Source organism: Cervus elaphus, chromosome 7 (genome assembly GCF_910594005.1).
Source record: "Cervus elaphus chromosome 7, mCerEla1.1, whole genome shotgun sequence".
Classification (NCBI taxonomy): domain Eukaryota; kingdom Metazoa; phylum Chordata; class Mammalia; order Artiodactyla; family Cervidae; genus Cervus; species Cervus elaphus.
Genome location: NC_057821.1, coordinates 20,098,515 through 20,360,508, shown reverse-complemented (window position 1 = coordinate 20,360,508; position 261,994 = coordinate 20,098,515). Strand labels below are relative to the sequence as shown.

Below are 261,994 nucleotides of genomic sequence, written 5' to 3'. Positions count from 1 at the left end.
GATCCCTGGGTCAGGAAGATCCCCTGGAGAAGGAAATGGTTACTGACTCCAGTATTCTTGCCTGGAGAATTCCATGGACGGAGGAGCCTAGCAAGCTACAGTCCACGGGGTCGCAAAGAGCTGAACATGACTGAGCACGGAGCAGCAGCATAGCTGATTTACAATGTGTTAGGTTCAGATGGACAGCAAAGGAAGTAAGTTATACATATACATATATCCACTCTTTTTTAGATTCTTTTCCTATATAGGGCATTACAGTATTGGGTAGAGTTTGTGCTATATAGTAGGTCCTTATTGGTTATCTATTTTATATGTAGTAGTGTGTATATATCAATCCCAATATCCCAGTTTATCCCTCCCCACTTACCCCTGGTAACCATAGGTTTGTTTTCTGTATCTGTGACTTTATTTCTGTTTGGTAAATAAGTTCATTTGTACCATTTTTTTATATTTAACATATAAGTGATATCATATGATACTTGTCTTTCTCAGTTAGACTAGTTAAATTTAGATAAGGTCTTATTGGATTAAAGTGGGCCTTCACTCCAGTGACTGGTGCCCTCATAACAAGGCCACATGAAGACATAGAGACTTACAGAGAAAAACAGCATGTGACGATGGGGGCAGTGATTGGAGCTGAGTTACATCAGACCCAGGAATGCCAGAACCACTGGAAGCTGGAAGAGACAAGGCAGTATTCTTCCTTGGAGCCTCTGGAGGAGGGTGGCCTTGCCAACATCTAGACTTCAGACTTCATGCTTCCAAAACTGTGAGAGAATACATTCCTGTTGACCTAAGCCATCCAGGTGGTGGTGGTTTGTTCCAGTAACTCTAGAAAAAATAATATACTCTGAATACAATTTGCAAAACCTGGTAATGCAAAGAAGTTTACAAGGTTATATTTGACTTCCATAAAGCTTTCTGAGGGTAAAGCATACTAAATGTGTGGAAATATAGTCCTATTAGGTACAAATATAGCATTAGCAGCCTAAATTACTAATAAGCATAAAAATACTTGGACTAAATCTTTAAACAGCCTATAATTTAACTTTTCATTCATTGGGTTGTACTTCTGCTGAGTACAGTGAAATACTACTATTTATCAAGTGAAAAGTCATCCCTAGAGACAGGATAATCAGGAATTCGGGGTAAGTCAGGAATTTGGGATTAACAGATACACATTACTATATATAAAATGGGCTTCCCTGGTAGCTCAGCTGGTAAAGAATCTGTCTGCAATGTCGGAGACCTGGGTTTGATCCCTGGGTTGGGTTAGATCCCCTGGAGAAGGGAAAGGCTACCCACCCCAGTATCCTGGCCTGGAGAATTCCATGGACTGTATAGTCCATGGGGTCACAAACAGCCAGACATGACTAAGCGACTTTCACTTACTTATATATAAAATAGATAAACAACAAGGACCTACTGTATATCACAGGGAACTATATTCAGTATCTTTTAATAATCTATAATGGAAGAGAATCTGAAAAAGTGTGTATATATATATATATATATATATATATATACACATATACATAACTGAATCACTTTGCTATACACCTGAAACACTGTAAATCAGCTATACTTAAATTAAAAAAATAATTAAGGTCAGTCCAGAACCAGAATCCTTGTTGTTGTTGTTGTTCAGTCACCAAGTCGTATCCTACTCTTTGTGACTCCATGGACTGCAGTGTGCCAGGCTTCCTTGTCCATCCCCATCTCCCAGAGTTTGCCCAAGAGAAGCCTTATGATTCTTAATCTATGGCTGTTCAATATGTGAGACTCATATTTTGCAGAATGTTCTATAAAGGTTTAAGAGATAGACTTTGTTTTAATTTATTGTTGTGATGAAGTGTATTACAATCCTAAAGATTTTTAAAATTTTTGTAAAATAATTTGCTCATTCACCCTACCATGGGGTCACTAGTTTTAAAAAGAAAACTACTGTTGCAGAGCCAGTCTTGGCTATTTCATTAAAAAAAAAAATCCTATTTTAGTTTTAACTCAAACCTCTTCTAGCTCCTCAGAAAGAAAATAATTCTTCTCTCAAACCCCTATTAGACTTCTTTAGATAGGCAGAGGGACCCCCCATCTGTATTCCAAAACCCATGAAAGAAGCTGATTCTTCTGTTATACCATTATGCAGAAAAATGTTACTAGCTCAGTGATGATTATACATATTGATTCAATAATATAAAACAAAGGAATAGCAACAGTCAACCAGTTTGTGGTTTAGGCCAGGGGTCCCCAACCTCCGGGATCAAATGCCTGATGATCTGAGGTGGAGCTGATATAATTGCAATAGAAATAAAGTGCACAATAAATGCAATGCACTTGAATCATCCCTAAATCATCCACACCCCACCCTGAGTCTGTGGAAAAATTGTCTTCCACGAAACCGGTCCCCGGTGCCAAAAAAGTTGGGGATCGCTAGCTTAGGTGACCATAATTGGCTGAGTAGTGATGGCAATTGGACAAAACTCAAGGCAACAAACAGGGCAGAAGGGCTGGTACAGATGTGGAAGCGGAAATTCCATGTTTTTACAGTCATTCCTCTATCTCTACTATGTAAGCCAGATTGTTTCCCTGTTAGCAACATGAGTTATATCATGAGCCTGCCGTTGACTCTAGATGTCATTACATGGAGATCAGGGCAGTGTCTCTGGGACTCGCTGGGGCCCTCATGAGTCATTTTCTGTGTTGTGTGCTGTGGTTAACAGCTGCACCATGCCTGTGTCACAGAGGTGACTTGTGAATACAGTCTTATCTTCGTAAGTCTGCAGAGCCAAGCAGTGCCATCTGAATAGAGTCCAACAATACTCAGCGATCCATGTAAAACACAAGCCTGTTTTCACTACTCTGCTCTCTAATCAGCATATGCTGTTCTCTGAATGTTTTGGGAGAACATAGGGTTGGCCTTTTCTGGGGGGACAAAGACTTATAATATTGGGCCACCCTGTTCCAAGTTGGGGCAATTTCAAAGGACAGGGCTTTGGGGACTTGGAACAACCTGTACAGCTTCACTGCAACTGAATCTGGCCAAACCCAGACATCAGTCTCCCTCTTAATCCCCATCCCACGTGTGGAAAACCATAAACTCAAGTCATTACAAATAAAAGGCCGTGGAAGAGTGCCCAGATCCTCCTGTGGGTGGTATGACGCTGTGGGAAGGGAGCCATCGGGGTAGGGACTGTCCCTCTATGAGAAGTTGAGAGAAGGAGAAAAAACAATGACCAAAATGTTTGCCTTGTTTAATTAACTCTCAGCAAGTGTGTCTATTCATTAAGTTCTGGTGTACCAGGGAAGGGAGCTCCAGGGGACCCAGAAGGACTGGTTCTGCTCTCCATTTTAACCGCTAATTAGATGTTTACGTTTAAGTAGCAACAACCAGCAGATATTATTGCCCATTGCAGGGTGGTCAGAATTAGGTTTGGGAATTGTGTAGATGGGCAAATTCTTTCAGGGGAGCTGGAAGTCACTGCTATAATTTATGATAAATATAGCTGGGATCATATTGGCAAACTATGTACCTGTCTGCACTCCCTCCCGCCTAAAAACACCATCCATTACAAAACAAAACAAGACAAAAAACACTAAAAAAAATTAATTCATTTCAGAATGGGAATAGAAGAAACAGGATCAAGAAAGAGGAGTCAGATCCGAAGCTTTGTTTAAAAACAAAGCTAGGGGCAGAATCTGGTGCCTGGAATAGCTATTCAGCTTCGCAGCCTGTGCAAATTAACCCGATTCTGAACCTGGCTTGGTGTAATATGCTTATTCTCAGGTGCCACCCTATTGCAGATCCCTCAGGGACCTGACACTGCAAAAACCGGAACAGTAAAATTAAATCCTTTTAAATTAGATTTTGCATCGTCCCATTGACCTCCTGGGGTGTTCGGGTGTTCCTCGGAGCAAAGTCAAGAGTATGGTGCTACCCATTTGTGATCAGAAAACAAGAAAACTGGAGATGAGAAATCGGGTAAGAGAATAGCAGCTTTTAACGAAAACGGGGGGTTTTCGCTACTGGGGGTAGCGCGCTATGACCTCTCTGCATCACTGACCACAGCATAACTGCCGGTCTAGAAAAGGCACAATGCAGAATGGTTCTGTGACCCGGCAGAGGGGGCCTTGGCGAGCCCTGGGGCGCCTTCTCTTTCCTGCCCCTGGAGCCTCCAGGCTGGGTCCACGTCGCCCCTCACTCCCCTGGCTCCCGCCGGATCCACCCTTCAAATCCCGCAGTGCCCGCCCCACTGATTGACAGGCGGGGCAGCCACTCCCAAGAGCCCGGCTTTCTCTCCGTCCCGTAGCCAATAGGAGTCAAGAGGCGGGGCCTGCAGCCGGTAGGCGGTGCAGGTCAGGTGCAGCGCTGGTCAGGTGCAGTACTGGTCAGGTGCTCTGCGTTGAGTTGGCGAGCAGGTGAGCGGCTGTGGGTTTGGGGGGCACCCCTTGCTCCCGCCGCCTCCTGGCTGTTGCCCCGGGTCTGCGGGAGGGATCCCTTTCAAGGCCTTCCCTCCCATTGCCCCAAGCCGATGCGGACTGAGCGGATCGCCGCGAGGGTAAGAGTCGGGGGAAGTGGGAAGCTGGCCTCCCCGGGACCCACCTGCCTCTTTAGGGACCCCCAAACTATCCTCCCTCCGGTTTCCACTACACAGTTGTACAGAGCCCGCGTTAGGGCATCTTCGGGCCTCGGTGGGCGGGCGGGCGGTCTACAAATTGGGAACGTACCCTACGCCGAGATCCTTCCCGGAGCTAGGATGAAATCCCGGTGAAAACGATGGGGAGACGCATCACTCTCCTTTTGACGTCCGTTCGCTCTACACACACCTACTCATCCTTCACTTTCTCTCCTCTCCTTTCTTGGCGCCCCTTTCCTCTAGATTTCCAAGGCTGTCTGTAGGGGAAGGGCTGGAGGGGCGAGGAACTGGAAAGCAGCCCAGTGAAAGCTGGACCTAGAACGAGGGATTCCACAGCGCCATGAAGCACTTTGGAGGAAAAGAAAGAAATCAGATTTCTTGCATCCCCACCCCCGCTTCCCTGTTTGTTGCTTTATGTCATCGATGTGATAACGTTGGTTCCTCTTAGCAAACATTCCTAAGCTTGAGGCAGTGGTTAGCCTTTGTTTGCGTTTGTCCCAGGAAAGCAGTTCGGTCCTGCTTATTACAGTTGCTGAATTAATTTACTAAAATAGAGGAGAAATCAGATGTTTCATGTAGCTGATTCATTTTTTAGCTTTAAATTATATTTGGTTCGTAGTATCCTTTCTTGTGTTAAGAAAGTGAAGGAGAAGAGAGGAAGAGGAAGAACCACCCTTCTTAGCCAGAAATGTTAGTAAATAGTTTTGCAGTTCCTCATTGGAACTGATTACTCATGTTCCTTCCAGAACTGGGAAGTTTCTTGCCATTTGAGGAATAGTTTTTTACATTTAATTTTTGAGCCATTGTCTGAGATCAATACCTACAACAATTTCAGTTTAAGTAATGTTCTGGTATGCTGAAATCATGGTTAAAAACAAAACAAAACAGAAGCAGAATTCTTGTCCCTGATAGCAAAGCAGGCATGCCAAAGCACTTTTTATTTACCAGCACTTATAAAATAGGAGGGCAAGACAGGTTCTTTTTCTGAGGTTTAAAAATGTCTTCAGCATATTTAAATTAGGAAGATGTCAAAAACTGAATTCAAGAGATTTCTTGGCACAAAATATAGTTAGATCCAGGTTTGGTGGGCTTATAAATAACTTCATGCAAGAAGGAACAGCAGAGGGAAAGAACAAAAGATCCTTACTGGATTTGCAAACCGTTGAGAACTGACAAAATTTACATATGTATTGTTTTTCATATTATCTCTTATTAGCTTTCTTGAATAAAATAAAAGCTTTTTAGAAATAGAGGCAGGTGAACAACAACAATTACAACCACTTTGATCCCAAGAGATTTATTTAATCCAGGGAAGTGCCTGTTCTACACACACCACTGATAAGATTAAATATTGATGAATTTTATTTAACATTAGGAAAAATGAAAGTAAAGTCACTTAGTCTTGTCTGACTCTTTGTGGCCCCATGGACTCTAGCCCACAAGGCTCCTCTGTCCATGGAATTCTCCAGGCAGGAATACTGGAGTGGGTTGCCATTTCCTTCTCCAGGGGATTTTCCCGACCCAGGGATTGAACCCAGGTTTCCTGCATTGCAGGCAGACTCTTTACCAACTGAGCCATCAGGGAAGCCACTAACATTAGGAAGGTCAGCATCAAATTTCAGATTTACATTTAGTCATACTTAGTTCAGAACCTAATTGTTTTATTTAAAGAAGACTATGCTTTGATTGAGGGCAGAAGGAGAAGAGGGCGTCAGAGGATAAGATGGCTAGATGGCATCACTGATGCAATGGACATGAACTTGGGCAAACTTCAGGACATGGTGAGAGACAGAGAGGCCTGGTGTGCTGCAGTTCATGAAGTCTCAGAGTCAGACACGACCGGGTGACCAAACAACAACAACAACATGCTTTGATTATTTGGAGACAGAAATGGCAACCCACTCCAGCATTCTTGCCTGGGAAATCCCATGAACAGAGGAGCCTGGCAGGCTGCAGTTCATAGGGTTGCAGAGAGTCAGACATGACTGAAGCAATTTAGCACACACGCATGCTTTAATGATTAATACATGAATGTCAATTACATTTCACAAATATATTAGAATGTCATAATTTTTATGTCACTTCAAGACACCAAGTTAATCTCTTACTATGATGGACCAAACATAAGGCCTTGCCATTGAAACATGGAGGTTTACATATGTATTTTTAAAAAATATTATTTTTGATTTGCTAGTGCTAATTCCTGTTGCTAGGTTCCTACAGCCTGTCTAACACTAATGATGAATGTGTCCACAGGTATTTTAGTTCAGTTCAGTTCAGTTGCTCAGTCGTGTCTGACTCTTTGTGACCCTATGGACTGCAGCATGCCAGGCCTCCCTGTCCATCACCAACTCCTGGAGTATTTGGACATATATAAATGTCCATGAGCAGGAGCCAGAAGTCTGAGTCAACCTGAAAATGTTTCTGAAAAGTTGTATGCAAATTACTTCATCTTTTAAAATGATATTTGGGGAGATAATTTACATAATTTCTTTGAGGAAATGTTTTGGTAAGTTCTTAGAAACTAAAACAGTTTCTAAAGTGTGAATATATTTCTTAGCTTTGTTATAGAGAGCCCCATGTTTCTTGTTTAAGATGAAATTTTGCAACATAAACCTTCCAGGCTGTGATGTATACTATAACTGGGGTTACTAAGTGCCATCATTCTCTGTTTTGGGTAAAGTATGCAAAACAAAATTATTGCCATTAACTTCTATATTTTTCTTATACAGATTGTCTTACACTGAAGCAATCAAGTAGTTTGAAAAATGACTTCAAAACTTCTCCGGGTGTCCTTCATGCTTGCTGCATTAACACTTTCAGTTACATTTTCTCTCCAATCAGACCAGCCAAAGGTTCTGCTAGTTTCATTTGACGGATTCCGTTGGGATTATTTATATAGAGTTCCAACATCCCATTTTCATTATGTTATGAAATATGGTGTCCAGGTGCAGCAAGTTACTAATATTTTTATTACAAAGACCTACCCTAACCATTATACTTTGGTCACTGGCCTCTTTGCTGAGAATCATGGCCTTGTGGCAAATGACATGTATGACCCTATTCTGAACAAATCTTTCTCCTTGGATGACATGGATATTTATGATTCTGAGTTTTGGGAAGAAGCGACGCCGATATGGATCACAAATCAGAGGGCAGGACACAGGAGTGGTGCGGCCATGTGGCCCGGAACAGATGTCAAAATACACGGAAGCTTTCCCACTCACTACCTGCCTTACAATGACTCCGTTTCATTTGAAGAGAGAGTGGCCAAAATTATTGAATGGTTTACGTCAAAAGAGCCCATCAATCTTGGTCTTCTTTATTGGGAGGAACCTGATGATATGGGCCACCAGTTGGGACCAGACAGTCCACTCATGGGGCCTGTCATTTCAGATATTGACCACAAGTTAGGATATCTCATACAAATGCTGAAAAAGGCAAACTTGTGGAACGTTCTGAACCTAGTCATCACAAGTGACCATGGAATGACGCAGTGTTCCCAGGAGAGGATCATAGAGCTTGACCAATATCTGGATAGAGAGCACTACACCCTGATTGATCAATCGCCAGTGGTCGCCATCTTGCCCAGGGAAGGTCAGCCTGAGCAGAGTGGTGATCTGGGGGTGGGTGTTCGTGCCCAGTGTGACTGAGTGGGGGACTTTTGTTTCTGTCTTTCAAGTGTGCTTGTCTTTGTTCATGGTAATATTCTTGGATTTAATCCTTAGTCTCTGAAAAGACAAAGTCACTTCCCTCAGAGTCAGATTTTTTACTTTTTTCTACAGTATTGAAACTGATACTCTCTCTGTATATTTATGGTAGTGGCATTTAACCATTTTGGAGTCATTGGATATGATGAAAAGCTACAGCCTTCACTCACAGAGAAACAGAGATGGGGAGATACACACAAAATGTGCATGGAGTTACAGTGATTTTTATGGAAGCCCTAAAGCCTTCAGAGGATCCTTCGTTAGATCTGCTTAATAGGGAAGCAGTGGGGCAGAGGAAAGAGAGAGTTTTGCTCGTGCTGAGACTTAGTTTTCTTACCTATAAGCAAGGGAAGTAATAACAGTATCTCAAACTTAAAAAAAAATTTATTGTTTTTATTTTTGGATGTTCTGGGTCTTCACTGCTGTGTGGGCTTTTGTCTAGTTGTGATGTGAGGGCTTCTCACTGCAGTGGCTTCTCGTTGCGGAGCACACGCTTTAGGGCCTTAAACTTTTTACAAACCTCATCTCAAAGCCTCATACCAATCTGTCATTCATTATTTCTGTTTTAAAGGTAGATTCTGTTTTGAGTTTTAAACAAACTCAAAATATTTTTAACATCCCCAAAGAGAATTTGAAAGAGAATGGATACCTGTATATGTATAACTGAAATCACTTTGTTGTACAACTGAAAAGAACTCAATATTTTCAATCAACTATACTCCTATGTAAAATAAAAAGACTTTTCTGTTTGTTTTTTTTTAAGTTTTACATCCCAGGGTTGCAAAGAGTTGAGCATGACTGAAGCAGCTTAGCACACTCATGCACACATGGACATGTGTATTTAAGTCTTTAGAGATTTCTGGTTCAATAAAATGTCTTCTCTGAAGGTGAATTTATTTTAAGAGAAGAGTATTTCTCAGTTTCCCCCACCGGGAGCGGGGGCAGGCAGGGGGTTCTAAATTGTCTGGTAAGACTTCACTACCTTGAACTTGCTGAGTGTCTACATCAGTAGGATGTTCTCATTGACTGACCTCTGTTGCCATGGTTGCTTCTTGGCTGTGGCGGTGACAGTCTTGTTCTGACTGCTTCTCCTCATCCTTCTGTTTTAGGCAAATTTGATGAAGTCTATGAAGCACTAGCTCAAGCTCATCCTAATCTGACTGTTTACAAAAAGGAAGAGATTCCGGAAAGATGGCATTACAAACACAACAGTCGAATTCAGCCCATTCTCGCAGTGGCTGACGACGGCTGGCATATTTTACGGAATAAGTCAGATGACTTTCTATGTGAGTATGTTATAGTCTTTCTCCCCATTCTGCATCATCTGCTAAAGTGGAGGCCAACTGGGGGTTGTTTCTGCTGTATTCAACATTCTGTTTACCGATCGAATAACTAGCTAGTGTCATACATTAATAGCTAAATAAAAATCCAATAAATATCCCAATAAAGATTTACTGGGACTTTAAAATGAGGTAACCTCCTAAAAGTGAAATGACTCTCGAAGTCATCAGACCAAAGATAAGCACCGTGCCCTATACTGCTAATTACAACCATTATGTTCCTGAGAAAAACCTGAGTTTTGTAAATTGAATCATTTTTTGCATCTGTTTCATACTCTGATCTCATAAAAGTGTCATCTCTATTTTTCTCTGCAGTTGTCAGCTTTCTAGTTTCTTTTGCCCTCTGGCTCTATAAAATATAGGCCAGCTTTGCTTTATACCTTGGAAACGTTTCTAAAAAGAAGTGCATATTGGCATGGATAGAAGTATATCAAGATATATTTTCCTAATGAATACCAAGTGGTATAATTCTGGAGGTATTTCCATTATATAAATTTAGAAGATGATGGAAATCCTATTTAAAATTCAAGCATACAAAATAAAGAGCTTTCTGCCATCCATAATAGGGGCTTCCCTGGTGGCTCAGATGGTAAAGAATTTTTCTGCAAGGCAGAAGACCCAGATTTGATCCCTGGATTGGAAAGATCCCCAGAGGAGGGCATGGCAACCCACTCCAGTATTCTTGCCTGGAGAATTCCATGGACAGAGGAGCCATCCATAACGTGTAGTTTTCCCTTTCCATACAGCTTTTAACAAGTTAGTCAAATGGAAGTCATCCACAGGATGTAACTCATCTTTATTGTGCCTGCCATTTGCATATTTGCTCTCAAACTGCCCGCCCACCCTTACCCTGATCTGCGCTGTATCAGCAGTGACAGATCCCTACAGACTAAATTTCCGAAGCTACTTTGTAAACTAGTTTCTGGTTCCATTTGGCCAATAGAGAACCTTGGTAGGAGCACGGAAGGCAGGAGTTTGGCAGAAGCCAGGGTCTTTGTCCCCAATTCTGTCTGCCCTAGCCTGTGACTTCATGTCCTCTGTGATCCCAGCTCTGGACAACCTCCCTGTCTGTGGCCTCAGCTCCTACTGTGTAGTCCTGCCTTTGGGGCTCTGGTGACCCCACCTCTTCCTTCTGTCTCTTCAGCTCTGGGGGCCATTGAGGTTCCCACTGGGGACTATTCCCACTGGTCTACTCATGGGGTAACCTTGCCATCTCATGTTTACTTCTGAGCTTCAACAGTATCCCTCATTTGAAATTCCCTCCCTTAAACTGCCTAGCATGGGATCTGCTTTCCTGGCTGACAGAGACATTAACATGCACTACCAGTCAATTCACAATGGGTTGTTCCCATTGTTACTGAATGTTGAGGGAAGCATATGGTGCCAACACTGACTAGAAATGCTCTTTTAGGCACTGGTCCTTGTATACATTTGAGATAGTAGAAAAAAATGTCCCTTTAGGTAGAACTGGGTTCCCATCATGTTTATTGATGAAGAGAATAGCAGTTAGCTGGCAGTGGCATTTGTAGAGCATAAATGAGTCCTACTGGTAGATGTATACGTGATGGGTTCAGATCCTTAAAACAGATTTTACATACGGGCAATAATGTGTAAACCAATATTTAATCAGGCCAGGAGAGCTGTATTAAGAAAGTTTTTAAAAATAATTTGTTTGGCCATGAGAATAGTTACCAACTTCATATGTTCAGGCTTTCATGTATTGTGCAGGCGACTCTTATGTGAGAGGAGTTGCTCAGAAAAGAAGAGACAGAATTACAGTTTGCTTCAGAGCAAAAAGTTGCTCTGAAGAGACAGAATTACAATGAACAATTAACATAAATGCTAGTGGCTCTCCTGAAACTTTGGTTCAGTGGACTACAATTACATAATAGATGGTCACTCCTATTTTGAATCTAAAACCTTAATGGTGCTCCTATTTCTGTTACATTATTATGTTCAACATAATTATTTTTTCAACGAAATAATTAAGTACTGGCTACTACAGTCCTTCTCAGCCTGAGTTCTAGAAGAGAACTCAGCCCTAATTGTCCAACAGCAGCGGTTCTCAAGAAGTGTTCCCTGGACCAGCATCATCCACATCTCCTGGGAACTCATTAGAAATGCAGATTCTTGGGCCCAACCCAGATCTGCTAAACTGGGAACTGAGAGGGTGGAGCCCAGAGATCTGTGTTTTAACCTGCACCCACCCTCCCTATGCCAGAGTCTCATACATGGTCAAGTTTGAGAACACTGCCCTTAGACATCCATTATTAAATACTGTCTGCTGGATCAAGCATTAATGGTAGGGACTACCGCTAGGAAGGGCTTCCCGGGTGGCTCAGTGGTAAGGAATCTGCCTGCCTGCAATGCTGGAGACCCAGGTTCAATTCCTGGGTTGGGAAGATCCCCTGGAAAAGGAAATGACAACTCACTCCACTATTCTTGCCTGGAGAATTCCATGGACAGAGGAGCCTGGTGGGCTACGGTCCATGGAGTTGCAAATATTTGGACAAGACTGAGTGACTGAGCATGCATTCACCACTAGGAGAAAAAGTCCCTCTTCACGGGAAAGGTATTTTAAGTCATAATGAGTTCACTTCAAGTCTGATTTTCTAGTAAGAAGTGTGATAGGATTTACTTTACCTTCATGATTAGAGTCTAGATCCAACTTTTCACAGACAGGAGACCAGCAATCATCCAATTACAAATTATATAATGGCACATTTCCCAATGTTACTGTTGATTAAGTAGAATAGCACAGCCCCAGTCAGATGATTCCTAGTGATTCATAAATCCAGCATTATTTCCACTTGAATAAGAAACTCAAGAGAATCATAGCACTAAAAATGACTCCTTTAGATGGATTTTGCCAGGCAGATGTGGAATTAGTCTGAGAAGATGACTCTCAGAGGAATTGATTTAGAATTTTTTTTTTTTTTCAATTCTGTGCTCCCATTGCACGTTTCCTGGTAGCAGACACAAGCAGTAGAGGCCGACTTGCCGGTCATTCTCACTACCTTTAAAATAAAGCCTTTCAGTTCTCTTTGGTTGCCATTTTACTGGCAGTAGAACCCTGATATTATGCTAGACCCACATGCCTTTAAAAGGCAGCTTTAAAAAAATAAAATAAAATAAAAGGCAGCTTTTATTATGCAGGGGTTTCATCCCTTCAATTTTGTATCTTCTTCTGACTTATCAAGACTCTGAAAGTTTTTAACTTTTTTTGTAGCCATACTAAAGCATACAGTGCTAAGCTGGATCCTGATCTGAAACAGGACAAGATTTTACCCACAAGTCCTGATCTTTATTTTTTTGACTGTTGTTCAGTCATTATGTTGTGTTCAACGCTTTGTGACCCCACGGACTGCAGCACACCAGGCTTCCCTGTTCTTCACTGTCTCCCAGAGTTTGCTCAAACTCATGTCCATTGAGTCGGTGATGCCATCCAACCATCTGGTCCTCTGTCACCGTCTCCTCCTCCCACCCTCAATCTTTCCCAGCATCAGGGTCTTTTCTAATGAGTCAACTGATAAATTTTGAATTTATTGGCTTCATGACTAGGGGCACCTTTACCCCTTTATCTTTAGAACAATAACTGGAACATAGTAGGTATCTAACAAGTAATTGCTGAAAATTAGTTTACCTGCCAACAAAAAAAGATCACTTTCATGTTCCCCTGACTTGGCTCAGGGAAGTTTACCCTTCTTCCTGTGACCTGTGGGAAAGATTTATGATCATTTGACTTCTCATTTCCTGAAGTGAATCGTGATGTTGACCACAGCAGAGATGATGTGTAAAGGATTCTTTTATTTAAAAGTCAAATTAGATAAAACTTGCATGTAAGTCCAGCATTCGATGATACAGTTATTTCCATTTTAATACCATCTGCTTGGCTCACTTGTTCATGCATTTTATCTTCACAGTAGGCAACCACGGGTACGACAATGCATTAGCAGAAATGCATCCCATTTTCTTAGCCCATGGTCCTGCCTTCCGAAAAAATTTCACAAAAGCAGCCATGAACTCTACAGACCTGTACCCCCTGCTCTGCCACCTGCTCAACATCACCGCCCTGCCTCACAACGGATCACTCGACCACGTTCAGGATCTGCTCATTTCACCGACTCCACGAGCAAGTCCTGATACCCAGATCCCTCCTCTCCTCCATGGTAGTGTGAAACCAAGAGAAAATGAACAAGAGGAGTCTTACGCTTATTTCATAGGGGTCTCTCTTGGTAGCATTATAGTTATTGTGTTTTTAATAGTTCTCATTAAACATTTAATTCGAAGTCAAATACCTGCCTTACCAGATTTTCAGGCTGAAATATCTCAACCATTATTACAAGCCTAATGCTTCTGTGATGTGGAGATGGCATAGTTTATGTCAGTGTCGAAAGGTTTCAAATTCTAGGGAACTAGCTTCAGACATCTGCACAGACCATTAGCAGTTATGTATATATACAAGGGCAGTCACACACACACCAAAATACACTGACCTGCAAAGGATGAAAGATGGGGAAGTATGTTTCCATTGTTCTCTCTGGCTTCCGGTAGATAAGATCCTGCTTTATTTGGACTTGGCACATACAATGTATATATTTAGCAACTTTGCACTATTTGAAGTACCTTATATATTGCACTTTACTCTCCTAGTGGTACTTTTAAGTGAAATGCACTTTATTGACAATTATGTCTTACAATTCAGTGGAAAAAGACAAATTTTGCACCTATGTCCCAGAATACTTGTTATTCCTTGTTCTAATGGAATGAAATTTCTAATAATTCCTGAATAATGTAAAAATACATCTCCTTACATTGGGAGAACGGGAAGAAAGTGAAAACTGTTGAAAATGAAATGTGATGACCTTTGAATGCTGGATTTCAGAGAGATGCGTTCCCAAAGCAGGGTGCATCTGTGAGCACTCCTTGTCATATTTCATTCCATATGACATGGGTTTTCATCTTATTACCCCCCAAAACAGAGATCCAGATGCTGCTGGATTCATTCTAGGCATATCATTTCCATTGTGACATTCATTATTGCTATTTCCTGATGTAGCTATTTTACTCTGATTTTGATAATAAAGATACCATGAATATACATTTGCTTCCTCTCAAGTCTAGCACTGGCCTAGAAGGGTAGAAGGGATCAGGCATCATCTCAGCAATGTTTTCTCTTGCTCTGTAATTATTTGCTTCCTTGAAAAATAAATCACTATTAATTGCGTTAAAAATCAGATTAGATAAAAGTGTTTTGTTTCTGGTAACCTGTAGTGACAGAGCCTTTAGTTTTGAGCATTTGAAGGTCCAGAATTGCAAGAGAGCACAAAATATATTGGGGAAAATGTTGGTCACACAATCCTTGAACAGAACTGTGTGGAGCTTGGGGGAAATAATTAGGACTTTAGGGGGAAAAAATTAGGCAGGACCAGTGTTTGCAATGTACCCAAGACAGTGCTAAAGGGTGCCTGGTGGCAAAATTTAGCGAGACAATACCTAGAGGTAACAGGTATTAAAATAAGAAAAGTTGAGATTATAGCCTTGTTTCCTTGAAATATTTGAATATCCACTCACCAAATGCTCAGTGGAATCAAAGATGAATCCAGGTTCACAAACAGACATTACTCCTCAGTAGGACTTTTCATTCACAAAAGACTTTATCTCCTGAGTAGGGTTTTTTACCTGCCTGGTCATCTGAGCTCCTCATTCCCACCATGGAAAGCTGTGCTTTTGGTCTCTTAAGTAGTCTGGTTGGGGAAAGGGTGGTATTACCGGTGGTTTCTTAGAGGAAAGAGGAAGCCCCAGAAAGAATAGCTTTCCTTGAAAACAGAAACCAGTTTATAGACACGTGGCCCATAGATAATACTGTGATTTTGTGTATATTTATGTACCCGCCTGCAAAGAAGTAGGTAAAATGGCAAAAGTATTCAAGAAAGAAACTGTTAAGTTCGAGGTAAAGAACAAAAGTGGCAGAGTGAAAAATATAAAGTGCTTTCTAAAATCAGGTGAATGATTTTTAAATGATGATGCCAATAAAGAGTGTTAGCACCTAATTCTTAAGTTTATACATCCTCTTAATGGGATAGAATGAGATCACTGGAAATGTATCAGTAGTATAGATTAAGAAACAGACATGAGATGATAGATAGCAAACTCCTCAGGAGGTCTGAATTCTGAATTAGATTCTAAAGAACATGCAACTTACTCATATTGGCTTGCTTTATAGCAATGAACTTATCTGTGTGACTGAGATGCCAAATCTAATGACTTGAAGATGAAACTGGTCTATTTAAAAGCAGTTACTATTCAAGTGTAATCAGTGTATGTAAACTAATTGTTGTCTTAAATTCATTTTAGAGGGTGCTATGATGACCTTAGTGGTAAGAAGAGAGAAAATTCTGTTAACGCTGATGAAATCATTAAAACTCTGATCTGAAGATTTGATTATTGAATGGTTCTTTTATTTACAGATACTTTTTTCCTGTAAAATAGCAGCTGAAGAGTTTACCTGAGAGAAAATAAAATTTTAGACTTTGCTGGGAAAACCTTGTCACTTATCATGTTTTGACAGTTTTTTGTTCCAGTTTTACCTGCATGTCTCTCTGGTCAAACTTTTGTGTACAGTCAACACAAATTAGGACACAGAAATAAAATGGAGACTGGCTAATCTTCCTGACTCTAAAAACTTTTAAAAGGTCAGGAGAATGGAATCCCACCGCCCCCCTCCCCGACTACCCACAGCCACAACACTGACATATTTTCCCCGCCATCTTCTATCAACTGTTTTGAAGTTGATTAATTGATACCATTTTTCCTGTTCAGGGTATGTTTTGCAATTTCCTCTGCCTTCGTCACCTGCCATTTAAATTGAAAACTGCTTTGCAAGATGCTTTCTGACCTCTTAATTAGAACTGATCCTATTATTAGTTTCAGATTCTTACAAGAACCTAGTTCTAGAAAATCTATTATTGTTGTTGTTCAGTTGCTAAGTCCCAACTGACTCTGTGACCCCATAGACTGCAGCACACCTGTCCTGTGTCCTTCACTATCTCCTGGAGTTTGCTCAAACTTATGTCCATTGAGTCAGTGATACCATCCAGCCTTCTCATTCCCCCTCTCCTCCTGCCCTCATTCTTTCCCAGCATCAGGGTCTTTTCCAGCGAGTTGGCTCTTTGCATTAGGTGACCAGAAGTATTGGAGCTTCAGTTTCAGCATCAGTCCTTCCAATGAATATTCATGGTTGATTTCCTTTGGGATGGACTAGTTTGATATCTGTGCTGTCCGAGGGACTCTGAATCTTCTCCAGCACCACGATTTGAAAACATAAATTCTCTGGCACTCATCCTTCTTTATGGTCCAACTCTCACATCCATACATGACTACTGGAAAAAACATAGCTTTGAAAATCTGTAGTTTTCTTTTTTTGATGCTATCATGTTTGCTATCAATGTTATAGTCACCTCAAAAACTCATGCAGTTTTTTTTCTAAAACACTAGTTTTATAAAGCTAATATAACATTGATAATCAAACCCAACAAGAGGCACTAAGAAAGATTACTGGATTTGGGGCCTGAAACTTTTTTGTAGAATAGTTCATAACTTCCCCAATCTTTAATAAAGAAATTGGTCTTAGTTTTCATTCTCTATTGGAATCAATTTTATTCAATAAATCTGGAATTCAAACTTGAGGAAGCACAGAGCCTGGGAACTGGTTCTAGATTCAAGGATCTCAGCCCGAGGTAAACCTGAGTAGACAAAAGCATTTTGTTGGTATAGTGTTACCACTTTTGAAATGCCACAGAACTCTTCAAAGTAATGAAAGTACTTTGTCAAAAAAACCACTGCTCTATTAGAGGAAGCTTTGTTGAATATATATTAGAAAAGACATTAAATACTGTTAGTCATTTAGTCATTAAGGCGTGTCTGACTTTTGTGATCTCATGGACTTGAGCCCACCAGGCTGCTCTGCCTGTGGGCTTCTCCAGGCAAGAAATACTGGAGTGGGTTGCCATTTCCTTCTCCAGGGATCTTTCCGACCCAGGGATCAAATCCCGGTCTCCTGCATTGGCAGGCAGCTTCTTTACCACTGAGCCACCTGGGAAGCCCTTAAATACTCTAGTAGTTTAGTCGCTAAGTCATGTCTGACTCTTGGTGACCCCGTGGACTGTAGCCTGCCAGGCTCCTCTGTCCATGGGCTTCTCCAGGCAAAAATACTGGAGTGGGCTGCCGTTTCCTTCTCCAGGGGATCTTCCCAACCCAGGCACCGAACCCAGGTCTCCTGCATTGCAGGCAGATTCTTTACTGACTGAGCTATGAGGGAAGCCCATAGCTAGGTACAAAACAAAGTTTAAACACTGCAATCACCCTCACCCCTAGGGTTTTGTAACCAGCTTTTGAAACTTCTTCCTTTCTACTGTAAGTCAGTGAATTATAGTTCTAGAAACTGCAAAATTTATCTTGGCTATCTTTCCAATGATGTCCTTATGTTGGATTGCATATTTATACTATATTTATACAGTGTATATTTATATGCTGCTTTAAAAATATGGTTAAATGTTACACACTTAATCCTGGTTTTAAAAAGATTGTAATGAATGCCTAGGTGGATTTTGCAGTATCACTAAGTCATGTTAACATCTATCATAGTATGCATATTTTCAAAGAAGGTGACAAATTAAAAAATCATCAAGGACATCACATATTTAATAATTACAATTAAAGTGTTTTGGCAACATTTTATTCACAAAAAATTTTTAAAATCATAAGCAAAGTCATAGCTTTGAATTCAAATAATATAGTCAAAATATATTTTAACTTAAGGCACTACACATAAAACACAGTGTAGTGTTCTTTAAAACGCAGTCATGTCATTTTATTTACACAGTATTTTAAGAATTTACAATAAATACAGACTTCTCATGTCATCTTTATCCTTCATTTGTAGCTTTATATATTCACAATGAAGTAAAATCCTTCAAATAAAAGAAATTAAATACAACCAACTTTAAAGTTTACCAGACATGGGCAAGAGAAGAAAAAACACCCAAGAACAAGGCAAAGACCATTTTAATCATTTAATGTTCCAGGGATTTATCTTTAAATCCTTACACCAAGCTCAATGGAACAGTGACACAAAACCAGTGGTACAGAGCACTGAGATCATTTTTATGCTATTGCTGTATACCAGAAGTACTTACACATTAATAAGAGCAGCAGAATGTCCCTACATTATAAGTAGATGTACTTATTCTGAATTCACTCACTGAAAAACTTTTATTAAAAAGTCTTCCTATTACCTTTGGAGTCACTGGCTTTTTAAGTGATCATTTTTTAAAGATACAAATGAATTAATATAAAGTTCAATACAATAATATATAAACATCTCTTTGATTATTAAATAAATACTTTTTGTCCCATCATCAACATATACATAAAACATCTACAATTTTAATTCTAGTTCTTATCTTCAGAATGGAATGAAGAACAAGACAAATAGGTCTTTTGTTCAAAGGGTTGAGATCCTGATGGGGCACCCCTTCCTATTCCATCCTCTGTAAAGTCACCTCACATGTGGACTGTGATCGATCGATTTCCACCAATCACACCAATACAGCCACTAAAGCTCACACCACTGCAAGGACCAAGCTCAACTCACTTAGCATTTGAGACATTTCAAAAAATCCTCACTGCTTTAAATGTGACAGATCTTCTGTGCTTTTTTTTTTTTTTAATGGGAATTGAAGTAGAAAGAAATTTTTCTATTATTTGTCCAGATCAACTATTAACCTTTAGGATAACTTTTATGTGAGGAAAAAACATCAGAAACAAAAATCTGTCAAAAAGCAAAATGAGTCCTGGTGGTTTGGTTTATTTACTATGCTGTCTGTAACACAGTCACTTTATGACGGCATGCCCGGACTATTTATGCACGGTGTGGAAGTGACTCTCAAGACCCCTGAGAACAATGGGCACCAACTACCAGGATCAGGAGGTTAGCAAGCAGTGACCAAAGGATGAATTCTGGGTGTGACGACTGGCACCATAGTTCCTGACCACTGCAGATAACCAACATTTCACTGGGCTGCATATTTACTCTCCATTATTTTTGTACCTGTAAAACAGGTATCCAGCTTATTTTATGTCGTCAAAACTTTAAAGATCACACTAGCAATATTAATTGCTTGCCTCAGCTCCTGATGAATGGTTCTTGAACCCAATTTTTCCTCTAATGTATAGAATCTCATCTGCTACAATTCAGTTTCTTCCTATTGATTTTGATTCTTAGAAGGTACACTTTGCAAAGCTAGGATGACAGTTATAACAATATGTCATTGGCTCTGAACAAGTAGGCTAAAAAAAATTATGAGCAGAGTGGTTACTTATATGAACCAGATATGGGAGAAAAAAGCAAAGGCAGCATTCAGGCTGCTAAAGGTTAACAAAGTTCTGAGAGTTTATTCAGTTACTTAACATATGATTAATGTAGAAGACCAAAAGATATTAAATTCCATTTTAAATTTAGCTATTCGCCTAAAAAGTAAGGCATAAAATTCCCAACGGCAAATAGAAAAATCTCTCATTCTGACCCAATCAGAACCAGATTTGTAGTCGGGTCACAAATTTCTCTGCAGTACTTGGAGACCTCTGGTTGCAAAAAACAGCAGAAGAATGTTAAACATGGTTAACAAAAATTCACAGGGTTTTAAAAATTATGAATTTAACTTGTGAGTTAGAAGGAAGTACATGAATGTGAAGTGCAATTATAACATTTCCTGAGAGCTGTGTTTTATGGGTTTGTGAGGGTCTGCCTCCAGGTCACTCACATCTCACCACCTCCTATTAAGTTACATGAAGTCTGTACACCCAAGCATGCAACACCCTGGTGCGTGTGCGCGCACGCGCACGCGCGCGCACACACACATACACACACACACACAAGTAAATAACTTATACAAAGGCATTAAGCATAAAGTGAGAAAAGCACTTTCCTCTATTTTCTTAATTTCCTCTTAGTAATACTCTTCAAAAGATAAACCTTTTGAGGTTTTAATAGCTTAAGGGTCTTAACAGAGACACACACAAAGACTCAATCTTGTTATCATGGGGCTTTTGCTTGTTTTTTACACTAGCTTTTCTTGAAATAGTTTCTTCATATGCTAGATCTTTTCTGCCTCGTACTCCATTTTATTAACCATCACAGAGAATTTTCCTACCTCAAGGGTTTACTTGGGATACAAACTCTATTAAAGGTACATATAAAAATATAGGAAACTTTTCCTCCCTTATACACAAAATCCACACACTTTACAAAGATTTCTGTTGTATAATTTACAAATATAAAAATTTATTTGAAATGCACACCCACTAAATTGTAATATATTTTCATCTTAAGATGTGTCCAATCTTCATTGCCAAAAAAAAAAGGCGGGGGAGGGGGGAGCAATGGCAGTATTATTCTCAAAAAAAGTTCCTAGTCAGAGAAACAGTTGGTGCTAACTAATGATTTACTAGCAATTTTCCCTATGGTCAGAATTTTTTTGTATTAGCTAATGTAGCAAAACACAAGGAAAGACAAAATAACTGTAGCATGCCTGGTCCAAGTTCTTCCGAAGTATATGTTTTCATAGTTGTAACACCATTCCTGGGGTGTGCCCCACTTAAAGCCACCTTGTATAAACCCCGGCCATGTTACCCAATTAACGGATCATCATCATCTTCTTGGAGCTGCAGTCGGGAAAATGGCCGGGGGCCGGAGACTCTGTTCTGCATGATGATGATGAGGCAGGTCAGTGTGGTCAAGACGAGGAGTGCCCCGATAACAATTCCAATGGCCTCTGGGAGGTTAATGCACCACTGGTCCACTAACAGACACTTGGTGTGACCAAAGGTTCCATTGTTGGGATGTGGCTTCAATCCCAGGATGTGGCACATCATTGGATAAATATCCACCGTATTAATGGTGCTGTGTTTGTAGCCTTTGTGAAATGCAGGGCCGTGGGCAGCTAGAAACGGATTCATACTAGGCAGAGAATTATCGTAACCATGGTCACCTACTGGAAAAGAATAAGATGATGTTAGTAAACAAGACCAGCCTTGCTATTACGAAATAACCTGTTTCTAGTGCAAATACACTGGATTCTTGCCAGTTTAATTCCCATCCATTGAAATTCTGATCAGCTGGGCCAAACAGGGGCTAGAAATAAAAATTTCTATTTTGTTCAATTCAGCCACCTCCTGTATTTTGCACATACACCCCTCCTTTTCCCCAATTGGTCATAATCTCATGTTTTAAAACCTTCTCTCAGACCGATGTGTTTCTCAGTCCTAGCCCCAAGCATTTCACCTGTCAGTGTCCAACACTGTTTGCAAAAAGGCCCTGCAAAGAGCACCAGTGATTGAGAGAGTGGTTGGGTTGAAGGTTCTGAGTAACTGGGGTGAGCAGAAGTGAGTAAACCAGTGAGTGGGGAGGAAGTGAGCCAGTGGCCTGACATCTGTCAGCTGCTCCTGGACAAGGCGCAAGATGCAGAATACACCACGGGTGCATGTGTGCTGAGTCACTTCAGCTGATTCCGACTCTCTGCAACCCTATGGAATGCTGCCCACCAGGCTCCTCTGCCCATGGGATTCTTCAGGCAAGAATACTGGAGTGGGTTGCCATGCCCTCCTCCAGGGGATCTTCCCCATCCAGGGATTGAACCTGTGTCTCTTATGTCTCCTGCATCGGCAGGTGGGTTCTTCACCACTAGTGCCACCTGGAAAGCCTACACCATTGATTTACCAACAGCTAAAGGACACCTCAATGGCCAGAGGGTCAGGGGACCGAGAACATTACAGGAGGGATTCTTGCCTTGAATGTGACATCTAACCAGATGACTCCAATACGTAATTCCAGTAAAAGTCAAAGAAAAACCTGATGGTCCTGGGTATCACTCCAAAATAAGACTCTCAACTATCAGCTTTATTTTTAAAACTACTACCTTTTAACATGCATCAGTTATATTTAACAAGGAGAAGGGAATGACAACGCACTCCAGTATTCTTGCCTGGAGAATCCCACGGACAGAGGAGCGTGGCAGGCATAGTCCATGGGGTCACAAGAGTGGGACATGACTTAGCAATGGTGAGGAATCCGCCCACAATGCGGGAGACCTGGATTTGATCGGTGGGTTGGGAAGATTCCATGGAATTCCCTGGAGGAGTGCATGGCAGCCCACTCCAGTACTCTTGCCTGGAGAATCCCCATGGACAGTGGTACCAGGTGGGCTACATTCCATGGGGTCACAGAGAGTTGGACACGACTGAACAGCAAGGCACACGTTTAACAAGCTCCCACTTCCAGGTGAAGAGCAGGTGACTGGAGGATGAGCCTATCAGTGTTTGCCGTATCATTCTTTACTTCTTTATCTAATATATCATTCTTTAATTCTATGTTTGAAATATTTCTTGATAAAAATAATGCTGTGGCCAGTACAATAAATAGCAGAATATAATGATATATATAGGCATTATGATTTCAATAATGTAAATGAGTATGATTGTAAATGAATACCATAAACCATATGATTTAATAATAAAAATATGTGTGTGTATGTAACAGAAAAAGATTGGGGGGGATACTCCCAAAATTAATATCTGTCTGTGCTTCTGTATTGAAGGATTATGACTAGTTTTTGTTGTTTTTTCTGAACTTTTCTGTATTTTACAAATTTTCAATAATGAGTATCTAAGGTAAATATTATGGGCTTCCCTGGTAGCTCAGCTGGTAAAGAATCTGCCTGCAATGCAGGAGACCTGGGTTCGATTCCCAGGTCGGGAAGATCCCCTGGAGAAGGGATGGGCTACCCACTCCAGTATTTGTGGGGTTCCCTGGTGGCTCAGCTGGTAAAGAATCTGCCTCCAATGTGGCAGACCTGGGTTCCATCCCCGGGGTCGGGAAGACCCCCTGGAGAAGGCAATGACTACCCACTCCAGTCTTCCTGCCTGGAGAATTCCATGGACAGAGAAACCTGGTGTGCTACAGTCCATGGGGTCACAAAGAGTCAGACATGACTGTGTGACTTTCAACTTCAAGGTAAGCATTAATAATATATAAATTCTAACGGCCTTCAGTTTTATCCTTGCCTGACACACCTGAACTGCTACAGATCAGGGATTGGCAGGTGCCAGAGGCTGGTCAAATGCAGCCCTGTGCCTGCTTCTGTAACGGGAGCCTCACTGGAACACCCCGCGGCAGTCTGTTTAGGTGCTGTCTCTGGCTGCTTTCCCACTGGGCTGAGTGGCTGAGGCAGAGACCAGCTGGCCCACAAAGACTGAAATACTTACTGTCTGGCCCTTTACAGAAGAATTTTCTGACCCCTGCTATGGTCTATAAAGTCAGATTTTTTAAAAAATGCATTCAAATTGAATTTAACCAACAGGTAAATAAGCTTCAGTTCAGGGGAGACCTCTTAATTCTCCCTTACACACTTCCTCAGTTTGAGGCAAGACTCTGCTTTGTTTACTTGGTAGATTTTTGTTTGCATACTTTCTGGTTCTTGCCCAGTGTTCTAAATAGCAGTAGCACTCAGGTATATTACTTCATCATGGGGGAATACTTGGACACATTTCTTTTAACACTAAAAAAGGAAAAGGAATTTGAACTAGCTAATCTCTCCCCCTTTATTTTGTTTCTTGACTTCTCTTTTATTTTCTTTGCTTCTCCCTACTCTCTTATTTTTACAAATCAAGAGAACAAGTCCTAAAAGTTACTGACAGTCACTGCAATTTTGGTAACAAAAAAGTAAAACTACTCCTTCACCCTTAAGATCACTCAGCCTTCTAATATAAGGATCAAACAGTGGTTTCTAAAAATTGCTCTCAAATGGAAACCTGAGAATCATCTAGTTGAAAATCAAACAAATTATATTGTGTCAACATCTCTAAATCAAAGTACCTTGTTAATGGAATGATGTCACAACATGTGATTTATCCCAGGGACAGAGAAGAAAAATCCTAAATAAATACTTACATTTTAGTGATGATTTATTTAGCACAATTGTCCAGCCTTCATCAGCAACCAAAATAATAGGCTGAATTCGATCGCTATGTTGATAGTGAAACCTGGCAGGAATGTCTTCTTTGAGATAAACATTCATGTGAGGGTTACAGATTTTCAGTTTGCTATAAACCTTTGTTTTATCTGGAAGAGAAGGAAACAGCAAAGGAAAAAGGTCATGTTGACTGATAGGGAAAAAATATTTCTAACTAGAATAACTGGAAATAAGCCCTGAACAACGTTATCTATTAAATCCTATTAATCATTAAAAAAAACAGGGCAATAATACTAATGTAATAGTGTTGAATGCACACAAGTGCACGCACACACACACACATCCCTTTCAAGCACTCACATATCTCTCTTTTCATTTTGTGATTATCCCTGGTGGACTTTTATACAATAGGGGAAAATTTCACATCTAGGTTCCTAACTAAATATACACTAATAATATATTACTGCTAATTATTAATTCTGAGATCAGTAGATAGGTATATCTCACACAAAAGTATATATATGAGTCACTTTGATATACACTTACACTTCAATAAAAAGATAAAACATAAAAGAAATATATCAAAAAGCAAATAAATTATCCTTTTAAACCTAAACCTAAATGGCCTAAGAAAAACATCACAGGAAAAACATAGTCCTAACTCTGAGTGAGTATAAGAGTATATGGTGGTGAACCACATAAAGTCCAAGCTTCATTCTTTTTACAAAACCCTTCCTCCTCAATCAACTGACCCATTGAAATATTCCTTGGTTAAAAGTTTACTTACTTATTTTGGGAAGTATTGCAGCAACTGGGGTCAAGTCTATAAGAGTGTAGTACGAGGGGTCGAGGCAGCCATCCAAGTTTATCACCCTGTCCTTGGAACACTGGGTCATCCCATGATCACTTGTAATGATCACATTAAGACTTTCCCACAGTCCTAACACCTTAAGTCTGTGAACTAGCTCACCAATGTGTTCATCTATTTCTTCCAACACTCGGCGCATGTTTTCTTTATCTTCAGGGCCGTATTTGTGGCCACTAGCATCTGGTTCCTCCCAGTAGAGTGTTGCAAAGGTCACCGGTGGGTTCGAACTGCTCAGCCATGTGGTGACATTATTGAGCCTTTCCCTAAAGGACACCGAGGGGCTGTAGCTCATGAAATAGGAAGGTGTGGTATTGTGAATGGGCACGTCGGTACCGGGCCACATAGCAGCAGCACTCGATCTGTTGTCCTGAAGCTGATTGGTCACCCAGATGGGGACTGCCTCATTCCACCAAAACGGGTCCTTGTCATTGTGGTCAGAAAAATGCTTCTTTGTGTTTACGTCATACATGGAATTAGCCACGATGCCATGGCTTTCTTCATACAGGCCCGTCACGATGCTGTAGTGGTTTGGAAACGTTTTCGTGATAAAGACATTTTTAACCTGCTCTACCAAGACACCTTCTTTGATAAAATTCTGGAGGTGAGGAAATTCATAGTTTTGCAGATAGTCAGCTCTGAAGCCATCAAAGGACACCAGCAGTAACTTAGGTGGTGAAGCAGAGGAAGAGTTCCCTCTACAACCAGTCATAAGTCCCAAAAACAAAAGCATCAGCAGTAACTTCATAGTGAACGTGCTGAAGGGGGCAGTCGGGGTTCCTAAGATATAAAACAAACAATTCCTAAGTAGTCATGCTGCTTGATTTGGATTAGATTTCCAAAGCTGAGCCATCAGGAGACGAAAAACAACACTTAGACACTGTTCATATACAAGGTTTACCTACATCAACTTAAAAAATCAAATGCTGTCACTTACTGAAAGGTAACTGAATAAAGCTAAAGTGGGAGAAACAAAATTGCCTTTACCTGTTGAATGACATGTCCTGCCTCATTTTTCATGCTCTCAAAGGGGTATGGGCCATTCTTATACTCCACACAAATTTGACTGCCTTGCTTGTCTGCAACAGCAGAAGTTATTCTAAAGGCTATTTAATAAGAACAAATGAAGAAATAAAAACAATCTTTTTACACAAAACAGAAATAACGCCAAGCGTTCAGAAGCTCCAGAGAGGGAGATTATTTTTCTAGTTTAATGGCTGGTCCCCTATTGTTCCTTTTAATCCTCAGAAATTAGGGTGTGGAAATTCTACCATACTGGCTCAAAATCAGTTCCTACTGAAAAATACTGGCATGCAAAAGGGGAGTAGGGGGTTTCCGTGGGAGCTCAGATGGTAAAGAATCTGCCTGCAAGGCAGGAGACCCGGGTTTGACCCCTGGGTTGGGAAGATCCCCTGGAGCAGGAAATGGAAACCCACTCCAGTATTCTTGCCTGGAGAATTTGACAGACAGAAGAGCCTGGCGGGCTATAGTCCGTGAGGTCACAAAGAGTTGGACACAACTGAGCAACTAACACTTTCCAAAGGGGAGTAAGAAATAAATATCATTTGAGAAAAAAGGCCCCACCTCACTCTGAACCTGCTCAGTATTCACAGGAGTCTAAGAGACAAAGTCCACAAGCCCTTGGATGCCACAGTAACTTCGGAAGAAAAGCAACAGCTGTTGAAATGCATTTCATCACCACATCCCTTTCAGACTTCCTTTCTACTGCCAAAGACTTAACAGCTGGCCCTCCGTATTCACAGGTTTTTACATCCATGGATCCAACCAGTTGTGGATGGAAAACCCAGAGGGCCAACTGTATTCACTGCACCAAGCCCTTTTATATAAGAGACTTGAGCATCTGTGGATTTTGGTATCCACTGGGGCTCCTGGAACCAATCCCCTGCAGACACCAAGAGGCCACATAACTGCCCTACCTCGTTCCCAGGCTCAGAGAACTTCCTGACTTTTGTTTTTTTTTTTAATAATCTACTGATTACAAAAACAGCTCTCCCCAAACAAATCTCCCTGTCTAGAGAAGAAGAAGTCTCTATCTTCTTTTGTCCTAAGAAAACAGGATATGTGACTTAAGAGTGACTCTCCACTGCTGCTATACTTCTTCAAGTCCTCAACATCTCTTGTCTGGAGGCCTTCTGCCTCTTAACCGATCTTCCTACCTCAATCATCTTCCTCTTACTCACCCAACATCTGCTCCCAACTTAATCTTTCCTGTAGCTCTGTTTGTGACATTTCCCTAATAAAATCAGTATTCAAAGTCCCCCTGCCTAAACAGAATGTCCCAATACTCACTTCTGCCTGGCATTCTGGTCCTTCTATTATCCAGGCCCAACCCACATGCAAATTACTATGAAAGAGTTACAGAAATCATTGCGCTTGTTGGTTAGTCATTAAGTCGTGTTTGACTCTTCTGTGACCCCATGAACTGTGGCCTGCCAGGCTCCTCTGTCCGTGGAATTTCCCAGGCAACAATACTGGAGTGGGTTGCCAACCTTAATTCCCTTTTACTGCATGATGCTATCACAATCTGTCTGAGATGTAATATAGAGACGATAATCATTTAGGTAGGTGACTTATGACAGTTCTTCAGTAATAACTTGTGTTTCCAAATCTCTTAAAGTTACTTTCTACACATTAAGTCTTTGTCCAAATGCTCTTTTAGGTAATTAAAAAAACACATTCAATAAATATCTAATATAACTAAAGTCAACACCACCAAAATTTATGGATGTGCCACATATCAGAGGACAAGAGCTTCCCCACGTGGCTCAGGGTAAAGAATCTGCCTGTCAATGTAGGAGATGTGAGTTCCATTCCTGGATGGGGAAGATCCACTGGAGGAGGAAATGGCAACCCACTCCAGTATTCTCGCCTGGGAAACCCCATGGACAGAAGGAGCCTGGTGGGCTACAGATCACAGGTTGCAAAAAGAGTTGGATATGACTCTGCAACTAAACACCAACAACACAAGAGCTTTACACTTTTCAAATACAAAATACTCAAAATAGGGATATAATAACAAAACAACGAACCCGGCTGTCATCTTGGAAGACTGACGAGGAGCTTGAGTGACTTTTGTTCTACAACACCACAGCTTCCTGTAATGGTGTGCTTGAGACCAATACATCATCAAGTATTGCTTTGAAAGCTAAGCCCTTTGAAGAATCACTACAAATGGAATATCACAGGATGTCTATCTTCCAGTGGGGCTGCTTCTAAGAGTAGAGGGATATTGAGACAATTCAACAAATAGTGCTGAGACGACTGGATATTTACATGCAAAAGAATGACTTTGTATCCCTAAGCTCACGCCCTGCACAAAAATTGATTCAACATGGATCACAGACCATAATCAAGAGCTAAAACTATAAAACTCTTAGAAGAAAATACAGGGATAAATCTTCATGACCTTGAGTTAGGCAAAGCCGTTTGAGATACAGCACCAAAAGCACAAGTGATAATAAAAAAAATAATAAATTGGACTTCACCAAAATTAAAAACTTTTACGTCTGGAAGGATACCACGAAGAAATGACAACCTAAAGGATAAGAGAAAATATCTGCAAACCATATGTCTGATAAAGAATTTCTATCTAGAATATATAAAGAACTATAACAATTCAACAATAAAAGTTAAATAATCTAATTTTAAAAATGAGCAAAAAAGCTGAAAAGACTTTTTCCCAAAGATATAGAAATGACAAATAAGCACATGAGTATGTTCAACATCAATAGTAATCAGGGAAATACAAAGCAAAACACCATGAGATACCCCTTCATACCCACTAGGATGGATATAAGAAACAGACAGACAGATAACAACAAGTAATGGTGAGGAAATACAGACACTAGAATTTTATACACTGCTGACGAGAATGGAAACAGTACAGGCACTTACAAAACATTCCGGTCGTTCCTCAAAAGCTTAAACAGTTACCATGTGACCTGGAAAATCTACTACTAGGCATCTGCCTATGAGAAATGAAAATATATGTCCACCATAAAACTTGTACACAAACAGTCACAGCAGCATTATTTGTAAGAGCCACAAAGTGGAAACATCTCAAGTGTCCATAAGTGATAAATGGCTAAGAAGTGGTATATCCACCACATGGAATGCTATTTGGCAATAAAAAGGAATGGAGTGATAATACACGCTACAACTTGGATAAACCTTTGAAACTCTGTGCTAAGTGAAAGAAGGCAGTCACAAAAGATCACTTATTGTATGATTCTATTTAGAAGAAATCTATACACAGGTCAGGAAGCAACAGTTAGAACTGGACATGGAACAACAGACTGGTTCCAAACAGGAAAAGGAGTACATCAAGGCTATCTATTGTCACCCTGCTTGTTTAACTTACACGCAGAGTCCATCATGAGAAACGCTGGGCTGGAAGAAGCACAAGCTGAAATCAAGATTGCCGGGAGAAATATCAATAACCTCAGCTGTGCAGATGACACCACCCTTATGGCAGAAAGTGAAGAGGAACTAAAAAGCTTCTTGACGAAAGTCAAAGAGGAGAGTAAAAATGCTGGCTTAAAGCTCAACAGTCAGAAAACTAAGATCATGGCATCTGGTCCCATCACTTCGTGGCAAATAGATGGGGAAACAGTGGAAACAGTGGCTGACTTTATTTTTGGGAGCTCCAAAATCACTGCAGATGGTGACTGCAGCCATAAAATTAAAAGACGCTTACTCCTTGGAAGGAAAGTTATGACCAACCTAGATAGCATAATAAAAAGCAGAGACATTACATTGCCAACAAAGGTCCATCTGGTCAAGGCTATGGTTTTTCCAGTGGTCATGTATGGATGTGACAGTTGGACTATGAAGAAAGCTGGGCGCTGAAAAATTGATGCTTTTGAACTGTGTTGGAGAAGACTCTTGAGAGTCCCTTGGACTGCAAGGAGATCCAACCAGTCCATCCTAAAGGAGATCAGTCCTGGGTATTCATTGGAAGGACTGATGCTGGAGCTGAAACTCCAATACTTTGGCCACCTCATGTGAAGAGCTGACTCATTGGAAAAGTCCCTGATGATGGGAGGGGTTGGGGGCAGGAGGAGAAGGAGACGACAGAGGATGAGATGGCTGGATGGCATCACTGACTCGATGGACATGAGTTTGAGTAAGCTCCGGGAGTTGGTGGTGGACAGGGAGGCCTGGCGTGCTGTGATTCATGGGGTCGCAAAGAGTCGGACAGGACTGAGCGACTGAACTGAACTGAATTTAGAAGAAAAGCCTAGATAGTCAAATCTATACAGATGTAAAGTAAATTACATTTGCCTGGAGCAAGGGGTTGAGGAGAAAGGAGGAGTAAATGCTATAGGTATGGTGCATTTATGCCGCCCTGCGTCTGCCCCTCTCTCACAAAACACATACAAATCAAAAGCTTTCTTCTCCAAATCTTGAGTGAATAGCGGGTAAAGGCACATGTGCTGTTTATCCTGAGTTTCATTAACCCCTTCTGCTTGGATCCCTGTCCCAGACTTAGAAGCAGGCTCTGAAATCAAAAGGATCTTGGAACCTGAACTCTAGTTTAGCAGGCAGGCGACTATGGGCAGATCTAACTTCTCCCAGCTTCCCTCCTCCAGGGGATCTCTCCAACCTAGGAATCGAACCCAGGTCTTCTGCATTGCAAGCAGACTCTTTACTGTCTGAGCCGCCAGGGAAGCCCTTCCCAGCTTCACTTTCCATGTTTGTAAAATGGGGATGCATAAAGTTTTAAACAATACGTCCTCAAATTTAGTTTCTTTTTATCCATCCTAGTTACAAAGCTGTCATGTTAGGGTAAAAGTCTGGACAGTGACAGGCAGAATATTATTGTAAAACTATAAAGTAATTTGAAATAATTTAGTCTAACCACTTCTTTTTACACAAGATGAAGCTGACGTTCTGTAACTGGCTACACTCAGGAAGCAATGAGTAGCTTTACTGTCTGTGCGCTTACTAATTTCAGGTTCTTAACAAGTTTACAAGTCTGGTAACAGCAAGTTTACAAGTCTAGGATTAATCTCCAAACTAATGTCTATTGCATTCTGTTTCATTACAACGGGGAAGGGGGATGGGGGTGTTAAACTGTAAACAAAACACCAGTGAGACGTCTCAAGTATTTTCAAGGAATTAAAAAAAAAATCACTAATTGCTATATTTTAAAGCACTGGGATAAAGTCTGGGTTTTTCAAAGCAAAAAAATACCAAAGGGAAGGAAAAAAAGCAGAATCATTGAACTACATCCAGATATTCCAATAGCAATGCAAGTTGTATGTAGTTTTCTTCAATTCTGGGGCCAAACCACATTTACTTCATCTGGGATGACCTTATTACTTGGATGGAACGCATCTCAGGCCATTCTCACTGGCCTTCTTAGCTGCTTGAAACTGGGGGAGTGTGACAGTTAAAGGATATGATGAAAGCTATTTGCCACTGTTAGCCTGCCATCTGCTCCCTAATACAAAAGCCTTATTCTAAACACTTCACAAATACTATTTATAATCAGTTTTAAAATAAAATGAAAATACTCTCTATGCACATAGATCACTTAGGTGGTTTTCCCTATTATTAGTTATTTTCTTGATATTCTAAATAAAAACTAAAGCTGCTCACTAAAAGACTTTCTTAAAAACGCTAGGATTCTAAAGAATTCTTCAATTTTCCAGCACACACACACACACACACTTTTCTGGCATCTTCAAAACAGCTCCACTTAATTTTACTTTCTACATAATAACTCCCTCCATGTATTCATCAAAATTTCTTCCAAATTGTATTTTGTAGCTAATTTAAAAGCGAGGAGGATATATTTATTGTTATGAGCTCCTTGTGGACCCTGAGGGGCTCATAACATTTATATTTTATATATTTTAGCTATAAAATATCTCCTCCCTGCTTTTAAATTCATTTAATTTCCTTAAAAGGGCTCAGAACCACCTCTGGGGGAAAGGAAGAAAGAAAAGAAAACCGGATATTAAAAAGAGCAGTTGACTTAGTACAGTACTGGCAAGGTTTCCGGCTTGGGTCCACCAGAGGGTCGGGTGGTTAAACAAAAAACCCTAGTGGGGTCAGAGCTGGTATAAACCTGAATCTGCTCGTGGTCACTAGCTGCGCTTCAAGTCTCAAAGCTGGACTGTCTCCAGTTATACATTGGGATGCTGTGCCCGGAAAAGGAAGCTTAACTGTAAAATGCTTAACACGGTGCCCGGCTGAGAAAAAGCACTTCGATATGATCTTTCTTGTTAGGTTTTCTAGGAAATTCGTTTTTTTTTCAATTTGGCTGTGTCACGACCATCGACCCTCAACGAATACTCAGGCCAGTGCAGGCTGATCTGTGCCTTGGACCGCGTTCGGATTCAGTGAAACGCCCGCCCGCCCGCCCCCTCGGCCTCCACGGTAGTCAGGCCAACCCCCTTTGCCTCTCTCCCCACGGACCCCGCTTCACCCCTCTCCCCGCCGCCCGCCCAGGCCGCGCCCACTCGCTCAATTTCCTTTCCGCTTTCCACCCCGCCCTCCGCCGCCCCCAGCCAGCCAGGTACCTCCCGGCCGCTCCGGGGTCCCTCGAGACTGTCCCCTCGGGGCAGGTGTGTGGCTATCAGGGATAGGGGATCTCACGACCACTATTTTCAAAGCCCCCGGCGGGCGGGGGAGGGTGCGGCATTTCCGTCCGGAACGCCGGGTGCGCGAGGCTCACACTCACCCGCTGCCGCCGCTTCTCTGCAGCGCGCGGAACCGGGCGCGCGCGGAACCCGACGCTCGTGGGTCTGGGGAGCGACGGAGACCTGAAGGCGCAGCAGCCCGACCGAGTTCTTCCTGAAGCGCCTGCGCAATAGAGGGGCTCCCTCCCCCCACCACAATTAACAGCCCCTTTCTCCCCAGCACCCGCGCTGCCAGGGGCGCTCCTGGGGATCTCGGGCGTCCGACGCGCTACTGCGGAACAGGTTTCCAGCCTGCGGGAACCCAGCGGGCGACGGAGCGTGAGACGGGCCCTCGGATTGGATGCCGCAGCCGCGGTCGATGTAACTCCCTTTCCGATTGGTTGGATTCAGGTACCACCTGGGGACAGAGGCTTCGGTGGGGCTGAATTGGGTCTAGAAGGAGTGATTCGTTCTTCTCTCCTGCCAAGCCCTTTCCCTAAGCGTCCCAGGGCTGGGTGCCCTTCAGGGGACCTGAAACGCAGCGAGTCCCGGAAAGGGCCCCTGGCTGTTGCCTGTGTCAGGCTTACAGCCTTTGCAGTTCCCTCCCAGTTAACAGGCTCCTGGAAGCTTAGGTGACTACTGGAAAAATGACTTTGGCGGCCTCAGGGCCCAGCACAAGTCTAGAGCAGCTTTAGCCAGTTCCTGTGAGTTGGGATAAATACAGTGTGATACAAAACAGTGTAAATCTGTGTTACTGGAGAATTAAGTACCTTAACAGGTGAATTGAGTACTAGGCAGTTTATGAGTAAGGTTGCAGGAAACACAGAAAGACAGTCCGTGCAGTAGGGACCCAGGAATGGCTACCAGCTGAGGAATGGGCATTTCTTTTTGACAGATACATGTGGGTCTGAGCTGTAGTGCACAACCGTTACCCAGACCCAAGAGTCCAGAAGCAGCTGCAGAGACAGTTTGGGGTTAGATATATTCTGTTGATTATTAGTTTGTACTTTCAGAAGTTAATTCCAGTCTCAAACCTCAAGGCTGGCCTGTGCACCTCTGAATGGAAGCATCTCAGATCCCTGGGCTGTCAGAGCTGGAAGGAATTGCAGAGCCCTTGTTGACCAGTCCCTACAATCTGCCAGACCAGAGTTTGAATCCTTACTCAGTAGCTGAGCAATCTTGGCCAGTGTCTCGACCTGTTTGATCTTCCATGTCCTCATCTGCAAAATGGGCCCTCTTACAATGCCAGCTTCTCAGGGTCACTGTCATAACCCCATAAGATAAAGCAAGTAAAGTACTTAACACACATAGTGTCAGTGATTGTTATTGCTGTGACCAGAACAATGTTCCTCGACTTGAACAATGGTCAGGGGAAGGCTGAGCTCTGGGGGAAATTATACACGATGCCCAACTGAGCTGAATTCAGTGTTCTGTCATTTAGGGTGTATAATTATGCAAGTCCTGCTTGTTCATTCACTGGGTACTTGACTGCTTAAGGAGTAAACCAAACTGCCTGCCTTAAAGGTCAGATGGTTATGGAGACAGCAGCTGGAAGAGCATCAGGAGAGAAGGACTCCCTTCATCCACTGCCCCTACCAGCACCCCGGCCATGTGACTGGGTCAGATCACGGAGGCCTGTGCAGTCTGGTCTCCTATAACATAATGTGGTCAAGAACAGAGGGACAAAATGATTCATAACAGTGTTTTGGTACCAAGCATCTGTTATCCTACAAATATTTACTATTTCAACCGCAAATGAAAGCCTATTTCAGTTGGCCTTAAATAATAAGGATATTCCTGATCTCACAAAACAGGAAGTTGAGAGGTAGGACAGGCTTCAGAACCGGTTGAATTAGCAGCTCAACAAGTCACCATATCTTGAGTTCCTTCCTCGTGTGGCTATTAACAGACTTGGCTTCTGGTTCCTCTAGTGGTAAAGATAACAGCGGCAGCAGGGATCATATGGTTCATTTTTCACTTCTGCCAAGCAATAGAAGTGACTTCTAGTGACTTCTGTTTGTTTGTTTTTGTTTTTGGCTCTGGCAACCATCTCCTTCGATCACTTTGACTAGAATTGTGTTATTTGCCCAAACCCAGGCCAGCAAGGAATATGAAATTCCCAGCAGACCAATTCAGTCTGCACTTGTGAGCTGAGTTCTCTTTTCCAGTCTGCACCGCTTCTGTCAACAGGAGTGAGGTGGAGTGGGTGTTGGAAAAGCCACCAAAAGAGTCAGCTGTAGGAAAGTTGAAGGTCATTTATGATAACAGAAAACACAACAGCAACAAATTTTCCATTTCCAATGTGATTTTTTTTAACATATTGCTTTATTTAGGTAGGCAAAATAATAGCATTCATTTATAATATACTTTCGGGCTTCCCAGGTGGCTCAGTGGTGAAGAATCCACCTGCCAATGCAGGAGATGCAGGAGGCTTGGGTTCCATCTCTAGACCTGGAAGATCCACAAAGGACCCCCTCCAGTATTCTTGCCTAGAGAATTCCATGGACAGAGGAGCCTGGCAGGCTAGTCTGTGGGGTTGCAAAGAGTTGGACACCACTAAAGCAACTGAAAACACATGTATAATATTCTTTCAGCTCACCTTTTGAAAAAAGAATTTTATATAAATCTTAGCAATAGGGATACAGTTTAGACCCTTTTTCTGTTGGAGACTGAAATGAACTAGGAGCTACAGTCTAAATCCATCATGTGCAAATGAATGTGGTGCCCCAAAGAGAACTGACTTGGCCAAATATACACAGAACAATTACAACTAGAGTCTTTGCCTCCATGGCCAGTGGCAGGTTTGGAAGCAGCCTGTTAGAGGCAGTGTCTCTCCCCCCCCCCCCCCCCCCATTAACTAGACTCAAGATTTATTGTTTATTCATTGCTGTTCATTCTCTCAGTTATATCCGACTCTTTTTAACCCCTTGGACTGCAGCATGCCAGGCTTCTCTGTCCTTCACCATCTCCCAGAGCTTGCCCAAATTCATGTCTGTTGAGTCCAAGATGCCATCCAGCCATCTTATCCTCTGTTGCGCTCTTCTCCTCCTGCCTTCAACCTTTCCCAGCATCAGTGTCTTTTCCAGTGAGTTGGCTATTCTCAAGAGGTGGCCAAAGTACTGGAGCTTCAGCATCATTCCTTCCAATAAATGTTCAGGGTTGATTTCCTTTATTCATTAGCGCAAAATATTTAAAATATTTTACCCTGTTTTCAAAATCAAAGACATAGCTCTTCATGCAGTTATTTCTCTTTTAAGTTCCTAATAATGATGCATCACTCATTGCTGGCAGGAAGGGGTCAGAAGTTACAGGGAAAAAAGTTTCAGAAGAAAAACCATAACATCCCCCAAGAAAAACAGTTCCTGTCCACTGCTCGGTCTGGTTTAATGACAAAGCTGAAACTGATGAATCAAATTTCAAGTCACTAGGAAGTCACTATTTTAAGTTTCACTTTCTAATATACTTTAGATGTTAATGTAAAGAAAGCATAATACAGTTTTCTCTTAAATATGGGGAGGAAAGGACCTTAGGAATCATAGTACTTTAGTAATTTTGAAATTTCGTTTAACAGAAACTCTGCACCCACTCCATCTTCAGCAGGATTGCATTTGAATAATCTCAATCAAGTAAGATTGTAAACTATTTTGAATGCTCCTGTTAAAAGTGCTTCTGTCTTATCCATCATGAACTACTCAGTATTAGGCATTCTTCATACTTCAGGAATTTTTTTTAAAGTATTTAATAAAGTTATGCAAGGAATAATTTAAATTCTTTTGAGGCCTTCCTATGTGGAAGTTCAGTTCAGTTCAGTTCAGTCACTCAGTCGTGTCCGACTCTTTGTGACCCCATGAACCACAGCACACCAGGTCTCCCTGTCCATCACCAACTGCTGGAGTTTACCCAAACCCATGTCCATTGAGTGGAAGGCAATGTGCTAAATTTTAGGAAAGATGCAAAAATAAGTTAGATTTGGTCCCTGTTGTCAAGGTGACTCTAATCCAGAAAGGCATGTGAAGAGGGTGTAACTTTTTGGCTGCCCACAATCCATTTCCCCTTCTGGTGGTTCCTCTGGGAAACCATACCGTCTTCACTGTTAGTCTTACTGGGGCTGATGACACTCCCTTCTTCTCCAGCATGGACTTCTAGGATGACCAGCTATCCCAGTGTGCCCTAAACCCAGCGGTTTCCTGGAGCATGAGCCTTCTAGCCCTGAATCCAGAGAAGTCCCAGGCAAATTGGGATGAGATGGTCACACCTACTCTGACCCAAGCCTGGCCAATTAGGGCTACTTTTGTTCCCTTGACCACACGAATTCATTCCAAAATGGGTAATGGGGACATGCCTTGGGCCAGACTGAAAAGATTCAATCCTGACACATTTGTTGGAGCAATTGAGAAAGAGTCAGTCTTTCAGCAGGAGCAGCTAAATAAGTAGAATACAAGCATCTCTTGTTTTATTGCCCATCACTGGTATTACTTTTTTTTTTTTTTAAAGCAAATTGAAGGTTTGTGGCAGCCCTGTGTTGAGCAAGTCTATGGGCACCATTTTTCCAACAGCATTTGCTCACTTCATGTCTCTGTGTTTCACAGTATTTCAGATTTTTAAATCATGATTATGCTTGTTAATGGTGATCTGTGATCAGTGACCTTTGATGTCACTATTGTGATTGTGCGGGGGCACCGCAGACCACTCCCATGTAAGACCGCACATTCAGTGAACAAAAGCTGTGTGTGTTCTGACTGCCCTACCCCCGAGCTGTTCTCCCATCTCTCTCCTTCTCCTTGGGCCTCCCTGTCCCCTGAGACACAACAATGTTGAAATTAGGCTAAATGGTAACCCCACAATAGCCTCGCTAAGTGTTCAAATGAAAGGAAAATCCTCACTTCTCTCACTTTAAGTCAGAAGCTAAGAAATGATTAAACCCAGTGAGGAAGGCAGGTCGAAGCCCAGATAGGCTACAAGCTGCATGCTTACAAACAGCCAGGTTGTGAAAGCAAAGGGAAAGTTCTTGAAGGAAATGAAAAGTGCTGCTTCAGTGAGCGCATGAATGATAAGAAAGTGAAACAGCCTTTATTGCTGATATGGAGAAAGTTGGAGTAGTCTGCATGGAAGACTGAAGCAGCCACAATATCCCTTTAAACCAAAGCCTAATCCAGAGCAAGGCTGTAACCCTCTTTGATTCTGTGAAAGCTAAGAGAGGTAAGCAGGCTACACCAACAATATTTGAAGCTAGCAAAGCTGGTTCATGAGGTTTAAGGAGAGATAACTTTTCCATAACATAGAAGTGCAAGGTAAAGCAGCACGTGCTGATACAGACATTACAACAAATTACCCAGAAGCTATAGCTGAGATAATTAATAAAGGCAGCTACACTAAACAACAGATTTTCAATGTAGACGAAACGGCCTTCTGTTGGAAGAAGATGCCATCTAGCTCTTTCATGACTAGAGAGGAGAAGTCAGTGCCTGGCTTCAGAGCCTCAAAGGACAGGCTGACTTTCTTGCTAGGGGCTTATGCTGCTGGTGACTTTAGGCTGAAGCCAGTACCCAGCATTCCGGAAATCTTAGGGCCCTTCAGAATTATGCACATTCTACTCTGCCTGTATTCCTTAAATGCAGCAATAGGAACTGGAGGATAGCACATCTGTTTTAAAATGTGGTTTACTGAGTATCTTAAGTCAATATTGTTGAGACCCACTGCTCAGAAAAAAATATTTCTTTCAAAATATTCCTACTATTGATAATGCAGTAGATAAAGGGAGCCCTTCTCTCCTGATGCCAATCCAGCTGCTATCTCCATCTCCATCTGACCTATACGGCAGACGGTTCTGCCTACTCTTTAAGCAGGAATGCAGTGAATGAACACACAGGACATGCGTAGTCTTATGCCTCAAATGCCAGCACGTTGAAATTCAACTCAGTTGGACAATGTGTAATTTCCCCAGAGCTCAGCCTCCCCCGACCATTGTTCAAGTTGAGGGACGTTGTTCTGGTCACAGCAATAACAATCTCTGACACTCAGCACGTGCTGAGTACTTTACTTGCTTTATCTCATGCATTTGACAATGACCCTAAGAAGCGGTATTGTAAGAGGGCCCATTTTGCAGATGAGGACGTGGAAGCTCAAATAGGTTGAGACACTGGTTCAAGATTGCTCAGTTACTGAGTGAGGACCCACACTCAGGTCTGGCAGACCTGGTCAACATGGCCTCTGCCATTCCTTTTGGCTCTTGTAGCCCATGGATCTGAGATGCCCCAGTTCACTAGTGAACAGACTGGCCCTGTGGTGTGAAACTGGAATTAATTTCTGAAGGTACAAACTAGTAATCAACAGACTATATCTAGCCCCAAACTGTCTCTGCAACTGCTCCACTCTTGGGTTTTGTTAATGGCTATACACTAAAGCTCAGACCCGTGGGGTCAGGGTCCAGGTCTCTTAAATGCTGAGGCACATGCTCTAACAAAACAATTCAGGTGTATTACGGAAGAGGATGGAAAAAAAATAGCAAGACTTTTTACAATTATACCCAAGATTTCCATAGAATTTCATATTTGCTTTGAGATACTTTGGATTGTTGCAGGCTAATTTTCATTCCTGAAAATACCTATCCTTTCTTCTTTGCCTTGAGCAAAACTGGCTGAACCCTTTCTTATTTCTGACCAGTCGTGAATGTATTTAATAATCTGTCTTGTTTAACCTAAGGCATCTGGATCAGTTATGTAGCTGGCCTTGTTGTACAGAGGTAAATACGTACCAGAGGGTACAGGAGCCCTGGATATTGTGTTGCTTACTAGCTCCCCTTAAAATAAAAGATATACTTGTTTGGTTGGCACAGTTTATCAGAAATAAACAGAAGCCTGTTTCTGTTTCCTGGACGTCACTTTTCTAGGAGTGCAAAGTTGGTGAACAAACCTGTGTTGGGTTATTGCTTCCTGAAGGTCAAATCATACCAACACAACAAATTGGGATCTTTTAAGAAATGTCACTATAGTGAAACTCGGAAGTTTAAAAAGAGAAAAGGCCGTTACAAAGCCATAGGGCTGGGTGAACACCCGGAGCAACTCTTCTGTACTGTGTGCCCAGGCCGAGCCCGAGTCCAGACTGATTCTGCAGACACAGAAATGGGCGAGGGAGCCAGCAAAAGCTAAATACTTGGTAAGAAGAGAAAGTCACTTCTGTGCTCAGTGCCAACATGCCACCTCAGAGAAGAAGTCGGTAGGTTTGTGGCCCCTTTTCTAGAAGCCCGTGGAGTCCTGTCTCCTCACCGCTGCTGCTGCAGGTGTTAATGGTACTGTCAGTGACCCCACCCAGGACACCCAGACCCACCTCCTTCCCCAGGACACTCAGCATCATGGTTTCCAGCCACCCACTCAAGCTTCCCAACCACAGGCCCCCGACGTCCTCAAGGATCACCACCTGTGGTCCAGCCTCTTGGGATTCACTAGAGTCACCAACCTGCTCACCGAAATCCTGTATCTTCTTATTTTTCCCTCTCCGTGTCACTCGTCTGCCACCCTCAGATGCTCTTGGTGCCACTGAGCTGTTTTGCTCTCATCCTGGATGTTTGCCAGGGTCACCCAATGTTTGCCGAACGCCCCCCAGCAGCTCATGAACTTCAGATTGCTCCTCTATGTCTTCCGTGTACTCAGACATGGAACTTAAACCCATGTCTGAATCTCTCCTAGAGATTCAGGGACGTCATCCACCTGTATTAGTTTACTGGGCTGCCTTTACAAGATACCATGGACGGGGTGGCTTAAACAACCGAAATTTATTTTCTCATGACTCAGCGGCTGTCAGCAGGGTTAATTTCTTAGGAGGGCCTCTGTGTTTGACTTGTAGATGACCACCTTCTCTGTGTCTTCACATGGTCCTCCTCCTGATCTCCTCTTCTTGTAAGGACACCAGTCATATTTGGATTTGACTCACCCTTAGGACCGCGTTTGACTTTCATGACATCTTTAAGGTCACATGCTAAAATAGGGGGATTAGGCTTCAGCCTCTGAACTTGCAAGAGACACAGTTCACAACCTTCTCAAAGAGGTGACTGGTCCAGTGTGATTTACCTGCTGGCAGGAGTGCACCCCCCCCAGCTGGTCAGTGTCCCATGCTTGCTGGCCAAGGTCACGTGGCTGTCCACTAACATCACCCACCTGCTTGTGATAGAAGCCTCCCCATGTCTGGGTGGTCAGCCTTTTTTACTTTTAGTTTCTATTATGCCACCGCAAGTCCTTTTTGGAATAAGGTGAAGTTACATATGAATACATTTTACAACAGCACTCCTTCTTTTTATACTGGAATCATGCTTTTAAAAAATTTATTAAAAAATTCAGCTACGCTTTGAGCTCTGTGTTGTATTAGCCCTTTCTTTTCAACCTACAATTTGAAGATGACTGGAGTCATTTTGAAAATCAAGAAGCAAAAACCTAGGATGTGAGTCTACTGTTGCCTCATTCTTCACCCCAACTCCACACACATTTTTAAAAAAAAATTTTTTTCCATGTGTCTAGAACACACCTGGAAGGAACCTAGAAATATTTCTTCCCTGAGCACGGTATGTAATATATGAAATGATTATTTCTAGGCGATTTAAGTTTATGAATGACTGCAGAAAGTTAGAGCCAAAAAGGACCTCAGAGACTATTGAATCAAGCCAGCAATTTACATGGAAGAAACTTTAATTATCTACTTAGTTCTGAATAGCAAATTTGAAGCTCTCGTATCTTCCCTGAGGACATTATAAAGCTGTCAGAGTATATTGTACTCCTTTTAACAGCCTTCGCAGGCATGTTCGTACCTGAGTTGGTATTTTAGAAGCTCCCTGAGCAGTGGAGCAGTCCTGTAACCTGACTGTCTTCCACGTGGGCAGATTCGTGTGTCTGTATCTGTTCACTGAGCAGCTTGGCATGGGGTGCACAGCAACCCTGGGTCAGTTGTTTGAGCGCAGAGACTTTTCACCTCTACAAGATGCATTTCAGACCCCAAGGCCCCCACACGGCATTCTTTATTTTATGGTGGATTAGGTGGGAAAGGTAGATGGTTTCAGTTCAACTCTTCCTTCAGTGCATCATTGAGGGCCTACTGTGTGCATCCTCTCTGTTAGCCGAGGCAGGAATAGCAAAGCATTTGCTTTGTTCCAGGACCTTGTAATCTAGTTACTTGTCAGTCTCATCTTCCCTAGTGGCTCAGATGGTAAAGAATCTGCCTGCAATGTGGGATACCCAGGTTTGATCATGGGTCAGAAAGATCCCTTGGAGGAGGGCATGGCAACCCATTCCAGTATTCTTGCCTGGAGAGTCCTGTGGACAGAGGAGACTGGTGGGCTACAGTCCCTGGGGTTGCAAAGAGTCGGACACGACTGAGCAACTAACACTTTCACTTTCACTTTACTCATCAATCCAGTTAGGAGGCTGTCACCGAGCAAATGCCTGGCTGGTGGTCAAATACACGATCTTGGTTAAACATGGAAATAGGCCATTTCCTGGTCTTAATAATGTGTCAGAATGGCTTTAGTGAGAATGAAACTTAAGTGGCTTCTCCTGTTTCAGTAAAGGAGGCAAGCATAAACTCATACAGTGTGAAAGTTGCAAAGGACCTTAGGTCTGTGAGTTCATCCTACTTGCTGTCCAGGTGGGGAGGCTGAGGCCCAGAGGGGCAGGTTCAAGATCACAGTCCATTACTGTCTGACCCAGAACCTCCACTTGGGTTCCCACTGCAAATCCTGAGCCCTCTTCTCTGTCCACAGCCTCAGGACTAGCTCTGTCTTTAAGCAATAGCGCAGTGCCCTGGGGCAATTGTGCTTACACAGCTAGCGTTGAGGTCCAGAGGGCACACCTGTGGGGGACTCTTACCAACATGCAGGCATCCTGGGAAGGTGTAGGGCACGTCTCCTGGTTTGATTCATCTTAAGGCAGAGTTTAGGATGGAGGCATTCTGAACTTGCTCCTGAACTGATAGCTCACCGTGATCCTAGAATCCCGTAGCCTATTTGTTCCACAGTACTGTGCATGAACTGCAGGATTCAGGTGGATGGGGAAGAAAAATATCAAGAAGCAGCTTAGGTGGTCAGCCGGCACTATCTCTGTCCTGGTGCTGACGCCTGCAGGGTGTGGGCACAGAAATAGCTGAGAGTGGCCAGTGGCCTAAACTCCTTGCCAGCTTTCCTACAAGCGTTCTGGATAGTTCTTCCCTGCCACCCCTGCCTTGTGATGCCCATTGATGTGGCCAAGGTTCCTGGAAGCACTTATCTTTGCCACTTATCTTTGTCTTGCTTTTGTGACCACTACATATATATATATATATGGATATATCTTTACATCCTTTATATATATATATATATATATATATACACACACACACATACACACGCACACACTATATAAAGAGTTATATATCTTAGGATATAACTTGTTAAATGGACCTGTTCATGATGGGGAGGGAGGTACTAAAGAGATGAGCCAGGTTGCAAATAGAAGGAAGTTCATTCTGGCACACATTCTGGCACACCCCCCCCGCCCCCGCCCCGTCCTGGGGAGGGCCACCGCAGGCTTTCCAGCTCTGTTGTTGGGCTGGGACTCAAGAGTGGGGGACATGCAAGGGCAAGGGCAGGCCCCCAAATTAAGGGGATCTGACATGCTGGGCATGTGACGTAGCATGGACCCACCAACCAGGTCTATCTCTGATAACACCATCAGGGTTGAGCGCTGGTTAGACCCAGACCGAACAGCAGAGTTGACGCCGAGGTTTAAAAACAGGGCTGGGAAAGAGCTCGTTGCAGCCCTCCTTCTTAAGCCAGCCTTCGTTCTAGAGAATGAGAATGGAGGTGTGTTCCAGGCGGTGAAAGAGAGACGAGAGGAGGGAGATGAGGCAGGACGTGACGCGGTCCCTGACACACGGAGCCTGAATCTCACGCTCTGTTCACGCCTGGCCTTCAGGCCTGCTCCCTTGGCCGGCTGCTGCTCTCAGTCAGACCTGCAGTACTGCTTGCTTATCCCGACTTATCCCATCCCTGGGAGCCATCCCCAGGACTCATGCTCAGGGATCGTGAAACTGGAAAGAACTAGAGTGGGAGGCATGTAGCAATCACCACAGCGAGTGTTTTGGTGGTGGTTTTGCTGGCCAGCGTGCACCAGTGACCTTGTGGTCGCCTCTGGTGAGCGAGTGAGGCTTCGAGTGTGTGTCTTGAGGCTGGAGGTAGATGAGCACAAGGTAGTTAAGAAGGATTTTTCACTTTGTATTGTATATTCTTTGATAGCCTTTGAATTCCTTTATCCTGTGTCTGCTTTTGTATAATTTTTATATAAATTAGATGTATATAAAACGACTTGTAAAAATCAGAATAAAATGGAGCTATGAACAGCAGCAGTCTGCTTGGGCCCCAGTAGAGCTGTGGAGACGGACCACAAGGAAGGGTGAGGCAGGTGAGGGGGGTACAGACCTGCAGCCTGTGCCAAGGCAGATGGTGTCATGGGCCAGCCTCCGGTCACACCACGAGGCAGACAGCCCGAGGGCAGAGGCAGGGAGCCCTTAACTCGGGGCAAACCCCAGAACCGGGCCACGCCTCAGCTTCCTCATCTTGAAAACCAGTGTATGGGCGATGAGGTTAGCCCCAACCAACTCAGCAAGATTTGGCTTTTGTTGTTTTCTTTTGTTTTGCTCTTTCCTAGTGACTTGACAGTTCCATGCCTTGTAGGTGTGATGTAGTGATTAGATATTGAAACAAGAGGAAGGGTCAAAGGCAGACAAGAATGACTAGAGGCACGTTGGGATGAGTTGATGACCTGATACGTGTCGTAAGGACCTACTTCCACCTGGCATCTCTGGAGAGCTAGAAACAGGACCTAATAAACACCACGTTTCCAAGAGAAGACAACTAGTGGCATTTTGTCAGTGGCAGAAGAGAGGAATCAGCCATGTTTTTGATGGTTTAAATAACCGCATGCAAGCCTAGGAGACTTTTCTTGAGGTATAAATCTCTCCCTCTCCTTTGAAAAAGTCCCATAAACAAAATACTATCAAAATGGTTGTTATTCTGCCAGTCTTGTTCATGAGGAAATGTGCATTAAAAAATGTTCCGTTCCCTCTTCTCATCAAGATAGGCCCAGGGAATGCCAGCTCAAAGGCCAAATTATCCATATATGCATCCATAATTAAACACCTGAACAAAAGCATACATCTGCAAGTTTTTGTTGAAATATGGTTGATTTACCATGTTTTTTTAGTTCCAGGTGTACAACATATGATATATATATACACATATATTTTTTTTCTGATTCTTTTTACTTTAGGTTATTATAAAATATTGAGTATAGTTCCCTGTACTATACAGTAGGTCTTTGTTGCTTATTTTATATGTAGTCGTGTGTATTTGTTAATCCCAAACTGCTAACTTAACCCTCCCCTCCTGTGCCCCTTTGATAACCTCAAGTTTGTTTCCTCTGTCTTTTTCTGTTTTGTAAATAAGTTCCTTTGTATCAGTGTTTTAGATTGCATGTGTAAGTGATGTCATATGATATTTGTCTTTCTCTGTCTCACTTTACTTAGTATGACAATCCCTAGGTCCATCCATGTTGCTGCAAATAACATTATTTCATCCTTTTTTATGACTGAGTAATATTCCATTGAGTATATATACCACATCTTTATCCATTCATCTGTCAATGGACACTTTTATTTTCCTGTCTTGGTGCTTGTAAATATACTTGAAATTTTTACATTGATTTTACTATAGAATTAACTTCATGGTTTTCCAGAGTTTTAGATGTGCATGGTCTTTGATAAATAAATAAATAAATACACACACATATGTACACACATGAAGTAAGTAAGGTACTCTAGAAATGTAGAAAGAGTACCATTCTTCCATCTTCATACCACCCAGAGATAATCACTCTTGACGATTTTGTGTGTGTGTGTTTGTTTTCTTTTGTATATGTTTAAATTTCTTTCCTATGTCGATACATCAGAAAGACCAAAAGCAAGATTATAGCTGTATAGTGTTCACCCTTTCAGCGTGCAGGGATATTGGAGCAAAGCCTGTGTTCTGCTTCCCAGAAAGTCCTGCTTCCGAGGGAGGCTGCCTTATTCACTCTCTCTTTTTAATTATTTTTTTTTTCCTTTGGCTGCATTGCATGTGAGATCTTAGTTCCCCAATCAGGGATTGAACCTGCACTCCCTGCATTGGAAGCTCAGAATCTTAACCACTGGACCTCCAGGGAAGTCCTGTTCACTGTCTCTTATTCCCAACCCTGGGGCTGCTGCCCTGCAGTTGAAGGGGTTATTCCACAGTGTCCGGGAGGGAGAGCTCGGAGAACTGGGTCTGGTCATTTTCTGCCCCATCTCCTTGCTGTCAGTCGGACACCCTGAAGGCCAAGAAGAATTGACGTTTGGACACGACCCCAGCTCTCGGGGAGTGTGTGCCCGTTTAGTTCAGCGGGACGAACTCTCCACCTTCTTCCTGGAGTTCGGTGTTCTGGTTTGACTGTCACTGGCCTGACTTTTTAACCATTTTCTGTCTCTTCCTCTAATAAGAGAAACTCTGAAATCTGTAACTTCCGCAGAGTTTCTATCCGTCTACCTCCCTGTTACAGACCCTGCACCCCCCACTCCCCCCAGCCTCAGGCAGCCAGTGCTAGTTCCCCACACCTGGTCACCAGGCTCTGGAAGCTTCTCAGGGCCGGCTCCACGCTGGCACACAGCCGTGCTCAGCAAACAAAGAACAGTTAGCACATTGTTCTCAGTGGAGTTCACAGTGTAAAACCTTCTGGGCCAGGCACAAGCTCCCTCCGCCCCCCTCTCCTGGGCACTTGGACTTGCTGTTGTCTGACTCCTGGCTGGGAACGGAGGGAGGGCGGAGGCGGGAAGCAGGCTCATCCATCCCCCATGCCTCCCACCAGCTCAGCCAGGCTGGGAGCAGCCTCCTCCTCCATAATCCTGACAGAGCCCAGGGATTCTCCCAGCCTCTAGCAGATAAAAGAACTGAAACGATGGCTAATATCATTCTAATAGTTTCTTTTTTTACCACAATGACTCCTCCCATACTGCTTTTGAAATCTCAAATGTGAATATTTTGCAAGCATGCATTTTGGCATCTGCCCTAAACCCACACCTAGCCCACCTTTAAGATAATCCACTGGTAGCGTTCTTCTAGATGACAGTTTTCATAAAATTAAAATAGTTTCTGCCAATGAAACCTTATCAATTCTGGAAACCGGAAGCTGAAGTTTATTCTGTTTTAATGTGAACTGATCAACCTATCACACTTTGATATATGTCTCTAAGAGGTGGGAGAAAAAGATGCCCGCAAACCTTAAAAACCTTTGCCCCAAACACCATTTTTTTTCAAGTAAAATTATAGTTTCTTTGCAGTCCCTTTGAAGACTTTTTAACTTTGAAAATTTATGGTCTAGTTATGTGACCCATATTAAACTCACTAGAAGAGCTTTAAAAAAGTACAGATGAGGGACTTCCCTGGTGATCCAGTGGTTAAGACTTGGGCTTGCACTGCAGGAGGCTTAGGTTCCATCCCTGCTCAGAGTACTAAGACCCTGTAAGCCAGATAGCACAGCCAAAATAAATAAATAAATAAATAATAAAAAGGACAGATGTCTAGGCCACTCTCCTACCCATCATCCTATTTGGATCCAACTATCCTAGGGAAACCTGGCATCAGTATGGCTTTAAAAGCTCCCCAGGTGATCCTAGAAGGCAGCCAGCTTTGAGGACCAGTGTTCCAGTCAGTAAGGACAGGTGCCTGCACCCCAGTGGGTGGTCCAGCGATGAATGACATCACCGACATCAAAGAACGAAGACAATGAGTGACATCACTTGAAATCAGTGAACAAAGAAGGTTACCGTTTCAGATTAACTCAGAGGAAAGATTATGGGTTAAATGAACAAAAAGTACTAAAGAGGTATTTATACACAGAACCGCAGACATTTCTAAGTAAACTGTGTCAGCATATGTTGAATTTTAACCACCGAGACGTTTCATTAGGGTACTTGTTAATCACGGATGGCCTGGAATGATGAAATTCAGGTCTCAGATTTTTTCTTTCCGGTTTTCCCAGCCATGCTGGTTGCCCTGGCCGCTTCAGTCTGTGTTGGCCTTCGTTTCTCAGGAGGTTTAGAGCCTCTGTATGTGACTGAAGGTCCCGTGTAGACCAATATTTCTAGGCCTTTGTCATGTTGCCTTTGTCTGTCTGAGCACACACCTGAGTCTGTTCTCTCTGCCCAGGTGATAAGCTGCACAGTGCTGTCGGGGCCTCTCCAGGTGGATGTTAGAGGCATCGACTCTGAGCTGGGGTCAGGGTTACAGAATGCTATTGTTGGTTGTTTTCTTTCAAACATTTTATCATGAAAAGTTTCAAGCATCTGGAAAACTTAAAAACACCCATATGCCCACTGTCTTGATTCTGTGGTATAGTTGTCCCTTCAGCAGTGAAGCTTTGAACTACATGGATCTGCTTATACACAGACTCCTTTTCAAGAAATAGCACTGTGGTAGTCTGCAGTTGATTGAACCCATGGATACAGTTATAAAGTTATAATTGGAGTTTTGACTGCATGGAAGGTTGGCGTCCCTAACCCTGGGATTGTTCAAGAGTCAGCTATAAACATTTCCTGTAGTTGCTTTACCCTCACATCTAGCTGTCTGTTCATCCATCAATTCATCTTGATTTTTGGATGCATTTCAGTGTCAATTGTCAGTACACTTCGCTTAGAAAATTTTAGCAGCAGCATATCAATAATGGTAGTACAGAATTTGTTTAAGGTTATTTTCCTTTTCAAATGAAAACTACAAGGACGAAAATGTACACATCTCAAGTATATAGTTCTGAGCTTTGACAGATACACACACCTGCGTAGTTCAGAGTCCTGTCACAATACACAGCATTTCATTCCTCTGGGAAAATTCCCTTGTAACCCTTCCTGTCTCCCCCATCCCCAGGCAAACGTTGTTCAACTTTTGAAAAGTTATAGATTGATTTTGCCCTCCGTAGCATCATATATTCATAAAAGGAATGAAATCATGTAGTAAGTAAGTACTCTTTTGTATCCGGTTGTTTCAGTAACATGACGCATGTAAGATTTACCTATGTTGTTGTGTGTATCAGTCCATACCTTTTTATTAGGAGCCTCTGGCCCAACATTGACCAAGCAGCATTGACCTCAAGACAGCTTGGAGCCAGGCAAGGCCGCAGCGGGCCTCTCTCATGGATCGCTCAGCGTCAGAAGTCGGTGGCCATGTCATAAGGACACTCATGCAACTCCATGAATGGCACCTCCTGGGAAGGAGCTGAGGTCTCCTGCCAACAGCCAGACGAGGGAGCCGTCTTGGAAGCAGCTTCTGCAACCAGAGGAGCCTTCTGGTGCCTCCAACTCTGCCTTGTGTAACTGCAGCCTCACGGGGGAGCCTGAGCCAGTATTCCATGGCATTGAAACCGTGGCCAGCACTGCACAGGACCGGCTTCCCAGGTGGCACAGTGGTAAGGAGTCCCTCTGCCAGGGCAGGAGATGCAGGAGACTCGGGTTCAGTCCCTGGGTCTGGAAGATCCCCTGGAGAAGGAAATGGTAACCCGCTCCAGTATGCTTGGGGATAATTCCATGGACAGAGGAGCCTGGCAAGCTACAGTCCATGGGGTCACAAAGAGTCAGACACAACTCAGCAGCTGAGCACACACACACACACATATGTTGCATGGGATAGATATACCATGATTTATTCATTCATTTACCAGTTAATGGACGCCAGGAATATTTTCAGTGTGGGCCTCTTGTGAATAAAGCTGTTTTGAGCATTCCTGTACAGATCTTTTTGTGTTTTCATTTCTCTTTGGTAAATAGATAGGAGAAGAGCTGCTAGATATAGGATAAGTATACATTAATTTTGTTTAAAAAAAAGACAACCAGATCTTTCCTTAAAGTAGGTATACTATTTTACATCCTCGAAGATGTTTTTATGAGAATCGAGGCACTCAGACATTCTCACCAACACTGGTGTTGCCATAGTGTTGACTGTGTAGTGCTATCTCATTGTATTTGTATTTACTTTCTAACTTTAGATTTTCTAGTACATGTGAGTTAACACTTGCCACGTGCAAAATATTATGCAAAGTGTACAAGTGCCTAGCTCCTGAAAGCATGGTCCATAAACCCATACTATTAGATTCTCTGGGACGTGCAGAGTCTCAGGCCCCACTCAGGCCTGTTGTATCAGAATCTGTATTTCAGCAAGATCCCTGTATAATTCTTACACATAATCAAGTTTAAGAAGCACAACATTAGGGGATGTAAAGATAAATATTTAAATATATTATACTTATATTAAAGATAAATATTAAAGATAAACTGTTATCTTCGTCAAGAAATGGGACAAGATAAAAAAGATGTGGGGGGGGGACCTCCCTGGCAGTCCTGTGGTTAAGACTCTGTGCTACCATGGCAGGGGGCACAGGTTAGATTCCTGGTTGAGGAACTAGATCCCACTTGCTGTGTGGCATGGCCAAAGGGTTTAAAGAAAGGCTGTTGGTGAAGGAAGTAAGATGAGGCTGTTATAATAGGCAGAATATGATGCTCACAGCAACAGACATGGAAACAAGTCTGGAGAGATGGGACAGGGTTTCATGGGGAAGGCATCACCTATCCAGGTCATGAGTGATAGATAAGAAAGAGACGGGAAGACATGTATCCTTAGCTGCATTGTAGGTTAGTTACCCTGGTAAAACCAGGAGTTAGATTGAGAGATAGTGGTAGGAGAGAGAGAGCGAGCAGCTTTTGGACTAGATTGACAGTCTGAATAAGAGAGATGGAAACTACAGTGACCCCATGATTCCTAATCCTGTAAGCTGTACATGTACAAGATTGTATGTACATGTTTATTCATTCAAGGAGTCTCCTTAGCTTTTAGTTTAAGACCTTAGAGTGTAGAACTAATAGTACAGATACTGTATGCCATGATTATTAGCAGTGACAGTAGATTTTCTTAAATGATAGTAAGGAAGCTGCAAACATCAGAATTCAGGACACTAAAAGTGCCGCAGAATATTGGTATGGAAGTTAGGTACAAATAGAATTTTATGTGTATATAGACAGATGTGTATACACATAAACAAAATGAAATCAGATTTTGGTCTGAACAATCCAGAATTTAGACAGATATCACTGCTCTTTTTTTCTATTCAATTTGAACATTATCCATGTTAGGAGCTAAGACTTGGGGTAAAGTGCTAGGACTACTTGGAGTTAAAACACTTTAAAATTAGTTTGTAGATTGACTCTAGGAAAAAAGAATTACTAAAGAGAAAAATTTTGAAGGGGCTGCAAAGAATTTTTGTAATTGATATCATTTTAAAGTGCTATCCCATTTGTTTTGTTTGTCTAACAATTCTACGGAGGCATGATTTGCTTTTACTAATAGTCTCAGCTAGGAAACTGTAAAGAACGTGGATTTGGCTTTTCTGCTTAACTGTCTGGCTGACCTTGGACAAACTGCTTTCTCTGAAATTTTTTCCACGGGTGTAAAACAGAAAGATGAGTTGCCCTCTGGTTGGTATGAAGGTCAAATGGTCTTCATGATCTCCTTTCTCCTTTATTTTAAAATTTAATACTCATTAAATGAATTGTAAGGAATTTTAAAGAGACTTGAGCTCTAATATGACATATATAGATAAAATATTTTAAACATGTTTTGAATTTGAGGCACCTCATCCTCAACGAAAAACAGTTAAGAAATGGGGAAAAGCCATCAGACCAGGAATTCTGTCACCTTTAACGATTACCTAGATTTTTAGCCCAGAAGAAGGAAACAGCTCTTGAGGTGGCTGCAGGTCCGCGCTGAGGGCGGGTAACAGTGCCCCCTGGTGGCGTATGAGCGAAAGGAAACATTCAGAGCTGCTAAACCCCGCCGCTTGTTTCTGAACTTGATCCTTCTTACAAACTGGGCTTGCCTTTAATAAAAACATATTCATTTTTATTGCATGATCTGTCATTCTGGCTCAGTTACAGACATCTGATATTTTCCCTGACTCTACAGAGATGCATTTACAGAGTTTACATTTTCAACTCTTTTCTTTTAATGATCACAGCAATCTTGGGCTGTGGAAAAAGTTCAGTGTCAGATGTGAGGGACCCTAATCTTAGTGTTGTAAACACGCACCAGAAAAGCAGCCTGAGCCATGACTTTCAAATCTGTAAAGTGGACTTGGGAATACCTGCCTTACTGCGTACTTGGCCAATCGTACAAAATACTGTCTGTAAATGTCTTTCAGGTTTCACTTAATACAAAAAATGCAAAATATAATTATGTTTTAAAGGAGTTATCAGGGTTATGGAAAGAAAATAACTCCCAAAATGCATAATAATAAATGCAGTTCAGAGTAGAACTAAGTTCCATTAACATACTAACATGTCATGACGTTACTTTTACTCATTTTTTCCCCTCCAGAATCTCTTCATTATGAGCTTTCAAACAAATGCAGCTTAGTTGTGGGAGAAGGATTGGAAACTAACACTGAACACGGTGTCCAATCTGCCAGGCTTTGAGGCTTCACACATACTTTTTTCATTTAAACTTTCCACCAACACTTTGAAGAAGATGTTATTTCCGTTTTTACAAATAAGGAAACCAAGCCCCAGGAAAGGTAAGTGGGAGAGTTGGGTCTGTTTGGCACTGATGTTTCCCTTACCCCATGTTCTGAAACATTCGCCCTTCATCTTCATAATTTTTGTAAACAAGAAACACTTAAGGAAACCTTATGTTGTTGTTTTTTTTAACCCCACAATTCCATAGTTTCCTTTTTCTGCTTCCCAGGTCTGCCCACTCCTCACCCAAAGGTAAATTAAAACCACGAGAGAATTTAAACGTGTAGATAAATTGAGTACCTTATCTGCAGGTAGGGATATTTAAAGGAAATCATAGGTAGTCTTGAGCTCCCTTGCATTCTGTGAGCTCTGCGCTGCTGTGAATATCACCTGGTGTTGCCACAGAGTCACACGTCACAACCTGGAGAGTGCACAGAGGCAGGAATGATCAAAGAGCTCCCCATTTTATTGTCTGGTTAGTTGGGCCCGTCACTTATTTGAACAAAATCCTTTGCCTTTTAAAAAGTCATTTGGCTTGACAAAAAAAAAAGTGTTTGAATTTTCTACATTGACAAATTATATCAGCTAATTTTGAGTTGACTGGAAAATACTGCTCTTATATAAATGCACTTAAATTCCATGTAAATATACTGTATAATGTCAATATTTTTAAAGCAGAATACAAAGATAACCATAATTCCGATTAACAATATATGGGTAGAAAAGGAGTAAGAGAAAATTAACATAATTACCTTTGGATAGTGGAATTGCAAATAATTCTTAATATCTTTTTTATAATAAGCATGAACTGCATTTATAATGGAAAGAAATCTCCTTAATATAAAAACACAGACATCTTTGATGCCACAGCAGGAACCTAAGAAGCTGAAAATGGCAGCTGCGTACTTATTTCCAGGTAAGTGTGTTTATTGTGGAATAACTTGAAGGCAGTGGCCTTGGGCGATACAGTTTGGAAAATATAAAATTGAAGTGTGAAAGGACGGTTTACTCAGGCTTTCATTCCCAACCCAGTGGAATCATTCCTCATGTTTCATCTTCAAAGCCCGCAGCCCTTCATCTTTTCTGGATGGTTCAGAGTTACAGTTTACATTATAGTTGTAGTCCGGTCTGTATTTGTTATACAGAACCCAAGGATATGGAGGGCGCCTATACTCTATTTTACATCAGAGATGGACCATCCGTGGGTTTGGGGATCCCTGGGACATCCTGGAACCAGTGCCCCTCGGATATGAATGAAGACTATCTAGAGAAGTATACAACATACAGAGTGATGACTCAGATCATGACTGAGATAGATTACTTTTAGTTTTATAATACCCAGCCAAACTTCCTGGATGTCTTCGGAGAAAAAAAAAAAATCCCCAAATATTAAAACCCTGGAACCCTTCACACCACAAAGTAAAATTCCCAAAGATGGAGAAATGTACTGGAAGAAGGTGGGGTGAGAGCTCAGAGCAGTCAAGTTGTCTATGGTGGAAAGAACGCACGTTCCCTTTAGGCTGAAGAATGCAAAGCAGCCCAGTAATGCTTCATTAAATACTGAGCAAACTTGGTATTTCCTCAAGTCCCTTCAACATGCAGGCAAAGCGCAGCTCGGGGCATCCCCATCTCTCCTCGCCTCTCTCTGAAGCTGGCTCCCTGGGCAGTTATTTGAGCATCTGCAAGTCCATCTGCTTCCAGTTGCTCTTCTTTTGTACCCAAGGTTCCAGAGAAGTGATAGGAGGTTCTTGGGAAGTGACAGACAGCTACTAAGGGGTCAGGCTGTGGTCCTGTCGGAGACAGCAGAGGGAGGAAGTGGAGAGAGAAAACAAGACTCAGTCTGAATAAAGAGGAAGGGCAAGGGGACGACCGGGAGACGTCAGTGAGGGTGGGGCTCTGGGTTCAGGGTGTGTTCCCAGCCTGGGTAAGTCAGCGTGGCCGGGGCAGGGGGAGGATGAAGCAGCCTGAGGGCTTGAGGGTGTGTAGTTCATTCTCTTTAAAAAATGACATCATTTCTCCGTGTTCAATTTCTTTATCAAATTTATTTAAACAACCTTGTCGTCCCTTCCATTCAAGTTAAATTCAAGTTTGAGCAAAGAGCATTCTATCGCTCACCTTCCTAATATTTAATATTATCCTTCTTTCTATTTTGTCATTTCCTCTAAGTAATAAAACATCATATATAAATGACTTTTACTCAGGCTTGTAGGACCTTTAGGTTTTCTCCCAGAGCGTATAATCTAAAGTAGCACTGAGGTAGACCAACTAATGTAAGGACAAGTCAAGACATGGAAGACTTCACAATTTGAGAAGTAAGAAAGTTTGGTGAAATTTTAAGAGATACCTATGGCGGGCTATGATGGCAGAATCAAAATTGTGAGGAATGAAATTCAGAACTTTGAAACAATGAGATGAAGGTTACAAAAATAAAGCTATTCAGTGACCGGTTGGGAATGGTGTTAGATGGAACTCCAAGGACGCGAGATTGCCAGGGGAGTGGGGGCACGTTCACAGTTAGCACAACCATCCCAAGTTCTCAGATGCCTTCTACCCACTCCCCGTGCCCACACTGAAATGTGGTTGTTGCATTGTGACGTGTCAGTAGACCACATTGCTCCAACAAGCCACACCAGCTACGGGAAGTGGTTTTCTCTGAGCACATGTCTCTGTCTTAAAGCCAGTTGGAGTGTAAATCATTCTGGAATTGAATGACTTTCTGTGTTATGTGTCTGCTCATCCTCCATATCATCCTCTGAACATAAAACTCAGATTTCTGATCTTGGCATTCAAGGTTATCCACAGTCAACCTCAGTATTGCCAACTTCTCTTATTTTTTCCCCCAGAATCCGCATACACCAGCCAGTCTGGTTTATCTCCATCACTGTGAATTCTTGATTTGGCATCACATTTCATACCTTAATCACCCTTCTCCACTTCATTGTCTGGGTCTCTTCTACCATCTAAGATACTCACTTTCCCTTTTCCTTAACGCTCAACCCAGGGGACCTTGCCCTCTTCTGAAACCCTGCAGCCATGAGGTCACTCCCACTTATCTCAAAACAAATTTTAGTAGATTAAAATCATAACAACGGTTTTGTCTGACTACAGTGAAATTAAGCTAAAAATCAATAGCAAAAATATACCTAGAAAATCTTCAACTGTTCTAAAATAGATTGATATATTTATAAGTAACTCATGGATAAAGGAAAACAATCTATACAGAAGATGGGAAGTATTTTGAACTGGATGACAAGGAAACTAAATCATATCAAAACTTGCAAGATGTAGATAAAGCTGTCCTTAGAGGAAAATTTTTTTTAATGCATATATTAGAAAAGAAGAAAAGTTAAATGACAGTGGTATGTGTCCATCACAATTATCTTTTTTTTTTTTTTCTTTTTTTTTTCACAATTATCTTAGAATATAAAACAAACAGCAACAAAAAAGTAAAACCAAAAAGGGGATAAGAAAGGAAATAATAAAGATAGGAGCGGAAATTAATGAAATTACAAAGAAACAATAGAGATTATTAATAAAGTCAAACATTTTTTAAAAAGAAATAGAATTGAAAAATTCCTAATAAGACTGATCAGGATAAGAAAATGCACAAATCACTGATTTGGGTTTTTAAATTAGGGGTATTGTGTCAGATCCTAGAGACATCGTATAATCATAATGTGAGGATATTACCTTAACTGATTCTCTGTGTAGACTTTGCTGCTGTGAAGAGATCATGCTTATTATCTTGAGCAGATATTCAGGTCGATGGGGCAGTTATGCTTTGGGGGGTAAATTAATAAATTGGCCTTTATGTTGATAAACTGATATTTGTTCTGTTTTGTTTTTCAGTTTGGTTAAGGTGACTCAGTTCTACAGTGTTTGAAAAGCCCTGTATAAACTTACCAAATTGAGTCTTTGTACTTGCAACGCAGACGACTAGACGCTGGCCCCACAGTTGACTAGACGCTGGCCCCCCAGTTATCTAAGACAATGAATGGGCAGGGCTGCTGTAGTCCCAGTTGGATCCTTTTTGTGGAATAGCTAATTTGTATATTTCCTCAGTTGTGTGTGCACATCCGATCATGCCTTATGTATATTTATATCCTATATCTGGTGGAATGAGTAGCATTTTGCCCCGTGGAGGCACCATACGTGTAAAAGCATAGGGGCAGGAAATGGGACCGTGTATTCAGGGAAGAGCCACTTTTCTGCTGCAGAACAGGACTTTCAGGGAGGTTGCTGAGGGAGACGCTGGCTGGACAGATGGACTTGGTTCCATTTGTGAAAAATCTTGAAACAGACATCCTCCTGTATGTGTTTTCATCGAAGATTTCCAAACATGGGTGTGATATAAGCAAACTTGTGTTTCAGAAAGCACACAGGTTCTTTCTTAGAACTTCTCGAGAAAATGAATGTATGTCTCGTTTCTTTCCCTAGGTTATATGTCACAGTCAGACGGGGCGCTCAGAATACTTCCTAATTGATTAATTGGCTGAGGGACTCTTCCTTTTATAAGCAAACAAGCCAACTTGTTGTATACAAAGTGCTATGGGAGACCCAGCTTCTTTCTGCAGGAGTTTATAGTATAGTGATGAGATAACACAGGAAGAAAATGGGCCAGGAGTAAAATGGCTTGAATTCTAGATTCATCTCCATTTTAGTTGTTTATAAAATAAATATTTAATAAGCACCTATTATGTGTCAGATGTCTGTTAGACTTTAGGTATGCATTGATGAGAAAAATAGTCATGGGCTTTGCGTGTCCAGTGGAGGACAAAGATACCAAACAATCACAAAAATGGATTCAACAAATAATGTATTGAATAATATGTGCCAGGCACTATTCTAGGTGCTTGAAACCATAATGAAAAAGCAGACAGAGATCTGTGCCCATATAGGACTTATACTCCAGTGGTAGAAGACAGAAAACAAAGTCAAGACATATAATAAATAAGTAATGTATATATCTTATTAGAAGGTGATACATACTATGGAAAAAATAAATAGAAAGCCAGGTAAAGGCTTTTAGTAATGGGGAGAGGGCAGAGATAGAAGTTGGGATAGGTCATCATTTTACATAAGTCAGTTGGAGTGGCCTTATTGAGAAAGGGATGTATGAGCAGGAACTTAGAAGAGTTTGGAGAGTTGATTATGCAGATATCCAAGGGGAATGTATTCCAGGTAGGGGGAACAGCCAGTGTAAGGATCCAGAGTGTTCCAGGCACAGCAACAAGGCCATATCCTCTGCAGCAGCATAAGCCAGGGGGAGAAAAGTGGGCATAGGAAAGCTGGTATAGATTTTCCTGGGCTTTGTCGGTCACGGGTCACTACAGGGATTCCCAGGTGACTTAGTGGTAAAGAACCCACCTGCCAATGCAGGAGGCACAGGAGACTTGGGTTTGATCCCTGGGTCTGGAAGATCTCCTGGAGGGGGAAATGGCAACCCCTTCCAGTATTCTTGCCTGGAGAATCTCATGGACAGAGGAGTCTGGCGGGCTATAGTCCATGGAGTCACAAAGAGCCAAACACGACTGAGCACGCACGAATGCATGTGTGTCACTGTAGGACTTTGAGGAGCCATTATATGAGTTTGAGCAGAGAGAGAGATGATCTGATTTATGCTTTAACAGGATGACCAGTTCCGTATTGCAACCTATAACTAAATCATGATAGGCATGTCCTGAGATAGGCTAACAAGGGGGCTGAATGTATAAAATATCTGTGTGATCTTGGGCCCTAAGTTTAACCGGCCGCCTTGGACACACCAAGTCATCTTGGTAGGGACCTGGTAGCATGCGGAGTACATAAGCTCAGATTGTAGGATATTATTATTTGGAAATGATGCAGGATGGCACATATTTTTGATGGAGGATGGCACAAAGGGTCACCCTAGAACCCTGGAATGGTTCTAGCAGTGGAAGCACATAATTCTCAAAAGAAGCGATACTACATCCGGAAGAGTGAAAACTAGTTCTTCAGCGAAAAAAAATTACTTTTTTTTTTGGATGTATAAAGCACAGATGTATATACAGTATGTTAACAGATATGTAGTATATCGGCAGTATTTTAATTACATGGGAGAAATATCTAAAAAGAATCTTTTAGGGATGGGGTGAGTTGGGAGGTTTTATGATCAGGAGAAAAAGTTGGAAAACACTGACTTAGGAAGGGAGTGAGTGACAGGAAGATCACTGAGCTGGAGGTTAAGAAATCACAATTGAAATCAGCTTAGTATTAACTCACTGTGAGAACTTGGACCATTTGCTTCCCTTTTCTAGGTTCCGGGCTGCCTTCAAATGTAAAATCATTTAGAATGAATGACCGTTTAGGTTTTCTCCCATGCTGAGATTGTGACAAGGGTTTAAACTGGGGCTCCACTGAGTTATAAACACCGGACTATGGGAACTATGGTAATCGGTCAGGCATTCGGACCTATCAGACTTCACTTTTCAATAAAATAAAGGGGTAGCATCGATAGACTTTAAAGTCTGTCTCTGGCATCTTTCCTTTGATCTGTTCTTTAAGCTATCCACAAAGCTAGATTTCTAGAAATCATGCTCTAGTTCACTTTAGAAGATTCTTGAATGCAGCACTGGAGGCAAGGGTACAATGAAGTTTTGTCAGTAAGCTGTTCATCAGGTGCTTTGAAACCTGTCAACCAGGCAGGTTACTTCTCAGTTTTCACGTGATTTCTAGACATTAAAAGTCCCTTTACAACCCACCTGGGTTATTATTTGAAAGAGAACGATGTACATGGTGTGCTGAAGGGAAGCAGGAATTAGCAGATTAGAGTACCAGGTTAAAAAACAAAGAGCCTGTGTATTTGTGGCGTCTGTAGATGACATCAGCTAGACAGCTTGTGCATAAAGTTTTTTGCTTTAGAAGTCCTTTGAGGACAGAGTGTGTCTTCTAACTCAAGCGTTTAGTGCTCAATTAGTATCCTGCACCTAAAAGGGTTATTGTGAAGGTGTGTTGACTGTGATGATCACATGCAAGTTGAAGAGAGAAAAATAAAACCCAAGCCATAAATCTTTTGAGTGCCTTAGCTTGGGTGATCTGTACTGATGTGACCATAGAACAGAGCACTTATCTTGTTTTCCTTCTGCCATTGAATCACCTCATGGTGTTTCCAGATAAGAAACATAAATGGCATCCATCACCTAACTGGAACATATACAGCTCATTTATCACAGGGCATCAATGCTCAAACAGTTGTTTTGAGTAACAAATTCAGCTCTTCTCGGATGAGTTATGATTGCACAGAATTGTTTTCCACTGAACAGCAGGGACTTCTTGAATGTTGTCAGCATTTGGAGGTAGTTGGAAGAAGGAGCTCTACTTAATGACAAATGGCTAACGATTCAGAATTTCAATGTGTACTGGGAAGATAATTCAACCTCTAGTTGATCCAAAGAATCTTGGAGTTGCTGGCAATGAGAAAAACCACAGAGTCTGCTTGAAAATATCAGGCGTGAAGGAGTTAACTGACTGTGTAAGCTTTATCTTATGTCCAATGGACTTGTGGTTTGCCGACTAAAGTCTCCAGTAAATGATTGTTAGAGACCTGTCATTGATAGCTGTGGCTGGTTGCTGTGTTTCAAAAGCCTGTTGATTCCTCTGCTAGAGGTGCAGTATCCTCTAGCCCTTTCCTCATCTCAGACCTACTTGGGTCTGCTTGCGAAAGGATCTATCAGATCAATAAACATGAATGACAAAAACTACAGCACCATCATCTACAACAGAGTCCAAACAGAGAGGGTGTACGAGAATTCAGACCCAGAAGAAAACGGAGGTCCCCTCTACGATGAAGTCCATGAAGATGTGAGGAGGGGAGACAACTTATATGTCAATGAGCTGGAAAACCACAAATATGACTCTGTGGCCGTGTACACTGTTGGGCATCAGGGGAGAACCTCGGCCTCTTTACAGCCAGAAACAGGAGAATACGTCCTGCCTGATGAAACATGTTCTAAGGCTCAGGACCCCCACCCAGGGGAACCCACGGAGGATAAGGACATCTCCTTGGAAGAATTGTTCTCACCAACCAAGGACCAGGAGTCTGACCCAGAGGAGCCCCAGGGGTCTGACCCAGAGGAGCCCCAGGGGTCCGACCCAGAGGAGCCCCAGGGGTCCGATCCAGAGGAACCCCAGGAGAATGGAAGTGAGATGGAGGCAGACCTGCCTTCTCCTTCGAGCTTCACCATCCAGAATAGCAGAGCCTTCTCCACCCATGAGACCTCCCCTACCAGCTATTCTGCTGATGATGTTTCAGAAGGAAATGAATCGGCTTCCGCAAGCCCCGAGATTAACCTCTTTGTGAAGGTAAGGAATGCCCTGAAACAGGCACACCTGCTCCTGCAGATGGCATAACTGGTGCTTTATTTTGCTCTGAGTGACCAGGGAAAGATGCGTGGTGTTATGTTCCTTGGATGTCAGTATCTATTAAAGAGTAGGGCTGATGAAATGAGTCATTCCACGGTTCACCCAGAACGGCTCAAAATTACAAGAATTGGAAAGTACATTTAAAGTGTGTGTTTTATGATTGCTTCTCTGTACCATGGGCAAAGCCTTTTTTCAGAGTTCCCTTTTGAGGGTACTTGCCTCGTGGTACAGGGGTTGGGACTCCACCCTTCCACCGCAGGGTGCATGGATTGATCCCTGGTTGGGGAACTAATACCCTACATGCCATGGGGCTTGGCCAAAAAATAAATGAAAGTTTTAAAAATGGATGCTAAAAAAAATCCATGATGAGCAGAAAATCAAAATTAAAAAAAAAAGTTCGCTTGTGAGTGAGCAGAAATTGTTGCTCAAATCCTTTCCTTTGTGACTGACGTCAAGTGCCGTTTTTCTGTCTGGTTAAATTTCCTCCATCAACGTGATTTTGTAAAACAAAACTACAGTTTGTGAAAGTCAAGACTACAGTCAGGTACCAGTGTTTCCTCCTGAGCGTTTCTAAGTTCACAGATAGTACTTCATATATAGTCAATAAATGTTACCTCTGTTACTCAGCTTGCCCTTTCGACACCAATATAACTAAAATATCTGATGAGATAAAACGATTTCACTAGTAGTAAGACACTTAGCGTCGGTGTTAATGTTTAACCCGTGGGATATTTAAACAAAGAACTTTGATGATCTTTGTATTAGATTGATAGCCTAATAAAGATTATGATTATGAATATTATCAAGACATAAAAAGCATTTCAGGGCTAAACAGATCATCTTTATAGATCAAGATGATTTTTTTTCCCAACATCCCCCCACCCAAATTCATATTGACACAGTTCTTTAATGTGAAGACAGCATATTTGTAATCCTTCTACTTCTGGCTAACAAAAATAATTACTCTACAAATCTATGAAAACCCCAGTTTATACTCATTTCTCCCCTTTCTGGTTTCCAATTAACTCCTTTAGTGAAATGCACTAACTGTATGTATTGCTAATTTAATATGTAATTATTTCCTACTCTGTATTTTTTCCTAGTTGTTTTTGGTGTATAAATCATGTCTCTTTTGTTCAAGCACAAGGTCCTTTTTTAAAATCACCAAGCAGAGTGTATGGTTTGTATTTAGGTACCTGGCAAACCTTGCCTGGGATTGTGTTGAGCATTTGGGAGGGAGATGGGTCTGTAGACAGAGCCCTTTCTCTCAAGAAATAACAATGTGGTATAAGAGACAGACTGGCAAGTTGTGTATTTTGGTGAAATAGAGGAGTGAGCAAGCAGAGTGCTGTGGGTATCCTGGGAGTGCCCGAGGGTGCACGAAGGAGTCAAGAGAGTCTCCACGGAGGAGGCAAAGTTCAAACAGAGGCATTCAAGCCGCCTTCCAGCCTTTATATCCACTTACCACCGTGTTAGTTTAAAAAAAAAGAAGCAATCTTTCAAAAGTGAGGACTGGGTATATTTTCCTCAAGACAGAGGCATCCATGTAACTTCCTGCAACCATCAACATCCTGAATCATTATTGTCCTGATCGTTGAAGATGAACTATCATTGTCATGATCTCCATCATTCCCGGCATATCAGACCATTATTTTTATATTTGGCAAAGTGTTGATTTCATCAGAAATTAGCCTGCCACCACCATTGAACCAAACAGAAATAGGAGGGAGCAGAAGTATTGGCATCTCTGACTGGTGCCAGCCACAGGAAAAACTATTTGATAGTAACACATGGTTTCTAAGTTCTTAAGATCCGTAGTTCCCTAAAGCAAATATTGAATCTAATTAACTCTAAGTTTGCTAAGGGGTCATACAATATAAAATCAAACTCAGCTCCTATGTGTGAACTCCTTTTAAGAGATGATACTCAGCATCATTCAGTGAGAAGGACAGGCTTAATCCCAGCTTCTCAACCCCCACCCCACCCCCACTGCAGTTCTTTATTCCATGCGGAGTGGAAATGCATGACATGAAGACAGGTGACTGGTCTTGCCCGGGAGTGGAGGGCATGAGGGTGACCAGCTCAAGCTCCATGCTCCTCCCAGCTCCAAGGAGTGGGTGCTGGAACCTCTGCATTGAACGGGGATCACCATCTTCCTAGCAGGCTTGCTGCTGGGGGTTGTTCTCCTCCTGGGCTGCTTTGGGGTGGGTCACTTGGGCTGCTGATGTTCCATTAATGTTCCAGCTACTGTGAACCCAAAAGGCTCTTCACCCTCTTTTGATTCCCTGTATTGAATTCTTCTTGGACTTCCCAGGTGGCTCAGTCATGAAGAATATGCCTGCCAATGCAGGAGACATGGGTTCCATCCCTGTGTCAGGAAGATACGTTGGAGAAGGAAATAGCAACCCACTGCAGTATTCTTGCCTAGGAAATCCCATGGACAAAGTCTGAGCCTGGTGGGCTACAGTCCATGGGGTCGCAAAGAGTCACTGAGCAACTGAACACCTTGGGCTGCAACTATACCTGTTCTCCTTTGTGTGTGTTTCTACCTGTCTGGACAGATCAGAGAAGATGGAATGCAAGTTAATAACTTTGTATTCAACCAACCTCGTATTGAGGCTCAGCCACTTCCGGGTGTTGATCAATTAATTAAAATACATCATTTATTTATTCATTCAACAGATAGTTATTGGGCCAGGTTCTGGGTGTACAACAGGGAAGAAAACAAAGTCCAGGCTCCCCTGCACTTTGCATCATAGCAGGAGAGAGAGCAGATGGACACATAAAGAAGTAAATATAAAATATGCCCAGTGGACAGTGCCATAGAGAAACATAAAACAAAATAACGGGTATGTTAATTTCCTGCAGCTGCCCTAACAAATTACTTAGGAACACAGTGGCTCCAAACCACACGAATTTATTCTCCAGCATTCTGGAGATCAGAATCGGGAGTCAGTCTTGGGGGCTGAAACAAGGAGTCATCAGAGCTGGGTTCCTTTTGGAGATTCCAGGGAGAGTGTGTTCCCATCGCCCTCCCCCCCAACCCCCATCCCCCCTTGCTCCTAGAAAGGGCTTCCCTGGTGGCTCAGTGGTAAAGAATCCTCCCGCGATGCAGGAGATGCAGAAGATGTGGGTTTGACCCCTGGGTCCGGAAGATCCCCTGGAGGAGGAAATGGCAATCCACCCCAGCATTCTTGCCTGGAAAGTCCCAAGGACAGAAGAGCCAGGTGGACTACAGTCCACGGGGTCACGAAGAGTCCAACAGGACCGAGTACCTGAGCGCAGCACAGTACTCTTTAGGGGCAGTGTTCAAGTTTCACTCGTGGCCCACGTCACATCTCCCTTTCTCCCCAGCTTTCAGCTTCACCTTTATTTTTTTTTTCCTGGCCATGCTATGCAGCATGCAGGTTCTTAGTTCCCTGACCAGAGATGGAACCTGCGCTCCTTGCAGTGGAAGCATGGAGTCTTAACCACTGGACTACCACAGAAGTCCCCAGCTTCCCCTTGCCTTCCAGTCGGACTTCTCTGGTCCCTCTTATAAGGAAAATTGTTAGTTTGGGCCCGCAGGATAATCTCTTCATATGAAGATCCTTTAATTAATCACTTTCGCTAAGTCCCTTTTGCTACAGAAGTTTCTGGGAATTAGAACATGGGCGTGTTTGGGAGCTGTTGTTCAGCTTCCCACAGTGGGACGAGAATGATGCCGAGTAGGGAAGGGAGGAGGCAGTGTGGCCAGGGTGAAGTGACCGAGGGAGGAAAAGGGAGATGGGAGTGGGCACTGGTCACCTCGGGGCCTGATGAGCCATAGAGAGAACTTTCACTTTTACTCTGAGTGGTAAGTGTTGGCGGAGGGGGGTTGTCATCAAAGGGTTCTGCAAGGAACATTCTGACTGCCTCTTATTGGTAGACTAGAGCAGAGAAAGCGCAGAGGCAGGGAGGACAGGCTGGGGGCGGACGGAAAACTAGGCAAGGAAAGATGGTGGATTGGACACTGGTGACATCAGGGCAGGGTTGAGGTGGTTGGGAAGAGAGAGCCCAGAGGTTTTTTTTTGCTGGTGGGTCTGTTGTGCAGCATGAAGAAGGGAAGGCGCCAAGGCTGACCCTAGGGGGTTAGACCAGAGCCACTGGGTGAACGGAGATGTTATTTCCATTTCACCTGTGAACTCCTTCTCCAGGAACAGGTGATCCAGAAAATGTGGATCATGCAGTCTTTCATATATTCCTCCCTCACTTCCTCCTTCCCTTTCTCCCTCTCTCCCTCCCGCCTTCCTTCCTACATTTACAACACACTGCATGCCGGACACTGGATATGAGATGAAAGCGGCACATCCCAAGTGCAACTGTCTGTTCTCTGGGGAAGACAGAGAAATACAATTCTTTTTTTTTTTCCTGGTCTGGACAACTCAGCATGTGGGACTTTAGTCCCTTGAACAGGGACAGAACTCATGCCCCCTACAGAGTAAGCCTGGAGTCTTAAAACAATGGACCATCAAGGAAGTCCAGAGAAACACAGTTCTTGAAAATAAGAGGAAACAAATAATTTCTTTGTAGTCACTGACTGAGATCCAGTGAAAGAAAGGTCTCTAGTGAGAGCTGCAATCTATGTCATAGGCAATCAAGAGAGACTGTCAGTTCAGAATTTGCTGATAGGATTATAAGAATTGTCTGATGCTTTCTGCTAAAATTAAAAGACCTCGAAGACATTGTTATAACTGTGTGTGTGTGTGTGTGTGTGTGTGTGTAACAGAAAGAAATAGAGAGACAAGAGGGACAGAGACTGGGGGAGGAAGGAAATAGAGATATAGATGGAGATAAGAGATAGACAGGAAGATGGAGAAGGGAAGAGAGATTAAAAAATTCTGGTATTTAATGCAAAGGGGAAAAAAGTATTCTGATTATGACAGTTGCAAAGAAAAAGGATACTAATGAACACCTTTTGTCCTGCACATTATCGATGTCATTGATTACGGAAGGCAGTGTATATATATATGTTGTAGAGTAGGTTTTGAAGTCAGGTTGTGTGGTTTGAACCCTGGCTTAGCAAATTAATTTCTGTTACGTTGTTTATCAGTTTTCTGTTTGGTAAAATTGGTGTCATAATGTTGTGTTCCTAATAGAGTAGTTATGAAGATTGAATAAGGGAATCCATGTAAATCACTTAGAACACTATCTGACATATGGTAAATGCTCTATATTTCAGTTCAGTTCAGTTCATTTCAGTCGCTCAGTTGTGTCCGACTCTTTGCGACCCCATGAACCATAGCACGCCAGGCCTCCCTGTCCGTCACCAACTCCCGGAGTCCACCCAAACCCATGTCCACTGAGTGGGTGATGCCATCCAACCATCTCATCCTCTGTCGTACCCTTCTCCTCCTGCCCTCAGTCTTTTCCAGCATCAGGGTCTTTTCAAATGAGTCAGCTTTTTGCATCAGGTGCCCGAAGTATTGGAATTTCAGCTTCAACATCAGTCCTTCCAGTGAACACCCAGGACTGATTTCCTTTAGGATGGACTGGTTGTCTGAGTTATTATCATTTATTGTGATGAATTTGAGCCATCATAAAATAATAACTTTTATTTTAGGCACAAAGCCTTATAGTTAGTAGACATCGTAAACATTCTGTTTGCTGATCTTAAGGTGACAGTGTAATATTGTGGAAAGAGCAATGGTCAGGAAATTCTAACACTTTTTGGTCAATGATTCACTATGAAGCATTCCTGCGCCCCAGTTTCCTCACCTCTGAAATGCAGGCCCTTCCAGCTCTTACAGTCTTTGACCAGGGCATGTGGCTCCAGCTCTGTATCAGCGTCATGTGTCTGGCACATGTGTTATCCTCTCAAGGAGACTGTTTGACAATGATGAGGATCTCCCGATTTGGGTGTGACTGGGAGGGCCAGCAAGAAATCCACATGCCTTTTCACTCAGCTCACGCGAAGTCTGTTCCTTGGAAAGCGCGTCCTCAGGGTCTGTCTCTGACGAAACTCTCACAGGGCCCCCACGCACAAGTGTTGTGCCTCTTGTGCCTGGAGCAAAGTTGGGGAGCACCATTCACAGAAAATGTAAATGGTGCCCTTCTGGAGTCAGCCAACATACAGGCCCTAGCAACTGTTTCTTAAACTCATAGGCTGGTATCCAAAATAGAGTATTCAACCTAGTCCACAGGCTGTTAGAATGCTGTAATTAGGATGAAAAGTATTAAGCAGTATTTCTATTTGAGGTAAACCTAGTTTTCTTCAATGTTATTTTATGTATTTCATCACATGCACAATGTATTCTTGTAGTAGTACTTTACTATAATTTGTAAATGAATAAATGCATGTACATTGTGAATATATGGTTAAGTTCTGCATTGATAGATATGCTCAGTTTTTACAATCTTTTTGACTCACAGGGTTTCCATTCTTTTCTGTCACCGTCTGGGGTTTGAGACTCTTTCCTTGGCCAAGATCGGGGAGAATAGTTCCCCTCACCTCCCGGTTCCTTCCTGGCGGTTTTCATAAGCAACACACTGAATCCATTTGCTTTGGAGGCAAACAAAAATTCCCCATCAGAGTCGAGGAATTAAGAAATCCCACTGAGGAAATGAGGGACAGGCAGCTGGATTTGCTTATGGAGATGTGACTCAGGTGAGGCGCCATGGGGATGTGACAGGCCGTGGGCTCAGCAGACACAGGGCACTGTGGATACACACGTGTGTGCAAGGAGGTCTGTGAGGCTGGAGTGGAGGGAAGATGCCCATCGAGGCAGCACAGATGCTGAGGTTGAAGAACCAGGAGCACACTCTTTTCGTTTTTTAATTATATCTTTTATTCTCCTTCTGTCTTTTTGTTGTTGTTTGTTTGTTTCATTGGAGTGTAGTTGACTTACAATGTTGTGTTAGTTTCAAGTATACATCAAGATGATTCATATAGATCTGTTTTTTTCCCAGATTCTTTTCCCTTATAAACTATTACAAAATATTATGCATGGTCTTACATGGCATGCTGAGCAGCTTGGATTTTATCCTGAAGGCAACTGAGAGTAGCATGATATTGGAGGAGAATATCATGAGCAAAGCAATGTTTAGGGTGATGGATAAGCAAATTAAAAAGCATTTCCACTTAACCATGTAGGACAGGACCAAACAAACATCTACTTAAGTTTCATTTCGAAGATTAGGTGAAACTTTCAAATGTAAATATATTGTGTATAATGACTGTCTGCTTTTTTAGTTATTTATTCATTCAGCTGAGCGTCTGGATATATATCCAAATATTTATATCCTTGATTTCAACCAGATGAATTTCTGAGAAAAGCGACCGAGCATGTTGCTGATTTATGTATTATCTAAATGTGTGTCTTGGTACTTTATGTTTTGTTGGGGGAAAGTATAATGTGGATTCAGCACAAAGTTTTGATTGATGTTATTTTAGTATAGTTTGGACCTTTTTTCTCCAAAGGGACTGAAAAGTTAATGGCAGTCCCTGCATCCATACCTCATCCCACAACCTTGTGAGCTGTGTCACCAATTGTATGAACTAAAACTTCTGAGTAACTGAGATTTCTGCTTCTTTACCACGCAGTCAGTTTCACTGCCTAAAGTGTTCTCTCCTCTCCATCTTGGCCACCACTGGCCACGATCATCTTGGCCACACTTATTCAACTGGTCACTCTGCCCCCAGACCCATCTTCCTCCTAAGAAGCCCCACACAGTCACCAGATTGGCATCTGACCACACCATTCCCTGTTTTTGGCTATGGAGTGGCTCCCCACTACCCCCAGGAAAAAGGCCGGCATGAGAGAATGTATCAAAAGGTCTTCGTGCCCCATCAGGCTTTTAGCCAAGACCTCATCACCCACTACTCTTCACTCGCACTTTGCCTTGAAACTTGTTGACTTGTTTTACCCTGCACCTGCGTGCTCAGTCACATCTGACTCTTTGCAACCCCATGGACTGTAGCCCTCCAGGCTCTTCTGTCCATGGGATTATCTCGGCCAGAATACTGGTGTGGGTTGCCATTTCTTCTCCATGGGAATCTTCCCCACCCAGGGATTGAACCCGAGTCTCCTGCATCTCCTGCATTGGCAGGTGGATTCCTTACCACTGAACCATCTGGAAGCCCTATTTTCCTGCACACTTCATGTCAGTTCATGACTCTGGAACCTCGCCCAAGCTTTTCTTGGCCCCTCGAGGCTGGATCTCACCTCAGTATATCAGTCTGCTAACGCTGCCATAACGAAGTACCATAGCCTGGTGGTACACAGATACATATGTTCTCACAATTCTGGAGGTCAGAAGTCTCCAGAATTCTCCAGGGTGCTGGAAGGCAAGAATCAAGGTGTGGCAGGGTTGGTTCCTACGGAGGTCTCTCTCCTTGACTCGGTGATGCTGTCTTCCTCTTGCATCTTCCTCTGTGTCTGTCTGTGTCCTAATTTCCTCTTTGTACAAGGACACAGTCATATTGGATTAGGGGTCTGCCATAATGATCCCATTAGGCTCATCCTAAGGATCACGTTTTGACTGGATTACTTCAGTAAAAGACTGTCTCCAATGTAGTCACATTCTGAGGCCCTGGGGATTAGGATTCAACATACGAATTTGGGGAGATGTAATTTAACCCAAAACAATGTGATAATTATCTTTTTACCTCTCTTTCTCACATGGAAACAGGACTTCAACTCAACTCATGTTGAATAGTTACAGGTTTTGGAGCCCAACTGACTCTTCTCCCCTTTTGAATACATTTACCATTTGCACAACACTTCCCCGGTGGTGCTAGTGGTAAAGAACCCACCTACCAATGCAAGAGATATAAGAGATGCTGGATGTCTTTGACACCTGGGTGGGGAAGATCCCCTGGAGGAGAGCAGGGCAACCCACTCCAGTATTCTTGCCTGGAGAATCCCGGGAGCAGAGATGCCTGGAAGGCAATGGTCTTTAGGGTCTCAAAGAGTCATACATGACTGAGTGACTTAGCACACACACATACGTGCACACACACACACACACCATTTGCATGGTTGAAAATTTGAAAGGTACAAAAAATTGCCCCTTCCCTACCTCTCTCCCGCAGGCATTCCATTTCCATTTTCTGAGGTGGTTTATTCTATTCTATTTATTCTATCTATTCTTCTATGCTTCCTGAAACATTTTAAACAATCCTGTCAAATAGATGTATGTTCATATATTTGAAATTATCTTTTTCCCCTTTTGTTTAATACAGATGGTATTATATTATGTATCCTAGTATGTACCTTCCTTTTTTGAGTGTCCATTTCGTTGGGACATAATTTACATACACTAAATTTTACAGGAATTGTAAGTGCACTCTTCAGTGAATTTTGAACAAATATATACAGTTGTATAACTGTCATCACAATCATGATAAGGAATATCTCCATAATCTAAGAAAATCCCCTCTTGACCCTTTGCTACGGGTCCCCTCCCAGCCGCGCCCTGAATCCTGGAAACCACACATCTTTCTATCATCATAGTTTTGCCTTTTCAAAAGTATTGTATACGTTGAATTAATCTCTGTAACCTTTTGTGTATGGTTTCTTTCACTTAGCATAATGTTTCTGAATTCATCCCTATCAGTACATACATCTTTAGGTGTTTCCTTTATGTTACTAAGTAATATTCCATTGTGTGACTGTACCACAATTTGTTCATTCATTCAGCAGTTGACGGACACTTGGATTCTTTCCCAGGTTTTGACTATTATTAATAAAATGGCTATAAGTGTTCACATATAAGCTTTTGTGTTCATTGTGTTTTCATTTCTCTTGGTCAAATACCTAAGGGTGGAATTATTGGGGCATATGGTCAGTGAATGTTTAACCTTATTTAAAAAATCTTTCAAGTTCCTTTCAAAGTGGCTGGAAGAATTTATAAAAGATTTCTAATTGCTTCTTTCCCAGTACTTGATATTGTCAATCTTTTAAGTTGTAGGTGTACTGGTAAATGTATAATGATCTTTCCTGGCAGCTTTGATTTACATTTTTTTTCTAATGACTAATGATGTTAAACATCTTTCATGTGGTTACTAGCTCTTGTTGCATCTTCTCTGATGAAGTATCTATTCAAATATTTTGCTTATTATTGTTATTTTAGCATTGTCATATCAATATTATTGAATTTTAAGAGTTTCTTATATAGTCAAGATACAATTTCTTTATCAGATAAATATTTTTCACACAGTTTAGAGAGACTTTTCCTTTTCATAAGTGTGTTTTGAAGACTGAAGTTTGTGATTATGATGAAGTCCTTGTATCGATTTCTTTCTTCTATGGTTTGTGCCTTTTCTGTTCTAAGAACTGTTTGTCTACTCCAAGGTCACAAAGATTTTCTCCTATATTTTCTTCTAGAAGTTTTTCAGTTTTAGGTTTTATATTTAACTCTAAGATCCATTTTGAGTTAATTTTCCATCAGGTTAAAAATATGGATTGCATCTATCTACCTATCTATCTATCTCTAACTCTATCACTATCACTCTCTCTGCACCTCCATCCTGTCTGTTAGATCTGTGAATTCTAGCTGCCTTGGCCTTCTTTCTGAAATATCAGACTCTGCTGTCTCCTCAACTCAGAGAGAATCAGTCTCTATTGGGGTCCTCTGTCTCCAGTGTCTGAAAACCATCACTTCACATAGTTTGTCTGCCTTACCTGTTGTTTAAAGAAAGTTTCTATTGGTAAGTGGAAATCTGTTTCCTTTTCATCCATCTTGGCCAAAATGAAGGTTGTCAAAATTGACTTTAAGATCCTCATTTCACTTGAGTTGCTTCTCCTTTCTTTCAAATATTGGTCCCTTGAAGTCAAGTCTGAATTGGAGTTTGGAATATAGTCATAAAGTTCAACTAGACTAAAGTCTAATGATAATGACCTTAAAGTGATATTATGGGAGTTAGCTATTGCAGATATGTTGGCCTTCAGTCAAAAGCTGCTTGCTGACCTTCCATCTTTCCATTTTCTTTTAAGACTATGTTGTCTTTATTTTGCACTTTAAGTTCTGAGTAATGAGGGGACAGGAAAATAGATGTCCCAGCTAATCATTCATCAACAAAAGCCAAAATACAATGCTATCTTTTCATCTTTTAACTTCTTACCATTCAAGCCTCTGGTGATTCCGTGAGTTCCCTTGAAAACCCGTAGGAAAAGAGGACTTCTCTACTCTTAAAAGGGAATGCTATTTTAAGCTGTCTTCCAATACCCAGGCCTGGAGAATCCAGGTTGATTTTGTGTGTAAATTATATTGTGTCCATAGGAAAATTCACTGACTGGCAGCTCTTCTACCAAATGACACTCCCTTAAAAATATGAGATGACTCCCTGTGAGTGGAACATGTTTTCAGCCCTGAAACCAAGTGTTCTGTGTAATCTTGTAGGGACAAAGATTAGAAACCTGGGCTCTAAGCCATGCCCCATGTTTATGCTTTATAAGCAGAGCTCTCTGCATCCTTTCATGAGCTATGGGTTTGTAAAAGTGCCAGCTCCTCATTATTGCCCAGCTTGGTGCACAACCGTAACATGGCAACAGCTAACATCAACAAGAGGATTCACTGTTTACAAAACCACTAATGTTTTGAGGTTTCAATGATAACAATTGCAGGGTAAATATGTAAGCTGGTAATGAATAACTGACATGAGGGCCTTTTGTTAATTGGTGTACTACTGCATGTTTTTTCCCATCTACAGAAGTATTTGTGTCCTGTTCTCTTATGGTGGCAAGAAAGGAAAGAATTTGGTGGATACTCTTTGTATTTACAATAGCAACCGTCTGTTAACTGTCTTGGTTCTTTTAGAACTGTGCTGTTCAAAACACTAGTCACTAGCTCCATGTGACATTTAAATTTAAACTAATTTAACTGAAAAAAAAATTCCTAAAAATTCAGTTCCTTAGTCATGCTATCCACATTTCAAGTGCCAATGAGACATATGTGGCTACTGGCCACTATATTGAAAAGTACACCTAGAGAATATTTCTAGCATCTCAGAAGGTTGTATAAGACAGTACTACTGTAGGGTGACCTGGGTTCAGATGCAGCATGAAGACTCGTCAGCTATGTGGTCACAGGCCCTGCCTTGGGTCTTTATCCCCTTGTTTAAAAATAAAAGGTTCAGTGATTGGGTTTAGTGAAACAGAAGAGTGGTCCTACCCACAAAAGAAAGAAATCGCCAGTGAAAATTATTCTCCTCGATAAATAGTATCTGTGCTATAAGTTCATATGAATCAATTGTTTTCAAATGGCAACTGACTAGGCAAAGCTCTATAGCTCATTGTAGAGCTTGTGAATCTCAGTAAAGCTGTCAGCATCCGCTGGCCACGCCCAGGCCCACTGAGGGTCTCTCTGTGGTGTTATCCATCAAAGCAGCAGTAACTTTGAGGACTGAAAATGTTGCCCCATTGGCCACTTGGACCAAGTAGCATTAAGTCTGGAAATTAGACACAGAGATCAAGGCGCTTCTCCTCAGTCAAAACAACTTGCCATGTTAAAGCAAGGGGGATTATCTGGGGTGGGGCAAGGGGGCTGCTTACTGAGAAGATATGAGGGTGAAGGTTGAGTGATTTTCTTTAAGTGTAGTGAGCTCTTGATCCATCATAAACAATGTGTAGCTGCAAGAATGAGTTCAGGCCAATTGCCTGGTCCTTCCTGTGCATCCCTTTAATCCATCTCCAAACACACAGGCTGATGAGTCTTTTATGAAGCCTGTACTCCACACTTGGTGTGCAGGTGTTGTGAGCAATCGAAAAGCAGTCTAAGCTGGGGACCTTCACTGGTGAGGCTCTGCCCTGATGGCTAGAAGGAAGTATTAACACCCACTGTAAAGTATTTAGAAACTAACATGAGAATTGAGAGAGAATCAGTTGCAAGAATACATGATACACATTATCAAATAAGCACCGAAGGCATTCAGAAATGGAAGAGGGCTGGACTTATCAGGGAGGGCTTTACCGAAGAGGCAGACTTGAAACTCTGAAGGAAATGTAGGCATGCAGGTGGGAGATGGGACCTGGAACCAAGGATGAGATGCTAGGCCTCAGCAATCACATCATCCTTCTCAATACTATGTCACTGAGAGGCCAGTTTGCTTAGTGGTTTCAGCAGAAAACCTGGAGCCAGACTGTGTGATTCTCATCCTGATCATGTCTCTTATTAGCTGTGTGGACTTAGGCAATTTATTTAACCTTTCACTGGATTATTATGAGGATGAAATAGGCTCCTATATGTAAAACTGAGGGTTTCTCAATATGAATGTGGGGAGTATACAAACATGAGGTCCATCACAGGCATGGAAATGGAAAATATCTTTATAGGGAACATTCAGTGATATAGTTTGATTGGAGCACAAGAGAAGCTGAAGGTAGAGGCACAGTAGAAGCAAAATTAAGCCTTGGGATTGTCCTGGAATACAGAAGGTCTGGAATGACACCTAGGACTTTTAGATAGCATTTCATCTGTAGCAGGGAGTATCTAGGGTTTTAAAACTAGGAACTTGCAAGGTCAGACTGTGCTTTGGGAAGATGATTTCAACAGCAGTAGGTTTTACAGGCAGCCTTGCCCTTATTATCCTGGAACAGAGAAGGAGGTAGAAACATTGGCAGATTACATACCTAGCTCAGAATCTCCCAACCAGACCTTATACCTGCCTTGTTTTACTGGCAAGAAAAGGACATGCAGTTTGGAACACAGGCCCTGCTGGGATGCCCTTATGAAAACTCAATGTGAGGGGCATCTTCTCTGGACCTGCCCCCAGCTGAGACTTTCCAAGTATCAATCAGTCCCAAAGCACAACAGTCCCTTTTATTTAGCAAAAGATTTTGAATGGGAACTATTACCACCCCATCGACCAAAATAACTTTGGCCCATTTCTTGCTGACTGCCGGGTACAGAGCACAGCTACCTGATCTTGTATTTCGTGAAGGAGGCATCCAGTTCTCAGAGGCTGTAAATCCTCACATCTTATTAGAGAGTTCTTCAGGCCAAGATTACAGAAGGCAATGCCTCTCCCCTGGGTAAAGTTTTCACCAGCCCCTCCTGAAGCAATAGGTCCCAGCAGCCTCTGCGGACAACTAAAAATAGCCCCAGTATAAAACCCCAGCTCTCAGGACCTCTGGGGAGACCATTTGCCAAGAGAAGCGATCCAGCCTGTGATAAAGCATTGCCTCGGTCTCCTAACACATCGTAGGACAGATGGGATGTCCCCCGAAGTCACAAATGCCTGGTCTCAACAATTGCAGTGGTTCTTCTGGGTGGGATCAAAGCCTGCTTTCTAATTATGATGGACAGGGCTCGGGGATTACCGAGGGGAACTGCTCAGTTGTAGGTGAGAACAGTGAGGACTGCCTTTCTCAGGGCCGTATCACTCGTCTATCCTCATTCTTTCATTCTTTCCTTCATTCAGCAAACATGGATTAAACGAGGCTCAATTCCTTACTTTCTGCAGTGTCGCTTCTCAAATAACATCTTCACTCTACACAACAGAACTGTACTGCTCTCTTTCCTTATCCCCTGTTTGCTTTATGCTCCTGACATTGCACTTCGTTACGGCTGGTCTGCCCTATTATTAACAGAAGGTTGACTGGCTCCCAGGACAGGAACTTCACCTGTTTGGGGTCTTGCTCTTGCATGTTTGTGCTGAGTACATCATGTGTCAGGCGTGGCCCTGCCCTCTATTTTTTCTGTAATTCATCTTAGCTGGGTGTTGTCCTTCTGGATTTGACCTCTGCTTCTTGTTACTTCCCTCATGTTATCTCTCTCTCTCTATGTTTTGTCAAGTGAAAAAAACACAACCTAAAAATTGAGAATTATGTTTTATTCCATGGACTTTCTGAGGACTTAGGCCCAGAAGACAGCCTCTCAGGTAGCTCTGGAGGACTGCTCTGAAAAGATAAGGGAGGAGCCAGAATATATGCAGTTTTTGCAACAAGAATCAGGTGGTCAGAACATCAAAAGATGACCATTAATTTTAAAAAACAAAAAACAAAAAAAACTCCAGATACCTCAAGTGAATGAATTTAGTCTTTTTCTCTAGCCAGGCAGTTGCACGAGGCTGGGCTCACTGAAATCATTCCTTTGACATGCACCTTAGCTCTCTAGGGCCAGTATCTTGCTTTTCTCCATCCTGAGTCCTCTCAGGGCTGCAGAGGTTGATGGCATGACAGCTGCAACATCGTTTGTTTACTGATATGGCAGGCAGCATTTGAAAGGTTTCCTTTGTTTTCCGGCTCTTCTGTTACATTTTTCATCTTGACATTCTTAACTCCTCATAACTCTGGTTTGATTCTCTACTTGTGCCTTTTTCGAGTCTTTCCACGCTATCCTACGAGGGAAGAGAGACAGAGGAAGCCACTTCACAGTGAGTAGAAAGGAAGTGGATCTCCAAGAGAAGGATTGGGGGCACTTCCACACACACATTGGAAGCACCTTTCCCCAGCGACTCAGAGAGCTTCCTGGGGAGAAGAAACTCCCCAGGGAGCTTAGTTCCCCAACCAGGGCTAGAACATGTACCTCCTGCACTAGAAACACAGTCTTAACCTCTGAACCCCCAGGGGAGTCCCGAGAACCTTCCATCTTCAGCCTGGAGGTAAACTCCACTGGGACAGCTGTTCAAGGATAGACTTTTAGTGAGTCACTCCAGCTGAGCCCCACATCACACCTCCCGCTCCCTGTGGATTTGGCCAAGTTCAAGCCCACAGCTTCTCTGGGGTCCTGGAAGAGCACATGGCCCCCACCTCCTCTGCAGCCCCCTTGGAGTCTGTTCTGTTCTGTACCATCAGTCACTGTGCTCCCAGCCACCTTCTTACCTCCAGAAATTTGTCTAAATTCTATGTCCCTTGGTAGTCTTGTCCCATTTCCCTTATCCTTTTGAGATTATCCCTTCCGTGGATCTATACTGTTATTACAGCAGGATCTCAGGAAGGTCTGTGGGCAGAAACCTGTCAATAATATTTCATGCACAAAGGTTCTAAATATAGTTTTGAAACTATTGAATTTACAAGTGTTTGAATAGGGCTCTTTACCGCAGAACTTCTCAGCCTTTTCATTTGCAAATACATGGTGGAAAAGCTCTAAGAGAGGGTGCAGATGGAGTATTTCCCAATTATTTGACTGCAAGATTTTGTTTTTTTCAGGGAAATCACACCATGCTTCATGAAATACACTGTGGAAAATACTGAATTAATGTACTGGCATTATACCAGCTCTGGGACTGAAGTACATGAGACATTAACGATGTTTGCTGAATGCTCATGCAGAAGGGGGTTGAGAGTATGGGTCCTAAGTATCACCCTCACCCCCCTCCCCCAAGTTACAGATATGCTTCCTGGTCATGATGCCTAAATTCAGAGACGGAGTCCAGGGAAAAAGAACCCTCAGGCTCAATTCAGACCAGCATAACTACTGGGTGCCTTTAGGCAAATTTACTTCTCTGAGATGCATTTCCATATCTGGGAATAATATCTTTCCTTCCTACTTTGTGAGGCAGTTGTGAGTATCAAAAGATAAACTACACGAGACAGTATTTATAAAATATAAAACACAAAACAAATACAGGGATTATTGTGGTGGTGAAATTCAGTTACCATGTCACGAGGGTTAGAACGTGAAAAAAAAAGTGAAAATGTTAGTCCCTCAGTTGTGTCCAACTCTTTGTGATCTGCCAGGCTCCTCTGTCCATGAAATTCCCCAGGCAAGAATACCACAGTGGGTTATCTATTCCCTTCTCCAGGGGTCTTCCTGACCTAGGGATCGAACCTGGGTCTCCTGCATTGCAGGAAGATTCTCTACCATCTGAGCTGCCAGGGAAGCTCAATCATATGAGCCAGCAGGGAAGAACATGAAAAGGAAGATTTGCACATTCTCTAAACATATCCTGGGGCTGGTGACCTCTTCCTACATGTAGAGTCACGGGTCACAGCAGGAAACACTTAGGAAAAGAGAGAGAAATCCTTTCTTGTCTGTGCTGTGCCTAGTTGCTCAGTTGTGTCTGACTCTTTGTGACCCCATGAACTGCAGGCTGCCAGGCTCCTCTGTCCTTCCATGATTCTCCAGGCAAGAGTACTGGAGTGAGTTGGCCATGCCCTCCTCCAGGGGATCTTCCCAACCCAAGGATCAAACCCAGGTCTCCCAAATTGCAGGAGGATTCTTTACCATCTGAACCACCAGAGACGACCAAGGACACTGGATTGGGCAGCCTCTCCCTTCTCCAGGCAATCTTCTGGACCCAGGAATTGAAAAAACTGGGGTCTCCTGCATTGTGTGTGGATTCTTTACCAGCTGAGCTACCAGGGAAGCCCCTTCTCTGTCTGTATCCAGAGCTAAATCAGGATTTTATCCTCACTTTGCTGGTGAAGACCTTGAGGTAGAGAAACAGACTTGGGGGTATTTAGGTCCAGGGAAGATCATGGATCTAGGGAAGATCATGGATTCAACTTGCTTGTTTGAGATGCATAGAAACTATGATCCAGAGAGGTGAAAGAATTTGTCTCCAATCTCATGGAGATAATAGTAGTGAGTGCTAGCAAGCTGGTCTCCAAGTTCAACATATCTTACCCTGACAAACATTTATCCAGCCTCTGGTACAAGCTTGCCGCTGCCCCAGGGACTGGGGAACCCACAAGTGGGAGCAAGGTTTCCACCCTGAAGGAGCTCACAAGTGCTCAGAGGAGAGAGTATCAGCAAACACTAGAGCAAAGGAGGGCTGTTCAGTTAAGTGTTCTAGGAGTTCAGAAAAAGGGCCATTGTTGATGGCTGGGACATTTGTTTGTAGTTGGTATTTTCTATTTTCAGAAATTCTACCCTCTACCTCAAAGATTCCTTAACGGAAGGATTATGTATTGTATACATACACACATGAATGGTGCTGCTGCTGCTGCTAAGTCGCTTCAGTCGTGTATGACTCTGTGCGACCCCATAGACAGCAGCCCACCAGGCTCCCCCGTCCCTGGGATTCTCCAGGCAAGAACACTGGAGTGGGTTGCCATTTCCTTCTCCAATGCATGAAAGCGAAAAGTGAAAGTGCAGTCACTCAGTCGTGTCCAACTCTTAGTGACCCTATGGACCGCAGCTTACCAGGCTCTTCCATCCATGGGATTTTCTAGGCAAGAGTACTGGAGTGGGGTGCCATTGCCTTCTCCATGAATACATATGCTTTTATTTTATATACATATACAAATATAGATACACATTTTAATTTCACGTACATATATAATATATGTGATTTAGGAAAGCTATTCTTCTTATTTCTCCTTTTTGGTTATCTTTAGAAAAATTCCTTTGTGGCTCAGATGGAAAAGAATCTGCCTACAGTGCAGGAGACCCAGGTTCAATCCCCAGGTCAGAAAGATCCCCTGGAGAAGGGAATGGCAACCCACTCCAATGTTCTGGCCTGGAGAACTCTATGGACAGAGGAACCTGGCAGGCTACAGTCCATGGGGTCGCAAAGAGTCAGACAGGACTGAGTGACTAACACCACCAGAACAGTTTGAGCTGGATACAGCTGCAAGTTGAAGAATCTGTTGTAAATGTCAAGAGAAGTTTCTTGACCTTAAAAAATTCCAAGAGAAATGGGGACCTGCTGGTGGAATCCATTCTCCCTAAAATATGTTTATTTCCACTGGAGCCAAAAAACCCTGGAGCCCATGTTCCTTTTGTGGCAAAGAAATAGAAGAGAAAACACCCCTTTCCCTGGCAACAACGTTTATTTAATATTGAAATACTATCCCTGTGTTTGGAAAGCCCTTGCATCTATTAGTGTTTTAATTTCTAAAGTTAACAGAGTGGCAAATTGGTTTGGCATCGGTTAGTAACTCTGCCCTAAAATGAGATGATTCAATCTCAGCAATTAGTGGGCCCTCTCTCCCATTAGGAGGCGTGATGACATGACATGGTTGAACATCTCAGGATGCCAAGTTTATTCTGTGTTTGGACAAATGGCATATTGTCTTGGTTTCCATTTTTTAAAAAATCTTTTTTATAAAGCCTCCCCCTTTTAAATTTATGTTGGAAAATTCAGTTTAACAGAAGAACCAGGACAGGGCCTCTACATGGGCATGTGTAGTCCTCTACAGGGATGCACAGGGACCCAAAGAAACATGTAGACAGATTAAAGGGCAACTAAATAAACAGCCTGCAGACATCTACGTGGCTCAAAGATGGTTTGCTGTTGAGATACATGTGGGCAAGAGTCGTGGTTCAATCTCTTAAGACTGGGGATTCTTTCTGAAAGTATATCCCATAGAACACACATCCTTGACGTACCCCACCCAAAGATAGATCCTCTGGCTAAAGAAGTTTGAGGAACACAACGTACTCCTTCCTCCTCGTGCAAATCCACAGTGCACATCAGTCTATAAAAGCAGGAAAAAAATCAGTCAAGAAAACTTGAACCTTGTTTAACCCAGCATTTTCCAATACTTTGGAAATAGTAAGTATAACATCCCATATAGTGGAATCAATACATCTTAATCTTTCTGGCTAAAGCTATTGATACAAGCACACCAAAACTAATCAATGACAGAGAAAAGAACATTTAGTCTCCATGAAATCTATTTGAGATGATTTAGTCAACCCAGTGTTTTGTCTCTTGATAAAATTAGTTATGCCTGTTCCTATGTCAGCTTTTGCCTGGATCTGAAGGCTCTGTTGAAAGTGGGTCTCATCCCCGGATCTGTTGGTTTCCAAAACCCATGCTTTTAACTGTGTGTTATTCTACTAGATATATGGGTGCATTTAAACCTCTTCCCTCAGAAGATCATGTAATAGTTGGGCACTTTATTTCTCCTTTATTATCCAACTTCCCTGCTAGAAATGGAAAAAGAAGAGAGGAAGGAAGGACAGATGGAGGGATGGAGGGAGGACTAAGTTCTTATAGAAGCATGGGTAGGACTTTACCACAGGACTACCTCTAAGAGCTTGTAACATATATTTCTTTATCATACTTTCCAGCAACTATCACAACTCCCTGGGAGATGTTATGCTTGGACATAAGTTAAAAACATCATTAGAAAACATCCCCAGGAAGGCAAAGATGATTGTGAATTGAAATGGTCTATGGTGACTCTTGAAAGATTGTCCTGTGGAGCAGGTCCTAAGCCATTCCTCTCAGCCTTCATTTGCAAAGCAAAATAGTATTAATGTAATCAGCCTCTTATCTTTATCAAATCGGCCTTACCCTAGGACTTGCAGGGATTATTAATTCAGGAGGCCTTTAGGAAAATGACTTTGAACAACCACCTTCTTTGTTTTCCTCCCTTGCCTCTGACCACTCTGGTTTTTGAATTCTCAAATTAAATTTTGTATGGCTTTTAGCATCATTTGCCAATCAAGAAGAGTCCATTTTTCTTGCTGTTGCGAGGAAAATATTTTTGCACCGAGGGTTAGGTTAGGAGCAAGGATAGATCCAGGGTTTGTGAGATCTGAAGCTTATGCAATCAGTCAGCCTCTTCAACAAGCAGCTCCAAGTTTACAAATATAAAACTAGGCACAGAAGTATTTATTTACAATGAGAAAGGAATTCAAAGAAATGAGAAGTTCAAAAGAAGCTGTCAGAAAGAGACTCACAGACTTCAAAAACATATGTATGGTTGCCAGGGGGAAGAATGGGGGGAAGGGATAGTTAGGGAGTTTGGGATGGGCATATACACCCTGCTATATTTAAAACAGATAATCAACAAGGTCCTACTGTACAACACAGGGGACTCTGCCTAATGTTATATGACAGCCTGGATGAGAAGGGAGTGTGGGGGAGAACGGATCCGTGTACATGTATGGCTGAGTCCCTTCTCTACACCTGAAAGTATTACAACGTTGTTAATCGGCTATATCCTAACACGAAACAAAAATTTTTAAAAAAGAAGCTGTCAAATACCACTGACATTTAAAAAAATTTGGAAAAGTAATCGTGCTTTAGTAAGTCCTTAACACACATCTGCAATACTTTTTTCTTTGCATTTTTCTGAGTACACACACTTTGCTTCCTTCTTCCTTTGACAACGACTTTGTAAATATCCTTCTTTTATGGGAAGGAAAAAAGATAATCTAATCGCTCCACCAGCACGATCAGTCGATATTTGATTTTTAGTATTGATAGTTGGAATGCAAAGATGCAACTAGTTGTAGAAGTACTACAGACTTACATGCTACAAATACATAAAGTCTGTTTTGGCTACTTCACCTTAAACACGTATAATGAATTTAGTATTGCATCTGCTGCTTTCTTGAGTACATTCCTGATGGGAGACGACTTCCGTTTGACCAGGCATTGGACTGTTTGCAAATTTACACAAGTGAGGACTGGGGCAACTTACCAGAGACGAGCTTGTAACTCTGTGCACCTCAAACCTTGATTCTCCTCCATCACCTGTGTACCTCTGATGCCTCCCCAGTTTAACTTTCTACTGAGTGAAGTCCTCAAAATGCCCATGGCCACTTCAGCATCACCTGGTACTGGAGAAAATGTAACAGAGGCGAAGCTGTCATGCCAAAACACTGGTCTTACCCAATTGCAGCTCAAATAAATATCTTACATTTGCAAATTAAAAAAAAAAACAACAACACAAGATCAGGCGAACACTCCAGTAGGTCTTTTCAGAGCCTTGGAAGAGAGTAATGCAAGGAGGCAGGAAGGGAGGGTGTCAAGGATTTTGAGTTTTGTTAATGTCACAATATGGGCTTCCCTGGTGGCTCAGTGGTAAAGAATCCACCTGTCAATGCAGGAGATTCAGGAGATGCAAGTTCAATCCCTGGATCAGGAAGATCCCCTGAAGAAGGAAGCGGCAACCCTCTCCAGCATTCTTGCCTGGAAAATCCCATGGACAGAGAATCCTGGTGGGCTATGGTCGATGGGGTCGTGAAAAAGTAGGGCATGACTTACCTCCTAAACAATAACAACTCAATAAAAACTGTGTGGGTTAGGTCACAGGGTGCTAAGGTTCTTCCTATACCAACCAAATATATAGACCCAAATTGCCTCTGCCCTGATCGTTCAACAATCACATACATGACAGCTGGCCACCACGGACTCCACACTTGCTCCAGACACTCGGCAAGGACGGGTGCCTCCCGCCCTAATCCGTGCTGTCAGGAATCAAGGCCTCCTCTACGAGAGATCTCACTGCCCTCTCTCCCCTCCCATCCAGGCTGTCACATCACATGGAGCAGAGTTCCCTGTGCTGTACCGAAGGACCTTGTTGATTATCCATTTTAAATATAGCAGTGAGATCTCTCACTGCTATTTAAGAAAATCACTGTGATTAAAACTCCCCTAAATGGTCTCTGTGTGAGTGTATGTATGTGTGCACTCAGTTGTGTCCGACTCTTCATGATCCCATGAACTGTCAGGCTGTCAGACTCCTCTGTCCGTGGAATTTTCCAGGCAGGAATACTGGAGTGGGTTGCCATTTCCTTCTCCAGGGGATCTTCCCCACCCCAGGATGGAACATTGTCTCTGCGCCTCCTGCATTGGCAGGCGGATTCTTTACCACCGTGCCAAATGGATTTTGCTCCAAATGGCCTTGCCTAGGGAATACACTCAACTGAAAACAGAAGACACAGTTTTCTGGCGAGCAGTGGGAGTCTCCGGTGATCACACTGATGACCACACGGGCTGATGTAAAACGTCTGATTGCGGGCCCGGCAGTCAGTCCCAGGTGGTCAGACAGTAAAGAGGCTTCTGACCTTCCACTGTCTTGGCAATGCTAGACAAGGGTCACAGGTTGTTTTGTGTTAATCCTTTATCCTATTTCCTTTGTTCCAGGGGTAAAATTTACGAGCCTGTCTTGCTGATAACTTTACCTTTACTAGGAAGGTTTGTAAGTGAGACAGAGAAGATGGCAGCAGAAGCTATCAGAGAGAAAGGAGCCTTGGAGATAGTCTTCATGGCACAGTGGAGGGAATGACAGTCCCAATGGGCAAAATTACAAGTCAGAGTTAAGAAAATTGGTACCCTTCTTGGGAAGTGAGGCAAGAATCCTCTCTGGAAATCAAGCCCACTTTGTTTCTTTACTTTCAATGCAAACTGATGTTCACTTAAAGTCTTTATAGAGAAGATAATTCAGGAGACTAAGGAGTAATTCTAGCATCGGCTTCTCAGCCCTATCTCCCATTCCCTACTCCCATGTACCTATCCCATAGTGTCTATACCTATCTTTACACAGTTAAGGTATAATATTAATAATACCAAACATTTATATTTATTGCACAATTATTCAGAGCTTCCAACGACTAGGGCATGGTAGAAATTTTCTGGATATTATTTAACAGGAAAGAAGAAGATGTGGAAGATAGTGGGATCTTGATACATACCAGTTGGTAATACGGTATGATATCAATTTTGCAACATGTAAAAAGATAAAAAAACTTTGTGTAGAACACAGAGAAGGAAGAGAATTGTTAACAGGGATTATATTTGCATAGTCAACTTATAAGCACTTGCCATTTTTTCTTCTTTATATCTCTAGTTTTAAATTATTTCCAATTTATAGATTGCTTAATTTTAAATATGAGATATATTCTTTGAAAAAGAAAATAGGATTACCTTAAATTTAAGTAATAATGAAATGAAATACATTTTATTTGGCTTAGTATTTTTTATTTAGTTTATTTTGTTTGATAGACAGAGAACCATGGACCCAATGGCATTAAGTACATGGACACAAAAGATCCCAGCATTGAGTGGTAGACTATCTTGTTGCCTAGAAGACTATTGGTTTCTTGGTGCCCAGAGTCATGGAAAATGGCCCCCTGGAGACCCCCACTCTGTGTGTATTTCATGAGGTCACACTCATTCAGTGAGTCAGTCCAGGGTGAGTCATGCTTCACACATCTGTGAGTGGAAGGAAGGAAAGGAAGCAAGAGAAATAATAATAACATGGTTGCTATTGTATTAAATAAATTTCAGGGTGTCAGGCCAGGTGGTAAAATTATAGAAACCAATGCTTCCTGAAAAGGAAGAATGTTGAATCAAGATTTTTACAACATTTAAAAAATATTGTCAAAATAGTTTATTTTCTGATCTCTTGAAACTGCCTATTAAAAAGAGGCAGCTAATTACTCTGGCAAACTTTGTGGAAACTTGACACAGAGTCTTGGGAGTTGCATTAATAATGTAAGAGGGCATTTTACTCTGAGGCGAGCAGGGGTGGCCGGGTGCGGGGAGGGCAGGCAGCTGCCTCCCTACTGCTCTAGGTCAGCAACCTCGGAGTTATTTATTTATGGAAAGTGCGCTGGGTGCCAGTGGGGTTCTGGGGAAGCTGAAAAGTGAAAGTGAGTCACTCAGTTGTGTCTGACTCTCTGGGACCCCATGGACTGTAGCCCACCAGGCTCCTCTGTCCATGGAGTTTTCCAGGCAAGAATACTGGAGTAGGTTGTCATTTCCTTCTCCACGTTCCTTCCCGACCCAGGGATCGAACCCAGGTCTCCCGCATTGTGGGCAGACTCTTTACCGACTGAGCCACTGGGGCGTGACTTCAGGGGAAGCTGAGTGCCCAAGAGTGAAGCCGTCCAACTCAGCAGATGAATTCCCACAGCTTTGATGATTTAGGAGAGAGCTTTGCATTTGATTTTTCATTGTCCGGTGATTTTTTTTTTTTTCCAGATCCATTTTGAATTCCATCTGAAGATCTTGCAGTTTCTTTAGCTTCAATAGGATAAAACTTTGATTGTGGCTTTTATTCATTGTGTTGTAACCTTGGGAATGGCTAGAGATGTACTTTTACACCTTCAGTACCTCCGTGGTCCCTCAAAGACAAACCCTGTAGGATATATAGATGACTGTTTAATGAGAGAATCCAGTTCCCCAAAACACGCTCACTCAGGTCACCCGAAGGGATCTAGATTCCTAGCACCAACAAATAGGTGTGCGGAATGTCTCCATTTACATTTTACCTGTGCCCTGAAAGTTCATAACAATAATGAAGGCAAAGGATTCAGAATCACAGCATGAAATTTCCCAATTTATGTACATTTCTAGAGAGGTATATAAAGCATCTAGCCTGGTGCCTGGCACCTGGCACACGGAAGGTGCCTGGTATATGTAAGCCATCACCACCATCATTGATATTCTCATCACCATCACCATCACCATCCCACCCAGTAAACAGCAACCAGCTCTGTTAATGCTAATGAGGAAAATCATTAGGACTGATTTATGAGCTGGCCAGGCAGAGTCACAGGGCAGAAAATCCCAGTGAATTATACCTTTAAAAATATATTCTTGCCTATCAATCAGCAACTGTGCTCTTTGAAAAGGAAAATTGTAAAGCAAGAGAGATGTGCATCCAGAATTGTGTGTGCAGATTCCTCCTGATGGATATTATGTTTCTTCCCATCAAGAGGGGCAGGTGCTGGAGCTGAGAAGGTCTGGGATTGAGGTCTGGATTCTAGCTTTCTCTCTACTGCTAACAACTTTGCGACTGAACAACTAACACATAGCAGAGTGACCTTGGCCAAGCACCTTGTTCCTCTGGGACTTCTGCATCCTTAGCTGGGAGATAGAAACTTTGACTCCACACACTCATTCCCCTTGGGCGTGAACAGGCTCTGTTTTATGATGCACTATCTATTCGATACTTCACTCTTTTCATTTTCCTATTGAGAAAACAAGGGGAAAGTGATAACAAACAAGAAAACAGCGCCCTCTAGGGGTTTTCAGAGGCATGTCTGTATTGAGGATGGAGAGTAGGAAAAACACCTGGGTGGATATCCAGGCTCTGTCGTTCCTAAGGCCAATGTTATCTGCCTGTTTCTTAAGTGCTCCCTGCATCCCTGTTTCTATCTTGATGGAACTGAAATTGAATTTGTTTTGAAAAATTTGAAACATTTAAAAAAATTAAAACCATCAACAAAAACCCTAGATAAAATTTGGAGGTACAGAAACTCAAGTTAAGCAGGAAATTATTGAGAAAAAAATTAAGTCCAACTTAGAAAAAGAAAATATTATTTATTTCAAAGATAAGGAACATTTCAAGAGGAAATACAGTATTTTTCATGTTACCATTGAGTCAGCTAAGAAAATGTTCAGAATATTTAAGCAAGGTAAACTTTTAGTTCATTTCAACCACTCAGATGTGTCCGATTCTTTGTGACCCCATGGACTGCAGCACACCAGGCTTCCCTGTCTATCACCAGCTCCCGGAGTTTACTCAAGCTCATGTCTATCGAGTCGGTGATGCTATCCAACCATCTCATCCTCTGTCGTCCCCTTCTCCTCCCACCTTCAATCTTTTCTAGCATCAGTGTCTTTTCCAGTGAGTCAATTCTTCTCATCAGGTGGCCAAAGTATTGGAGTTTCAGCTCCAGCATCAATCCTTCCAATGAATATTCAGGACTGATTTTCTTTAGGACTGGTTGGACTTGCAGTCCAAGGGATCCTCACGAGTCTTCTCCAACACCACAGTTCAAAAGCATCAATTCTTCGGCACTCAGCTTTCTTTATAGTCCAATTCTCACATCCATACATGACTATTGGAAAAACCATAGCTTTGACTGGACAGACCTTTGTTAGCAAAGTAATGCCTCTGAATTTTAATATGCCATCTCAGTTGCTCATAGTTTTTCTTCCAAGGAGCAAGCGTCTTTTAATTTCATGGCTGCAGGCACCATCTGAAGGATTTTGGAGCCCGCCCCCCCCCCCCTAAAAAAAAAAGTCACTGTTTCCACTGTTTCTCCATCTATTTGCCATGAAGTGATGGGACCAGATTTCATGATCTTAGTTTTATGACTGTTGAGTTTTAAGCCAACTTTTTCACTCTTTTCTTTCACTTTCATCAAGCAGCTCTTTAGTTCTTTGCTTTCTGTCATAAGAGTGGTGTCATCTGCATATCTGAGGTTATTGATATTTCTCTAAGGTAAACTTTAGTACTGTATTAATGCAATATTTAATTTTTTAGAAGTAAAAGTTTGAGGGGAAGTCCATTTGCATTTATATTTCTTGAGTTTATTACTCTTCCTGACATGAGGCAAAAAGACATGGTTCTTTCTCAAGCCACAGAATCATAGACCTGAACTAACCCTCTCATTGTATAAATTAGTTGGTTACTCAATGCTTCAATTGCTGGTCTAGAGCTTTCCATATTTTCTGGAACAGTATGTACAATTGGAATAGCAATGATTGTATTCAATACAAATAATAATAATCATTAACCCTCTGTGCCAGGCACTTTGCCATGTTTTACATGGAGCCCCTCACAATCCTTGCAACAGCTCAATGAATTTGCTACTTGCAAAGAGTTGGACAGGACTGAGCGACTGAACTGAACTGACTGACCACTTGTTACTATTACCAATTTGCTAATATTGTCATTACTATTTTATAAGTGGAGAGGTGGAGGCACAGAGAGATAAGTACCTCCCAATTTCACAACTTAGCAATATCTGTGGGCTTTTTACATTCAATCACAAACCTAACTCTAGGTACATGATTAATTCAACTCTAGGTCTGAATTAATTAATTCAAATGAATAGATACATACTTAGATCAATGTGTATGTGTTAGTCACTCAGTCGTGTCCAACTCTGAGAACCCTGGACTGTAGAGCTTCCACCAGGCTCCTCTGTCCATGGAATTCTCCAGGAAAGAATACTGGAGTGGTTTGCCATTCCCTTCTCCAGGGGATCTTCCCAACCCAGGGACTGAATCCGGGTCTCCTGCACTGCAGGCAGATTCCTTACCATCTGCCCATTTAGATCAATACTACTAGGTTTTTTATGATCTCTGTTTTGGTGCTGGTGACGGGGGTGGGTCGAAACAAAATATGGTTTGGCTTTGAAAGCTCTTTCTAACCACTGTGAGAATAAAATAAGAGTTGGGATGAAGACTGAAAGAGAGGTGGTAAGTGGACTCCAGAATCAGCCAGTTAGGGACCAGTTATTTGGAGTGAGGTATAGTTTGAGTTCAATCATGACCCTTCCTAAATTAAGTCTGTTGAGCAAGAATATAAAAAGGGAAAAGCTTAATTCATAAGCCTTTATTGAGCTCTATGCACATGTATTAATCTTTTTTCTGTTCTTTTTTAAGGCACACTGACTAAACACATGGTGTTGTGTGGGTCTAATATTGATTTTTTTAATATGCATATTTCCTTGTTTCACTTGAAATAGTTGCATAATATTATTCCATCATCTTGATGTATCATTATTTGTTTAGTCATTTCCCTGTTGTTGAGGCTTTGAGTTGTTCACAGTTTTAAATAGCAATGTTATACCACTTCCTTGTGACTCAGCTGGTAAAGAATACGCCTGCAGTGTGGGAGACCTGGATTCAACCCCTGGGTTGGGAAGATCTCCTGGAGAAGGGAAAGGATGCCCACTCCAGTATTCTGGCCTGGAAAATTCCATGGACTGTATAGTCCATGGGGTCGCAAAGAGTCGGACACGACTGAGTGACTTTCACACCATTTCCAGATCATTTTTAATTTGGGAGATCTTTTCTGATGTATATTCCCAAGAGTTCAATTTCTGTATCAAAGTGTACCATATATTATATCTTCTACTATATATTACTAGATTGCTTCCCAGAAAGACTGCAAAATAAATTACAAGGCCAATAGCATTGAAATTTTAATACTTAATTTTTTCTGATTTATCCAAAGAAAATGGTAATTTTAACATTTTTTTGACCATACCACCATCATGACCACTATCCCCAACATCTCAACCACTACCATCCTCATCACGATATCCAACACAAGCAAAAACAGAACTACTACTATCATCAGCTATACTGATTTTGTCCCAGAGTAACTCTTGTAAGTATATGATAGCCTCTTGTTACTGATTAGAAAACTGATGTTGAGAGCTTAGGACCCTTGATCAAAGACACAGCTGAAAAGTGACAAGACCAGGACCCATGACTACATCTGTCTGACTTCAAAGCCCATTCTGTGAACAGCCAATGCCTGTGCTTCGTTTAGGCTATGTTCTGTGGTGTTTCAAAATTCTTTTGCTTTCATTTCTTCAGTTGCTATTGAGTCTAAACATTTTTCCTTGTGGTGATTTATTGTCTGCATTTCAATGTGTGTAAACCCCCCGTTTATTTCCTGTGACTTCATTTTGAATGAAAGCTGAATACTGATCTTAAATAATTAAATCAATTTTCTATTTTCTATGGTAAGGATTTTCCTTCAACATTTATAATGTATAATTTTCTCACTTACTTTTTATCTTTTAAGCCCTTTTGCTTTTTTATATTCTTGTTGTTGTCCAGTCACTCAGTTATGTCCAACTCGGCAACCTCATGGACTGCAGCAGGACAGGCTTCCCTGTCCTTCACAATCTCCTGGAGTTTGCTCAAACTCATGTCCATTGAATCAGTTATGCCATCCAACCATGTCATCCTCGTTGTCCCCTTCTCCTCTTGGCTTCATCAGGGTCTTTTCCAATGAGTTGGATCTTCGCATCAGGTGGCCAAAGTTTTGGAGCTTCAACTTCAGCATCAGTCTTTCCAATGAATATTCAGGATTGATTTCCTTTGGGATTGACTGATTTGAACTCCTTGCTGTCCAAGGGACTCTCAAGAGTCTTCTCCAGCACCATGGTTTGAAAGTATCAATTCTTCAGCTGTCTAATTATATATTAAGAGTCAAAAATATTTCTTCCTTTTTGAATTAGAAAGAATGTGCTTATTCTCTTCTATTTTTCTTTTTATGTTAATTGTTTAACTTCAACCAAAATTTATTATAAGGTGTGAATCTATTGTGTTCTCCTCACTGTTACTTGGTTGCCCCAAGTATTAAATAATAATTATTCCTTGCATTTGTGTATTCCATTTGTCTATAGAATAAATTCTTATAATTTTATCTACTTTTGAAATATTTATTCTATACTATATTTTTCTTGCTTTTAATGCAATATCATATAGTTTTGGTAATTTTCACTTGTTTTATAATCTGAGAACTAAATCCTTTACCAATCCTTTAGGAAAAAATAAAATATTTTGATATTTTTTGTCACTGTTCTTCTGGAGGAATCTTAAAACCAGTATTTCAGATTTTATAAAATCTAAAACATAAAATCAAAAATGTTATGAAGACTTAAATTGTTATCATATGAATAGAGTTTGTTATCTTAAGGATATTTGGTTTTCCATCCATGAATAAGCTTTAATTTCTTATTCATTCATAGTATTCTTTTTTCTCTTGTAAGATTTTTTCCTTTCAAAGAAATTTTCTCATTTGGAGCTAAATTATTATCTAAGCGTTAAGTGGTATTTTTATCACCAGTGTGTGTGTGTGTGTGTGTGTGTGTGTGTGTGTGTGTGTTAGTCACTCAGTCGTGTCCGACTCTTTGTGACCCCATGGACTCTAGCCCACCAGGCTTCTCTGTCCATGGGATTCTCCAGGCAAGAATACTGGAGTGCATTTCCATTCCCTTCTCCAGAGATCACCAGAGTATCTACTTTATAGCATTATTAAGTTATTCATTACCTAAGTATCAGGATACAACTAATTTTGGTGAATTTTCTTTTTCCCAACTAATCAACTTTTGCTGTAACTGCAAAATCTAGGGAGGTAAATGGTTCAGATTCTGAAATGGTTTTCTGTATTACTTGAAAAACAGCATTCAAATTAGTAAAAACAATGACATCCTCTTTAAAGCCAAAATATTTCAGAAAGGCAAGATCCCTAGATGAGCCATTCTGGGAGAGGGAGAGAGAAAGAGACTCCCAGCACATGGATACTCAGGTAAACAGCTCAGCCCACTGTAGCCGAGCTTTTATAACACAGTGATGAAAAGTAAGTGAAAGTCGCTCAGCCATGTCCAACTCTTTGCGACCCCATGGACTGTAGCCTGCTATACTCCTCTGTCCATGGAATTCTCCAGGCCAGAATACTGAAGTGGGTAACTGTTCCCTTCTCCAGAGGACCTTCCCAACCCAGGGATCAAACCCAGGTCTCCCGCATTGCAGGCGGATTCTGTACCATCTGAACCACCAGGGAAGCCCACAGTGATGTGAAGTGGAATTTTAATGCCAGTAAATTTCCCTTTCTCCAAACTCCCTTCTTTTGCATTGTCCGGGATGCCTATGTGCTGACTTTGGCAAGGAGTGGCAAGCAAGACTGGGCTGTAAGTTGGAATAGTTCCAGAGAAGGGCTTCTGAGGAGTCAACCCACAGCACCCTTGTCTGCCCCCTTTCTCTCAAAGATGGAGCACTGCTCCTGGGTATTAAAGGGACCTGGCCGCATGAGGTCCCACCTAGGGGGGCATCACCTCTCCTAAAGGCAGGGTCATTAAGTTTGGAGACTGGATTTTGCAGTCACAGCAAAAATAGATGAGTTCAACATCCATTCATGTATTCAACAAATATTTTGAGTCTAATATTTCCTAACTATGGATTCAATATCTGGGCTTCGTTTTTTTTTTTTTTTTTTTGTCATTGATAAAACTGACAGGGGGAAAATGAAGGAATTTTACCAGCTGAGTTCCTGGTCCCATTCACTTTAGAATTAGCAAGTCTGATATCTAACTTCATTCCTGGAGGAGGAAATAGCAACTCACTCCAGTATTCTTGCCTGAAAATATTCCCTGGACAGAGGAGCCTGGTGGGCTACCGTCCATGGATTCACAAAGAATCGGACATAACTGAGTGACTAACCACACACACACACACACACACACACACACACGTCTGATATCACAGAATGGCTACCCCAAGGGGCTGGATCAGTGGGTTCTGCCAAATAAAAAATGCAATTATTTGTAAGTGAGCCCTCTGAATACAGTCAATCCTGGACTCCGTCTGAAGGTTGACCTCTGTCTCAGGTCTCAGCCTCTAATCCCAAGGTTCATTGTCTCTAGCTTAATCTTCTCCGTACAATTTCAGTATCTTTCACCCACCCAGCAGTCTGCCTTTTGGTGAATCCTTGTCTGTAACCCTGTACCAGTCCTTCCTGTGATTCTCCAGTTGTATGGCCCCACTGTGCTTTCAGCCACCCAGCCATGACCCATTCCTCGTACGCACCCAAGATGAGCAAGAGCTGTTTAGCGACTAGGGGAGCCCTCTGACAGCTCTGTGGACGGTCCATCTGCTTACTTATTTAGTCCTTGCGTCTTCATTAATTTCTTAGTGAGCACAATCCATGTACCCACGCTCTCAGAACTTTCTGCTCAATGTTACAACTGAAGTTCTTTGTTCTTTCAAACTGGTCAAGCATGCCACTCAGTTGATAAACTGTGATCAAAAAGCTTGTGTTTTTGATTTTTGAACCACACTGAGGTTTGGATGTCCATATGCAGTAAGGATTTTTAGCACCGCTGTGAGTAAGGAATCAGGAGGAATAATTAGTAGTTGTCAACCAGAATGACTGGGCTGTTCTTTTGGGGGAGTCCCTTAGATATTCATGAGGGAAGCAAAGGAGATAAAATATAACATCTGAAAAATATATTAAGACCTTCCCAATATACACAAATATTGAATCATTGTGTCATACATCAAAATTAAGATGATACATGTTATGTGTAAACTATATCTCAATAATTTTTTTTTAGCGTCAAGACCTGAGGTTAGAGTTATACTAAGAATGGAAATTTTTTTTATATCCCCCCACCACTCTTGTTCTTCTGTAGGAATGTTAAAATCAGTTTTTCTGCTTTTATAGAATATACTGTGGAGACTTCAACTGTTGTCTTATTTTTAATTTTAAAGGGTAGGCAGAATTTGGAGGGCAGGGGTTCCTAAGAATATGACTTCTTGTGTTAGTTTCAAAACAGGCTATCATAACTCTTGTACTGCAAAACACATACGGTTTATAAAACTTGAACCTTTGGGAATCCATCAATAAAATACTTGGTATTCTACGATGCCACTGAATTTAATCAACATCCATTCATTTATTTAATAAATATATCCTGAGCATGATTCTAGCCCTGGGGGTGCTTCATGGGGAAATAGAAGGAACTGTAAGACATCACTCTAAACTCAACAACATTGCAATCTTGTTGGGGAGGAAGATTTACAGAGCGAAAGGAAAACTAATACTAGAACACAGTTTAGGATTAAACAATAAGGGTAAAAATAAATAAATCGCCAAAGGCTAAATAAATGAAACAATGAAAGTAACTCTGAGTTTCAAAAAGCATAAATCACCGTAGACCGAAAGGGTCAGAGAGGCTCCCTGACGAGGTGGAACTGGAGCATTTGAACTCAGGGAGGACACAGGCAAGCCTGTTTGAGTGGAAAAGACTCGTGAAAATGAACGTGTTGGTCCCTCTGTCGTGTCTGACTCTTTGCAGCCCCATGGATTGTAACCTGCCAGGCTCTTCTGTCCATGGGTTCTCCAGGCAAGAGTACTGGAGTGGGTAGCCATTCCCTTCTCTAGATATTCCCAACCCAGGGATCGAACCTGGGTCTCTCACACTGCAGGCAGATTCTTTGCTGTCTGAGCCACTGGGGAAGCCCAGATAAAGGGCTTATTAGGAGCTGACTCTGACTGCAATGCAACCAGCGGGTTGGTTGGTGCCCCCATCAGACAACTGACCCTTAGACTAATTGTGCAAACTGACCAGTTACGTCAGCCCAGGTGAGAATCCCAGGTTAGCGCACAGGCTTGATGTAAGGGAAATCAATACTAGTTTTTCGAACACAATTCTGAGAGATTTAATGTCCAGAGGCAAATAGACCCAAAGAATGGTTGAGCTGGAGGCACTGAGAGGGGAGTCAAGGCCGAGTTACATCATTTAAAAGGAACTGAAACATCAGCCAGGTGGTCATGAAACAGCACATTATTTAAACAATACATCTTAAACCACATGACTGTTCTTGTCACTGAAAGTGCCTTTTACTTGAAGGAAAATATTCTGTTTCATTAGTTTGTCTTTATTTTTTCTTCTTCCAATATTATCCAATAAGTTGAAAATTCCTGCTGGCTTTTGAGGAAAAGGTCACAGCTCAGTACAAACTAGGAACAAGGAAGTGACTGCTAGGAGCCAAGAGATCCGAGTTCTTGACCTGGCTTTGCCATGGGTGCCCTTTGAAATCTGAGACCTGTCACTTTCTGGATTTGCTTTATACCCCACAACATGGTGACCACATGGACCGCCTTAATTGTCTTCCAGGGTTATTTGGGCTTGAAGTAAGATAAATTTGAAGTAAATTTTTTAATGTGTTGAGCACCTACTTCTAATCAAGTACTTTTACATTCTTTATGTCATTTAAAGCTGAAGGACAAGAGTCCACCTTAAACATGACTAGCCCTACTCATAGATAAGAAAACTACGAGCTGGAAAGGTTAAATGATTCATGCAAAGCCTCACAGCCATTGAAACCCCGGTTCTCCCAACTTTTCTGGTCACTCTTCCCTTTAACCCAAAGGACGCAGTTTGAGCCCTCACAACATGCCACGTAGCTGGGAGTTCCTCTTGCTCCAAGAAAGTCTAAGACAGAACGGTGAAAGGTGAAATGCTGAAAGAAGGTCTGAGACAGTCCTTGAGGTGGGATTGTCAGGTTCACACTGAACTGTTTGATGAAGCTACAGCAGAAAATGGGGTGGGTTTCTAGGCTGTGACATGGAGTGCCCCAGCATAGGCTGCAACCACCTTTTTTTAATTCCCCAAATGTGTCCATCAGCTCAGCTTGAAACACCCGTGTTAGAATTGTCCCCTGGCTCAGGGACACCTGGCCGGGAGGTCTTACCTTCCTTCTGTGGAACTAAAAAGATTCTCTTAAAAGCAGTTGCTCCAACTTTGGCTGCAGGGTCTTCCCAGGTGGCTCAGTGATAAAGAACCTGCCTGCCAATGCAGGAGACATAAGAGATGTGGGTTCAATCCCTGGATCAGGAATATACCCTGGAGAAGGAAATGGCAACCAGTATTCTTGCCTGGGAAATCCCATGGACAGAGGAGTCCGGTGAATTATGGTCCGTGGGATTATAGAAAGTCAGCTAAGTCTTAGCGACTAAAACGACAACTTTGGCTGCATGTTTAGCTGAGGAGCATTAAGAATAATCTCAGTGCCCCAGACCACAACCTATATCAAGGACATCAGAGTCTCCGGTGATGGGAAATTGGAATAAATATTTTGACATGCCCTGAATGCATCCAAGTTTCAGAACCACTGACCCAGAAAACAGAAGAAGACTCTCCCCAAGGGCAAACCTTAGCGTCTAGTATTTTATGATCCAGACTCCCCAGAAACAGGGAGAAGTTGCTCTGACACCATCTCCATTAGTACCTTTGATTATTTGTTTGTTTCTGTTGTATTAGGAAGTGGAGAGTTGCAGTCCCAGGGCTCTGTCCTTGGGTCTTCTCACTCTAAGATGCCACTGTTGCCTTTAAAACCTAATACATAGCCTCTTGTATTGTTGTTGTTATTATTCAGTTGCGAAGTCCTGTCTGACTCTTGGTGACCCATGGACTGCGGTACTCCAGGCTCCTCTGTTCTCCACTATCTTCCAGAGTTTGCTCAAATTCAGGTCCATTGAGTCAGTGGTGCTGTCTAACTGTCTCATTCTCTGCTGCCCCCTTATCCTTTTGCTTTCAGTCTTTCCCAGCATTGGGGTCTTTTCCAATGAGCTGGCTTTTTGCATCAGGTGGCCCAAGTATTGGAGCTTCAGCTTCAGCATCAGTCCTTCCAATGAATATTGAGGACTGAATATTTCCTTTAGGATTGACTGGTTTGATCTCCTTGCTTTTCAAGGGACCCTCAAGAGTCATCTCCAGCATCACAGTTCAAAGGCATCAATTCTTTGGTGTTCAGCCTTCTTTATGGTCCAATTCTCACATCCTTACATGACCACTGGAAAAACCATAGCTTTGACTAGATGGACCTTTGTCGGCAAAGTAACGTGTTAGCCTAGCTTGTTATGATCATCCACTGGATTTATTCTCGAAGCTGGCTCTTCAGATGCCATTTAAGGATCAAATGTTGATTGTTTAAAATTTTATTCTTATTAAATAATTGGTAGCGATTAGTCCTTCTGGCTATTGTGATGGAATTCAGCACAGGAAGGAACATTCAGGCAAGGTGTCCCCCAGATGTGGATAAATCTACAGAGTAATGCATCCATGGATAGAAATTTAACTTTACAAAGTGATGCTAGTTGTCTACACTTTGGCATTTCTTCTCTCTCCAGGGTCTGTGTGGGACTCTCAGAGTCCAGACTTGAAGCTTCCTGGACTGACACTGTCAGGACACAGGGTGGGTCTTCCTGCATGCTCAGAATAAAGACAGGAAGCTGAGAGGGGAGCTAGAAAGTTCCAGTTCCCATACTCTCCCCTCCTCTCCCCTTCTGCTGTGGGGGTTACAGAGCTTCAGCGGGCAGGAGAATCACAAGGGGAGATGGAAGGAGCTTATAAAACAGAGATTTCCAGGTCCCACCCTTGGATTCAGTGTTTGTGGGAGGGGCTCAGAGGAACCCTTTTTTTCTTTTTTCCAGAAGCTCCCTGAGTGATTCTGGAACACACTGTCCTAGGAAACTCTGTTGGCCCCATGCCCTTCTTGGAAGCCTAGCCTTTGTGCTATTTATTGCCATCAACCTGCATTGTCCTTTGAAAATGCAAATGTGATGGGACTGAGCCATTGGCTAAGTTCCTGTGTGCTGATGTGCTAAGAAGGGCAGTGGGAGGGTCTCCAGATGTGTTTATCCAGTGACCGAAGGAAAGTAGGATCGGCCAGTGTGACCGTGTCTGTGGGGGACGAGGGTCCCGAATCCAGGGCAAGGCTGTAGAAGAGGGAATTGGCGTCCCAGCGACAAACGTGAGGGACGAGGGACCCACATGGCCAGAGGGAGCTCTGACAGTCTCCTGACATGCCTGGAAAAAAAAAAATCAAGCAATGTACAAAGTAAAAACTGTAAAAAGTGAAAATGAAAAATTTCTCCCTCATCTCACTGTTCTGAAATAATCACTTTAGTTTTGTGTGTAGCCTTCCAGACAATAATGTAATATAAAATGACATATGTTTTTACAAAAACAAATACATGCTGTCTTCCACAATTTGTTATCTTTTTCTATTTAACAACATATCTTGGACATCGTTCCCTGTCACACTATCTACATCTTTTCTGTGATAGCCTTCATTATGTGGATGCAGCAAAATATATCCAGTCTCCTTCTGGTGGACATTTAGTTTGCTTCCAGTTTTTCCCTATTTCAGATAATGATGCAACGAACATCTTTGAATCGACACTGTTTACTCACATAAGAATTTCCTATCAGTGGCCCTGTTGGGTCTTTATATGACTCAAATTTGTTTTCAAGTTTGATGGATAAAAGGCCCACCGAAAAAGATTGTACCAGTTTATACTCCCTACTCAGACTGCATATTTACCAACAATCTTTATGTGAGTCTTTAAAACATTTTATTAACTGAATAAGAGAAAAAAATCACTCAGTGCAATTTCCATTTCTCAGCTAAGTCGTAGGCCTTTTCCTGTGTTTATTAGTTCTCGTGTTCCTGTTTTTGTGAGCTAACTGTTCAGATTTTCTACCCAGAGTCAAGGCTCACCTCTGTTTTCACACATTGTGTTTTCTTATTTTCACTATTGCATCTGTTGGCAACACTCATGTGTTGAAAAGAGTAAATGTCTTAGAGAAGGTGAGGGGCAAGGGAACCCTTTTCCACTTAATCAAGATATCAGGGCCTTCCCTGGAGGTCCAATGGTAAAGAATCTACCTGCCAATGCAGGGGACATAGGTTCAGTCCCTGGTGGGGAAAGATTCTACATGCGAGGGAACAACTAGGTCTGTGCACCACATCTACTGAGGCTTCGTTCTAGAACCCACGCTCCGCAACAAGGGCAGCCACTGCGCTGAGAAGCCCACACACAGCAACTGGAGAGTAGCCTCTGCTCACACTGCAACTAGAGAAAACCCGTGCGCAAAAACAAAGGCCCAGCGCAGAGCAGCCAAAAATAAACAAACACAAATCAGAACCAACAGCTCGGTATTTAAAAAGCACTGTTTATATTACTTAAGGTGTAAGGCCGTTAAGAACCAGAGGAACATCTTACGTTCCGCAGAGCGCAGTGATGCCAGAAAATGCAAACTAATAAGGATTTGTTGAACAAATGGACAGATAGATCCAGACATAAGTCACATGCTGGGCATGAGGAAACAACGATAAGAAATGAGGAAACAAAGATAAGAAGCATCACCCTGCTTTCTGAAAACTTGAAGATTTGTTGGGACTGTGCATGTGTAAGGTGCTAAGTAAGATGATGAGAACAATATGAAAAGTGATGAACAGAGGGGTGAGATTTTTCCTGTACTTGAAGATCTTAGCTCTAGCGGGCAACAGACGCATAAATAGTTTCAATGGAGTAGAACAAGAAGAGAGATTTGCATAATGGGTTACAGAAGCACAAGTTGGAGGATGAGAAAGAGTTTGCTGAGTGAAGAAATGTACAAAAGTGTTAAGGAATGGGAGACAGGGAATAGCAGGTTGTGTATGTAGGAAATCAACCATTGTAGGCTTCCCAGAATCTTTAGGGCCTGAGGCCAGTTGAGTCCAGATGGGCAGGCAGGTCATAATCCATCACATTCTGGTCCATACTGAGCCCCTGGAAGATTTGGAGCAAAGGCTGGTGTGACCCTATAGGCCTTTTGATGGTTCACTCCAGCACTGGAAGGATGAACTTGAGGGCAAGGTGGGTGCCTGGCCAAGGTGGAGTGCACTTAAGAATATTCTATAACTGTTCAGGCAGGAGGCAATGCAGCTGTGGCCATGTAAATGAAAAATGGAGAGATTTGAGAGTAGGGATTTGGTGGCTAATTGGATTTGGGATGATGGAGGATTTAAACAAAAATATGGGTTTGGTTTCTGGTTTGGGTGACTAGATAGATGATGATGTCACCAGCCGGGAAAGAAAATAAAGGATAAGGAGAGGCTTGGGGGAAGATTATTTGTGTGGTGTTTTGGAAATGTTGACTTTAAGGAAACTGGAATGCCCATGGGATTTACGCAGCACAGTTACATATTAGCACGAGGCTGTCAGGGATGAGATAAATGGAGAGATCTAAGATCTGGGAATGAATGAAGGAACCCTGGATGGATAGGATGGATAGCCATGGAGTTCACACTAGGGACCTTCATGACCTTCACCCATAATTCACCCATAACCAGTCATCACTCCTGGAAGTTCCTTGTCCCTCTGACAGCCCATCACACTGCAGATTTAAAGTGAATTTGGTTCCAGATCCCTGAAGCTCTTTTCCTTTCTAAAAAGAGCGGAGGAAGTTTAGTGGTACATTCTTTGCTGTTGAAAGAGAATGAGCTGCTCATGGATCCTTGTTCAAGTTTCCTTCCCCAGAGCTCAATTCTGCAGCCCAGCAGCAGGTTGCTTCTGGTGAAAGGAAAATTGGGGTTCTCTTTTTTGTGAGAAGATGGGCTCCCCTGAGTAACAAGATTTGGAATGGGTGGCTTTTATCCTCGCCTGTCAACTATATCTGCATGAATTAATTTCTTGTTGAATATTTGCAAGTTTGAATGACCCAGAGCCTGACCTCAGGGGAGACATTGTATGGGATGAAGACAGCAGAGTATATCCCAGAGTTCCAGGGGCCAGTGCTGTCTCGGCCACTCTGCAGTGCAGGCAATTTGCACGACTTATCTTACCTGTCTGGATCTGAGTTTCCTGATCATGTTAAAATGGGGATAGTAAGAAACATACCTGTTCTGCTGTTCCTGACTGCTGGTATGATAAAGTAAGAAATGTTTTTGGAGGACCCATGCAAATGTTATCATTGTTTGATGATGCCTGAGGGAAAGCACTGAGTAGGTCTCTGTCCACAGTCACCAAATAAACTGCAGGAGCTACACTCATTATTTGCCCCTTAATTCATTTACTCAACACATACCATTTGAGTACCTGTTCTGCGTGAGGCTCTGTGCTCATTGCTGGTGAAAAGAAGAGAATGAATGCCATGAAAAGATATGGATAACATTCAGTATAAGAAGCCAGTCTGAAAAGGCAGCTGTATATTGTGTGATTCCATCTACATGACATTTCTGGAAAATGCAAAATGGTGGAGACAGTCAAAAGATCCGTGGTTCCCAGAGGCTCGGGAGGAGGGAGGGATGAATAAGAGGAGCACAGAGGATGCTTAGGAAAATGAGACTATTCTGTATGATACTAGAGTGGTGGATACATGTCTTCATATACTGGTTAAAACCAATGGAACGTATCACACCAGGAATGCACCCTAATGGCAGCTATGGGCTCTATGTAGCATATGTATGTATGATCTATGTAGCGTCTCTGATTGTAACAAATGCACCACTCTGGCACAGGATGCTGATAGTGGGGAAGGCTGTGTGTGAGTTGGGGCAGGGAGTATATGGAAACTCTATACTTAGTGCTCGTTTTTTAGTGAACATAAAACTGTTTTTAAAAAGTCAGTTCAGTCACTCAGCTATGTTTGACTTTTTGCGACCCCATGGACTGCAGCACACCACGCTTCCCTGTCCATCACCAACTCCCAGAGCCTACTCAAACTCATGCCATCCAACCATCTCATCCTCTGTCATCCCCTTCTCCTCCTGCCATCAATCTTTCCCAGCATCAGGGTCTTTTCAAATGGGTCAGTTCTTCACATCAGGTGGCCAACATGTTGGAATTTCAGCTCCAGCATCAGTCCTTCCAATGAATATTCAGGATTGATTTCTTTTAGGATGGAGTGGTTGGATATCCTTGCAGTCCAAGGGACTCTCAAGAGTCTTCTCCAACACCACAGTTCAAAAGCATCAATGCTTCAGCGCTCAGCTTTCTTTATAGTCCAACTCTCACATCCATACATGACTACTGGAAAAACCATAGCTTTGACTAGACGGACCTTTGTTGGCAAAGTATTATCTCTGCTTTTTAATATGCTGTCTAGGTCGGTCATAACTTTTCTTCCAGGGAGCGAGCATCTTTTAATTTCATGACTGAAGTCACCATCTGCAGTGATTATGGAGCCCCCCAAAATAAAGTCTGTTACTGTTTCCATTGTTTTCCCATCTATTTGCAAACAGATCTTCAAATGTCAGCAAATGAGAGGTGTAGATATGTGTGCACAGTGTGAGCAAGTTTCTTCCCTTTATATTGTTCTGATAGTTTGTCTTCATTTGCGGCAGGTTCATGCAGAGGGTCAGTACTGTTTATTATGCAGACAGAACCCCCTGCAGCCTTATTCACTGCAGGGTAAATGATCACCCAGTGGTGAGCAGCTCCGACTGCTGGGAGTCTCCCAGGATGGGGATGAGGGGTATTAAGCGGTTTCAGCATCCACTTAGCTGGATCCACACCATCCCTGAGACCAGATGGAAGGAGCAGAGGAGTTGGCCTTGACTGGTGAACGTGGCCAGACCATTTTGGCGTGGCTGTTTTGCATCCCTCTGCCCTTTAATTTGATGACTTCCCATGGGGAGCCGGGTGTGGTGAGGAAGACAGAAGTTAGGTCAGTGTTTGTCCCTTTGGGCCCTAAACATTGGGAGGCTCAGTTGAGGGCATTAAGTCTGGTGTCTAGTGACGTAATAACCCTGTGCTGTGTTGATGGAGGACCAGTGACTGGGTCCATATTCAGCTCTGTTTACTCAGAGACTTGATTTTATGAGAGGAAGAAGTAACAATGGTTGAGTTTACAAGATTCCAAAAGAGCAAGGTAAAAAAAAAAAAAAGAATGAGTTTCACTGTAATTAAATCAATTTCAATGCATTAAAAAAAATCAGTTAGATAAAATATCAGCCTTTAGAAGTGGGTTTGTCATCTCCCCCATGTCCTAGCCTGGTATGCATGTGTGCATGCTAAGTTGTTTCAGTTGTGTCTGACTCTTTGCAGCCCTACAGACTACAGCCTGCCAGGCTCCTCTGTCCATGAGATTCTCCAGGCAAGAATACTGGAGTGGGTTGCCATGTCCTCCTCTAGGGGATCTTCCTGACCCAGGGATCGAACCTGTGTCTCTTACACCTCTTGTATTGGCGAGTGGATTCTTTACCACTAGGGCCACCTGAGAAGCCTCCTAGCCTGGTGTAGATGCAGCCAGTGAGCAGAACCAAGTAGGTGGGATCTTGAAGTGAAAAATGGATATAGCAAAGGAGTCTTAAATTAATGTCTGTCTTTCATATAGAGGTGTATTTCAAACCTTTCCAAAGTGTATTTAACTGAGGAAATTATGCATCATTACAGAGCAATACAGACAGTGATTGGCTGCAAATCGATTGGACTGCAAATCCAGTCGATGGAGCTGTCATTATTTCTTCATGCTAGAACTTTGCACTGAATGAAAATCTCTGGGCAGAGTTTCTACTACAAGGTAGTGAAATTACAAAGGTTGCATAATGTAATTACTAGGAAAAAATGAAAATGTGACCCCACCATGTTACACAGGGATAGCATGGAGAATTTCAAGCTAGACCTTCAGTTCCTCAACATTAAATGCTGTGTTCTCTCTACCTCAGGGCCCTCACACATTCTGTTCCTTTCTCTCTTCCCTTCAGTCTTCACATGACTGGCCCCTTTTTATCAATCACATCTGGGCTTAAATGTCACCTCCCATAGAGGCCTACCTCAGGGACACCTTACAAAAGAGGCTCCCTCATTCCGCACTGTATTCTACAGCATTATAACCCAGATAATACTGATCAATTTTTATAACTATACATCTATTTATTGTTTATATGTTTATTCCATTTCCCACCATGAATTGCAAGACCCACCAGGCGAGGGCTATGATCAACTTTTCTGTTCCCCAAGGTACAGCCAGTATTTCCAAGAGTATTTGGTGTCTAATAAGTAGTCAATAGATAAAGGAACGTGAACGTGAAGTAACCCTGGCTGTGACTATTTCAATGGAAGAGGACTCATTTGTGAAGCAACTGGTGAAGATTCAAGTGTTGTCTGGTCACAAAAATGTAGACAATGAGCATCTTTTCTCAATATTATCAGATCTACTTCAATTCTATGTTCCTTGGGTTCCTTGGTGACTCAACAGTAAAGAATCCAGCTGCCAGTGAAGGAGACATGGGTACAATCCCCAGGTCAGGAAGATCTCCCGGAGGAGGAAACGACAATCCACTCCAGTATTCTTGCCTAGAAAATCCCATGGACAGAGAAACCCAGCCAGTAGTCACAAAAGAGTCAGACACAAACTTAGCAACTGAACAATAACAACAAAACACATTATATCTACTCAACTAGAAGGGCTGAAGAATGGGAGCATCCCCTGCACACACAGACACTTGTTTTAGGCACTGTGAGTTCTCTGGGACAGAGACTGGGTCTTTTTCAATAATTTATTCCCTGTATTAAAGGCAGTGTCTGGCACAGAAGGGCTAACAAAGGTGTATTTGCTGAATTTAACTAAAGTGAGATATTTGAAGTGCTTTCTGTCTTCTCCCTGGAAGAAGGAAATTGAAACAATTCAAGGTAATACTCTCGGATTTTTCTGTCCAGGCTTTGTGGGAGTAGGGTTAATCTTCCTGGAAGATTAAAAAGATTTCACAAGATTGGAGAAAATATATGACAAAAATAGAATTAAATCTTCCCCTCTGAATATAGATTAAAGAGAATCACTTATTACTGTGCTGCAGAAATAAATTTCTTCTGTACCTGCTTAGCTGTGACCAGGTAATTATGCACAGAAATATTATGTTCTATTTCTCTGAGTTCCTAAAGTAGAGAGAGTATATACAAGGAAATATATGGGAAGAAAGAAAATACTCACATACACACACATTCCTAGAATTCTAGGAGAGGAAATGACTTTTATTGCTGCTCCCACTTTTAAGACAGATGATGTTTAAAATAATAGTGTTATTTGTTCAGTCATGTCTGATTCTTCATGACTCCATAGATTATAGCCCACCAGGATCCTCTGTCCATGGTATTTTTCAGGCAAGAATACTGGAGTGGGTTGCCATGCCATTCTTTCCAGGCAAGAATACTCCAGGGGATCTTCACGACCCAGGGATCGAACCTGGATCTCCCAAGAATACTGGAGTGGGTTGCCATTTCTGCCTCTGGGGCATCTTCCCAGCCCAGGGATGAAACCCACAACTCCTGCATCTCCTGCATTGCAGGCAAATTCTTTACCTGCAAAGCCATCAGGGAAATCCTTAAAGATAATAATAGCAATTCAATTTGATCAATTCTGCTTATTTCCAAGAAAGAATTTGTAATTTTCTCAATAATATACTTTGCCTTTCAGAAAATAATTCTTTATGCAGCTTAAAGAGCTGATACGATGACAAGGAGACAATCAGATAAAGGATGAAGGCCTTCGAACATGGGTCAGGGTAATTACAGGGTACAAATTCCATTCTTTACCTGGGAGTATTGCTTTTTGAATGTTCTAATAGCTGATCTTCAGCGTTCACTTCTAAACTGGGCATTTACTTTCTTTTTCTGTCTGTTTCTCTCTTCCTCTCTCACTTTGCATTTAAATACAATAATAAAATAATTAAGTAGTGCTTAGTTATTGAGGGCACTAAAAGCAGACATTTGGAAGTCAAGCAGACCTCGATTCAAACCCCAGTTCTAGAGCTGTGTGGTTGGCTTCCTGACTGAACTTTGTGTATTTGCTTCCTCTTCTGCAAAATGGAATACTGATAGTAGCTGTCTTGTTAAGTGAAAGATCAAGTGAGAAACTGACTGTGAAATGTAGCACTGCCTTATGTACAAAAGAACTCGTCTGTCCTTTGTTTATGCGCAGTCAGTATGTTGGCTGCATTATGTATGTTCATAAATAGTATTATTAAAACTTTACATCAGGGTCTTTTCCAAGGAATTGGTGGTTTGCATCAGGTGGCCAAAGTATTGGAGTTTCAGCATCAGTCCTTCCAATGAATGGGTATTTTTTATTCTTGGTCACTTCTTGGTCCCTATTTCTTTTTTCAGCTTATGTCTGTGTGTCTCTTAAGGTTCCAGAGACCCCAAATCCAGTCATTCCTTATCTAAGATCAGCCAGTCACTGATCCTACCAATTCAATAAGCCATTTCTAAATCTCTATCAGCATTTCAACCTCGTCCAACCACATCATACTTCACATACTTAGTAAATCTTGGTGGTTAAGAAAATAGGCTTTAATGATGGAGAGACCTGGGTCAGAGTACCAGCTGTGTTGTTTATAATTATTTATGTGACCTTGGACAAGTTCCTCACCTCTTTAAGTCTTTGCTTCCTCATTTGTGAAATGAGACTAATAGCACCTGCCTTCGGTTATTATGAAGATGAAGTGAGCTGATAAGAGATTTAGAGTTCTCATACATGGTGGTCTCTTAGAAAATGTTAAATAGTATTACTGTTACAGAACCCTTTCTTGTGTTTCAGCTCAAAATTAGAATACTTATAAAGACTCCACACAGTAAGGCCCATTTCACTAAAGTCTGCCTTTGCATGATACAAACAGAAGTCCAAGAGGAGAAAAAGGCTGTGACTAAAGGAGGTGCCAGTTATTTATTTGGGCTTCCCTGGTGGCTCAGATGATAAAGAATCTGTCTGCAATGCAGGAGACCCGGGTTTGATCCCTGGGTTGGGATGATCCCGTGGAGAAGAGAATGGCAACCCAATCCAGTATTCTGGCCTGGAGACTTCCATGGACAGAAGAGCCTGGCGAACTATAGTCCATCTGGTCACAAACAGTCAGACACAACTGAGCGACTACAAGAACAACACACAGTTCTTTATTAACTGATTCCATCGACCATTATTTAATGAGCATGTACATTGTACTGGGAATATTATCAGTTTGTTTGCAAGTTTGTAACAAGGGGCCATTATGTTCTGTGGGTAGTGCAAAAGAGACACAAAAGAGGATTCTTGTCTTCAAGGAGCTTTTATTGTTGTGAGAAAGACATGACTCAACCCTGGAAGGAATTCCATGGAGGGATAGTGCAAGCGCTAAGACTGCTCATTGCTCACCTACACTGCATTTTCTCAAAGGATTCTAGAAAGAGCATGGCATCCCCAAAACCCTGGTGATAAGGATGAGTAATGAGTGAACCAATGGGATAAATGACAGCTGTTGACAAGGACTCCTGGCTTCAGCCCAGCCTGCTCCCTGGCCTCTCCCTCTGCTGTGCACAGGCAGGCAGACTGCTGTGAGGACAAAGATCGCTGGCAGTGTTGGGCACACCCAAATGTTAGTTTATAAAGGAACAGAACTAGGAACCCACCCCATCCTTCCCACAGCCCAACCTGTGACCTCATGCAAGTGGAAGGACTCACCTCTCTCTGGCTACACTCACTTGGTCCTCCCACAAAGACACAATATGACTGGGGCTTTTAGCAGCTGTCATCAAAACCCGCCAGTCCCCTCAGCTTGAAACCGAAGCCCTTGAGATTGTCCAAAAGATCCTCTGCAGAGAATGTAAGGGTGAAACAAACCGATTCCTATGTAAATAGATACCTTGGGCAGAAAGAGTGGATTCACCTAAATATCATTAGTTACCTAAAGGTTTGAGCTTGAAACTAATGATATACCCTGGCATGGGGTAAGATATTGATATCCTTATAAAGATGATCGTTGTTTCATAAAAATACATACACTTTTTCTCTTGTAAATATAGCTAGAAGTTTATTAATTGTGTTAATCTTTTACAACACTTTTGGCACCAGGGACCGGTTTCATGGAAGACAGTTTTTCCATGGACCAGGGGTGGAGGTGGGGTTCCCTGATTTTCTTGCTTTGTGTTTAGCTGGCTATTCTTTTTCTAATTTCTTAAGACAGAAGTTTAGATTATTGATTTGAAACCTTTATTCTTTTCTAAAAAGAACACTTCTCATATAAATTTCTTTCTAAGTACTGCATTACCTGAATCTCACAAATTTTGATAGATTGTGTGTTCATTCGTGAGCTTCCCTGGTGGCTCAGTGGTAAAGAACCCACCTCCCAATGCAGGAGACCCAGGTTCAATCCCTGGTTTGGGAAGATCCCCTGGAGGAGGAGATGGCAACCCACTCCATTATTCTTGCCTGGACAATCCCATGGGCAGAGAAGCCTGGTGGGATAGAGTCACAAAGAGTCTGACCTGACTTGAGCAACTGAGCAGCAGCAGTGTTCGTTTGTAGTTAGTTCAAAATATTTTCTAATTATTTTTGAGGCTTCTTAACCAGTGAATTTCTTAAAATATATTGCTTAATTTTCAAACATTTAGGGGCAGAGCAGCAGCAGCAGCAGCATATATCTTCAGTATTGGTCTAATTGATTATTTTATGGCCAGAGAATATATGTGGTAAGATTTCATCCTTTTAAAAAGATTAAGGTTTGTTTTGTAACCCAGAATATGGTCTGTTAGGGTGACTGTCCCATGTGTATTTGCAAATGGCATGTATTCTGTTGTGTGGGAATGTTTATTAGGTCAAATTGTTTGATAGTGTTATTTTTATGTCTTCTATACTCTTGTTGACTTTTTGTCTTCTTCTGCTATCAGTTTCTAACAGAGGAGGGTTTTAGTCTCCAAATGCAATTACACATTTGTCTTTTTCCTCTTTCAGTTTTATCACTTTTGCTTTATGGATCTTGAAGCTCTGTTATTAGGTACATACACACTGAGGGTTGTTATAGCTTTTGATGACTTGACTCTGTTTTCATTATGTAACATTCCTCTTTATCCATGATGAGTTCCTTTTTCTGGAGTCTATCTTGTTTGGTGTTAATACAGTGACTTTCTTTTGATTAGCAGTTGCATGGTATTTTTCCCCATCTGCTTACATTTGAAGTGAGATTCTGTAACAGCACATAGTTGGATCTTGGTTGGTTTGTTTTTAATCCAATCCAAAAATCTCCAGCTTTTTAGAAGTATTTATTTATGTGGCTGTGTTGTCAGGTCTTAGCTGCAGCACGTGGGGTCTTTCCTTGCAGCATACAGACTCTCTAGTTGTGGTGTGCGGGCCCCGGGGTCCATGTGAGGCCGTACATGGGCCCAGCGTGCGGCACACGGGATCCTCCCTGACCAGGGATCGAACCCATGTCCCCTGCATTGCAAGGCAGACTCCTAAACTCTGGACCACCAGGGAAATCCCTGATCTCCAACTTTTAGTTGCGTTTAGACCATTTAAATTTAAGTATTGAAATGGTTAGATTCAGGTGTGCCATTGTATGATGAGTTTTCTGTTTGCTTTCTTTTTCTCTCCTTTTAGATTATTTGAGTATTTCTTGCCATTACACTTTAACTTACATTTTTTTTTTTAAACCATATCCTTTTGTGTAAGTTTTATAGCTGTTGTTTAGGAGTGGTTACCATATGCATACCTGACTTTTCTTAATCTGCTTAGAGTTCATAGTTTGCCACTTCAAATGAAGTATAGAGATATTACAGCTATATAAATTCCTTTGCCTTCACGTTTATGTCATATCATTGAATCTGGATATATTGAAAACCCAGTCAAATATAATTTTTTATTTTAACAATCATACAAAAATATGAGTGTTAAACAGATGTGCATGTAATCCTTTCATTGGGGCCATTCTCATCTTCACTGTGTCATTCCAGTTTAAGCATACATGCTGCTAAAGTAAGCATTGAATATGTTTTTGAAGTGCTTGCCTAATAAGGATTTATCCAAAACTTGCAACAAGTTTGTGAAACTATGATTACTAGAAGTTCAGTCTATATGATCAGGGAAGTGCTTTTCTCTGAAGAAAGTTAGAATTGCCTAACCAATTATACTTTGATGTAAAAGGGTAGTCATTTTATTAAAAAAAAAAAAAAGAAGTGTTTTTATTGTGAAATGAAGCAGAATGTGAAATTAAAAACTAGAAATATGCCAGAAGTAGTTTATAACCAGACAGAATTAACAAATGTTGTTAAATGAAAGTTTATAATATCAAAACTATCAGTTATCTACAGGGATGTCCAAGTGAGAGGTATCTAGAAATTAAAAGGGAATGGTTTCATTTTTCAGTAGGTGGTAGATATTTGGAGAAGGTGAAATAATAGCTAAATCTCAGACTTCCTTGTGGTCCAGTGGATGAGAATTCGCCTGCCAACGCAGGGGGACACAAGTTCAATCCTTGGCCCGAGAAGGTCCCACATGTCTTGGGGCAACTAAGCCTGTGGGCCACAACTTCTGAACCCGCGTGCTGCAACTACTGAAGCTCATGCGCCTGGAGCCTGTGCTCTGCGATGAGAAGTCACCACAATGAGAAGGCCATGCAGCACAAGGAAGAGTAACTCCCGCTCTCCGCAACTAGAGAAAGCCCGTGTGCAGCAACAAAGAGCCAGTGCAGCCGAAAATAAAATAAATAAATATATATATATATATATATATATATTTTTTTTTTTTTTTAAAAAAAAGCTGACTCTGCTAGGTTTGGGATTAGGGGAAAATAGAGGTCATAACACATATTGTTAAGCTCATAGCCAAGAAAATATCCACATGTGTAAAGCATCTTCATTCAGAAAAAAAAAAAAATGCCCTCAAAGGCACTTTAGCATAAAATTTCATTTACCTCTGTCAATTACTATTGCAAATATTGTCCACAGTCCAGAATAGGAAAGTGATGAGTCTGTGTGGCATGCAGTGAAGGTAGCAGTCTCCCTCTGTAACCTTGTCTTTCCCAGAGTATGCAGTCACTGGCTGGGAATGTACAGCTGTGAAGGTGACAGCTAAAGGCTTTGGTGAAGTAAGCCTGAAACCGAGGAGGAGAGCAATTAAGCCTCACCTTGATTAGGCTGCAGGGTACCATGAGGGCTGCAAGTTGGGCTTGGTGACTGTATTCTTCAGTGAGCAGGAGATATTTGCACTTGGAGTTTATGGGGAAACAACCTGTCATAAGTGGTGGTCAGGACACCTTGCCATCTTCTTTACCAATCAGATACCTGTCATTCAGGAAGTTGCAGTTGTAGTTTCTTCTGCTCTGTGAGATCTTTCTTTCTGGTCACTCCAACGGTGATGAATAATCTCTTGACAAGCTGACTTACATAGCCCTTTCATCTACCCAATTCATGAGGCAGTCTGAGTTTTTCTTTACATGGGCATATGCTCCTGAAATAGATTTTAATCTCCATTAAGACCAGTGCAGTGCCTTTGTTTACCAAAGGGCCTTACCCAGTTTGGGAGTTTGAGAGAGGCGATTGGAGTAGTTGAGAGCATAGGCTTAGTCTGGGTTCAAATTCTGATTCCACCATTTCCTAGCTGAATGACTAGAGGCAAATTGCTTAAATATTAATAAATATGCCTCAGTTTCCCCACTTGTAAAATTGGGACAATAACACTGTCTATAAAGATGAAATAAATTAAGACATGTAGAGTGTTTAGCATTTTTTTACCTGGTACCTAGTAAGTACTGCTACTTATTTTTATTAAGTGATTAATTTTTTTCTTAGAAAGTCATGGAACAAATATGTATTTGTAAGTCCAGCAGGACAGAGCACAGACAGGATCAGCTAGAGAAGGCAAAGAACACAAACAGAAGTTGACTAGATTCCAGATACAAAAGACTGAGCACCTGATTTTAAAAAGAAATGGAGGATGGAAATGTAAATTGGTACAGCCACATTGGAAAACCCGCTGGCAGTGCTTACTCGAGAACATTCTAGCACTCTAGAAACAAGCAATCCCATTCCTGAGTATACAGCCAACAAAAAGTGTCCACGTATTGTGAAGGGATGTTTGATAGAATGGTCATAGCAGCCCCATGGGAGTCATTAACCGAAAACTATGCAAATATCCATCAGAGGGCAAATGGATAAATAACTTGTGGCAACAAAAAAGGGTGGTTTCCAACTACACACTGCAGAATGGATAAATCTCACCAATGTAGTGGTGAACACAAAAGAAGCCAGACACCAAGGAGTATATACTGTGCTTTTTGTAAGATTCCAGGCAAAACTAACCTGTGCTGTTATTACAAGTCGGGATAATAAGTTAACTCCAGGTGGGTGACAGCCGTGAAAGCGGGGAGAGCTAGAGAGGAGAGACCAGGATGAGCTTCTGTGCAAGCAGCTAACATTTTACCTCTTTCTCTGGTGCTGGTTTCATGGATGAGTTCAGATTGTGAAAATACATTGAACTTACGTCCACTTAAGATATGAATATTTTTCCATATGCATATTCAGTTCAGTTCAGTCGCTCAGTCTTGTTGGACTCTGCGACCCCATGGACTGCAGCACGCCAGGCTTCCCTGTCCATCACCAACTCCTGGAGCTTACTCAAACTCATGTCATCAAGTTGGTGATGCCATCCAACCCTCTCATCCTCTGTCGTCCCCTTCTCCTCCTGCCTTCAATCTTTCCCAGCATCAGGGTCTTTTCCAGTGAGTCAGTTCTTTGCATAGGGTGGGCAAAGTATATGGATTGTATAGTCCTTGGAATTCTCCAGGCCAGAATACTGGAGTGGGTAGTCTTTCCCGGCTCCAGGGATCTTCCCAACCCGGGGATCGAACCCAGGTCTCCCGCATCGCAGGAGGATTCTTGACCAGCTGAGCCACAAGGGAAGCCCATGTGCGTATCCTATGTCATTAAAAAAAAAAGAAGAAAAATAAAATAAAAATAGAAAACAAAGAAAAAAAAAGAGGAGAAAGCCAAAGAAAAAAACAAAATGAAAGAAGGAGAAAGAAAAACAGCCCAGAGGCTAAAGGACACGTATCCTGACCTGGCAGGCTCACCTCTCTACCTTACACAGCTCCCTGCCCTTCCCTGCCGCCTCCTCCCCCAGTCCCACTCTAACCTATCCCGCACGAGGATGTGCAAATGCACAGTTTTCGGGGTCCTTCCGTTCTCTTCCCGGCTCCCCGTAGCTCCTCACCACTCTGAGCATCCCTAAGGCAGGAAAGGGGCTTTCCTGGTGGAAAGGGCTGGTAGGAGAGTTAACTTACAGGAGCTGATGCTTCGTTAAATGAAACGTGAGGCTTAAAGCCATCTCTTTTTCTCTCTCATCCTCCCCCGCCTCCTCTCACACTTCCTCCCCCTTTATCTTTCCCAGAACATCCTCCTATCCCAGCGGTGGTGTCGCGGCGCGCCCCGCGGGGCCTGGGATGCGGGGCGGGGGCCGCTCTCGCCCGGAGCCCCTCCCGCCCGCCGGGTTGACCCCGCCCCGCGGCGCCGGCTATTTTGGGCGCGGGCGGCGGCCGCAGGATCGCCGCCCGCGCGGATCCTGTGACACCTCCCAACGCGCGGCACTTGTTGCTCCCGGGAACCTGCAACCCATCCCCGAGCCCACCTTTTCCGCCTCGTCCTCTGCCCCCTCCTGGCTTCTCTCCTTTCCTGGCGATCGCCCGGGACACCGATCCCTCAGGCACCGCTGTCACCGGCTGGGGAAATAGATTAAAGAAACTAGATAAATAAACGCCCTCCGGAGGCCGCCCCCGCCGCCCGGCAGCAGCAGCAGCGGCGGCAGGAGCGCTGGCCCGGGCGCCGCAGAGGTGGCGCCTCCCCGGCCCGGGACGCTGGCCCCGGGCGCCGACGGCATGACGGACACGGCGACGGCTAACGGGGACGACCGGGACCCCGAGATCGAGCTCTTCGTGAAGGTAGGTCGGCGTCCCAGCGCCGCCGCACCTGCTGCGCCTCCAGCCCGGCTCGCGGCTCACGTGCCCCGGCGCCGAGCGCTCTGCGACGCCCGACCTTCCCCAGGGAGCGCAGCCTCGCCCTGGCGGTCCCCGGGGTGGCGTTTCTGCAAACCCGAGCCTCGCTTCGGGGCTCCTGGGCGGGATGGAGTCAGGTGCATTCTGGCAGGTGGCTGTCTTCTCCGAGAGTTTGTCAAACCTGCCGCAGGACCGGCGATCACCCTGCCTAGGCGCGATTTTGGTTTGTCCTGAAGGGCATCTTCGGGTGCAGGATGAGGGCAGAAACCTGGCTGGACCCATGAAGCTTTCTTCTAAAAAGGCGGGGAGGTGAGGGGAAGGAAGAGGGAGAAAAGAAAGCATTACTAATAATATGATCTTTGGCAAAGTAGAAATAACATTTCTTAAAACCTCCTTTTTCTCTTTTACTCTGTTAAAAGAAAAGCAGAAGGGAACAAAGATTGTTCTTGTGCTGTGATCTGCAAGCCGGAAAGCAAACACTCCACTCGCCCACATTATTATTCGTGTCATAATCGTGTTTCCGCGGGGTTGTATCAGGAAATGCAAAGGGTGACCTGAGGCAGTCTGGGAGGTGGGGGCACGGGGCTGGGGGAATTCATTAAGTCCCCTCGCTCCCTGCGTCGAAACAGTCCAACGTCAACAGCTGCTTACACTTCTTTGCAACCTGGAGGAGGAAGGATGGAGGCTGATGCGCCGTTTCCCGGTTCTCCAGTGTAATAAGAAACATTTGATAGGTCCTCCAGAAGCCGAGAAACCTGAGCGCAGAAGAGTTGTCTCCAGGGCGGTGCGGAGTCGCCAGGACTTGGGGGAGGGGCAGCCGCCGGCAGGCTGCCTGAGCGCTGAGAACTTTCACAAAAAACCCCAAACATCTTAGAATGCAGGTTCCCTAGAAATATACAGGTAACTGAGAAGGGAAGAGAACTTGGTGCCTGTCGGGAGCCTCCTGGCTGAATTTAAGACATGTCTATCTCTCTTTATACATGGGGAAATGTATGGAAATAGACATGCCTTTTAAATTTGTTTTGGTTAAAGGATCCTTATCTATAAACTAAATAAACAAATAGATTTCGCAGGAAGTGTAAGATCTATATGACCCTGATAGCAACCTTTTGGTCTTCGGTAATTTTTATTTATCTTATTAAAAAATAATAAACCAGTTGTGACTTATCTTACACTTGAAAAGTACTCTCAGTTGGCCCAGCCTACCACAAAGTTTTGTTAAATATTTCGGCTGGGCTTTACATTTTGGGGGTTATTTTGCAAAATTATGTATAGACATTGCATTTGTTTTTTAGTGAGACAACTTTCCTGGACCTATTTCTCTTCCCCCAAATGTGACTTCTGTCTCCGTCACCCTCATTTGGTTTCTGTGACCCCTCTGGGAAGGATTTTCAGGCTCTCTGGCAGATCCAGGTAATGAAAGAGGTCATGTCCTCCCAGGCTGGGCAGTGTTGGACCCAGAGCTGGCCAGGGCTGCCCTGACCCCCAGCGTCCAGGCCTGCAGTTTAGGGAGCGAATACGGAGAGCTTTCACAGAGCAAGGACTCTTGCTGTTCTTCTTGAAGAAAGCTATTCTAGGACTTTCTCAGATTCCCTGGGAGCAGGTCGTTTCACAGTGTCAAGTTCCTGAAAGCTATTTGAAACACAAATTGACTCTTTTAGAACCAAAAGAGCCCTTTGCCCTGCTCCTGAGTGAGAAGTCCATTCTACCCGCACCTTCTGAGTTTCATGTTGGCAACTTGGAAGTTTTCTCCATTTGTATAAAAAGCTCACTTAGCAGCCCCCAGTGCCCACAGGAATTCTAAAGTACCTGTGTTGTCATTTTTTGTTTTTTTCCCTAAAGGAAAGCAATCCATGAGAGCCAGGCAGGCCTTCTTGGTCAGCACAGAAACCAAGTTGATGGGGAGCAAACGATCAGATAGGAAAGCTCTTTTGATTCCCCCACCCCCCTTTCTGAGCTTCTGGTTAGTAGTGATCATTTACAAGGGCAAGTAAAGGCTGAAAATAATTGTGAAATAAAGACACTGCCCAGGCAGCCAGCCGTATCCTGATTTATAGAATCAGGTATTTCCATGATTTACCATGTCTCGTAGCTGTAGGATTCCCATCAGAAGAAAGGCCTTGTGGAAGGTCTCAGGTATCCGAGGTGATTTCTGCAGGCCCAGCAAGGTTGGTTTCTAGGAAGCCTTCCAGGCAGTCTCTCCTCACCCAGTAAGTGTTGTGATGTGGTCATCTTCAACACTCCCTTGAAGGGACCCCCCCCCCCAAAACCTGGCCTGTCCCCTGGGAAAAGTAAAAGCAAAAGTTAGTCACTCACTTGTGTCCGACTCTTTGTGACCCCATGGACTGTAGCCCACCAGGCTCCTCTGTCCATGGAATTCTCCAGGCAGGAATTTTGGAGTGGGTTGCCATTTCCTTCTCTAGGGGATCTTCCTAACCCAGGGGTCAAACCCAGGTCACCCGCATTGTGGGCAGACTCTTTACCGACGGAGCCAACAGGAAAACCTTCTGTGTGTCACTCAAAACCTTCATTACCGTGAGAGTTTCAAGGACTTACGATAGATTCTATGTCACATCGATTGGTGATCATTATCTGTCACCACTGCTGCTGCTTATTAATAATACTAAACGGTGGCATTTTAGGACTTAGGAAGCACATTCAAATACCTTATCTCATTGGATCCCCAGCTTCCTTGATCCATGAGCCTTGATTCACACATAAAAAGTGGTGAAAGCAAATGACATGTGGCTCCCAGGGACCTCTTGAGACATGTTGCTGAGAGAGCACTTTGCCAGCCGCAGTTTGCTCTCCCTGTAACAACCTCGGAAACTAAGGATGGTGGTTCATCTCGTTTTATGGTTGAAAAATTCAGGTGCTCAGAGAGCATCCGTGAAATGTTCAGACGTAGATAGCAGTAAATAACATTCAGATCCAGCCCTCAGCTAGCAGTTTAGACTCTAAATTTTTTATTCGTTCTCAAATACCCATATGTCAGGCCTTGTACCTTCTTTTGCCAAGTCAGCCTTTCACGTGTTTCTAAGATGACACTTACTGGCAACTTACAAATCCATTCTAATGTGCTAGTCACTCTGTTGTGTCCAACTCTTTGTGACCCCGTGGACTGTAGCCCTCCAGGAATTTTGTAGATCTCTGTCCATGGGATTTTCCAGGCAAGAATACTGGAGTGGGTTGCCATTTCCATCTCCAGTCCATTCTAATATGGTTATGCAATGCTATCAAGGCTCCCGCCCGTCCCTGATCTGTACTCCAAGTCTTTCCCTTCCAGGGAACATTTTAATGGGGACATTTTTTTAAGATTTATTTATTTAATTAAAAATTTTTTTTTTGTTTGTTTGTTTAGCTTTGGTGTTTCGCTGTTGCTGCATGAGGGCTTTCTCTAGCTTTGGGAGAGGGGGCCACTCTTCATCACCATGTAAGAGCTTATCATTGCAGTGGCTTCTCTTATTGCAGAGCACAGGCTCAGTAGTTACAGTGTGGACCTAGTTGCTCTGAGGCATGTGAGCACATGGGATGCTCCTGGACCAGGGATTGAACCGGTGTCCGCTGTACTGCAAGGCGGAGTCCCAGTCACTGAACCGACCACCAGAGAAGCCATCTCATGGGGCTTAAACATCATGGGGATGTTTAAGAGATCATTGACCCACCGTTTTTAGTTTCTTCATCTATAATAAGAAAGGTTTGAGTCAGTCAGCTCTCATTCTCATTTCCCAACAAATGCGAATGGGGCAGAGGGGACAGACAACTGGGTTCAAATCTTGTCTCTGCCTCTTCTTGGCCAAGTCTCTGAACAAGTTCCATAACTTCTGTGAATCTCAGCATTCCCCCCTCTTCAAACAAGAGGGTGATTATAAATAAAGTGCCCTTATCTTTTATTGTCCAAACTCCTGAGGGAGAAAGGAGGTACTTCCAATAGTCAGGCTGGGACAGCAGGTGTCACCTGGGGTTGATGAGAACGTGTGGTCACCCTGGATATGAAAATACTGTCACCACAGACTGGCTGCGAGGATGCCACGGGAACAAATAGAGGAAAACGTTGTGTAAGCTGAAAATTGCTGAGAACACATTGACTTCGATAAGCATATGAGTCCCGTGGCAGATAGAACCTTTCTTGATCTGCAGGTCCCTGATTTGCCTTAGGGAACAATGGCCTGGCTGCTTCCTCACTCGCAGGGCTATTTTGAGAATAAATGAGATCATACACAGCTGGGACTTTGATCACAAAGGGAGGACAACAGGTTAGAGTTGATAGAGGCAGTGAGCGTGGTTTATTGAAAGAAAAAAGAACAAGGAAATAAAAGCAAAACAGAAAGTGATTTGGGAAGACAAACACAGGATGTGCTGTGTAGTTAGATCAAGGCATTCCTCCTCCCGTAGCGACACCTCCACCTTCAGTCCCCGTCCTAGACCCCAGAGGTAGAAAGTCACCAAAGCCACCCAGTTTGAAACAGACGTCTCTTGAGTTTCAACAGAAAACTAGTGGTTCTCAAATTTGGCTACATAATCAAATAATTTGGGGGAGATTTTTAAAACTTCATGGACGGAGGAGCCTGGTAGGCTGCAGTCCTTGGGGTTGCGAAGAGTTGGACATGACTGAGCGACTTCACTTTCACTTTTCACTTTTATGCATTGGAGAAGGAAATGGCAACCCACTCCAGTCTTCTTGCCTGGAGAATCCCAGGGATGGGGTCGCACAGAGTCGGACACGACTGAAGTGACTTAGCAGTAGCAGCAGTTTAAAACTTCTGATGCCAGGCTGCTCCCTGGTCAGTTACATCACAATTTCTGTAGGTGGGACCCAGAAGCAGTGTTTTTACCCCCACCCCTAGGCAACTCGGGTGGAGCTCTCGTGGAGAGTCCTGATCAGAGGCAGGTCTCTCAGCAGGCAGCTTTGCCATTACTGAGCTCGTTGGCTTTGCTAGCGGATGAATGTCTAGAACGTCTAACAGCCTCGGGTCATCGTGATCATTCTCATCAGGAGTGCTGTTGATAGAAAGCTCACAGCCAACAGTGCTGCAGTGAACAGATGCTGACGGACCATAAAGCCCTTATCTGCAGGACTCCAGAACAGTCTGTGTGTGGGGTCGGTCTAGTAAATAATGATCAATTCAGCCCCTGGGGGAAACAGAACGGAGGCCTGCTGATGTCTGATGGAAATGACTAGTCATTTCATTTATGGAGGGATCCAGAAGGCTCTGACAGTGGTGCAGAGCACAAGTCATGTCATGGCCACCCGTGGCGTGGTCATCTGACTTCCAGAACAGACCGGATCAAATTTTGTTGTGTTACCTCTCAGACCCCAGCTGCCCACTGGCTGCCTGGTCACCTGGCCAGTCATGGGTTTATCAGGTTTTGAAGTTCCTTTTGTCACATTATGCCACTGTTTTCTCCTGGTTTTGCTCTTTGGTCAGTAATGCAATACACAAATCCATCTGCCCTGCTATGTCAGCTGCGCATCCTTACCTGGTAACACATCCCTGGGAATACCGATGTCAAAGGTTGACGCATACAAGTCTCAGGTACCCTGGCAGGTGGTGACTGTGAGGACTGGAGGTCTGAAGATGTAAAAGCCCATGGCCAGTGGTGTCAGCCCCCGCCTCCCTGATCACCTGAGCTGTCTCTCTAGAGTGGTCGGTAGCTTTCTCCACCCAGGGTAAAGAGCCCATCAATTCAGATAAGTCAAAAGCTTTTAATTCTTGACTTCTTTTGAAATTCAGATGCAGAGCCCATGTAGTGGTGATGGAAGATGCAGTAGAAGAATGCAGTTTTCGGTGCCCCTGAAGGTCACCTGCTATGTGAGCTAGGACAGGCTGCTTGACATCTCTGGGCCACAGTCGTCTTGCCTGTGCAATGCTGATCATGGCAATACCTGTTTCCTGGGGTTGCTGTGAGCACTGAACAAGCTGTGTAGAATCTGGGGTCTAAGTAAAGCCTCCTCTGCAGGCCTAGGATAGCCCCAAAAGCCAAGCCCTCGCACTTTCCTTCCTTAATGTGTCCCAGAAGTCACTGGTGCAGAGACGGAGTGACGGTGGCCGGAGCGCAGTGGTCTCTGTATCTGATCACCTCTGACGGGGCTGTTGCTCCAAGAGCCGGAGGCCCCCACCAACCACTGTCTGGAGGAATGTAACCCCAGGAGAGTGTAGATCGCTGACCAATGGTCAGATTCTTCCAGCTCAAGGGGTATTGATTCCTCTGGTAGTTGCTCCCACACAGCTCCAGGGGCTGGACTGCTGCTGCTGCTAAGTCGCTCCAGTCGTGTCCGACTCTGTGCGACCCCATAGATGGCAGCCCACCAGGCTCCCCTGTCCCTGGGATTCTCCAGGCAAGAGTACTGGAGTGGGGTGTCATTGCCTTCTCCGGGGCTGGACTAAGATGCATCAAATCACCGAGGGTGCTACACTGGCCCCTCCCTTTTCAGCTCCATGGGAGTGTTACTTCTGGGGTTTCATCCCCTTCTTGTCACTGGGTTCCAGGTAGAGCTTCCTGGGCTCATCCACAGGTGCTACAATTTTGACCTCTCAGCAGGAAAGAAGCTTCTGGAGTTCCAGGTCCTTTAGTTCCAAGAGGACCCCTGAAACCTCTATGCCATGTTCCCATTTGCTTGCAACCTTCAAGCTCTGCCTAGCCATGGCTACTGTCCTAGAAAACACTACACACGTATACATATTACCTATCTAGACTATAGGGAAAATGTAATAGACTCTCAATATCTGGTACCTTTAAGAACTGTTACGCAGGAGACACCCCCAGGTGTCTTTTTCATGAAGATGCAAAGTGGTTAATCATGGGTTTCCTGAAGGTGAGTCTCCACCCCAGGCATCTTAGATCTGACCCTGCTGGCATTCTGAGGGGTCAGCTCCAACAACCGGGGAAGTGTCTGCCAGCTCCCTGAGTGACAACCTACTTTGGAAACTCATATATTTATTCAAGGAATGTCTTAGATCTGAGATGTGAAATACTTAAGGGTAAATAAGATAGATAATCTGCTGTCAGAACTAAAATGAAAACTCTTTCTGGTAAAAAGCAATGGAGTTATTAACCTCTGGAAAGAGGTCCCCTCTGGTTCTGTTAGCACGGAGAGGTTCTTTGAGTTCTATTTATTGCAGTGCTCATGGTGAACAATGGCTAGGCCACTGGCGCTCAACCTTTGGGGCATAAAAAAGTCACTGCAAAGCTTCTTCATACAGGTTTGCCCAGCCCTGTCCCTGGGGATTCAGATTCAGGAGGTTGGGCTGAATCCCAGACATCTCCCCTCAGTGATCCTCAGATTCATCAAAGATTGAGAACAGCTGGCCCAGATTGTAGGTAAATAGGGTTAAACCTACTCAGGGGAGGATCCAAAGGGCAAGAGAAAGTTGACTCCCCACTGGAAGTATGCATTTCTTGGGATGGAGGCAGTTGAGGCAACTATGCTTATTCGAGTGAGTCACCCAGGGTTGACCCTAAATAAACCAGAAAAGGGAGGAAAGGAATGCTTTTGACCTCTCTTTTAAACTAGCTTCTCTTCCTGTGTAATTTTTTTTTTTATGATGTAGGAGTGACAAGTCATTTAAAAAGCTGGGTGTGAAGGAAATATTAGTAAGATAAAGAATGTGGGGAGTTAAGAGATTGGGAACAATCCATCAATCAGTTAACCAATTAACAAACATGTTTGTGGAACCACCTACTCTGTGCTAGGCCCTGTGGCAGCTGAAAGCTGGGAGGGGACATCAGAGATGATGGCATCTTAGCAGCCCATGAACTAGAAGCTGAGGAGTAAAAATGCTAACATCATGCCACATGCGTGGTAGGCAATGAAATGAGGGATGCATGTGGCTCAAATGAGGTCTCCTGGTCTAGTCTTGGGGAGGTAGGACCTGAGTTAAACTTTTTAAAAAATATGCATACATATATACATTTATTTATTTATTTGGCTGTGTCGGGTCTTAGTTATGGCATGCAGGACCTTCATTGAGGCACACGGACTCTCTAGTTGTGGCTTGAGGGCTCAGTTGTTTTACAACATGTGGGATCTTAGTTCCCCAACCAGGGATCAAACCCCCATCCCCTGCATTGCAAGGTGGATTCTTAACCCCTGGACCACCAGGGAAGTCCCTGAGTTGTGCTCTGAAGAGTAATGAGGAGTCACTAAGTGCCTGGGAGTGGGGTATACAAGGTGGGCTGAAGAGAGAGATAGGGAAGGGCACAGTGGGAAATAACATAGAAAGAAACACAATGGTGAGAAAGGGCTTTGAATGGCAGCTAAGTGATTTCTGAGCCCTTGTGAGTAATGTGGAATAACCAGAGGGTTCTATCCAGAACAGGAGCTCGATTTGGCCCCCGCTTCGTTAGAATGGTTCCTATACTGCTTTGCACAATGTGGTGGGAAGACTAATGAGTTCAAAGTTAGAATACCTGGAGTCTAGGTCCTGCTGAGCTATGTGTGACTTTCTTTAAGGCCAGACTTCGTCTTCTGTAAGATGGGCTCAACGATCATAAAATCACAGAATTTTTGACTGGGAAAAACCTCTGTGGAGTCATCTGGTCTGACGCCCTCTTATCAGATAAATTCAGAGTCTAACATTTTGGGTTACGTGCTTTATGGGCTTAAGGAAAAGACGTGAGAAGACACAGGAGCTGCTGCTCTTCTTGCCTTTGCTCTTATGACTGTGTTCAAAGTGGTTATGAATAAGGAGAGCCTTGAGCGCTGGGAGGAGGCTTCTCCAGTGTTCCTTGCGGGGAGGCCATCATGAGCCTAAGCCAGGGCTAAAAGGAGGAGCGTGCTGGGGAAGCATGATGTCGCTACAGGATGAGTCCAGGCCTTGGAAGAAGCCTGTGCAAACACAGGAGGGAGGCCCAAGCTTTGGATTCATGGTCACTTCACCTCTGGAGAGGCTGGTTTCCATGTCTGGAATGGTGGATGCTAGTGGTGGGCTTCACCATTATTGTCTAAATTGTAAGTGGATTGAGTGCAGATGAATGAATTGAGCTTCACGGTTCCTTTGAACTCAGAAACCTGATGGACCTAGGGTAGAAATAGAGCCATGAGGAATGGAGCTGTTGATAATGAGAGCAATCTTCAGGTTTTAGAACTGTTCTGTTTCGGATGACAGCGGGCTGGAGTTGAGGGCACATGGCCATTGGAGTGCTGGAAAACCAGAGCTAAGAATGAGAAAAAGGCCAGGCCAGGGTTGTGGACTTGAACTTGTGCTTCCTCCTTACCTGTTGAAGGAATGGGTTCCCTGAAAGTGGGAGCTTGGAGAAGTGGGTAAAGGCTGTACCTTAGAAAATGCCCATGTGAGAGGGAAAAACGAGGCACAGGAGCATTTAGCAAAGGTGATGACGAAGCAGAACGGAAATAAACGTGACGTCCCAGACGGAGGAAACCACATCAATGATGGCTGTAGAGGCAAGAAAGGGTTAGGACGTGTCTAGAAGAATTCAGCGTTCTGCTGGGCTGTGACAAAGCCTGTGAAGAGATGCGGGGAGGGTGGACAGTTTGAATCGGATCATGGGGCAAACTGAGTGATTTGGGTTTTGATTTAAAATGCAAAAGATTGCATGTGTTAGCCTCCTGCTTGTGGGACAACTGAATTTTAAAAGAGGAAGTACTTAATTATCTGTAGGTGGCATGGCTGGCCCCAGAGAGGTATTCTGACCTAGGAGTTCATCTCCCTGCACCTTGGGTGTGTAGCAGTTGGTACTGGTTACCCTATACCCCATACCAACCTCCATGGAGCTCAAGGTGATGTCTTCCACTTCTATTTATCATTATTCTGCAGTAAGCAGGTAAGAATCAAGTATAAGACTAGAGATAACCCAGAAGATGTAGGAGGAAGGGTGTGTAGTGAATGGACTCCAACTGGGAATCCATTAGCTAGAACACAGAGGAAGTGAAAACCATGTCCCAGTTACTATTGCTTAAAAACTCAGTTTGGGAGGTTGGCATGGCAACTGATAAAGACTTCTTGACTCAGCCAAAGCTCCCCTCCCCTCCCTGCCCACCTCTGCTTCCTAAAGCTGATGGGAAGCAGAGGCCCAGGAAACACAGCAGGTGGGTGGTTGGGGGGAGGGACAACCTCACCTGCCTTTTATTCATTTTCACTTTTGAGTTCTTGGCATTTTATAGTCATATCATAAAATCTAGCATCCACTGTGTCTTTGTTTTTTTGCCTTGGAAACCAAAGGAGCCTTATGTCTATGGTCCTTTATCACAAATGCCTCAGATTTTTCCTGTGGAGATAAAGGGTTCTGGGCAGGGCTGGACCACAGGACTTTGGGGAGAGAGAGATGCCACGTGGGGAAGGTCATGTGACCTCTTCTCCCAGGAGTACTGTAAGAGTGTAGCAGAGATAGATCTGTCTGATGGGATTTCTATAAGGATCAAATGAAATCAGAACATGAACTCCTTTCGTAAATTAGAGCTTTCATTGTTTAAGACATTGTATTACTGGTCAGCATGTACCCATCACCTTGTTCACAAAATAGCTCAGTGCAGAGTTTGGTGAATGACCTCCCCTCCTCTGGCTCCTTCTTCTCTGTGGTCCTGCCCTCCCCCAAGGCTGCCAACTCCTCTGCTGGACTTTGCACTGGATCAACACAGGGTAAAGGATGGAGCATCACAGGGAAGAGGGGAGGATCACATGGAGAGTTTGCACGTTCCCTGCCTAGAAGTGGCCGAATCACTTCCACCCACTTTCCATAGGCTGGAGCATGTGTGTTATCCACTCTGTTTTCAGGAAAAGGTGAAGTAGGTTTGACAAACCACAAGCCCATCTCTACCATAGAAATTATTTATTTCCTTGTTTCCTACTGCTACATCATCTCATCAGCCCCTAAGATGGCATTCTGTCAGCAGCCCTTTTTTTCCTCCTGCCCACCATGGTTGATTGTTGTTGTTTTTTAGTCTCTAAGTCATGTCTGACTCTTTTGCAACCCCATGGACTGTAGCCTGCCAGGCTCCTCTGTCCATGGGATTTCCCAGGCAAGAATACTGTCATAGGTTGCCATTTCCTTCTCCAGAGGATCTTCCTGACCCAGGGATTGAACCTGTGTCCTCTGCAATGGCAGGTGGATTCTTTACCACTGAGCCACGTGGTAAGCCCACCATGTTTGACACCCTGAGCTTACTCTTCCTGGAATAGTCTCTCTGTCATATCCACTCCTCTTCCGGCTATACCAAGTTCACCTGCTTCCACCTGATGATATTCCAACCAAGCCTTCGTTCCCTATCCTGGCTTGATTTCCTAGACTCTCCTAAAATGGCTCCTTTTGTGTCCATACAGTTTCAGAAGCATTTTTGAGTCTCTCATCTGATATCTCAGAGATGTAGATGATGCCACTCTAATGGCAGAAAGGTGAAGAGGAACTAAATACCCTCTTGATGAGGGTGAAAGAGGAGAGTGGAAAAGCTGACTTACAACTCAGCATTCAAAAAACTAAGGTCATGACATCCAGTCTCATCACTTCATGGCAGATAGATGGGGGAAAAGTGGAAACAGTGGCAGATTTTCTTTTCGTGGGCTCCAAAATCACTGCGGCTGGTGACTGCAGCCATGAAATTAAGACACTTGCTCCTTGGAAGAAAAGCTATTGGAAGAAAAGCTATGACAAACCCAGAGTTCATGTTAAAAAGCAGAGACATCACTTTGCTGACAAAGGTCCATATAGTCAAAGCTATGATTTTTCCAGTAGTCGTGTACGGATGTGAGAGTTGGACCATAAGGAAAGCTGAGTGCCAAAGAATTGATGCTTTCGAACTGAGGTGCTGGAGAAGACTTTTGAGAGTCCTTTGGACAGTAAGGAGATCAGACCAGTCAATCCTAAAGGAAATCAACCCTGAATATTCACTGGAAGGACTGATGCTGAAACTGAAGCTCCAATACTTTGGCCATCTGATGTGAAGAGCCGACTCATTGGAAAAGACCCTGATGCTGTCAAAGATTGAGGGCAGGAGGAGAATGGGGTGACAAAGGATGAGATAGTTGGATAGTGTCACTGACTCAATGGACATGAGTTTGAGTAAACTCTGGGAGATAGTGAAGGACAGAGAGGCCTGGCATGCTGCAGTCCATGGGGTCGCAAAGAGTCGGAATGACTGAGAGCCTGAATAAGAACAATGCATGATTTTATCCTCATGCAGTCCCTTGGAGAAAGGAAGAGATTTAATCCCCATGAGAGACAAGGTGACTTTCTGGGGCCTGTACTCCACATTCTTCTGCAGGAGCCGAGGGAGAAACCTGGAGGTCCTGACCCCAGGCTGGAGTGATCTCGACCAGAACAGGGTGTCCCACCCTTGTATGATCACATAGTCCACTTGGGACACTTTCTAAATTCCAGCACACACTTATGAATCAGGGTCTTCAAGGGAGGAAAGTGAGAGTGAAGTGAAAGTGAAGTCGCTCAGTCGTGTCCGACTCTTTGTGACCCCGTGGACTGTAGCCTACCAGGCTCCTCTGTCCATGGGATTTTCCAGGCAAGAATACTGGAGTGGGTTGCCATTTCCTTCTCCAGGGGATCTTCTTGACCTAGGGATTGAACCCGGGTGTCCTGCATTGCAGGCAGACGCTTTAACCTCTGAGCCACCAGGGAAGCCCCCACCTATTCCAATGGATAGTCCATTATGGGAGCACTGCCCATGACCTAACAAGGGCCTCTATGGACACCCTGGATCCAGGAATGTGAAGGATTGGGATAGGCACTGGAGAGAAATCTGAGGGTCAAGTGAGTCTACCAGCTATTCCTTGGTCACCTCAATGTACATTATGTTCCAGTCATCTTAAATATTGACCCTTGACTTTAGAACCTGCTCCATGGCCTATGGAATTAAAAGCAGTCATGGGTTTGTGGTTTTTGGGGTTTCTTTTTGGTACAGCTTTTCATCCCCATGCCCGGAATATAATGCATTTGAAGTGGAAAATGTCAGGAATTGATGGGGGGCCAGATGTCAGGAGGGGAAAGTGGGAGAAACAGAGGGGAGCTGACCTGATTTATGAAGTAGAGAAATCAACCCTCATTCCCCAGTCCTCTTTGGTCCCATGGTTGTCTCTGCATTTTCAAAAGTCAGAGAATACGTTTGGAAACTGAATAATGATAGCCATGGCTGTGTGCTGTTCTGATTGTGTAGTGACAGCGTTGGTCGCTGAGTTGTGTTTGACTCTTTGGACCCCATGGACTGTAGCCCACCAGGCTCCTATGTCCATGGAATTCTCTAGGCAAGAATATTCAAGTGGGCTACCATTTCCTTCTCCTAGGGATCTTCTCGACCCAAGCATCGAACCTGGGCCTCCCACATTACAGGTAGATTCTTTACTGTCTGAGCCAGCAGGGAAGCCCATGCTGTTCTGAAGCCCTTGCTTATTTAGCTCCTTGAATTCCATGGGGAAGGGACACTATTATTACTATTATTACTCCCAAGTTAGAGATCAGGAAAGTCAAGCTCAGAGAGACTGATCCCCTGTCCAAGGCCTCAGAGCTAGGACCCATCCCGAAGCAATGGAACTTTTGCTCCCTGCTGCCTCATCGCACCCAGACCCTCGCAGCTGTGTGAAGAGAAAGTGCTTGTGCTGAGTCAAGAGATATTTTTTTAATGGCAACTGGAGTAGGATCCCCATGAGTTTGCCTTCCCTTAACTCTCCGTAGGTCACAATGAATAGTCCAAAGCCAAGTCAGATCTCTACATTAGAAACTGGGCAATGGTCACACAGGGAAGTCAGAGCTGCCTAGAGACCCACCTGTTCTCAAATCTTCTTCCTGTTTCTGCTGTCAGTCAACTCCTACCTTTTGATGTCGATCAGTTCCCACCTTTCCACTGACCTCTTTGCTTTCAGGTCTGTCCCCAGAGGTCCAATTTAAAATGTGTTACCCTGCATGGGCTATGTCTGGACACTGTAGCCCTTGCTGCCACATTGGTTCTCACTGCTTTATCAGATCAGGAGACAGGAGGAAGAGGATCAGAAGGAGGGGCAGAGGGAGATGAGGAGAGCAGCATGTGCATCGAGCTTGTTGTCCATCAGGCCGGGAGTAGAGGTAGTACCTGCTGTGTGATGTGTGTGGGTGGCTACCCAAGGCAGATCCTGTCCCCTTGCCAACAGATGGCCATTGGCCAAAGCGCCTCAGGATTCTAGGGTAAGCTTTGAAACTCATATCTGCAAGGAGGGACCCCTTATCTTGAAATAAACCTGTGTTTATTCCAGTTACTCTGCTCTTACTCCATTACAAAGAACTAGACTCCAACTTTATTGGAGAAGGAAATGGCAACCCACTCCAGTACTCTTGCCTGGAGAATCCCATGGACAGAGATGCCTAGCAGGCTACAGTCCATGGGGTCTCAAAGAGTCAGACACGACTTAGCAACTAAACCAGACTCATTTATAGAGCTACAGTAGAGTCCTCTAATGAAAATAATTACAGACAATTTGCCAGGGTACTCCAAACATGAACAATATTACATCAAAAGAAAGTTAACAGTGTTCTTCCTGGAATTCAGTGTGTTCCACTGAGTCCTCATGAGATTCCAGCAGCTTCTGAGGAGCCTGACGGTGCTTTTAATAAGAGGACACCGAGGCCCAGAGAGGTTAGGCTGTTATATTGCCACACAGCAGTCGGAAGTGAGGAGGAAGAAATGAGCTACTGGCTGTGGTTTACTCCAGGGGGGCCCAGCCTCACGGATGCTCAGCCCTTTCTGAGTCATTCTAAGACACATGATATAGTCAAAAGCAGCAAGATGGTGGGAAGCTATGATAATAAACTCAATTTTTTGAGCATCTCTTGTGCTCCAGACATTGTGCTCAGCACTCCATTTATTTCAGTATCCTTAATGCAGCGAAGCCATGGAGTAGGTACACTGTGACTGATTTGCCAATGGGAAACCTAGGGCTTGGAAATGTTATGGCTTAACTTGGGGTCCCATGGAAAGTGGTAGAGTTGGGGTTCAAACCCAGGTCTGACTGACTACAACAGCACATCTTGTATGTTAGTAATGAAAAGTAACAAAATTAAAGCCAAACACGCTCACAATGCACTTTTCCACGTGGCAGCTGTTGAGTGAGGTTGACCAGGCGCCTGGCCCCGAGTCTGGAAGAGAGTAAGATACACAAGGCAGACACCATCGGCACAGACAGAACTTGAAGCCTGGGATGGAGGGGCGGGCAGGGCAGCCACTGGACATGCAGGAGAACTGGGACCAAGGGCAGGTACTCGGCTATGGGAGCTGGAGGCAAAGGGGCTGGAAGGCACTGAGCTGTTTTATGGCACGAGCAGATAAGGGCTTGGGTTTAAGTTCCGGGGTGGGTAGTGAGGTGGAGAAGGGAGAAGAAGCCATCCACATCTCCTCCCAGCAGACCTGTTGCCAGGGCAGATTCTGAGGAGCTGGTGATGAAAGGCCCCCTGTTTTCCACCCCATCGGGACCCCAGGAGCTTCTTCTGACCAGGAGAACAAGGACACGCTGGAGAGAGCCAAGGCCTATCCCTCTGGCCCTGCTCCCGCTTTAGGTCACTGTGAAGGGCACTTGGAGCTTATCTAGGCCTGATGCTCTTCAGAAAACATTTTTTGACTTGTGTGCCAAGAACTACATTATCAAGGGTGAGGCACCTTTCATTCCAGAGTGGAGATAAAGGGTCCTCGGAGGGAACGCCTGGCTGGTTAACACTTTGGGGTGAGGGAGTACCTCCTGATGTGTGATCAGACATCAGCTGAGGAGGACAAAGGAGCAGTTATCAGATGCACCTCACGGATGCAGGGCTTGTGACATGGGGGGAGGATGGTCTGCAAGGAGCTAGAAAAAGAAGCCAGGGATGGAGGACAACTATCACCCATGACGTGGCTCTGTCCCCTGAGCTGGTGCTGATTTCCCTCAGTTGGGTTCAAACAAGGAGGACAGTATCCAACTGGCACAGTTACCTTACTGGCACGATTACCTTGAAGTCACAGATTAGATAGAGCCTGTCCTCATAACTGGCTGTTTCCTACCAAGGAGCGTGTGTGCCATCATTTTATTATTGCTTCACACACACAGACGTATACACATGTATGTACATTATCATAATATTTATATGTAATATATAATGTACATACACATTTTTATATATCCACTTATATATATATATTTTTATATATCCACTTTTCTCCCAGGGTTTGAGGTCCAAGACTGAAATGTGTATATCCATATGGTGTTTGACATATACCATATGCTCAACTGCTGATACTGCTGTATAGATCTGTATGTATCTTTGCACTTATTCCGTTTTTACTGGATATATAGTGAGTTTCAGCAATACAATGGAATTCAGGAAGGGTTCTATTTGCTTCTGCTTCCTGTCACTCTAGGCTTTTGGCCTGGTCATTAGGGTTTTTTCATCTCTAAAATGAGAGGATTGGAAGACATGATAGTCAAGGTCCCTTTCAGCTCATTGATTCTTGATAGATTCTTGGATAGTTTGATTCTTGGATAGATTCTCTGTGTACTGAGCTCAGCGTGAGGCCTGATCGAAGATTCCAAAGGGACCCTGTCAAGCAGTTTACTGTCTACTTGGTGAGGGGTCTTGGAGCTCCGTTAACCTAGATTGAGGTCAGCAAGCCTTTTCCATAAAGGGTCACATAGTAAATATTTTTGGCCTTGAAGTCCATGCAGTCTCCATCAAAACTATGCAACTCTGTCACAGTAGCAAGAAAGTGGCCATGGACAATATGTAGTTGATGGCCATGCCTGTGTTTTAATAAAACTTTATTTACAAAAACAGGTGGCAGGCTGACCCCTGACCTAGGAGCCAGGCTGACAAGGAAATGAACTGCCCAAGGTGTATCGTCCAGAGTAGAGGTCTTGGCCTTTGCTGTCACAAGGTCAGGTTGGAGGGGCTGCCTTCCAGGGAGGTGCCCACACTCACCTGTCACGCTCCTTGCCAATAAGTCTTGAGATCTGGCCACCCAGGGTGGAGCTGTAAGATGACACATTCTAAACTTCTACGAGGATGTTCCTGGGTGAATCCACGTTAGTAATATAGCTATTCTTCATGTGATGAAATATTCCTGGAAACTGAGGCTCTAGACTTTGGTACCAGACTCAGGAAGAGTTTTCTGTGGTTGTGGACTTGAGTCCTTGTGCAGGAGAGTCATGTGGAAACAGAGCCTTTTCCCCACTCCTGCCAGCGTGTGTTGTGTCTCCTGCCCTGATCTTGGGGTGGTGTTCTGTCAAATGATCCCCTTGACGTTTACCGCTTGGCCTGCCTTCCACCAAGCCCCGTGCTGCTGACACACGCTGCTTCTCCGGGCAGTGCTCTGACATCTGTGAGCTGGGATGCAGCCACCTGGCAATGAGCAGGTGCTACAGGGTCTGCCCAGGCGCATCACCAGGTAAAAATACAATCATGACTGCATTTCCCAACCAATTCTGCACACCACGTGAGACAGGTAAGCCGTTCAAACAGGCAGGCCGGTCGACGAGGACTCGTACAGCTGCTCCAGGAAGTGAATCTCCTGAGAAAGGAGAATGTTGTTTTATAAGGCTAGCATTCCTAACAGTAAACACTTGGAATGGTTTCTGCCCTTGACTCCCCTAGGCCCTTGACCAAGACACTTGGCCTCTCTGGGGAATTTTTCAACTATGAAATAGATGGAACTGCATTCCGGGGCTGGCTGGATCCTGGCCTCAGTTCAGATTGTGTAAATTCGTGGAATCCACTTACAGTCTCTGGCTACTGTTGACTCATTTTGATAAACTTTCACATTGGCGCATTTCATTATGTGTGTTTGTGTGTCTGTGTATGTCTCCGTATGTATCTTTATGTCTCTGCATGTATGTCTGCATGAATCTCTGTGTCAGTGTGTGTGTCTGTGCATGTCTGTGTGTATCTGTGTGTGTATGTCTTATTTCCTCAAATTCAAAGACTTCTTTTTCAACAATTTCAGATACCATGGTTTGGCAGGAAATTGGTTCTTTCGAATGCCAGCAAAGTAATAACAAAGGCTACTTTTGCTCACTATTCATATGTTTATATTTTGGAGAGTATTTTCAGTGATTTCAGTATTGACATGTGTAGGGGACATTTGTCTTACTTTTTTGTGACTCTGCACCATTTGAGTATGCTTTTTCTGGGCCCTGCTTCTTTAAGGCAGAAGTCAGGAATTGACTTTCTAGCCCATTTCCTTTTCTGCTTAAATTAGCTACAGTGAGCCCTGTGGTTTGCTACCAAGGGCCCTTATCAGTATTTCCTTAGGAAGGATTGTGCAACAGAGTCTTCTTTTATGTCCTAATGATCTTATGACATTAATTATAATACCTAGTTTAAGTGCTTAGACTCTGCTGTTAGGATATTTAACACCAAATATTCTTTGATAAGTTCAGTGACTTCTTTGGGATGATTTTAATAGAGATTGACAAAAATGTAGATCTGGATCCTATGGAGTTCTTGTCATGAGTGTGGAAGCATCTGACTCACTGGAGAAGACAGGGGTCTAGTAGATCATGCTATGATTTCCTCCTCCCTCCTCATCCCCCTTTGTACCACCAAAGTAAAGCTTTTTCACTGAGTGGAAACAGGTTACAGTAATTCCTGAGAGCCTTCTTACTCCTCAGATATTATATGTGGTTTTGTTGTTGTTGCTCAGTTGCTCAGTTGTATCTGACTCTTTGCGACCCCATGGACTGCAGCACGCCAGGCTTCCCTGTCCTTCACCATCTCCAGGAATTTGCTCAAACTCACGTCCATTGAGTCAGTGATGCCAACACATGGTTTAAGTTACAACAAAACTGGGCTCTAAGACATTTGAAGGCAGAGTCATTGACCTTTACTTCCACACCCCTTGCAAGTCTTTGCACAGAATTAAAACATTAGACAGGGACTGATTTATTGTTCAATAAAATCTTGCCTCCTCTGGTGACCATACCTATAAAACGATAAATATGCTAGTGGTTCTTTTTTGTCCCAAATGTGTTTTGTTTCCCTTTAAAGTAGATGTATGAATATAGTGGTTTACAATGGCAATGCAAAAATTAGAATTTTAGGTATTTTCTTTTTATAAACAATCAGATTTGGAGAAGGCAATGGCAACCCACTCCGGTCGTATTGCTTGGAGAATTCCATAGACAGAGGTGCCCTACAGTCTATGGGGCCACAAAGAGTCAGACACAACTAAGCAACATACAGATATTTTCTGCTCGTGTGGTCTGTAAAATCTCTTCCAGCTCTGAAGATTTGGAGATCTAGAGACCAGATCATGCCCAGGGAGCTTCAGAACTTGCTACAGTTCCCTGGTTTTCTGATGGCTGGCATCCATTTCCTATGAGAATCCCTGGACCAGGGCTGCTGTCTGCTTTGGTTGTGATTGGTTAAGAGCGTTCTCTCTAAGTGCTCAAAATGCTTTGCAGGTTTCTCTCCCAGGAGCCAGCTAGCCTGTGGTGTATGTGTGTGTGTGTGTGTGTCTGTGTGTGTGTGTGTGTGTACGGATGCACGTATAGGCCATGCATTCTCAGTGAGGGCAATATCTCTGCAAGGGGGATAAAATTAGGTCTTTGGGGGTGAAAAATCTTCCCCTTATGTAAAGCACAGATACACGCAGCATATAAACAGATTGTATATCTGTGGTATTAAATTTTCATGGGGAGGAGGTTAGTGAGGAAAACATTTCTAAGAAGTCTCCTTAGAGGAGGTGACAATGAAAAGCACAGTTGAGAAACATGGAGATAGAGCAGATTTACTGACATGTGGATGTGGACATCCACATGTATACTACACCCACACGTGTGGCTATTAGGGGTAACACATGCTATAGCAGATTCACCCAGAAATTTGACTTGGTGGCAGGAGCAGGACTGAATTCTGTGTTCTTTGTGATGCTTTCTGCAACTAACAGTCTTCCTGCCTGAATGGCCATTCTCATTTTAACTGGCAGACACTTCAATTAACACGGCATACAGTCTTCAAATGCAGATAATCCATATTCTCTGTCACTCTCCGGAAAGGCTGCCTGTTAGGAATGATCTGGGTCAGAAATTCATCTCCCCAGTATCTGCTGAGTCCCTCCTTGGTGAGAGAGTTGCAGTGTCTTCCATGAGGTGTGCAAAGATGGAAGACAAAGGCCCTGAGTCAGGGACCCCAAGTCAGGGTCAGGGTGAGGGATGGAACTTACAAACATAAGCACCCCAGATCCTGTTGAAGGATGGCTGATGACTTGAATAGCCCAGACAGGGGAAGAAGCTTGCCTTACATCCTCTGAAACCCTGAATCTAATTTTCTTTTCCACCACTACATTTTATCAACCTTGTAATGAGGTCTGTCTTCCCTCTTGTTAATTATTTTTGTTATGATCATACCTTTTTTGGAAGTAGGTGATATATGCAAAATCCATAAAATAAAAGTCAAATTTTTAAAAATTTTGTTTAAAAAAACACATAGTTTCACTTAATACTTATGTTTGACCAGGCTGTCAAGCATCTGTCAGATCCTCACACTCTATCTCATGAACCTCCTTTACCATTATCCTGACCCTCTGTTCATATTCATCCCTGACTGCTACCTGGATGCTGTATGTCTAACCCTCCTTAGAGAACCCCTGGGAGGCCTCAACAAATCCCAGTGCCTGGCCTCGCTCTGGACCAATTAAATCAGAATCTCTGTGGGTGGGGCTTGAGCTTCAGTGTTGCTTTCATGCCTCCTGGGAGATTCCATATGCAGCCAGAACTGGGCATCCCTGGTTTAATCCAGTGAATCCTCAAATGACTGCACATGGGAACCTTCCAGGGAGCTTCTGAAAAATACAAGCCCCTGGGCTCCTTCCAGGAACTCCAGTGTTGAAATAAATCTGTATTTATTGTTGCCTTCGTGCTAGACTTTCCCATGACAGCCTCAGCCCCCGATGCACCCTGTTCTTTGCTTGAAATGTTCTTCTTCTTCTTTCCCCTTCCCCTTCTTAGAAACCAGCTCAGGATTATGTTATTTTAAAGAAACCCCCTTCTGATTGAAAAAGACTCTCCTGCATCCCGCAGGCTCTTGTAGCCTCTTTCTCAGTTAATAGAATATGGATTTGCAGTACTAGCTTTATGTATGATTAAAACAGGTGTGATTTCAAGGACACAAAGAGAAATCTTTGTGTTTTTCCAAGTGGTGCCGCTGCCCCTGGGAGACTTAAATGGTTTTCATACTTTAGTGTGAGTGAAGCATCTGAGTCAAATGTGGGGGGAGGGTGGGGGAGATGTGTAAGAAACAAGACCTCAAAGTTGGGGTGAGGTGCTCGTGGTTGTGAAACAGACCTGCCTGTGTTGGGTTGGTGAGCAGCTGCCCTGCATTGGGACAGGACAGGGGATGAAGGACATGGTCCCTGCTTGCTCCCTGTGAGGTGTTCAGCAGACGAGCCACAATTTCAGCAACCCCCTCACAGGGCTGCTGCAAGGATTACATGAGTTCAAGTTTGCCAAGTGCTTCAAACAGTGTCTGGCACGTGGTAAATGCTCAATAGACCTGGACTATTATTAGTGTGTGGCTTTGTCCATGACCCTGTGCTGCTCTCCTGTCTACAAAGCCCCATGACATCTCTCACTGAAATCATCTGGCCTTTACTCCTTCAACAGACACTTCGCTCCACGTTTCAGCTTATGTCCACAAAGCTTCATCGAGCACTTTCAGCCTCCCAGGTGGTCACCACTCTGGGCTCAGAAATGACAAAATGAATCAGGGTGCCTGCCCTTGATCAGACAGAAAATGCTAGACCCCTTCCATACCTGCAGGACGCTGGGAGATGGAGGGAGCCGGGGCCAAGGAGGAAGGCTGATGGAGTGGATCGCAGAGGTTCTAAGGGGAGAGCCGCTGCTTCAAGCCAAAGGGGGTTGGGGGAAGGCTTCAGGGATGCCTGTATTTGAGGAGAAGTCATGGGAAGAGCAGGGCTGGTATTATTAGTACCAACAGACCATGCTGTCTTTGCACCTAGAACTATGCTCAGGCATCATCTGCACTGTGGGTCCTCTTAGAAGCCCCACTTTATGGAGGGGAACACTGAGGTTTAGAGAGGTTGGTTGCCAACACTTGGTGTCTCAGAGCCATAGTCTTTGTGGTCTGCAGAGAGCAGTGAGGGATGGAGAAGACATTCCAGGCAGAGGGAGCAGCAGAAAATGTCACAAAGCAGGAGAGTGTAGGGCATGGGGTGAGGGTGGGGGTGCCCAGTGGGAAACACATTTTGGTTATGCCCAGGAGATGAGGAACATCTCCACTTAGAAAGCTTGGTTGTTTAGGTAATAGATGTTTTAAGGTTTGGTGTCAGTTACAGTGCTTGGGCAAGATGTGGGCTACCCCATGCCATGTCTGCCATTAATCCATTCATGCTGGGGGCTGGGGAATCAGGAGGGTTCTGAGTTGGGTGATGGGGTGGTGGCGAGGTACCCTACAATGGTGGCTGACCCACCAGTGCAGACAGGTCAATACTTGAACAACTGGTGTGGCCTGAATATCTGCTCTGTTTGCAACCAAGTCATGATAGTTCTTGAATATAAGAAAGAGTTACTGTTTTTGTTAATTGTTTTTGTTATAATCATCGCTAGTTTTGAATGTCCTTAAAACTTTTGGGGGGAGTTGGTGGGAACAAACTCAATAATATAAAATTAAGGGCTAATTTTAAAAGCCTTTCTAAACAATTAACAGCTACTATCTCTGCTTAGCTTTGAATTACTGAGACCTCAGAGCTGTTGACCCTGACTCTCCCCTGTTGATGGGAGCAGGGGCTACTTGCAGGTTGCATTAGAAGCCCACCCTTTAAGGGGTCAGAAGTTGTCCCTCCCCCATCTTCTGAAGGATGATGCTGTCATTCTTTTTTATTTTAATTTTACAGAACCCATTTCTACAGTGACTGCTTTATGTTATCCTTACAACATCCTTCTGATCCATTTTGCAGATGTAGAAACTAAGACTTCCCCCCCACAGCTGAGAATTAGCCCAACTTGATAGAGTAGGTCAGCAAACAAGAGCCAGGTGGCCACTGGGCAGCTCAATGGGGACCTGGGTGTGACCAGGGGGGCAGGGGCCAGGGGAGGGTCCGGAGTGTTGAAGTCTTCCCAGAGGCTACACCAGACACAGCCCTTGACAAAGGGACTGATGTGTCTGGGGAAGCTTCCTCTTCTGTCCTTCATTCCTGTACCCAACACTTCTATAGATGGAGAAAAGTGAATGCTGTCCTCCTTCCATCCAAGTCGGTCTCTAGCAGTGACTTTCAGAAGCAGTGGTGTATTTGTTTTCTATTGCTGTGTAACAGGTTACCACGAACAAGTGGTTTAAACCAATACTTTTTTTTTTTTTTTTAGTATCAGAGTTTCTATGGATCAGGAGTCTGGCTGCTTCACTGGATCCTCTTTTCATTGTCTCACTTGGGGCTTAGAGTCCTTCCCAGGCCCTCACGGGGGTTGACAGAAATAGGACTGGAGCTCCCAGCCCCTTGGGGCGCCTCATGGCTCCCTGCCACATGGGCTGCACATAGGCGCTTCACATCACAACAGCCTGCTCCTCCAAGGCCAGCAAGACAGTCTCTCTTCCATGAGTTTTTTCCCTGATTAAGTGAGGTCTGTCTACAAGTCTCTTTTGGTTAACTTACACTCAACTGATTTAGACCCTTGATTACACCTGCAAAATGCCTTCACCTTTGCTATATTCTGGTAGCTTGAAGCAAGTCCTAGATCCCATCCACACTCAAGGGAGGGGGCTGTACAAGAGCATAAAGGCCACGAGGCAGAGGTCATGGGGCAGTTGCCTTCGGGTCTGTCTGTCACAGGCAGGTTGAGCTGACTTTCCTCTACATGTAGTAATAATAGACCAGCACTTGACATACACCATCTTCTCATATCATCATGATTGCATGAGAAAGGAATCAATATAGACCCATTTCACAGAAAGGAAAACTGAGGTTTAGAGATCCAGTCCCTTTCCCAAGGTCACACAGCTCGAAAACACAGAACCTGGTCTTGAGTTTGCTTTGTCAGACAGCAAATCAATCACTCAGAAGCCTATGTGCTGTCTAAAGGTGTTGAGGGTCTTAGGTACTCAGAGAACGCTACTGCATTGGAAACTCAGGTTTTACTTGACCTTGCTAGATGCTCACCAACTTTTTGTTTCTTCCCAAGCTTAGAGAAGGTCACATCTATGACCTTACTACACCTGGAATGAATTTATTTTCTGAGAAAGGAAGGAAGCCCTTACTATGTGACATTTTTTTTTTTTTTTTGCATATAGTCTCTTATAAACATTTTGTAGTGTAAATGTTGTTATTCACATTTTCCCTATGAGAAAACTGCCCTGCAGTCTCAGGGGGATTCTGTAATACTCCACTTACAGTAGTTGGGAGAGAGATATTAAACCCGCCATCTTTCTATCAAAGATAGATGATAGATTCTATCATCAAAGATAGATTCATTCCATTGAACACTCATGGACCAACTCACATGGCTTTCTAAAACAAAAAGGGAACAAAAAAATAAAAGTCAAGGTGGAAGTTTCCTTTTGTTTGTTTTAGACAGTTATATTTTTAGCCACTTCTTTAACTTGCTGACCCATTTGCTGGAATGGAAACTGGTAACTTAAGCATGAATGGAAACCACTTTAAAAAATAATAGCCCAACACTGGTGCCACCTGCAGGGACACAAGAGGGTGAGGTTTGTAGAGGGGCGCAAAGAATCTACCTGGTTTTGCTTGATCTTCATCATACTTTTTGTTTGTAAAACAGACTGCGGCCTATAAAGGGTGTTTGTGTTATTTTATCATTGAATTGTCCTAACAACTCTGTTTCCAACCCCCAACTTTCCAGATGGGGGATGTGTTCAGGAAGAAACTCTAGGTCTTGGCCAAGATCACAGAGTATGTACAAAGGAGAGCTGGGTCTTCTGCCTAGGCATTTACAGCCAAGTTCCTCACCTCCATTCCCCTCTCATGAGCAAAGATGGATATTTCGGGGCGTGGGGGGCAGGGCGGCGGGAGATGTCATTGATGAAAGCTTGCAGATGTGAAATAAATCCCATCCAGATCCACAGAAATACCCGAGTTGACCCCAGAGCTCAGCCATCATCCTGTTGGTGGAACTCCTTAAACACTAGCCCAGGGCGGGTACTGTGCTACTGGCGCCAATCCTGAAGGCTATTGTGACTTGCCCTGGGGGATCCTTGGGGAATTTGGGTATCTTTAATGAGATGCTTAGCTTGCTCAAGCTAAGTTTTTGTGTATTTAATATCCCTCAGTTACAGAACAGGGCCAAGGCAGAGAATCCTTGTAGAGAGCAAGAATGACCTTTCTCATATTCCCATTCACTGAAGGCAGCACCCAAGATACTGGTCCAACAGTGATGTTAAGCACAGAAAAGTGACGGATCTGGAAAACTACTTACATTGATCTGCAGCTTAATCAGGCAATTTTTTTCTAATACAGTTTCCAAAATCTCAAAGGAGCCCTGACTTTTTCCAACCAAAATGATTCATTTTTCACAGAGGCAGTGTCAGGAATTAGGATATTTACAGAACAATACACCTTCAACAGGATTCAGCAGGATGTTGGGGACTACGTATAGGAGAACCTGGAAGGGGGTCTCTGAGGTCTTTCGATGACACGCAGGAGGGGGAACACAGTTCGTGTAAAATGACAGCTGGAAATCATCTTTGGGGGCAGGGAGAGTATCAAAGTTAAAGCTAATTATACTTCTGGAGGTTTGTGGGATCTTAGTTCCCCTACCAGGGATCAAACCCGGGCCCTCAGCAGTGAAAGTGCAGAGTCCCAACCACTGGGCTGCCAGGGAATTCTCCCAATCATACTTGTATTGCCTCCTCCTCCTGACATTTTGACAAGAAAGAAACAAGTTCAAATGGATGCCAAGTGTAGCCTAGGAGGGCAGACCAAGTCCCCCACCCACATCAGTACCTCCAGTTGGTAGAGCATTTCTAACCAGATGGGCAGGAGATTCACATTGCTGCCTGAGAGGGGTAGCCTCAGCCCTCAATACCAACCCCCTGAACTCACAGCTGGGGCCCTGTATACCGAGACTGGCCTTTGGCTTTCTCCCCAGTCGCTGTAGGTCAGACAGCCTCCGACCAGAGCTGGGGGTGTGAAATCACCCTGTAGAGCCTTGGGAGGGAGGGCTCAGAGCTGTGGGGGCAAGACTGCGGCCCCAGTGGGTCTGGAAGGCAGGACATCAAGCCAAGACGTTTACTTTTGAGACTTCAGATCTAGTTGAATTTTCTTTGCTAGGTTGGGGATATTTTTGGGACCCCATCATCCATTCTTCTTTTATATTTCTCCCTTTCTGGCACAGGAATGTCTATCCTATGCCTGTTCCACTCCTGTATTTTGGAAGCACATAATTTTCCTGGTTTCACAGATTCACAGCTAGATAAAATTTTGCCTTAGAATGAATCCTACCTGGAGTTGCTCTCATATCTGATTTAGATGATATTTAGATGAGACTTTGGACTTTAAACTTCAGAGTTGGTGCTGCAAGAAGTTAAGACTTTTGGAGCTGTCAGAGTGGAATGAATGTATTTTGCATGTGAGAAGAACGTGCATTTTGGGGAGCCAGGGGTAGAGTGTTATGCACTGAATTGTGCTGCCCCCCCCCCCAATTCATAGTGTGAAGCACTAACCCCTAACTTGTCTGTAGTTGGAGATAGGACTGTTAGGAGGTAATTATGGTGAAGTGAGGTCATAAGTGCGGGTCACAAGTCCAATAGAATTGGTAGCCTTACAAAATGAGAAAGAGATCTCTCCACCATATAAGGACACAGTTAGAAGGTGGCCACCTACAAGCCAAGAAAAGAGCCCTCACCAGGAACCCAATCAGCTGGCGTCTTCATCTTGGGTTTCTCAAACTCCAGAACTATGAGAAGCAAGTTTCTTTTGTTTACACCATACAGTCTATGGTCTTTTGTATAACAGCCCAAACGAAACAGAAGCATTCTGTGAATCCTCTTCCGGTCAACTCATACCATCATCTAATAAATCAGTAAATACTGCAGAGACTATAGAAATGTGTACAACATGTTGCTTTCTCCAGTTGGCAACTCAGTTCAGCAGAAGAGGTAAGTAAGTGTGGATATATACACCCACAGCATCTAACTGATACTGTTAAATTCAGATGGATGAACAATGACTGCTGTCTGGCAGGGGCATTATCAGGACAAGTTTTGTAGAGTGAGAAGTGATGTTAGTAAAGGTCTTCAGGAAGCAAACTTTTTGCAGAGCTTCCTACATACCGGCGAGATTAATGGGGTCAAATGCTTGGGTGAAGTCCACAGTGCCACTCACGTTGCTATTCTCAGCATCTGCCATTGGCAGACAGTGGAAGAGTATCAGGTCTCCAGTTTCATGGCATCACAGGAGCCACATTGACTTTCAAGTAAGACACGACTGCCACTGATACGTATGAGTAGTTCATGGAAAATGACTCAAGTTAATGCTCTTCTGGAATTGTGTACCAGCAACATGGCTCCAGATTGTCTGTCTCTGCACAGGCCTCCTTGTTTTGGGTGAGGTCACAATTACTATCTCTTTGAAATCGGCATGATTAAGGGATGCCACCCATACTTGAGCTCCTGGCCAACATGCCTGTGGACTGTAGAGGAGATAGCAACCTTACAAGGCTCTGTACCCAATGAGTGAGCAGAGGGGGAAAATGTCAGCTCTAAAAATCAGAAAAGACCTCATGGCTTCAAGTATTTCCAGGTAGCAAGGAATTATTTTTTGGATTCTATTTTTTTTTTCTGGAATTCACTAAATCATATGTAGAACCTCATATATAAAAAAAAAGATAAAAGGACGGGCTCTCTGACTCACCCCCAACCCCAGAGGTCTCTGAAGCACCTGCACAGAACACTCAAACCCCAGGAACCATGGGCCACAATCTTCAGTTCAGTGCCTGCTCTTTCTCGTTGCAGATACCATTGCCCTCTAAGGCAGCAAAGTCCTTTCATCAGAATTGATGCTGAGCAGGATCTGTACTTGCCTGAGGTCACACAGCAACTCATGGGCCAAGATAAGATTGGAACCTGGGTTTCCTGACTCCCAGCCAGTGCTGTTCATCCTCTGGGTGACTTTGTCCAATGCTCACAAAGACTGAATGTTCTGGGTCTGCCCTTGAGACAGTCATGGGGTCAAGATTGGCGATTACTGATCTTACTGCCCTCGTATTATGACAGTGCCTGAGCCACAGCCCAGTGGACATTTGTAGAAGGAAAGGATTTCTTGCACCCCAGTCTTCTCATCCTTGAAAACAAGGTATTATGGGAAACTCAATGAATTCTTCATGAGTGGCTTTGAGTGATGACTGGAAACAGAGGCACTCACCTCATAATTTTTTTCCTTATAAGTCCATTCTTAGAATCCCATTGAGTGGGTAACCAGCCTCAGTGAAGGCAACAGGCCCTTGAAAGCCTCACCTGTAGTGAGTCCCAGGGGGAGGCCTCTTGGTGACAGTCGAATTGTGGTTGACTACACATGACGTCAGTGGCACCCCACTCCAGTACTCTTGCCTGGAAAATCCCATGGACAGAGGAGCCTGGTAGGCTGCAGTCCATGGGGTCGCGAAGAGTCAGACATGACTGAGCGACTTCACTTTCACTTTTCACTTTTATGCATTGGAGAAGGAAATGGCAACCCACTCCAGTGTTCTTGCCTGGAGAATCCCAGGGATGGGGTCGCACAGAGTCGGACTCGACTGAAGTGACTTAGCAGTAGCACACGTGATGTCACAGTTTATGGAGCACACGTGCTACTTTATCTAATATGTAGCCTTGAAACAAAACTGTGTGTGTGTGGGGCGGGGGCGGTGGGGAGACGCTTAGTCCAAATGTCATTATCCCCATTTTTCTGACAGAGGAGAACTCCAGAGTCACACATCTTGCCCAGAGTCACACAACCGGTTATGAGTGGAGGCAGGGCTGGGCTCCCTGGTTTCTACCCAGTGTCCTTTCCGCTTGAGTACAGTGAGTCTAAGGACAGGCTGGGCCACGTGAAAGCGTGGTGGCATCCTGTAGCTGAAGACGGTAGAGTCACAGGCCAGGAGGCCTGGAAGGTAAGGAACCAATACGTTAACGATGCGTCTGTCTTGTTTTTTTTGATGCCAAGAAAAAAAAAATTAAATTTGGTGAGGGCTGTGCGATTCAGTTTCTGCACTAGTTTTCCGTTTCCTCTACTGCTCGTCCATACTCTTTTAGAATCTCTTCCTGAAGGGCCAGATTTTGTTCCTCTCTGTGAGTCAGTCGTTCAAAAACCAGTTTTGTGAGGGCCTGTGATATGACTGACACTGTTTCAGGGGCCAGAGTACAGCGGTGAACGAAGTAGGCAGGGCTCCAGGCTTCACACGGCTTATGTTCTAGTGGATGAGACAAGACAGAAAGAAATAGATTACAAGTTATAGTCCATTTATATTATTGCAAAATACTTGCTATATTGCTCCCGTGTTGTACAAAATATCCTTGCAGTTTATTTTATACCTAATAGCTTGTACCTGTTAATCCCCCACTCCTATATCTTGCTCCTCCCCTCTTCCTCCTAGAAATGGAGTAGAACCTTTAAAAGTTGTGAATCACTATATTGTACACCCGTTCTTTACATGATATTGTACATCAACTAATACTTCAATAAAATTTAAAAAAAAATATATAAAGAGCTATGGAGGAAATAAGTAGGGGACTAATTTAGAGGAAACAGGGGCATAGAAGAGCATCTAGGAAAGGCTATATTTTAGCTCTGAACAGAGGGCTTAGCCCTTACTAGGTGCTGAGGAAACATTTGGTGAATGAATGCGTGTGTGTGCCTATAAGTGAAAATGAATAAGTGAATGGATGTGTGTATTCTCTTTTAAAATCAGACATGCCCTCAACCCACCTTGACCTCCCCGTTGCCTCTGGGCCCAGCTGGTCCATACCTAACTCTTCCATGTGCCGCTTCACCCTCTCTCTGCCCTGTCATCCCATAACTCCCTGTGGGGCGCTGTGCATGAATGCTTCTTGTCCTGACCTCACGTATCCACTCCAACCCCTACTCAGAAGTATAAGGGACATCACTCTTTCCGGAACACTTAGGTGGCTTGGAGCATGACTGTGTGTCCCCCTTAGGAGGAGGTGTGGCTTTTTACAGCTTCTCGGTAAGAACGCCAGTACAGCCCTACCCAGAGACTTTCTTCACTCCTCCCTTCCTGAGCTGCTATAGGAATTTTCCACTAGGTGAGGCTGGGCTGAGAGAGCCCCTGGGTAGAGGTCTGAGGATTTAACAGATTTATCGAGACTTATGGGCTCTCACTGAATATATGCTCAGCTCCTCTCTTGTATTGCTTTTCCATATTCCTCTCTGTCCCAGAATGTGTGGGCTTTCCCCTGGACAGTCCATAAAATTAGCCAACCAGCCTCAGTAATTCACCTTATCCTCAAATTATTTCTCATTTTTTCCCAAGGCTGATTCCATCTCTGGATGTGTTGTTATCCTTTGCAGTTCTTGCCAACTCCAATGGCTTGTCACTCGGACCAGCTCTCAGATGAGAGATAAAAGTGTTCATCAGTGCAGAAAGCTAACCATTGATGTCTTAAATGTCCCTTATTAAAACCACTCAATCTACACGGCCAGGCAACCTGAGACAGAGTGGACCCGCGTCTGCATCTCCACATGTGAAATCTCTCCTGAGCTTTTGTGGATATAATGTTGTACACTCATCCACTGAAAGAACTGGAAAAGCCTTAGAGGTGAACTAGCTCTGCTCGTAAGGAAACTGAGTCCCAGGTGGGGGCAGGAGGGGCTTCCCTCAAGCCACCCAAACAGGTAGCATGGGGCTGGGACAAGAACAAAAGCCCCTGCTGGGTCTGTGGCCTGGCTTTCATTGCTCCAAGCTGCTACTTGTGCGGCCATCTCATCTCACATTCGAACTTTTCCCTGAAAACTCCCTCTCGTTGACTTTGCCGTCTCCCAGGGTCCTAGATCAAAGCCTCAGACTCAGTGTTCCATCAGATAGCGAGGCTTCCTTCAGAGCGGTCCCCTTGGCTGACACCCATCAAAGCTGAACAGGCAGGACTTCCCTGCGGGCCAGTGGCTAAGACTCTGCGCTCCCAATGCAGAGGGACTGGGTTCGATACCTGGTCAGGAAACTAGGTCCCATAAGCTGCTGCAACTAAGACTCAGCGCAGCCAAGTAAATAAACAGACAGTTTAAAAGAAAAAAGCTGAACAACTGTAGTGAGGTACAGCACCCCCCACAGTCCATGGTCAGAGAAACCTCACTGTATCACATCTGAGTGTCACCTGCATTCAGAAGACAAATGTCCTACATGGACAAACAAAAACTTCGACTCAGATTTGCCCACTACTTCAGATTCTCCCTGGTTGTAAACATAAGCCTTTAAGAAATGAGTGTTTATAATAGAAGCTGCAGTATTTAATTTGATGAATTAAATGTTTCACCTGCTGTGGCTCCCTACTGCATTTTTTGAAGTCCAGAGTATTTTTAGAAATTTCAGAAATTGTATAGGACAAAAAGGTTCTACTTGTCTAATAAGTAAAAGCTTATAGTAGGAAATTGTAATAAAATTGAAAATGAAAATAAGGACTCTCAAGAACCTAAGATCAAGGAGTGTGTGTTTCAAATGTGATTTTGAGATTCTTGGAAGGCAAGGGGGAAAAAAAGAAAGCAACATCGGTTATAGAATTCTCTTTTTGAAAGTGGAAGAAGCCATCTAAATAAAATTCCCTAACACTGAATTACCTTGAAAAATAATTTAACTTTTTTCTATTTATGAAAGTAATTCATGCTCTCTGTAGAAAATTTGGAACAGATAAATATATAGACTATCACTCATAATCCACCACCCAAAGATAATTTCTGATAGCTTTTTTTTTCTTTCTCTCTCGCTTTTTTTTTTTTTTTAATATTAGGGATCATATAGCCCAGTGGTCCCCAACATTTTTTACACTAGGGATGAGTTTTGTGAAAGACAGTTTTCCAGGGACCAGGGCAGGAAGTTGGGATGATTTGAGGATGATTCAAGTGCATCACATTTTTTGTGCACTTTATTTCTGTTATTACATCAGCTCCCTCTCAGATGACCAGGCATTAGATCCTAGAGGTTGTTGTTTAGTTGCTCAGTCATGTCCAGCTCTTTTGTGACCCCGTGGACTATAGCCTGCTAGGCTTCTCTGTCCATGGTATTTTCCAGGCAAGAATACTGGAGTGGGTTGCCATTCCCTTCTCCAGCGGATTTTCTCGACCCAGGGATTGAACCCTCCTCTCCTGCATCTCCTGTATTGCAGGCAGAGTCTTTACTGCTGAGCATTGGGGAAGCCCTGGAGGTTAGGGACTCTTGAGCTAGCCTGTACATTTAGCAGTGTGCTTTATCCACAGCATTATATCACTTGAGTTTTCCCTGAACATTAAGTATCCTTAGTGGCACTGGGTCCTAAGGCCATTTCTCAAATGATGCTTTATGTGGTGTGCAGGGAACACTGAAGAATATAATAATATCATCAATTGTTTAAAAATAGTAAATGCAGTAGAAAACTTTGTATGATGATTTCTTCCAGTGACAGCTGGCAAAGACTGAGGCCATGACATTAAAATAGAATTTAGTGAGGGTGATTTTTACCAGTGCTAATCTTGTGTGGTAGAAGTGTTTAATTAACTTTTGGCAATGCACTGTGATTCTAGACCAGGCAGAAAGCTGGAGGGGTAGACAGATTGCATACAGCCCTGAGCGCGTCTTCCCTAAATACCCCTTCCCAGAGGGACTCTCGATTCAAAGCTTCTTTAAGGTTTTGAGTCAGGGAGTTGGGTCTTTAAGATACTAAATAATGCTTCAGTGAACTGGGAAAGAATGTGACTTGCTTAGAGGGATCTCTTCCATTCAAAGGGTCATTTTGGACTGGGAAAGGGGGTGAAAACAGCCCCTCAAGATATTGGCTGTATTCCCCATGTTGTATATACCATACATCCTTGTAGTCTATCTTACACCCAGTAGTTTGTACCTCCCTTTCCCCAACTTTTACTCCCCCTCCCCTTTTCTTCTCCCTACTGGTAGCCACTACTTTGTTCTCTGTGAGTCTACTTCTTTCTTGTAATGGTCACTAGTTTGTTGTATTTTTTAGATTCTACATATAAGAGATATCATACTATATTTGGTTTTCTCTTTCTGTCTAATATCACTTAATGCCCTCTTCTCCAAGTCCATCTGTGTTGTTGCAAATGGCCAAGTTGCATTTCTTTTTATGGCTGAGTAGTATTCCATTGTATACACATACCACATCTTCTTAATCCAGTTATCTGTTGATGGGCACTTAGATTGCTCCCTGTCTTGGCAATTGTAAATAATGCTTCTATGAACGTTGAGGTGCATTTTTGTTTGAATTAGTGTTTTTCTTTTTCCCCCAGGAATGGGATTGCTGGATCATATGATCATTCTATTTTTAGTTTTTTGAGGACTCTCAAAACTTTGCCCAAGATTACAAAACTAGTAAGTGGCAAAGCCCAGTAAGATTCCTAAGGCCAGGAGCTGACCTTTTGTTGTATGTAACCTTCCCACACTCTCCATCTTCCTGAGAACATCAGAGCTGTGGCAAATCCCAGGGAGAAATGCTGAGTGGAGACTCAGAGGACGGCTCTTGTACCCAGAACAGTACCTAATGCATTGTTAATACCTAATATGTGTCTAGTGAATGAATGAAATGAGCTATCCACAAAATAATTCCTATAAGAATGGCCACAAAAGGCTTTCCAGGAGGGGTGGGATCTGAGTTGGTATTTGAGAGTGGAGACCTAGGGAAAATGCCATCTAGAAGACACAAAGTGTACAGATAACAGGACAGATACAGCAAAACAAGTTCCAGTAGAGGTGGTGGGCAAGCGATTTGCCTGAAGGAGTGAGGAGAGAAAGAAAGGTCCTGAAAGGGGAACTCACTGATAAACCTGAGAAGAGAGGGCCTTCTTTGGCAGGCCAGTGGTTGAGACTTCTATTGCAGAGTTCATGGGTTTGATCCCTGGTCCAGGAACTAAGATCCTGCATGCTTCAAGGCACAGCCCAAAAACAGAAGAAAAAAGTGTAAGTTAAATCCCTACCTTGTACAAAAGCAAATGCAAAAAATAAAGTTGTAAAAGTACTAGAGAGGAAAATCCAGAAAATTAAAAAAAAAAAAATGAATTCCCTTAAAAACAAAATTGAGAGAGTGGAGCCCCTGAGAAGCAACCCACTAGATTTTGTCCTATTGTCAGTGAAAGGTCATCAGAGGGTTTGAATATGGCTTCTGAAGGGCCAAGGGAACAACTTAGAACATTCCAATATATCTGTCCTTTGTTTTTAATGTTACAGATGACAGAAGAAATGAACTGCAGCTGGACTGCAGATCTGGGGGGAGTTTGCTGGCTTGGCAGCGAGAAAGTCATCTTTCCAAAAGTCACATAGCCACTGTGATTCATTATAACTTGCATGCAGTGATAACAATGACAGTATGCCTGTCCGTAAAACTTGAAGTGGTAATTGATAAAAATGAAGTTTATAGTTCATTGATGAAGCCTGAAGGGCTGTGCAAGAAAAGAGGCATGCAAAATCCAAAAAACCCCAGGGTCAAAAATGAAGAATGGAGACAATGCTCTAATCCCTGCTATTCAAGGGTAGAATAAAAGCAATTACCCAATCTATTTATTTAAAATAAATATTTATGACAGATATTTTTTATCCATCATCATATTGCTTAAGCACAGCTTCCTTGCAAAAGACAAAGCTCTGAGAGGAAGTAGCTTCCTCTTTTGATATGTGGGCAGATCTATTTAAACTACACTGCCCATTCAGTCAAAAGTCAAGTGAACACAGCAGTACAATATGTACCTCGCATACACATGCCACACTTATAATTAATACCCCTTTGTTATTGTTGTTTTCCTAACTGCCTTTCATTTCTTCTAGTTATTTTAGGAAAGTTCATAGGTCTGAGCCACTGCAGTGTCCATCATTCATTTAAATAGAGTCACTTAAAAAGCGATCCTTATTTTCATTTTTGTATTTTCCATTTCTATTTTATTTTGGAGTATAGTTGATTAACAATATTGTGTTAGTTTCAGATATACAGCAAAGGAATTCAGTCAGACCTTTACATGTATCTATTCAAGTTTTTTCCCAGTTAGGTTATTATGGAATATGGAGCAGAGTTCCCTGTGCTGTACAGTTGGCCCTGTTGGTTATCTATTTTATTTATTTTTTTGGTCATGCCGTGTGGCATGTGGGATCTTAGTTCCTCAACCAGCGGTCAAACCTGTACCCCCTGCATTGGAAGCACAGAGTCTTAACCACTGGACCACCAAGGGAGTCCCGGTTATCTGTTTTAAATATAGCAGTGTGTACACATCAATCCCAAACTCCCAATCTCAATATTGAGAATCACTAGATTTGATCCCATGAAGGATAAAATTGTAAGATGATGAACCAAAAGTACTAAGAAGGGATTCTTTGAAATTTCCAAGCTGCTTGATATGAATAAACTCTTTCCACATACATGAATTTCTTTTTTTTCTTTTTTTAATGTTTTAAAATTTATTTATTTTAATTGAAGGATAATTGCTTTACAATATTGGTTTGATTTCTGCCACACATCAGCATGAATCAGCCATAGGTGTGCATATGTTTCCTTGCTATTGTACCTCCCTCCCACTTCCCACCCTTTCCCACCCCTCCAGGTTGTCACAGAGCCTGGGTTTGAGGTTCCTGAGTCTACAGCACATTTCCATTGGCTATCTGATTTACATATGGTAATGTATATGCTTCCAAGCTACTGTCTGCATTCATCTCACCCTTATCTTCCTCCCCACCGCCCTTGTCCACAAGTCTGTTCTCTACATCTGTGTCAATGTTGCGGCCCTGCAAAGTGGTTCATCAGTACCATCTTTCTAGGTTCTGTATATATTATTTAATACACTTTACTTGTCTTTTTCTTTCTGACTTACTTCACTCTGTATAATAGACTCTAGGTTCATCCACCTCATTAGAACTGACTCAAAAGTGTTCCTTTTTATGGCTGAGTAGTATTCCATCGTATATATGTACCATAGCTTCTTTATCCATTCATCTGTTGATGGACAGCTAGGTTGCTTCCATGTCTTAGCTACTGTAAATAGTACTACAGTGAACATTTGGGTACATCCACACGCATGAGTTTCTTAAATGTAAGCATCTATGTTTACATGTTCCTTTAAATCCTATTTTGAAAGTAGAAATGACACATATAGTGTTACCAACTTATCTGAGTTTGCCCAGGACTTTCCCAGTTTTAAGTTGTGAAGGCTCTGGAATACCCACAGTGATGGGCAAGCTGGGATGGCTGGTCACCCTACACATTCAATAAGCAAGCATATAAAAAATAAGTCCAGATGGGAGATGGTGAGAATGGAAGGATGCTGTCCTAATCTCCCAACCAGAAGTAAACACTGCTTCCCTGGACATGTAGACCACATCAGTGGGACAGTATTTACTGTTTATTCATTCTTCCTTATATATAATTTATGATTATTATTTAATAGTAACAGTTTATTATATATTAAACATAATAATGATTATGATTATTATATTCATTTATTCATAGGTAGCTAGAAGCTGGAACCACTTCGGTTGACCAGAGCCCTTCCCATGCACACGGTCTCATTTAAACTCTAGTCGTCACTCTGAAAGGTGGACAGGGCAGGTGGCAGAGGCTGGGTATGAAGGCAGCTCCCACTTTTAAGGGAGCATCTGGACCAGAATCTAGGATTTCTGATTCCCTGTCCAGTGATTTCCAATGGTCATTTTGATTCCCTTTGGCACATCCAGGCACTGATCCTTCACTTCCATAATGTAGAGAAACAGGTCATTTCTCACTTACAACATACATTAATCCAAAGACTTTGAAACACCTTTTAGTTTTACTGATTACCTTCTGGGTGAGGGTGTTAATGGTACTAACCCCCATTTCACAGGAAGAGAAATGAAGGCTCCAGCTGCCCTGGTTTAGACTATCCAGCACTTACAACTTGGAGACTGACAGTTAAAATATTATCTTGTTCTTTTTGATTTGGTGTAATTGGACGTTTGGTACCTTTGAAGATATTTTATAAATCAACAGAATGACTCTATATATATGTAAAAGAAATGTCTAGGGACTTCCCTAGTGGTGAGACTTCCCAGTGGCTGAGACTCCATGCTCCCAATCGGGCGGCCTGGGTTCGATCCCCGACCAGGGAACTAGATCACTCTCTTCGCTAGCCTGCTGAGTATGGGATGGGGTGACGTGTATCCTGTCACCTTTCTACATGCCACAACTAAGACTGGGCACAACCCAATAAATAAATAAATAAAACATCTAGATTTCTGGAGACCCACAAAAAGCAAAAGCTTACCTGTCCAGTGAGAATCCAAGATCATCACCGAAGAAGCTCATGGTGCACTGGGGCTGCCATTGATATGTGTTGGCAGTTCCCCGTTGACCTCGCTCAATATGCATCTTAACTTTGGCACAAAGCCTTTGGTTTCAGTTGCACGTTGAATGACAGGAACCACATCTTAGGAGCTGGTTCATCCCTAGCACCTAAGTTGTTTTCTGTTTTGTTAAAACTGTTTTCTTTCACCTCTCATGTTCTCCTGTGTCTGCTTCACAACAGGCCAGCAGGCTTGAATTTGCTAACGTCTCAGATGCACAGGTCAACCTGCTATCTGAATGTGTGTCACCAGAGCTGTGTCCTTGGTCACTCTCAAGTCCCAAGTCAGAGCCTTTTGAAGGCACAAGAGCAAGTATCCAAGGGTACATCAGAGGGGTTCCCTTGATTTTTCCTTTCTTTTTTGTCCCCTCTGTTTTATTGTACCCTGTTTGTTTAAATTACAAATAGATGATCAGTATAACAAGTCAGACCCTGAAGATATGTATAGATCCAGATCTTTGGCCCGAATCTTGAAATTCAAAAATCTCTGATGCCTGAAAGTTCCTTTGTAAATTTGTGGCTAATTCATTTGGAGGCAAAACTGACCTAAATGTTTGGAGGCCGTTGGTTGTCTCTATGTGTCCCACTTTTTGCTTCAGGGGGGTTAATGGACTTGATTACAGGGTGGTGCCCAGAGCCTGCTGAGTGTGGGATGGGGTGGCATGTACCCTGTCACCTTCCTACATGCCAGAATATTTAAAATTTTCAAACATACCTGGCCAAAGGTTTTCAGATATTTCCTTGTCTGAGAACCATACTATGAAGACTCCACTTTCCCTACCCCTCCCATGCCTCCTACTGGAGAAAAACTGATGTTATCAGTGTTAAGTTGGGGCTTCCCAGGTGGCACTAGCAGTAAAGAACCTGCCTGCCAATGCAGGAGATGTAAGAGACAAGGGTTTGATCCCTGGGTTGGGAAGATCCCCTGGAGGAGGGCATGGCAACCCACTCCAGTATTCTTGCCTGAGAATCCCATGGACAGAGGAGCCTGGCGGGCTACAGTTCATGGGGTCACAAAGAGTTGGACGTGACTGAAGCGACTGAGCACACATTGCAAACATCAGTGTTAAGTGCTGCCATCCCTCTTTGACACACACACACACACACACACACACACACACACATTTTTCATTTAAAGCCCTATGACCCAGCAATCCCACTTTTGGGCATACACACTGAGGAAACCAGATCTGAAAGAGACACGTGCACCCCAATGTTCATTGCAGCACTGTTTATAATAGCCAGGACATGGAAGCAACCTAGATGCCCATCAGCAGATGAATGGATAAGGAAGCTGTGGTACATATACACCATGGAATATTACTCAGCTGTCAAAAAGAATTCATTTGAATCAGTCCTAATGAGATGGATGAAACTGGAGCCCATTATACAGAGTGAAGTAAGCCAGAAAGATAAAGAACATTACAGCATACTAACACATATATATGGAATTTAGAAAGATGGTAATGATAACCCTATATGCAAAACAGAAAAAGAGACACAGAAATACAGAACAGACTTTTGAACTCTGTGGGAGAATGTGAGGGTGGGATGTTTCAAAAGAACAGCATGTATACTATCTATGGTGAAACAGATCACCAGCCCAGGTGGGATGCATGAGACAAGTGCTCGGGCCTGATGCACTGGGAAGACCCAGAGGAGTCGGGTGAAGAGGGAGGTGGGAGGGGGGATCGGGATGGGGAATAAGTGTAAATCTATGGCTGATTCATATCAATGTATGACAAAACCCACTGAAATGTTGTGAAGTAATTAGCCTCCAACTAATAAAAAAATTAAAAAAAATAAAAAATAAAAAAAATAAAAAAAAACAAAGCCCTGCATATGTGTTTTTATGTATCACAGGGTTTGTTTGTTTTTTTTTTTTAATAAAAAGGGATCATACTACTCACATCACTTTGTGACTTGCATTTTTTTCCCAACATGAAATTCTTTGCAGGATAAGACATAAGACTCCAATTCACTGTCTTCACTGTCTGTAGACTGTGGCATTAAATATGATCGTATTGCCCTATAGTCAACCACTCTGCTTTCAATGGGCATGTTGTTAGCAATATTTTGCTTTTGGGGATCAAATATTCATGATTAGAAAAGGACAACTTATCGACAGAAGTTAATTCATTTTCTATACATTGGCATGTTGCTTGGCCAAGAAACCTTTTCTTTCCATTATGCAGGTAGAAACCTTGTTAGTGGCTCTGCTGCTGCTAAGTCGCTTCAGTCGTGTCCGACTCTGTGCGACCCCATAGATGGCAGCCCACCAGGCTCCCCCATCCCTGGGATTCTCCAGGCAAGAACACTGGAGTGGGTTGCCATTTCCTTCTCCAATACATGAAAGTGAAAAGTGAAAGTGAAGTCGCTCAGTCATGTCTGACTCTTAGTGACCCCATGGACTGCAGCCCACCAGGCTCCTCCGTCTGTGGGATTTTCCAAGCAAGAGTACTGGAGTGGGTTACCACTCCCTTCTCCAGGGGATTTTCAGGAAGAAAATTGTTTGTTTGGTTTAAAAAAATTTTTTTGATATATTTTTTAAAGCTTCAGCATATTGGCTTTCTTGTTTTTCTTTACTTCTCTGTGTAAGCTTTCTACGCCCCAAGGGTTGCAGGCAGGCAGGTGGCCTGCACTACACAGCAATGGGCACCAACGTGGCACCTTCAGAAAGCTGAGGTCACCCCCCCCAAGGCTTGTTAGGTTTCCATAACTTCACCTCTCCGCAGAGGGTCCAACCTCTGACCAGCACCCCACCCCACTCCAGGCAAAGAGGCAGGGGGCTCTAGGGGAATCAGGACCACACAGGATGATATGTGCAGTGACTCCAGGCTCTGCTGGCTCCTGCTGGACAAGCCACATCATGGAATTTCAATCAATAATTTAACCCTGGCTCCAGTTTCAGCCACAAGGTTTGCTTTCAGCACCAGGCTACCTTTGTTATACGCATGCAGGTCCCTCTCCTCTGCTCAAGGTCTGGAAATTTGGCTGAGATTCACTCACATTTCTAGAACCCAGTAGGGCCAGATACCTAGGTACAAGAGTAGAGGGTTTTTTTCTTTTGTAAACAGGAGTTATGGGAAATCCAAATGTGCAAAAGTGTACTTTTTTTAAGCTCAAAAAGGAAAGCTGGACATTACTGCTCTAGTGCATGGATCGTGAAGGTCTTTGCACTGTTGCTGACGCGGCCTTTGTACGTCCAAAGATTCTGAAGACCAGCCTTCTCCAACACCAGTAGACATAAATCACCTGGAGTTTTTGGTTTTAAATGGAGTCTCGGGTTCAGAAGGTCTGGAGTAGGTTCTCAGAATCTACATATCTACCAAGCTCCTAGAGGAGGCTGATGTTGCTGGTCCGTGGACCTAACTTTGAGTAATGTGGCTGTAGTCAACCTAGAATTTCCTCCTGTGAAGACAGCTATTCCCTTTAGGGCCATTGCTGGGAGTTCTGTGAGAAAGACAAGACGTTCTTAATGGGACTCAGTTGAGAGTTGGGTGCACATTCATTCCCTTCCTGTCGAGCTGTCAGGCACTGTGAAAGTAAAAGTCACTCAGTCATGTCCAACTCTTCCCTACCCCTTGGACTGTAGCCTCTGTCCATGGAATTCTCCAGGCATGAGTACTGCAGTGGGTTGCCAGTCCCTTCTCCAGGAGATCTTCCCGACCCAGGGATTGAACCCAGGTCTTCTGCATTGCAGGCAAATTCTTTACTAGCACCGTATTCTAGCTTAATTTTGTAACTGAGTAGGACCCTATAGGGCCTTCCCAGGACAGGCCTTCCCGCACATCCTCTGCTTTAGCTCCTCTCTGAAGTACCTAGATAACAGTACTTGAGGCACATTGCCTGAGTTGTTTTGCAGATGTGAACACACCCTCCCCAACAACAAATGGAAGATGACTACTTGATGACCACGACCACATAGCCCCGGGCCTCCTAGAACCTAAGGACTGATAATGTTCACCCTTGTTACACCACTCTGTTACCTCACCATCAGCCAGTTAGAGAATTGTGCACAAGCTTATCACAGACCCTGCGATAGCCCCGGCCCCTACCTGGCCCTTAAATGTGCTTTGCTAAAACCCTTAGGGGAACTCAGAACTTTTTAGGGCCTGAGTCACTTCGCCTCCTTGTGTGGCCCTGCAGTAAACCTTTCTCTGCTCCAGACTCCATCGTCTCAGTTTGGCTTCATTGTACATGGGGCACGTGAACTTCCACCAACAACTTCTGAAGAAGGACCAGATGTGGAGTCATAATGTTAGTCTTATTATCCATCCTTTCAGGGCACTTGCGTGTACAGTACCTCATTTGATCTTCACAGAGAACTTTAATCAGGAGAGCACCTGTTATTTTCCCAAGTTACACTTGAGAGGGGAGAGACCTTTGAGGCCAGTTCAAGCCATCTTTTATTCCCCTTTGGGTGAAAACTGAGAGAAGAAATGCCATGCTCAAAGCTAATTCCAGAGCTGCAAATGCGACAGAGCAAAAAAGTCTTGGATAATCACATCCTCTGCTCACATCACACTGTTCCTAAGATCAAATTGTTTCTCTTCAGTCCCACCTTATGTCTCCAAGACTGTGGTCTTTGCATATAACCTATATTTTTGAACAACTAGAATGTTACATTTGGCCCTGAACTATGTCACAAACTGAGAAGAGAAAAATGGTCATTCTCCTATGACTTGGTAAAAAGAAATCCTGTAAAAAGAGAGATGTGATAAAAGCCACTTGGGAGAACACAGAAGAAATTGATGCTTCTTATTTTAGCTTTGGGCTTCCCTGATAACTCAGCAGTAAAGAATCTGCCTACAATGCAGGAGACACAGAAGATGCCAGTTCGATCCTTGGGTCAGGAAGATCCCCTGGAGGAGGGCACAGCAAGCCATTCCAGTATTCTTGCTGGGAAAATCCCATGGACAAAGAAGTCTGATGGGCTACAGTCCAAAGGGTTTCAAAGAGCCGGACCTGACTGAAGTGACTGAGCACATTTTAACTTTGCCCCATTTCTTCTACCTCTCCATCAAAAGGTTATTTGAAGGGGTTGATTCTAAACATTAGATAAGATCCAGCAGTCTATCTGCTGTAAATTGTTGAAGGCTATTGCTTAGCATCATCTAGTCTAAACATAGCCCAACAATAGCAGGTTTCCTTCCTTAGATAGGTTTTACAAGTAAAGGGAAGCTATTGTGACTTTAGCTTGTCTTGGCCTCTAATGGTGGATATTGGGGGTTGGGATGTGGAGGACATGGCATTAGTAAAATTTTAACACACAGGTGCAACAGTTCTATGTGATACCTTCAAACTAAATGGAAATACAAATGATATGCTTTGGTGACTGTCTACAGTGACATGTGTCCATGGATTGAGCGATCTCTGTTAGAACTGAAAATGCTTCTTCACGTCCAAATGGCTGATTTGAAAGAGTGTCTCTGTGGATCTCAGTTGTTGTTGTTGTTGTTCATGCCAGGCTTCCCTATCTTTCACTATCTCCTGGAGTTTGCTCAAACTCATGTCCATTGAGTCAGTGATGCCATCCAACCTTCTCATCCTCTGTTGCCCTCTTCTCCTTTTGCCCTCAATCTTTCCCAGAATCAGGGTCTTTTCCAATAAGTCAGGTCTCAGTGTTAGGATGCAGAAGCCAGAAACTGGGGTTTTGTGGTACTTGTGGACTTGAGTCCTGAGAAGCATCACACCAAATTCTGAGATGTACAGAAAAGATCCAGTAAAGGAGAAGAAAAACATCTGCAAAGAAAAGGAAAAGCTTCTGCACCTCACTTATTTTAGAGTTATTTAGGGGCAGTTTTGTATCTTTATGATGGCCACTATCAATATTTTCTCCTAGGCACATAGTGGAGGATTTGCATTACAGTTCTTCACAAGCAAGGGTCATTTCTAATTTCTTGCCGCCCAATTAATTCTGCTGAACAAGTGAGCATGGAGCGAAACAAAGAATTCAGAGCTAGACGTTGTCCAGTCATCTCTTCATCTAATGGGCGAGGTTGCAGAAGGTGACTCCTAAGGCCATGGCGTTCTTAAAGGCGTATTACCCTGCAGAACACCTGGCACCAGCCCAGAGGTTCTTCTGACTCCCATTGGCCAGGCAGAAGGTGGGATGGGTAATCTGTCTCTTGTAACTAAGATTTGTGATGGAAAATATGATGGGTCTTGGAACAGTTCCCTTTTGGGAGAGAAACGCAGACCCCCATCTCAGATTGTGGCTTCCTGGGTGATGACCTGGACTCGTGTGTGTGTGTGTGTGTGTGGTATAATTACTGGGGTCAATTTATTTTTTTATGGGAGTACAATAAATAGAACATTTCCTGCCTCAGGCTGCCATTTGGAAAAGCTTTTCATTTCCCCTTTGGGCCTCGGGGATTACAAAAGACAGACTTCTTTTCAATTACAGCTTGGCCTGCGCTTGAACGTGTAACTCAGCTGTGAGTGAGCTCAGACCAAGGATTTCAAGGCAGAGAAAATGAAATGAGGTCTCCTCGATGCAAAACCTGGCTCACTTTCTGTGTCTGTAGCTGGAAGATTGTAAACCCTCCCCCTACCCTGCTTTGAAGCAGGAAATAGAATCATCTAGAATGACAGTCTTCACAATAAGTTCTGCAGGAGCTGGGAGCTTATGGGACGGAAGGTACTTGGTGAATAGAACATTTTTCTCCTGCATGGTGGCAGAGAAGACCCTCCATCTGGGGCCATTGTTCCTTCCTGCTTCCACTCCACTCAATTCTATCATTCTTGCACTCCGCATATGACCAGAGCATCATCTCTTGAACTTTTGCTGCCTCCATGTGGGACAGGGTCTCGTTCAGCCCTGCCCTCCCAGATCCAGCACCCAAGAGGCCCCCAGTGAAGATGCTGGTCCCGCTCCCCACCTGGCCAGGTGGCTGCACTTGCTTGGAGGTGGAGCTAAAGCCTCCTAAGTGCCCCCACAGCCAGTAAAGTCGGACATGGGATTTGATGGAATCCTGTATTGCAGAAGAAGTAAAGTTTCCAGCCATTGTTGGCTAGAGAAGGGTAGAGAATAGTGCCTGGGGAGAGGAAGGTAGCTGAGCACATCTGATCATGGAAGAGCTTCCGCCAAGAAGCAGGATTTCTGGACCCAGTCAGAGTGCTGTCCCCTTCAGGGAGGACCCACCTGCAGACTTCTGTGTGGATGGGCAGCTGGGAAGACATCAGCTGGTGAGTGGAGCTCCTGGTTGTGTCTGTTGACTTGAGATTCTGCAGACATCCTCATCCAAAGTGCGTTCCGCATTCCTTGAATGACTCAAGATGGTGCCCTTCTCCCAGGACGAGGACGGACGATGGGGAGGGACAGCAGTCACAGTGGGATGAGCGGGAGAGGGCGGCTCTGATCCTAAGGAGTTTGCAGGTTAGCTGAGCAAACAGGGAGCCAACGGATCAGGGAGGGCACCTCAAGTGTCTCCTGAGACGCTGGTTCCCTGTATCTCATGGGTTCAGGGAGCTCTTTTGTCAGTTTTCTGTTTTACCATGTTTCTTAGAGGAGTATACTGTCCATCCCTAATTTTAAGCTCCAACAGGCCAGCCCTGGTTATAAGTTAGAATCACTTTGAGAGTTTAAAAAAAAAAAATCACTTGAGTTCTCTGTGTGTGCTAAGTCACTTCAGTTCATGTCTGTCTCTGGGCAACCTCATGGACTCTAGCCTGCCGGGCTCCTCTATCCATGGGATTCTCCAGGCAAGAAGACTGGAGTGGGTTGCCGGACTTGAGTTCTACCACAGATTAATTAATCAGAATATCTGAGTGTGAGACCTGGACGTGGCATGATTAAATGAGTATTAGGATAGACTTTTCAAGCTTTATAAATAATAATTTACTGACCTAAAACACTAATTTTGCAAAGAGTGTTCCAGAAGGGCCCTGGATTTACATGACCCTGTTTAGTAAATCTCATGATTCAGATTCGATTTTAGTGCCACGAGGCTTTTAACCTGTCTTATTTGACAGGTTTGGATAGATGAGAGCTGACTGAACCCAACAGAGAGGCCTGGTGACAGATTTTGTGATTTCTCTAAAGTCTTTGCAGACCAGTTTGTGATATGAAGATGCTCAATTTAAAACCTTCATGCAGGGACTTCCCTGGTGGTCCAGTGATTAAGACTCCATACTTCCACTGCCGGGTGCGGGGAGAGCCTGATTCAGTCCCCATGCCACGCAGCATGGCCAATAAATAAATAATATTGAAAAAAGATAATTGACAAAACAATTGAAATTTAAAACAAATTTAAAAAAAAATCCACATGCAGACAACCAGAGTGGAGGGCAGGATGAGGAACAGTGGCAGAATTTCTGTCGTCACAGGATTCCAAACACCATTCTTTTTGTCAGAGAATCAGTATTGAGATATACCCTCATTCTGTATGACGATTATAGGCATTGTGGGCTCATTCCATGAATGAAGGGGGAATGGATGCATGATCAAAAGCTGGAACTAATTCCTGTAGCATCTTGAATAATAAAAAAATATGTCAAGGGAGGAAAGCAAAACTGACAGTGGGCTAATTAAGTTGAAGGCATGTTTCCTCCATTAGGACTGGTATCCTCCAGAGGAGGCTTAAGTGAGAAGACGTCGTCTTCAAATTAAACCCATGTGGGAAGGAGTTCTGTTTATTTGAGACTGTAGATTTGTCTTGCTCTCTGGTTTCCTGCACCGTGGTGCATTTCTGGTGGAAGAATTCCAGCGTTCAGATCTCCTGATCCAAGCGTGAAGAGCCATAATCAGGCCTAAAGAATAGCATCATGGTCCCGTTGATATTTGTGGCAAAGGTTCTTGGATATTCAGAGAACACAAAGGCTTCTACTGGGCTTCAACAGAAAACTGCCAGGAATCTGTCACAGACCTGATCCCTCAGCTTCATCCATCCATTTTCCTGGAGTTATACACCTTTGAGTCTGGTTCCTGAGCTACTTGAATACATTGTTTGGTGGTGGAACGTTGCTGTGCATGCGTCCATGGTTGTACCAACAGCTAACCAAACACGAATCACTTTCCGTTCTCCCCTTCATGGTCAGTGTGATCCTTCCCTGGCTTAGGAATACTTATCTCCAGCCAATGGACAGTGGCCATAGTTCTTCCTGTGTTTGCTTTCTCCATTGAATGTATTGCTCCACACCAAAAACCCTGGACATGGAGTTATTGTTGAATATTTGTGGCATCAAAGAGAGATCTCCTGACTCTTTCCTAAGGCATAGCGTTTCACAAATAGCGATGTTTAATAAGCTCTTCCTAAATGTTTGTCTTCTGTGCTCATGACAATAGCCAACATCATGTTTTTTACATATTATCATCGAGTCATGAAACAGCCCCTCGAGGTAGATGTTTCTTGCCCCCAGTTTGTAGATAAGGAGCCTGAGGGTAAGTGAGTATGTGAGTTATCTGCTGGATAATAAGCCACCCTAACTCAGTGCCTTTAAACAATGGAAGCATTTATTTTGTTCATGAACTTGCAGTTTGGCCAGGGCTTGGTGGGAATGACTCACTGGTTGTCATTTGGGTCAGTTCAAAGCCTGGGAATTAGAATTATCTGAAATCTCACTCATTCACGTGTCTGGTGGTTGAGGGTACTTGTCAGCTGAAGATGTCAGCCGGAACCCTCCGTGGTGCCTCTTCATGGGCTCTGGGCTTCCTCACAACATGGTGGCTGAGTTCCCGAAGAAGACGCAGAGAGCCAGGCAGAGTCTGTCATTTACCTTTAATGACCCGGTCTCAGAAGTCACATATTGTGCCATTCTTCTGTTCATCTAGGCTGCCACAAAGGTCCACCCAGTTTCAAGAAGGAAAATACAGACTTTTCCACTGGGACTGAAAATTGTACTATAGCCACTTTGGAAAAATAAAATCTGCCACAGTAGCTGTTTGATATCAGGGCTGGAATCTGAACCCAGATCTGCCCAGCTCTACAATCAGCCCTTCACACTGTACCACAGAACTCTGTGAAGTCAAGGACACAAGCCTGCCTCTAGGGCAGTAGAATGTAGTTGTGTTAAATATTACACCCGGGGTCAATGTAGCAGAAAGAGTCAAACTCAGAAACAGAGGATTTGGACTTTGGGACCTTCTAAGGCTTGGTGTAGGTTTCTGATATGAATGAGAATCATTCTGTCTTCTGAAGCATGCTGGAGTCACTTGGAAGACTTATCAAGGCAATCAAGCTTGCATTTCTTTTTTTTTAAATTAATTTTTATTGGAGTATAGTTGCTTTACAATTCATGTTAGTTTCTACTGTACAACAAAGTGAACCAGCTATATATTTAATATACATATATCTCCTCCTTTTTTTTGGATTTCCTTCCCATCAAACTTACATTTCTTGTGTCCTTCCTGGATTCCTAGGGTTTCATAAAATGAGATCCCCAAATCAAGTCACCAAGTCACATCCATGCTAGTTGAAGGCTTACCAATTAGATTATTGGACGGATAGATCATTTGATATTAAATAGCAATAATAAGACTATTACTAAATGCTTACTAATTAGTAAGTCTGATTTACTAATAAGAAAACCTCAGGTATCTAGTAACTGGAGACCTATTTAATTGAAATGAGGTGAATTCTACGGTAATACGTTAACACTGGACTGACAGAACGGGAGACAGAAGTAATGAGGAAGGATTAAGCCAAGCAAGCGCTGCAGCCTTTCAACATTCTTCCTTTTCTTCCCTTTTCCTTTTTTAAAAGCTCAGAGTAAACTGTATGTTTATGGGCCTAAAAGCCAGAGCTCTTGTTGTCTCAGGGAGGTTAATCATGTTCTCAGGACTAGATGAGTTCTCAAGAGCATACAAATGTAGCAGGGGACGAACTATTAGCTGAGAGGGCAAAAGCTAGGAAGAGGAAGGTGTCAGCAAAGAAATAGAAGAGTCACGTGTAGGACCTCTGTCAACTTGTGGGGCCCACTACAACGTGGAGGGGTGGCATCCTTCCTTCAAAATGATTAAAAGGATTTCGAGACAGCAACCACAGAGCGTTAAGCCAAGTGTGGGGCCCTTCTGAGCTCAGGGTCCCGTGAATCCTCACCAATGGCACATGTGTGAGAGGCAGCAGGTGACAAGGCAGGTGGTAGAGGGCTGAATTTTAAGAGGAGGAGATAGACAGCAGTTCTAGTGACAAGAGAAAAGTCAAGTAGGGGTAAGTCAGAAGGAAGGAATGCAAGGAGAGAGGAACGGAAAGAGGAAGGGAGGGAGGGAGGAAGGAAAGGAGGAAACAGGGAGGGAGGGAAAGTGCTTAGTCCCAGAAAGTGGCTGAAAGAGAACAGTTTTATAAGAAGGTGTTAAAGGACTTCCCTGGTGGTCCAGAGGTTAAGATTCCACGCTCCTAATGCAGCCGGTCCAGGTTTGATGCCTAGTCAGAACACGAGAGCCTGCATGCTGCAAGTAATACCTGATGCAGCTACATAAATTCTAAGAAAAGAGGATGTTAAGTAGAAGCAGGACTGGCAAGAATTTTGAGAAACCAAGTCACTTGTTCGAATAGTTTGGACATGAAGCAATAAGAAGGAAAACACATAGAAATGGAAAGAAGGGGCTGGAGAAAGGGGGCATTGGCGAGGAGTTGGGCTGGAGGGGGCGGTTCTTTCTCGGAGGGTGTGTGTACAAACAGGAGGAGAGTAAAGGCTCGGTGCAGAGGCCATAAAGCTCAGGGCAGGCTGAAGGTCGCTCCCAGGAGGCCTTGAGCCCAGTGATATTACTCAGCTCCTTGAGTTATAGGCAGCCTTGGGCCCAAAGCCATTGTCGGAACAGACTGGTAACTCAGGTCCAGGGTATCTCTGGACTCTGTTCTCTTAGTCAAACACTTGAGCCAAGTAGCCTTCTGGGCATGGAGCCTACAAGTTCCTTTGGGAGGGGATATTTATATAACTATGTTCAGCTGTTTATAAAAACCATCTGGTGAGCTAAGGTGTTGATGACACATACTAAATTGATGGGTTACCTGTCTCAAGTAGTATTTTTAAATTCACCTGTTGTGATGTTTAATTTGCATGTGTCAGCTTGGCTAAGCTGTCATGCCCAGGTATTTGGGCAAATATTATGCTGACTGCTTCCAGGCAGATTTTTTTTTTTTTTTTTTTTGGATAAGATGCACGTTTATTTTTTTTATTTTTTATTTTTTTAAGATGCACATTTAAATGAGTAGACTTTGAGTAAAGCAGATGACCTTCTATCCTGTGTGCGGGCCTCATCCAGTCAGAAGAAGGCCTTAATAGAAATATGGCTGACAATGTCTGAGGAAGAGGGAATTCTGTCAACAGATTGTCTTTGAACTTGAACTGTGACTTTTCCCTGAGTCTCCAACTTGATGACATAGCCCATAAGGTTTTAGACTCACCTTCCTCCACAATCAGATGGAGACAATTCTATCTCTAACTCTATCTTTATCTCTATCTCTGTCTCTAGCTCTATCCACACAAATCCTGTTGGTTCTATTTCTCTGCAGAACCCTGACCAATACACCTGAAATTCTTCATATGACATTGTACAGGCAGCCTTCTGCATAGAGCTTATTTAGCCTTTGTAATCAACTTCAGATAAATGCTGACAATCTCTGAAGCCTCAAATGTACACTTATTGCCTGTTTAGGAGATCAAACCAGTTAATACTAAAGGAAATCAACCCTGACTATTTCTTGGAAGGACTGATTCTGAAGCTGAAGCTCCAATACTTTGGCCACCTGATGTGAAGAGCCAACTCATTGGAAAAGACCCTGATGCTGAGAAAGATTGAGGGCAGGAGGAGAAGAGGGCAACAGAGAATGAGATGGTTGGATGTCATCACTGACTCAGTGGACATGAGTTTGAGCAAACTCTGAGAGATAGTGAAGGGCAGGGAAGCCTGGCGTGCTGTGGTCCATGTGGTCGCAAGGAGTCAGATATGACTTAGTGACTAAACACAGAACAACAATTGAATGAAAAATGCCTAGAGTGACCCCAGTGAGTTAAGCCTTATGTGACTGCTGGGAAAAAGAATGTTGTTTCTTTTAGGGTAGAACTTACCTTCTTCAAGTGGGCCACAAATCACCAGGTCTCATCTCTATTCATGAGAGGCTGACCAACCAAATGATTGGAACGACAGAACATTTGGTATTAAAAAGATGATCATATAAGTCATACTATATGACTTATATGAAGAAAGTGGGCAGATCCAAATACTATATGGAAAGTAAATACTACAAAGAAAAATTCTTTCTCTTCCATTTGATATGAATCATTTTAGTGCTATATAGATGAATTGTTTTATATCAAAAGAAAGTCCTCTTCCTGTCGTCTTTGTTACTTCAACATTCTTTCCTATAAGAGAATAACTAGCCTAGAGAAAAGTTAGGAATCAAGAATTATATCCCCGGGAGTTCCCTGGTGGACTAGCAGTTAGGATTCCAGGCTTTTACTGTGATGTGGCCTGGGTTCAATCCCTGGTCAAGGAACTGAGATCTTGCAAATCACATGGCACAACAAAAAAAATTATATCCTTGATTCTGCCATGGGTCCAGGCTGTGCAACCATGGGCAAAACATCTAACCTTTCTGGGCCTATTTCCTTACAACCAAAAAGAAAGAGCTAGATCATATTATGTCTGAAGTCAACTCCAACCCCACTGCTATAGAATTTTTTTTATCTGAAACTTGAAAAGAATGTTTAACCACTTAAGTCCTAAGGGACAGTTTTCATAGGCTAAAGCAACAGGAAGTTGAAATGTGGCATTTAATTTCTTTGGAGAAAATTCAGGCTTCTTTCTTGACCTCATTTAGAACTGAATTTTGTGGGATTTTTTGTTTAAGCGATAGTCAAATAGCCTAGAAATCTTCCTGTTTGAGCTATCAGACATTTAAGCATCTGTTGTAGTCTGGGTCCAATCAGAACCAGAGAAAACCCACACAGTGGTTTTAGTGGGAGAAGTTTAACATAAAGCAATAATTAATTATGATAACAGAGTAACCATTACATATAAGGACACTCTATATGATATACTCTAGAGCTGAAGGGAATAGCCAAGGGGTGGCAGACTTGGAAGGGGTGCAAATCTCACTGGAAAAGGTGTGGTCAGCCCCACAGAAAGCATAGAAATTCACTCTTCTGGCAAGGCCAGAGGTGTTTTGGAATTGCTAGCCAAGCAATGGGCCACCCTCCTGAGTTCAAGAGGAAAGCAGATCATCAGCAATGGGAGCCTAGGTGAGCAGAAGGATCCAGCGACCGGTGGGTATAGGGGACCTTCAGGCCACATGGGGCTTGCAGAGTAAGTAGCAGATCTGTGAGGCCGCCTAGACCACAGGCAGGTTGTATGCAGGCGACGTGGGGGCTTTCACTTCTGTGTTCACAGGGCTGCAGAGAGGTTATCAGTAGGATGAGGCTGCAGGGGCCAGAGGGATCACTTCCTGGCCTGAGGCTGGAGACCTCACCCCTCCCTTCCCTCCGCCCACACCAGAGGCATCAGGAGAGCCCCTTCTTCCTGCAGGGTCCCTCCCATGCTCTCTCCGGGGAAATCCTACCTCTATGCTCACTTTAGAAATGCTGAAAGGAATTCCCACTGTTTCTCACCCAACGTTTATTGAAGGGTGCCTCTGGAGCTGGGAAAGAATAAATTGATAAGTGACACAACATCTGTCCAGTTTAAATGCCATCTCTCCTCATCCTGCTATTTCTTTTGGGGTCCTCTCTGAATCATTCGTCTCTCTTCTGGACCTTGGTGCCCGCAAATGACTTTTGGGCAATTATCAGCTTCCCTTTATTGTCTGGAGACGAAGCTCTATGTACATTGGTCTGTTTGTGGAGTGTCTTATTCCAACAGGTCTCAAATGTTGTTCACAGACTCCTGGGTCCCTGAGATCCTTTCAGAGCTCCTGGGAGGACACATTATTTTCAAAGTCATCGTTTCTCCCTCAGGTTGCTCTATTGTGGGTAAAATCTGCTGGGGTTTTAGCGCAAATAAAGGAAGTGGTATAGAGTTGTCATACACGAAGAGAAAAAAAAAAAAGAGCTGGTTTCATTTATGAATGATTTTGACGAAGCTGTTAAAGTTATCTAATGTAATTAAAATCTCAGCCCGTGAGTACGTATCTTTTAAACATTCTGGTGGATGAAATGGGAAATGCATATTTAGCTGTTTGGCCACATTGCCAAGCACAGTGATTGTCTCAGGAGAAGTACTTGTGCAATTGAGCTGACCAGTAGCTTCTCTCACAGAACAGTTTTTGCCTGAAAGACAACCAGCAGACAAATTATGGTTTTTCCAGACATTTCCTGGAAAATGAAGGAAATGAGCTTGTCATTTCAAGACTAACAGCTGGCGGTATCCATTGCTAATAATAAAAGACAAACTTTGAAGAGAAAATGAGAATATTGGAAAATAGGTATTTGCCACTAGGAGTTTGACAACTTCTCCTTGCTTAAATTTTTCTGATGAACTTGGCGGCGGTATTACTGAATGAGATATTTTGCTGTCGTATGAGAAAATGTATGACCATTATGACCATTTGGAAGTCTGTGAAATGTTATTTTCAAAATGATGAATTTGTGATGTGACAAAACCATTCATGAGTAAAAGATCCATTCAAAATGCAAGATAGATGAATTTTTTTTCTTTTTAGGAGAATGGAAGAATTTCATTGATAGGGTTTTAAATTCCACCTATCAACTAAGTTTTAAGAAACTACCACTTGTTGAGTTTCGGTATGGAAAAATACTTGCAATTATCTGAAATTATTTGAAAAGGCTATTAAATTACTCCTCCCTTTTCCAACTATGTATCTGGGTAAGGCCAGATTTTTTTCATAGACTCCAAACAAATAGGAAAATACTGAATGCAGAAGCTGACTTCTCTTAAGTCAGTCAAAGATTTTGTAAAAAATATAACAATGCCACTCTTCTTACTAAATTTTTTCTAAATATATGGTCTCTTTATATTAAAATATGCTGTTTGTGTTAACATGTAATATATTTGGCATTATTATTATATTTTAATGAATGAGGAAATAAATATGTTTTAGCTTTAATTATAACACAGGAAATATCAAAAGCTATAACCCACATGAACAAAAGCTCTTTAGTATCCTCAACAATCTTAAAAGGCACAAAAGGATTCTGAAACCAAAAGAGTTTGAAAAATGCTGTCTTAAGCTGATAATTTTCCATTAGCTGCTTGATTTTAGAAAATTGCTGGAAGTTATAAGTGCAAAGATTGAGACTCAAGGTCACAGGGTGAATCAGAGGCAGAGGTAGGTCTAGTACCATAATCTGCTATAATGCCTTCAGCAACCCAAGTTTCTTTCTCAGGATGCTCTTTAGAGGGCCAACATAAAAATTTTAAGATACTCAAGTCATAAAAATGGAGCAATATCATCCTGCCCTCAACATTCATGCATTCTAACAGGCACTCAGTTTTAGGTACCTGGGCTTGTTGCTGCTGGAGGCAACGTGAATAAAACATTAGCTAAGCTTACCATATAGTGTGGGAGACTATGTCATAACATGTAATATGATTTAGTTGGCATACAACATGTAATATATAATCATACAACCCATATAATTGCATCCTGCCATTACTATTATATGTAGTATTACATAGTGTATAATGGTTTATGGTCTTAAAAAATATTTATTTTTATTTGTTTGATTGCACTGGGTCTTGGTTGTGGCATGCTTCTGTCTTCATTATGGCATGCAGAATCTTTAGTTGTGCAATGTGGGATCTCGTTCCCTGACCAGGGATTGAACCCAGGCCCCCTGAATTGGGAGTGCTGAGTCTCAGCCACTGGGGTACCAGGGAAGTACCAAAGTTTGTGTGTTATTACAGCTTAAGTGATATAGAATGTATTAATAATACAGTATAATATAGCAAAGCATAGTGTAGCATATCCACATACTAGTAAATAAATTTACTGTACCTAGGGAAGAGACAGTACTTTGGGGTCAGAGCTGGCTGGCAGTTGTGTTCACGTGAGGCCGTGGAAAAGTAGAATGATGAACTTGGGAAGTTTGCCAGCTGCTGTACACCATTCTCCTTTGACCCCACTGTTTGCATTCATTTCCTAGTGCTGCCAAAATAAATGACCTTAAACTGGGTGTCTTGTAACAACAGAAATGTGTTCTCTCACAGTTCTGGAGGCTGGAAGTCTGAAATCAAGTTGGTAGCAGGGCCATGCTGTCTCTGAAATCTCTAGAGAGGACCCCACCCTAATCTCCTCTAGCTTCTGGGGTCTGCTGACCATCCTTGGTGTCCTTGGTTTGCCAATACATCAATCCAGTCTCTGCCTCCATCTCCATACGACATTTTTATCTGTGCCCAAATGTTTAGGGCCCACTCGAATCCAACATGACCTCATCTTGACTTGATTTTATCTGTAAAATTTTGCTTCCAAATAAGGTCACATTCACAGGTTCTGTGTGAACATGAATTTGGGAGGGAATGTTATTCAACCCAGTTCACCATGTTTTTGACTACCTCAGCCACCATTGCTCAGAGCCCCTTTGAACCACAGTCCATTTGGACTTTTCCACATACTTTTCAGGGCCTGGGCTCCCCCTGAGTCCCCCCAAGTTCTTGGTTGATGTTTCAAGTGGCTGCCACAAGCATACCACATTTAACCCATGAGTTTATCAAATGGTTTATATGGGGCACAGGACTGGTTAGTTGGGAAGGAGGAAAAGAGGAAAATGAACAACTCAATACTAAAAAATAATAACCCAATTGAAATACAGGCTAAGAACTTGAATAGATATTTCTCTAAAGAAGACATACAAACAGCCAACAAAAAAGAATTCTCAATATCAGTAATTATGAGAGGAAAGCAAATCAAAACCACAATGAGATCTCACCTCAGGATAGCGATTCTAAGAAAAACAAATGACAAGTCTTGGCCAGGATGAAATTAGCACCCTCACACACTGTTGCTGAAAATACTAAGTGGAGCAGCGACTGTAGAAAACAGTGTCGTGGTTCCTCAAAAAAATAAAAAATAGAACTACCATATGATCCAGCAATCCGACTTCTGGGGAGTCAGCTAAAATAACTGAAATCAGAATCTGAAAGAGATATTAGCACTCCTGTGTTCATTATGCCTGCGTGTGTCCTAAGTTGCTTCAGTTGTGTCCAACAGTTTGTGGCCCTGTGGACTGTAGCCTACCAGGCTCCTCTGTCCATGGGATTCTCCAGGCAGGAATACCGGAGTGGGTTGCCATACCCTTCTCCAGGGGATCTTCCTGACCTAGAGATCAAACCCATGTCTCTTATGTCTTCTGCATTGGCAGGAGAGTTCTTTACCACTAGTGTTACCTGGGAAGCCCTGTGTTCATTATGAGCTGAGCTGAAGCTGAGCTGAAGTCGCTCAGTCATGTCTGACTCTTTGCGACCCCATGGACTGTAGTCCCCCAGGCTCCTCGGTCCATGGGATTTTCCAGGCATGAATACTGGAGTGGGTTGCCATTTCCTTCTCCAGGGGAGCTTCCCGACCCAGGGATAGAACCCGGGTCTGCTGCGTTGTAGGCAGACACTTTACTGTCTGAGCTAACAGGGAAGCTCTAGCAGTATTTAAATAGCCGAGGTATGAAAATAGCCTAAAGTCCTTTGATAGATGAATGGATAAAAAAACTGATGTATACACACAGTGGAATATTCAGTTCAGTTCAGTCACTCAGTTGTGTCTGACTCTTTGCGACCCCATGAACCACAGCACGCCAGGCCTCCCTGTCCATCACCAACTCCTGGAGTCCACCCAAACCCCATGTCCATTGTGTCGGTGATGCCATCCCACCACCTCATCCTCTGTCATCCCCTTCTCCTCCTCTGTCATCCCCTTCTCCTCCTGCCCTCAATCTTTCCCAGCATCAGGGTCTTTTCAAATAAGTCAGCTCTCCGCATCAGGTGACCAAAGTATTGGAGTTTCAGCTTCAACATCAGTCCTCCCAATGAACACCCAGCATTGATCTCCTTTAGGATGGACTGGTTGGATCTCCTTGTAGTCCAAGAGACTCTCAAAGAGTCTTCTCCAACACCACAGTTCAAAAGCATCAATTCTTCTGCACTCAGCTATCTTTATAGTCCAACTCTCACATCCATACATGACCACTGGAAGAACCATAGCCTTGACTAGACGGACCTTTGTTGGCCAAGTAATGTCTCTGCTTTTTAATATGCTGTCTAGGTTGCTCATAACTTTCCTTCCAAGGAGCAAGCGTCTTTTAATTTCATGGCTGCAGTCACCATCCTCAGTGATTTTGGAGCCCAGAAAAATAGTCAGTCACTGTTTCCAATATTATGCAGCCTTAAAAAAGAAGGAAAGTCTAAAATGTGTAACAGCATGGATGACTCTCAAGGGCGTTATGGTGAATGAATTAAACTGATCACAGAAAGACAAATACTGCATGATCCTATTTATATGAAGTAACTAAAATAGTGAAAGTCATAATATCAAAAAGCAGAAAAGTGGTTGCCAGGGTCAAGGAGAGGGGAAAGTGGGGAGTTCCTAATAACAGAAATACAGTTTCATTTGAGCAAAGTGAGTAAGCGTTGGAGAGCCGCTTACAGCACTGGATAGTCGACAATACTGCCTTGCACCCTGAAACATGTCTTAAGAGGGTAGATCTCATGTTAAGTGTTCCCAGCACAAGAGAAGGGAAGGGACGGTGAAGCTAAAAGAGAGGTGCAGAGACAGTAGGACAGACCCCTTGTGTCTTGTTTCTCTTGGTCTTTTGGCAATTTTTGTTTATTCCGTCTAGAATCCTAGCAAGACAATAGTGGACATGGGGGGAACTGTGACTGCCACCAGCCTCTACAGCCAGCAGAGCTGTGGCATATTGACTGCAGTCTGGGAGGTATCAGACATCCCCAGCGCCCTCACCTCCTGCTCCATGACTTTGGGTGACCATGCTACCTGTCTGGGCTGGGTCCTTAGGATGGAGTCCGCACATGGTGGCTAAGAGCTCTGGGTCTGGAACCAGATTGCGTGGGTACATCCCAAGGACTGTCAGGCCAGTGACGTCCCCTCTCTGTAATTTCCCCTCAGCTCCCATGTCTGTAAAAGGATGACACTATCTCACTACACAGGTTTCATGTGAGGAATAAATGCATTAATAATGTTATGTAAAACAGGAGTTGCCTGGCAGTCTAGTGGTTAAGACTCTGTGCTTCCAGTCCAGGGGCTTCAGGTTCAATCCCTGGTTGGGAAACTAATCCCACATGCCAGGTGATGTGACCAAAAATAAATAAATAAAAGGTTTGAATTAAACAGAAAGCTTGTTATTCATGATAATGCAATTAAATAAAAAGCAATATATGCAAAGCCCTTAGAACAATGCCTGACAATATAGATATTCATTGATACTATTAACATTATTATATGAATTTTGGGTCCAGCTAATAAGAATGCCAATATTTCTTTAGTTCCTGCTTCGATTCTCTTATGAGTAGTATCCCCACTCCCACCCTCACCACCAGAGGTAAAAACAGATAAGAGTGTGTGGCTTTTGTTTTTGAATTCTCAGCTTGTCACTTACATCATAACTGACCCTGGGGAAAAATTCCTTTGTCAGGATGTTTTAAGGGACCAACAACTTGTCAAATGGGTGCTTCTTGAGAAAGATACTTTTAGGAACTGATGTCATCAAGTCAAGTTTTGCACCAGTCATTATTAAATCCATAGTTGCCTGTCTGAGTGTGGCTTTATCGGTAGCGTTAGCCCTGTGGTCAGGGTGGCACCTGCCCTATACCCTCCACCTTTCTGATTTTCTATAACCAAGCCCATGGTGTCTGAAACCCTCAGAGTGGATCTGTTTCCAGCACTAAGGAAAGTGAGACCTGAATAAGGATGGGGTTCCGGGTAGAGTTAAGAGAAAGGTGAAATAACTGTAATTTCATAGCAGTTACCTATGAGCAACACCAGCAAAGGCACCAGTTTTCCATTATAAACCTGAACCTCTGCTGGGAGTGATGGGCCAGGTGGAAATAAGCACAGCCTGAGGCTTATGAAAGAAGACATCCGCCCCCTCCCCGCCCAAACCCCCAGCAAACAAAGCTGCAGGGAAAAATAATGTGCTGAGCTTGGAGGGCAGTTTTTTCTCCTTCTCTTTTCAAAAAAAGAAAGAAAGAAAAGAAGTCTTAGTAAGCCCCCATTCCAGGATGTTGGATTGTTGTCAGCTTTTCAAGCCAGGCTATGGGCCTTTGCTCCAGACATCCTCCTTGTGGGTGGAGCCTGGTCCTTACGAGGCCACAGTTGCCAGGGTAGCCAAGGGCAAACTAGAGTGAGTGGGTGGGACTTCCCTGGCAGTCCGGAGGTTAAGACTGAGCTTCCACTGCAGGAGGCACAGGTTCGATCCCTGGTCAGGGAACTGAGATCCCACATCCCTCGAAGCTGAAACAAACAAAGACATCTGCAACAACAACAACAAAAAAACCCCTAAAGCAACAACAACAAAAACCAGAGTGAATGGGTGATTTCTCTCTCCAAGTACCATTTTGGGGCCAGTAAAACAGGCTCCTCTGTCCATGGGATTCTCCAGGCAAGAATTCTGGAGTGGGTTGCCATTTCCTTCTCCAGGGGATCTTCTCAACCCGGGGATTGAACCCGGGTCTCCTGCATTGCAGACGGATTCTTTACCATCTGAGCCACCAGGGAAGCCCCAAACAGAGTGAGTAGGTGATCTCTCCCTCTAGGTACCATTTTGGAGCCAATAAACCACTCAGTGAAAATAAATCACACAGAAATCAGTTCTCCAACCTTTTTTCTTCCTGTGTTTGCTAAAAATATACTCTATAAAATTCACATCTTTGCAGCCCACTCAGAGGTAAAAGTGGACTTGTCTTTCAGAGAAAAAAATTCTGTTTTGAGGAGGGTACTGAGAAGGGGAAAGTTGGGGAGTGGGAGTACGCAGGTCCTCAATAATGCTGTCTGCCATGATTATCTGTGTGTACCTGTCTCATCCCCTAGTCCACACATCAGAGGGTCCTAAGGTCCTGAGTAAATGCTTTTTTGAATCCTCTTTGTACAGTGCTTTGCACATGATCAATATGTAATCACTGTTCAAGAGAATAATTTAACAAATGAGTAGCTTATTGACACAAGGTCAAGTAGTAGTCAGAACTAAGTGGGACATTGATTAAAATCTTGAGCCTGCAGATTAGATAGAAAGAGGTCAAAATCTGAGGATCTATACTCATGACATCCTCACGGAGCAAGGACTAAAGGGTAGAGGATAAACTACAGAGGAACATACTTTGGCGAGGTTATTAATATAACTGAAGGAAAGCATTTCTGATGGCTAGAACTGTCCTCAGAATGGACTAGTTTGAGAGATATAAATTGCTGGTGAGTGGAACTATTCAAGCGTAGACAAGATGATTACTCAGAAGTATAGAAGTTGGTCCAACATTCTTGGTATCAGATTATGTGATGTTAAGGGGTGTCCTGGTGGCTCAGATGGTAAAGAATCTGCCTGCAATGTGGAAGACTCGGCTTCAATCCCTGGATCGAGAAGATCCTCCAGAGAAGGGAATGGCAACCCATTCCAGTATTCTTGCCTGGAGAATTCCATGGACAGAGCAGCCTGGCAGGCTACAGTCCACGGGTCTCAAAGAGTCAGGCATGACTGGGCAACTAACACTTTCACAACACTTTTCCTGTGATGTTAAAGGTCTCTTTTTTACTCTGAGATGCTAGGGTTCAGTGGTTTCAGAAAGTTATGAGTCTGCATAATCACCATGCTGGAAACTCACGTTCAGTTCCACAGGGTTTATTGAGCCCTTACCCTGTGCCCAGTGTCACCCTACATTAGGAAGACAATGATAAATATTAAAAGTCAACTTTAAAGGAAGGCTGGAGCACGGACTTAGTTCTGCTCAAACCGGCATCTAGCTGTTAGAATGCTATATGCCTTCTTGCTAATGTGCACAAGCCAACTCAGGACTCTTGTGCTTTTCTTTCTAGGCTGGAATCGATGGGGAAAGCATTGGCAACTGTCCCTTCTCTCAGCGCCTCTTTATGATCCTCTGGCTGAAAGGAGTTGTGTTCAATGTCACCACGGTGGATCTGAAAAGGTAAAGGATGGTGCATTCATGAGCAGTAGGTTTCGCTGTAGAAACAGAGGATCATCCATGAAGGAGGGTGACAACTTTCTAGCTGCCTCCTGCTCACACCTCTTTGGCCAGACCCCTAGTTGAAAGGGAGGCTGGGAAAACAAGCATCACCCTTGGGATAGAGCAAGTCCCAATTTGCAAGGAAGAGGGAGGGACTGGACACTGGGTATCGTGACTGAGTGTCTGGCACAGAGATGGGCATGGACATCTGAAAATCCAGAGTGAGCCGTTCCCATCATACTAATGCCCTCATCCTGGGGGACCCCAGCTAGACTCCAGGTGTGAGAGGTTGAGTTTCCAAGGAACTAAGATCCATACCATTTCTCCCACTATGTTCCCATCTTTAGAAGTCCTTAGTGTGAGAGCTCCGGATTAGAGACTGGGATGAAGTGTTACTAGTATTCTCATTCTGAAGTGCAGTTTTAATGACTTTAAAATTCAGGCAGCGTTCACCATCACGAGCCACACTCTTTCCTTCTTGCTTCTCTCCTCTCTCCTCTGCTTCCCCTTTAAATGGGGACTGGCTCAGATGCATTCTTCCGGGGTTCATCTTCCTCCTCGGTGAGCTTAGCCCACTCTCCCTGTCACCTTCATGTCAGTTATTCTGTACCTAGACCCCTGCCCTCTTCTTGCTGTTTCCACTTGCATTTTCTATCACCACTTTAAAATATCTGTTCTGAAACATGTACCTTCATTTTCCCTTTGAGTTGAAGTCCCCTCCCCCCAAAACCTGAATTCCTTTGGTCTTTCATTTTTCTAGGCACTGAAACATTTCCGGCTTCCTTCTTTGCTGCCCTCATTGTCCATCAGTAGCCCAGCACCCTCTCACTGGGCTGTTTCTTATGTCCAAGCTCTCCTGTCTATTCTTAAAGCCCATACTTGGTCCAGGTCCCACCACTGGTAGTTAGACAGCGTCTTTGTTCTTCAAGCTGGTCTTCATCCATCCGGGTTCTCTCTGTCTGTCTCTGATCTGTCTCTGATCATCCTTTGTATTATCATAAGGATATTCTTCCTAAAACAATCCTTTGGGATATTTTCCGTAAAATAATCCTTTAACCATGTGGAGAGATGGTGCCCAACTCCCAGGACCAACCCTCTCTCCTGGGAAGCCTCCCCCTCGCACCCCGCTACTCAGGCATATCTCTCCCTCAGCCTCCCCCAGACTCACCCAGCATCTATGGTCCCTGCTGCGCGACTCCATCAATTTGCATCTCACCAGGTTATGATAGCTACAGTCCCAGTGCTTTACCATTAGCCTGCTTTCCCATTAAAAAAATCACATAAAGTGTGATTTTTTTTCTTTGTTCTATTTGAGGAAACCTAGACACACATTTAAATGGCTTGTTTAAGGTGCCCATCTAGAGTTGGAGGGGCTTGCACCAAAAATCCCATCTCCTTGGTTCAGATACCATGCTCTTCAGGACTCATCAGTTATGAAGTCTGTTTTGTCATTCACATGAGACCTTGAATCCCTCAAGGGCTGGTTGAGATCATGTTTAAGTTTCTTTGTATCCATCATAGCAGCTAATTCATTCATTCAGGGGCCCAACTAACCTCTGTCAAATGAATGAACACACACATGCAATGCAGACAGTGTCTGCGAGAGCTGACTTTTGTACAGTTGGGAGGATTGGCTTCCTTTAGTGGAGAAGAGGCGGTCTTTGGAATATCATCTGTGAATGTGGACTTGTGTTTGGCTGTGGATCAGCCACCCCAGCATTCCTCAGATCCTTACGAGGCTCTTTGCTTTCTGTTATCACATCTAGTCCTGCCAACGCCCTTCAAGTAGGCCAGTTAAGTATCAGGACTCCAGTTTTATAGATAAGGAGACTTTCTTACTGGGAAAAAAAAAAAAAAAATATATATATATATATATATATATATATGAATTAAGGAACTTGTTAAATGCTTGATACAGTGAAGTTTAGCAATTCCCAGCAAAACTAATTTCTTATCCTGGCTCCATCATGAATTGAGTATCCTTGAACAAGTTACCCTCTCTTTCCTGAATCTGTTTCCTTACTGGTACAATGGGCATAGCAGTGGTGCCTTGTTTCTATCGTGAGGATCTGTGGAGGCAGGCCATGGACCACTTGCATTCAATGTTGTGCTGGCTGGTAGCAAGAACACCACCCGTGTCAGCTCTTCTTAGCATCATCTTGACCTCCAGTCAGGAAAGGAGGACTGATGTATATTAAATGATCCGTAAGTTAGACTTGGCAATAGGTAATTAAGTTCTAACTGTATAATTTCTTAATGGCTGAGAGAGTCAACAAAGAGACGGGGCCTCCCCTGACCAACATCCATGGGCAACGTGAATTGGACTGTAGCAGCCACATGCAGTACCTCAGAAGGATGCCAGACTCCAAAGGCTATTGTTCTGCTGAGTCTTAGAAAAAAAAAATCATCCTTATTAATTTTACCAGGGCTTCCCTGGTGGCTCAGATGGTAAAGAATCTGCCTGCAGTGCAGGAGACCCAGGTTCGATCCCTGGGTCAGGAAGGTCCCCCGAAGTAGGAAATGGCAACCCACTCCAGTATTCTTGCCTGGAGAATCCCCATGGACAGAGGAGCCTGGCAGGCTACAGTCCATGAGGTTGCAAAGAGTCAGACATAAACGAACAACTAACACTTAAATAATTTCTGGATCTTTAAGCCACAGAGAGTTCATTGCTGAAATATAAAATCAGTATGGATTTTTCCCACCCTGCTGAGAACCCAAGCATCATTGCCTTGTGTGTGTGTGTGTGTGTGTGTGTATATGCAGGCTCAGACCTGTCTGACTCTTTGTGACCCCACGGACTGTAGTCTTCCAGGCTCCTCTGTCCATGGGATTTCCCCAGGCAAGAGTACTGGAGTGAGTTGCCATTTCCTACTCCAGGGGATCTTCCCGGCCCAGGGATTGAACCAATGTCTCTTGAGTCTCCTACATTGGCAGGTGGATTCTTTACCACCGAGCCTGGGAAGCCCATCACTGCCTTAGGTGAGCTCATATGAGCCACCAGGGAAGCCCTTAAAACACAGGAAGAGAAGGTAAAGAATATCCTTCCATTGTCTGAAAGGAGGAACACATAGGAAGTAAACACAGGGACTAAGGAAATTAGATTTTAGAAGTGCTTGCAGTGTCAATTGTCCGAGGAGTTCCAAGTGCCCCAGAAGGCAGCTGGAGAGTGTGTGTGTTTGGGCATGGACGCGGGAGGGACACCTTAATTGAAATTCCTGTCTTCCCCTCCCAGGCTGATTACGCCAGGAATGTGTTTTGTTACAGACTCCTCTTCCCCCTTATTTACTCTCTTGGTTCCTCTCTCTACTGTTTTCCCCCCACGCCTGCCTCCCACAGGGAGTGCGCATTCTCAGAGAGAGGGTTTGGGGTGACTCTGATGTCCCAGCCCTGCCCCGGGAAGTTTCCATCATGATTTCTCCTCCTCCCTCTGTCTGCTGTGCAGTCTTCTCCGTCCCCAGGTCCTCCATCCATCTGCTGGCCCTTCTCCCCGCCTCTTTGCTCCATCCCCGCTCCCGCCTTCTGACTTGAATAAGGACCCATGTCAAACACAATGTCACTTCCTTCCTCTTGTGCAAACCTTGAAGAACACAGAATATCGTTCTTAGTGGAAAAGCATGACTGAATTCGTGAATATTCAAAGTTCGGGATTCTGCCTAATACATTTTTGTTAAGCAAATAAGTGAAGGACCGTTTGAAAGCAAACCCCAACTTCTGCCCTGGGTATTGGAAGCTTGGCTCTAGCTTAGATAGTCACCTGTGATCAGGCTCTGCTTTTTCCAAAGTCCATCCTGTCTTGCTCCTATTACTGAATGCCACCGGCCGGATTTCCTATATCACACCACGTTCTTCCAGAAACTTCTCCACCCTTCTCTGCCCTACATCCCATTCCAGCTCTGTTTTTGCTAACGATACATAATGAACAATACACCCCAGGTCTCCATGTCCATGAAGTGCCCTGGTATAAGCCACCCCCTGAACCTTGCTCTCTCCTCTCTGCAGAAAGCCTGCTGACCTGCACAACCTCGCCCCTGGTACCCATCCACCCTTCCTGACGTTCAACGGGGATGTGAAGACAGACGTCAATAAGATCGAGGAGTTCCTGGAGGAGACTTTGACCCCTGAAAAGTAATGAGCTGCTTCTTCCCGGAGCTAATGACGGGGAGGGTTCCGTGTGCTTCTCTAGATCCCGGGAGTAGATTTCCAAAAGAGCCTCATCGACTCAGGGCTCAGGCCTCTCTTTGAAAAGAGAGAGTCCCATACAGCCCTCTTCACCCCCAGGGGGCTGCCTGTCTCTAGCCTGCCCTACAAAGCCCAACCCCCTAGAGCCGATGCCCCCTAAACACGCCCTCTCTCCAGGCCCCTCTGCCTGAGGTGGGGCAGAGGCTCCTTCATGGCAGAACAAGAGCTGAAAGGTCGACAAAGTGAAGTGAAAAGTCAGCCAGGAGAGAGGTAATCCCGTGACTTAAAACCACACCAATGTATGAATAAGATCCATAAATCTGACCCTGTCTGGTCGGAGCCCATAATTAAACATGAAAAAAAAAAATGTACTGAAAGCAGTTTGACTTCTGAAAACGAGGTCAGGGAAGGGAGAGACCAGAGCACTATGGGTTCTTGTTCTATAGGTAAGTTGCTCCTAATGGGAAAGAGGAGAGAAGAGCCCTGAAATCCTAAAAGCTGCTGGAAACTAGACATGTGCATTGTACCTGGATTGAAATCAGAGATTCAAACAATCACCTTTAGCAAAAAGAGAACCCGGGGCAATAATATTATTAACACACACAGAGGAAGACGTTAGCAAACTTAATCCTGCAGGCTTGTCCCTGAAAAGCTTTAAGCAAAGGTGTTGTAGAGTCCGTTTTCAGGTTCTTTGGGGGATGGGGGAATATAGGGAGAGCAGAGGATGGAAGCTCCTAGAAATCAACTAGGATGAGCCAGTTGGTGACATACCAGGTAAGACAGACTAGAAGGCTGGGCTCAGGCAGTGACAGTGAAATGGGAGCAGAGAGGCAAGAGGGATTTTAGAACATACTTAGTAGGTGAAATTCTAGCCTGGAGAACTCCGTGGACTGTATAGTCCATGGGGTCGCAGAGAGTTGGACATGATGGAGCGACTTTCACTTTAATAGGTGACATAAGTGGCCTGACAAGAAAGATGACTTTTTTGCATTGATTTGAAAGCTTTGTTTTTTACAGATATCGCTATAGCCCTCACTTGAAGCTGAAACATTCTCTCAGTCGTGTCTGACTCTGTGCGAACCGATGGACTGTAGCCCGCCAGGCTCCTCTGTCCATGGGATTCTCCAGGCAAGAATACTGCAGTGGGTAGCCATGCCCTCCTCCAGGGGATCTTCCAGACCTGGGGAGCGGATCTGGGTCTCCTGCACTGCAGTCAGATTCTTTACTATCTGAGCCACCAGGGAAGCCTGTATCATACCATTCCAGGTGGGACTAGAACCAACAATCCCTGGCTTAGACGGCCAGCGCCTCATCCATTAGGCCACTGGGGCTGTTACAGCCCTCAATGGTGTGCCTCGAAAGATAAGTGCTGTTAGCATCCTAATTTTGCAGATGGAGAAGCTGAGGCTTGGAGAGGTTAAGTAACTTGCCCAAGGTCACACATCTGTCAAATCACTGTTAAATTTAACTCCTCATTGTGATCTCATCAAGCCTCAATCATTTGTACATCCTTCCTAAAAGTGTTTTGTCATTCACATTGAGGATCTCCACTAGTGGCTCAGATGGTAAAGAATCTGCCTGCACTGCAGGAGACCTGAGTTCAATCCCTGGGTCAGGAAGATCCCCTGGAGAAGGAAATGGCAAGCCACTCCAGTATTCTTGCCTGGAGAATCCCATGGACTGAGGAGCCTGGCAGGCTGCAGTCCATGATATTGCAGAGTTGGACACCACTGAGTAACTTAACACTTTCAACCACTGTGATCTGATTAAGCCTCAATCATTTGTACATTCTTCCTGAAAGTGTATTCTTGGTCATCCCCGTTAGGACAGTTTATTTTCATACTGAGCATGGAAAGCTGCCTCAAGTCCAGAAGTCTTGAAAAATAAATGAATTGATTAAGTCAGCCCGTCAGCCTCATCTGGAACACCCAGCTTAGCCACACACATCTCTGAATGGGACACCAGCCAACCACTGTGCTGAAAGGACCCCCAGAGGGCTCAGGCTCCATCTTCCATCCCTTGGGACTTAACCTCATGGCTGGCGCTGGTTTGAGATGCAACAACAGAAAATAAATGCTATTTTCGACAACTACATAGAGTTTTGACTTTGCCCGGGAGACCCAGAGGGGAATGTCCACCATGAAGTTAGTGTTTTCCCTTTTAGAAGTAACACCTGCTTGTGGGAGTGCCTGCTTCTATCAAGGCCAGTAGAGAATGGGGAATTGGAACAGTTGGGAGGATGGATAGCCAGCCCAGTAGATGGAAGTGTGCAGGGCTGGGCTGAGTCTGGAGGCCCTAGGTCCACTCCTGGCTCTGCCAGTCATGCCCTGTGACCCCTCCATGGAGTCTCTTTCCTGCTCTCAGTGTCCACTGTCTCCCCTGGGAAAGGATGACCCTTCACACCCATCTTAGCCAGGCTCCCTCCACCCCCATCCAGCAGTGCCTTTGGGGGGAACTCTCCAGTCTACATCCCTAAAGGGACCAAAGGGCCCATGAGACCCCCCGAGAATCATATGCCCGTGTGTACAGGCAGATTCTTCCAGAGGAGGGCCGTCATCAGATTCATCATGGTATCATCAGCTACTGGAAGTTTTCCCTGGTCCAAATCGGGCTAAGCAGTGCAGGACATAGATGCTGCCTCTTCCCCTCCCTCTCCACCTCTCCTGAGTTCTGCTTCATCTGGTCCTCCGGATGCAGGCCTCCGGACTGCAGTCTATGTAGGAGCTTTGTACTCAGTCCATTCCTGACATATCAGAGACCCTATAATCCACCAAACCCGGGCAGCAGAACCTCAAAACTGTTAAAACGCACAACTCCAGAAGGCTACCAAGGTGGGGTCCTAGGGATGAGACCATCATCCATTGCGGAGCCCCCCGGAGTGTCCCTTCGGTGCCTTAGAGTGGGTCAGGCTGGGGCAGGTGCCTTAATTACCTCCCAGAAATGTCAGCAAGCCAGTTGTTCAGCCGCACAAGGAGAGACCGGCTGTTCGGCCCGCAGCGAAGTCATCCGCCTCGGCTGCCTTCCCACCGCCTCTAACTGGGAGGTCGGTTGGGCGGCCCGTGTCCCGGGGTCCCGGAGGAGGGCAAGCCGGCCTCCTGGTTCTCTAGGGGGCGGCAGAACCCCCTTTTCTGTTCCGCAAGCGCCAGTGGGCATGTGTTTCTCATCACACCACTGTTTGTTAAAGCTGCCAGAGAGCCAAGAAATTGTGCTTTTTCCCCTTAGTTTTATGTTTTAAAGGAAAAAGAAAAAAAAAAACCACATACAAACACTCCAACAATCTTTTTAAAAGATTACATTTGGTTCCACAAAGCATTTGGTGTCAAAATGAGGAATCCAGGAGGTCTCAAGTAGTTTCTAAATGAGACTCGCTTCCATCCCCCTGGTTAGACTGACCCAGTTAATGCTCCACAGGGAATCATCGGGATTATAGTTGACGTGCTGGCCTTTGCCTTTCCTCCTGGTGGAATGGCCCGAGTTAGCGGGATCCATCAGTGAGGGTCAGGACCCCAGAGTCTGGCCTCCCTCCTACACAGTGCTTGTTGGATGACCTTGGGCAAACCTCGCCCCCTCTCAGACTTTCCGCATTCCCTCATCTCTGAAGATGCCTTTCAGCAGAAGTTCTGTGATTCCGTGAGTCTCTCAAAGCACTTTCCCGGAGCTGGTTGTTGTTTAAAATAAACAGAGGTAAAAATTCAGGAGAGGGAACTAGTGGACTAGTTACATGTCTTGTCATTTAGTCAGTCAGCTGTCAGGCAGGTATTAACAGGGCTCAGAGCCAAAGTGGAACACACTTTGAGTTCATTATTTTGAGACATGTCTATGGATATTTCACAGTAGTAATAATCACGAAGGTTCTTGTTGGTTCTTTGGGAGGTGGAGCAGCAGCCTCAGTACCAAAGACAGGATGGCATAGTGGTTGAAAGTACAGCAGGTTCCCTACATACGAATAAGTTCCTTTCTGGGAGTGCTGTGCCCAAGTCCAATTTGTTCGTAAGTTGGACAAAGTTAGCCTAGGAATGAAACGGACACAATCGGCAAGATAGTACTGTACTGTAAAAGGTCTAAATGCTTTATACACAAATAATGCATAAAAAACAAATACAAAATAATAAAACATCTTTATTCTTACAATACAGGACCTTGAAAAGTATAGTAGTACGATGCAATAGCTGGCACTCGCTAGCAGTACCAGCTATATCACTGCTGCTTTTATGCTCACTTCCAAACATTCTGGGCTTTAAATAAAGATACTGTCCTCTATACATGACTATAAAGTACAGAAAAGCACAGCTACTTATAAAGGATGCATGCACAGACTATTTGTGCCAGACACGTGAACTAACTTCAGTTCAGTTCAGTCGCTCAGTCATGTCTGATTCTTTGCGACCCCGTGGATAGCAGCATGCCAGGCCTCCCTGTCCATCATCAACTCCCGGAGTTTATCCCAGCTCATGTCCATTGAGTCAGAGATGCCATCCATCCATCTCATCCTCTGTCATCCCCTTCTCCTCCTGCCTTCAATCTTTCCCAGCATCAGGGTCATTTCAAATGAGTCAGCTCTTCGCATCAGGTGGCCAAAGTATCAGAGTTTCAGCTTTAGCATCAGTCCTTCCAATGAACACCCAGGACTGATCTCCCTTTAGGATGGACTGGTTGGATCTCCTTGCAGTCCAAGGGACTCTCAAGAGTCTTCTCCAACACCACAGCTCAAAAGCATCAAGTCTTCAGTGCTCAGCTTTCTTTATAGTCCAACTCTCACATCCATACATGACCACTGGAAAAACCATAGCCTTGACTTGACAGACCTTTGTTGGCAAAGTAATGTCTCTGCTTTTCAATATGCTGTCTAGGTTGGTCATAACTTTCCTTCCAAGGAGTAAGCGTCTTTTAATTTCATGGCTGTGAACTAACTTACATGGTTGGATATGTGAACACAGGTTTGCATCTTTGAAAGTTTGCAACTGGCAGTTTCATATGTAGGGGGCTTACTGTATGGAGTTTGAAGTCAGGGAGAGAGGGGACAACCTTCCACTTTTCAGCTCATTAAGAAATGGAAGGTCAACACTCAGGCTGCCAGGAGAGGCCCTGGAATCAGCAGAGGTCACCCCCTGAGGACGAGATGATTGTCTTCTCTTTTCTTCCAATGTATCCCCAATGTCAGGGACAGGGCCTAACCCCTGGCATGACTGCATGTTGGTTTAGTTGCATGCTGTTCTTTTGTTCGGGGGCATGGTGGCCTATGGTGAGTCAGTGAGACGTCAGTTGGAACTCTCAGCCAATCAGAGCATTTCCATCTGCAATCATATCTTTTCTTTTGCCACTATTTATAAAAAAAAAAAATTGTTTTGATGAATGGCCAACTGTTTCGCTTCCCAGAATGAAGCTTAAGTGCATATCTAAAATGCATGCTTTGGAAATAAGATATCTTAAAAACAGAGTGGAGAGAAATTTCCATGAGTGAGGTCGCCCAACCTTTCTGGAAAGAATACTGGAGTGGGCTCCCATTTCCTTCTCCAGGGAATTCTTCCTGACCCGGGGATTGAACCTGAGTCTCCTGCATTGGCAGGTGGATTCTTTACCAGCTGAACCACCAGGGGAACATTTGACAAAGCAGCCATTGACAATATATACACACATGGATGTGGCTGTGTTTTATTTGTGAATGCTGAAATTGGAATTTCTTATTATTTTCACACATAAAAAATAATATCTTCTTTGGATTTTTTCAATCATTTAAAAGTGTATAAACTGTTTTTAGCTCCTGGGAGCCACATAAACAAATGTTGGGCTGGATTTGGCCCACAGGCCATAGCTGGCTCACCCCTGAGTTAGAGAAATTGCCCATCACTTTGTCACCTGATCACATTACAATCTTACTTCAAAGATATTTCTATAGATAAAGCACTATTTGTTAGCCTTTTAGAGAAACAAAAGGTACCCTGGAACACGCTCATCTGCATATTTAAAATACAGTGTAAATATGGAGCTAAAATAAAAGTACTTAACATCCTGAATAGTAGTTGCCCCAAGTCTAGTTACCAAAATCTGTGAGGTTAATATTTGAAGATACACTTCTTACCAGAACAATCTTCAAGTGGGACATTATGCTATAAAGTCAAATCTCAATGACTCATACTATTTACAACACAGGATGGAACTAGCATAGTCTCCCTGGACACATGGCCTTTTGTCACCCAACTTGAATTTGGTACCACCCACTCATGTTTGGCCCACACTGGTCATGAAGAAATGGTTGGATGAGTGGAAGTCTGATCAAATAATGGCAGGAAAAAAACAACCAACAAACCCAAATATAAAATGCATTATCTAGTCCCTTCTGTTTTTATTATTTATCAAGCAAAACAAGGAGTACTTTGTATGTATTGATAATAATTTAAGACATTCAGTTCTAAGATTCAATGTGGGAAAGCCAAAATAGGGACGGATAATCCTAAATTCCCTCATCTTGGAAGGTTACCTAGCATTTGGCAGGGACAATCACTTTGTGTCTGCAGTCAGAGCAGATGAATTGATAATTCCCAGTGTATTCGGGGAGATGAGTGCAGAACCTGCGCAGAGCGCCCCCTGGTGGCGTCTGACAGCAGTTCCTTCATGGCGCTCAGCCCAGCTCCAGGGAGTGTTTGGCGGCTTGGGGGGTAAACAGCAGAGGAGAGGCCGCAGGACACGGACCTTAAGAGCTGGGCTTCCAAAGTGAAAGTACCTGGGTTGGATTCTTGCCTCTGACGCCTGGTCTCCTGAGCTTAGACAAATTGCTTAGCTTCTCTGCACCTTGATTGTCTCCTGTGGGAAAGAAAGCTAATGACAGTAACAGTGGAATTGTGAGGAATAAATGATGAATCTGGCACAGAGTGGACACTCAGCACAAGTAAGCTTTTACTGATGTCAGAGAAGAGAGGAAGTGAGGGGATCACTGCTCCAGCGCCCAGGAACCAGGTTCTCATGGCCCCTTCACTATTTATCATCTATGATAATAAATAATGACCTCAAATGACCTCAAATGACCTCAAATAATAAATGACCTCAAATGGTCATTTAACTTCTCTGGTCTCCAATTGCTTCCCTGTAAAATTAGGGAGATAATGCCTTGTATCTGCCCAAGGGCAGACGGCTGGACCCGGTGACTTTTGGAAGACCCGTCCAATGGCAGTATCTGAAATTAAACAGCCACTCAACATGGTCCAGAAGTAGGTGGCCCTAGCTAATGGGTCAGTGAAGGAACAAAAAAAAAAAAAACAATGAAAGAAAAACAAATACTTGTTAAAGATGTTTTGCTTCAAGTTATTTAAAACATTAAACCAGAAAAAAAAAAAAGAATTTTGTGTTTTAAACATAAAGTAGCCAAACAGCTGGAAGTCCACTCTTCACCCAAAGATCACAAAAGTCCACATACTTAGTGATTATGATGGTCAAGCAATTGCCCCTCCCCCACTTCCGTCCACTCTTGCCTGGCCATTCATGTAGAATGCTCATGAAATAATGTCTTTTGAAAATCAGAACGGTTTGTTTTGATGTCACCAATGGGGTCAAAGCCATGGATTCCGCTACAAACAAGTTTGCCCTCTTCGGACTCACATGCCCCCTCCTCCCACCCCAGCTCTGTGTCTGCTTTTTTTTTTATGATGACACCAATCATTGGATTTAGGGACCACACTAAATCAGTACTATCTCACCTTGAGACTCTTGACTAATTACATCTGCAAGGACTCTATTTCCAAATAAGGTCACATTCTGAGGTCCTGGGTGGACACGGGTTGTAGAGATAACACTCAACACATTACAGGCTCCAAATAGCAAGTAGGCAAGATCACCGAATATGTTTAAATGTTTCCCATGTGCTTCTCCTCTTTCTTGTTCCTAAAAGGCCACCCTCCCTGTGTGACTCTTCACGTACCTCTAACAACTGCCTTGCCCACGGGGTAAAATCCAGGCCCCTCACAGACACTGTCGTTGAACTAGTGCCCACCCTCCCTACAGAATAGGTTGGAGAAACCTCAATAGACTTACAGATCCTGCTGAAGACAAGAGTGTTTCATCATGAGGTGACTGAAAGAGGCTCTCCCTTAAAGGACCTCCGAGTTCTCACTCACCTGAGAACACATCTTGCCTTCCAGGTACCCCAGGCTGGCTGCGAAACATCGGGAATCCAACACGGCAGGCATCGACATCTTCGCCAAGTTCTCCGCTTACATCAAAAACACGAAGCAGCAGAGCAACGCTGGTGAGTGGCCCCCTTCCGCCCAGCCGCCCACCCTGGTGCCGTCCCCTGCCCAGGGCACCTTCAGATACTCACCAGAGAAGCACCTGGAACCAGTGCTTTTATCTGTTCATTCTGAGGCCTCTTGATGCAGTGGAGAGGGTGTTAGATGTTGCTTTCTGGCCAGTGCAGGAAAAGAGGCCGGTGGTCCTTATTGTGGAATCAGAAGAGGGATGCTGTTTGCGCTCTGAGCCTGCCTTGGTGCACATCATGATACACTGCGCACAGGGTCCTGCCTTGGCCATGCGTGGCTCGGTCGCTAAGTTGTGTCTGGCTCTTTGTGACCCTATGGACTGTAGCCCGCCAGGCTGCTCTGTCCATGAGATTTCCCAGGCAAGAATACTGGAGTGGATTGCCGTTTCCTCCTCCGAGATATCTTCCTGACCCAGGGATCAAACTGGCATCTCTTGCATCTTCTGCATTGGTAGGCGGATTCTTTACCTCGGCACTACCTAGGAATCCTACTGTCCGTTTATCCCCAGTTCACAACCCTGCTCTGTTCGCAGAAGTCCTGATTAGAACAGCACATTGAGGCTGCTGTCTGGTCCCTAAAAGACTTCTCAGGGGGTTGACCAGGGGCCATGGTGGGACAGAGCTGTCACCACTATGGTGACCGCTCAAGGCAGAGCCTGACCCTCTGCACACCCCACCCGCCTCCGCCACCACCACGGCCAGTGCAGAGAATGCCGGGAACCTCTTCTCAAAGCCTGGCTCATTTTCCTGCTGCTTCGTCGCTGCGATCCCATGGACTGTAACCCATCAGGCACCTCTGTCCATGGGGATTCTCCAGGCAAGAATACTGGAGTGGGTTACCATTCCCTCCTCCAGGGGATCTTCCCAACCCAAGGATCGAACCCAGGTCTCCCACGTTGCAGGTGGATTGTGTACCGTCCGGGCCGCCAGCCACCAGGGAAGGGCTCCTCCTCCACTTGCCCCTTAACTTCGGGCCTTGGCCACAGAGCTCAGGCTTGGTGGCCTCTGCTGCCTTCTCAGAGGGGTTTGAGCCCCTTGTTTAAGTTGACAGAATTTACTTATTTATTTTTGGCTGCACTGGCTCTTTGTGGCTTTTCAAGGGCTTTCTCTAGTTGTGACCAGCAGGGGATGCTCTTTGTTGCAGCTCTCAGGCTTCTCAGAGTGGTGGTTTCTCTTCTTGAGGAGCACAGGCTCTAGGCACACAGATTCAGTGGTTGTGGCCCCTAGGTTTAGTTGCCCTGCAGCATGTGGAATCTTCCCCGATCAGGGATCGAACCCATGTCCTCTGCACTGGCAGGCAGATTCTTATCTACTGTGCCACCAGGGAAGTCCTAAATTGGCAGTGTTTATATGTATATGTGTGTGTGTGTGTGTATGTGTATATATATATATATATATATATATATATAAAATATTTATTTATTTATTTATGGTTGCATCAGGCCTTAGCTGTGGCATGTGGGATCTTCGTTGCAGTGCACAGGCTTCTCTCTAGTTGTGGCGTGTGGGTTCAGTAGTTGCAACTCTCTGGTTTAGTTGCCCCGAGGCACGCGGGATCTTAGTTCCCCTACCAGGCATCAAACCCTCATCTGCTGCATTGGAAGGCATGTTCTTAACCACTGGACTACCAGGGAAGTTGCATAAGTTGATAGCATTTTTAGTCCCTCATTTGACCTGGTCCTTTAGCTTGAGTTAAAGTGATTTGAATAGCACTGTCCCATTGAGAATGTGTGACCCTTGAAGAACTGTGTTAGTCCCTGGGAGGAGAAGGAAGAAGGATGAGGAAGTTTGCTGGTCCCCTGAATAGGAAGATGGAGCCTAGCCCTGAGCCAGGCAGAGCAAGGGTGTCACGAAAACTTTGTGAATGAATGAGTAAATGAATAGTGATTGGTTGAACAGCACTTCTGGCATCTTCAAGAATGAGTGAGAAATTGAATATACAACAGGTGATCATACAATGGATCCTGAAACCAGGTGGCCCATTGGCTTGGACCACCTTGGATCTTACTGCTCCACGAGCCCGGAGGAGAAAGGCACCTCTTTGGACCAAGGTGACCAGGAAAGACAGCCACGCATGAGATGAGAGAGAACTTCTGGCAGGAACTGTTGGTGCAGTGGGAAAGTAAAGGGTTCAGTGACAGCTCCTGCAGACCTGGGGGTGCCAGGCACAAAACTAGATTCTAGAAAAAGACACCAACCCAGTCTTTGAGGCCTGACTCGTGCAGAAGAAAAGGCTTACGTTTGCAACGATAACAGGACAAGAGGTGGGTGATGACTTCATCAAGGGGAGTCTGAAGGGCTGGTTAGTTGGCCTGTGAGCAGAGAAAAGAGTTATCTCCCAAGGGGTTCAGAGCAGCAGGGATTTACCTCTGGGTCATCTGAGAAAGCTTCCTAAGGGATTTCAACTGGGTCGTAAAGATTCAGGGGGGTCATTTGACCGGGAGCACAGGGTGGAGGATGTGGGGAGGGTGAGAAGACTCCAGTGACAGAGACCAGGAGAAGCATCTGGAGTTGGATGGCAGCCGGGGTGGGGAGGGGAGGTGGGGGGGGGGGGCCTGGATTTTACCCTGTGGGCAAGGTAGTCATTAGAGGTACATGAAGAGGTACCATAGGGAGGGTGGCCTTTTAGGGACAAGAAAAAGGAGAAACACGTGGGAAATAGTTTAAATATGCTCAGTGCTCTTGCTTTGTGGCTCTTTGGAGCCTGTAATATGTTGAGTGTTGTCCCCACAATCCATGTCCACCCAGGACCTCAGAGAGTGACCTTATTTGGAAATAGAGTCTTTGCAGATGTAATTAGTTAAGGGTCTCAAGGTGATTAGTTAAGGTCTCACACTACTGATTTAGTGTGGCCCCTAAATCCAATGACGGGGTCCTGGCATGAAGAAAAGAGGACATACAGAGATTGGCGGGCGTGGGGAGGGAACGGGGAAAGTGTGAAGACAGAGCAGGGAGTGCAGAGTCTGTTTCTGCATCTGTTAAAATATACTTAGTGATGCTGTCAATTTCATCATCTGCCAAACAGGGCCATGAAGAACATATCCAAGGTTTGTCATGCACAGTCATGTTATTCATAATTAGATGCTTATGAATCCTTTAGCACAGTGCCTGACACAATGTAAATGCTCTTTAAATGTTCACTTTGATTATTCCTAAAGCAAAAATGAGATAAACACGAAAACTGGCATCAGAAACTACTGCTTCAGCTCTTGCTTCGTGAGCCCTAACGAGCATTCCAAACCTCCCAACCATTTAGTCTCTTTTTGACTTGTTTAATTCTGTTTCCCATTTCCTAGATGCATTTTCTTCCAATCCAAGGTAGGCAGTTGCTCTCTTGGTCCATGGATGTTGGAACCTGCAGATGTGAAGGGACTTGAGTGTGGATTTCTGGTCCCTGAGGGAGTCCATGAGTGAGGAGAGGAGAGCTCTAGGGCCAGCAGGATCACCAGTAGGATCACCCATTAAGTGTGATCAGAGGGGACCAGAGGAAGAAGGAGCTGGGGAGGATGATTAAGAAGGACTAGCAAGTGAGGAAGGGGGCCCGGCGGTGGGGGGATCGTGAAGATGAGGAAGAAAAGCGTTACGACAAAGTTTGATCTGTGATATAAATCACCGCACAGCTCCTGGGAGACTTTGCTTCTTGTGTTCAGTTTTCTGTACGCCTCCTCAGGCAGCCTTCTCTGACTGTCTCTCTCATCTGCATCAGCCCGTTCTTCAGACCCTACTCAACAGACTGGCCAGGCTGACCAGGAGACGGGCCCTTCTCCCTTGGAAAGTGGAGGTGCAGCAGAAGCGGAGAGCCCACGTGGCCCAGGGAAGGGCGTCTTTGAGATGGGAGAGAGCGGCCCTTCATTTAGCTTTGGCCGCGGGAGTCCCTGCTCTGGGCCCCACACATCTGTCTTCCAACCTTGCAGGGAAGAGTTATGTGATTTGTTCAGCCTTGAAAGTTTATAGAGCTCTGAAGCAGGAGGATGGTGGGGAAGGGCAGGGAAGGCACGAGCTTCGTCCGTCTCACCTTTGGCATGCCCAGTAACAAGCCTGGCGTTCTCTGCACTCCACTGCACCTTCACCCTGCATCCTGCCTCCGCCCGGCAGAGGCCATTTCCATCCACGCTACTGGTTCTGTGCCTCATGGCCTTCCCTGTCTGTGAGTCCCCCTCTTGGCACTTCTCGCTCACTTTCCTCATAGACACAGCCATGGCACCCAGACCTCTGAGACTGGATGGCAACCCTCAGACTCAGCAGCTCCAAGTCCCCTCTCCCCCGGCCCCCACACTGGCTCAGCGTTCTGCCCACTGCGATGTCAGTGTGGCTTCTGGGGTGTGTCCATTCCCTCGAGGGGTTTCTTTGACACCTTGCTTTACCTGGTCACCCCTGCTCTTCTTGGTTATCTCATAAGATGACCTGGGCTTCTCTCTTTGAATATCCATCTTGCATTTTGCATTTCTTACCCTCAAATTGCTGTTTGAACATACTCTGCCGAACCCCTTGGCTATCAAAGAACTCATTTTAGCTATTTACTGTAATCCAGTCCTAAAGACTATATTTTACTTTCTTTTTCCCCCAACTTCTCTTTTTCTTTCTGCTTTCGCCCTATCCACCTACTGGTTTATCTCACTTTTTGTACATACTGCAGGTTCCAGACAATCGACAGAGGGATCTCATGTGTGTTTTGTGTTCTTTATTCTTATTCACTCTTTTTAAAGTCCTTTGTTAGTTCCTCCAGCCCTATCACATGTCCCTAGATATATTAATACCCCTGCCCCATGACTGTCTCATTTTTGGCTTGTGGCACATCCTCATGTACTTTTCTCCATTTCCTTCTTGGTTGGAGAGTGAGTGGACACGTACGTACCTGTGGACTAAGGATACAAATCCATCCGTCGTTTCTCCTGGTCTGTACATGTTTGCACATTCCTTCCTTGATCCGTCCACATCCACGGGGCTCTCTTCCTCTCCTAAGAGGTCTTAGAGTCCCAAACCCACCTGTTTGTGTCTAATCCAAACAGATCCTATGCAGCTTTTCCTTCCCACCTTTCCATATTCCTTTCTCACGTATCTGCGGATATGTGAGACTGCGGATCCCACCTCTTTCTCTGCTAAGTGCTCTTTTTCCAACTTAGCTGATTTTGGTCTTTCAAGACTCCCTTGGAATTCCCTCACCTCCTGCCGCCTCAAGTCTGGCTTTCTCTCTTATTTCCGTCTCTGTTTCCGTCTATCCTGGGGGCTTTCTTTCTATTTTAAAATGTATACTCCACTCGAACCAGAAAGGCTTTATAACCACTCACAGGGGCAACATATTCTAGAAGGAGGTGAGGAAGAAAAACAAGGTGTGTGTGTGTGTGTGGAGGGGTAGGGGGGGTGTCATAAAACAAGCTCAGGGCGAGAGAGACAGCAAAGTCAACTCCCAGAGCCCTGTGCTGGAGGCGGGTGTTGGACCACAGCCTTTGGGCCAGATGAAGGCAGACCGGCCGCCCCAGAGAGTGACAAGTGTTCCTGACATGGGGCTGGAGATGCAGTCGCAGCAAAGCTGTTCTTGTCCTTCTCTTTGTCCATCCGGCTGTGGCTCCCTTCACGTCCTCCTGGAGTCGGGGCCGGTGACCCCGTGGCAGCGTGACACCTCTGTCTTCTCCCTCCTTTGGCTGCACCGCCCTCACAGTCCCCGCTTCACCCGCCCTTGCTACACCTGATATCCATCTTCTTCTTCTTCGTCATCTTCTCTAGAAGACCCGGAATCGAACCCAGGTCTCCTGCGCTGCAGGCAAATTCTTTACCAACTGAGCTACAGGGAAGCCCAGGTTGTGTCCATTATGTGTGACTATTGTAGATCATGCTGCAATATATAGGAGGATGAAGATATCTTTTTGGGTTAGTATTTTTGTTTTCTTTGGATAGATACTCAGGAGTGGAATTGCTGGATCATGCTTATCACTTTTTTATGAAGACTGATGGGCCTCTCTACTGAGTTTGCAAAGATGTACTCCTTCCTAACTATGGAAGACAGTGGGATAGCCTAACATACTCCTGCTAAAATAGTTGCCCTGATAAGAATTCTAACTTCCTAAGTAAAGTCCTAAGATCCCTCCCTTGGGTACCTATGATGTGCTGGCCCCAGGGATGTGTGTTTAGAGTCCCACACTTGGATTGAGTCGTCTCTCTAGCTTTTGCCCTTCATTAGTTGTAAGTATAGTAGCTGTATTTTCCAATAAGAAACAGACAAGTAACCAAAATAAACTTAAACTTTTGTTAAGATTTTGATGGTAAGACACAGTCTGATTTCAAAGATGTCAAGTGTGAAAAAAGTATGTATCTTAGTCTTGATGAAATATGGAAGGCGGTTCCCATAGTTCTTTCTTTATTTATTTATTATTTTTTTCCCGTTCATTTTTATTAGTTGGAGGCTAATTACTTTACAATATTGTAGTGGTTTTTGTCATACATTGACATGAATCAGCCATGGATTTACATGTATTCCCCGTCCCGATCCTCCCTCCCCATCCCATCCCTCTGGGTCTTCCCAGTGCACCAGCCCCAAGCACTTGTCTCATGCATCCAACCTGGGCTGGTGATCTGTTTCACCCTAGATAATATACATGTTTTGATGCTGTTCTCTCGAAACATCCCACCCTCACCTTCTCCCACAGAGTCCAAAATTCTGTTCTGTACATCTGTGTCTCTTTTTCTGTCTTGCATATAAGGTTATCGTTACCATCTTTCTAAATTCCATATTTGGAACACATATGTGTTAGTATACTGTAATGGTCTTTATCTTTCTGGCTTACTTCACTCTGTATAATGGGCTCCAGTTTCATCCATCTCATTAGAACTGATTCAAATGAATTCTTTTTAATGGCTGAGTAATATTCCATGGTGTATATGTACCACAGCTTCCTTATCCATTCGTCTGCTAATGGGCATCTAGGTTGCTTCCATGTCCTGGCTATTATAAACAGTGCTGTGATGAACATTGGGGTACATGTGTCTCTTTCACATCTGGTTTCCTCGGTGTGTATGCCCAGAAGTGGGATTGCAAGAACAGTGTGGAGATTTCCCATAGTTCTTTTAAAATCTAACATTCTGTTACTTCCTAGAGGCTGTGCGTGAGAAATGTCAAACCCTCCTTTCTGCTTGACCTTGGGCTACCCTATTGGAAAGAAAATGAATTGAGGTCAATATTGCTTCCAGATCCCTCTGGGATGTCTGTCCTAACCCCATATCTAGTAAAGTGTCAGTTCTGCCATCAGTCTTTCCTGCCTGGAAACAAGTAGTGCTTATCTCTTAGTTTGAGGGCTTTCCTGGTGGCTCAGACATTAGAGAATCTACTTGCAGTGCAAGAGACCTGGGTTCGATCCCTGGGTCGGGAAGATCCCCTGGAGAAGGAAATGGCAACCCACTCCATTATTCTTTAAATGCAACCCACTCCATTATTCTTTCCTGAAGAATGCCATGGACAGAGGAGTCTGGTGGGCTACAGACCGTGGGGTCTGCAAAGAGTAGGACACGACTGAGCAACTAGCGCTCTCTTTGTTAGCTCCAGAGGTTGGCAAAGTTTTTGATCTTTTGGACTATCTAGGATGTCACTACTGCTCAGCTCCCCTGCTGGAACACTATAGCAGCCACAGACAATGCGGAAACACATGGGCATGGCTGTGTTCCAATGCACTTCATTTATGGACACTGAAATTTGAATTTCACATCATTTTCAGGGTCACAAAGTATTATTCTCTTTTGACTTTTGACTTTTTTCCCCAGTCATCCAAAAATGTAAAAATCATTCCTAGTTTGAGGGCAGTGCAGAAATAGGCAGTGGACTGAATCTCGATTTGGTCCTTGGACTATAATTTTTTAGTCCAAAAAGTTTGGGCTAAAATTATAATTATAGCTTTATAACAGTCCAAGCTCTGTTTTAGGTAGTCTCAGGCTACAATAGCAAGTTCCCTTAATTTCTATACCTCTCAGCTGCCTTGTCTCTAATATGGAGATTATAATAGTGTCTTATCTTGCCCTGTCTTATTGATTAAATGAATAAACGCACTGAAGCACTTCAGACAATACTGCTAAGTCGCTTCAGTTGTGTCTGACTCTTTGCGACCCTATGGACCATATCCCACCTGACTCCTCTGTCCATCAGCTCCTTTGTCCACTGGAGTGGGTCATCATGCCCTCCTCCGGGAGATCTTCCCTACCCAGGGATCAAACTCTCGTTTGTTAAGTCTCCTGCATTGGCAGGTGGGTTCTTTGCCACTAGTGCCGCCTAGGAAGCCCCTTCAGGCAGTAGGCACCAAGCTGTGGCTGTTACTGCTTCTGCTATTCATTTCAGGAGTTCTCCCCAGATTTGGGGGTGCCCTCCCTCTGGACTGGGCAGCGCAGCTTTCCGGGTAATGCAGAAGTGTGTGCTGCCCTCTTCTGGCAGGTGGAGGAATCCGCCCTAGAGACAGATAATCATGCTTCAATATAGGGAGACCGGTGGACTTTCAAGCATCTTCTCTGTGTTCCGGGACTCGGTTAAGCCTCAGCTTTAGCTGGGGGTTCCAGAAGAGTCTCGGTCTCCTTCGGGGGCTCGAAGCCACCTTGCTTTATCTGTGCCCGGCACCCAGAGCTGGGCAAGTGCCCCAGACCCCACGGATCCTCCAGAGGTCGCTGGCTGCCTGCTGATAAGCTCTTTGCCATCCACTGCTTCTTTTTCCCTTGCCTTCTCCCCCTCCCGTCACCTCTAGTCTTTGCTTTTATGAACTTCCTTGACCTAAAATAGGAAAGTGTTTGCAAGGAGTCGGAGCGGCCTGGGAGGGCTGTTAGCCCAGAACTAACAAGCCCGTTACTATCAAAGCCCCCGTGCTGTCTCCCGCAGCCTCGTGAAAGCCAACTTCTGTCGGGGGTGGGAGTGGAGGGTGGGGGGGCAAGAGGCGGGGTGGAGTGTTTTTCCAGATTCCCCAGGATGTGGTGAGCCGCGTTCAGAAGCCAGTGTGTGCATTTATTATTCCCAGCCAGCCATTTCCAGCGCAGGCCCTTCCTTCCTGCGCCTCTTCCTCCCTCCCGCACTCCGCCCCAGGTCAGAGCGGGCTCAGGCTGGAGGCCAGGCCTTCCCGAGGGGATGGGCACGACCTCCCGCATTCAGCCTCCCGCTCAGAGGTGAAAGCGAAAGCAATATGTCAGCAGTATTGGGAGTAGGAAAGTGCGTGGTAGTCAGCCTGCTGCAAGACAGAGGTCTTGAGGTGGCTGCGGGCTCCCAGATCTATTCTACAGGGGGACCCCGAGCTGTTCTTTTGGAGGAAGATAGCTGGTGGTCCAATTCAGGACGGGCAGTCACTGGGAAGAAGGCCTGAGCCCAGGCTGTTATCACAGGGCAGCTCCGGGGGTGGTCCCCGGACCACCGCAGGGCTGAGGATAACGAAGGGACTGTCTCCCCACTTCCTCACAAAGCAGTCACTGCTGTCTCATTTCAAAAAACGCCTCTGGTCATAAAGGAACCCTTCAGGCTGCCTTCCCTGGCCACCCTTGAATGCACAGGGCCAACTAGGGGTCTTTTGTTTATTTGTTTGTTGGGTTAACGTTTTGCTTTGATTAACATTCTTACAAGGAAAAACAACCTAGGCTCTGTGGGACCCACCTCCGAGGCGTGGAGTGCTCTGCAGAGGTGCTCAGCTGTCTTCTTACCCATGGGGGGTGGGGGGGTGTCCTAGAAGCCAAGAGCTGGAGGGCGGGGAGAGGGCAAGGAGCTCCTGCGGACCCTTGCCCAGAGCATCCCATCCAGAAAGGGTCTCGGACTTGGCTCATGATCGAGGCTGATGTGGCCCCGTCTAATTTCACAGATGCTGTGCCCCCGAACAAATCCTTGGGCAGTCATCAGGAAGGCAGTTGGGGCGTCGGGCTGTTGAAGCGGGCAGGCCCGGGGAGGGAGGAGGGGGGAGCAGGGCGGGAGGGGAGGGTCCTACCTGGGTGGGCGCATTCATTAGTGGAGGGAGCCGAGTTAGCTGTGTGGGCTCCCGGCAGCAGAGCCGAGACCACCAACACCATTCCATGTGCTGGAATTTCCCGCCGTCTGACCAGAATGAGCTCGCCTGGCCTGGCCTGGCCTCGGATCAAGGCCTGGGGAATAAAGGAACATTAAATGACTAATTCGAACATGAGGTCAGGGCTCTTTCACCTCTGGCTACCGTTCCTCCATCCTGTGCAGTGGATCCCTCTTGTGCAGTCTGCACGTGGGAACTCAAGCCGTCCCTCTGTCTCTCCCCCTCCATGTACACACACACACGCTCACACACACACAGCTTGTGTGTGTTCTCATATTTCTATGCACCAATAGGAGCCTTTACAGGAAGTCCCCTACATACGAAACTTCAACTTAACAAACTTTCAAAGATGTGAATCTGTGTTTGCATGTCCAGTCACGTAAGTTCATTCACCTGTTGGGTGTACGTGGTCATGTGCATGCATCCTCTGCAGTGGTTATGCTTCTGGGTACTTCGCTGTACAGTACTATATAGACTACAGTATCTTTATTTCAAGCCCAGGATGTCAGGAAGCAAGCATAAAAGCAGCGGCAGACAGCCAGTTGTGTTAGTTGAGTACCTAGGCAAATCAGACTTATGAAGCACTCTCCAAAGAGATGGGAATACCAGACCACCTTACTTGCTTCCTGAGAAATCTGTACGCAGGTCAAGAAGCAACAGTTAGAACCAGACATGGAACAACAGACTGGTTCCAAATTGGGAAAGGAGTATGTCAAGGCTGTATATTGTCACCCTGTTTATGTAACTTATATACAAAGTACATCATGTGAAATGCCGGGCTGGATGAAGCACAAGCTGGAGTCAAGATTGCCGGGAGAAATATCAATAACCTCAGATATGCAGATGACACTACCTTTATGCCAGAAATCAAAGAGGAACTGAAGAGCCTCTTGATGAAAGTGAAAGAAGAGAGTGGAGTGAAAAAGCTGGCTTAAAACTCAACACTCAAAAAACTAAGATCATGGCATCCAGTTCCATCACTTCATGGCAAATAGATGGGGAAACGATGGAAATAGTGAGAGACTTTATTTTCTTGGCCTCCAAAATCGCTGCAGATGGTGACTGCAGCCATGAAATTAAAAGATGTTTGCTCCTTGGAAGAAAAGCTATGACCAATCTAGACAGCATATTATAAAGCAGAGACATTACTTTGCTGACAAAGGTCCGTTTAGTCAAAGCTGTGGTTTTCCCAGCAGTCATGTATGGATGTGAGAGTTGGAACATAAAGAAGGCTGGAGCGCTAAAAAATTGGTGCTTTTGAGCTGTGGTGTTGGAGAAGACTCTTGAGAGTCCCTTGGACTGCAAGGAGATCCAACCAGTCCATCCTAAAGGAAACCAGCTCTGAATAGTCATTGGAAGGACTGACGCTGAAGCTGAAGCTCCAATACTTTGGCCACCTGATGTGAAGAACCGACTCATTGGAAACGACCCTGATGCTGGGAAAGACTGAAGACAGGAGGAAAAGGGGACGACAGAGGATGAGATGGTTGGATGGCATCACTGACTTGATGGACGTGAGTTGGAGCAAGCTCCGGGAGTTGGTCATGAACAGGGAAGCCTGGTTTGCTGCAGTCCATGGGGTCATAAAGAGTCAGACATGACCGAGTGACTGAACTGACTGGCTGACTCCAAATGGAACTCTTCTGTATGTAGGGGACTTACTGTACACAGCTCCTTAAATACACAGGGTCACAGATCAATTAACCTGAAACAGAATGTGCTTGCATGTAAAACTGTATTAGCCACAAGACATGATGGGGGTCTCCCAGCATACCATTCGGGGGCGTTGTAGTAGGTTTATATGGTGACTTCATTCATAGTCCCCTCTCTGTGGTTGGAACATGGCTTTTGAGAGAAAAGTCCCCGTCTTCTCTGTTGACTCTTGGTGGGGAATGGCCCTGGGGAGATGAACCTGTAGAATGGCCCTGGGGAGATGAGCCTGTAGAATGGGTTCCCCATTTGTGGTAGAGCTGGGGCTGAAAATGACAAGATGTAAAATCCAGGTGGTTGGGCCAAACCTTCTAACCAAAACTTCAAACACCCCAACTATGAACCCTCCTTGTCGAATCTGTCTCAGTCTCATCCAGGCAGGATTCTGGGCATCATTCTATCCATTTTACACAAAGAAAGCTGAAGGGTGGATAAACTGTTCAGAAGACATGATGGAGCCAGGGACAGATGCAGGACCAACCAGGCATTTCTCAGCTTTCAATTTTTTTGTTACAAATGAGTGATACTAAAACAAGAATTGAAGCCAGAGGTTAAATTCAGTGTGATATTTATCAGCAGGTTAGATAGGATAATTTATTAAAACAAAATAATGTTTCCACATAGAGATTTGACTTTAAAACCTTTAGCTTTCTTGAAAACTCTGCTCTTGAACTGTCTTTCCAGAAGGTATCCCAGCCCAGCTCCAGCCTATTGGTGAATTTAGCCTGAGACGCCTCATCAGCTAAATAGATGCATATGTTTAAGACTTAAGAGAGAAATAGCACTTCATTTTGTTTGCCTCATTACCCGGACCATTTTCCAAGCTGAATGGACATCTGAATCCCCCAGGGGTCTTGTGACAATGCAGATATTAATGCAGCAGGTCTAGGGTGGGGCCTGAGAACTCCCAGGTGGTCCTGATGCCGCTGGTCCAGGAGGGAGCTTTGAGAAGTAGGGTCTAGGCAGCAGTCTCCATGGAGATGGGATGCCTGTATCTCATTCATCATCATTATCCCCAGAGCCCAGCTCAGCCTCTAGCCCAGAGCAGGTGCTCAATATACACTTGCTGAATGAATCAATAAACCATATCTTAAACACCCTGAGATGCTCCGATCCTGCCTGCTTGTTTACTGAGAGAGGATGAAAGGGCTGACCCTGCCTCTCCCATGTCAGGAGCATCTCCTCCAGGATGCTTCCTGCCCCAGCGCATCCAACACTCACCTTTAAAGCCTATCCCATTCTCCTGATCATCCCTGACACTCCCAAGTTTCCATTTAAATTTGATGATGCTCTATGGCTAGAACTGTCGCTCAGCTGAGAACATGTAAGGTTTATATAACCTCTGTTATATTAAATCCAGTCTCATGGTAGGGAAAAAAAAAAGAACTTCATTTAAAACCAATCAATAAGAGTGTAAAAATCTGAACAGTTCCCCTCACGAACACTGTCAGTGTGGTGGTGGCGGTAGTGTTGGCTTAAATGATATTTTTCTTGTCACTGTCAGTTTTGTAACTACATTCAAGGAACATTATATTTGGTGTTAAAGGTGAAACGTCATGAAGAATCAGCAGAGTAAACACACCAGACTGAATTCTAGTGTTCTTCCAGCCAGAAACCAGGGGGCACCTTATTTTTCTAGGAACCCCTGGTCAAAGAAGCATTTAGTGATCTGGATCATAGTAAGTCATGGGTTTATCTGTGCCTCCGGTCCAGAACCCCTTCCACTCCTGAAAGTTCCAGGGGAGAGCATCCCACTTCATGATTTCTCAGGCCCCTGCACCCAGGTCTGACTCTGATGGTCACATGCCCATTGGCGTTTGCGTCCACAGTTATCCGTGTTTTCTTTCCCTGGTGGGGATGTCAAAGCAAGCTTTCTCAGCACTCTGCCCACGTCTGGCCCTGGTCTCTGTTCTGCCTGTGTCACTTGGCAGAGGGGTGCAGGCTGGTGGTGGCCTCTGCTTCTCGTTTGGCTCTGATGATGTTGCAGGAGGGCACGCCAGGCCAAACAAATGGAATCCCTGCATCCATCCTCCAGAAACCAAACGCTCTCCTCACGCAGAGAAAGGAACCATCATAGGTTCTCTGAGGACAGGAGGCCCATTGCATAAGCATAGGGAGATGTATAGAGTTACATTTTAGTGCCTTTCATCTTTCCTCAAACCCCACTGAATAGTTTGTTCTTACAACGAACACATGTTCAGTACCAGGCACTCCCCAGGTGCTAAAATAATAATGTAATAATGAAATATTGGCAATATGTGTACTGGCAAAGATTGTATTTGGCTGCATATAGTAGAAACCTGATCACAGAAGCTAATCAAATATTTATGCTATTTTTACATAGTGAAAACCTATGTAGCATTTTCCTATATGCCATGCTCTGCTCTAATCTAAGCAATTTTTATAAATGTTTACTTTTTAATAGGTGTTTGCTTTTCTCACATTACAAAAAGTCCAGAGAGGAGAGAGTTCCAGGCAGCTGTAGTTCTTTAAGAAGTCATGAATCCAGCTTCTTGGAGCATCTGATTGTCCATCTTGAGTGTGTGACTTGCATCCTCATGTCACATGATAGTTGCTTCACTTCCAGACATCACATCTGAGTTCCAGGCAGTGCCAGCTGTGTCTTGTCTTTTCTTTCTCAGAAGCATAGCCATCAATTTCCACTTGTATATCGTTGGGAAGAACTTGATCATTTGGCCTCATCTAGTCTAGGCGTATGGAAAAAAAATAATTGTTAGCCAGCTTGTTGCTACTCTGAACAAATCTGTGTTCTCTTGGTAACAGAGAAGGTAAAAGTGAACTCTTGCATATAATCCACTTTCAACTTAAGATGATTTAAAAAAAAAAAAAAACTGCAGTGAAATTATCTGATCTAGTCATGCCAAAAAAAGGCATACTATTTCAAATTCTCCCTTGGGCTTGACTAAATCTGAATCACTACCCCACTTAGATTTTAGGAAACAGAAGTATAAAACTGCATACTTAATCTGAGACACTCTTGGTTCAAACTTTAGAAGATGTAAGACTCGTGTAGTAAAAGCTGTTTAGTAAAAGTTATAATGCTCAGGGGAGAGCTTCTCCCCCTAGAATGTAATCAGTGTTGGGGGACAACAATGGGCACCCAGAGATCTGCTCTGAGTAAGGGAGAGGAGGGTGTAATTGTGCAGAATCTGGGAATTTCTGCAAAAGTGCCGGTCATCCGCAACCCCTGCATCAACTTAATCTCTTAAATTTGCCTCATTGCATGACTGCTAAGCAGAAGGCTTACTCTGGTGCAACTGTAATCATGGAGGCAGAGTCAGAGTGAAAGGACCAGCTGAACACGCACGAAGAAACTCTGTCTGATTCATCCGGTGTGACTTCCTCAGGGCAAAGGACCGGTCAAGCACAATGTTTATCTGGCAGTCCTTTTCCTTGCAGCTCTAAGAATTTATTAGGTGTTTTTTAGCTTTGGCCCTTACATGTCAGCGTTATCACACACTGTACATAACAATCACAGACTGCATGCCAAGCACCAGCCCGAGACTTCTGCAGGTGTTATTCACGGCCACCCTGTCAGGTGTACCGTGCTGTGATCTGTTCTGCAGATGAGGAAACTGAGACACAAGAGGTTAAGCTAGTACGTGGCCAATCTGGGATACCAACCTAGGCAACTTGTCCTGTGGTCTGTGCCCAGTATCTTTAATATAGTCCGTTATGGAAAATGCTCAACTGGGTTGTTTAACAGGGGTTTCCACTTTTTTCAGACTGAGTTGTTGAATAAGGGTTGGGTAGGTCATTTAGGAAACTGGGATCAAATCAACTCATAAAACAACAAATACTGATTGAACAACTACCGTGTATATGTCGTTGTAAATGCCCAACAATCCCAGCTTCACTGCTGAAGTCCTAATTCAGCAATCCATGGGGGACTAAGAGTTCCAAACCTTGCCCATAGAGGGCGCTCCACAGATACCTATTTGACAAAGAATGGACCAACTATATAACCTAATATAGGATAGTCACAAAATGACTAGAACCAACAATTATTTAAATAGAGAGCTACGATGGCACTCTGGCTGTTTTAAAAATCGCTAATGGCTCTTATGTAAAAGATGTTGCTGTTTGAGGATGAAGAAGGCAGAGGGCGGTTAAATAATTTCAGCCTGTTTGGAGGGGTTTGAAAGTTGAAAAACAAAGTCTCTAGGTCTAAACTCTGGAACAGATGACCGAGAAAGTTATTCTCCCCCTTGAGAAGTTCATTCCAAATGTCTGAACATCAGCACTCCACCGAATCTATGGCCTGATACTTAAAATTAACCTGTCAGAAAGTCACCGTAAAAATACTCCCCGTTTTCAGCCTGATGCAGTCCACCGCATAAACTACAACCAGCATTAATAGCTTCAGTCAGCATTTACGTTGCTCTTCCTATTAGCACAATGGGGTTTACAACCATTTATGAGTTTCTGGAAAGCCTAATAGAAAACACACATAGAACGTTCGCTCTACACGTTGCGGGAGTTTTCTTTGCTGAAGGAGCAGCCAGAAGGGGGCGCCACATCCCCATCGCAAACGTCCGGGCCAGGCTCCCTAATGGGGACCACATTCTCTGCGGGCGGCTCCAGCTCGTTTTTTCCCCTCCCTGGTGAATTCCCGCAGTTTTCCTCTTCAGCTGGCTCTCTCTCCATTCAGTGTTTCTCTGTCTCTCGCCTCCTGTTCATAAATAAACATCTGGGGTATTTACATGGTACAGACTGTGTTCACACAAGGAAACCTATATGTGAAGAGCTAAGTGATAATCCTTCTCTTCAAATTTACTGTGGCTTTTAGGAGATGCAGCAGATGATTTGAATCTGGAATTGTCTCTGTGATCCATACCTCCCTTCATACTTTAAAATCATAGCTTATAAAAGGCATGTTGGATTGTCCTAAATGCTCTACCACGCCTGTGTTTTAAACACAGCCTAATAAATAATTTGTTTGAACTAACTCCAGGAGATAGTGAAGGACAGGGAAGCCTGGCATGCTGCAGTCCGTGGGGTCTCAAAGAGTCAGATACGACTTAACAACTGAACAATGAATAGTAATTGGCAGAGACTTGTATTTCTTAGAGAAAAATATTTGTTGTCTTTGTTTATTGTTATTGGGAATAATACTTCGGAACAAAGGGCAAACATAAAGTTGATTTGTGGAGCTGTATAAATCACAATGATCCCCTACAGGGCTTGAGGAGGAAGCTATACAAAGAGTCTGTTGCTTCTCAAGGAAAATCCTTTGGCATTCTTTAGAAATGTATCAGAAAATGCCTCGTTCACTAGGTGATTCTCTCCACCAAAGAGAGGTAGGAAGCCTGCAATGATGACCTAGATCCCAATCCACCATCGTGGTTAGAGCTGAATCCTGCCTTGGGAGTAGAGAGTTATTTACTGGCCTTTTATTGGAAGAACCGTAGGAGTCTGTCATTTCAACTCTCTCCCATTCAAGGTCCCAATCCTTTCTAGAACCGGGAAATAATACTCATGGCAGCCTGAGCTGCAGACTCTTCCCAAGCCCAGCTGACGCCACGCAAGGGAACAGCAGGGGTCTGCTGAAGTTACTGGTGTTTTCTCATAAACCACTATGTTTCTACCTTTCCTGTTTTCACCAGCGCCTAGAGACGAGGGCCCGGGATCTGTTTCCCACCTAAAAGCCTGTCACACACCAAGCCAATTTGACAGCATCTTCCTCCCCATGAGGCCAAGTCCACTCTTCGCTGGTCTGATGTGAAAGTGAACGTGGATTCTCCAAACTATCAGACCAAGAAAATTTGACACCCGGAGAGAACAAGGCTAAACCCAAAGAGATGATCCAGGCGACTTGGGGTCCTGAGCATGTAGGAGAGTGAGGGAGTGGGCTTCACCCTCTGAGCTCCCCTAGTTCTCCTTGCACCTGGGAAGTTTTGGGATGATCGGATGAGCATCACTTCAGACACCCCGCTTCTGTTGCTCTTAATCTTCACTCAGTCTCTCCTTGCTCCATCTTTTCATAAACTTACGTTCCAGAGCCGTAATAATGATAATATGATGATGATGATGATCTTTAAGTTCCACCATGCACTGGATTCTGTAGAAGCAGTGGCAGGATTCAAATCTGCGCAGGTCTGCTGAACACTAGAATGCTGGGCATCCTCCTTCTGCCTGACATGGCAAGCCTTCTCGGGGAGCCTGGTGTGGGGCTGACACCCTCTGACCCAGACTCTGTCTGTCCTTTCCCTGATGATACCAGTGACCTGCCAACAGACAGCCCAGGCACCGCAGAGAGGGGCCCACCACACATGAAGGAAAGCCAGCCCTGATGCCATTTCCACCTCAGCGTGGCCTAAGGACCCTCCATAGATACAACTGATATACACGTGCCAGTGCCAAGTCACCTCAGTCGTGTCTGACTCTGTGTGACACTATGAACTGCACCCTACCAGGCTCCTTGTCTGTGGGATTCTCCAGGCAAGAATACTGGAGTGGGCTGCCTTGCCCTCCTCCAGGGGATCTTCCCCACCCAGGGATTGTACTTGTGTCTCTTAAGTCTCCTGCATTGGCAGGCGAGTTCTTTACCACTGGAACCACCTGGGAAGTGTGTATGTGTGTTTGACTGTGCCGGGTCTTAGGTGTGGCACACAGGATCTTGTCTTTGTTGTGGCATGTGGGATCTATTTCTCAGACCAAGGATGGAACCAGGACCCCTGCACTGGGAACGCAGAGTCTTAGCCACAGGACCACCAGGGAAGTCCCAGAGATACAGCTTTAAGAGACAAGAGAGCGTGGGGATCAGCCACTTCTTACCTGCTCTGTGTTCTAGAAAGGTCACTGTGGATCAGAGGGTATGGCCCCCAGTTTCTGCCTGTTTTATAATTTTACCTCTATGGGATCATCCATACTCATGTAACCCCAATATAACTGGGCAATCTTACTCTCTTTAAGGACTTTTGCAATAGAAACAAGCTACACGATTCTAATCCCCAAACCTGAAAGATGAATGTGGATCTTTACAGAGGGTGTTTTCAGTGGGAGGGAATTACATTGTCCATCACAAAGCTGAAAGTCCCAAACATCCCTTAGAATATCTTTGTCCTCAAAATTGTATTCTTTATGATAGCATCTACGTTTCTGCCCATCTGGTCTGTACCTCCTCTTCCCCCACCGCTCACAACTTTCCTGGACCATTCTGCTGTTTCAGCCTCCTCCTCTCTCCTTGATCTTTGGCCCTTAGACATCTCACAGGAGCAATCTGACCTCTCTGTTTCTAAAGAAAACCGTCTTCCTCCAAAAGGCAAGAGGGAAGCAATAGTACAGTCTATTTGATTTTTTTCTTGTTCCCACCATGTTTTCATTCATGCTTGAAACTATCAAATATCAACAAGGTGTCGCCATCTTCGTATTTTCTCTCTGAGAGTATGTGATAGCCAGAAGCATCTCTGCTGTGGTCTGCCTCAAACCGCAGCTGCATATTTCTTTTTGCATCCTTTATATCAACATGCTCTCAAATGACAAGATGAAAAGTAAAACCTTCATTCAGGCTCAGATGGTAAAGAATCTGCCAGCAATGTGGGAGATATGGGTTCAACCCCTGGGTGGGGAAGATCCCCTGGAGAAGGGAATGGCTACCCGCTCCAGTATTCTTGCTTGGAAAATTCCATGGACAGAGGAGCCTGGCGGGCTACAGTCCATGGTGTCACATGAGAGTTGGATGTGACTGAGCATACACACACAGTTGAAGCTAGGACATGAGGAATGGTACCCTGACAGCCACACTCTTGTTAGGGGGTAAGGGGATATGAGAAAGGTCTGCAGCATAGAGGGAAGATGGAAGTCCGAGTGGGCCCCCAAGCAGCCGTGGGCCCGTCCTTGGCACCCAGAGATGGCCTTGCAGAGTAGAAGTTTAAATTTTGGAATCCAACAGCCCCTGTTTTAAATCCTGGTTTTGCTCCTAAGTCATATAATAAGACTACTATTTTGAAAACATTTTTCTCTTTGTCTTCCTGGGTACATGATTCTAATATGTCCTAGGCATCAGCTTCAAGAGAGATCAGGGTTCTATAGAAGGAATTCTAAGAAAGAGAAAAAAAATTGAGTGCTTAGCTTCTGTTACTCAAAATAGCATTTGCAAAAGACAGTAGCCTTGCAAGCCAAGCTATTGTCTTAAAATGTTCTAAATGGCCTTTATTTCTCAAAGTTAGCATGGTTAAGAAAGAGGCCTGGAGGAATCAACTCTCAAGGAGGCTTGCTGCTCTGTGATTGATGGAATCTATGACACAGGAAATGGAAATGAGACAGGGGTTTGGAGGATGAAGGAGGAGAGGGAGCCAGAGACGTGTCTGGAGAGCCTCATGGGGCGCTGTGCTCGGGTATCCTTCCCAAGGAAAGTTCTGGACAGAGGCTAGCATCCCATCTCTTACCCCCACCGGAAGGTCAATATCTCCATGGTAACTCTGGAAGGACGTGAAGGGGTAGCATCACTGAGGAGGGACACAGCCCCTGCGGTAGGCAGCCCACATCTTCCACCCAGCAGACCCCAGGACTTCCGTCTCCCCTGTGCTGGGAGGTCCCAGGAGCCTCCTCCACCACCCCTCCCCATTAACTCAGGGGGAAGAGCCAGGGAGAGGGAGGCTATCTGAGAAACTGAGCATTTTTATGCCAGAGAGACTGAGAACTCTCTAGAAAGACTATTTGGATCCTTACATCAACTAGGTTCTAATCCAGAATGGACTAAATTAAAGCTGTTGTTTTCCCATGACCCAAGGGTTGGGAGCTTGTAAGGAAGACCAGAGTGGTTAAAAAAAAACAAACCAGGTATGTTCTTCGTGGTCCATCCCAGGAGTCGTTCGAACAACCTGCTGTGTGCCTTGGATGAGACTGAGACTCAATTTCTTTATCTGTTCAATGGGGATGAATAATAGCTCTCATCTCAATAGCTTCGCTGTGTAGTTAAATGACCAATGGTGTAAACATCCCTGGTCCACTTCAGAACATCAGTGTTTTTCTTGCTGGTGCTGGGGAATCGGTTTCGAGCAGAGAAAGGAACACAGCGGGCACCGGTACTGGGGTGTGGGACCATCTCCCAGTGACCACCGTCTTCTCCATGGCAGAGGCGAACAGACCCCCATTCAGGCTGCAGACGACGGTCAGAGGTGGACCCCTGGCTCTCCTCTATCTGCAAGCTCACATGCCAGAGAAAATCCACATACGAGAAACTGAGAACAGAGCAATCTGGCCCACAGTCCTTTCACCTGTGACATCTGCATGGCTCCAAGTGAATTTTGAGCCCCCAGGGGTCTGCACGGCCCTTTTTGCTCCTCGGTACCCCCGCTGCATAAAGCATGTCAGCGCAGCACGCCTCAAAGCAGGGCTCAGCCGCGCTTGCAAGAGCTCATTGGAGGCTGAGTCTTGGCTCCCTGGTCTCCATTCAGCCTCCATGCCCGGGTAAAAGTATATTATTTTCTTAGCTCAAATTGCCGTTTCCAAGTCATTATTTCTCTACAGCTAGAAAACAATATTGGGTCTTATGTAATATCAACCTCAATGAATCTGGAAGTGATCATGGAATGGGTGGATTTTTTTTTCCCTCCTTAAGAAAGAGAAAAATAAATTTGAGATTGTTTGCATATGGCTGAGAATATTTATGAACTATTCCCCTTGTTTCCTCATCACATATTTTACCCAGTGCGTTTGTGTGTGGTACGGAATAAATCTTTACAGGAAGGGCGGGGTGGAGAGGGGAAGAAAGCCATTCAAGGGCTGGAGATCCATCAAGTGCCTGGGACGTCAGTGGTCGGGGGGTCTTGGGGTCTCCTGGCTTCAGGCTGGCTTGCTGCTGTCGAAGGGTTCCCCCCCTCCTCGCTTCTGCTCCCCCTTTCCTCCCCTCAGAGGAAGTCTTTTGGAGGGAGAGTTTCAGATGCCAACACGGAAGGAATTAACATCATCTTGTCGCTCTGTTTTCTTTCACATCCCCTTCACTCTCACCAGAGCAGAAAGATCAACGGTTTCACAACCTGGGTGCCGTCAGCCAAAAGAGATCATTAAACTCTATGGAGGCCAGATTGAGCCAGAGTCAGGGGAATGAATGAGTTGGCGGGTGGAAGAGCAAAGAATTGGCAGAGAACGTATCAGTGCTGGCCTTTGTCATTCGGTAACACAGCACCGTGTTGGCATGCAAGCATGTGTGTCTAGCTCCCCCCGGCCCTGCCTCTCAACACGGCTTGTCACCGAGAAGGATCCCAAGGGAGGCTCGGGGACTGGACATTCGGTCAGCAAGAGAAGCCAGGCTCCCAGCTGTTAATTTCTTCCTGTAGGTACTGGGGTTCAGAATTGGAGCTTAGGTTCCCTCATGCTCTGCTGTACCTTGGATTATTGAGGGATATACTGACCAATAGCTCAGCTGGTAAAGAATCTGCCTCCAATTCCTGGGTCAGGAAGATCCTCTGGAGAAGGGATAGGCTGCCCACTCCAGTACTCTGGCCTGGAGAATTCCGTGGACTGTATAGTCCATTGGGGTCGCAAAGAGTCGGACACGACCGAGCGACTGTCACTTCATCGCTTCATTTCATCCTGACCAAGGGCGTGGACTGAGGAACAGAGAGCAGGATGATTGCCTGGTTTGCCAACACGATGGCAGTAACTGTCATTAGCTGATATCCTAATAGGAGCCAGCTATCGCGTGGCTCACTTTCCCGGCATTGGCTGAGTTAATCCTCGCAGTGGCCTCATAAGAGATCTTTAGTCCTGTAGTTGAGATGAGACAAGTGATACTCAGAGGGGTTGAGGAACTTACCCATGCCCACACTTCAAAAGTGGCAGGGTCGGGGACATTTTCAGGGTTTGTGGAGTAGAAAATCAGTACAATAAATAGGGAATTGGAAAAGTCATGTTCAAGAACTTGGAGTGTTAGCCTCAGCAGCATCAGTAAACTCACCCTTACATGTGTGTGTGTGTGCTCGGTCGTTTGTCTGACTCTGAGACCCCGTGAGGTGAAGCTTGCCAGGCTCCTCTGTCCGTGGAATTCTCCAGGCAAGAATACTGGAGTGGGTTGTCATTTCCTTCCCCTGGGGATTTTCCCAACCCAGGGATTGAACCCACGTCTCTTGTGTCTCCTGCACTGACAGGTGTATTCTTTACCACTGTGCCACCTGGAAAGCCCTACAACTTACCCTGGGTGGAGGTCTGAATTTAAACACAAGATTAGTTCTGTCATGTGGGCCCTTCTCTCTGCTTCATCTCTTTTCTCTACCGTGATTTTCTCCAATTCTCACCTTCACATTCCTGATCAAAAATGCACAAACAGGAATGATGCAACTGACATACACAGGATGTCCTCAGAGCATCCGGACATGGTGTATTACATGATGGGTCATAGTTGTGACGTAAGGAGGAGAAGGGGATGATAGAGGATGAGATGGTTGGATAGTATTACCAACTCGATGGCCATGACTTTGAGCAAGCTCTGGGAGTTGGTGATGGACAGGGAAGCCTGGCGTGCTGCAGTCCATGGGGTTGCAAAGAGTCAGACTTGACTGAGCGACTGAACTGAACTGAAGGCAATGACCCTGGCTGTTCTCAAACTTTACCCATCCACCTTGAGAAATTGCTGGAGAGAGAGTTTTAAATTTATCCAGAATCATCCTCCTAAGGAGCTTCAGTTGCTGTTCTAAGACTCTCTTACCAAATTTCACGATGTTTCCAAGACTGGCACTCAGGCAGTAACCAGCTCAGGGGTCCAGGGCGATTTTGGAGTTAAAACCTGCAATGTCTCCTACCCCATCTATGTCTCTTTCCCTCAGATGGTATCAGCTCATCATATTTCAACAGGAATTCAATCTAATTGTCCCTTTTTCCATTAGAAGCAAGATTTTGTTATCATCTCCATAACTGAAAGGGGCAGCAGGATTTGTGGAAGCAAACAGGCCCAATATAAATCACAGCTCTTTGGGTGGGGGTGGGGTGGGGTGCTAAGAAGTACTGTTGGGTATCCACCCTCTGCTGGTGCTCTTGAATAGGCCTGCAGTCCCATCCCAGTCTAGACAATTACTAAGGGGAATGCGAGCATTTTTCCCAGCCCCGCTCAGTCTTTTTCTCCCAAACTGGAAACACAAAGCAGATGATGAAGTCCAAGTTCAAATGCTGCACCAGGGAGAAGGAAGTGTTGGGAAACCACATCCAACCTCCAGCCTGTTTTCAAACATTCCAGTAAGTGTTCAATGGCCGTATCTTGGGCTGGTGTCATTTCATTGTCTCAGACAAAGGCTCTCTATGAAAAGACAAACATGGATTATGTGAGGAGGGGCTGACAGAAGGCACATTTGGGAAAAATCTGAACAAGAGCACAACCCTCTGGGCTCTTCCTCTGGGGGCAACTCCTCCCTTTCATCTGCTGGAATTAACATCCAGACTGATTCCCATCACCTCAATGTCGTGCTCTAAACCAGAGTCTGGAAAACACCGCCCTGGGGGTAGGGGTTGGGGGGGCGGAGTGGTGGGACTGATAACACAGATGCAGTGGCCAGTGACTCGCTGTCTCCTCTGGCTTTGTTCCCAGAGCCTAAGTAGACAGTTTCTAGGATAGAGAATGACTCTGAGTGATGGCGACATCCTATAGCTGCTCCTTTGAGTATTTTGTTCTGTTCATATATATATATAATTTTTAAGTTGATATGTTGTATTTTCCTTTTTATTCAGTTCAAGAAATTTTCTTCCAGGGAAGTCTCTGTTCTGTTGTTATATGTAAATGGATTATTGGCCAGATAATCACTGGGGCAAGGCTGGAAAAGTCTTCTGCCGTATTATCTCCCCTTGGATGTTCCCTCTTTGAGGGACAGGTTTCCATGCAGTCACACATTTCTGGGGGAGCCCACTGCCTGTGTTATTCACCCTTCCATTTGGACTGCCCTGGTGGCTCAAACAGTAAATAATCCACCTGCAATGCAGGAGTCCTGGGTTCGATCCCTGGGTAGGAAGATGCCCTGGAGAAGGGAATGGCTACCCACTCCAGTATTCTTGTCTGGAGAATCCCATGGACAGAGAAGCCTGGAGAGCTACAGTCCATGGCGTTGCAATGAGTCAGGCACAATTCAGTGGCTAACACTTTAGAACAGCCCCTCTAAATTAAACTCAAGAATGCCTCCTTGATGTCCACTGGTTCTCTGAGGGCAGCCCTGGACTTGGGTACTCACTGTCCTATGTCCTGTCTTCCTGGAAGCCTTGACCCCTTTCCTTCTCTCATTGGGTTAGCCAAGGCTAAGGCTTCCCCCAAATTTGGTGCATATCTCTGTCCTAGGATGTCTAGATAACTGTTATTTCCTTATTTAATAGCCTTTTCTTCCTACAAAATTATTATATGGGCTAATTGCAGAATATTGGCAACATTTGGATAAGCAAAATAAGAAAATGAAAGTTGATAATTATTATGGTATCTCCTGGAGATGAGAACTATAAAGGCTTTCAAAGATATCCTGATGGTTGTATTTCTGTGTTTACATTATCTTTTTAAAAAATGGATTAGCAAGTGTTTACTGTTTGGTTAAGGTTCACTTTTTCAGGCTGCTTAATACTGCCCTATGATGTGGTGTACTGGCTGTCAGATTCTCTTTGGTGTGTGTTCAGTTCAGTTCAGTTCAGTCACTCAGTCATGTCTGACTCTGCGACACCATGGACTGCAGCATGCCAGGCTTCCCTGCCCATCACCAACTCTCGGAGCTTGCTCAAACTCATGTCCATTGAGTCAGTGATGCCATCCAACCATCTCATCCTCTGCCATCCCCTTCGCTTCCCGCCTTCAATCATTCCCAGCATCAGGGTCTTTTCAAATGAGTCAGTTCTTCACATCAGGTGGCCAAAGTGTTGGAGTTTCCGCTTCAGCATCAGTCTTTCCAATGAATATTCAGGACTGATTTCCTTTAGGATGGACTGGTTGGATCTCCTTGCAGTCCAAGGGACTCTCGAGAGTCTTCTCCAGTACTATGGTTAAAAAGCATCAATTCTTCGGTGCTCAGCTTTCTTTATAGTCCAACTCTCACATCCATACATGACTACTGGAAAAACCATAGCCTTGACTAGATGGACCTTTATTGGCAAAGTAATGTCTCTGCTTTACAATATGCTGTCTAGGTTGGTCATAACTTTTCTACCAGGGAGCAAGTATCTTTTAATTTCATGGCTACAGTCACCATCTGCAGTGATTTTGAAGCCCCCAAAAATAAAGTCTCTCACTGTTTCCATTGTTTCCCCATCTATTTGCCATGAAGTGATGGGACCGATGCCATGATCTTAGTTTTCTGAATGTTGAGTTTTAAGCCAACTTTTTCACTCTCCTCTTTCACTTTCATCAAGAGGCTGTTTAGTGTGTGGGGAGCACTAATTAGAGAGGAGGGACAGGGTCTGGATACGCTTCTTTACCCTGAAGTCCCTGTGGCTGCATCCCATGGTAAGGAGGTTGACTAAAGACACTTTCCTTGCTGTTCCATGCCAGCCCTTGAGCGAGGCCTGACCAAGGCTCTGAAGAAGCTGGATGACTACCTGAACACCCCTCTGCCAGAGGAGATCGATGCCGACACTCGCGGGGATGATGAAAAGGGCTCCCGGCGCAAGTTCCTGGACGGGGATGAGTTGACCCTGGCCGACTGCAACCTGTTGCCGAAGCTCCATGTGGTCAAGGTAAGAGCGCTCTACCTGTGGGTGCCCCCAGGTCCAGTTCCATCGAAGGCCCGGGTCTCTCACGAGGATGAGACAAGGACAGGGCCACCTGCTGATGGAGAATCGGAGTTTGAAAATCTCGTGAACAGGGACCCAAAGTCAACCTCTGCTGCTTGCTGGCTGTGTAGCCCCTCTGAGCTCCAGTAACACAGGCATACATTGCTTAACCAGGGCTGTTGGGAGACTAAATGTGGTCTGAAAATGCCTGCCATGTTGGAAGGGCTTCTCTGGTGGCTCAGTGGTAGAGAATCTGCTGCCAATGCAGGAGACATGGGATCGATCCTGGATCCAGAAGATCCCCTGGAGAAGGAAACCGCAACCCACTCCAGTACTCTTGCCTGGGAAATCCCATGGACAGAAGACCATGGTGGGCTCCAGCCCTTGGAGTCACAAAAGAGTAGGATATGACTTAGTGACGAAACAACAACAATCCTATTATATGTAGTTACATATAGTCTTATCACTCCAAAGACCTCTTCCTTACCTTTTCATCATAGGTTTTCACTGGCTACCCACTACCCCACGATCTCTATTAAGCATGCTCTCATATGCGTGTTTTCTTTGTGGGCAGACCCACCTTCTGATTTCCTGTAGCCACTCCTTGGGACAGGCAGACAGCATCTTCCTCTTCTACCAGTTGAAGAGCTGGAGGTTGCAAGAAATGATAGTGTTGTCTTGCTACCATTGCACTTCCCAATCATGACTAACAGAGAGTGTAATCTTTCCTATACAGCCTCAGGATACAAGAGATGGGAAGAAGAGGTGAATTCTGAGGTCATCCCAATCTCCCGCCCCAAAGTGGACCCCTTCCTGTGTGTCTGTGACAGGCTTTAGTGCAGCTGTGACTACACATTTCTGATGACAAAGAGCCCTCTGCCTACCAAGCCAACGCTACCATTTTGGACGGCTCTAGTTGTTAAGAGCCATCCTGCCTTACATGGGGCCCAAACCTTGCTTGCTTGGTTCTCTGGAGCAACACAGAACGGGGCTGCTCTCTTCATCTCATTTGAAGACAGCAGTTTTGTCCCCTGCATTTCTCTTAACTGGGCTTCCCTGGTGGCTTGCTAAGTCGCTTCAGTTGTGTCCGACTCTGTGCGACCCCATAGACGGCAGCCCACCAGGCTCCCCCATCCCTGGGATTCTCCAGGCAAGAACAGTGGAGTGGGTTGCCACTTCCTTCTCCATCCCTGGTGGCTTAGATGGTAACAAATCTGCCTGCAATGTAGGAGACCTGGGTTTGATCCCTGTCTTCGGAAGATCCTCTGGAGAAGGAGTTGGCCACCCACTCCAGTATTCTTGCCTGGGAAATCCCATGAACAGAGGAGCCTGGCGGGCTACAGTCCATGGGGTCACAAAGAGTCAGACACTACTGAGCAACTGAATAACAACAACCATAACATATACATGTATATATGGTGTTTTTCAGATTCTTTTCCATTATAGGTTAGTATAAGATACTAGAGTATAGTTCCCTGTGCTATACAGTAGGGCCTTGTTTAGATATTTTATTAATATATATAGTAGTGCATTTATGTTAATTTCAAACCTCCTAATTTATCTCCCCTGCTCCCACTATCCCCTTTGAGAACCATAAGTTTGTTTTCTAGCATATCCTTTTCTGACCCTCATCAGTCCAGAGAAAAAGACAGTGGGATCCTAGAGCTAGACTGCTCTCTATTTCTACACGTGTTGATATCTTACTGTCTCAGTCAGACAAAAAGCTCTGTGAGGATAGGTCTTCTCCAGGCCTAATGGTGGGTACATAGTGGCCCTTTGATTAACACTCATTGGTTGACCATTTGATCACCTAGCTTGTGATGCTCAGTTGCTTTCCACCCGTCACTAAGGAGAATCAGATGCAATCATTTATCAGCTGGATATCTGCCTGTTGGTTTTCAGCAGATGTCCTGAGCTGGAAATCAGAACCCTGCATTTATAGCACACACCAGTTGGAGTTGAAACATAGGCTGTGCTTGCCCTGGTGCTCCCAAGGGATGCATCAGGGCTGGAGACTGGGAGGGAATCATGCTCGCCAGGGTTGATGGGCAGAGCAAATGCAATCCGTTCATACGAAGACACTTTGGGGTTCAGGGCCAAGCCGATGGTGATTGGTAAGTCTGGCCAAAGTGTATGTCTTTGAAGTTATTAATAACTGCATGCTCACCCCACCTCCAAAACATCCTTTATTCCCTTTTCCTGAGGACGAAGTGGCACCATTATGGGTGATATGATTCTATCAGTAACACTATCAGAGTGAGGTCATGAGAAGAATGCCATTCTAGAAGTCCAGAGACTCAAGTTCTGTCGTTGTTGTTGAGTTGCTCAGTCATGTTTGACCCTTTGCCACCCCACGGACTGCAGCATGCCGGACTTCCCTGTCCTTCACTATCTCCCGGTGTTTTCTCAGAGTTGTGTCTATTGAGTCAGTGATGCCATCCAACCATCCCATCCTCTGTTGTCCCCTTCTCCTCCTGCCCTCAATCTTTCCCAGCATCAGGGTCTTTTCCAATGGGTCAGCTCTTCGCATCAGGTGACCAAATCATTGGCGCTTCAGCATCAGTCCTTCCAATGAATATTCAGGATTGATTTCCTTTAGGACGGACTGGTTTGATGTCCTTGCTGTCCAAGAGACACCACATCTAGCAGCAGGAGCTGGGACAAGTCGTCTCCTCTTTGGGGAAGTCGTTTTTCTCATCTCTAAAAGAAGAGGTGTGGATGATTATTTTCCTTCTCGCCTCTTCCCCTCTCTTCCTCCCCATCTCTCAGTCACACGTGGTTGGACCACCTAATCAAGAACCGTGTGTCCAATCAGGTAGACAAATGGACCTCCCAGGCCCCATGCTTCATCCTCCGGTTCCTCCAGTTCCTTCTGGCCCTAGACTCCCAGTTACACCTATCCTTGAATGATGTTCAGTGTGTTATTCACTCGGAGGAGCCGGAGATCAGAAGGAGGATGACCCACAAAAGGACAAAGGCTGGGCCTTGCTTCCCATCTCCTTGGATTTCTGCTGATCCAGCTTATCAGAGCCCAGAGCCCTGGCAAACCTCTGAAGTGCAAAAAGCATGAAAGGAGAGCCAAGTCAGACCTCCAGTTTGGCTTCAGACGCCAAGACTTAATCTGGGCTGGGGGAGCTAACTGTTTTCATATGAAAGCAAATTCAGAACATGAGCATGGAGGTTCCTGCCGACGTCAGAGCTTCTCCCGCGCGCATCCCCTCTCTCTCTTTCATTGGCTTTCCTTCAGCTTATCTGCATCCTTGGAGGCCGCGTTGCTCTGGCCCTGCTGCTCGCTGACAGGCTGGTTTGAACTTTCATTGTCTGGCTGACTCCTATTCTCATCTCCCGACTCGAGCCAACATGTGAAGAAGGAACCAGCTCTGGTCAAGCTCAGGGTGTACGGATCCGGGCAGGGAGGGGCATGTGGGACTCTTGTTGCCTCCCCCAAGACCCTTGTTCCCCACCCCACCCCCGGACCCTCACGTGGCACAGGGACCTGTTCAGCCCCTGAAGCAAACAGAAAGGGAGCTATACATATAAACACAAATATATATTCGTATGTTGCGTCTCTGTTGTTTTCAAGCTCAAATTATATCCTTTAAAAACCTGAAAATGAATTCCAGCCCCAAGAGACTCAAGGCCGCCCCATGGATCAGTTTTTTTTTTTTTTTTTAATGGATGTCTTGACCTTATTATGGCTCTTTTTCTTTCCTTTTCTCCATTTTTTAAGTTGAAGTATAGTTCATGTGCAATATAAGTTACAGGGGTACAACAGTGATTCACAGTTTTTAAAGGCTCTCCTCCATGTATGGTGGTATGGAAGTCATTCAGTCTTGTCTGACTCTTTGTGACTCCATGGACTGTAGCCCGCCAGGCTCCTCTCTCTGTCCATGGAATTCTCCAGGCAAGAATACTGGAGTGGGTTGCCATTCCCTTCTGCAAGGTATCTTCCCTACCCAGGGATCGAACCTGTGTTGCAGGCAGATTCTTTACCATCTGAACCACCAGGGAAGCCCATACTCCATGTGTAGTTACTATAAAATACCGATTATATTCTCTGTATTATACAATACACACTTATAGCTTATTTTATACATAGTAGTTTGTGCGCCTCTTAATCTCCTACCTCTGTTTCGCCCTTCCCTTCTGGTAACCACTAGTCTGTTCTCTGTATCTAGTTTTCTTTTTTAGATTCCACATGTAAATTGTAACATACATTATTTGTCTCTCTCTGTCTGACTTATTTCACTTAGCATAATGCTAAGTCCCTCCATGTTGTTGCAAATGGCAGAATTTCATTCTTTTTCATGCCCGAGTAGTATTCCATTGTGTATATGTATCACATCTTCTTTATCCATTCATCTGTTGATAGACATTTAGGTTGCTCCCATGTCTTGGCTATTGTAAATAGTACTTCTATGAACATTGGAGATAATGTATCTTTTCAATTTAGTATTCTCATTTTTTTTTTTTTAAAGATACCTATTCAGGAATGGAATTACCAAATCACATGATGGTTCTGTTTTTAGTTTTTTGAGGAACTTTCATATGTTTTCCATAGTGGCTGCACCGATTTGTATTCTGTGGGCTTTTTTTCATTCTCTCTGGCAGTTTCAAGCTACTTCCCTCATTGGACCCTCCACCCCTGCATAGATTTGCTCCTGACCCAAGACAGCCTCTTCTTAAGGCTGTGGGCAAGCCCAAGGCCCCTTTGTCTTGCAGTGAAGAGAGGGCTTTGTCCAAGGACCCTGAACCCATCACTTGTGTTCATTGGCCACACCTATCCTGGTGGCTTCGGTACTGACCTCCCCAAACCAGTTATTTTAACTGAGAGAATTTAATATAAAGAAGTGCTAAGTACCTAAGAACTAGGGAGGCAAAATGTACCTTTTGGTTCCTTCTTCAGGGCAGGGGGCAAAGGGAAGAGTTTGGAATGGTCAAAACTTGAACTATACCATAGCCAAGACATGAAACAACCTAAATGTCCATTGACAGATGAATGGATAAAGAAGATGTGATGGTTCTCAATGAATTCTGACATTAGATAATGTTTCTTCAGCACTTAAAGCCAGCACCTCCCCCAGATCACTTTATGTATATTAACTAATTTACTACTCCAAAATAGGTCATCTTATTATCTCCATTTTAGAGAAAAAGAATTTGGGGGTCAGAGAAATTAAGTAGCTAGTCCAAGCTCACACAGTTGTCAAGTAATGGGGTCAGGATTACAGATCCAGTCAACTGGGATCCAGAGCCCACACTTTTAACCACTGTGCTACTGTGTCTTTCAATACAAACACCACTTCCCCAGAAGGCTCAGGTCCACAGCCCCGAGTGTGGCAGATGAGGGAGAGAACGGAAATCACCATCTGTTCACCTCCACGTACCCTGAAGCTCCATGTGCCTTCCAGCATCTAACTTGCATGTTTTTTTGCTTTGTATTCCCTTCTGTAGATAAGGCTGGATGGGGGAAGAAAAAAGTTGTCTATAATTCTATCAGTCAGACATATCTTCTGCTAACAGATTGGTGTATATGCTTCTGTTCATCATACATATTTCTCCTAATGCTTTATACTGTGCTTCCGATTGAACAGTCTCTTGAAGCGTTTTTCAAGTCCCTGCAATTTCCTCTGCAGCATCATTTTTCATGACTCTCCAGTATGCCACTGTATGTATATGTGACAACTTATTTATCCATTCATGTGTTGTTGGACATTTGTGTTGGGTACCTTTTTTTGCTATTTCCAAATAGTCCTGCAGTCCTATTTATAAGAAGCTAAACCTTCTTGTACACTCACGATGTTTCCTAAGGAAAAGAATACCTAGAAGCAGAATTACTAGATCAGAGGACAAATCATATTTGCTTGGGAAAATGTAATTCAACAAAATAAATAAAACTGCACAGGATAAATAAAACAAACAGTGTTGCATTAAAAAGGCAGCACCATCATCTTGCACAACAAGTGTCTTGCTGCTGGCCCCGGGGGACATGTGGAGGGTCTCCCCGCTGTGCACACACGGGGCCACGTCACTGACACTTCCCGGTGATCTATTTCACGCTTTAACACCATCTCTATTGCAGATTGTGGCCAAGAAGTACCGCAACTACGATTTCCCGGCTGAGATGACGGGTCTGTGGCGGTACCTCAAGAACGCCTATGCCCGGGACGAGTTCACCAACACCTGCGCGGCCGACAGCGAGATCGAGCTGGCCTACGCGGACGTGGCCAAGCGCCTCAGCCGATCCTGAACTTGGCCGTCTCACCCCATCGCTGCTGCAGAAGGACTCCTCCTCTCCCTGAGGACTCTGGCTTCACACACTCCTCTTCCATGCCGCCTCTGGACACTTCTGTCTCCATCAGGCCACATCTCACTGGCATCATTGGAACCCCCCCTCCCCCCGCCTGCTGGCTTTGACCAAAGTCAGCGCCAGCCCCCTCTGGTCAGACAGGAATCCTGCAAGCAGAAATGAGAGAAACGGTCAAGCTGTCAGCCTTTCGGACCTGGACTGGGTTCCATGTGTTTGGGGTCGGTGCCGGGGGGGAGCCCTGTCTGTGGGATTGTCACTGGCCCCTTTTGCCAATATTGAAATATCTCTTCAGATGCATTAGAAACCTGCAACATGCTGTCCTTGTCCACCCTCCTCTTTGTCAGTAACTCCAAGGCCAAACGCCGTCTTAGTTCTTATTAGAAAGAGGTGCAGGGCTGTGTTAGGGGAGGCGAGAGTGGATGGGGCAGACGTGAGTCTGGGCACCTGGCAGACACACCTCCAGTCACTCACCACTTTCTGGCACTGTATCACTTCGGGCACTGAAGGCCAGATTAGACAACTACTTCAGACAGCCTCAGTTTTCTGCAGGGCTGGGCGCAGTCTGATGCTATCACGTACTTGGCTTGATGCTGATCTCTATTCTTATCTGTCTAGGCCTTGCCAGGAAGGGAAATTAGCATGCCATTCCAAACAGGGGTGACTGGGAAGGGGAGGGGAGGGGAGGAGTGTTGATGCCAAAAGGCCCGTGGGGTCTACCAGCCATGGGGTTTGCTTGCTTATTTCATTGGGGATTACATGCCTGGGTTTGACTATGTTTATCCATGATTGAATTTTGGTCTCTGAGAAAGCAGATGGGAGTGGGGGTGGGTGGGGGGATGGATGCACGAGGCTAAGAAGACCTTTGTATGAGGCTCAGTGTTCCCTGGGAATCTTTTAGATAGATCTTTTCTCTTATGATCTAAGTCTCGAACCAGTGATATCGTGTAGCTGCCATCTTCATAGCAAAATACCAACAATTGACCAAAAATGACTCTCCAGCTTCTTCAAGTTGTTCCTGGATGTGGGTCTGCTAGTCGGGTGCTCTCTGATTCAGCTTCAGCCTCTGACATGCAAGAGATACATTTAGGAGGTGGCTTGATCGTGGAACCTTAGGAAGAAAGTCCATGGGCCTTTCTGATTGGGAAACCATGTGGTTTAAACTCGAAGAAAAAATACATAGGCATCTGGGTAACTTTTCCTACCATCTGACTCAAATGCCCAGTGAAAAAGAGGAAGCTGTTTTTTAGCTAATATTTCACTCTGTAGTCATTCTCCTTGAGTTTCACCTCCTTAAAAGCTTACCCTGCCTGAACCCAGGGACCTGTGCAGAGGAAACGAAGAAAAATGAGCTAGTCATCAGGTCCCTCTTGCCATGAATGCCTTGGGAGAAAGCCCATCTGCCGCAGACCCTCACTGTCAACAATCCTTTCTTCTGTGTTGCCTGTTGATGGAGGCCGAGGCTCCCAAGTGCCCGAAAGTCCCAGGACTTGGCTCGCTGCTCAGTGATGGCAGGACAGCACGGGGCCTTCCTGTAGAAACATCACGAGGTTCTAACCCAAGTAACATCTGGACCTACCTGCCTCCAGGGATCTCTGGAGAGAAAGGGGATCCAATGATCAGAGCAGAGGGGAAGAAGCAGGGGGTCTCCTTTAGCCCAGGGAGGAAGATGCCATTTCTCAGTGGGGCATCCTATAAGCCCGAGACCTTTCATTCAGAAGCAGAGAGAATTGATTCATTTCCTCCTCTAAGGGAACCTTTGCAGGACTCCCTGATAACTTTGTCCCTGGAGATGTTTGAAAAGGCGAACTGATGAGGAAACAGTCCTTCTGACAATAGGGGAAAGCCCCACGCTGGTCTCATGGGAGATGAAAGCTTAAATGATCCCAAAGGCCTGTTCATTAGTGTGAAATCCTGTTGTCCTCAGAGATCCTTCCCTGAACATCACAGCATAAGAACGATGATCTAAGAGGCAGTTGACTTTCCCGAGACCCAGAAAGGTGCTGTTCTTGAGGTATGCCTGAGAAGCACAGCCAGTGAGCGACAGTGTAAATGGCAGGATGCCCAGGCAGAGAAGCTCCCCCAGGCAGAGTAGCACCCGAGGCAGAGTACCTCCCACTGAGGAGTTTTTGAACACTGAGGACACTGGATATTCAGAATCCAGCATTGGCAAGTCTTTAAACACAGCCTTTAAAAACAAACAAGCCAAACTAAATCAATATTGTTGGTTCTAGCTGTTCCTTCTGTGGTTGACTTAGTTTTACATCAGTAACCATGTTAGGGCACAGGGGTGGGGTTGGAGCAGTTATATGACCCACCGTAACCATTTAACAGAGGGAGAGGAGTTATAGATGGATGACATTTCCTGGTACTCAATCCAGGAATATCTTTTCATTGCCACAGTAGATTATCATGTGATGCAACCGACTATTGATTTAAAGCTTAAATGTCTATGACAGGTTTATCAGAGTATTTTTAAATAACATTGCCTGAGATGATTCTTTTCCAAAGAGATTTTTCTCCATATCCTTCAGTCTCCCTGGGTTTTGGCCATAACCTTGTCATGTCATCTCCCAACCACACTGTGTAAAGGTCCTCTGGTGTCCCCAGAATCAACTCAGGGAGTATTGAAGGTCTGCAGTTTGACCCTGAACTCCAGAGTGTTGAGATGGGAAATGGCCCTGTTATTCGTCTGGCATGCATATCAATACCTCAAAAAGCATCTCAGTGGCAGTAAGAGGGGATTTACCTGGGTTGAGATTCTATTTTACTATAGATTTATTTCTTTCCTTTGGTTTTCACATCACTTTTTTTTTTTTTGGTGGGTTGGCATAGTGTGAGGCAGAGGGAGAAATAAGAATCACATTCAGAACAATTGTGTTGAATTTACCCATCTTCTCAGTTCTGCCTGCCTCTCAGGTTGCCCTGAGAGGGTGTATTGGATAAGATTTTAACAGCTATAAAAGATGAGCTGGATCAGTAAAATCCAGGCTGGTCCAGCACATAGTTCCTTCTGTTGTGCACCTTTATTACCTGACACTTCAGAATCACCGGTATGAGTTTGGCTGTCTTGTTTTGAACAAACAATACAGTTACCTGGCACCAAGCTCATGAGTTGAAAAGTGAAACCCACACTCCATTGGTCTGTTTGACCACAGGTCTCAAACTAGTTTCGTCTTCCCAAGAAATGACACTGTCTTCAGTGTTCACTTATCTTGCTGGTGGGGCCATGGAAATGCTTGATCTTTTCATTAGAAAGAGGCCATGCCAAGAAGGAGTTTTCCTGAGCTGAATTTTCTAGCATTTGTCAAATGAAACAACGGAAATGCTTCGTAACACCTGTACCCACTGGCTGCTCTGCAGAAAGACAAGACCAAGCATCTTAGAATTGTTGTACAATGGATCACATCTGGAATGGACCCTGAAGATCTAAGATCCTAGAAATCAGCAAGGTTCGGACAAACAGAATGAAAAAGGAGGCAGTGTCAGGAAGATACAGGTCTACCTAGTAAGTTTTCCATCAGGAGAAAACAGTGAGAGTTTGTGTCTGAAATTAAGTTGGTCTAGGGGCAGGGGACATCCAGTACATAGGTCTTTGACTCCTATTTCCAAGGGCCAGGAAGCCAGTTCAGCAGCAGAGGGAACCAAGATGCTGGTGACTTCTCCTTGGAATGAGCAGCATTAACCCATGATTGATTCCCAAGGGATCACTTCCTTTTTTTAATAATAACATTTAAAAGCCTCTGGAACATTAGAAAAAGAAGTGTGAGTGGGAAGCATCCTGGTTCTGATGTGAGGCCCGAACTGTTCACATCTTGGCTTTGGGACCCTCCTAGCACACACGGCCCATTGGTTTCTACCCACAGCTCTTGGTGTGTAATCCAAACAACACATGCCCTCCTATGAATGCATCATCCTCTCCCTTTGTCATTGTTCTCCTCCCAGCTTAGTTTCAGGATCCTTTCATTTTGTGATTAGGTATGATCCAAAGTGTGCATAGTCTTACTTAATGTTACTTAAGGAAATGGATCCAACGTTCCCCTCCTCAACCAAAAAGAAAATTAAAATTGCCTCACTGTAGAGCTTGGGTTAATCTATTTCTATAAAAGCAATCTTTTTTTTTGGCAACATATAATTTTAAGGATACAGTCATCTATGGTATTTATGTATAGACATTTTGCAATATTGACTATGCATATGCTTAAAATATAAAGTATCTGACTGATGTTTGAACTTGTCTTTCTTTCCTGACCACCTGGCTATCCCATTTTATAAGCTGGAGAGTTAACTAATTTAGCAAAGAAGCCTAGCTTTTATAAAAGATCAAACATTTCACTTTATAAAAACACTCCCAATGATGGTCACTTGATTTTTCTCAAGACCTTTAACTGTGGTGATAAAATAACAGGACTTGCTTTCAAGCCTTAATAATGTAAAATTCCTTTTTAATGAAAACATTACTGAGTGTTTTCCTCATGAATCTGAACCAGTTATAAATTTGTTTTCCGGTCTTGATTGGTATTGACTAATTCAAATAAAGTTGGTTTATTTTCAAATAGTACAAAATCGATCATCAGATGTCTTATTGAAGGTGGGGATTTCCTATGCCATTTGAAAAGAGTATGAAATACTTCTTTTTTCCAAGTGTTATTTGATTTTCCCATTACAGAAGAAAATATGTTCATTCTTCTTAAAATACAAAAGCAAATAAAATTTTTTAAAAATGAAATAAGGAATTCTCTGGCTGTCCAGGCGTTAGACCTTGGCACTTTCACTGCCCTGGTCCATGTTCAATCCCTTGTGGGGGAACGAAGGTCCCACAAGCCGTGTGGCGCAGCCAAAAAAACATGTAATAAAAAGAATGAAACAATGCCATTTGCAGCAACATGGGTAGACTAGAAATGATTATACTAAGTGATATGAGCCCAATCAAAGACAAATGTCATGTGATCACTTATATGTGGAGTCTGAAAAGAAAAAAGATACAAATGAACTTATTTACAAAACAGAAATAGATCCACAGGCATAGAAACAGGCCCACAGAAAGCAAGTTCATGATTACCGAAAGTGTAGGGAAGAGGTATAAATTAGAAGGATGGGATTAGCAGATGCACTGTGCTGTGCCTTGCTTAGTCCGATGCTTTGCAACCCAATGGACTGTAGCCCACCAGGCTTCTCTGTCCATGGGGATTCTCCAGGCAAGAATACTGAAGTGGGTTGCCATGCCCTCCTCCACTAGTGTATATAAAATAGATTAAAAGCAAGGACCTATGTATAGCACAGGAAACTCTACTCAGTATATTGTAATAACCTATAAAGGAAAAGAATCTGAAAAAGAACGTATATATAACTGAAGCATTGTGCTGAACACTTGAAACTAACACAACCTTGTAAATCAACTACGCGTGGCATGGCGTGTGCACCCAGTCGTGTCCGACTCTTTGTGACCCGTGGATTGTACCCCACCAGACTTCTCTGTCCATGGGATTTTCTAGGCAAAAATACTGGAGTGGGTTCTGTTTCCTTCTCCAGGGGATCTTTGCAACATAGGGGTTGAACCATCATCTCTTGCCTCTCCTGCATTGGCAGGCAGATTCTTTACCCACTGAGCCTCTGGGGAAGCCCATAATCAACTACATTTCAATTTAAAAAAAGAAAAGAAAAAAGAATAGAGGAATAACAGAAGGAAAAGCAAGAAGCATTTGACCCAGCCATCTAAAAATGGATTTTTATTTTAGCAAGTCTAGAAATCCTATTGTAGTCCAAGGGTCAGGTGAAAAAAATATACTGATGTTCCTTCATGGGTCTCATTTCAGTTTCCTACCTGGCTTGTACCTGGGGATGGGCCAGCAGTGGCAGTGCAGGGGTGATTAATACTTCAGAATACTGGCTTCCCTGCACTGAAAGGTCTCTCTTGGCCCTCAATGGCTCCACCCTATCAGCCTTCCTGACCTGAAATTCCCACCCTTACTATTATGTCACTGACTGTGGATTAAGGTCTCCAGAATCCTCAGGAAGATTTACCTAGAGTCAGCACATCACCCGAGGAGTACCTCTGTGAGCATTCACGTTGCTGGATGCTGCAACGCTCTTAGCAGTACCCTATGCACTCTATGCTGTGACAGTCTTCTCATCTCTTCGGAAGGGATCAGACCCTTGCCTCAGGGGATGAGTCCTGGCAGGAAATGCAGCCTGGAGCTCCGAGAAGATGCTGTTGCTGGTCCTCTCTCCATCTCGACCACCCCCATCTTCCTCTGGCCTCTCTGATGGGCTCAGGACTCTACTTCCATCTCCCGCCCTCCTCCCCACCCATCCACTCCTTCCTCATCTTTCTGTGACTCAGGTGAGAATGGTTCTAACCTCAGGTTCAAGGGTGAATCATAAATGGCCTGAGCCTGTCCTCCTGGCTGTGGTTGGTTTCAGAATGGGCTGTCGACCAAGTTTCCCCCAGTATTGTGAGGGGAGGTTTGTTCAGGAGATTCTTAGAAACATTCTTTAGGAAGTGAGTCCCCAAGTCACTGCCTCTGGTGCTGCCTCGGGATGTGGGTGTGCCGTCCGGAACTGCTGCTGCTCTCTGGTGACCATGAGGGCCGAGCCTCAGGCAGAGGCAATAGTACACCAAAATGCGGCGAGAGTGGAAAGAGCCTGGGTCCTTGATGGGCCCAGAGCTGCTGAATGGTCAAACCCTAAAATTGGTTCCAATCTTACATTTCCTGTCCTCTAACGCATCCGAGACTGTCTGAGGGTGTTCATTGTTTATTGTGTTGAGTGGCCAAAAACAACCTACACGATACATTAGCCAAGTTTGCTGTTGTTGTTCATAGCCAGTTAGATCAATAGTTGGCTCACCCATTGTTTGAATGCGGAGGGTCTCCTCTACAGGTTGCCCAAGAGCTGGGAGCATGGGTCTTCACCTCTTTGTACCTTGTTTTCTTCCCTATTTGCTATGATGAAAGGGCATGCAAGTGGCGATCACTGTGCTTGGCATTGAGGAGAACGGAGCCCTGCTCCAGAGAGATTTCCAGAAGGTGAACTTGAAGTGAGAGCATCTCATACACTTCAAAGATGTTGTGCGCTGTGTCTGTTTTACTTTTATGTCTAGTAGCTAAGACCCCCAGAGTCCTCAGTAAGTTTCGCCTTGTGGGAAAAGACATGGGTATCAGTTTGGAGAGGTAAGAAGCTGAGGATTAAAAACAACAGTCAGAATTTTAATCATAGGTCCATCACTAACTTACTATGTGATTTGATGCAAGGCCCCTTTTAAGTCTCAATTTCCCCTTGGTGGGATTGGGAGTAGGTTACTAAGTCCTCTTGCCCATGAGACTAAACAAATCCAAATGATGAAGCTTGGAGCAGAGAAAGGTTTATTGCAGGGGCAAAGCATTTTTAAGAGTCTCATGCTCTACCGACTGAGCTAGCCGGGCTTATGCAAAGCATGTTAAAAGCCAGGTGGTGGCAGGTGGTGGTGGGAGGGTAGCAGGGTGTGTGATCAACTTGTGCCCAGTTCTCTGATTGGCTGATGGTGAGTTAACAGGGCGGGGTCACAGGGTTAACTTTATCAACTCTTAGGCTTCAGGGGGCTTGGAGTTCTGTGCTCAGGGTCATCAAGTAGTTAATATCTTCCATTTGGTGGTGGGGGCGGGGGGAGGGGGGGAGCAGGTTTCACATTTGCAAAACAACTCAGGAAATTTGCATCAGATACTATTATCTATTCAATAGGTTCTTCCCCAGGGGCTCAGTGGTAAAGAACCCACTGGCCAATGCAGGAAAGCCAGGTTTGATCCCTGGGCCGGGAAGACCCCCTGCAGAAGGAAATGGCAACCCACACCAGTTTTCATGCCTGGGAAATCCCCTGGACAGAGGAGCCTGGCAGGCTACAGTCCATGGGGTCACAAAAGAGTTGGACACGACTTAGTGACTAAACAACAACAACAACAATACAACAGGTACTTCAGAAAGGAGCTAAAGCAGAGGATACAAGGAAAGCCTAGTCCTGGGAAAGTCCCATAGGGTCCTGCTCTGTTACAAGAGGATGAAATCCCTGATGCAGAGTATTCATGAATAATACAGTGCTATTTCAAGTGGAATGACATTTCAGCCAATTGGTATCTTCAGTCTGTTGGAAGGTTTCACTGTGGTCGTTAATAGAAACAGGTGATCACCAGAAAGCACGTAGATACTAGGAATTCACGTGTGGAGTCGAGAGGGCAGGGCTCCTTCAAAGTTGTGTGTCTGTGTGTTAGTTGCTCATTTTCAACCCCATGGACTGAGGCTCACCAGGATCCTCTGTCCACGGGATTCTCCAGGCAAGGATACTGAAGCGGGTTGCCATTCCGTTCTCTAGGGGATCTTTTCAACCCAGGGATCAAACCTGGGTCTCCCACGTTGCAGGCAGATTCTTTACCATTTGAGCCACCAGGGAAATTTCAGGCTATCCTGGAGTTCATATCCATACCAGTCTCCTATCTTTCTTATCTATATTGAATGAAATCTACTTCTAAATGCAGAGTAAATTCCTGTGGGCCCTGCAATTAGTTTCATTGAGCTGCATTTATTTACCCAGAAAGTAAAGCAGACTGAAGTTTTGAAAAGACTTTCAATATAAAGTACAGAAATTTTTTAAAGTTTGAGCTTAACCCATCTTTAACTCGAATATCTCAATATCCCAAGCCTTCAAATCAGTGAATTTGTTATAGGACTTGGAGTCTAGATCACACAAGATGCATAATACAAATATAATAGAGACAAGTGTAAAATCAAGTCCTGGTCCACCTGGGGCTTGGTTTATGCCATTTTGTAGCTACTTGAAATTGTTCCCTGTGTGTCAGTCACTCCTTATAGCTCCCACTGTAAAACTAAGCTCTTTCAGGGACTGAACATAGGTTATTCAATTTTTATGCCATGCCTCTCCTGTCCAGCACTCAGAAAATAGTAGATGTGCCAAAAAATCAACTATACTCCAATAAATTTTTTAAAAAATTTATCAGTGGTTGATTGGAGACTCATGAGACATATTCTAGACTTCTGGTTCACCTTGGATCTTACTTTTCAATTTCTTGGAACCCCTGACCCCTCACTTTATCATCCTTCTGAAAATGGAGTGATAACAGAGTCTAGGTCAGAAATGCCTGTCTGTGTTTGTTAAAATATGCTTTCAATATACATCTGAAAAATGGATCCTTCTAATACAGTCTGTATAGCACTACTCTGTCTGTCTGAAAAGATTAAAAGTTGTCTAATGCATATTGAATTGCATGGTTGTGATTAGATAGTGATTTAGCCATTTTCTCAAGTTGGCAACAAAATTCTGCCTTGACTTGGTGTTATGTTTAGAAATGTATTAGAAGCTTTGCCATGAAGGCAATACTGGATACTATAGCCATCAATTACCTGGCTTAATATGAGTTAAACATATACTTTTTTCTGAGTATATGTTCATTGATAAAATTTAGATAATACAGATAAACAAAATAAAAGAATCTAGAAGAACACCTATAACCCCTCTACCCAGAGACAACCACCTTTAGTTTATATGTAATTATCTTCCTAGACTTTTTCTAGTGAGATTGAAACATAAATGTGAATAACATTTCTAACAAAAAGAGAGCTACTATTGACAGCTGAAACTAATGTACTTTCTTGTCTCTAGGATAAACAATTATGGGTACAACATATTTTCCTGTTTCTGTGCCAAACCATACTGGAACTAGGCAAAAATAAACTGCTATTTGCTCCAGAAACTACTGGCTTACTTATCAAGATCAACAGTTTGCTCAACAATGTGTGCTTCAAGAACTTACTGTGCCCATCAATCCAAAGCTGTTATAAATCATTCAATCCCCACCAGCTCTCTACCTGGTAAGACCCATCTTGTAATCAGTCACTCAGCTCTGACTTAAAGCACTTAAATTTCCTCCTCTAGCTTCCCCTTCCTGCTGTATTACCAAGATTCTGTGTTCATCTTTATTGAAATAAATCTAATAAACTTAGCTTTTCCTGATCAACAAGTTTTTCCAGTGTTTGTTTTGGCTTGCTTTTTAGCATATATCAATAATCTCAGATATGCAGATGACACCACCCTTATGGCAGAAAGTGAAGGGGAACTAAAAAGCCTCTTGATGAAAGTGAAAGAGGAGAGTGAAAAAGTTGGCTAAAAGCTCAACATTCAGAAAACTAAGATCATGGCATCTGGTCCCATCACTTCATGGCAAATCGACGGGGAAACAGTGGAAACAGTGTCAGACTTTATTTTTTTGGGCTCTAAAATCTCTGCAGATGGTGATTGCAGCCATGAAATTAAAAGATGCTTACTCTTTGGAAGGAAAGTTATGACCAATCTAGACAGCATATTAAAAAGCAGAGACATTACTTTGCCAACAAATGTCTGTCTGGTCAAGGCTATGGTTTTTCCAGTGGTCATATATGGAAGTGAGAGTTGGACTGTGAAGAAAGCTGAGTGCTGAAAAATTGATGCTTTTGAACTGTGGTGTTGGAGAAGACTCTTGAGAGTCCCTTGGACTGCAAGGAGATCCAACCAGTCCATCCTAAAGGAGATCAGTCCTGGGTGTTCATTGGAAGGACAGATGCTGAAGCTGAAACTCCAATACTTTGGCCACCTCATGTGAAGAGCTGACTCATTGGAAAAGACCCTGATGCTGGGAGGGATTGAGGGCAGGAGGAGAAGGGGATGACAAAGGATGAGATGGCTGGATGGCATCACCGACTCGATGGACATGAGTTTGAGTAAACTCCGGGAGTTGGTGATGGACAGGGAGGCCTGGTGTGCCTCATGGGGTTGCAAAGAGTTGGACACAACTGAGTGACTGAACTGAGCGACTGAACTGAACTGAACTGATGGACTGTAGCCTGCCAGGCTCCTCTGTCCAAGTGATTCTCCAGGCAACAATACTGGAGTGGGTTGGCATGCCTTTCTCTAGGGGATCTTTCCGACCCAGGGATTGAACCCACATCTCTTCCGTCTGCTGCATTGGCAGGCGAGTTCTTTACCACTAACACTACCTGGAAAGGACTTTGCCTTTTTTTTCCCAGAGGGTGGGGATGGGGATTGTGATAATTGTCAGCTAATACTCTTTATACAGTTTCTTTCAATGTTTTTCTTATATATCAAGAACATCTTTCTAAGCCCCTTTTCATCTACAACATCCTTCTTACGTATCATAATCCATTTAACCAGCTTCCTATTATTTGGTCTCTAAGGCATCACTAATTTTTTTACTCATACTCAATGCTATCATGAAGTCCCAAAAGGGGAGATTCTCTGTTAGCTCTATTTCTTTTTTCTTAAAATAGATTTCTGAAGGTGAGATTGCTAAATCAAAAGTTTCAGTTGCAGATCTTTTTTCTTTTTCAGTTTCAGATCTTAAGGCTTCTGATATATACTATTGCTAACCTTGCCTTCAGAGTGTTTCACCTTACTCTCTCATGGGAAGAATATGGGTGCTTCTAATTTTACACCGTCGCCAGTATTGAGTTGTAGCATTTTTCAATTTCTCAGTTTGAGAGGTGAAATATACCTGACGGCTGTTTATTCACTTGTTGAAGATCTCTCCTAAGTGCACAATTCCACTTTCTTTACTGACATTAGGTGTCCTCTCTTTCAGAGGGGAATGTGTTTATTTCCTCCTCTGCAATTCATCTGCTGTGTACCCCTGAGGCTGCCCCTTCATGAAATGAGTTGAGTATAAGCTGGTTCTTGGGGAAGTTGTTGATCCCCTTTGGACTTCTTGGTATATTTTTAAAGTAGAAAGAAAAAAAGGGTGTATAATTCCTCCTTTAAATAAAGCACACAAAAAAATTTTTAAAAATCTTTACTTTAGGCCACATAAGATTAAGCCTTATGTGTACACCCTGCCAGAATAGTCTTAAAGGTATTGGGAACATAACATGGAAAAGTGTGTGTGTATGTTGATGGTGGGTAAAGACAGGGTCCTCTCTTATAGCTTCAGAAGCATTAATATTGGACATCTGAAGTGCTATTGTCTATTAGGAATATTCCACCAGAAATTCTCACTATTCATTGAACTTCAGAATAAAGTTGGGGCCATTCTTAAGGAAGATGAGTGTGGATAAAGTGAAGAGAGAAAAAGGCAAGTTGGCAGGTCCCCCACGGAGATTTATAAAAGTGTGATAGGAAAGTGGCAAGAGAGAACCTGAAATCCAAGTCTGTATTTCCATAATGCGTTCGTGCTCTGTCACTAAGTCGTGTCCAGCTCTTTGCAACCCTGGTGGACTGTAGCCCACCAGGCTCCTCTGTCCATGGGACTTTCCGGATAAGAATACTGGAGTGAGTTACCATTTCCTCCTCCAGGGGATCTTCATGATCCAGTGATTGAACTTGTGTCTCCTGCATTGGCAGGCAAATTCTTTACCACTGAGCCACCTAGAAAGCCATATCTCTAGGGTAATGATCTCCAAAGTATTGTGACCTCTAAAATAAAACTCAAGAGGTAGACAAAGCTTCAGTCTTAAATCCTAGATTAGTTAATGGAGACTTTCCTTTCACTCCTCCCACATTCTCACGACTCCTTGAGCACAGCCCCTTACCAAAGTGTCAGTGATTCTCAGAGGAATACTCAAAAAAAAAAAAAGAAAGAAAGAAAAAAAAGACCAAGATGACACTATCTGGCCCTTGATTTGTCAAGATGCCATATAACCTGAAAATACAAACTAGGAGAAAGATGAGGATGAAGAATGGGAACCATCATGAAACTCTAACTGAATCACTATATAAATAAAGACCAAAACAAGGCCAAGTTCAACATCTAAAAGAGACAAGGAGCCCAAAAGCTATCATGTGGTTATTTAATTCTAGAAAAGGGAACTATATGAGAGTGTTGAGGGGGGTAATGAAAGGAGCAGTTAAAATGTAAATTGCCCTCTAGAGACTATTTTAAAATGCTTTTTTGGAGTACCTTACAAGGAGCTCCAAAGTCAATAATAAAAGACCCTATAAAGGCATCAAGGCAGAAAGCCAACTAGATAATCAGTGAGACCAACTGACCCAGAGCTGCCCTGGGAGATGAAATGGAGAGAACATGGAGAGGCAGTTCTTTTTCTTTTTAAGACGGGAAAAGTGAAGGAAGACATGGGTATCCTCACTTCCTCTTTTAAAGATATTGTTATAAATAGAGATAATCATAAATAAGCCTAGTGGACTGAGGGCAACAGCTGGCAACAAGAGGCATCTTGATGGGGAGAGGGGGAGTCATTAGATACAATTTATGCTTAAAAATGAGAATAAGCTTCCCTAAGAGGAGCTGAACCCAGAGAATATTGAATTCTGAACTATTGTTAGTAGCTGCTTCTCTGAAATATAGACCCAAGGCTATTGTAGCCCCAAAGACCAGCCAAACGCTGGACTTCACAGTGGAAGTCTTGGGTCCTTGGAACAGCCTTGGCCATGGCACAACAAAGCCTTTCTTCTCCTGCTGCAAAACCAGGGTGTGGTTCCTCCTGTCTACAGTTCCCATCGCCACGTCCCACGGACTATTAATGATGGTAACAGCCACCATCCTGAAAAATGCCTACTCTTGGGTCCTCATGTGCTGGTTATTTCATCACTTACAGCATTACTGTAATGAGTTCAATTTTTCTTTTATGGATGGGGAATCTGAGGCCCAAAGTAGTTAAGTCATTCATGTTCACAAGCCAGTAGGAGTTAGGATTTCAACCCAAAAGACTAATATCAAGTCTTAGAGGTGGGGAAAGAAAGTCGTGTCTGACTCTTTGTGACCCCAGGAACTGTAGCCTTCCAGGCTTCTCTGTCCATGGGATTTTCCAGGCAAGAACACTGGACTGGCTTGCTATTTCCTTCTCCAGGGGATATTCCCAACCCAAGGGTTGAACCCAGGTCTCCCACATTGCAGGTGGATTCTTTTACCAGCTGAGCCACAAGGGAAGATGGGGGAAGACAGAACAGAACAAAAAACAGTCATCCTTGATTTGAAAGGCAGGGATGTGACATGTTCAAACCCAAAGTAATGAAAATTGGTATGGGTTGATCACCAAGTAGAAGTGATAGGTAACACAAAGTATGGGAAACCCTGAAGCAGTTAAAATTAAAACTACATGGTGTAACAATGTATCTTGGAAACTTTGGTATAAGTACATAAAAAGCTATCTTAGTGCAGTGCTTTTTGTACAAATATACTTTTATTTGTTGGTTTATTTTTAAATGTTTTTAATTTAAAAATGCACATAGTAGAAGTCATGTACTTCAAAAGTCATTACAACGAAAAATAGACCACCTTGCTTCTCCAAATATTCTCACCTCCTTCCCAGAAGCCACTACAGTGACCAACTTCTTATATTTCTGCTTCCAGAAATTTTCCATGTGTATACACACATGCTCACACACAACATAGAATATCAAGTTCTTTTTAATAAAAAATACAGGATACCTGGGAGGATGTGTGTATATCAAATTTATTTTACCAAAAATTGGAGCACAATGCTTTTTTATATCACATTTTTTACTTTATATATCTTGGAGAGTTTTCCATATCAATAAATATTTCACATTCTCTGGAATATCTGCATAATGTTTCATTATTTGAATGTAACTTAATTCACTTAACCAGTTTACATTTAATAGCCATTTAGGTCATTTCCAGCCTTTTGCTGTTGAAATTATCCTATAGTGAACTTCTTTGCGTGTATCTTTGAACATGTGTGAGAAATATTTGTACGGTAATTCCTTGTAGTATAATTATCAGATGCTGGGGATGTGCATCTAATTAATTTATTTTAATTGTATTTCTTATTTTAAAGAGAAAACACATTTGCATGATTCAAAAATTAAAATACTGTAACAATAAATATTGAAAAGTTTTATCCCCTTCTCCTTCTCTATCATTATACTTCCTTCAACATCTGCGAGTAAAGACTTTATTAGTTTCTAGTGAATCCTTCCAGATTGTTTTTCATTCTGATGCAAAAATGCAAACATTATCATTTTTGTCTCCTTTTTTCTTACCCTGAATACATACTACATATATTGTTTGTATCTTATTTACTTAATATATCCTATAGATCTTTCTATGTAAATACATAGGTTTTTTTTACAACTATGCATTACTTCACAGTGGAGATATCCCATCATTTAACTATTTCCCATTTGATGGACACTGGAGTTATTTCCAAATTTTTGCTTTTGCAAACAACACCATAATGAATAAGCGTGTATATATCCTACTTTGCCAAGTCACTTTAGTCGTGTCTGACTCTGCCACCCTATGGACCATAGCCTACGAGGCTTCTCTCCTGGGGTTCTCCAAGCAAGAATACTGGAGAGGTTTGCCATGCCTTTCTCTAGGGGATCTTCCTGACCCAGGGATTGAACCCACGTCTCTTATGTTTCTTGTATCAGCAGGTGGTTTCTTTATCACTAGAGTCACCTGGGATATCCCATGTACCCCATTTTATACCCATACAAATGGTTGTAGGAAGAAGCATATAGCATGCTATGTGGTGTGTTAGTTATGTCTGACTCTTTGCAACCTCATGGACTGTAGCCCGCCAGGCACCTCTGTCCATGGAATTCTCCAGGCAAGAATACTAGAGTGAGTAGCCATTCCCTTCTCCAGGGGATATTCCCAACCCAGGAACTGAACTCAGGTCTCCTGCATTGTAGAGATTCTTTACGGTTTGAGCCATGGGAAGCCCATATAGCATGCTACTTTGATGTAAAAAAAATAAAGGAAAATAGAATTGTGTATCTGCATTAGCTGGAAAATTTATAATAATTCCATGGAAGAATAAATACAAAACTACTAATAATGTTCCTTGCTGGGAAGGATAAGAATTGACCAGAAAGGGAAAAGGTAGGAAGGAGATTTTTTTCTCTGTACAGCTTTTCATATGTTTTATTAATTGAATTATGTGACTATGCTACGGTGCTGCATACCAGTTTTGAAAATTATGTCATCTGTGTCAAAATCTGTTTATGGCAGGTTCAGATGAGGTCACAGGGTTTATTTTTGAAAGCAGACCATTCACAGCATCTTTAGGCTCCTGAAGCAAGCTTATAGATAGCCATCATACTTCTCTTCCAGATTCATCCCTTATTGCTCAACCTGGCTTGTAGCATAGCCATCTGTATTGATTTCCATATGCTTTCTCCTCCAGGTGGTTATTTCAATATTGCTAGCATTAGCCCCTTTTCCTAAAACCCTAGGAATATTACAAATGCCAGCTAAGAGAACCTTCTACAGAATTCAATGAAGAACTGTAATCGACAGGTAATACCCTGTATCACATGTAGACCAGATCCAAGGGCAGGTGAAGAGAGGATGCATGGCTGTGATGAATCCCTGGGCAACCTGGTTTACATGGTCCTGCCCCCTCAGCCCGTGTGTGACGTGCAACCGGGCACTACTTTGTGCTTCACGCTCCACGGGTGCCCCTGGGGAGAATGCCACCTCCCTCAATCCTCTTCTCAGCACCCCTACTTCTGTAAGCACCCAGTATTCTCCCACCACAAGGATCTTCTGGAAATGTGAGGACCGCACACTATAAACTGGCTCAGATGGTAAAGAATCCACCAGCAATGCAGGAGATGTGGGGTCGATCCCTGGGAAGATCCCCTGGAGAAGGGAATGGCTACCCACTCCAGAGTTCTTGCCTGGAGAATTCCGCTGACAGAACAGCCTGGAGAGCTACTGTTCATGGGGTTGCCAAGAGTCAGACACTACTGAGTGATGAAGTATGCATACACTATAAACTGGTGCTGCTTTGATAGTTTTTCTCCAACCATGCTGTCTCATCAACACGTCATGCTACGATCTGCCCAAGGTATTGGGGGATTTCAATTCATTAAGCTTCACTGATCACTGATCAATTTTCTCCCTCTTCCTAATCCTCCCCCACTTCTCAGAACACTTCCTGTGACAATTAGGTCCTCAGTAGCTTCCCTGCCCCTTAGACAGACAGCCCCCTTCTAAACTTGTATTACAATTTCATTATGCCTGAGTTTACGATATGTTATATTACATTATACCAGATTATCTCCTTTTAGAATTAAAGCCGAAAATAAAAAAGTCATTGCCGCTCTTAGAGGATGAATCCAAACTTGAAATGACAATAGATTCAATAAATCATGTGAATACCAACTTTGCTTTTTCACAAATCCATGAGGTATGGGTTGAAGTATGCTCCCCCAAGAGACATGCCGGAGTCCTAACCCCAGTACCCATAAGTGTGACTTTGTTTGGAAACGGGGTCTCTGCAGATGTAATCAGGCTAAGGTGAGGTCATACTGGATTAAGATGGGCCCTAAGGCAAGGTGACCAGCAACCTTATAAGAAGATGAAAATGTGAACACAGACCAACATACTGGGAACACGGCCATGGAAAGACAGAGGCAGAAGCTGGAGAGATGCTGCCACAAGCCGAGGAACATCTGGAGCCAGAAGAGGCAAGGAACGATTCTCTCCTACAGGCTCTGGAGGAGTAAGTTCCTGCCAAGGCTTTGATTTTGGACTTCTGGTCCCCAGAACTTTGAGGGAATAAACTTCTGTTGTTTGAAGTCACCCAGACTGTGGTACTCTATTACAGAAGCCCCAGGAAATGAAGAGATCATGTATTTGTTCATTTCTAAACACTTACTATGTGTGCCCCTTTCTGTTTCCACAAATTCCAGCCAAAACAGGATGCCACGTAAGCATCTCAAGCATCAGCTAAGAGCATTTTCAAGCATCACTCAAGCATCTTCTGAGAGGCTGTCTGCTGCATCAAAGATGGGATGTTTGCATCCGGTGCTCTGAAGTCTGAGACCAGGAGGCTTGTTCGCACGACCTTGCTGGAAGCCACCTTATAAGCTGTGGAAGGTGTCTGCACTAAACGGGGCACTAGTAATGCCCCAGGAAGTCTCAGGAGGTCAGAGGTCTGGCTCCATGCAGTTATTTCATGCATCATGCCACATCCAAAGGGTTTCCCAACCTGTTGGAGCCCTGACTCCAGGCAATTTGGAAAATGTGTCTTCCCTTGCTTCCCTCAAACTCCTCCCATGAGGATGCACCCCGCAGCTTTGTCCACCCCAAATACCCTTGAGCTCTGCAGTGACAAAGGGCAGAAAAGACCCGTTTCAAATCCATTTGCCTGCAGAGCACCTGGAAGATTTATTTGGCAGGTTCTTCCTTAGATTTCCTTTCAGGGGATCACAGAGTTAGCCCTTGTGGGGCCCTTGGCGAATCCTCAAAGACAAATCAAGATGTGCCATTCTCCTGCCCCATAATTATGTTATCCAATCACTCCCTGTGAGCTGCTGATAAAAGGAAATCTACTTAGTAGGTGCTTGACAGGTGGCTTTAAAAGGTTTAAATTGCCACCTGAAGCTGGGCTGATGAAAGGGGTCTGTGCAGGTGTGACTTGGGCAGAAGAGGACGGGACACAGTTATCAGGGTGGGGCCTCTCGGAGCACACCCAGCCATGGAGGGGATGAACAAGTGTCCTCACTGGGTTCACCTTCGTTACTGACCTGGATGCTGAGCATCCAGAGCAATGGGCGGCACCTGGGAGAGGCGCTGGGGACTCTGCTTCCTTTGGTCATGTGGTACCACCTCGAACCACAGACCAATCCATGTCAGGACTTCTCCTGATGAAACCCTAAAGAGCCCTTAATGATGGCTTTAGAATGTCAAAAGGCTCAGCTCACGTGGGACTTAATCTTTTGGATTCCAGCCAACTGGTCCTCCTCCTAAGCAGCCATCTTCAGTAACGTTCTCCTACTTTCATTGTGTGAAAACCTGCAGACATTCTTGTGCTCTGTTGGTTTCTTTAGGTGAGGACTTTTTATCCCTCACAAAGCTCATGTTTTTATTACGTTTTCAGAATTTCGAGGCTCTCTCATCCCTCTTGGGCTATCTCCACATTTGAATGTTCTTGACACAGCATCCTATTTGTTTCTCTCTGAGCTCCTCCACTCTATCTTCCTAACGTCTGCTGCCAACTTCCAAGAATCCAGTGTTCCCTTGGTTTTCAGGGGCTCTGGAGTGGGAGAGAACCTTTCTCCCTGAGTTTTCATGAATTTCATTTTATCAGCCTTCCTTTGGTATGAAATTAGTTTCTGGGGATGTCCAGAGAGTGGCAGTTCCCCACCTTTTCATGTTTTCTTTGTCAAGTTTGTATCCCCAGTGGAACATCTTCCACACGTGTCCATTTTGGGGGGCTGAATACCCCCCAGCCTTTCAATCACAGCAGTTTCTTGGAGAAAAATGATCTTCTGTTGACCTCCTGGGTATAACATGAGTGAAATATTTAGGGGAGGGTGATTATTCTTGGTAGTGGGCAGGGGTGGGGTGGGAAGTCTCTCAATAAATCTTCCAAGTGAATTGTCTTTTTTTCCCACTCTTGATGAAAATTTTGAGGTTTTTTTAAAAAACTTATTTCATGAGACACAGCATTTTTCATGTATTTTTGACAGTTTATCACATATGAACAGTTACAAGTCATTATTAATCTCTGGAGAGATGAAAGACTGAGTTTCACCAGTAATGGCCAATACGCCCTCTTTTCCAAAAATTGCCATGGTTGAGCCTTAAATCTCATTTCTCACCCATGAGGCCATTTTGTCTTCCCTAGTTACTGGGCATTGGGATCCACATGTACCAGAAAAGGGATCCAACTGTGACCATCAAAAACCAGTATACCTCCGGGCTCAGTGACATAAAAGACGAATATTCCATTGAGGACACAGCCCTGCTAAAGTGGCTAAATCCTGAGTAGCTTCATGACTATTGCATTCTCCTTTGCCGGACACTGTTTCTCTGCCTTCCTTGTGCTGGGGGTGTCCATGTGACTAAATTTACAACTAGAAGGAAGGCAATTCTTTGGGGGCTGCCTGGGAGAATTGTCTTCCATGAAAAACGGAATGCATTTTTTTCAAGAGCTCTTTTCTTCCAAGTCTTGCTAGGAATCTGGTGTCAGGGTGCAATGCTTGTCTAGATAATTTCAATTCTAGACCGTCTGCTGCCTCTGTCTCACTTATCCCACTCTTGCCTTTATGTTGCAGTCAGTGACCTTAGAAAAAATACCTATGTGATCATATCACTTCTTTCTGTGGAAAAAAAAAAAAAAGCCTGGCTTCCATTGCCTATTGGATATCTCCAAATGCCTGCATTAAAGGATAAGGCATATCACCTGTGAGAAATATGCCTGGTTCATGGATACCATCTACTGACATGAGGCAATAGCTTAAGGATGAGAAGCCAGCATGATGAGGAATAGCCAAGTGGAGGAACAGAAGGAGTTGACTTCTTATTACGAGAGATAATTAAGTCACCTCTTTCTATTGTTGCTGTTGCTACTGCTGAGTTAGACCCTTCAGGGTCTGGTCCCAACCTAACTCATCAATCTTCGTCCCGACGCATCTTGCCCTCTAGCCGCTACAAGCTGCTTACGCAGTCCTGCGCTGTTTTCTCTTTATTCATGCTCCTTTTCCTTTCCAGACTGCTAGCCTCTACTTCTGGTCCAGACACTTAGATACACCTCTCCTTCAAGATCTGTTTTCGATGTTTCCTCTGTGGGAAGCCTTCAATGACATGCACAATCTCCTTGGGGTACTTTTTTTCTACCTCAGTGGCCAGCCGTTTAACTGCATCTGTTTGTTAACACCCAGTCTTCTCTGTAGGTCTTCCCAGTAGCTCAAATGGTAGATCCCCCGGAAAAGGGACAGGCTACCCACTCCAGTATTCTTGGGCGTCCCTGGTGGCTCAGATGGTCAAGAAACTACCTGCAATGCGGGAGACCTGGCTCCAATCCCTGGGTTGGGAAGATCGCCTGGAGGAGGACATGGCAACCCACTCCAGAATTCTTGCCTGGAGAATCCCATGGACAGAGCAGCCTGGCAGGCTAGAGTCCACAAAGTCGCAAGAGAGTCGGACACGACTTAGCGACTAAGCAACAACATAGCCGATTAACAATGTTGTGATAGTTTCAGGTTGTGATAGTTTCAGCAAAGGGACTCAGCCACACATATACAAGTATCCATCCTCCCTCAAACTCCCCTCCCATCCAGGCTACCACATAACTTTGAGCAGAGTTCCCTGCGGTGTACAGTAGGTCCTGGTTGGTTACCCATTTTAAATACAGCGGTCTGTACATGTCGATTCCAAACTCCCTATCTCTTCCCCCTATTCCTACCCCCTGGCAACCAGAAGTTTGTTCTATAAGTCTGTGAGTCTGTCTCTGCAGTGAACTAATATTACATTAGCCTAGGATATTCTAAGCTGTGTTAGGCATCTTTGAGAAAGGAATATAGTGACATTTCTCAATGCCCTGCTTCCCATTCCACCCCCTGCTGTGGAAGCCTTTTCTCTTGAAGCTTCCCCTTGGACTCGGTTCTGTGGAGCACCCCGTGGCTCACTCTGACCCACCACAGGCCCCTCACGCTGCAGGCGGGAATGCACTTCCTCGGGTCATAGCACCAAACCAGCAATGAGGCTGTCTGCCTCCCGGCTCTGTTCCTCCATTCCACTTCATGGCTCCATCTTGATTTTCTCCACCACTTCTGGCCACACCACTAATTTAGCACTTTGCATGGTTGGTCGTGTATGCACTTATGTCTGGAACTAAATTATAACTTTCCACAAAGGAGGGGCCATCTCCACACTCTTCTCATCTCCTCCCGATGGTGTGGAGAACCAAGCATGAGGCCCAGATGCTCTTACTGAAGAATGAATGGTGGGGAAAGGAGTGAGAGAGGTGAAAGTTTATCACAGTATTTTGAAAAGTGAGCATATGTTCCTCTGGGGACTAGGATAGATGCACTAGTATTCTTTTTTCTTTTTCTTTTAGCCACACGTAGAGGTTTGCAGGGTGTTAGTTCCCCAACCAGGGATTGAACAGTGAAAAGCAAGTGAAAGCAAGTCCTAACCACTAGACTGCCAGGAAATTCCTACTGTACCATTATTCTATGTACCACTGAAAAGGGAAGTGCTTTCTGTCACTTCACCATATTACTTTACTGTTATGGATTGTAAGGAGTATCCTAATTTCAGGGATGTTAAAAACAAACCTGTATCTTAAAATTAACAAAATAAGGACTTCCCAGATTTCACCTTCCAGTGCAGGGGATGTGCTTTCGTTCCCTGCCTGGGGAGCTAAGATTCCACATGCCTCGTGGTTCAAAAAAGGCAAAATATAAAACAGAAATAATATTGTATCAAATTCAATAGAGACTTTAAAAATGGTCCACATCAAAAATTTTGTTTAAATTAATGAGCAATGACATTTCCTCAAGGCAAAACTCAGTTCTACAGATAACCTCACTCCACTGTAAACACATTTCAAAATTTCCTGAAGCCTCAGAGTGGGCAGGGAGTGGGAGAAGGGAAGATCTGGAGTCACAAGGCTAAAGAAGGACGGTGGAGGGAATTCTGCCAGAGGCCAAGGTTGTGAGTGCCTTGAGGTTTCAAGGGTGGTGGCCATCACCATTGGGTGGGCTCCAGCTGAAACCCAACAGTCAGGGCACACAAATGGCATCAATTAATCTGAGATCGGTAATGACATGTTTGCTTTGGATGGAAGGGATGCTATTGTGGCTTCCATGCACTGGTTGAGTTGCTGTGGACGGAGGGAGGGGAAATGTGTGTTTTATGAACAGCTGTGCCATGGCCCTTGGATGCTAGCCAAGAGGGTTGAAGTGAAGAAGTGAAGTGAAAGTCACTCAGTCGTGACCCATCTTTGCGACCCCATGGATAGCCCATGGAATTCTCCAGGCCAGAATACTGGAGTGGGTAGCTATTCTCTTCTCCAGGGTCTCTTCTCAACCCAGGGATTGAACCCAGGTCTCCCACATTCCAGGTAGATTCTTTACCAGCTAAGCCACAAGGGAAGCCCAAGAATACTGGAGTGGGTAGCCTATCCATTCCTGCTCCAGTGGGTCTTCCTGACCCAGCAATCAAACCAGAGTCTCCTGCATTGCAGGCGGATTCTTTAGCAGCCAAAAGGGTTACTGGGTGTTTTTTTTTTGGTAGTTGGGAATCTCTGGGTTAAAAGTATTTTCTCAAAGAACCTCAAAAAACAAACAAGCAAAAAAGCCTACAAGTAGTAATCGCTCATTCTAAACCTGTGAATCGGAAGATAAGGCTGACATGCCAGTGGCCACAAGGTAATACCCTAGAGTTGATCTGAACATCTTCACTTTTTTTTTTTTTTTTTTTTAAATGGACGTCTTCTTTCTCTGGCTGTATAAACACTGGGACTGGGAGAAGTCATTTCCCCATTGGCAGAACACTGTTCAAATTCACGAGTTTGACATTTCAAACCAGACCCATGCCCTCAGTGGTCAGGTTGGTTTTCCTTTGGCCAAACACGACCTTCTGCACTTGGACGGGGCAGCCCGGGGTAGAAGGGCACTGACAGGGCTTCTTAAAAAGGGTACCAGAACAAGCTAGGAGAGAAAAGAACTCGTTCCAGAGGGGTATTCATGATTAAGTGCAAATGAATCTGAAACACATGGATCAAATTTCCCTGAAATTACACAGTTTTAAAAATTAAAGGGGGGAAAGGGAATGGTTTTCCCAGTAACCCCAAAACATCTGAAGAAGCAGCACACACACTCGGGCACAGGAAAACAAACCCAGCGATGGTGTCTGAGGCCTCCTATAAATGCAGGCTCCGGCTGAACTCACACTTCCTTGGTGAGTGAGGCTCATCGGCTCAGAGGGAGACCCTGGGGCTGGGAGCCCGTCTGCCGCTGAAATGCCCTGCAGTTTTGAAGAGGCAGGCAGGGCAGCCTGGGCAAAAGCCCATTTTCTGTCGGTTAAGCCTCTCCATTAGTTACCTTTACCTTTATGAATGCTGCTAAGATTTGGGCTTTAACATACATAACTTTAAATCAGTAATATCCTTCATGGTCCCATGATTTGTTGACTCCATATGTAACCTCTTGGCCCGTTCAATTGGCTCCAACTCAAACCCTGTAGTTCCTTTACTTTCAGCTCTCTTTGTGTTGGGAAGGGGCATGGAACAGAGGAAGGAGCCGGCAGGAGAAAGGAGAAGGAGCTAGAGAAAGAAGGACAAAACGGAATTCTTTCTACTGAAATTTCTCAATGTGGAACTCATTGTCTGTACTGGCTTTGAGGCAGGAAAAAAAAAAAAAAAGCTAAGAGTTTAAATATTTGGTGAAGTCTAGGTTTCTCCCTGCACCCGTCCCCCCACCCCCCTGCCATTCCCTCTTGTAAAATTAAAGCTGAAGCTAGCAGTTCACATCTCGCTCTTGAAATGTCATCAGCAACACTGCTATTATTCTGATGTTCTGGGCAACGCCCGTCGGTTCCCGGCTGCAGCTCAATTAAGCGGACTCCGCTTCTCTCGGATCTAGCCTGACAGCTGCATTGAATTTGGGTTCTTGGGGTGATTTATCGGGCCTGTTGATGTACAGCCGCCTGATTTAGGAGTGCAAAAAGCCCTGGAATGCACCAAAAAGCAATATATGCATTATTAATAATAATAATAATAAAGATAAATGTCAGCCCCAAGTGACTCTGGTGGCCCTTGCCACTCCATTTAACATTTTAACGGTGGCATGTGGCCCCTGCGTGGCACTTGGTTCTGTCTGGTGCCTTCAAGGAGACTCAGGAAAGGTTATTTGTCAAATGCTGGGTCAGAGCTAGGAGGCGGGGTGGGTATTTTTAAAGCTCTAGGTCAGCCCAGCCCAGCTGCATTCCTGTCCCTGTCATTGAAGGAGCTGAACTTTGTCACATTATTAAGCTGTCAGCAACACCAGGGCGTTGTTTAGATTTCTGGTGGGAACTCCTCACACATGCTCCAGGGCTCCATGGGGATTTTATCAACACTATTGTAAAACATGCACAAATGAGCTATGCTGGAATTGCCCTGGGAAGACCAGGCTCCCTTGGCCTCGTCAGGCAGCAGTACTAGAGCCAGGCTCTCCTGCCACCCACTGCACCCTCCCCGGTGCCCTCGGCAAACACCCACGCACGGTGGGTCCCTCGACTCATCTGGGTCCTTCCTCCCTGAGGGCTGACGGCCGAGAGCCCTGCTGTGGCCTCGACCAGACTGGAGGCTGAGAAGCTCTGAGTTCAGATTCGTGCAGATGGCTGAATTCCACCATATTCATCCAATATGGCTGTGGTTCAAGTCCATGTTCAGCCTCCCTGTTTATCCCTCTTTCCCCACCATGGGTCAGGTCCCCCCCTCACCTCTGAGAGCCAAACGTTCCCATATAGTCCATCTTCCAGACTGGGAGCTGGGAAACCTCTGGATACAAACTAGGGAGGCTGAATGGTCAAGAATTATGGGGTGCACTCTCTCGGTAAGGAAGGGATGCATTCACAGGGGGCTGGAATCCAGAGCCAGGCTTCACATTTTAGCTCTCAGCCGTAAGACCCCAGGGAGGAGACTCAGGGCTGGGGGTTTCCAGCAGCCCTCAAATCACATCACTGCACGCAGCCCACATTTCATGTCTGCACGGAGCTGCCTCCAAAGGGTGCATCAGGGGGTGAGGAGAGGGGCATGGCAAAATCTGAGCAGTGATGGGGACCCCTGTGAGGATGCTCCAGGATCCCTGAGGTCTTTATAAAGCTAGGAAAAAGCATTGCCCCACCACAGTCAACCCCACTACTGGAAAAGAAGAGGGGAGGATAGCCCAGGACTCTTGCGATCCATTCATGTAGCAGACTAGTCTTGCGTGCATGCTCAGTGGGTCAGTCGTGTCCTACTCTTTGCGAGCCCATGGACTGTAGCCCACCAGGCTCCTCTGTCCATGGGATTCTCCAGACAAGAATACTGGAGTGGGTTGCCATGACTTCCTCCAGGGGACCTTCCTGACCCAGGGATTGAACCTGAGTCTCCTGCCTCTCCTGCATTGGCAGGCGAATTCTTTACCACTGAATCACCTGGGAAGTCCCCACGCTAGTCTCCAGCAGGGTGAAAAAACCCTGTTCCCCACTGCCTCTGTGACTTTGGGTCACCACCATCTATACAGCGGATATAGCAGCAGCAAGTGCCTTGTGGGCTGATGTGAGGACCAGATGAGATAATGCAAATCATAATGCTGATTGCTCTCCAGAACATAACAGGCAGCTCTGCCAGGCTGATTTTTCTAAAGAAAGCAGAACCCGCTCCCTGGTGTTCCTTGGTGAGTCTGTTTATTTCTGCTCTGACTTGCGGCTGCTGCAAATCCTGGGCCTGCCTATGTTGCTATCCGGCTGCGTGAACTTGGGAAGTGACCCTCTGGTCAGTAAGTTAGGTGCACTCATGACTCAGTCCTCCTGCGATTCTTTCTCAACTTACATGATCAAAACCAGAGCGAGGGAGCCAGAGCCACTGTTCAGAACCCCGGGGCCACATGGGGCTGAAACCGTGTAGGCAGTGACACTTGCACAACCAAGCACCTCACACCTAAGTGAAAACACATGGCCACTTCCCCGCCTGTTTCCAGGGCACACACCACGTGGGTGGTCCTCACAAGGAAGTGGAAAAGATCGTATACCTGCTCAGATGATGTTTTTTTTTCCCCATATAAAAGGAGCCCTAGATTTTTCTCTTGACCGCCCACTGCTGGCAACATGGTCCATCACCTGGCAAAGAGTTCCCCAGGGATGGGAAATTTCTCCTAACAAGGTCCCTTGTGACCACTGTGGGGAGCTGGTTAACAACCTCATTAGACTGGGTTTGTCCAGGCTTTCAGACGGATGCTCTGGGCACATCAGAAGCCACAGGCCTCTCCCGAGACACGGAAGGCATTGCGATTTCCCCTCCTTCTGAGTCTGCGGTGGTGGATGTTGTTAACGACAATCACAGATGGTACCACATTCATTAACAAGCAAGGCCAGCAAAAGACAAATTGTCACCTGTGGACACCCCAGATGCTGGGATGGGTCATTGACACATCACGATTCAGACTTAAGATATATTTATCTGTATTTGGCTGCGCTGGGTCTTCGTTGCTGTGCATGGTCTCCCTCTAGTTGTGGCGAGTAGGGGTTGCTCTCTAGTTGCAGTGCATGGGCTTCTCATTTGGTGGCTTCTCTTGTTGCGTAGCACGTGCTCTAGAACAAGCGGGCTCAGGAGCCGTGGCTCATGGGCATAGTTGCCCCAGTGCATGTGGAATTCTCCTGGACCAGGGATCAAACCTGTGTCCCCTGCATTGGCGGTGGATTCTTAACCACTGGACTACCAGGGAAGTCTCAGATCTAGGATTCAGATGGAGGGACACAGAGCTACTCCTGGTTCTGCCATCACATAACCCTCAGTAAGCTACTTCTCACCACGCCACCTCCTCAATCCAGAATGGAAAGAATGAAGATGTACCTGCCCTCCTTAAAGGGCTCAGGAGATGAGGAATAACTAGAAGTGAGCTTTTAACAATACCCATCTCCAAGAGGATGTAATAAAACAATACACCTAAAGTTCTTAATACAGAGGTGGGCATGCTATAGGAATTCAGTAATTATTGGCCATTGTTACCATCATTAATCTGTCTCCTTCCTAGATGTAGTTAGTGTTGGATGTTGAGCTGGATACCATGAAAATACTACTTCACTTCATCCTCATACCTGACCATGCCAGTATTCTTTTGCTTATTTTACAAGTGAGGAAGCTGAGGCTCAAGAAGATGCTTCCCTTCCCTGCCTCAGGGCTTCTAGATGGGGCAGGAACTCATACCTAGGCCCTCTAACTCCAAAGCTGGTGCTTTTTCATTTCTAACTAAATGAAATAACCTAACACTAACTGATATTTTCAAGGTCACAAGAGCAATTACATACTGCTGGCAGGTAATTGACATATAGACATTTTTGTGCCAAGGGTGCTCTTTGGGAAACTTTGTAAAATGTTTTGGAACCTATGGACCTGGGTTTCTCAAAGCCTGGAACTTCACCACTTCCAAAATCTGCATCAGAATCTCCTGGGTGCTTACTAAAAGTTATGATCCCTGGACCCCATTTCAGATTCCCTGAATAAGAATCTCCCTGAGTTAGGACCACATCTGCTATTTGAACAAACTGTCCAGGTGTTTTATGAACCATAGGTTGGTACCTGCTGCCGGAGGGGGTGGCATTTCCTCCAGAGAAGGCTCACATGGACAAGCTCTAGGGCAGGGAGAAGAATTCACTAAGGACCCAGGCAGACCTCCATGAAGACAGGAGAACAGACAGGAAGCACAGGGTAAGAACCTCTTGGATCTATTTAATCACTGTCAGTCAGAGCTCTGTAGGAATGTAGAGGTTGAGAAATTTGTTCAATGATGTGAGTTTTCTCAAAGGAGTCATGTTGGGGAAGGAGATAAAGTGGGAAGGAACAACTTTTCTGAGACTTGGCTTATACTCATCTCTCAGTCTTAGGCTTTGTTTTCAGTATTAATTCCACTGAAAATGTCACTGGGGAAGTCTGACAACTTGGAGGACAAATGGGCTGAAGACCCTTTATTTGTTTTCATTGATGTGTAATAGATTACCACAAAGTGTGGAGCTTAAAAAATCAAACATTTAGTATTTCATGGCTCCGGTGGGTTGGGAGGCTGGTCACAGCTCAGCTGGATCCTCTGCTTCAGAATTTCTCACAAGGCTGCAAGTAAGATGTCATCTGGGGCTGTGGTCTAATCTGAAGGTTTAACTGAGGAAGAATCTGCTTCCAAGCTTATGTCACTGTTGACAACATTTAGTTCCTTACCAGTTGATGGTTGAGGATCTTGGTTTCTTGTCAGCTATTAGCGGAAGACTTACAAGAGTTTCTGATCAAATGAGGAACTTCCTTCAGCAAAGTCCACAAAGGGGTCTGCTACCAGGAAGTGACAATCTTTGTAATCTAATCATAGAAATATACTGAGATCATATAATCAAATCAACATTGCTGTATTCTGTTGACCTGAAGCAGTTCACTCAAGGGAAGGGGATTATGGAAGGCTGTGAATATCAAGACGTGGGGATCATTGGAACCACCATATTGAAAATTTTCTCTCTCAACCAAAGTGGGTGAAACCCACTGTAGAGAATCATGGATAACACAAATCATGATGTGGGCAGGATTATATGAATCCCTATATATATCATCTCTCAAGTTACTTACTACATTAGCTAGTCACCTCATACTTATTCATGAAATATTATTGATGACAGTCTAGAGGTAGGTGTTTCCAGACAAACTCGATGTATAAAACAGGGGCCTTCCCCCAAGAGGACTTTAATCCAGGAGGAGAGATAAATTATTATAATACTTGTTGTTAAAATTCTTCTTGCTGAAATCCTCACTCTGAAGCCACTTCTGGGAGTGAGAACACAGGACCTTCTAAAGGTTCCTATTAAATGCAAATATATCATCCCCAGACAGAGAACACAAGTGATATATTTCAACGAGATTTGGCTGACAGTCACAGAACAGGTGGAAGCAGAAACACCAGCTCAGACATGGTGACAGACTGATGGGGGTCAGGCCTTGGGGGCTACAGAAGGGCCCCCTTCTTGACTGGGGAAGGGGCTGTGGTAGCAAACCCTGGAAAGGTATAGGCAAGCACTACCAAAGGGACATTCTTCACTGACAGTTCTGTTAGCAGTGGACTCCAGTCTCAGCCAACAAAAAGTTAGCAAAGAAAGGTGCTTGGTAAAATGTAAAATCGTTTAACCAATACTCTCCACTTCCAAGTATTATTAATGTGAAAGGAAGGATAAAAATAGGGTCATTCATTACTTTCATGCACCTAACATTTTATTTTATTTATTTTTGGCTGTGTGGAATCTTTGCTCCTGAGTGTGGACTTTCTCTAGTTTCTAGCGGGGGCTGCTCATCATTGTGGTGCATGGGTTTCTCATTGCAGTGGCTTCTCTTACTGTGGAGCATGGGCCCTCAGGTGCTTCGGCTTCAGTAGTTGTGGCCTACAGGCTTAGTTGCTCTGAAGCATACGGGATCTTCCCAGACCAGGGATCAAACTCGTGTTCCCTGCATTGGCAGGTGGATTCTTAACCACTGGACCACCAGGGAAGTCCTACACCCAACATCATTGTATTGAATTCTTTCTCTGGGCAAAGCATGGGGCCTTGTCTCTGCTCCCATGCAACTTTTTGTGGGACCGCAAGTTAGATAATTCCATGCTTCATGGTAATAGACAGGGACAGTTACCCTATGGCTCCCATGGGAGTCCTGCCAAGCAGGATAAAATATGGCCTCAGCCCTCCTTTCATGAAGCTGTCCAGGAGAGAACGATGAGAGAAGCCAGCCTGACATTTATAAGGTGGGAGCCTCAAGTGAAAAGCGCGTCCTGGAAAGATAGCAGGAAGAGAGAGGTACAGAGGTTTGGAGACAGTGGTTGATAACAATGGCAAAAGGGCAGCTCTTTTGAGGGATTTTCACATGTGCACTCAACTCTAGTGGTGGGGGGAGATACTGGGATGAAGACGTGAATGAACTATCTATTGGAAGGAAGCCCAATGTCAGGCCAGACAGGGTATCAGGCTCACTCCAGGTCAGAGTGTCAAGAGGGACAGGTCTCCAGCCAAGGCTGCTGAGGAGAGCCCACTGCTTTGTGATCTCCAAAAATCACTGTTGGAGGAAAAGAGGAGAATGTTTGCAATGCAAACACCTGACGCTTGTTCTATTATAAGTCTGAATTTGTTAACACTACAAGATACATACCACACACCTAATCATGTTTCTGTTTTGCTTTTACTTTTAAGGACCTTTTTAAAAATTAAATGTGGACAATTTTTTTTTTTAAAGTCTTTATTTAATTTGTTACAATATTGTTTCTGTTTCATGTTTTGGTTTTTTGGCCCTGAGATATGTGGGAATCTTAGCTTCCCAACCAGGGATCGAACTTACACCTCCTGCATTGGAAGGTGAAAGTTTAACCACTGGACTGTCAGGGTAGTCCCCAGTCATGTTTTAACCTTGCCTATCCTGGTCCCATCACATCATGGGAAATAGATGGGGAGACAGTGGAAACAGTGTCAGACTATTTTTTTGGGCTCCAAAATCACTGCAGATGGTGATTGCAGCCATAAAATTAAAAGATGCTTACTCCTTGGAAGGAAAGTTATGACCAAACTAGATAGCATATTAAAAAGCAGAGACATTTCTTTGCCAACAAAGGTTCATCTAGTCAAGGCTATGGTTTTTCCAGTGGTCATGCATGGGTGTGAGAGTTGGACTATGAAGAAAGCTGAGCGCCGAAAAATTGATGCTTTTGAACTATGGTGTTGGAGAAGACTCTTGAGAGTCCCTTGGACTGCAAGGAGATCCAACCAGTCCATCCTAAAGGAGATCAGTCCTGGGTATTCATTGGAAGGACTGATGCTGAGGCTGAAACTCCAATACTTTGGCCACCTCATGCGAAGAGTTGACTGATTGGAAAAGACCCTGATGCTGGGAGGGATTGGGGGCAGGAGGAGAAGGGGACGACAGAGGATGAGATGGCTGGATGACATCACTGACTCGATGGACATGAATTTGAGTAAGCTCCGGGAGTTGGTGATGGACAGGGAGGCCTGGCGTGCTGTGATTCATGGGGTCGCAAAGAGTCGGATACGACTGAGCGACTGAACTGAACTGATCCTGGGTCCTCAAGTTCATGACAGCTCATGGAAACCCCTCATGTGAAGGAAGAGTGCTGGAACCAATGTCTCTGACCTAGTCTAGCCTTACGATGTTGGGGCCATTGTCCCAGTGTTCAAGGGATCTTGACATTCAGCTCATTCTGTGCAGCAGGCATAGGGGAGCTCCTCAAAGATGGACATTAGAAGCTCTGACTTCTAGAATGAACATCTAAGTCCAAGGGCTCTAGAGGGAAGAATTGGAAACTTCAACAGCTCTTAGAAACCTTGAGACTCTAATCATAAAACAAAACTCGGGGCCAAATGAGGTAAGAAGGTGTTTCTCTGTTAGCAACAGAATAACTTGTCTCTTTTAAAACACATCTTACCATCTTCCATAGATGCTGAGTGAGAAAAATGCATGGCATCTGGAGAGGACAGACCATCCAAATTGGTGGTGGGTCTTTCCTGAGACTGGGCTCATGGCCTTCCTTTATATTTTAGTTTCTCTCCTGATTTTAATATTTGTGATCTTTATACTGTCAGAGGACAGAGAAGTACATAAAATCATCGCAATTTACTATGTTGAGTTTATATAATATTATGATTTTCTTTCTTTTGCATTTCTAACATTTACTCCTTTCCTCCCAACTGTTTTTCTTCTAGCGCATGAGGACAATACATTAAGAATCTCCAGGGTAACACATATCAGAACAAAATTATAATTCAAAAAGATACACATACCATTATTTTTCATAGCAACATTATTCACAATAGCCAAAACATGGAAGCAACCTAAATATTCACTGACAGACAGACAAATGGATAATGAAGATGTGATATATATATATATATATATATATATATATGTGTGTGTGTGTGTGTGTGTGTGTGTGTGTGTGTGTGTGTGTGTGTGTGTGTGTGTGTATACTCAGTCGGTAAAGAATCTGCCTGCAATGCGGGAGACCTGGGTTCGATTCCTGGCTCAGGAAGATCCCCTGGAGAAGGAAACAGCAACCCACTCCAGTGTTCTTACCTGGGAGTCCCACGGACAGAGGAGCCTGGAGGACTATAGTCCACAGGGTCGCAAGAGTCAAACGCGACTGAGTGGCTGCAGACACACACACCACCACCAAACAAATATATGCATATATTTACTTATATACACTTATACATGTATTTACTTAAACACACAGTGGAATCCTACTCAGCCATACAAAAGAAGGAAATAATTCCATCTGGAGCAACATGAATGGACCTAGAGATGACCATACTAGATGAAGTTAAGTCAGACAGAGAAAGACAAATACCATATGATATCACTTATGTGTGGAATCTAAAATATGGTACAAATGAACTTATTTATGCAGCAGAAACAGAGTCACAGACATAGAGAACAGACTTGTGGTTACCCAGGGGGCAGAGAGGGTGGGTGAGGGATGGGCTGGGAGTTTGGGATTAGCAGGTGCAAACTATTATATAGAGGATGGATAAACAACAAGATCCTACTGTACAGTACAGGGAAGTATACTCGATATCCTGTGATTAAAACATAATGGAAAGGAATATGAAAAAGAATATGTATATGTGTAACTCAATCACTGTGCTGTACAGTAGAAATTAACATAACATTGTAAATCAAATATACTTCAATAAAATAAATTTTAAAAAAAGGAATCACCAGGGTGGTAAGCTATGATAGGTGAGTACTGGGAGGGAGAACAAGGAAGCGAAGATGGAGAGGGATTCTCACCTATATCAAGTCTCTCCTGCTCCCTTGAAGCGGACAAGCTGGAGACCCTGGGCTGGGTAGCTCTGCCCACCAGGCCTGGGCTAGAATGGGTTTACCTTCAAATGGTTGGGAAAAAAAGTACCCAAAGAGTAATACTTTATGCCACATGAAAATCACAAGAGTTGCATCACGCTTCTGAAACTGATCTGGGAGCAGCCTTCAGCCCCTGGAGGGTGCTGGTCCTCCAGCGATGCGGGCAGGGTTGGTCCTACTTATGAGCTGGAGCAAATCTATCAGACTGCTGGAAAAGTTATTAGAAAATGAGGACTCTCTGTATTTTAACAGAAGGAGCCACTTGGAGGATCCTCTGCTACAATCCATTCTCAGAAGTCAAGAAAGAATAGGGAATGTGCTCAGGTCACAACAAAGAGCAATACTGGGATGCCAGGCCAGGTGTGTCTGGCTCCCAAGCCTGGATGCTCTCTCTGCTCAGCCACCCGTGAGAAGCTTGGACACTGACCACAGACAGATTCGTGCATCAGACCTGCTTCTCGTTAGGCCATTTGCATTGGCCACTTTCTACTTGAGAACATAAATCTCTGTCCTTCCCTACAGTGGATAGGAAACACATATAATTTTATCTCCTTCTTTCTTATCCCAATTCTTGCTGTGTCTCTTCCCTGGTGTTCACCGCCCCCCCCCCCCAACCCCCGCCCCATATATCCAGTCATTCTCTGGGCCCCGGTAGACAAGAAAAGGCTTGTCCAGTTGAATTGAGCACCGTGGTAGCCAAGGATCTACCCACCTCTCTTTTGTAAATTCCCTGAGGCTAATCTTATAATAAGATCTTCCCTGGTGGCTCGGTGGTAAGGAATCCGCCTGCCAATGCAGGAGACGTAGGTTTGATCCCTGGATTGGGAAGACCCCTTGGAGAAGAAGGCAGCAACCCACTCCAATATTCTTGCCTGGCAAATCCCGTGGACAGAGAAGCCTGGCAGACTAGGGTCCATAGTGTCGCAAAGAGTCAGACACCATAACTAAACACTCCACACACACAACCTTAGTGCTATTTACACAGAAATGAACAAAGATTAACATGTGGAATCTCAGTCAAGGGATAAGTGAATATTTAAAAAACAAAGAATACCTTTCAGCTCATAGAGCAGGGCTGTTCTGGAAATAATCTGGTTTCGATATGCCTGTCGTGTAACCCTTAAAAAATATAAGACCCTTGCAGAACCCCCTATCTTTAATTTCTTTTGTTGTAATTTTCCAATAAAATCTGGCCAGGGCCCAAGTTCTCAGAGGACTAATAAGGATAAGAATGTCCCTGATTTTCCTTCAAAATGAGAAATCATTTCAACGTGAGGAGTCCAGCCGCAACTGGCACAATCCCCCTGGGTCTCTGGATTTCAGGAAAATGGACCTGGGCCTCTTTCTCTCTGGTCATCCCAGCAACCTTCCAGACTTATAATTATTCAGTCAGCAGCCCAGAATTGTGGCCTACTTAGTTTTCTCTGAAAGCACTTAAGGACAGTTTAATGAAAGGAAGGAGCAGCAAAGAAGGAGGGGGGGGGGATGCTTTTTTTAGGAACAGGACAAAATATCATGTTTTCTTCTCTCTCTGTCTTTTTCCCCCCCTTTTTGCAATATTTCTCCTCAGAGAAAATTATAGTCTTGAAAGCCAGCAATGTGCTCTGTATGTTTTGCTTATTACAGTGGTTAAAACGAGAACCATGGGTGATGGAGTATCATTATAACATTCTTGATACCCCTGATATATTTGTGCAAACATAGCTGTGGAAGAGGCCTGCCCAGCGATGAGCCCGTGTTGTCCAGAGAAGTCTTCCCTCCCCGCCTTTGTTCATTCACACAGCCTTCCGCCTGTCTCTGGAAGCCATCCTTTGTATTCATTTTTTCAGTTTCTGCCCCTTTGAACTCCCTTTTTCTCAACCTTACCTTCTTTCCCACCTCCCTTGAGGGACATCGCACTGTTTCCGTACCAAACAATTTGCAAAGGAAATGGTTCAAGTTAGAAATGGAGTGAAATGGGGGCTGCAATCACCAATGTAAGATTTCGGGTGGTTGGTTACCCCTTCATTTCCTTTAGGTTGTATCTGTATCTTTCTTGATTTTCTGTTTCTGTCAGTAGGATCCCAGCAGGATGCCCCCTCTCCTAGCCAGGGGCGGGGTCTAAAAGTCAAAACATAGAAAAATCAAATCATAATACTATTCAAAGGCAGTATTACAGAGCACTGTGTGTATGTGTGTGTGTGTGTGTGTGTGTGGAGTCACTCAGTCATGGCTGACTCTTTGTGACCCTATGGACTATAGCTCACCAGGCTCCTCTGCCCATGGAATTTTCCAGACAAGAATACTGGAGTGGGTTGCCAGTTCCTTCTCCAGGGGATCTTTCTGACCCAGGAATTGAACCCAGGTCTCCTGTATCGGCAGGCAGATGGATTCTTTACCACTAGTGCTAAGTGGGAAGCTGAACACTGAGACAAATGCTATTGGGGCAATGAGGAATAATACCCTTCTCTATTCCATTCCTTGTTCTAAAAGTATTTACAGTGCACAGAAATGAAAGATATGAACCCTTAATAAGGCCAGACAGGTCAAGGGCCATAAGAGTTCAGAAGATGAGGGCCCTCTGAGGGCTGGAGGATTCAAGGAGGGCTCCATGGAAGAGCTGAGCCCTGAAGGATGGATGGGGAAAAGTGGTGAGAAGTTAGGAGAACTTTTCAAACAGGAGAGGCTGTAAACTTTAAAGTCAGCCACTCATGGTTGCCCCGTAGGTCAATCCAACTTGGGAAGGCTGGTGGTACATTTCATAAGAACACTTTATAAATTACTTATGTTCTAGATGGACTAATGTGCTCACTTTGTTGGACTCTGGTGCTAATAATGCAAATTTTATGAGTTTCAGTCTGTTCTTAAAATCTAGTGTCAGCTTAGTTATTCAATTCTGGCTGTTTGGGACACAAGCATTTTGGGATTCTGACAAAAGTTATGGACTGTCTCCTTAGAAAAATTCACATAAACACCAAATGATGCTTGTAATTGTAGAGGTTTCCAGAAGCCTCTTTATAAAACCCAGGTTAAGATGCCTTGACTAAACCATCCCTGAGATAGAGATTGACTTTAATTTATCATGCTGGAAGCCCAATGAGAGGAGCTGGAAGCCCAGTGAGATTTTTTTTTTAACAGACTTTGAAAAAAAAAAAGGAAAGAAAGATGATCCAAAATTTGGAAATAACACAAAAGACAACTGAGTTCCTTTTTGGAGTCATATCAGAACACTTCTCCACAAGCCTTTTTAAGAGTGAGCTGATTTTGTCCTGGGGATCAGGACTTATTATTTAATATTGACTTATTTAATATTAAGAGCCAGACTTTGTAAAGTTAGATGTTAACTTATAGAAGATTGATAAATGACATATAATTTTTATCTAGTAAAGTTGTAAGTAAAGTCTAATAGAAAAGATAACTTCAGGGGATATGGTTTTATGGTCCTGTAGGACATTACCTAATTTTGTATTTAAAGTTTCTATCTTATTCCATCAATCTGTCTTTCATTGACTATATACTGCAGTCTCTTTCATTCTCTTGTAAACTAGTTTTAGCATCCTGTAGTTTTCTTGATTAATGAGTTCAGTGAATCTATGAACTCACTCTATAGTTGTATGGTGTTGGGTCCTTTAATGGACCGGAACCTTGTGGTACGGAGTCGACGATAAGAAAGTGAAAGAGAGAAAGAGAGAGAGAGAAAGAGAGAGAGAGAGAGAGACAAAAAAGACCCGGGGACCTAAGCTCTGGTGGAGCAAAGGTGCTTTAATGATTTTTCTATGAGTATATATAGGCTGCAGTATAAGAAACTTCTTTCGGGAATGATAGAGATCAGAAAACCAAATGTACAGCAACCGTTACCAAGGGAACAAGGGGTAACGTTAGTCACAAGGTCAGGAGACAATCTATATCTCAAGTAAGGGGAAGGAGATTAAGCTGTTTTGTCCTAAGGAGAATGTTTACTAAAGGAGACTCATGCTTGCCTCACACAATGACCTCAGTCCCTGGGAGCAGCGTGCTGTTCCGCTTGAAGAGGGACAAAGGACTCATGAGAGACAGCACGTAGGAATCCTCCCGTCAAACATTCCCTGACAGTATGGGAATTCATAGTTTAATTTTTTGTAGACTATCTTCTCAATAACCTCAGATACGTGATGACACCACCCTTATGGCAGAAAGAGAAGAACTAAAAAGTCTCTTGATGAAAGTGAAAGAAGAGAGTGAAAAAGCTGGCTTAAAACTCAACATTCAAACAACAAAGATCATGGCATCTGGCCCCATCACTTCATGGCAAATAGATGGGGAAACAATGGAAAGAGTGACAGACTTTGTTTTCTTGGGCTCCAAAATCACTGCAGATGGTGACTGCAGCCATGAAGTTAAAAGACGCTTGCTCCTTGGAAGCAAAGCTATGATCAACCTAGACAGCATATTAAAAAGCAGAGATGTTACTTTGCCAACAAAGGTCCATCTAGTCAAAGCTATGGTTTTTCCAGTAGTCATGTATGGATGTGAGAGTTGGACTATAAAGAAAGCTGAGTGCTGAAGAATTGATACTTTTGAACTGTGGTGTTGGAGAAGACTCTTGAGAGTCCCTTGGACTGCAAGGAGATCCAACCAATCAATCGTAAAGGAGATCAGCTCTGAATACTCATTGGAAGGACTGATGATGAAGCTGAAACTCCAGTATTTTGGCCACCCAATGCAAAGAACTGACTCATTAGAAAAGACCCTGATGCTGGGAGTGATTGAAGGCGGGAGAAGAAGGGGATGACAGAGGATGAGATGGTTGGATGGCATCACCGACTCAATGGACATGAGTTGGAGCAAGCTCCGGGAGTTGGTGATGGACAGAGAAGCCTGGCGTGCTGCAGTCCATAGGGTTGCAAAGAGTCAGACACAACTGAGTGACTGAACTGAACTGAACTGATCTGCTACATTTCAGCTGTGGGCAGAGGCAATGTCAGAGGCATTTTAAGACCCAGAGAGTTGTAAGGTAGCACTTCTCAGACTCTATTGGACACATAAATCACCTGGGAACCTTTTAAGATGCAGATTCTGATTTGATGGTTCAGGAGTCGGGCACTTCTTACAAGCCTCCCAGCGATGCCCGCTATGCTGGTCCATGGACAACACATCAGTGAGGCTGCAGAATGTAAGCAGTCTTCACTAATGACTAGCTGGATCTGTATATCTGTGTCCAAGCCCCCCCACCCCGACCCCCCCAACCACTGCCTCTGCCCTGCGAAAGTCATAGCAGAACCAATCAAGACACAGTCCCAACTGCAAAGACATGGGCCTGGTGGAGGGTTTCTGGAAACTTTGGGGGGATATCCAAGTGTTGTGTAGAGGGGAGTGGGTAGGAGGGTGGGGCCACCAAAAGGAAATGAAGTGATTCATGTTCAACTTCGATTGCATGAGCATTAAATGCAATCAGAGGGAAACCCAATCTCCCCACTGCAAAGGGTAACGTCCAACTTGGAGTACGGCTCTCCAAGCATTACAGCCTCCTCCCTCTCCTGACAGACCCACCCAGCCTTTTCCCCAAGGAGCCCCGAGGCAGTACTCAGGCTGTGTTTTCCGTGGCAGTTGAGCTCTTTGCATCTCCTTTGGGAAGAGGAGAGGTGGGTCCCTTTTGTTTTCAGTGGGCACATTTCAGTTCGTTGGTGGCCTGCCTCCACTCTGCTACACACTCTTACATCATGGAGCACTCATATTTTTAATCCTGCACATTTCTTGGAAACGCAAGGATCTCAGAGACTCCAAGAAACACACAACTGGTTTAGTTCACTCTTACCCCAGGGCCTCTACCAAACCAAAGAAGGATCTGTTCCCAGAGAAAATGGAAAGCTTCATTTCTGGAGCTCAAAGACCTGCTTGTGGACTGCAGTGCACTGTGATGAGAAGGAGAGAGAGACAAGAGAGGAGGAGGAGGAGGAAGGGGAGAGAAGGAAGGAAGCCAGGGAGGAAAGGAGGGAGGGAATTGATCACAAACCTAGATTTATTCCATGAAAGAGCTGTCCTTCATTCTGAGAGTATGTTTGCCCTATCTTTTTGCAGGTCATGTTAGATATTTTCACTGAGATGATACTCGTAGTAGATGACAGATTTGGGGTTGTTCTGTGTTTACTTTTGTTTTTTATGTCCGTGTTCAGTAAAATTTAAACGTTGGCAATCCCATGTTAGTCCTCCAATTTGGGGGGAAATTATCCTGCTCTGCCGAGCCAGGTTCTTTTGGTCCACCAAAGAACCACTCAATTGGTGCTCTCAAACTACAGATGGGAGACCCCTGGATAACTGAGTCCCTTCTTCCATCTTTCTGGAAAATCAGCCTTTGATTCCCAGGGCTGGCAGCGTGGGAGTGGATACCCTTTTTCCAGACATGGGAGCCCTTCTGTTCCTCCCATCACCTGTCTGCGTAGAGGGCAGAAACACTGGACAAAGCGGACGATGGATTATCTTCGACAGTAGTTTAACATGAAGTGTGGGGACTGGATATGAGTTGGAGTTTGAATACCTGGGAGTGAGTCTTGGTTCCTCCACTTGAAAGCTGTGAACTTCTGCAAGTGGTGTAATAATTCTGAAGCTGAAAAAACTTTCAGAGTTGCCAAGAGAATAAAATCTGTAACATATATGAAGAGCTCTTTAAAACATAATAAAAAAGAGCTGTGAAAATATAATCTATTATTACAAGACACCGCCCTTCTACCAAATTTCCCCATACAAATGAAACATTGTTGGGTTGATAGCTAAGATTTCTGGCTCCCTTGTGCCCACTTTTGGTGTGGGGACAATTAAATGATCTCAGAGACAAGCAGTCTGATTTTCAATTATTTATTAGATTTTTATTATCTAGGGTTTGTCAAGGCATCAAGAGCTATCTGGGTAATTCAAACATGTATCCAAGGTCAATAACCACTGTTTACAGAAACTGGGGAAGAGAAAAAAAGATAACCTAACCTGACTAAGGAATTGATGGAGATGAGTTTGAGTAAGCTCTGGGAGTTTGTGATGGACAGGGAAGCCTGGTGTGCTGCAGTCCATGGGGTCGCAAAGAGTCGGACACGACTGAGCGACTGAAGTGAACTGAACCTAACTAAGTTGCAGTGTATCAAATGCTCTGACATAACCATCTCATTTAAGTCTAAAAAAGATGAATTTTACTGTTCCCAATCACACGTGAAATAGAGGTTCTAGTGACTAAATTTTTGCCCAAATTCACACTATCAGAGCGGCAAGGACAGGATGCTAATATATTTCAGGGTGACTCAGAAACCCTGCTCTTTACCCATCACTACCCCATGCTATCAGAAAGTCAACATTGAAGCCTAACTCACTCACCATGGGGGAATATTTTGGACAGGGTACCAACTTGGATAAATAATCCCAACTTGACCATTTATCAGGATTCCTTGGTGGCTCAGACACTAAAGAATCTGCCTGTAATGTGGGAGACCTGGGTTTGATCCCTGGGTCGGGACAACCACTTGGAGGAGAAAATGGCAACCCACTCCAGTATTCTTGCCCTGAAAATCCTATGGACAGAGGTGCCTGCCAAGTTACAGTCCATGGAGTCTCAAAGACTCAGACATGACTGAGTGACTAACACAACACTGATCATTTATCAAAAGTTTAACTGTGGACCCATTTCTTTTGATAGATCCTGTACCATTCAAATAAGAAAATAATATATTCTCAAATAATTTCCAGAAAGTGATTTCCAAAAAAGAAAAAAACAAACAAAATCAAAGTACTTTGCAATTATAAAAGTTATCATCATTAACTTTCTCTAATGAACTAATTTTCCACTAGTCAAGACTTGCTGTTTTTGCCATAAATGAAATATAAATGAAATGTCATTCATTTTTCTTGGTGGGGCTGGTAAACAGAACCACTCATATCTGAAGGGTTAAATAAAATATTTTATACTATTTGCATTGAAAATTAGTTAACTCTCTGGGCTAATATTGGATATTATCCCATAAATGTATGTTATATGTAGCATAGGCATCTGTTACTGATGTTAAACATCTAATTGGGGGAGTGGAAATATAATATAATAAGGAGAATGTATATATGAGGAAAACTGAAATCCAAAATGCTTTAAATTACAACATGATGTCTTCCACTTTATTTAATCAAGTCCTTTCTTATAACTCGGTTAAAATGAGAGGGAAGAGAAGAAAGAGGGAAAGTAATACTAAAATTTATTCCTAATTTTAACTCTGAAGTATACAATAATCATAGTGATTTGGTGAAATAGTTTGAAGTTTCTAAAGCAAGAAAAAAAAAAAAGAAGAAAAATAGTTCTGTGTTTTTCCTTTAAAGAGTCTCCTGAAGAAGATAATTACAGAAACTTTACCTCAATCATTCTAATATTCTGATCAGGTAAATTTAGATGTTGGTAATGTTAACACAGGGGCTTCCCTCACTTGCACCGGGGTTTAGATCATAAAAAAAATCTGCCTACAATGCAGGAGACTGGGGTCCAATCCTTGGGTTGGGAAGATCCCCTGAAGGAGATCATGACAACCCACTCCAGTATTTTTGCCTGGAGAATTCCATGCACAGAGGAGCCTGGTGGGCTATAGTCCATGGGGTCGCACAGAGTCAGACACAACTGAGCGGCTAGCACACACCCACACAGTGTTAACACAGATGCCGTGGAAATAGACATGGACCAACGGTGCTGGGTCTGGGTGATAAGGGTCAGTGCCAGAAAGTTCCTGGGGTCCTTTAAACCTCAACAAATAGACAAAACCAAATTTGACCACATATTTCAGTTGAATCTGGAGAGGCGACCCAGGTTAGCCTTGAGAACTACAAGTCTGCTTCTATGAGTTAAGAGTATGTTTGACTTTAAAATGGCAGGAGGAAGCAGAAAATCAAATCTCTGTCCCTAAAATGTGCTTAATCTTGTCCCTCTAACAAGTCATCTCTCTTCTTTCCAATCCTTCCTGTCCTAAAGTCACCAGAAGATGGGGAACACCAATGAAGACATAGTAGCAGGGTAAGGCATGCTCCCCGCTTTAAGGGTGCTGTCCTACCAAGGGTCAGCAAACTGCTCCTTTTTTTTTTTTTAAACAAAGTTGTATTGGAACAAAACCATACTGTTATATATGTATTATAGAGGACTGCTTTTACACCAGGAAGACAGAGTTAAGTTGTTGCCATTGAGATTGCATGGCCCACAAAGGGTAAAATATTTACTACCTTTACAAAAAAGGTTAGACAACTCTTGTACTAAAAAGAGCACCAGCTACAGAACACCAAGATTGGTATTTTATCAATTCCCAAACTCTAGTTCTCAATCTTTCTGTAACCTTAGCACACCTTAGGGGGAAAAGCATATATCCATCAGTAATACCATTCTCCTCCTCTACGGAGGAAAGATTTTCCATGAAGCTAGTGCCATTTAAGCTTCATGTCA

The 261,994-nt window shown here is 44.0% G+C and overlaps 3 protein-coding genes, 3 long non-coding RNA genes and 1 other non-coding gene across 11 annotated transcripts in view; 4 read left to right on the top strand and 3 right to left on the bottom strand.

Moving 5' to 3' along the window:
• The first annotated feature begins 4,307 nt into the window (after positions 1 to 4,307).
• On the top strand, positions 4,308 to 16,229 carry ENPP5 (ectonucleotide pyrophosphatase/phosphodiesterase family member 5). 3 transcript variants are annotated; one of them, XM_043907648.1, is made up of 4 exons: positions 4,308 to 4,416; positions 7,367 to 8,231; positions 9,454 to 9,630; positions 13,608 to 16,229. In XM_043907648.1, exons 2-4 carry the CDS (start codon positions 7,403 to 7,405, stop codon positions 14,033 to 14,035), a joined length of 1,434 nt encoding a protein of 477 aa, XP_043763583.1. In that variant the 5' UTR covers positions 4,308 to 4,416; positions 7,367 to 7,402; the 3' UTR covers positions 14,036 to 16,229. The 3 variants fall into 3 exon arrangements, with proteins under 3 accessions (XP_043763583.1, XP_043763584.1, XP_043763582.1); XM_043907649.1 differs by having other exon boundaries at positions 4,328 to 4,556; positions 13,611 to 16,229; XM_043907647.1 differs by having other exon boundaries at positions 4,329 to 4,556.
• Positions 16,230 to 18,405: 2,176 nt separating this feature from the next.
• ENPP4 (ectonucleotide pyrophosphatase/phosphodiesterase 4) lies at positions 18,406 to 33,471 on the bottom strand. Of its 2 annotated transcripts, none has more exons than XM_043907645.1 (4): positions 33,290 to 33,471; positions 25,501 to 26,358; positions 24,692 to 24,862; positions 18,406 to 21,737 (listed from the first exon to the last, which is right to left on the bottom strand). In XM_043907645.1, the coding sequence occupies exons 2-4, from the start codon at positions 26,324 to 26,326 to the stop codon at positions 21,373 to 21,375; spliced, it is 1,362 nt and encodes a 453-aa protein (XP_043763580.1). In that variant the 5' UTR covers positions 26,327 to 26,358; positions 33,290 to 33,471; the 3' UTR covers positions 18,406 to 21,372. The 2 variants fall into 2 exon arrangements, with proteins under 2 accessions (XP_043763580.1, XP_043763581.1); XM_043907646.1 differs by lacking the exon at positions 33,290 to 33,471 and adding an exon at positions 33,129 to 33,242.
• LOC122697151 lies at positions 33,058 to 49,818 on the top strand. Its single transcript, XR_006342002.1, has 3 exons — positions 33,058 to 33,173; positions 33,469 to 33,638; positions 49,343 to 49,818. It is a non-coding gene; the product is annotated as an uncharacterized LOC122697151 (long non-coding RNA).
• Positions 49,819 to 60,364: 10,546 nt separating this feature from the next.
• Positions 60,365 to 223,816, top strand: CLIC5 (chloride intracellular channel 5). Of its 2 annotated transcripts, none has more exons than XM_043907643.1 (6): positions 60,365 to 61,130; positions 173,956 to 174,065; positions 178,107 to 178,232; positions 186,419 to 186,525; positions 212,728 to 212,912; positions 219,031 to 223,816. In XM_043907643.1, exons 1-6 carry the CDS (start codon positions 60,513 to 60,515, stop codon positions 219,196 to 219,198), a joined length of 1,314 nt encoding a protein of 437 aa, XP_043763578.1. In that variant the 5' UTR covers positions 60,365 to 60,512; the 3' UTR covers positions 219,199 to 223,816. The 2 variants fall into 2 exon arrangements, with proteins under 2 accessions (XP_043763578.1, XP_043763579.1); XM_043907644.1 differs by lacking the exon at positions 60,365 to 61,130 and adding an exon at positions 113,137 to 113,550.
• On the bottom strand, positions 75,974 to 83,274 carry LOC122697149. Its single transcript, XR_006342001.1, has 3 exons — positions 83,167 to 83,274; positions 82,475 to 82,613; positions 75,974 to 76,488 (listed from the first exon to the last, which is right to left on the bottom strand). It is a non-coding gene; the product is annotated as an uncharacterized LOC122697149 (long non-coding RNA).
• On the bottom strand, positions 109,494 to 109,600 carry LOC122697901. Its single transcript, XR_006342230.1, has one exon. It is a non-coding gene; the product is annotated as a U6 spliceosomal RNA (small nuclear RNA).
• Positions 223,817 to 252,227: 28,411 nt separating the features above from the next.
• LOC122696777 overlaps positions 252,228 to 261,994 on the top strand; it is a 10,540-nt gene continuing 773 nt past the window's right edge. Inside the window, exons 1-2 of the long non-coding RNA XR_006341858.1 lie at positions 252,228 to 252,350; positions 256,923 to 256,925. This is a non-coding gene — a long non-coding RNA (uncharacterized LOC122696777). The remainder of the gene's footprint in view (positions 252,351 to 256,922; positions 256,926 to 261,994) is intronic.

Bases quoted from the DNA above. Each gene is read 5' to 3' on its own strand.
- CLIC5 (XM_043907643.1), top strand. From the start codon at position 60,513: ATGAATGACAAAAACTACAGCACCATCATCTACAACAGAGTCCAAACA. The intron at 174,066-178,106 runs GTAAAGGATGGT...TCCTCTCTGCAG, and splicing joins ACCACGGTGGATCTGAAAAG to AAAGCCTGCTGACCTGCACA. The intron at 212,913-219,030 runs GTAAGAGCGCTC...TCTCTATTGCAG, and splicing joins CGAAGCTCCATGTGGTCAAG to ATTGTGGCCAAGAAGTACCG.
- ENPP5 (XM_043907648.1), top strand. From the start codon at position 7,403: ATGACTTCAAAACTTCTCCGGGTGTCCTTCATGCTTGCTGCATTAACA. The intron at 8,232-9,453 runs GTCAGCCTGAGC...CTTCTGTTTTAG, and splicing joins CGCCATCTTGCCCAGGGAAG to GCAAATTTGATGAAGTCTAT. The intron at 9,631-13,607 runs GTGAGTATGTTA...TTATCTTCACAG, and splicing joins TAAGTCAGATGACTTTCTAT to TAGGCAACCACGGGTACGAC.
- ENPP4 (XM_043907645.1), bottom strand. From the start codon at position 26,326: ATGAAGTTACTGCTGATGCTTTTGTTTTTGGGACTTATGACTGGTTGT. The intron at 24,863-25,500 runs GTAAGTAAACTT...CTTCTCTTCCAG, and splicing joins TGCAATACTTCCCAAAATAA to ATAAAACAAAGGTTTATAGC. The intron at 21,738-24,691 runs GTAAGTATTTAT...ATTCTTTTCCAG, and splicing joins AAATAAATCATCACTAAAAT to TAGGTGACCATGGTTACGAT.